Source organism: Ochlerotatus camptorhynchus, unplaced genomic scaffold (assembly GCF_037179485.1).
Source record: "Ochlerotatus camptorhynchus isolate MF236.1 unplaced genomic scaffold, CSIRO-AGI_Acam_v1.1 ptg000233l, whole genome shotgun sequence".
Lineage (NCBI taxonomy): Eukaryota > Metazoa > Arthropoda > Insecta > Diptera > Culicidae > Ochlerotatus > Ochlerotatus camptorhynchus.
Window position 1 is genome coordinate 1 of NW_027040723.1, and position 214,412 is coordinate 214,412.

The 214,412-nt window shown below is 38.1% G+C and overlaps 2 protein-coding genes across 3 annotated transcripts; one reads left to right on the forward strand and one right to left on the reverse strand.

Annotated features, from left to right (window-relative positions):
- Positions 1–22,776: 22,776 nt before the first annotated feature.
- Positions 22,777–31,824, forward strand: Pgm2a (phosphoglucomutase 2). Its single transcript, XM_065225761.1, has 7 exons — positions 22,777–23,044; positions 23,141–23,403; positions 23,490–23,735; positions 23,819–24,229; positions 24,294–24,502; positions 24,560–25,091; positions 28,010–31,824. Exons 1-7 carry the CDS (start codon positions 22,964–22,966, stop codon positions 28,110–28,112), a joined length of 1,845 nt encoding a protein of 614 aa, XP_065081833.1. The 5' UTR covers positions 22,777–22,963; the 3' UTR covers positions 28,113–31,824.
- Positions 31,825–42,304: 10,480 nt separating this feature from the next.
- Positions 42,305–213,818, reverse strand: LOC135704326 (cGMP-dependent 3',5'-cyclic phosphodiesterase-like). Of its 2 annotated transcripts, none has more exons than XM_065225760.1 (13): positions 213,285–213,818; positions 204,443–204,909; positions 185,379–185,495; positions 154,601–154,696; positions 121,116–121,411; positions 115,101–115,210; positions 76,182–76,312; positions 67,549–67,691; positions 67,397–67,463; positions 52,987–53,145; positions 52,550–52,878; positions 43,727–44,144; positions 42,305–43,666 (listed from the first exon to the last, which is right to left on the reverse strand). In XM_065225760.1, the coding sequence occupies exons 2-13, from the start codon at positions 204,797–204,799 to the stop codon at positions 43,364–43,366; spliced, it is 2,526 nt and encodes an 841-aa protein (XP_065081832.1). In that variant the 5' UTR covers positions 204,800–204,909; positions 213,285–213,818; the 3' UTR covers positions 42,305–43,363. The 2 variants fall into 2 exon arrangements, with proteins under 2 accessions (XP_065081832.1, XP_065081830.1); XM_065225758.1 differs by having other exon boundaries at positions 204,443–204,914.
- Positions 213,819–214,412: the final 594 nt, after the last annotated feature.

Below are 214,412 nucleotides of genomic sequence, written 5' to 3' on the forward strand. Positions count from 1 at the left end.
TTAGTCTTCATTCTTATCTTTTAATTCCATGCAATAAACATCAAATAAATGCAGTAATTAGCCAGAAATCAGCAAAATTCTACACGACATAAATTTATGTCGCGCGTGCCGCCGGTCTTGTCTGCTTCTTTGTGCAAAAATGTTCTGTCGCTGGCAGAAACCAGTTTAGAAATGTCATGACATTTTTGCCGCTTGTCAGTATGTTTTTGTGTGTCGTCAAAATGGTTATCGCAAAAAGTATCAAATGTTAAGGAAAAAAATGTTAAACTCCAGGACTCGTGCCACCACTGATCACGTGATATACGCTGTAATGTGAACGGGGTATAATATTCGTTTTCATCTTGGTGGGTTCATTTTACACAAATATAGCGCTGTATAACGTGTTGTGTGGGTTTTTTATACACAGATCGATGGAAAATTGTTGCTTTATGCCGAATTGATGGTAATATCGAGGTTTAATACCCCGTTCACATTTCAGCCTATATCATGTAATATAGGCTGTCTTGCAATGAGCTAGCATACATACGATTTCCAGTGAAAACTAGATGTATGAGTGCTCATTGCAAGATAGCGTATATCACGTGATATACGCTGTTTTGCAATGAGCACTCATACATCTAGTTTTCACTGGAAATCCTATGTATGAGTGTTCATTGCAAGACAGCCTATATTACGTGATAGTCATCATGGCATAAAGCTGGACTCAAAAACACGAAACAGCGACCTTTCGGTTTTGCTGAGTGTCTAGTTTTTTTTTAATGATGAGACGGAAAACATGTTTTTGCGTGTAATTTTGCTCAGAAATCTGAGGAGGGACTGATTTTGTTGGATTTTTTATGTTTTTCTCGGTAATTTGGGAAAATAAAAACGCACCGAAAACGAAATTTAATTTTCGGTTCGGTGAACTTCCTCTTAAAGATGAGCATGAGCATGAGCATGATTGACCGCCCACGGTTGCTACTCTGTTATTGCCAGATCAGCTGTAATTACACAGAGAACCAATAGACGATGCTTGGGACTAGCAATCATCCTCAATGTGTAAAAACTGGTGAACCCAAATTAGGCAATACCAGCGCCAGCCGCGCCTGAACGCAGGTCAAGAAAGGAATGGGTAGGAATGTGTTGACGTGACACTCGCTTTGATGGAAGCCGAGAAATCCTCTGCACTTCCACGAGGAGTCACTGGGATGTTGGGTAAGAGGGTAGGGTTTGCAGCAAGGTTCGTTTTGGTAAACGATAAGCTGAATTGATGTTTAAACGATAGGGAGGGGTTACTGTATAAATAAATAAAAAGGAATGATCTCAGCCAAATAACCAAGTGGAGCTGCACCAAAAGCAACCGGCCAAATTCATATTATATTATAATAAAATAAAAAGTAAATAACAATGATAAGCTATTTGATACACCTTCTGGTCCTTCAGGATCTACAGGACAACTTTTTCTAGAAATGAAAATTATAGTTATATAATGATAGTTATATAGTGATATAATGAGATTTTAAAAATGTGAAATAAAACTAATTTACTAGTCATGCAATATATAAAATAATGTTAAATAAACAAGTATTACACAATACAAATAAGCTCGATTTCAGTTAACCTCAATACATTCAACTGATTTCAACTTCTGATATTTTATTGGAATTGAAACAAACACCCTATTATGTACCATGGAATTTCTTAACGCAATATGGAATGCTTTTTTAAAATATTGGTAAACTTTCATAATGCATCAATAGTCAGAAAAATCGAGGTTATTTGGACAGTTAACAGTTTTTATGCAATTGTAATCATGCATTCCAATGTTTTTTTGTATTTTCCTGAACGAAGTCTGAAAATAGTGAATCATTATAATATTAATCTAAAAATGTCGAAGAGCTGAAAATAAACTTAAAGATGTAAATCAATGCGTCCAGCCTAAACGAAGGGCTCGCGAACACAATAAGCTTCCTCATCACTCATATTCAGAATTTGATTAAATAAGTATTTACAAATATACAAATAAATATATCAATAAGTTATGTAACTTTCTATCCTGGAAAGGAAAAATTAAATGGTTAATTTCACTGTCATATAAACGTTAAACATACATTAGAGAAAATCAAATGATGTTACGATGCTTCTTCCAGTTGTGTTTTGACCCTGTTATAAATATTTATCAATGAATATTTAATAATAATATAATACGACCTAGGATGTATTCAAACTCAAACTATATCAAGATGGAAATAAAATCATAGTGAATTATTCGTATACACCTAACCGTAAAAATCCGAGGAACATGCATCAGCGACCGTGGTCATCACTCTGACAAATGAAACGATGAACGATGAACATACATAAATCTCGAATACTCCCCAGAAGGGACGCATCCACTCCCGCAAACAATGCATCCCATCGTCAATCCGGCGCAACCAGCATCCCGCCCACGCATGCCAACACCACCATCAGATAGGAGAAATTTTCCCCTACCCGATGGCGGCGCCACAGCGCGCGGGCGAGCCACCAACCACACCAAACCGACAACCAAACGCACTGCCCACAAAAGCAGACACGTCCCCTCGAAAATGCAATCGAGAAATGTCTCGGTGAACTTCCTCTTAAAGATGCCCACAAAACTAGCTTCTTTTCTCTTTTTTTTTTTCATTTCCTTCATCTTTCGCTTTCTGAAAAGCGAGTAATGGCGCGATAACCATAGGCCATATAGGACTAGGATAAGAGTTAGTGCTCATGTCCGGATCACTAAAGAAAGATGGAGCATCCATTAACAATTTTAGACTAGATGCTCCCAACGGCCAATAATTTATAAATAACAATACAACGGAACGTACGGTATGAGATGTCCACGTTTCATCCATTTATTGGATTCTGAAGCATTGGGTTTAAATCTTTGACTTAAACAGGCCCGATGTTTCTGAATCATCTTGCCCCTTAAATGCTGCACAGTAAGCCTGGCCGTTTTGATATATTTTGCGCATCTCTGCAACATATACCAAATAGACAAGAAAAATGATGGAGGTATATTTATCATTTTCCAGGATGCTTTCATGAGCTGGCTGTGTTGGTGTTAGATTAGTTTAGATTTGATTAAAATCGCTTCTGATTTTGATAATTTTGGGTTGGATAATCAAGTACTGGTAAATATCAACAAATGCATATTCATATTCTGACATTTTTTTTATTATTATGGTCACTTTAACGCTCTTGGATCATTCGTGACTTGTCAGGGGGTGAGATTTGAACTCGTGACTCTGGCGTGAGAGGTATGGATGCTAACCACTACGCCAGGGTCACCCCCTATATACTGACATATAATGAACTCATTTGTTAATTTCGCTCGTACGGGACAGCGAAGATTTTCAAAACAAATGCAATTCATCTACACTGGGTTTAAGCGCTACTCCTTGCGTGCGATGGTAAATGATAAAAACTTACGGATGATGACAGAAAAAAAGGATTTACTAAAAGCGCTTCTTTTGTTTTTGAGAAGCTTGGATGTAAATATTCACATTATACGTTCTTATAGGCTTTTTTGTGGATTTTGAAATAAAATATCGTTCCAAAAGTATGATTGATTCGTTCACGTGGAATTCATTGATATTTTTTATAGTTCTGCTCGATATGACGGAAAATGGCACTTATGCCGAAGTAGTTCTCTACCCTATCATATCATGTGCTCAAATCGCACAACATATGAATTCACAAACGGTATACATTTAAAAGCTCTCAATAAATAACTGCTCAAAGAACACCAAGTTGAGCGCAGACGTCAAGTTCTTGTTGACACAAAGAAAACTTGTATGCAGTTGGTAATTTATGCTTAGGACATATTCTACCAGGATTTATTCGCGTTTTTACCTGATGTTTTGACAGTTTTTGTACTGTAATAGAAAAATAAAATAAAAGTAACCCTCAAATATCATTGCAGAATTAATTATGATTTGAGTAGTAGCTATACTGAAGATCCGAGAGATGTCGCCCCTTCAGTGGTAGGAAAATCATTTTTGCAGTATGGAGAATATCAGAAAATCCACGATTTGTGACTAAACATGCTTTCACAGAAGGAAACAAATAAACGAATGTTTATCTTATCACCATAGTAATGTACTGGTGCAATTTTTGTGCATCTAAAACTGCCCATAAAGACGATAATGAATAAAAACTGAAAATTTTCATACATTTCCAAATGGTTTCCTACCATACATTCATACATTCGAAGTGGCTGGCCCTCTGGATGTGGATGATGTCAAAAACAACAAAACATGATTAATTGGAAAGTGTGATACATTTCCTATAAAGAATTGATCAAGAGCTGATGATTTGAGTAGCTCAAAATCGTGAAGTTGCGTTACGTTACAACGTTTTGCACTTTTCAACCACACTACTCAGTAACTACTCACCAAAACATCTCACTACTCAAATTTGACTCTTGATCAATTCGTGTAAGGAATTAAACTCCCTTTCCAAATCTGCAATAATATTTGGGGGTTACTTTCATGTTTTCAGTTACAGTACAAAAACTGTCAATAAATAGGCAAAAACCGTTGTAACGTCACGTAGAATGTGTCTTAGGTATCATCGATATTATTTCAACTTGCTGTATGATGATGCGTGCAAAATCAATTCGATCAACGTTTTAATTACACATTCATGAGTTAACGCACAATTAGCCTACAATGCAAAATAATTCGATTATGCCGTCATCGTGTCAAGCACGTACCTAACGAACATAAAAAACATCCCTCTCCCCCATTTGTTTTATGTTTCTTCGAATCAATTATCATCCGTGTGCGCTCCACATCCCGGTGGCTGCAACAAACCTACCTACCGCCATTTCTTGTATCAACCCTTTGCTGATATTTTCCTTTCCGTTGATTGGATGTCATCCTTTTTCATAGCTGTTGGCCGTTATGAGAATCAATTAAAAGCTTTATTAAATAATTACAGCAAAGTTTGCCACATTCCAAAGTCAATTGACACAGCAATATTACAAGTTTCGGTTCGAAGAACAGCAAGTCAGTAGCTTTTTGTAGGATAAACATATCCTATCCTTGAAGCTTTGTTTTGAATTTTTAATTAACCACTTCATTCGAGCAGTTAAAATGACGTTTACTACCACTCGAACTTTGAAATAAAACATTAATTTGAGATTTTTTCTTCTAGAATCTTGAGAAAAGTAGCCAACATTTGTGCGTTTCATAAAAAAAAGAAATTAGTTGGTCCAGTTTTGTGAAATCGCTGGTAGAAAGTCAAGCCAAAACTGCTTGATAAAGTGGTCAGTTGGAATCCAAGAATTTGCAAAGTTTTGTTGCCTTGCAATGGCAATTGTGGAAACGTTAATATTTATAATAATAAAGTTTTTTTTTCATAAGAACACATAAAAACAACTTTGATTGTCATGCAATGACGCTGTGTGGAATTTAATGAGCTTGATGCATAATTCTTGGCTTAATGGACGGAGTACAGAACAAATTACAAATAGGTACGATCGAACTATCCCACTTTTGACGTTGGATAACGTCTTTCGGCAACATACGGGGGTACAAAATTGAAGACAGTCATTTTGGATGCGTTACGAAAAATTAAAAGATTTTGAACGATAATAACTCAACCGTCTCTCGATAGATTTACGAGATAATGGCATCAATCGATTGGAAATATTTCTAGCAACTTGTTGAATGTTACAAAACTATTGATTTCATTCTGTAAACTATTGAAAAATGGTTAAAAGTAAACCATTGTCTAAAGATGGTGAAAATCGATTGATTTTTTTATATTCTTATACTTTCTCCAACCGAGACATCAGATGCGAGTATCTGACACCTCTGATATTTTCTGTTCTACTATATAAGCGTCCAACAAGGTCGCCCGTTCCATCATTGTCTATCCGATCGTCGACCCAGCACCAGAGCAGCAGAGCAGCAGTACCAGAGCAGCGGAAGCAGAACAACGGCAGCAGAGCAGCGGCAGCAGAGCAGCGGCAGCAGAGCAGCGGCAGCAGAGCAGCAGTACCAGAGCAGCAGTACCAGAGCAGCGGAAGCAGAGCCTGGGGGCGAAAGGGCAACTACGCCGAGTGCGTTGGTGCCAGTGCTCCGGTATACTGGGCCGCCGTCATGGAATGCTCAGCTGCTGCAGTTCTCAGTCGGTCGTATTCACCGTCTGCTCCGCAAGGGCAACTACGCCGAGCGCGTTGGAAAAATGGCCCTTTTCAGGGCCACAACATTATCAAGAAAGAGTTTAACGTACGTATGCGAGTATCTGACACCTCTGATATTTTCTGTTCTACTATATAAGCGTCCAACAAGGTCGCCCATTCCATCATTGTCAACAACATCAGCCCAACAAAACGGCCCTTTTCAGCGCCACCAAACTTTCGCAAAAGAGTTATTAAGGAATATTCCTAAAATATAAAATACACAATTAATAACAACACATAACAGACGTTATCCAACGCCAACCCTGCGGTCGTATCTAGTATACAACCTTTCCAACTTTTTACGACTTGAAAATGGAATATGAGGTTTGTTTGATGAGCTTGTAACAGGCTTGTTTATTCAAAATTATGGTTTTTTGATTTATTTTTTTTTTCTGTCTTGGTATGAAGGAAGACAATTAATGAAGTTTATTCACACATAAACTCAAGATTTCAAGCAGTAATTTTTATATATTGTTCAGAAAATTAATGTTTTTAATAATTTATCCCGAATAATTGGTAAAAGTACTGCCTTGTTTTCAACAGTGCTGGTGTCAGTACTGGTTTATTACAGCACATTTGAAAATTTCACGTTTTTGTTATCGGCACCTACCACAAATCAAAACAAACTAAACTGTAGTGGGGCAAAAATGTCGTGACATTTATAAAGTTTGTTGCCGGCAACGTTACATTTACGCACACACAACAGAAAACGAGGCACAGTTTTGTATTGTAATAGTATAGAATCATAATTTAATAATAAATACTAACCACTGCAATGCGTAGATAGTAAAATTTGGCAAAACTGAGTGAATTATAAATTAATCCATCCAGTAACATTTTTCCGTCATACACAAGCTTGCAGCTGTTCTACGACTGTCGTCAAAAGCAGGTGGATACATACGTTTCTTCTTCTGCGCTTTTACAAACGGTCGTTAAAAACTGTACTTGTCCACTTGCAGCCGTGTGCACGCTAAAAAATGCCACATCGGGTGATGGCTACGAAAAAATATTAACATTTACCAGCACTGGTTCTAACTACTGCTGAGATTCTGTCCTTGCTCGTTTTTTTCCTTTGGTTTGTTATCAGTCGATCTTGTTTTCTGTGCTGAGCACCAATGCTATCGACGCCAGGGAGGTAGCTCCCGCACCTGGACCATCAACTCATGAACCGGGGACCAACGGTTTTACTTCCCTTCCGAAGGAAGGCGTAATCAGAGATGTTATGCCTCAGAACATCCTGGCAGCGCCGACTGGGATTGAACCCAGGCCTGCTGGGGTGAGAGGTAGTCACGCTTACCACTACACCACCGGAGCCGCTAGTCCTTGCTCTTTGGTTTTATTGATCATGGATTGAGCTAAATCTTTACACTGACTTTGAGTAATTTCAGTGCACGCGATAAATTTTTTTTCACAATGACTTTCACTATGTTGGTGACATTTCAAAAGAATCCTCCCATGCAATCAAGCTCGTTCAATATTACTCTAATGTGAGTAACATTCCACTCACTTTTGGTAAAAGTGGAACTACTCTAAAGTAAGTAAACTTAAAATTACTCACTTTTCAGTAATGTATGTATTTGTTAAATTTAGAGTAACTTTTACTCAGTGCAGGATTTCATAAATAAGTATATTTGAGTAAAAGCTACTCATTTTTGGTAATATCCACGAAAATTAAAATAAATAGACATTTCATTCAATCTTAGGAAAATAAATAACTTTCTAACATTCTTATTGTAAGACAATCATAAAAATAAACATACAATTCATAATGTTCTTCGTGTTTCTGTTGTATCCGGATCAAAAAATATCTTGGTTGTGTGAAATAGTGAAATGAAAAGAAATTCGATCTAAGTACAGTTTCACAGAATCACGGAATCAGATGAGTAGCCTACCATTATGCTTGTTGATTGCCGATGTAACTGTTCCGGATACTAAGAAAACTAGAATTTCTTCCTGGATTTTTACATTCATGACGCTTCATGCAGGCTTGAGGTGACAAAGTTTGTATGTAGATCGTTTTGTGCAGAAACGGCTACAGCAGGATTTATTCTGACTTTTGACATTGGACCTCCTGGTGGTTGTCTTGCTCATTCTAATACCCTTCCGGCAGACTCAAATATTTCAACTAGCAATTCCGAATATTGGCACAGCTGGGTTCCGCCACCATCGCCACACTGGGGCAGATCAGGGATTTTCTCGGAAAAAATTAATAACTTTTGAACAAAGCATCCAATCAGAATACTGTCTTCGGTAAAGTTGTTTGTATTAGTTAAGCGCTTCTTCTGAATAAATTAATTAGTTCGCAACTTGGTCGTAGAGATGGCGCGCGAATCTAACTTTTGAATAAAGCATCCTAGACGTATGGTGTTTTCAACAAAGTTTTTTTATCTATTAAAATGAAGGAAAGTTGCAGAAGACATAAAACTTCCATAACCTTTAGTTTCGGAGATATAGAGTATATTGAAAAATATGATGTCAAAATTCTTATTTGTTAACTTTTTTGTATATTTTCATATGTTTGCTCTGGTTTCTGCATTTATTCCAACAAAAACAAACTAGGTGCGAATTTTCATTGAACTGTTTGTGGAATTTATAGTGGTTTTAGTGAAATATTCTCGAAAAACATGATATTTTGCCTCTATTTTAGGTGGGTGGGATTCTCGAAAGGGCATCTAAGGGCAGCTGGACTTTGTCTCTTTTGCTAGCTCATGTCATTGTCTAACATACACCAGAAAACTGAAGACATGATATTCGATGATTTTTTTAATTTCACTTAAATATACCGATAAAAACATCCTTTACATTGAAATGAACTGTTTCACATAATGAAAAACATTATATAAATTTTTGACATGTCACCATTTTTAAATGCTGTGCTGAATTTTGAGATTGTTTACTTATCATGAGCTGCCAGCGAACCAGGGGCCTGGCTGGCGGCCATGTTTTTGATGCTATCATCTGCTTTTGACTCTCTGCTTACTACACGATTATCCGTCCCTTTCCACCATGTATACGTCAGCTCAATCAGCTGCATTACCCAGGTAAAGTTGTATATGTGACATCATCGTACAAGCTGTGTGCTGCCGTGCCAACGTGATCGTGTACAACGTACAATTATCGATTACTTTTTCGAAGAGACGTATCAGCTTTTGTAAACAATGCATTTGATCGTCGGTTTGGTGTAACTGGTAGCTCATCCACGCATACTAACACCACTATCATGCAGGAGAAAATTTCCCCTATCTGATGGTAGTGTTAGTATACGTGAGCGAGCTACCAGTTACGCCAAACCGACGATCAAATGCATTGTTTACAAAGCTGATACATCTCTTCGAAAAAGTAATCGAGAATTATTAATGTGCGTCAATGTTTCAGTAGTTGGAATCCATAAGCGTGAATTTTTTCGTCTTTTCTCGTCTCAGTTCAGTGATCAATTTCCGGTGTTGAGCAATAATCCACAAAGTTACTATAATGGATTCACCTTCAATGTAAATTTTCAACAGTTGTTTATTCTATGCCATATGCTCAACATGCATTTCGTTTAGTGGTGTCTCAAGATTAATTTTAGTAAAGATAATAGATCACACAAGCACATCAAACTATTTTTACAACCAGATCCATTAATTACAAGTCTGCGAAAAAGACCGAAGAAAAATTCAGCCCAATTAATAAAAAAAATAGCGAGGTATTGGCATTATTACAACCACCGGATTCATTTGACAAATAGTGACAATTAAGGACAACTGATTTCTAAATACTTCAACTTAAGAGATAGTTTAATCTTTAAACCATTACTGCTTCTGCAATTTAAAAATTTTAACGAATAAAAATTATACATAACTGACAGGTTTCCTTATTAGTAGAGATACTTGTAACGGTTTGCAAAAGGTGAAATTTAAAAAATCATCGAATATCATGTCTTCAGTTTTCTGGTATATGTTAGACAATGACATGAGCTAGCAAAAGAGACAAAGTCCAGCTGCCCTTAGATGCCCTAACGAGAATCCCACCCACCTAAAATAGAGGCAAAATATCATGTTTTTCGAGAATATTTCACTAAAACCACTATAAATTCCACAAATAGTGCAATGAAAATTTGCACCTAGTTTGTTTTCGTTGGAATAAATGCAGAAACCAGAGCAAACATATGAAAATATATAAAAAAAAATTACAAATAAGAATTTTGGCATCATATTTTTCAATACACCCTATATCTCCGAAACTAAAGGTTATAGAAGTTTTATGTCTTCTGCAGCTTTCCTTCATTTTAATAGATAAAAAAACTTTGTTGAAAACAGCATACTTCTAGGATGCTTTATTCAAAAGTTAGATTCGCGCGCCATCTCTACGACCAAGTTGCGAACTAATTAATTTATTCAGAAGAAGCGCTTAACTAATACAAACAACTTTACCGAAGACAGTATTCTGATTGGATGCTTTGTTCAAAAGTTATTAATTTTTTCCGAGAAAATCACTGATCTGCCCCAGTGTGCATCGGTGGAACGAACGTTGCTGCGGCCAGTGATACCGATTTTTTTTAATTTCAACCTGTATTTTCATCGCAAAAATCTTTTTTATCTGTATCTGGCTGACAAAAATCTGTAAACAAATCTGTTTAATTTATTTATTATGGTAATAGTGTGGATGTACCTAAATCTTTATTGAATTCATTTATAGTTCAGAAGAAGTTTGTTCAATTTTAAGAATCTGGAAAATGACTCAAGTTCGCGAAATCTTTTATAACTACAAGTCTGAAAATACAAAACATCAAGTTCCAGTAGTAGTGAGAGACAAATCTGCTTCCGACTGAAAATTTCCTGGGTTTGCTAGAATGACTTGTTTACCGATTTGACAATAATATAGTTAATTGAATATCGTATCTGTCACATGGTTAATTAAACTAAAAGAAAGGGAAACTAATATCCCTTCCAACGAGAAATCAGAACATCTGATCATCAGAAGTCCATTCAAAAGATTCCAAGTCCATTCGAATATAATACAATCATATTTTATTCAGTGAAAATTTCGTTTTGGGTTTGATGCTCATAAATTGAATGTAAGCTGCTCAAGCGATTATTTATCAGTATTAATAAATATATAAAAAAAAGAAAACTATTCTCCTTATTTGAAAAATCTGTATATTTTGCAAATCTGTAATCTGTTTATACAGATATCTATATCAAAATATTGAAAAAAAATCTGTATGGCTACAGATAAATCTGTATATGTGGCATCACTGACTGCGGCTGACTCACGAGCGCATCTTTTGGTCGATTTTGGGGAGATGTAAAACTGTAGCTCTTCATCACTGGTTTTTGGGGATGCTGCACTAGAGCTTGATCTTTGCAGCAATTTTCTTAGAGGCTGTTCATAAACTACGTAGACAGTTTAGGAAGGGGGGTCGACAATTATCCACGTCCAATACAAATTTTTATTATTTTTGTATGAACAATTGTCTACGCAGGGAAGGTGGGCAAAGAATCCTGTCTACGTAGTTAATGAACAGTCCCTTATTTAATTTACACTTGTAAATGAACATTTTCGAGATATTTGTGTTTGAAAATGCTGAGCAAACGGGACAAAAGTAAAGAGTTTGCCAAGTCTGTGGTAAAAGTTTCAAAATTGAGTTAACATAATTTAGAGACAAAGAGAGTACGAGTTACTCACTTTGCTAAATCAATGTTACCTCAATGTTTGCCATTTTGAATGCAAATACGAAACTGAGTAGAAGTTACTGTAGAAGTGCGTATACCAATGGTTTTGTTCTTTTTAATCTGTTTTTATTGTTTTTGATTACTTACTGACACAGTAATTGGAGTGACACAAATTTTTAAAGTTTCGAAAATAGACGATAGAACAAATAGTCATAATTATTATTTGATTTTCAACCGGTAGTTATTAACTTTCAGCAGCTGAGGATGTATCTGCTTTTATAGATATCATACGCAACTAAAAATACTTTTTATATATTTAATGTCAAGGTAAATATGTTGCTTGAAACGGAAGATTGAATTATTAATTCAGTGCAGCACCGTACTCTGCGGGTGGCGAAGGTGGTCGTTAAAAACTGTACTTGTCCACTTGCAGCCGTGTGCACGCTAAAAAGTGCCACATCGGGTGATGGCTACGAAAAAATATTAACATTTACCAGCACTGGTTCTAACTACTGCTGAGATTCTGTCCTTGCTCGTTTTTTTCCTTTGGTTTGTTATCCGTCGATCTTGTTTTCTGTGCTGAGCACCAATGCTATCGATGCCAGGGAGGTAGCTCCCGCACCTGGACCCTACCTATCGAACCATCAACTCATGAGCCGGGGACCAGCGGCTTTACTTCCCTTCCGAAGGAAGGCGTGATCAGAGATGTTATGCCTCAGAAAATCCCAGCGGTACCGACTGGGATTGAACCCAGGTCTGCTGGGGTGAAAGATAATCACGCTTACCACTACACCACCGGTGCCGCTAACAGCATGCATCTGCAAGATAGAAAATATATTCTGGCAAACATGGCACTTTTGTGTTCTAAATCCGCTTTGTTCAATGAGAGCTCGAAACAGATTGCAACAACTTGCGAGCTCGGTTTTAGCGTTTTCAGCCGATCCGAGCTAATTCGAGTTGCTTGTACTGGTGTTAAATTCAGTCAACCACGAGCACCACGAGCGACTCCGAGTAGGTAAAAACAGCTCGCGATATTTTGTCCGAGCAAGTTCTACCAGCTCGAACTGGCTCGAGATTTTGGCGTGACAATTAGAATTACAAACAAAAGAAAAAACAAGCGTCTACTGAAATGTTTCATTAGAATTTTGTCGCAAAAATTTAGAAAATTGCAAATTGTATCAAACGTGTGTTCATTGAACCAAGCAGCTCGAAAAAGCTCGAAATAGGTTAACAGCTATTTGTGGACAAAAAACCCCTAGTAAGTCTGAGCAACCTCGAGCAGGTATAAGCTGTGTCATTGAAAGATATCGTTTAATCGATAATACCGGCGGAAGTGAACTCCAGTATCAAAACAACTTTACATTTCCATTAACGTCGTGTGAGCGATGATTAGCAATCTGAAATTTATAAAAATTATCTGCGTTCGTCAGGAAAGGTTTAAAAATCACGTAAAACATTTCAAGTAGTACTAACCATATTGATAAAAAATTTTTAATCTACTTTCTCTTTGGTTAAAATCGGCCACAAAAACGTTTTCTGACATATTTGACCAGAGTATGATACACACTAACGGTGATGCATCTCGTGGGTTCTTTTTTCCTCTATTCGGGACATAAAACCACTGCGACCAATAATTTGATCTATTGTAGCATATCCCGTGTCCTTAGTTTAGTGCATGTCGTATTACTCCATAACTATTGAGTAATGATTAAGTGTTCGGTTTTGATACAGGTGTCATTCGTAAGGAATCGCTTCAAATTTAAAGGTCCCGCTATTTCTACCCTTCGAAGAGTGAGAGTACCGCCCCTTTGTCAGTCAAAATTTGATTCCTTAGAAACAAAAATAAGCAATGATACCAATAATGACCATGCATCAGAACCCTAGTCTTAACCGCTTCACCCTAGGGAATAACGAATAGAAGATTAGGAATCACATAGATAAAGACTAACTAACTCATTTTTCCCTTGTTTCAAGTTCATCCTCGGTGGATAAAGCCGAGTATTGTCACTATCAACAAGGCATAAAAAGTAACAAGGAATACGATGCGTTCCTTAGATTACTGAATAATCCTGTTCCCCTAGCAGTCAAGACTAGGATTCGGCGGTAGATCTTACATCCCGTAACGTACCACGAAATTGTGATCTACCCACATTACGGGGCATCGTGGTCTCTTTACTATATAAATGTTTCTTTTTTTTTTAATTTTTAATGCAAATAAATTGGTATTCTCGGTAAAATGTGACGTATGTGATCTTTACTCAGAAACTTATCGTGAAACTTATGTTTATCACATGTTGGCTTATTGTTTACCTGAACTTAGCGTTCTACATGCACTTCCACATTTATTAATTAAGAGCTTTCGATGTCTGTACCATTCACTGGGTTCAAACGATCGTCCCAGTGGTTTGCTGTAATGTATGCGGCTCGTTGACCTAATGGTGACCGTTTTTACTTACTGATATTCACTTACTGAACCGTCGATAGAGGTTTGAAGATGTTGGTTGAGAGGTATATATGCTCTTGTCAGCTGAGAGCAAACAGGGCGTTATCATTATTATTAATGTTGGTATAATTCACTATACTATTTGGGTTTCAAAATGCGTAATCATACAAGATTTTTATGATTTTTTCATTCAATGGGGCGAAAGTAGACTCTATCTCAAGAATACATCTGCTTTTTATTGTTACCAGCTTAATTAATCGTTTGTTGTGCTGCTAATGGCTGAGACTTTTTCTACCTACCTTGTAGTTAACCGCCGTTACATTTACCATCTTCGATAGAGAAAATCTTTCACACATTTTACTGTCAAAACGAAAATAGTGCAGGCTTTGAGAACAAATTCATCCTTATTTATATATATTTATTTTTTATTTTTTTTATTTATTTGTCTTCAATCAGTATAGACCGTTTTACAATTGTTGTCTTAAGTGCTATTTTTGCAATTTTGTCTTTGTTTAAAGTTTTTTTTTTATAATATGTCTTAAGAACAAGTCAAAACATTACTTATAGTTGACGTTATGCGAGGAATTAAAATATTGCTTTTTTTTTCACTCTGTTTATTTGTAAGGCTCATGTGTCTAGAAAGACTTAACGGAGCCAAGTATCATAAAAAAATAATTCAAATATTTTTATCTCGTTCATTTTGCTGCGCTAGGTACAAAGCATCCACTTTCTGCTTGTAATTTTCGATCAAAGCACGTTTCTGCTGTTCATCTTCAATCCACTCAAACGACGGGATCTTGTAAGGTCGTTGCGTGTAGGGACAAATATAACTCACGGTGGTCAGGCTGCAATCACTATCACTGGAAGCTGGTTCGTTCGTGTTAACTTTTTTCGTATGGTTGATTGTTGTTTCCGATTCGACGGACCTTTGTCGCTTGTTCATCACTGCTCTATTGTTTATGTGTAGATCTGCATCAGTTGCCGGTTTAGGAAGAGAAGGCCACTGCTTCTCTTTAGCTGGGTCCGCAAGCTTGTTATTGCCGTTGGTCTTCGTGTTGTTGTTGATGTTACTGTTTCTGTGATTTTTATCGCTGCTGGTGTTATTTTTCCCCATCTCCGATTGAGAATTTTGTTTTTTTGCTGCTGCTACCGCTGTTGCCATTTCGGAGTAACGTTGTTTCGGGTGAGATTTTCGGTCACAGTTACGGCAAGTTTTGACTTGGTTTTTGTATGACATCAAAGTCACATCGTCGTCCACAGTAATGTAAGAGGGAATCGGATGATTCATCCTTACGACGCGAACTCCATTAATGAAGCCTGGAAAGTAGCTTTTCCAAACTTCACTTCTGATTGCAATTATCGCACCATACTGGCGCATATGATTAACGATAACCACATTATCCATATCCGACAGGAGATCGTGAATCCGTACGTCAACAGCAGTGCTCTCGACGTAGATGGGTAATGGAAACTTTTTCCCCTCACTTTCAATACAATGCTTCAAATGATGGGCTGAAGCAATGTTGTCGGCCGCGTCCTTGTCTCGCATACCCAGGTACACAACGTTCTTTACGTTGTGAGGCTGGATACTTGTCACAAGTGACATATCGAGCTGCAGCTCATTGTCCATGAATGTTTTTATGACCGAGATACACGGTCGCTTGGGAAGGATCGATGTGTCTAATACGACACAGTTTTCTCGTACCACTTTCATAGTAAAGTAAAAAGCACACGCTCACACGCCGCACAAAAGAATCTCGAATATAGTGTCTGGTGATAAAGCGACTGATCGGTTCGAGAGATGGGTAGCAACTGAAAAATATTGCTTTAATTTGGTTCTTGTCATTGTAAAGTCAATGTTATCGCAGTGCTTATTATATGTGTCCATCATTTGGTTCAAGAGGTCAAATTTGGCATAATTCGTACGATGACGATTTGTAGCAAATATATTTCTATTGCGTAAATGCCTAGATGGTGTATATACATTTAAGGATGACAATAGTTCTATTGAATCAATGCGATGTGATACGATATCGTTTACGAATTAAATCATAGCAAATTCACGACGCTCTTTTAATGTTTGGATATTTATGAGCATACACCGAGCTGTGTAAGATGACAGTGGAAATACAGTCCAACCTAACTTGCGCAGTGCATTCAATAGAAACTGCTTTTGAACGGACTCTATTCTTTCTTCGTGTGTGATTGAAAAAGGAGACCAAACTATGCTGCAATATTCTAATATCGACCTTAATAAGCAATGTACAATGTTTTTATCGTATACGGATCGTGAAAGTTATAGCAGAAACGTTTTATGAAACCAAGCATGTTGTTAGCTCTGTTAATAATTGTGTTATAATGATCGGTGAAAGTAAGTTTTGAGTCCAAAATAACACCTAGATCCCTGACTCTATCACACTTTTCTACGATATGGTTTCCTAAAGTGATGGTTATATCGGGTAGGGTTCGTTTTCTACTAATGGTAATTGAGTTACATTTTTTTTATATTTAATTGTAGCAGGCTTTTTTGATACCAAGTATGGAATATCTGTATTTCCTCTTATCCGATCATGCTTAGCCATTAGAACAAAAAGAAGCTTAACTGTAGCCTACCCTACTGAAGTTTGTTGGCAGTTTATGCCAATATCGGATGATTATATAAGAACACAGTTCAGAGTTAATAGAGCCTTTTGTCTTGCTGTGTGTTTTCTGTCTGGCCAAATATTTAGTTTGGCGACTCTTGCTGCTTTTTGGGATGCATATTGATTAGGGGAAGTGTGCCAGCTATGTGCCAGTTGGTCATACGGTCGAAATCATGTTCAAAATAAGATTTTCAAAATTTTTAAACGTGGGCATATAGAACTGCATGGTGTCCGGCCATTTGAACGAATGCCGTTTGACCGATTGCCTTTTCGCCAAATACTTGAAAAGAGATTTCCAATTTTTGAACATTACTAGATTCCTAAATGGCTGCGCTGTGGAATTTTTTTCTACTTTCCACAATTCTGATTTTTTGACATAATAAAATGACATTCGGCCAAACGACATTCGACCAAACGATCCATTCGGCCAAACGATTCATTCGGCCAAATGGCATTCGGCTAAACGGCATTCGGCCAAACGACCCGAAACCAACACCCACTTGTGATAGATATTTTGAAGTTTCATTTATTTATTTATTTAGCCCGTACAGCCAATTAGAGGGCTACTAGGGCCACAACTGGCACACTTCCCCTAATTGTTTCTGCCTGCAAAAGTAAAACTAATTTGCAAATGGCAAAGTTAAAACCTTTCTTTCAACAGAGAAAATTTTCATTCAAACGAAAGCCCAAGGCTACCAAATTTTTAAATTCAACGTAATTCAATGGCTGTTGGCAAAATTCGACGCCCTGCATCGTTGATGAAGATAAATGTGGATGCAAAGGCTATCTTAAGTGCTCATCTGTTCTTTGCCGGTCATTATGATTGCGAGACGTGTCATCAAAATAAATGTTCTTTGCAAAGCATTTTAGACGAAGAGGGACTAGGGTAAACGCTCCTATAGTTGTGGTACAGCTTTAGTTTTCTACACCCAACCGGGAAATGTAAGATTCTATTATAGATGCGCATGAAATTTATGACAAATTTGCAATGTCTCGCGACATGAGCAGATTCTGTAATGTGGTCGCCGGAAGCTTTTTATAGGAATTTTGTAATAATCCAAGAGGATGTAATAAAACCAACCTTATCTTAGGGGCTGTTCATAAACGACGTAGACAGCTTAGGGGGGGTTGACAATCATCCACGGCCCATACAATTTTTTTTTGTATGGACAATTGTCTACGCAGGGGGAGTATGGAAACTGTCTACGTAGTTAATGAACAGCCGGTTAGATGTAAGAGAAATTTGTTTTGCGTGTACAGTTGCTTATGGAGATTCCATATGAACTTGCTTCTAACGTACTGCAGCTATATAAGCGTCTACCTTACATTGAGTGGAAAGGTGAGAGCACTTGCCAGTTTCGGTTAGTCAATAAAAGGGAGATATGTACAATGTAGCTACATGGATGAAATGAACTTTCTGGCATTGTGGTTTGCGGTGTTTTGCGTTGATAGAAAATTTTAAATTTTCGTAATCAGAACCGGAAATTAGAGATAACGGTTCGGCGACAAGACGTTCAATAACAGAAGATTTTTGCTATTGTTTTCAGTACCCGTATTCAATTTAAATCCATCAATTTTTCACAATGTGCTAGCTAGGATGACATTATTACAAAAAAAAAAATCGGTTATCCCAATACAATTTTTTCAACCTAACGTCATTGTTAGACAAAATCTCAAATCAGTAGAACGTAGGTAGTATAAAATCCATATTTGGGGAATACCCAATTTACCTAACCGAGAAAAATGTTCCTACAGAGTGGCGCAGCCAAAACTTCTGTGTGGGGGAAAAGGTGACGAAATTAAAAAAAAAAAACTATTTTTTAATGAAGTAATGAAATTGGGTTGTTATCTCATGTCGTAAATACATATCGTACTAAAAGCTTTAAAAGTTTGTGTTTGTTTTGATTCGCTTTGATAATTTGACAGAATAAATGAGGGGTACGTGCATTTTTCTTATGTTTCGTGGGGTCATCAATTAGCTTGGTATCGAAAGTCTGGTACATCCTGAGCCAAAAGATTGAGCATGTTCCTTCGTGACCCTCAGGTCTTAGTGTTAGTCTATGATAATACTCTATGCCCAGGGAAGTCGAATAAATTTCCAACCTGAATGATTTCCTCGACCGGACCCGTCTATTTGAGGCTCCTAAGATAAAATGAACAACACAATCAATCTAGTTCGGCAAAAAACGGCACCGCCGAATTAGCTCGGTATTTATTTTAACTGGGATGTTTATCACTGAGATTCAGCAAAATAAAATACCGAGTTAGTCGGCGGCGCCAATCTCAGCAATAAAAAAAATAAGTGTATAGCTTCCCTAGAATTGTGCAACCTGATTTTCGGTTAAATTCGTGAGTAAATTTTACCTGGATATTTATTTGAAGCAACTTTGCTGAAGAAACCCATTTTGTATCTCTAATGTTGTCAGAGTTATAATTGTTTTTAACATGCAAGTTAAAGCGGCCTCTAAAAAAATCTGAGCAGCGTATATTCCGGAAGGTAACGGCCATAAAGAATTCCGTTATCGAAATTAGTGAGAACAAAGCTGTCGAGCGCCGTATTCAAAGGAAAAAGTGATGGAAGCATAAATTTGGCATAAATTTACACGATGTTTCGTGTAAATTTAAGCGCATTATCACTTCAATTAGCAATATTGTATGCAAGCTTGTAAACAATTTCGTTGTTTATGCCAACTGTAGCTCAACATTAAACGAAAGAAGATTTTACGCGATAGGTAACATTCAGAATTTTTTTTCTGTGCAGGCGAACAAAATCCGCGATAGAGCGGGCAAGAACCAGATGAGCAAAGAGCAAAGATCATCAACAGTACTCGACTCTAGAGAAGGAAGTAAATCGCTCTTGCAGATGGGACAAATGAGCGTGTGTGGACTGTGGAGAAAACCGCAACAACTGACGATATTCGACTCCTCTACGATATCTCACGACGCCGGAGTGGAGCAAGGTTGAATCCAAGAATGCCTATATAAGATCGAACTGACTGCTTGCCTATATAAGATCGAACTGACTAGCTTGCAGCGTTAATTTGTCCACTTCAAACAACTGCATCAAGTTTTGATGACCAACCAGCCATCAATATTTCAGCATGATCGTCCAAAGGAAGTATAGAAGCAGGTGGCTGTGTCATTTGACCGAAGGAAATTTCGTAGAAGGACGTTTTGCCGAAGGAAATTTCGCTGCTTTGGTCATTTCGCCGAATGGGTCATTCGCCGAATTTTAATCATGAATCAAACTGAATGAACTGGTCATTAGAGTGATGCAAATTTTGAAATTTTCGCTCCACAATACTTAAACGATTCCAAATCGGATCCTGACTAACCTCTCAAAATTTGAACCCATTTGGTGAGAAGCTGAAATGGCACAAACCATTTGAAGTTTGTATGGGAATTACTATGGTAAAACCAAGATTTTTGTTCATGTCTATCTAATAATTCACCATATTAGTCTGCTTCAAAAATTTTCAATTGTACATGAAGGAAATTTTCCCAACTACAACTTTGCTGGAGACAACATTTTGAATAAATGCAAGGATCGAAAGTTATCAATGGTTCAATGAGCTGATGTCTTATGATCATGCTCAATCAACTGCTCAGCAGGCAACATTATTGGTGTTTCTGGGGCGTTGAGTAGGACACAAAAATCATGGCTACTATGTCACACTGCAAAATACAGTGTTGCCTACAGAGCAGCTGCTTGATCATGTCATTAGTTTACCAACCTCTTAAATAATTAATAACTTTTTCCTATCTCGTTTTACATAGAAACGATCTTCAGCAAAGTTGTAGCTGAGAAAATTGTTTATAAGAATGGCTATCAAACTGTTTCGTAGCTCAATATGGAAAAAGACTAGAAGGCAATGAACAAAAAGTTGAGATTTCCCATAGTAATTTACATGTAAACTTCAAATAGCTTGTCCGAAGTCTGTTTCTAACCAAATGAGTTGTAACTTTGGGAGGCTAATCAGGACCCGATTTGAAACCATTTAAGCACTGTAGAGCGAAAAAGTCAAATTTTGCATCAGTCTACTGGTCATGTTTAAAAGAAGGGATAATCCCTTTAGATCAAAAATATTGATTATTTTGAAAATAACTCATTCAGTACAACTTATTTGAGAATTTCTGAATTCAGTACAACTCGAATGAACTGCTCATGTTCAAAAAAAGGAAGCATTACATTTGAATAACTTCTTAATCTTTTTTTCGAGACTGATTTCAAAGTTTACTGATCTTTGAGAAAAGTTCAAACGTCCTTCGGCGAAATGTCCCGCTCCCGTCCACTTTGAACAACTTCCTCAAGTTTTGATGACCAACCAGCCATCAATATCTCGGCATGATCCACCAAAGGAAGTATAGAAGCAGCTTTCCGAAGCATTAACAAGGCTGTCGGGGTCGATATCAGCAGTGACGCTCAAAGCTGACCCCATGCTTACCGTATAAATGTTCAATACGAGACATTCACGTACAGAGTCCTGCATAATGGAGCCTAGTTCGACTTTAACCGGGGTCGTCGCTGGTGTGAGAGAAGGGTGTATTTATTCTAAAATTAGCTCTAATGTTGGCCTATGGATCTAAGATTGGGCCCATCGCTAAAAATCTGCTATTTATCAATTTTATCTAGATGAACGCGTCATTGGGGCGGTACCAATGAGTATTTTTGGTCGCTATTGAAAATTCAGTCAATTGCTGAATTTATGTATTGGCCCAAATTAGGGGCATTTAGGCATTCCCCCTATATCACCGCTACGGCTCCTCGACGAGATTATGGTAGGTGAATTTCTGAAGCAACAATAGAAAAGGACCCATCAGCATTTGTAAGCAAACAGTTCTAAAACCCTCTTCTCGTAAATCGAAGGCCACCCATTCAAACCCACTGAGGTCTCAGTAAAAATAAATACTTGGTGGTGCCAATCTCGGCAAAAAAAAAGCTACGCATGGTGCATACCAACAGAAAACACTCAAAAGCTGCTGCAGGTCTTTATTAACCGATGTCTGCGGTATGTAATTCGTGCCTGGTTGCCTCACAAGTGGAAGTGGGCTGGCGGGCAGAAGTGCTGGATTGGAACCCGGCAGGACATCACTGAAGAAGCAGACCCAGGGCTTCATGAGGACGGCCTCAACTAAGAAATAAAGGAAGTCGACAGAAATCTGACCTGACCCAAGATTAGGGCAAAAGCAAACATTCGCCCATGGTGGGAGTCTTTCACGTTGACGCTGGAGGTGCGTAGAATACTTATGAAACAGTACGTCCAGTGTGTTAATTAAATTGAAGTGTTCCATAATTGTGGAGAGATTGTAAATCCACATAGTCAATCAAATTAGAAGTCGTTGACCTGATTGCATGCAGTTTCCCTTGTTTAAATGAACCATATGTGCAAATATTTCCGTTCATATACTGCGCATTGCACACATTATAATGCTATTAACAGTGCGCTTTTACGTTAAATCGTTTGGTGTGTTCCTTGACTTATAACGACAAAAGGCATCTGGGTTCGATTCTCGGTTCGGTCTAGGAATTATTTGGATTGAAAAATGTCTCGACTTCCCTTGGCATAGAGTATGATTGTACTTGCCACACTGGCCATAATGCACTGACTTAAAAAGCTCTATGGAAGTGCTCAAGAACACTAAGTTGGGAGCCGGCGTAAAGTCCCAGTAGGGAAGTAATAAAGCAAAGGAAGAAGAAAAATAGTATATTGTTGCTCATCCCGTCGTTGTACCCAGCGACGTGAATGAAATCAGTGTAACCGTGACTGCACGTCACTGCTGATAATGTTCACATCAATTATTAACACGCTCGTTCTATGTTCCTTTTTCTACTTCCAGTTGAACGGTTTCCGCGAAGCATCGACAGCTTTAGCAAACAACAGTGACAAGATTAAATTGAAGATTTGGCCCGGCAGTCACCTAGTAGAGTTGAACTCGTGTGGAGCACAGCACGGAAGGAAGGAGAAAAATTTGATTTCGGTGAATAACGTTTTCGTTGCCAGGACTTTCGCTTCAACGGGTATCTAAAATGGAAGCAAACGGAATTCATTTCGACTCTGGTTCCACGGAACTGAACCAAAGGATATCCGAATGGTTGAACTGGGATAAGGTGGGTATGCAAATTGGCTATGAATGAGTAATGTGCTTTTCAACTTGCTTGAACGAAGGTGGGAGAAGGGAATTGAATTGAACATCTTTTTCGCAGAACGAGAACACTCTGAACGAAATCAAATCGCTTGTGAAGAGTGAGGAATGGAAAGTCCTTACCGGAAGATTGCTGAAGCGGCTTGCATTCGGGACGGCTGGCCTCCGTGGTGTAATGCAAGCAGGCTTTAATGCAATGAACCATCTGGTGGTGATTCAGACGGCTCAAGGGCTGTGCAAGTATATCCTCGAGTGCTATCCTTCGCAATCAGATCGGCAGCGTGGTGTTGTACTGGCATACGATGGGCGGCACAACAGCAAGAGGTAAAGATTCATTATCAGATGGTTGAAATTAATGTTTAGCTTTGATATTTTGAACGTCCTAATTAATGTGTGTTGTGTGTTTCTAGATTCGCCGAACTCAGTGCGTGCATTTTTCTCAACGAAGGGATTCCGGTGTGGCTGTACAGTCAGACCATGGCAACGCCATTCGTTCCATTTGCTGTGAAAGAGCTACAATGCCTCGCCGGTATAATGGTTACGGCGTCACATAATCCGAAAGAGGACAATGGCTACAAGGTGTACTGGACAAACAGTGCGCAGATTATCTCTCCTCATGATAAGAATATCCAGGCTCACATCCTGAAAAATTTGGTGTAAGTATATTACGTTGTAACATAGTATAACTTCATTTCACCTTCTTCATTAATCGTTTTTGTTTCCATCAATTTAATTTCAGTCCGTTGGAAAGTTCTTGGAATTTAGATCTGCTAAAAACGGAACAATTGAAAGATCCGTATGATGCCATGACGAAGCTGTATTTCGAAAAACTTTCCGCCAATGTCCCGAAAGCATTCGTCACTGACTACAACCGAAAGAGCTCTCAACGGTTCGTCTACTCTGCCATGCATGGCGTTGGGTATCCCTTTGTTGAACGTGGCTTCGAAACTGTAGGACTACAACCGGTGCTGGCGGTCAAAGAACAACGCGATCCGGATCCGGAGTTCCCTACTGTGAAGTTCCCCAACCCGGAGGAAGGCAAATCTAGTCTGGTTCTGTCGATAAAGTTGGCAAACGAAATGGGTTGCGATGTGATTCTGGCGAATGATCCCGATGCCGATCGGTTGGCATGTGCCGAAAAGAATCCCAGGTTAGTTGCGAGCTTAATTGTAGGTGATGGTGAAGTTCTACTTAATTCAAATGTTCAATTCCAGCTCCGGAGAATGGCGTGTATTTTCTGGTAACGAACTGGGAGCATTGCTTGGATGGTGGTCGATCCGCTGTTACCGAGAACTGTATCCAGATTGCAGTCTTCAGGATTGCTACCTGCTAGCAAGTACGGTTAGCTCGAAAATATGCAGGTCGATTGCCAAAGTTGACGGACTGAATTTCGAGGAAACTCTAACGGGTTTCAAATGGATGGGTGAGTTGTCTTTGAGAAAGTTCGTTTTGTGGTTTTTGTTAATCGATTCATTTTTAGGCAATAAATCCGTGGAATTTATGGCAGAGGGTAAGAAGGTTCTATTCGCCTTCGAGGAAGCTATCGGATTCATGTGCTCTCCGACGGTGCTCGACAAAGACGGAGTTAGTGCGGCATGTCAGTTGGCAACGATGGTGTGTTATCTGAAAGACACCTCCAACCAATCACTTTCGGACAAGCTAAACGAGCTGTATGATATCTATGGATATCACTACGCACTCACGTCGTATCACTTCTGTTACGATCCGGTAGTAATAGATCGCATCTTCAACCGTATTCGAACCTTGGAAGGAGAAGACTGTGGCTATCCCAAGGCGATTGGTGGTGGACAGTACAAGATAGAATCGATTCGCGACTTGACCACCGGGTATGATTCTGCTCAAGAGGATGGAAAAGCCTTACTACCATCCAGTAAGAGTTCACAGATGATTACATTCTCGTTCGAAAACGGAGCCGTCATTACGCTGCGTACGAGCGGAACCGAACCGAAGATCAAGTACTACGCTGAAATGTGCGCTAAACCGGGACAAAGGTGAGTGATGTTAGCTAACTAGTTGTTTCTTATACTGCCGGTGAAGCAAACCATCAAACTATTGTCGATTGTGACCCACTTTTAGAAATTCCATAAGCTAGACGCACAGTATTGAATACAATTATTGTAAGGTAAAAACGATCATAAAAACTACAAAATGGCTTGAAAACGCTAAAATTTCATAATAACAAACATTACCAAACAAGTTAAAATAGCTATGCACGTCCATGTTACATGTAAAATCATGTAGCCCCTGAAACATTCAGTTTCCATCATTGCTACGTGATTGACGTAGAATCTACGGAATTTCACATAAATGTCAATAGAAATTCTGATAAAAGTTACGTGATTTTCATGACCGACGATATTAGTATATATATCACATAAATGGTAAGTTTAATTTGCAAGTATGATAAAATAGTGCGATTCAATATGGCGGTGATGCAGCTTTGGTGTACTTTGGTTGTGTTAGGTTGTTTTCATTGAAATCAATTAAATCGAGAATTAAAAACCGTTTTGCAAATACACAAATCTAAATAATTATTTGTAGGACAACTGCAACGCTTTTCCTGTGAGAATTATCACGTAAAATCGTGTGGTTTAATATATCCATTAAATGAGTAAAAAACAACCCATTTATGAGTATTTGTTACTCACAAATGAATACCTACTACTTTTTTTTTAAGTTGTAATTACTCATAAATGGGTAAACTTTTACTCATTTAATGGGTAGCCCCAGTTTCCCTCGAAAATACTTTCTTTGTAGTCATTATTGGGTATTTTGCGGTTACCATGTAGTGCATTACGCGTTTGCCGCTGTGGCGCTATACCGCTGTCATTTTGTTCAGCCCTATGTAGCACAACAAATACTTTATCTCCCGTTATCCAATAAGTTTCCTCCATCAGAACGGGATCCGCTTCCTGTGGTTTTATTGTATGGCAGTATCGTCAACGGGGGCAGAGCGCTTCCATTGCAGCAATGGACGCAAAACGTGGTCATCACTCACACACTCATCACGAAACGGTTGCTTTCCAAAGTCGACAACGCATCAACCGAAAGAACTGATGATGAAGAACAATGATGAGGACCACACAATGGTTGCTGTCGAGTAAATAGACGATCGCGAGAACGATCGCGTGACACACATCGAAAGTAGAAATACTCAGAGGGAGAGATGGGCGGAGAAAACAAATTACAATTCGGCACAGGGATTTCTACCTAAATTATCTTGCAACCCTTGCTAGAAGCTAGCAATTCACATGACTTTTATATACACTCCCGATCATAAGTTTAAGGACACCCAAAAAAAAACATGACAAATTTGTTATGTTCATATCTCTGTCATGTTACGTCCAATTTTCGTTCTCTTTAGATTATTTGAAAGGTATTGAATGACACTTTCCTCGTAGGCAAATTGTTTAATATAGTTTTCATATTTTGTGTGCTAAAAGTTCACCCAAAGTTACAATATTTTTCAAAATTTACTCTGAAGAATCGTGACTGATTTTTTCAGAATTGGGTTGGCCAAATTTTGAAATAAAAGTAGTAGTAGAACACTTATGCTATACCATTCAAATAACCTTTGGAGATCATTGAACAAAACATATTTGCATGGGTTTTTGGGGGTGTCCTTAAACTTATGATCGGTAGTGTATGATTCGATTTACGTGCAACATAATAATTGATTGCATCGCAATATTTTGCACATTTCTTGGTGCCATTAATCAACCAACTGAGATCAATTAATCAATAGAGTTAGAATATTGTGTTTGATTCGAAAAACTAGTTGAATTTGAGAAGCACACGAAACATAAAGGTGATTGAATTTCTATTCGATTGCAATACTCTCAAATTTAATCTAGTAAGAATATGAAATCCTTGGTAAAAATCTAATGGGAATGTTCGATTGGCTCAGATTTTGACAGTTCATTTGGCTCAAAACATTTCCTCCACCCATCTCTCCCTCTGAGTATTTCTAATCGAGAGTGGCCTGCTTCTGACGACAGCTGAGTAAACACTGTTTCTACACACTTATACCAATACCAAAAATGGTACAAGCATCTAAAGCTCTCAAATTAATAACTGTGGAAGTGCATCTAGAACACTAAGGCTGTGAACCATTTGCCGAGTTAAATTTAACTCGTGGTTAAAAGTGACGTTTCGAAAGTTATTTTCTAGTTCGAAAATCCCTGTGCTGTCGATCGACCGGTTTTCGAGAATAACTAAGCCAAGGTTGTGAAAATTTAACTTCTTGTCTGTCAGAAGTAACCACGCTCGGATAGCAGGGTTAATCTATAACTTTCCATCTGTCAAATTTTAACCAAAAGTTAAAATAATCCACCAAATGGTTCAGAGCCTAAGTTAAGCTAATATAAGCTAACATGCGATAAGCAATGAGTTTTTTTCTTTCTTGATTTGTTTTCCGTGCTGAGTACCAGTGCTACCGTCGCCAGGAAGGCAGCTCCTACAACTGGATCCTACCCTACCTATCGATCCATCAAACTCATGGACCGGGGACCAACGGCTTTACTTCCCTTATCAGAGGTTTTTATGCCTTAGAAAATCCCAGCGGCGCCGAATCGGATTGAACCCAGACCCTTTGGGATGAGAGACAATCACGTCAGCAATAAGCATGGAATGCGAAGAAAAAGAAGAATTTCCTTAAAAATAAAAATAAAGCCGCAAATGAACATAACTCAGAACTAAATGACCTGCGTTCTCGTGGCTAAAAAGCTTTTAAATAAAATTAAAAAAATCCTGCGTTTTAAGATATGTCTCAACCAACTGAGTAGAAATCACACCCTTGCTGAGCTAGTCTCAGCGGCCGTGAAACCTTAGCAAAGATACGAACCGCAATGCATTCAAGCCCTGTCCTGACACATTTTTATAGTATACTGACCTGATTTCACTATTGCAGGGATTGGAATGCATCGAGGACGACCCTTCGCGAGATGGTTGATAGCATCGTGGAGGAACTACTCGAACCGGCCAAGAATAATCTAACTCCCAGATCGGAATAAGGACTTCGGATCTTGCTGCATTTGAACGAAAAAAACAGCTTTAAGTTGTTACTGTTGAGTGCAAATATTTGTATTTCTTCTGTTTTGTTTTCGCTTCGCGTTTACCGTTTAATAGGTATATGTTGTTAAGAGACTAGTTGGAACGTACTTTTTCCATTAAGTATTTTGTGCTATACCTTGTAACAAATGTACAGTTTGGAAACGCTAGACGAGACCGGACTTATAATCACTATCGCTACTTTGGAGCACACCGATAACGCTATTCGATTTTACCTCATTATGAAGCAGTATCATATACATTCAATTGATCTACAATTTGTTTATCTCTAATAGACCGTTGATATTTTTACATCTTTGCATTTAGTCTTCTATTAGTTTTCCTTGTTTAGTATCTATCAGTTCTCTAATTTGTTTCCTGTTATGGGAGTAAAATTGGCTACATTTAAATATGCGGGATATAAATTAGAGTTCAGGGTTGCTTGCACTCACTTACTATAAAAAAAAAATGTTTTTCGGAATTATAAAATCATTAGATGTTATTATGATATTTTGTACTTGTAAGTTCAAAGAAGAGGTTGTTAAGTATGTGTTTGACACATGAAACCTGAAAATTTTGCTTTCAGAGTGTCACTACTAGCGATTTTATGATTCGTGACTCAGAGTGAGCGGTCGCGAGTCGTAAAATCGCTGATTGTGACTATCTGAAAGCAAATTTGACAGGTTTTATGTGTCAAACACTTGCCTTTCAACCTCTTCTTGTATCTTATCGAAATATAATTTGAACATCTAATGATTTCGAAGTTCCTACGTCATTTTTTTATAGCAAGTGAGTGGAAGAAGCCTGTTAGAGTTGTTTTATTTTTATTTTTACCATGTGTATGAAGAAACAGAATCTGGATCATCAATAGAAAAGGGTCCATCAGCATTCGTAAACAAACCGTTCCAAAGCTCTTTACTCACAAAGCGAAGGCCACCCACGCAAACCAACACCAGCATCGGATAGGGGAAACTTCCACCTACACGATGATGGTGTTGGTTTATGTGGGAGGCCTTCAATTTGTGAGGAATAGGCTTTGGAACGGTTTGTTTACAAATACTGATGGGCCCTTTTCTATTGTTGATCCAGTGATGGTAGTTTATCCACAGAAAGATTCTTCTTTCACGATTCATAGTTGTTAAATTGCCATTAATAGTCCTATTTAAATTTTGTCGAATGAGAGGCAGTCGAATAGATGAACAGTTTTGTGTGCGAACTAAAAACAGGTTTTATTTGAGCGATGTATAGAGAAATTCCATACTTAATACTTGTTGACAGATTGTAGAGTTTGTAGTTTAACAGAAGGGCCAACCCACTCAACTATTCAACGTCGATGAGCCCGAATACGATAGGTACGTTTTAGAAAGTTATGTTTTATTAGGCCACCGTAGCGCTGCAGTCGCAGCGGTGATGAGGCTAAAATCGTGTGTCAAACTGAATACATTTTTGAGATTGTGACCAAAAAACAATTAAATATTTTGTATTTAGTGAGTTTCTGAGTAGGGGAACTAGGGGCATTATGGACACCCTAAAAAATTTGCCAAGTTTGACTTGATAGGCATCAACATATCGCTATGTGTTATTTACTAAACACTTTTGTCACTAATTAGGCAACAGTTACACATTCGATTAAATTTTAAAAAATAGCTCTTTTCTTTTTAAAAAAAAAAAAAAATTGTTACATTACATTGACATCGTAAAGCTAGCGGGCCAAAATGGACACCCCTACGGTACAATATGGACACCTTAACGTCTACCCCAACAGGACAATATATTTTATAGTTAGTTTTTGATTATTTTAATGAACCTACCGAAAATTAATCAAATATATAGGGAAAATGGATGCAATGGCGGCCTAAATGCCCCTAATAAATAATTTCAGCAATCGACTAAATTTTCAATAGCGACCAAAAATATACATTAGTACCGTCCCAATGATGCGTTCATCTAGAAACAATAGCAACAATCTTAGATCCATAGGCCAACATTAGAGCCATTCTCCTATGTGGGAACAACATAAAGCAATTGAATATTCAACAACAAACGATAGTTGCAGTCTAGTTACCGTCATCTACTCGCTACACCTTATCTGGTGATACGTACGAATTGTAATTTTTTACCACACAGCAAAAATACGGTGATTACGAACATATTAAAATAAGTTCACTCGTTAAAATACTCATTCAGAAGAGGAATGAAATATATGTTGCATGTAAATTGAAAAAATGTTGATATTTTAGAAAATATAGAGGGTGTCCAATCTTCCCCGGGGTTTCATAATGTCCCTAGTTCCCCTTAGTCTAAATAAAATACGAGCAAAAAGTAGTAGGCTCTTAATAATGGTATGGAACGATGGCTGAATATTAAAGTGCTTTGTTTCGAAAATATCTTCCAAATAAACAAGCATCAACTAAATTAACCAACTCGTCTACCGACTAAACCTGGTATTATTTTCCAGTATTTTTAGACACTGTATCAATCAACAAATGTAATCAGATTTAGTCAGCCGATTTTGTATGTTGATTAGCTCAATATGTTTTCATCAATTTATTAGTCTTGAAATAACTTTTTAATAAAGAACAATGTATAGATATGTACAAACGCTTACTCTACCTATGATCAACCGATCATGGCATAGGTGCAAAATCATCAATACAGCTGGTAGCAGAACGGACGCGGTTCTCTTGACTCATCAAGATAACACGACGGACGCAGTTCTCCTGAGTCAACAAGACGCCAGGCCGGACGCAGTTCTCCCGAGCCAGCATACTTACGACGACGACGACGCAGAACGAATGGGAACGGACATGGACTCCTGACGCAGCAGCTAATCGACCATCGATCGGCAGGCACCATTCATTTTACTAAATTAATCAGCCAGTTCAGCTTAGGAAGACAAAGTGAAACTTTGTATTTTGAATTGAGTGTAATCAATTAAAAACTTAGTGAAACAGTGATGAAAAGTGTTTTGTTTAAAACACTGGAATGGAAAGAAACCCATAATTGGCGCAATCGTACGGAGCACTCTACGATGCAGTGACTATTGACTAGTTTAGAAAAAGCTCTAGTGAAGTGAAACGCCCAGCCCGTGGCAAATTCTCAACCCCAGTGAAAATCGAAAACTAGTGTCGAAGCAGCGACAACGGACGTGCCGGTAAATTAAGACTAAGTACAGTGTTGCAGTTCCGAAGACCAGTGACTTTATTTCCAGCAGCTAGTGTAAACCAAGTGACACGAACGGAATCTTAAGGAGCCATCCCTCAACCCGTAGGTGACTCGTCGGTGGGCTTCAACCCTTTAAGAGTTATGAACCGTAAGTAATTTCAATTAATTTATCCCTTTCATGAGCAAATTTAACCCGTTTCCGGAAGTGAAAGCACGGAAATTTATTGCAAAATTGAATCCTCAGGAAAATAATGTTGTCGACCTTCAAGCGTTGTACAACAACATGCTTTCTTTAGAGCAAAGATTAAACACTCTACAAGTTGAAGATAACAACTTACGTGTACAGAATACGCAACACAATCAGAATGCTGCACAGCAGGATTCCGGTGACTTTTTCAGGATACCAGATCCGATAAAGTTCTCACCTACTTTCGACAGCATGAGTTCAAACTGTAAGAAGAACCCTTGACCTGTTTAGAAATCGTGTTTCACAAGAAACACTGTCGATGTTCGAACAGTGCATCATTAATAAAGTTGTTGATGAAGCCACGGTATCCCACAGAACTTCGAAGAAGCAGAAAATGTGCTTCTAGGTAGCTTTGGTGACAGAAACACCATTGCGACATACCAAACACAAATATGGAACATGAAAATGACAGAATCTCTTCATAGCTACTACAAAAAGGCGAAAGAAATGATGATAAACATTAAATCCTTAGCCAAAGAAAACCGATTTTCTCATGTACTAGGTGGCGTGAAAAGTAACCTCCTTGACCGCCAGAATGCGCTGCTACTTCAAAAAAGGTTATGGTGCCTTGTAGTCCGTTTTTATATAGGCAGACATGCCAAATGTCAGTGCGATACTTTCTTTAGTTTTGTTTTGACAGCTGATTGTTGTTTACGTGTTTGGCATCATGTTGAGTATGGATAAAAACGAATTTCGTTCTCACATAAAACATTAGGCGAAGGAAACAAAAGAAAAGTTGGATAAATATTATGCGGCTAATGATCCGTCAGATTACACTGTCAAATATTGGTTTCGAGAGTTTCGTTGTGGCCGCAACTCCACTACCGATCAAGTCCGCAGCGGCAGGCCCTCCGATGCGAGGACAGAGGACAATGTCAAAAAATACATGAAATGGTGTTGGCTGACCGGAAAGTGAAGGTGCACGAGCAAGCAGATACCGCAAAGATTAGTACTGAGCGCACACGCCATATTTTGAGCAAGATTCTACTCATGAAAAAGTTATCCTGCCGCTGGGTGCCGCGCAAGCTCACTTCTAACCAAAAACACGAACGCGAGAGCACTTCGAAAGAGTGTTTGGACTAGCTGATGCGGAATCGGGCGGACTTTTGGCGTCGATTGGTAACTGTTGATGAAACCTGGATCCACTATTACACCCCAGAGAACATGATGAGTGCCCGGTAATGGACTGAAGCCGGCACGATCATTGGAAGGGGCCAAGGGAGGCTCGATGGGTCGGAAAGGTTATGGCGTCGGTTTTCTGGGATTGTCATGGCCTACTCTTCGTGGACTACCTCGAAAAAGGAAAAAACCATCAACAGCGAGTATTACTGTGCATTATTGGAGCGATTGAAGGCCAAAATCGCTGCAAAACGACCTCACATGAAGCGAAAAAAAAATTGGTTTTTGCAAGACAATGCGCCGGCGAACAAGAGCATCGCAACCACGGCTAAAATCAATGACTTACGGCTCCAATTGCTTCCGCATCCACCGTATTCGCCCGATTTGGCTTTTTCAGACTATTATCTCTACCCAAACCAAAAAAAATGGCTCATCAATAAAAAATTCAGCTAACGTGAGGAAATCATCGACACCGCGGAGGAGTATTTTGCAGACCTTCCGGAAAATTACTTTTCGGACAAAAAGGTACAGTGACAGCACCTCCCCTACCCGCGTCTACTCGAGATCGTCAAGTCGACGATGACAGGAGCACATACAGTGGTAGAGGTAACAATAGCTGCAATTTCCAAACCCACGACTAGATGCCTCCCTTCAGATAACGACTTGACTGCGTTACAATCGATAGAACTGTTTCAAACACATCACTTAGCATCTTCAACTATATAAAAAGGTACTTTAAATGGCAATGCAGATGCCCTTTTCTCGAATTAACCCGGAAACAGAAAAAAAACAGAATTGAACGCAAATACATCCAACAACGAAGGCGACGACATGACCTAACATTCTGTCGACGATAATGATTTTACTCCGTTGACAGAAAGACCTTTAAACGAATTTAAAAATCAAATTATTATTGAAAAAACTGACGAAGTTTCTCGCGAATCTTCAACAATGGTTAGGAACTATCACAGAGCCGTAATTAAAAAGACACATTTTGGTCCAGCAGTCTTGATAAACATTTTAAAAGAATATGCCTTGAAAAGTACTACTGGATTTTTGTTGTAGCGAAAGAATACTAAGCAACTTGCAAACCGTCTACTAACATTATTTCTCGAGAGCAAAGTCCTTTAAAATCTACTGGACACAAAAACTACTATAAGACATAACTGACGAATTGGAACAAGACCAAATCATCGAAAGACAACATAACGCTAATCACATAGGAATAAACGAGACCAATTCCCATATCTCCCGTACCTTCTTTTTCTTTACCTTCAATAAGCAAAATATGAATGACATCCATATAAACAAAAGTATATACTTGCTACAACACGCTTTGTGGCAAATTTTCGCGATTAGCTATGGCCATCCCATTAAAATCGCATAACGTGGTAAACATACTTAAGGCGATTACTCACTTTTTGTCTAACCTAGGGAAACCATCCCTTCTCGTAATGGACCAAGACGCTTCATTTACGTCGACAACTTTGAAAGATTTTTTTGAAGAAAACAATGTGAAATACCATTACACAAGTGTTGGACAATCCTCTTCTAATGGAACTAAATAAATTGTTCACATAAAATTGAGAGAATTTCACAACATTTTGTCCAACAAAGAATCCACAAAAGATCTAGCAGAAACAACAAAAATTAACCTAGCAGTTTCAATTTAAAATGATTCTATTCATTCTCAAACTGGTTTGAAACCTAAAGAATTATTTTTGAATTCAAAAATGAAGATTCGATACCGGATGATCTCGACGCAAGAGTTAGACAGAAAGAAGCATTATTCAAAATATTTGCTGCTAAATAGAAATTGAAAAAGCAGAAAGATTTAGAAAAAAAAGAACCAAAACCGAGAAGAAGACTCTGAAAATTTCATCGAGCACGATACGGTAAATGAAAAGACAATAACTTGAAACACCAAGAAAGATATAAAGAAAACAAAGTTGTAGACAATAAAGAAACAAACATCATATATCAAAACGGAAGGAAGGTTCACAAATCGAAGTTAAAGAGAAAAGGAAAACACGATAAGCATACGAGATACTAATACCGTTTATATTTCTTTTCAGAGTAAAACCGACTTGAATAATAACCCGGGCATATTTGCCATCAAAATAGGAAAAGTATTTATTAGACAATGTTACCATAAATTAATCCATGAATTTAAGCTACACCCATTTCATTCAATTCTTAGACAATACGAAACAACCATTTCAGAATTAGAACAGAACACAAAGTTAGAAGAAGTAACAAGAACTCTTAGACAAAAGCATAAACAGGCTAGCATTATTTTGCAAAACTTAACCTCAAAACGCAGCCAGAAAAGAAGCATTAACATTCTAGGAACTGTAGTAAAATCTGTTACCGGTAACCTTGATAATCAGGATCTTCTATCGCTGAATAATCAAATTGACTCTCTAAAAAAAATCAAATAATATGTTGATCACAGAAAACAATGAAAAATTAAAATCAATGATCTTTTTGAAAAGAGAATTAATAATTTGATAAAAGAAGCTTACAGACAGTCAGTAGATGTTAGCAGATTTATCAAACAAACAAGATTAAATTTAAATAGATCATTCGACTGGCAACACATGCTTCACCTGCACAACGACATCTTCAACCTGGACACCATCCGCTTCCAATTGGACACCATATTTGAAGCTATTAAATTATACAGACTTGGAGTTTCAACGACACTGTTGTACCCCACAGAATTAGAGTTGACAACCCAAATGTTGAGATCGCAGGAAATTGAAACCACCAGCTACGATCAGACGTATGAATATCTGAAATTGGCAGCACTTCATAATGACTCTTCTATCGTAGTCTTAATCAAAATCTGGTCAACGTAACCTGTAACCAATGTTACCATCAGCTACTTTGTGGTAATCCAAGCAGATGCGTGTTCATCAGTGATCCAAGTTCTTCAGAGACTAAAATTATCGAAAACAACGGCATCTCGGGACGGTTTAATCCAAGAAGGGGGAAATTATGTACAAACCTATGATCAACCGATCATGGCAAGATGCAGAATCATCAATACAGCTGGTAGCAACATCGACCAGCTAGCAACATACCAACCATGGAGCCAACAGCAAACCGGACGCGGTTCTCCCGACTCATCAAGATAACACGACGGACACAGTTCTTCTGACTCAACAAGACGCCAGGCCGGACCCAGCATGACAGCTGCACCGCTGACGACGACGCAGAACGAATGAGAACGGACGAGGACTCCTGACGCAGTAGCTAATCGACCATCGATCGGTAGGCACCATCCATTTTACTAAATTAATCAGTCAGTCCAGTTTACGTAGACTGAGTGAAAAGATGTAGGTCTTGCGAAGTGAAACGTTGTATTTTGAATTAAGTGTAATCAATTAAAAACTTAGTGAAACAGTGATGGAAAGTGTTTTTTAAAACACTGGAATGAAAAGAAACCCATAATTGTATAACAAAATGAACCCATATCAGTGGATTGAAGGACAATTAAGATCAACAGCAAATTTGCTGTAATTAGCGGGGACTAATTATTCCTATCAGATGAAAAATGCAACCAAATCGAAAACAGTTTTTTGTGCAACACCGAAATCTGGTCAACGTAACCTGTAACCAATGTTACCACCAGTTACTTCGTGGTGATCCAAGCAGATGCGTGTTCATCAGTGACCCAAATTCGTCAGAGACTAAAATCATCGAAAACAACGGCATCTTGTTGAAGAACGCTATCATCCCAGTACATTTTCAAAAAACTTGTGGATATGAACCACATAATCTGACTGGAACGTTCTTCATAACATGCAACAAATGTTCAGTTAGTATTGGAAATACCCGCAACGATAGCAAGGTGTTTCGATTCGATCAAAAAACTGACCTTCTACCGTTACACTTCGTCACCGTTAACAAAACAAATGTTATCGTGAAACCGATGGAGGAGCTACATGACTTAAAAGCAAACAACAGTCACAGGATAAACCATCTAGAAATCATTAACTAAAAAGACACACTGGTGAATAGAGGAAGCATTGTCATTATGGCCACGTTAGCTACAGCCATTTTCTCATACCTTATCAGAGAAATATGGAGGATTAGAAATTTCATGCGAATTCAACAACCCATCACATCGCAGTAAGTTGAACCGGGACGATTCAATCTAAGAAAGGGGATGTTATGTACAAACGCTTGCTCTACCTATGATCAACCGATCATAGCATAAAGGGTGATACGGTCAAAATTTGGTCAAGGGAAAACGTGTGTAAATCGGTGAAATCGTTTATTTAAAAAATCAAATTAAATTTCTTTTTCAAGTTCAATTAGTATAAAATTCAGGAAAAATATTCAGTTAGGCTTCCGCTTTTCCAAATCCGAATTGCCGGGCCTTACGCTTGACCCCTGCCATCAGATTTTGTACAGCCACCTTGTCCACCTTCTTCGCCGCAGAAAGCCAGTTTGCCTTGAACTGCTGCTCGCCCTTAGCAGTTTTTTTGGTCTTCTTTAGGTTCCGCTTGACAATAGCCCAGTATTTCTCAATTGGGCGGAGCTCTGGCGTGTTGGGAGGGTTCTTGTCCTTGGGAACCACCTGCACGTTGTTGGCGGCGTACCACTCCATGGCCTTTTTACCGTAATGGCAAGATGCCAAATCCGGCCAAAACAGTACAGAACAACCGTGTTTCTTCAGGAAAGGCAGCAGACGTTTATTCAAACACTCTTTCACGTAAATTTCTTGGTTGACAGTCCCGGAAGCTATGAAAATGCTGCTTTTCAAGCCACAGGTACAGATGGCTTGCCAAACCAGATATTTCTTTGCGAACTTTGACAGTTTCATGTGCTTGAAAACATCTGCTACCTTTCCCCTTCCTTTTGCCGTATAAAACTCCTGTCCCGGAAGCTGCTTGTAGTCGGCTTTGACGTAGGTTTCGTCGTCCATTACCACGCAGTCAAACTTCGTCAGCATCGTCGTGTACAGCCTCCGGGATCGCGCTTTGGCCGTCGTATTTTGTTTATCATCGCGATTTGGAGTCACTACCTTCTTGTAAGTCGATAGTCCGGCTCGTTTTTTGGCTCGATGCACGGTTGTAGACGATACACCCAGCTCATTTGCGGCATCTCGGAGAGAGAGGTTAGGGTTTCGCTTGAAACTACCGGCAACTCTCTTTGTCGTCTCAGCGGCTTCCGGTTTTCGATTTCCCCCCGATCCAGACTTCCTGGCTGTCGACAAACGTTCCCCAAACACTTTAATTACATTTGTAACGGTTGATTTGGCAACTTTTAGCGATTTTGCCAACTTTGCGTGCGAGTAGCTCGGATTTTCGCGATGCGCGAGCAAAATTTTGATACGCTGCTCTTCTTGCTTGGACGGCATTTTGACAACTGAAGAGTGAATTCCAAAATCAAAATAGGAGCAACATTCTACACACACACACCTTCAAAATGAGGGGTGTTCAGGTTTTTTAAATGCAAAATTGAAAGAAATACGTCAAGTTGATATTGACCAAATTTTGACCGTATCACCCTTTAGATGCAGAATCATCAATACAGCTGGTAGCACCATCGACCCGCTAGCAACATACCAACCATGGAGCCAACAGCAGAACGGACGCGGTTCTCCTGACTCAACAAGACGCCAGGCCGGACGCAGTTCTCCTGACCCAGCATGACAACTGCACCGCTGACGACGAGGACTCCTGACGCAGTAGCTAATCGATCATCGATCGATAGGCACCATTCATTTTACCAAATTAATCAGTCAGTCCAGTTTAGGTAGATAGAGTGAAAAGACAAAGGTATTGTAAAGTGAAACTTTGTATTTTGAATTAAGTATAATCAAATAAAAACTTAGTGAAACAGTGATGAAAAATGTTTCTTTAAAACACTGGAATGGAAAGAAGCCCATAATTGTATAACAAAATGGACCCATATCAGTGGATTGAAAGACAATTAAGATCAAAAGCAAATTTGCTGTAATTAGCGGGGACTAATTATTCCTATCAGATGAAAAATGCAACCAAATCGAAAAAAACTTTTTTGTGCAAAATCGAAAATCTGGTCAACGTAACCTGTAACCAATGTTACCACCAGCTAGTTCGTGGCAATACAAGCAGATCCGTGTTCATCAGTGACCCAAGTTCTTCGGAGACTAAAATCATCGAAAACAACGGCATCTTGTTGAAGAACACTATCATCCCAGTACATCTTCAAAACACTTGTGGATATGGACCAAAGAATCTGACTGGAACGTTCTTCATAACATTCAACAACTGTTCAGTTAGTATTGGAAATACCCGCTACGATAGCAAGGTGTTTCGATTCGATCCAAAACCTGACGTTCTTCCGTTACACTTCGTCACCGTTAACAAAACAAATGTTATCGTGAAACCGATAGAATAGCTACATGACCTACAAGCAAACAACCGTCACAGGATAAACCATCTAGAAATCATTAACTAAAAAGACACAATAGAGGAAGCCATTTTCTCATACCTTATCATAGAAATATCGAGGATTAGAAATTTTATGCGAATTCAACAACCCATCTCATCGCAATAAGTTGAACCGGGACGGCTCAATCTAAGAAGGGGAATGTTATGTACAAACGCTTGCTCTACCTATGATCAACCAATCATGACATAGATGCAGAATCATCAATACAGCTGGTAGCAACATCGACTCGCTAACAACATACTAACCATGGAGCCAACAACAGAACGGACGCGGTTCTCCTGACTCATCAAGATAACACGACTGTCGGTTCTTGAAATTTGTCCAAGATCTCAGATTTGAAAACAATAATGGAATATCAACGTTCATATGGTCTTGAAGAAAATATTCATGAATCTGGAATTTTGTGGCTATACCTTGAGAATTTCTGAACAATTTAGGCGAACTTAAAGGGAATTCTAAGGAGTATTATATGAGGGTTCTGAATGGAATTCCATTTTAGTTTTGAGGAGAATTTCAAGCGAAATCCATGAAATGCTTCCAAGACAATTCTGATGACCTTTTGATTTCTGGTAAATGGTTAGGAGATTTGCAAGGGAGTTCTGCGGAGAATTCAAACAAGAAGAGCTTCAATTTAATTCCAAGGGGAGAAGAAAATTCAAAAGATTATTTAAGCATAATTACTATGCCAATATGAGTATAATTCAAAGAGAATTCTGAGAGCTGTAACTGTTTAGTTGCAATGTCGTAGGTTTTAATGTGTGCATGTGGTTTTAGGAAACTGTAGTGTTTTTTTAGTGTCAGTGTTGGGTTAGTAGGATTAGTAGGATTGTTGGTAAAATTGCTGTAAATTGAAAAATGTATAAATTTGTGTTAGTAGGATAAGATTGAAATTGATATTTTTATAAACTTAATTGGGCGAGGCAGGATCGAAAGGGTGTTGTGATCAACTGTGGCAGAAAAACTGAATAGGCGAAGGATATGATATGGATGGGTGGTGATAAGCTACAAGGAAGGAAAATAGAGGACATAAGGAACGAATTGAAAACTGGATGGGAAAAGGACGGCTTTTGCTAGCTGGGATGGTCAACCATTGCCCAGAAGTATACCGGCGTTCGTGCGTACAAGACGTGAGTGGAGTCAAGACTATAGTGAACCGAACAAAGGGCTTATAAGTGCAGTGAACAACCTCCTTCTGTTCCGTTCAGGTAACTTAGTTTGACCAAATTTGATTTTGGCTAGGTTTTAAAAAACCATTTGTCCTTCAGGACCTTTTTTATTTGTTCTACGAATATCCTCACGATCAGCACGTTTCGACTAAGTCAGTCTCGACTGTCTTAGTCTAAAATCCAAGGACCTTTTACTCTCCGGCTTGTAATTGCCAGAAAGGAGAGCATCCTCGGACTCGGAAGTCCTAATCGTTAAGGAGGAAGACCCTTCTCGGCTTGACCAAGGTGGCCTTGTCACGGTCAGCTGATATTGCCAATGAAGGGAGACGCCATTGCCAAAAGAAAATGCTACTTCGGTAGCTGCACAGGGATCGCTACATTTCCTGTTTGCGAACCGCCATCGCAACGCTCAAACACAAGCCTCCAATCCGGCATTGTCGTGACCACAGCTCCAGTCACCAGGCGCCATCTTCCAGCCCAGTTGAAGCCACTGATCTGTCATTGTCGACGGGGTGATCAAGCCACGGACCGCCATCGCGGTCAACCAACATCGGCCTCAACACAATCACCACCCGCGATCGCTCGTCATTGTCCAGCAAACACCACCGGTACGTACCAAAGAAGCAGAAACCCATAGAACACACCCCATAATAGCCCAATAAAACCATCCCCACCATCCCATTCATATAATTTCACCATCACTAGAGAAATCCCACAGTTTCTGCACCCTCCGAATTACCCAGTAGCAAGCCGGCCCTGTGACACAGTTCAGGGGTCTTATGCTACTGAGCTAGTTATCCGGGAGTCTTGGTTGAGCCACTAGGGTGAGTCTCATCTAGTCTCAGAGGAGTCCAAGTGAATGCATATTTTCAAGGAATTGTGAGGAGAGTAACAGGTGAATCTGAAGAAGAATTTAAATTTAAGGTGTATTCCACAGGAATTTTGAGGAGATTTCCAAGGGAATCCTTAGAAGAGCCTAAAAAACATTCCATGGAGTATTCCAATGCAATTCCTTAGAGAATTACATGGAAACTAAAAGTGCAATTCCATGAGATTTCTGTAGTATTTTTGGAGGAATTCCTGAGCAGTTTAGACTTCGGATAAGTTTTAGCTTGGAATATTTGAGATCCTCGAAGGAGGATGGTTACCAGTAATATTCAAAATGCTGGACTTTTTACCGTCAAATGTCTAAGACTTCTTAGCATTTTACATAACCAACATTGCTATTTTTATCGGGGTTTTAAGCATTCTAGCATTCTGACATGGCTAACTGCTTCTTTTCGACACAATTCCGAGAGTGTTCGAGAAGCTGCGTCAGCGTCCGAAACAACAGCTCCAGAATCTGTTGGACAAAGTTGTTCGAACCGTCAAACCCGGACAACTTGAGTCGCTTCGTTCATTTTGGATATACCGTGGAAGAGCTGCGGACATTGCCGCTGAAGTTCTTCCATTCCTCGAAAAGCCCGAATGGGTTCGGATCAAGAGAAACAAACAAGAACCAAAACTCCCAAAAATAGTCGGCACCGGTGGTGTAGTGGTAAGCGTGGCTGCTTTCTAACACCCCAATGGGTCTGGGTTCAATCCCACCCGAGGTCGGTGGGATTTTTCTGAGCCATAAAAATCTCTGGTCACGTCTTCCTTCGGAAGGGAAGTAAAGCCGTTGGTCCCGGCCCATGTGTGTTTGAATGGGTGCGATATCTTACGCAGGTGTGGAAGCTGCCTTCCTGCACATTCGATTGCCGTCAATGGATGGCAATCGATGTCCGTCGGTGATTGGCACTAGATTGCGGAACAGAGACCAACGTTAAATAAAGGAAAGAAGACAAAACTCCCAACGCTGACGGACTTGAACCGGGGACCAACGGCTTTACTTCCCATCCGAAGGAAGGCGTGATCAGAGATGTTATGCCTCAGAACATCCCGGCGGCGCCGACTGGGATTGAACCCAGGCCTGCTGGGGTGAGAGGTAATCACGCTTACCACTACACCTCCGGCGCCGTTACTGACGGACTTTCTCATGGAGGTGTTGAAGATGCAATATCACTTATAAAATGTCTTGAGTTTGAGTATAAATTGCATGAAATTTCCTTCTTCATACTTGCTTCAGAATTGATGTTTGTGCATTGCAATTTCACAGCATGCAGATTAACGGGGTTCAAATTAAAAACTGTTCAGATTAAAAACGGTCAGATTACCGGGGGTGCACGGTATATTATTAGAAGCGGTTTCAAAAATGCACTTTTAGTCCACATCACCACTGATCTGGCAACACTAATAAGTATCTTTCCAATCTGGGACGTGGTAGTAATCAAACGACCACTTAAGGTTTTGCCAATGCCCAGGGTTAGTGAAGCCCGTTTTTGCAACTGTTACTTTAAAAAAATCAATTTATAAGACGTACACGCAGAGAAATTATTTCTAAAGTCAAATGGATATGGTTTTAACTCAGGGCCTAATAGATTTTTGGTATTGATTCAAATATATTATTCGAATAATTCAACGAAACATATTTTAGATTCAACATATCAGCTGTAGAGTCAATCATTCGTTTGTTGATTCTAAAAACCATTTTGTTGATTCAAAAATATGATTTGTTGAAATAATGATAGAATATTTTTGAATCAATAACAAAATACACTATGCCCTGAAACAAACATCCATTTTCCTATGTGTATGGATAATTTTTATATAAAACACCATTTTCACTCATTAGAATAAATCGAAAGACTATTTGGCTATAAAATTACACCGAATAAAACAGCGCTACACACCTGATTCTAACGACTATCGTTTGCCAGCAAACAGTATGGTCGACACGGATTGACATCTAATGGTGGCTAATTACTAAAATCGTACTCTTAATGCTATTAGGCCTAGGAAATAAATAGAAACTATCACTACCTTGGGATCTCCACCCAACACCATACCATCTAATATGTACCTAGTAGAATAAACAATACAGGAAAAATGACTATTCCACACAACTAAACCTAATCACTAGCATCGAGAGGAGCCACCCGACTCAACACAACCGATCAGTAGCACGAACGGTTCTTATTTTCGTAAATTACATACTCGTATTGTTACAGTTTCGTCCCTCAAACTCACAGCATTCATTACCGCCGGTGCAGGTCCCATTCTCCTTTATATATTCCCACTGGTGCCGATTGCTATCGATCGTCTCCAGGAACGGGTGCGTCTCGGGGAAAATCTGTGACAATATTTCGAAGGTCGGTCGCACCACCGTCGTGAGGAACTCTATCTGCAGCACCGGAATGCATGCCTTCTTCCGATCCATCATTTCATTGGGTCGCAATCCCATCTGCTTCTCCAGGTCACCCTCGGCGAAGAACTCGGCGTACACCAGATGCTGTGAAAAAAAAAATATATGTTAAGATCCAGTTTTTTCGCTATCTTTAAACATTCTTACCGCCACGTGCTGCACCGTTCGCCAGCTTTTGATTTGATCGCTCAGGTCGCAACACGTAATCAACAAAGAGAGCAGCAATCGCTGGTTTGAACCTTCGGATAGATTCTCCGCCCGAAGTCGCTTCAAATGAGGAATAATTCGGAAGTGATTCGCCAAATCGGTTGCCAGAATGAGATCTCTCAGAAAATCGATGCATTCCTTGAACTCTTCCGTCGACAGACTGTCCAGTATCTTGCTGCTGGAATCGTTGAGAATGCATATCGCTTGCGACAGATGATGTCTCTCGTTGACGCTTCCTTCGCTACTGTACAAGCGTGCCAGTGGGCTGCTGGATTGGGTTTGATACGTATTGCTCGTTCCCCGATGGTCCAGATCGTGACAGAAGGCAGCGATGAGGAATGAAAAGCCCTGCATCTTCCTGTGAGGGGGAGGGGGAACGTGTTAATGGAGAAGCTTTTTGTTGTTTGTTTCTAATAAGTTTGTCAATAATTTATCTTGCAGGGCTGACGTTTAAACTTTCTGTAGATCTGCCTGTAGAGAATAGGACAAATATATCGTTTGTTATGCTGACATTCATTAGAGATCGATAGTAGGCGAAATATATCGTTTGAGGTAAAGAAAATAATCGATGAAATCAATAGTAGGCTAGTTGATAAAAAGGACACAATAAATCAGTCTTAAGAGTGAGTTCGTAACGAACGGAAGCAAAAAATAAAAAATCGTATGTTTAGCGAAAACTAGAAAAAAGAAAGAAGGAATCGTAAAATTGAACATATTTGTAGTTCTGTGGGGAACGTTTCAGCTCAATTGATCATAAGTTAACAAAGTTACATCATGTCAAAGTTGACCATTTTGTATGGAAATCGGCATGCGCTGCTACTATATTGAACACAACTGTAGATAGGGTTTTTGATCTAATTTCCGTCTTACTAAGGACAACCCGTGCTTTGCCTCTCTTTTCTGAACGAATTTAAACCAAAAATGGAATATTTCTGTCAAAGCTGACTTCTAAATTTATCCACCTTTCCATACGTACCGTTGGATTTGATAAAGAGTCACACATTGTTGAGATATTGTTCAAAATCAAATACTGCTTCTTGATTCTAAATTCGTTCTACGAGTTTCAATTCCGTCCTAACGCATTGAAACGCCATTAGATTTTCTTCGTCCTACGGATAAACGTAGAAAAAGGGGATTCGCTAGAAACGCTTCTTTTGTTTTGAGAACAATGAGTGTAAATATTCATACAATGCGCTCTAACAGGATTTATGTTGAAGCTAATGAACTAACGCATCGGAACAAACCTATTATTGATTTGTGCACGGTGAAATCATTGATATTATTGATCTTTTCTGATCGATAGAACGGAAATGGGTGATTACGACGAAGTATAGCGCTCTACCCTATTGAACATTTTTCAAGATTTCTAAAAATCTGTGATTCTTGGTAGGAAAGGTGAAAAATCAGTAGTTTTCAACCTTTCGTCTGTGAATCGGTAGGCATCCTGAAAATCGGTAGGACTACCGATAAATCGGTAGGTCTGGCCACCCTGGCTCAACCTCCGTTTTACCCGCCACTGAAAGAAATGTACATAAAAACAGAAGCGAGGCATAGCGATCTTGTTTTCACGTACGGGCACGCTGGGATTTTACCACGTGCAGACAACACTCTTTTTGGGCTTCTATGGCGAATGAGCGACACAAAACAAGCAAGGAAAATATGCCTTCGTTCTACCAAAACCACCGCATGCTTAGTTCTCGCAGTCTGAGAACTTTTGCTTGTGCACCAGAAACGCTCGTATTTACAACCAGATCAGTTGTATATGTATTGAAGTCCCGTAAGCTTAATTGCCGCTGTATTAGTGTTTATTTTGTGCACTTCTATCTTTGCACAGTTTAAAGAGGGGGAGAGGTAGCTCATCGATTCTTCCGGTTCGCCTCCTAGCATCGTGCTATAAGGTACCAGGCGATAACCAGGGTAGTTGATCGATAGCTCGATGACATCATTTCGTTGGCGTCTGAAATGGGAAATTCTCATAGCAGGCGTTGACGATGGGACGTTGTCGAGTTGTTGAATAGCAACTATCGTGGTAACTCACTGATTACCTGTCGATCTGCCAAATTTGGAAAGACGTCTGCATTGAATTGTCTCATATAATAATATTCCGCCCACTATATCACAAGAAATTGCGAGTAGCTGAGTGGAATGGAGATAAGTTAAGCATTGGGTACAGGACCAAGTCTCCCCTGGGTGGTGCCAAAAGATGAGCGCAATAGAATCATCAAGATGCCATAAGGCACGGAATGAGACTATTGCATGGCTGGGTAGTCAAAGTCTTCCATTCGTTAGTCATTTCAGGTGGATTAGAACAGGTTTAGGTGGGCGTTGGCCAGATTTGGATTTTTCAGATGTAATCCTGGATAGGACCCTGTCATTAAACGTCGCGTGAAAGTGGAACTTAATGAAGGCCTAAGTACTCTTTCGTAGTTTTTAGTTTTCGGATTTGAAAGATCGTCGGTTACAGTGGCCTGCTTACTGAGCAGAAAAACGCGGTCCCAGGCCCTTACATATCAAAGAGATTTATGGTAAAATCGCTTGTGTATCGTGTATTTTGCGAAACTCGTTGTTGTCGTTGGTTTTGGGTTTGAATGGATACATAAATTTGAGCAACGGTATTATGTGATATGAGGGGCTCGGTGGCCTTAGAGCAACCGTTTTTGCTTACTGAGCAGAACATCATGAGTCTAATCTCAGGCCCATCCACATTCAAGATTCGTCAATCGTTTTATTTGTTAATATGACTACATGGTAATAACAGCAACTCGGTGATTAAAAAGGTGCTCGTCTGCCTAGTGGCAAACGCTTTTGCTTACTGAGCAGAAGACCGTGGGTTTAATCCCAAGCTCCTTCGCGTTATATGATCGTTAGGACATCAATTCAGCTTATCGTTTACCAAAACGAACTCTGCTGCAAACCCAACCCTCTTATCCAACATCCCAGTGATTCCTCGTGGAAGTGCAGAGGTGTTCTCGGCTTCCATCAAAGCGAGTGTCATGTCAACACAATCCTTCCCATTCCTTTCTTGACCTGTGTTCGGGCGCGGCCGGCGCTGGTACTGCCTAATTTAAGATCACCAGTTTTTACACATTGAGGATGATTGCTAGTCCCAATCTTATTCAAATGTCGTAATAATACCTCTGACCAAGGAAAAATGATTTATGTAGTTTTCATAAAAGTTGACGATACAAATACTAATGAGGAAAGGAATTCCGCATTTCCTTTTCCCAAGTCCTTTTCCTCTCCTTCCCTTCCCTTCTTCTCTTTTCAGAAAGCGAGTAATGGCGCTATAACCATATGCCATATAGGGCTAGGACAAGAGTTAGTGCTCAAACCCAACCGCTAGAAGAAAATGGTAGCGAGCAAGGGCGCTATAACCTAGGCGAATACAGCATTCCCTCCGTATAGGTTACGTCCGCACACCGCTCTCTGTTATCCTTCGACTGAGGTCGGCTGGATCGATTGAGGGATGGCAGTGGGTTGGCGGTGCCGTCCACGCTTGTACGGAGGGAGGACTGTACGCTCGAACACAAGGGGTAAATACCTGTGTTCCATCCCAGGAGATCGGACAACCAAGGAGTGTACATTAACTTTCTTAGCTCTGTCACTCCCAACGATTTATATAGCCTATTTTCAAATCCTGCATACGGAGCGGTTGGTACGGTATGTCCCCGCTCTTTGATTACCTGTGGATTAAATGTTAACCACTGTCTATACTTATTAAGTAGACATGGTAAACATTCACTTCCACAAAAATTAACTAAACGCTACACAGTAGGCCTGGCCGCTTTATTGTTTGTTTCACATCCTTGATGTGCAGCAGGCATTAATAATGACAAGAAAAATGATAGATGTATCATTTTCCAGGATTCTTTCAAGTACTGGCTGTGTATGTGTAGACTAGACTAGACTAGACTATTCTATCTTTGCACAGTTTAAAGAAAAGAGAATAAATTGGCACGTATCGCACGTATAGACGAGTGCACGGGTGAACTTTTGTTCATCTACTGAACAAAAATTGACACAATAGCGGGGCCCTGTTTACTAAAAATGAACACACGAATAATGCTCGCGTAACTTTTGAAAAGGGCCTATCATCTTTTGAAAACAACTTCCTAGGTCCTTTTCACGAGAACCGAAGTACGCCTACGCAAACCTTGAGCACTATTGGGAAAGGGAGAATTTCCCCTACCCGATGGTATTGTTAGTTTGCGTGGGCGTATTCGGTTTGCACGAAGAGGACTTAACATGTTAAGTTTACACAAGTTGATAGGCCCGTTTCAAATGTTATGCGAGTATTATTCATGTGTTCATTTTTAGTAAACAGGGCCCCGCTGTTGTGTCGCTTTTTGTCGAGTGAGTGAACTCAAATCCATCGGTGCACTCGTCTATAGGCAACGTCGCATTTGAGTTTCTCTCTGAATTGATTGAATCTTGGAGATCCGTCATTCGTTGTATACCTACCTACACGCACACATCGAATTTTTGATTTTTTTTTAATTTTCTCACTACCATGTCTGCATTTCATTCAGTAGCCTCAGCGCATTGATGGAATATTGTTCATAGCATAGTGCAAAATTAAATAGGAATCATGGAACAGGATATTGTTGATGACCTCCTGAAAAGACCGTTCGCCAGAAGATCCATGGAGGAATAAATGCTTATTGCGAGAATGGACGTCCCACGACCAAAGTTGGACAACTTGAAAACGACATGTAAAAGAAATGGTAAAATCATAACGCGGAACTTTGCTGAAAATGGACAAGTGGAAATTGTTGGTTGTGTCATGCTCGAGGAAATTGCGCGGGAAGTGGAGCATTTCGAGGAAATCGCAATTGGCGTCAACTCTACGCTACTGCTTAGGAAACGGTGAGTAACGATGACACATATCATAAACATGAGACTTAAAAAGAAAATCAATGATTCTATGCAAGAGTAAGCAAAAGTGGTAGCAGAACTGTTTCCCATCATCATTTCGTTTATTTTTTATGCAGGTACCCCCGTCGAAAGATTTGTATCCCATTTTTTTTATTATGCATCAAAATTGGCTTCTACTGTTACAGACAAAATATAAATAAAATAGGTGCACAACTAGTGAATTTTTTCACGTGACGCCACTGGTTACACTGCATTAGAAATTTTCTCGTTTTCAAATCCACCACACGAACGAGCTGTCACTGTTATAGAGATTAGTGACGTTTAACGTACGCACACCCCAAGTAACCATAGGCACGTTATTTCGCCTTTTTGGCTACATACGGGTTTCATCAGAACTTGCAAACACTTGTTTAGCCGTTGTTCAGCTGTATATAGTCAAAAAGGCAAAATAACAGGCCTATGGTTACTTGGGACTAGCGGGTACATCGCCGTGTAAAGTTGTTTGTTATTTTCCTGCAGTTTTAGTGCTGAACGAAGCAGCCATTTTCGCCGTTTTGTACCTGAATAAGAGTCATACAAATGTGGAAAAAATCGTGAAAATTAAAGGAAACCCGAGAAGAAACCCCATAACGAACCTTTTTCAAAGGATCAGGTAAGCTAAAGTCAAGAAACATCAATATAAATACTTGCACTAATCATTATGTTGAGTTCCATGTGATTTGAGGTATCGCACGATGCATTTCGGCGCATGTCAGAATCTGTCCACTACCCGGGGGACCCATCAGAAAGAGGCCATTGTGATCATTGGGTCTGAATATGTCCACCATTGATCTAATTTCTTAATTCTAATCTGATTTAGGTGTCGCATGATGAGTTTTTGATATATCAATCTTTTACGAATTACCCAGTGGAATCTGGAATTTACATTTTTGTTCATATCTTCGGAACCGTACATATCTACACACATACAGAAACATTTTCCGATCCCGTTGAGGTGAGTCCATTGCTATATGCCATTCGTCTCTCCGGGACTTGGAACGAAATTGTGTTTTCCAAGTGATATCAAGCCATTCGGTACAACTTGGCGTGCGAGAAAGTCAAAAAGGTTGATATCAGCAAATTGTGTTAAATTTAGCCAAGTTTTTCTCCCCCAGGTGTGCCAAATGTAATGAATATGTTGCTAGATATATCTTATTTTAAAACTGTATTTATAAAATCTTTACAACAGTGTGAGTGTTTAGCGTCATTCTTTATACTTGGCTTCGTTGTACAGTACTCTCCATTCCTCTATGATCTTTATTTCGATATTCCTTCTTATCTGAATCGTTTCAGCAACCCTGATCAGTGCTGCAAAATCTCGACAATACATGATGATATTGACAATTTTGCCTTGGTCACTCATTTGAGCTAACAGTCACAGTCAAGGCAAACCATGTACATTGTCAATGACAATGCTGTCAATGACGAACATGTGTAGATTTTTTTATTAACTAAATTTGTAAAGAAATTAGATGACTTGAGCAACACAATTACATGGAGCCGTTAAAGTAAACAAGCATCTAAAGGGCGAACACGAAATTATTGCGACACATTCAACAGGGCATAACTTTTTTACCATTGGGTAAAAATCAACCAAATTTTGCACACTTTCTCATTGATGTGTATTGTGTACATGCTGTCAAACTCGAAGTCGTGTTTTTCGATTCAACGAAAATGGAGGTGAAGCAACACGAGTTGAGAGAACAAATTCTTTCCAAACACCTGGAATTTCCTGACCTGTCGCACCGGCAGTTGGGAAAAATGTTGAACATTCACTATTCAACCGTCTCCAGAGTGTTGAAGCGATTCCAGGAGCGGTTGACGTTGGACCACGGCAAAGGAGCTGGAAGAAAACCGGGACCGGAGAACAAAAAGTCGGAGGGAAGGTGAAGCGGATGATTAAAGCAAATCCCAACGTCTCAAGCCATGATTTGGCTAAAAAGATCGGCATGTCGCAGAGCTACGTCCATAATGCAAAGAAGAGAGCTGGACTACATACATACAAGGTACAGAACTTCCCAAACCGCGATGAGCGGCAACAATCGACGGCTAAAACTCGGGCACGGAAGCTCTACGAGAAGATGCTGACAAAATATGGCTGCTGTGTGATGGATGACGAAACGTATATAACAGCCGATTTTAAGCAAATTCCGGGGTTGGAGTTTTTCACCGGCAAGAGCAAGTTCGATTGGACGACAAATTTAAGAAGAAGAAAATGTCGAAGTTCGCCTCCAAATATCTCATTTGGCAGGCCATCTGCTCTTGCGGACTGAGGAGTGAGCCTTTCGTGACAAAGGGCACAGTAAATGGCGAGATCTACAAATCTGAGTGCCTCGAGAAGCGCCTTTTGCCGTTCTTGCAGCAGCACGACGAAGCTCCGCTATTTTGGCCAAATTTGGCATCATGCCACTATTCTAAAAGTGTCCTGGAGTGGTATGAGGCCAATTCTGTCCATTTTGTTCCAAAGGACATAAATCCGCCAAACTGTCCGGAGCTGCGCCCGGTGGAGCAGTACTGGGCAATAATGAAGCGGGAACTTTGGAAGAGCAAGAAGACAGTCAAAGACGAGAAGGACATGTTAAGAAAATGGAAAAAAAAACTGAGAAACTGGTACCGGATGACACTGTAAAGACTTTGATGGAGGGCATCAAGCGAAAATGCGTTCAATTTTACACTCAAGGCTCCATCGATTAACTTTTCTTTTGATTTTGAAGTAAATATATGTATAAAACTACCCTAAAATTTTGGTTTGATTCTAAACATTATAAGAAAATTGGCATGACATATTCGGTGTCGCAATAATTTCGTGTTCGCCCTTTACGTCCTGAACTACTTGGATAACAATAATGTGACACAGAATGCACGAAATTACACTTTTTGTTACCAGGTGAATCTTTGGCATTGACGAAAAATTGAATGATATTATAATATTACTATGAACTAACTACGTTTTCAGAACGAGAAAGAATAGTTTGCTATCTCTTTTTGATCTTCACCGATGGTAGACACGGAGGGACTGCTGCAAGCCGTTATAAAAGTTTCGGTTGCATTCGGGTGTATAGCAAAATTCATTAAACTCAATCTCACCACAGTTTGGTGAGATTTTCAGTTGGTGAGTTTAGTTAGCTTGATATTCCGAGCTGCGAAATCACAGCTTGCAAATCAACCGTAGATGTTTGTTTGTTGAATTTTGTCTACGAAAATCAAGCGTGATCTCAGCATCTCCAACACTGAATATGAGTGAACTAATCTAAAATGGTAGTCGACCTCATTTGTCGTGTAATCGTTATTTATCTTTTTTTATTAATTGCCTTTAACGTATACGGCGTAAATGGATGCATTCTCAACTCCAATTAGGTTCAATTCGTTAATAGAAGGACTTTTGCGCTCAAACATGACTTTTACTAACATTTAAAATTTCGCATCAATTTCATGACCCCTATACCCCCCCTTCCCCATCATACGCAAAACTTCTGCTAATTTTATGCAGCCCAATTACACATTCACAGACATTTCTGAAATTCACAGACATTTTTCGCAGACTTCTGAAAAAAATCTGGCATCTCTGATCTGAATTGATGCGTCGAAAAAAAAAAAACTGGGCTTAAATTTTTGGACATCACACCAAAGTAAATTGAACCTTAACCATTCAGATTATGGTGCTACCTACCCTGGGGTGGATGTATTGTCGGCCTAAATGCCCCTAATTTGGGTCCATACATAAATTCAGCAATCGACTGAATTTTCAATAGCGACCAAAAATATCCATTAGTACCGTCCCAATGACGCGTTCATCTAGATAAAATTGATAAATAGCAGATTTTTAGCGATATAGCCATATCAACTTACGTTATGATTCCGTTTTCTATCAGCTTCAAGTTCATCATCAGCGTGTAGGCAAAGTGAGCAACCGAGAAGGCGTGCCACCAGTTGTGATACGGCGTATCCCGATAGCCTTTCTGTACCAGCAGAATGAATCTTGCCAATTTGTCTTCGGGTATTTGGAACGTCGTAACAAAGTTGAGATCGTAGAACATTTTTATCGACAGTTGCACCGAGAGGGCATAGTTATTCACATCACGAGGACAAAAGTCAAACCGAGGTAAGTCCATTGCAAACTGATCGGCTTCGTGTGCATTGACGGCTTCTAGCACATGCTGGATCTCCGTATCCGGTACCTGCGATGAGATCAAAACAGAAAAAAAAACCAAAGTGGTATTGTATTTGAGTGATGATTGCTCCGTGATACAAAAGAAGATGATAACAACTTCCTGAAATGTCATTACCTTCATGTGATATAGCAGCAGCTCCTGGGAGAGCTTATATCGAGCTTCCGCCTTTTGTACCTGTTTGTGAACGAGCGCATGCATAATACTGATACCGCAGTACACGGAGAAAGCGGTGGCCACTTCTTCGTCACATTTATCAAAGTGGAAGCCGTTTAGCTGAAACGAAAGAAATATTTCATGAAAGACGTTCAAACTTCTTTAGCAAGAATGGCTATGCCCGACCATGACTCTATCAATAGAGACTAATAAGCTGAGATGCGTCAATGACACTTGAATTCAACGATCAACAAGCCAATCACAATAATCCCACATCATCGTGACTATTCACAAACTCAGTTTTTCTACATCACGTGTCGTCAAACATGTTCTCTTAGTCCACAAAATTGCATCACAAGAAACTCCAATCTTACAAACTAAAGAAAAAAGTATCCTCGACTACCACATCTCACAACGTGCCTTGGGGGAGAATGTAACCGTATTCGCTTCGAAACCGCAAAAATATGTGAAACATAAAATCGCTTGTTTGTTCTTGCCCTCGAGCCCTTAGCTGATGGTCCTTTTTGAAGTAGCAAATATTCATTTCCCACACTTGACATCAACAAGAAGCTAAGAGGAAAAACGCAAAACGATTCAGTGTTAGATGGCGTAGGTAAAGTTTCGTATAAGTTAGACATAATCGAAACTAAACAACTCTTTCATGCGAATTTCGTTCGACTGTCGATTGTCACGGTAAAACTTTGGCAACTGAACAAGTTTCTATATTGACTTGTTATCGGATCCCTTGAAGGAAATTTATTCGCCTTTCAGCTAGATGCAAACTTTCAGACAAACTTTCAAGTGCCAACATCTTCTCTAGCGAGCCATTGAAAGTTCGTTTAAGATCTGTGCAAACCATCAACAGCACTGCAGCAGTTTTGATGAACTCGAAATAAATTGCTTCACCCCGTGCTGCGAAGAGACCGACTCTAAAAACTCTTCAACGGATAATTTGCCATATGATTCAATATTCCGTCTCCGCGGAAAGAGCAGCTGACTGCTAATAAATTTTACTCAGTTTATTTTAATAAGCAGTTAACAATGCAAGAGCGATTCAACATTTTAGCTTTTGTGCTATTTCCCTTCTGTTTGTACCGTACCATATTACATTGCATTATTATAGATACCTATACCAGTCCGCATCGTGCTCTCTTGCCGTGCGGATCTTTTTACTGAATGAAGTGTTACAAATTTAAACAGCACTTCTTAGTGCTAAATATTACCACAAATTTTCTACCTTGCTCAACTCTTATTCCTCTTCGATCCTCGTTTGGACCCTACCCAAGGTAATCCTGCTTGGGCATCCGGAAAATTCCTCTTCGATCCATTGGATTCTTATAGTAATCTGCTTGGAAGTCGATTTTGACAAACGTTTTGCTGCCGCCATGGCGCCTAAGCGCAAAAGAGAAGGGCAATCTCTTGATCCCCCTATTCTTTTTTTTTCTTTTATTTGGTTTCCGTCGATCTTGTTTTCCGCACTGAGTACCAATGCTACCGACACCAGGGAGGCAGCTCCCACACCTGGACCCTACTTACCGAGTCGGGGACCAACGGCTTTACTTCCCTTCCGAAGGAAGGCGTGATCAGAGATGTTATGCCTCAGACAATCCCGGTGGCACCGACTGGGATTGAACCCAGGCCTTTTGAGGGGAGAGGCAATCACGCTTACCACTACACCGGCGCCGCTAGATCCCCCTATTCTGATGAAATTTATTTGAGCAATCAAATTGATATGCTCACGGATGATAAGAATGATCCATCACCCAAGCAAAATTCCAGTAAACTTTCCCGGCTTAATGCCAAAAAGGAAAAGGTCCCCCCTATAGTGATAACCACTTCCGATTTTCATGCTCTTCGCACGGAACTTTTGAATTTTGTTAAATTCAAGAATTCATTTCAATTTGGCCATCGGGGTGAATGCCGTGTATTGGCTGAAACCTTGGACGGATTCAATCGTCTCGTCTTACTGAGAAGCAGCACAAATTATTCACTTACGACACCAAAACTGAACGTGTGTTCAAGGTTGTCATGAAAGGACTGCCCAGTGGTGAATCCCTGGATCAGATCGAAGATGAACTGGCAAAATTACTTGGAGTTGTGCCACTCCAAGTAATCAAAATGAAAATGAAATATCGTCCTGGCGATTCGCGCAACGGGATTTCTAATGATTTTTATTTAGTTCACTTCAAGTGTAGTGAACTAAACAACCTTAAGGCCTTAGAAAAAGCTAGCCTCATGCTCCATGTCCGAGTGAAGTGGGAACACTTCAGGAAGTCTGGAGGAAATTTGCAAAACCTCACCCAGTGCCGTAAGTGCCAGGGATGGGGTCACGGAACTAAAAATTGCTACATGCCAGCTAAATGCATGAATTGTGGTGATTCCTCTCACGCAAAGGACCACTGTCCTGTGAAGGAAGATCCTAAGAAATTTAAATGTTCAAATTGTGGTGAAAACCACAGGTCCAATTTTGAAGTTTTTGAAACGTTGAGAGTTTCTGTAGAAACAAAATTTGGACAACTTACGTTTATAGCTGCCTATTTGCCATTCCAATGCGTAGGCCAGTAAAAGAATTTTCTTAGGGGTGACCTACAGATACTTATCCGTCATAGGTCTAAATTCTTCATTATTGGTGATTTTAATGCAAAACACCGCTCATGGAATTATGCTCAAAGCAATTCCAATGGTAATATTCTGTTTGATGATTGTTCTGCAGGTTATTACACTATTCGATATCCAAACAGCCCGACATGCTTTTCTTCAGCAAGAAATCCCTCAACTATTGATTTGGTCTTAACTGATTCAAGTCAACTTTTTAGCCAATTGGTTACCCATGCTGACTTCGGTTCTGATCACCTTCCAGTAACTTATGAAATATCCCAATAAATAATTTATAATCCCAACAGCTCAAGTTTCAATTACCATAGAGCTGATTGGGAGCAATATCGAACATTTATGGAAACCAAAGATGATGTTAATTAGGCTTTTGAATCTCTGACCACTCCTATAGTTGAAGCAAGAGCTGCCTCAGTACCAAAATGCGAGGTTAAATTCGATTCAATTATAATAGACGACGATTTTCAGCTCTTGATCCTTCTGAAAAATGTCCATAGGAGGCAATATCAAAAACAAATTAAAAAGCGATTATCTGCCCTGAGGAACAAAACTTTTGAAAATAATGTTTCTATTATGATGTATATAATGTGTTTTGTGAGTTTGAACTTCATAAAATTTTTGAATAAACCTCAAAAATCTATTCCAGCGCTTAAAGAAGGTGGTAAAATTTTGATCACAAATTCGGAAAATTCTCAGAAACTTGCTAAGCGATTTGAGAGTTCCCATAATTTCAGTTTGGGTCTTACTAGTCCTATTGAGAATTAGGTTGCTCGGGATTATCTGAATATTTTCGCACGGGAAAATATTTTTGATGATTCCTGGACGAGGTGAGATCTATAACAAAAAAGTTTCATAATATGAAAGCTCCTAGTGATGATGGAATTTTCTATATCCTCATCAAAACCCCCAGAGAGTAACTTGTCTTTCTTGGTAAAATTATTTAACAGATGTTTACATTTGGCATACTTTTCGGATAAATGGAAAAATGTAAAAGTTGTTCCAATTTTGAAGCCGGATAAAAATCCAGCTACCGTCCAATAAGTTTGCTTTCTTCAATAAGTAAACTTTTTGAAAAGATAATTTTAAATAGAATGAGGCTTCACATCAAAACGAACTCAATTTTTGCAGATGAGCAGTTTGGATTTCACCATGGGTATTCAACTACGGAGCAACTCTTAAGAATTACCACTTTAATTCGTTCAAACAAATCTGAAGGCTGCTCAACTGGAGAAAAAGCATTCGACATGAAGGTAAATTTTCCATTCAATTGTAGGAAATCAGTTCAAAATTATTTAACTGACAAAACTCTGCAGGTAAATTATCAAAATTCCAAATCTGAACGACTACCTGCTAGAGCAGGAGTTGCTCAGGGTAGCATTATTGGGCCTATATTGTATAACATTTTCACTTCGGACCTCCCTGATTTGCCTCAGGGTTGCCACAAATCTTTGTTCGCTGATGACACAGGCATTTCCGCTAAAGGAAGAAGTCTTCGTGTTATTTGCAGCAGACTGCAGAAAAGTTTAGATATTTTCTCTTCTTATTCCCAAAAATGGAAGATTTCTCCCAACGCTTCCAAAACTCAAATATTTCCACATAAGCCTAGAGCTTGCTTTTTGAAACCTAGTAGTAATCACATAGGCACTTTGAACGGAGTTCCAATTTCCTGGTCAAACCAAGTGAAATATCTTAGATTAGTACTTGACCAAAAATTAACTTTTAAAGATCACATTGAGGGCATTCAAGCCAAATGTATCAAATATATAAAATGTTTGTATTCTCTTATAAACAGAAAATCCAAACTTTGCCTGAAGAATAAACTTCTAATATTTTAACAAGTTTTTAGACTGGGCATGCTTTATGCTGTGCCAATTTGATCTAGTTGTTGCACTACCAGGAAAAAAGCACTTCAAAGGATTCAGAACAAAATTCAGATTTTGAAGTTGCCTTCCTGGTATAGTACTACCGAGGTACATAGAGTTTCGAGTGTTGAGACTTTAGAACAAATGTCAAACAAAATAATTAATAATTTCAGGCAATCCTCAATTGCAACGAATAAGTCCCTTTATACTTAGATAAGATTTAGTTTTAGTTCTTAGTTTTAAGATGTCAATTGTTATACTGACATGCATGTTTAGAAAACCTGTTTAAAATAATTGAATGATTTATCTTTATTAGGGAGGCTTTCAGCCTGGGGCTGGTTCGCCTCCAAAACTGTTTAAAATACTGAATTGCCAAGGCAGGAACAATGTAAAAACACATAACAGATATATATCATAACAATTAAGGCTGGTAAGTTACTGTAGTAACTGGGACACCGAGGATAAAATGAAATGTAATTTATTTTGAATTTGGAACAAATAGAGTTAAAAAACCAGCATAAAGCGTAAACAGTTAGCGATAAGAAAGTTAGGTTTTTTCTAATAAATTTCTCTTAAACTTTGTCGAACAATTTTTCTTTTATTGAAGCTTTAAATCAGTTGATATAACCAAATTATAAAACCTTCACTGACGACCACATTGCTTTAACAACCTCCTGTCAACCGCTTTACAGCCATGTCATGGCTAATTGGCTCAGTTTTAATGCAATAATTTAAACTTGATGAACTACCTTAGGAGTATAGGTTTTATGTCAGTTTTATCACACTCTACACGTGGATGTTAAAAATGAAAGCATAAAACTTCTTTCTGGTCAGAAAGTTTTAACAACCTTTTGCTGACTACCATAAAACTATATTACAACCGCATACATCGCTCCTGAAGAAGTTGATAAAACATGATACGCAAAACATTTGACAACCTTCAAGGTTTTAAGTTGGGTTTATTTGGATGATAGTTAATATTGAGAAATATTTTATTGTGGACAATGTCAGTTTGTAATAATAGCTGATATTGTTGTATATTGGAAATAAGACGACTTTATTACAATTTTGAGCCAATCTGTATATGCTTCAGAGCATACCGTGCAATATTTATGGTAGGCTGTCTCTAAATGCCCCTAATTTGGGCCCGCACATAAATTCAGCAATCGACAAAATTTTCAAGAGCGATCAAAAATATCCATTAGTATCGTCCCAATGCCGCGTTCATCTAGATAAAATTGATAAATAGCAGATTTTTAGCGATGGGCCCAATATTAAGGACTGTTCATTAATGAAAGCAGACACCCGTTTCTCAAAGGAAAATATTTATTTTCGAACAAATTCATAAGTTTACTTTATATAAATGAAAATCAACATACATTTGACCGATTTCATGTGAGTTTGAATGTTTACATCTTATTTCTCTAGAACGCTCGGACTTTTATCTTGATACCGCCCATTAGATTCTGCATTGTGTTCTCACCAGAAGTGGCACTCGACAACCACAAAACCCCGATAAGCTATGTGCTTGCGATGGAATATTTCGTCCCGGGGATGCAGATGATGGCGTTGGAAGTGGACGTAGCAGTCGGCTGTTGAAAAGAACATTTACCATAATGCACAGATTTTCTTTAACAAGCACGTCGACGAGCACATTACCTGGTCTAGATTCGATTCTTCACACATACCAAATCTAGCCTATGACGTCCACTACGTTTAGCTTTATAACTAACTATCTAAACAACCAACAAGGAGAAATTGTAAGTACAAAGTAAAAGCACGTTGCTTTACCTCCCTTTACAAAACTATACAATAACGCGAACGAAACGAAACACTTCCACTGTTATCTGCGTTTCAGCCGAAAGTGAAGCGAAACCGTGACCCTCAGATTAGGGAAGGTGACCTCGGACAAACTCACGGAAGTTCGATTTTCCCGCAAACTTCTTTGAACTAGATCGGCAATGCGAGAGATTATTCTGATCGCTGGCCCTTCGTTTAAAGTCGGGTGAAATACGAAGAACTCTTCATGCCACAGGAGCAAATGGCTTGCCACACCAAACCTTTTTTTTCCAAATTTTTCGGTTCGTATGTATCGCACATCATCAGGCACATCTGTCCTCTGTTCAGCGTTGAAAAATTGCGGCCCGGGAAGTGTACCCAGACAACCAGAATGCACGTATATTCAAAGTTGTTTTCGTGATATACAAACATATATACAAACGAACAAGTCGTATAGAATGCAAAGAAATGGCTTATACGTACAAAAGTGGAGGCCATATACGTGCATATTTTCGTTTAATTTTAAGCGAGTTGATTTAACATCATATGCAATTTGATCTGTAATAACAAATCCATTTTGAAAAGTCTTACGATGTAATCCGATTAAATTTGTGATACAGTACGACGGAAAAATGAGTCATCGCATATAAGTCGGAAATTTGTATTCTATACGATTTAACTTAAACATAATGCGAGGTATGCCATTCTAATATGCGATTTTGACTTAAACTGTAGGAATTTACGATACTGTCTGTACATTGTTATACGACTTCTGGTTGTCTGGGTACTGTTATCCAATTTAACGTACGTCTCGTCGTCCATCAAAATGCACCGGTTCGGCTTTTGAAGGAGAACGTCATACAAGTTCCGTGACCGTATTTTCGAAGAAGCTTTCTGTGAATCCGTCCTTTTGAGTGCTTTTTGCTTCTTGTAGGTTACGATATTGTTATGTTTTTTGATATTCTGCACAGTTCCGACGCTAATGTCACAGTTATCGGAATTCCTTGAAGGCATCATACGGTTGTCATTCACATGCAAATTCTCTGTAATTTGTTTGAATCTCTTGCACTGCATTACACAGGCAACCTCGTTCGCGGAAAAAGGGATCACTTGACCAGTGCAAAACAATACTTGACATAGGCTTGAGTCCCATCATAATGATAATCCCTAAAAAAGCTTTGATTTCTGCTTCAGATACTTTGTTGTTGGTCTCCGTATATGTTAGTTTGTGTAGCTACAATTCAATGATGTCATCATCGAAGAAGTGTACGAAATAAGCTAAAGGTCTCGCATTCCATGGGAAAAAACCTAGGCTTGCAAACGAACATTATCAAAATTGGCTGCATTGGGTTCCTGGGGCCAATCGCCTTTCTTCCAATCCATTTCATCATCGTCTGACTCGTCTACTTGGCAAACATCTTCGATTGGTTGATCGTCATCTGAATCATCCGATTCTGATGTTTCGGATAATGCTTGAGTAGTTGCCTTCTCTAGTTAACCAGTACCATCTATAAACAATATAAAATATGATTCAATATACAAGGTGAGCACGATAATCCTAGTAACAAATCTAGAGCTGCTTAACTATATTCAAAATTTATAAAGGTTTTATTGTAGCTGCAACCATTACCTACAGTTTTATGACGGTCATATACAATGCAAGTCATGGAACATTCTTATTGCTATCTACAAAACCCCTTTGAAGCTTATAAAAAAAACCAACTGATGCTTATGCTATTTTCACTTATGAAAGGTTTTATTATTTATTTATTTATTTGTCGTCAATCAGTGTAGACCGTTTTACAATTGTTGTCTTAAGTGCTATTTTTACAATTTTGTCTTTGTTTATATTTTTTATAATATGTCTTAAGAAAAAGTTAAAACATTACTTCTAGTTGACGTTATGCGACGAATTAAAATATTGCTTTAATTTAGTTTTTGTCATTGTAAAGTCAATGTTATCGCAGTGCTTATTATATGTGTCCATCATTTGGTTCAAGGGTCCAAATTTGGCATAATTCGTACGATGACGATTTGTAGCAAATATATTTCTGTTTCGTAAATGCCTAGATGGTGTATATAAATTTAAGGATGACAATAGTTCTATTGAATCAATTCGATGTGATACGATATCGTTTACGAAAGAAATCATAGCAAATTCACGACGTTCTTTTAATGTTTGGATATTTATGAGCATACACCGAGCTGTGTAAGATGGCAGAGGAAATACAGTCCAACCTAACTTGCGGAGTGCATACAATAGAAACTGCTTTTGAACGGACTCTATTCTTTCTTCGTGTGTGATTGAAAAAGGTGACCAAACTATGCTGCAATATTCTAATATCGATCTTACATAAGCAATGTACAATGTTTTTATCGTATACGGATAGTGAAAGTTATAGCAGAAACGTTTTATGAAACCAAGCATGTTGTTAGCTCTGTTAATAATTGTGTTATAATGATCGGTGAAAGTAAGTTTTGAATCCAAAATAACACCTAGATCCCTGACTCTATCACATTTTTCTACGATCTGGTTTCCTAAAGTGACTGTTATATCAGGTAGCTTTTGTTTTCTACTAATGGTAATGGAGTTACATTTTTTTATATTTAATTGTAGCAGGCTTTTTTGACACCAAGTATGGAATATTTGAATTTCCTCTTTGAATGTGATGATGTCTTTGGCATCTTTTATTTCCAAAAAAAGTTTAATGTCGTCAGCATATATTAAAACTTTCAATTTCTTAATAATGAAAGATATGTCATTGACGAAGAGAATAAATAAAAGTGGTCCTAAATGGGAGCCTTGAGGAACTCCTGAAGTGACATCAACGGGATTTGATATCTTTCCTTTGTATTTTACTATTTGATGACGGTCAGTTAAATATGATTCAAGCCACTTGAGGAGTGCGTAATGAATTCCCATTTTTTGAAGTTTAAAAAGAAGCATGGGTATGTCAATTCGATCAAACGCTTTGCTGAAATCTGTATACAACACTTCTACATGGTTTCCGTTATCCATTGCATTCAAGGAATAATTAATTAATTCGAGCAAATTCGTAGTTGTTGAACGGCCTTTAAAGAAGCCATGTTGCATAGTAGTTATTCTGTTTTTAATTTGAAGAAAGAGTTTTTCATTTACAATCGCCTCGAAAAGTTTCGGAATGCAAGAGATAATAGCTATACCACGATAATTACGTACGTCGGATTTTTTACCCGATTTAAAGATAGGCACTAAAAACGAGTTTTTCCATATTTTAGGGAAGTTTCCGGATTCCAGTGACATATTGAAAATCCAAAATAATGGAGCAGTAAGTTCAATTGCTAAAGTTTTCATAAAAACTGGCGGAACACCGTCAGGGCCAGGACCTTTAGATGCATCTAAATTGTTTAAACCCTTTAAGATATCATGAACCTTGATTTGACTTACGCTGATGTCACTTGAAAATTCTGGATATGATTCAAAATATTCACGGTCACGGTCCTCTTCTGAAAACGTAGTATATATTTCTTGGAAGAAATTTGCAAACAAATTGCATATATCATCCGAGTTCTCACCTATCCTATCGTCCAAATGCATCTTTGAGGGAAAATTATCAGATTTTAATTTGGTTTTCACATAATTGAAGAAGTTTCTAGGACAAGATTTTATTTCAAGTTCAGTTTTTAAATTATACTCCTCAAATGCCATATTCACGGCCAAATTTAACTGATCGCAAATGTCTAAATAGTATGCCAAAGTTTCTTCACTATTATATTTTTTATAAAATTTGTGCGCTTTTTGCTTTCGATTTTTTAAATTTTTCAGTTCCCTGTTGTACCAAACTGGATGTTTTGCATGACTCTGACGTCTTCTTCTTTTAGTTGGCACTTCTTCAAGAATTATTTCAAGCAACACATTGTAGAATACGTCAACTGCACATTCAACATTTCCTGCAGTTCTTAATATTGCTTGCCAATCGACAATGTTCAATCTATTTCTAATGTTATCATAATTTGCTGAATTGTAATCAAAGATTTCATCAAATTCGCAGTCGTTGGTTCTTTCATTTATGTGAACGAATAGAGAATACTCTATTGCTGTGTGAAACATTTCATTTCTCCATATGGGACTTAACGATTCAGTCACACAGAAATCTTCATAAGTATTTGTTAATAAAAGGTCTAAATAACAATTTTGTTGATTTTTCACATGGTTAATTTGATAGAGTCCTAAATTTGCAATTTTGTCAAAAATGAAATGGAGTGTTTCATTTTCCCCAACGACTGGAAGTAAGATGCTTTCATTGTCCATATCAGAAATAAAGTCAACATTGCGTTGGTTAAAGTCCCCATATATATGAACTTTTACTTCAGGGGGTAAACTAGACAAAATTTCTTCCGCTTTTCCAAAAAACTTATCATACGTGTCCTTATGAGCATTGTTTGGAGGAAAGTATACCGAAGCAAAGACATGTGTTTCGTCTGCTACCTGCGCTTTTACCCATACATGTTCGAATTCTTTAAATTTAGCAGCCATAATAATCTCTGAATTCAATTGGGTCGAAATCGCTATTAATACTCCACCTCCCGATTTTTTTCCAGACCATTGAAAATTGCGGTCGTCTCTATAAACGTTATAATTGTTACCAAAAACTTCTTCACTTCTCACACTATCATCCCAACTTGTTTCATTAGCCATTATGACAGAGTAAGCAGAACTTAATATATTTTTGTTAATTTCATTCATTTTACCGGCGCTTCTCATGCGGTTAACATTTTGGCAATATACCAAAATTTCTGTACTGGTCTGAAGATTAGGTGAAGAAGTTGATGGTAACCTGTCATTCATAAAACTATTATCAAAATTATTTACCCCTGATATTGCCTTGAAGTATAAAAAAAACAATATTAATTAAAAAAAAGAAGAACGTCAGTAATCTCTATAATTCTTCTGTTTTCGCTCGCATAGAGATAGCTAAAGTTTGATTGTGTCAGTAATTTGTTTTCATCGGGAAAATTTTCCGCTATGAAGTTTTTTTTCCCGATGAAAACATTTTGCGTATACGTATACGTGACGTAGTGTGCGTACGATAAACGTCAGCAATCTCTATATACATGGGGTGACACTGTCGAATCTTGGTCGAAATACATGGAATGGTGACAGTTCTAGAACAAAAAAGTTGAAATCACTCATAACTTTTCATAAAGGTTAATGTACCATTCAAAACTTTTCCAAATGTTTGTAAAATTCATCGGTTGCACCCGTAGAATATACGTTTACCCTCAAATCAAAAAATAAATTGCTCTTGTAAAAAGCAAATAGTGCTCGAAATAAAATCATCCATTATGCTTTTCTGTTCTGCTTTCATTCAATGTAAGCATTAGACATTTCAAGAAATTGCGTTTGTTGTTTTTCTTGCCTGCTGTCCTCTGTCGCCATATTGTCATTATGAAAATGCCATTAGCCTTGGAATAAAATCCAAGAAATTTCAATAAAATAATGGTTAAATTATAGATCCGATATGATTTCCAGTGTGCATTGGTATGAATTTGTTTATTGAGATCTATTTTCTGTAAAATTAAGATGATTCCATCAAATTCATTTGATTTCTGAAACAATCTTTTTTGTTAACTTGAATTATTTTGGAGGCGCATTTATTTAACGCTCATATTATCTTCTAAACTTCTTAAAAGTCATATATTTTCTTTAAGATTTTCACTAATGTCGCCATGAAACAAAATTGATTGCATGGTGATTTTGACACCAACACTCAAACCTATTTTTACAGCTAAAGATTTCCATATGGAAAAAAAAATCAGCAGAACAGAACAACAACAAGCTAATTTATGGCGGTTGCTTTGAAGCAATAAAAATGAAATTGGATTTATAACTGATTTTCACCAAAGCGTAATAAAACTGCTTGAATACAATATTACTCTTAAAGAGGCTATGAGAACCTTTTGTAGAGTATGGGGCTTTCTTACAAAAGGTTTTAAGACAGCTTTATTGTGATTCTCAAACATGCTTTATAAACCTTATCAAGAGTGGTCCACTAAGCTGAAAGGCGATCTTATAGCGGTTGTCAAAAAGTTGTGCTGGAGCTATTAATTTTATTGACGGTTCTATAAAATTGATCTCAAAAACCAATAAAACAAGAAATGCTACTTGGGAAGACACGTGTAACCGTTTTCAATGCGGGTTGTACTTAAGAAATCGTTACGATTACGTTACAGAAATGCTTACGATTTTAGAGACCCAGGTTGAGGTAAGGTTGAGGTTCAGTTATGGATGTGTGCCGTTCAGTATCACCGTCGTTGGTAGCACCAAATGAATCATCACTTCCAGCGAGAATATCAGAGATGTATCCGGTTTGCTAACGGTTGCTAGTTCCGTATCGGCTGCCAGGTCATTCTCAGACGCATCTGGATTGTCAGGTAGTCCACAAATCGGATAGAAAAACTTACCAATTTGATTGACTGACAACTAATTTGAAATCATTTTCATCTTATCACTCGAAAATGGCGATTTGTTTACATAAAAATGGCTCTCAAATTCGCATGATCCGACTAAAAAAAATTGTTACCAGATATCATTTGAAGCCATTGCGCAAAAAAAATATGTAAAGCTATTGTTTGAGAAGAGAAAAAAAAAACAAAAGGTTGGTGGCAATATAGTTGCCACTGTCTTAAAAAGGGTTAATCCCTCACACAACGACGAAGTTTGAAATCGCTTAAATTAAAAGCACCCATTCCATCGTTTACCCACAATCGATCCTCATTCTAATCGGATGATTAATGCTTTCCTCGGAGCGTGAAATAATTATGCACATTTACATGTTGTTAATCAATCATTTCATTTTAGTAGAAATATATCCTACTGCGTGGGATCAAACTGGATCTAGGCCAAGCGGGAAATTCCCTCTTGGATACTTTATTATCCTTATACGATTTGCTCACGTATAAAACGTCTAAGCTAGTCCAGCAGGGACACGGGTTCAAGAGCGATAGTAAAAAAAATGTTTCAACATCGAGCGGTTCGCATCAATCACGATCGAAATCAATTCGTAGAAACGGAAGCGAGTGAATTCCGTAGGGGGGCTTTTTTGTTCGGCTAAAAGTTTTCGTTTGCAAAACAAACAACAACAAGAATCAACAGTCGGTTGCTTGTGCTCAATTTATGCTGCTCGAAATGATTTGGTTTGGGAACAGCGGCGATATGATTTACGTGCAATGTATCAATTGACGGCACGTATGTTTCGCTAATGAACCACCTTTCTGTAAATAACAAGGTGATATGTATGAACCAAGTGGAAAAACGGCTTCCCAATGTTTGAATGGACAGGCAGAATCGATCGATGAAGGCACAATACTATATAGGAATCCCCCGAATAGCGCGGTGGGTGGTGCATTTCTATTTCCCGCCTGTCCTCTATCCGATTGAGCTGATTTTTTGTAGGTGATTTGAGAGGTACCGTTGTTTGCGGTTGGAGCTTTAGTCGGTATTCCTTTTCCCAATTACCAGCAGCTACTCCATGATACCGGCTAAAACTCCATCGGCAAATGACGCAAATAATTACAAACAAAACAGCAGCTCAATTCGTTGGCACCATCCACCGCGTTATTCGGGGGATTCATGTATTCCTTTTAACTATAGCCAACATACCAGAAGCTCTATATTCCATCACATCTGTGTAAGTCTGTGAAAGGAATTTTACCCAAAAGCCACCGACCAAACCGGTGGCAGATGGTAGAATCCCATTGGCAATATTTGCATATGAAAATAAGTTCATTTTAACCTGGATTACGGTATCAGCCAAAAGCATCCTTTCTCAGCCGTCTGGCGGCATCCTTTAGACGCAATTATGTGAGGGGTTGGGCCGACTTTTTTCCCCTATGGGATGGAAGATTCGACAATTTGTCACACATGAAGATGCGTAGCAATGTGTAGTATAACGAATGTGAGTTATCACACTTGCATGATGATGTCAACATTGGTTACGGATATAGAAAAGTCGTGAATCGGATAAAACAGATTCACATTCGACCAAGCTGTCCGTTGGCTGTCCTCATTATAGCAACCCATTCAGTGGAGACGCATGGTACATATTCACATCAATATATGTACAAACTTTTCTTACCTTATTGCATAGTTGTGCCACTCCAATCACACCTTGTTCATCGCAAATAGGAAAGCACAGAATGTTCCTGTCAAGCATTGGCAACAACAAATAGTAACGGTTAAAATTATGTCACCTCATTGAAAACTATTATGGTATAAGACTTTGCTTACCTCGTTTTGAATCCAGTTGACTCGTCAACACCCTTGTAGAACAGTGGATGCTGGTAGGCATTGCGTATGTTCAGCAGGTTTCCAGTTTGCGCCACATATCCAGCGATGCCTTTGCCGCTTTCTATTCGAATTTCCTTGGACGCCTGGAAGAAATAGATAGGCAAAGCAGCCGAATGAAATAGATGAGGAGTCAAGGTTAAGCAGTATTATGTTTCACATGCTGACAGCTTGCGCTGCTTTTGGTCGAACGCTGAGATTTCTGCATGTAGGTACCTACGAGCGAAGTGTGTGGAATAAGTGACGAGTAAGTCAATATTTGGCCTACAAAGGACGCTTACGTCTGTGATGTAATGGGAGAATATATTTAGGCTATTTTTGGCACATCCAGACATGAGCAATACCCAAGCATATCAATCATGTGGTGGTGGGTAAAATTTCATAGTATTTTTTTTTATCCACAAAGGAAGATATTTTTACCCTTACCCTTAAGAAGGGACAGCAAATTGTTGAAAGGACCTCTTCGGTAGCTCAGTGATAAATAAATGCCTACTTTGGATGCGGTTGGTCCACATATTATTTTTTTTTTTCAATTTCACTATGAATGAGAAAGGTCCCTCCTACACATTTAGTTTTGCTTCTTCCAGTTTATTTCACAAAATAAAGTGTGTACTACCACAAATGATTCAAAATATTTGTTACATGCGTGTCTGGGGTGCTCTGGGATTCCTAATAAAAATAGCCAAGAAATTACGATAAAATGCTATATATTCTGCGGTTCGCAATTAACAAATTTTCGAAAATAAAGCTGAAATGTTGCTTAATAACAGAATGAAAACCCGAAGTGATTGCATTTATTATAATGTTTAAAAAAATTACAAAATATACCTTAACAGGTATCCCTCCTTAATTCTGCTTGACTGTTAGACATAGTGCATACATTCGAATGTCTTTAATTTCTACGCAAACATATTACAGAGCATTTAAGAAATGCTTGAATTTCTGCTTGAAACACGGTTAGCCAGTTACCCATAGATATTGAGGTATCTATCCCTGGACCAGTTACTCCTGCTCCCACAAGATTGTTCAACCTTGAACCGTCTGTATAAAATACAACTGAACCTGGACGGATGTTTCGTCTTCAATTTTCCCACACATTACGATTTATGAACAGATAACGATTTAGAATGTCTCAAACATTGTTTCCGGTGCCGAAATTACATAATAGCATAAAGCAAAAAGTTCAAATATTTAACCAAAAGTTCTTGTTCAACGATTATTGTAAATGACTATGGTTTTACATAAATATTTCAAAAGTTTGCATTTTTTTAGGAGCTTTTTTTCTTAAAAAAAATAAGATATACTTTTTGACAAATTACAAAAAAATATCATGAATATTTTTCCCAGAATGCAAATTCGTGCATTCCGGGTTGATTTTGGAAATCCGTATCACAAAATTGCCCACCGATTCCTTTTGCCGTTCGACGACGACGGGTGTGCTTTCGCGAGAGTGACGTTTATTTGATCCGTTTCTTTGCACGGGTGTGTTTTTTTGCTAGCGTAAGTGTGCCTGCGATTTGCATTGAGTGTCGGAGATTGTAAGTAATATCTGAAGGATGCCTCGCTGGATACGCCCAAGACTGGACGGGCAGTAGCTGGTGGCAGTGAACGGTTCCTGGGGAAAGCACTAGATGCGACCCTCCTCCCAGATGCCCATGGCAACACAGGAAGTATTGGTGTTGGAAGGTAATTGCTATTAGATATTTTGCAAACAGTGACAGATAGCGGACATGAAGAACCAGTGGAGGTGTCGGGCAAAGGTGTTTATGCTAGACAAATGGTTAGCTACAAATTCGCTGTTGTCGTTGTCGTAGGCGCCGTCGTAGTCGCTGTCGTAATCGCCGTCGTACACACTTAATCTAGCTCGGTAAAATCTCCAACAGCCGATTACCTCGGCATTTACTTTTGATGATATATCTGCAAAATATCTGTTTGTTAGCTGATATCTCAGCAAAATAATATTTGTTAGCTGAGTCTCCGCAACTGAACCTCAGCAAAATAAATTGCAGAACTACTCGGCTGTTGGAATCTCGGCGAAAAAACTTAAGTGTGTAGTCGTAGGCAGTACCGTTAGTATATTTAAAATTAACCACCAACCGCTGAAAATATGAATTATCGCGTATTTCTGTTGTTCATTACATGCCAAGTAAAATTCGAGAACGTAATTTCATTTAAATAGCTTGTTCAACCAGGTCTTAAACAATCGTCACGTCGGTCATAGCTTGTTATGATTACCTGAACCATGCGTAAAGAGAAAATCGAAACATTAAACGTCGCGTGAAAATGGATTTTAATGAAGGCCTCTTTCATAGCTTTTAGTTTAAGGATTTTAAAGATCGTCGGTTGCAGTGGCTTGCTTACTGAGCAGAAAAACGCGATCCCAGATCCTTTCACATATATTTGTTAACACGACTACATGGTAATAACAGCAACTCGATGATTAAAAAGGAGCTCGTCTGCCTAGTGGCAAACGTTTTTGCTTACTGAGCAGAAGACCGTGGGTTCAATCCCAAGCTCCTTCGCGTTATATGATTGTTAGGACATCAATTCAGCTTATCGTTTACCAAAACGAACCCTGCTGCAAACCCAACCCTATTACCCAATATCCCAGTGATTCCTCGTGGAAGTGCAGAGGTGTTCTCGGCTTCCATCAAAGCGAGTGTCACGTCAACACATTCCTACCCCTTCCTTTCTTGACCTGTGTTCGGGCGCGGCCGGCGCTGGTATTGCCTAGTTTGAGATCACCAGTTTTTACACATTGAGGATGATTGCTAGTCCCAAGCATCGTCTATTGGTTCTCTGTGTAATTACAGCTGGTCTGGCAATAACAGAGTAGCAACCGTGGGCGGTCAATCATGCTCATGCTCATGCTCTACAACTTTGTCTCAGATGTCATTTCGATCAGAAGGGACGTTTTCGTGCAACAAGTTATTGAAAAATGTCAAAGACGCCATTTTGAAAAAAAAAAACTACAAGGAACAGCCCTATGGGGTTGTACGCAATGCTGACGTATGAATACGTCCCAAGTAACACATAAAACATCTTTTTGAAAAACAATTAGAACAGCTTGTTATATAAATGTATGATAAGTGATGCAGAAAACATCCCACGTTATATATGAGGTTTATAGATGTTTTCTTCATACTTCCTAGAGTCAACATTTTCCAAAATAGTTTTCTTTTGCTATAATCTTTAAATGTTATTTAAACATGCATCTTACTGTTTTAATACCACTATAAAACTTGTCGTATACAAAATCAATCTTAGTTGAATTTATAAAGTTCTTGAAGAGTTTCTGAACTTTCCAGATTGACGTAAACATTGACGACGGGTATGACGGCGCCATTGAGCCGGACTCTCTTCACGCAGTGATTGACAGTTTCTTATGAGGTATTCGGGGGTTTGTTATAAAGAAAGTTGAAAACACGTGTTTATGACATCTCATAAATTAATAACTGAAAATATGCAGGTTGTCTTATAAGTAGTTGAAATACTTTAAAATAACACTCTGGCAATTAGAGGTACACAGTTCGAAAAGTAGTGTAAATTTCTGTTCAATATGATGCACACAAATGGAGCGTCATATTTCATATAAGTTTACATTATATATCATGTAAAGTTCTAGCACAATTCATGCAATGTAGCAAATATTGTATACAAACCCCATCTTTGTAAACAATATTGTTTACAAGTTGCTCGGTTGTGTGAAATTAAATTTAAGTTTACGTGAATGAATGTTTACATCACAATTAAAATTCAGAATTTTTATCTGTGTACGCTTTGCTGCTAACAAAACATCTTTATGACGGATCGAAAGCGTGTTGAACGAGAATATAATGTTCATGCCATTGGCAAGAACATCATAGATACTTATAACAAACCTCTCATCAAGCGGAGTTGGTCTAGTTAGGAAGTAATAAGTCTGTCACGCCAAGGAAACGTACGTAAGGAAAAATGGCTCGCACCAAGCAGACCGCTCGCAAGTCCACTGGAGGTAAGGCTCCTCGCAAGCAGTTGGCAACGAAAGCCGCTCGCAAAAGCGCTCCAGCCACCGGAGGATTAAAGAAGCCTCATCGCTACCGGACAGGCACCGTCGCCCTGCGTGAGATCCGTCGTTATCAGAAATCGACCGAACTGCTGATCCGCAAGTTGCCTTTCCAGCGTCTGGTCCGTGAAATTGCCCAGAACTTCAAGACCGATCTGCGCTTCCAGAGCTCAGCTGTTATGGCTCTACAGGAAGCTAGCGAGGCTTATCTGGTCGGTCTGTTCGAAGATACCAACCTGTGTGCCATCCACGTCAAGCGTGTCGCAATCATGCCAAAGGACATCCAGCTGGCTCGTCGTATCCGTGGTGAACGCGCTTAATTTCCCCGTCGAAAATCTTACAAAACCCGCCCTTTTCAGGGCCATCAGGTTCATTTAAGAAAAGAGTTAGAGTAGATTTTTTAAAGAACTACAAAAATAGTTTTTACCATTAAGTCATGGCTATTTTTTCTCATTGATGGCGCTGTTCCATTGATAGTAAGTTAGAAAGTGGATGGAACGTTTTGGATGCATATTATGGTGAAACTAAGTCAAAAGAAATCAATTATTATCGTTCAGTTTTTTCCTAGAAATTTTTGTTGAATAGTATTTTCTTGCAGAATATGTTAAAAAGGAGGAAATTTTTATGTATTTTTTATGCATAATATGCTAAATGGGAGAGACTTCAAATGTCAATCCTCCCTCCCCCACCAAATGTTACAGAGTGTCATCAAAATACATGGAATGTTGCGATATTGAGATCGTGAGAGTGAATTTTCTCTTTCAAATTTTAATGTTTTGGCTCTCTGGGGATTGGTAGTAAAGCGGTTAAAAATGTAAGGGGAAAAAAACTTTTTTATTTAATTCTAGCTTATTTAACAAAAATTTCCAGGAAAAAACTGAACGACAAAGGCCAAAACGATTTCTTTAGATTGCCGTCAACTTTTTTTTTTGAAAGCTATGTGAAATTCACATGGATTTCATGCATTACATATGTGATATATTTTTTGAGTGTATCCCCTGTTTCCAAGTTTGGTTACAAGATTACAACTCTGGAGAGCATTTTGTGTGGTCGTTGGGAGCGTGTGGTTCTGAATATGGGTATGAGTGTGAAAAATATTACGCTATTCCATCCTCCCTATTCGCACGCGCCCGAGTATCGGAGGCGAATGCCACTTCGCCTTGTTTCGTCTACTTACTACTCTCTGACGACTGTGCTGGGGAAGCAGCATATGCATGTAGGTAATTGGTGGATTTGTTAGTTAATTCGACACTTTTGGACAATGCTGGACATTTACCAGTTTTTCAATAGTTTTTTTTTTGCTGAAAATCAACATTCGGAAGCATTGTTATCGATGCGTAGCCATATTTCTGATTGATTGGTGATAAAATTATTGAAATTGGACCAGGGGCAGCTGAGTTATTAACGTTCAATATCTTTCTTAATTTGTTACATGTTCCATTTTCGGTTTTCACAAAGTGTACCTCTATATAAAAATCAAAGACGTAGTCCTACGTCAAAAAAATGATTTTGATGCCATTCGCACTTATAGCATGCTATGGTTCATATACATATTTAAAAAAAAATTGTGTACACCAACAATTTAAATTTTTTTAAAGTATACAATTCGATTACCTATGACTTGAAACGGATAATGTGATTCGAATCATGTCGATAGGTTGTATTGTTATCGAGCAATCTTTACAAACGTACCGTGTAAATTGCGAATCAGCGGCACAAACTGTGTAAAAAAAACGTGTTCAAACAACCGCGTAGAAAAACCGTGTAAAAAAAGACTTGAGTGTATCCATCTTCCATAAAAGCAACACTATTATTTAATTTCCATTCATTACTACAATTCATCATTACAATTCTCGAATTTTTCATTTTTGTGGAGTCGGTAGACAAGTCCCAGAAAGTCGATTTTAACAAACATTTTTTTTCATTTGGCATCAACAAATAAAAATAGATTTCCGATTTCATTAACCCCCCCCCCTCCCACTCCCCACCCCCCTTGGGTGATTTCCTTATTTTCAAAAAACCCAAAGATTGCCGATTTTGAAATCACGTCCAATTCAACGTTTCAGTAATAATGGTGTACTTATAGTTGCGGTATCAAGGGTTGCGCTACAATTATGAGGAAAACCCGAATAAAGTTATTTTACATTGATAACTCTCGTAAAATATAGCAGATTCGCATATTTAAAACTTAAGTTTAGCCCAAAAATGACGGAAAACAAATAATTCTCCTTAAGTTGTTGTTCCTATAAAAAGTCCCAAAGTTAGCAACTATCACACATACTGGAACAGTTTCCATATTAATGAAGCACGAGTTTTCTAAAAATGTATATAATTTAATAGCAATTTCATATTTTTTAATCGCAAGGCGAACCCTGTGGATAAAACATATTTTTTTTTTAAATTATGGAGATTGAAAGCTACAGATTAACGCATTAAAATTGTATGTTAATCGCAAATTATAATGCATACATTCCCTTGGTTACTGGCTCAACCATTCTAATAATATTTGGAGCTTAACAATTATGGATTTGACACATAAAACCTAATCGTTTCGCTTTCAGATGGTCACCATTAGTGATTTTACGATTCGCGAGCGTTCACTCAGAGTGAGCACTCGCGAATCATACAATCGCTGATTGCGTCTCTCTAAAAGCAAAAATGGACAGGTTTTATGTCTTAAACACATAATTTTCTACCTCTTCTTGTAACCTGCAAGTACAAAGTATTATTTATAGCGAAGTGAGTGGAAGCAACCCTGTTTACAACTACTACTTTTATTAGAAAAAAAAAACCTTAATTCGAATTGGTGCTTATCGGTAATATTAGCATAGCAAGCTACTCAAATATTCATTAATGTCAAGGGGCTATTAATAAACTACGTAGACTTTTTAGGGAGGGGGGGGGGGGGTAATAAATGTCTATGGTGCATACATTTCCAAAAAAATGTATGGACGATTGTCTACGCGGGGGGGAGGGAGGTCTAAAACCTCTAAAAATAGGTCTACGTAGTTTATAAACAGCCCCTAAGTATATGCGATACAAATGATTATACCTTTTTTAGGCATCTCACTACTCGGCGAAATGACCTTATCAAGTTAAATGACAACGAAAAGACGCAAGGTGACACTACTGGCAAAATGTGATCTTCTCACCATACGACATACTCAAACTACATGGATTTGATGTGAACGAACAGTTTTCAACCAACGTTGACAACTTTCTGGATCACGAACGGCAGTTAATCTCAAGCAACCGAGTACTGCAAAATCTTCCCTACTTAATGAAACTGGCATGTTCTCTCTCCTGCGACGGAAAAGGATGTACTTAATGCACGACATGTCATACTGATGTGTGATCTATTTACTAATTCAGTAGCAAAGTCAACAGAACCAGAAGAAGCAACTTAGTGCGATGGGGAGATAGTCTTTACTCGTCTGCCTTTGTGTATCTGACAGGCCTATTAAACCGGAGCAGCATCCGTCGGATGAATGGAGTTCAAAGAATATTGACTGTATAGACGAACGTGCCGTTTGCCACTTCCGCAGCTGTGCACAGGGTTGTGGATCCATACGGGCACCTTGGTAAGACGTCTGTTTGCTAAGAAGCACTAGGGAAATAGGTTCTATCACGTTTTTGTTTACGTAAGTCGCAAAACGAGATAGAAGAGATGGAGAAACGAATTTCATTAGGTTGGGAATGAGATTCGAAAAAAAAAGGTTTTCCTCCAGAACTGACACAAGCAGATTGGTTCTTCCCAGTGCGGCGAAATTTTTGTTTTGATAGGGGAAGCGGAACCACACTGTTCACGCCATGTTGAAGTTGGTTAGCAGAAAAAGTAGGGTAGAGCACTACTTCGGCCTGATCGCCCATTTTGGGCCTATCGAGCAGAAAACATCGAATAAATCCATTGTTTCAGAGTTAACAAGTCAATTATGCGTTTGGTACGATACTTTAGTTCAAAAGCTACCGAACTAAGTCAATGAGCGTTTGAGTGGCGTTTCAATGCATTAGGCCTAATTTAAAATCCGTAGGCCGAGTTTGGGGTCAAGAAGCAGTGTTAGATTTTTAACAATATCTCAACAACTTGTTTCTCTTCAAATCTTACGGTACGTACGGAAAGGTAAATAAATTTAGACGGCATCTGAAGTGAAAACATTCCATTTTGTGAAAAAATCCAATCGAAAAATAGAGGCGGGTTTTGCTTAGTAGGCCCAAAATTAGCTCTAAGCCCTATCACATCAACATCTTGAGCTAGTAAAATCTACTTTCCTACAAGACGTGCCATGCTTTTGGCTTTTCACAACAAATAAACACAGTGCTTCCTAGCAGACCAAGCAAATCGAACAGTCTCGAATGAAAGGCTATATCTAGTTCATCGCAGGATCGTGCTTGCAAAGGCTTCATTGGAAGGTTGATTAGAGCTACACATTTAAATAAACTTAAATCTTGAAAGACTCTGAAACTCATCAAACGACGCAATGGAAAGAAAATTGAAATCAAAAGAATAGCCAACAGTTGGAAGTAATCATACCTCATTTCCGTCGAACACTTTCGACACCAGCTCCCCGGTTTGTTTATCCAGTAGAAAAAGCGAACAGCGTTCTGCAACGGTAAGTTCTTTGGCTTCTGTCATCACGCCTCGCAGCAGTTGGCCCAAATCACCTGGAATGATAAAAACAAACCGACAGTGTTAATTAGAAATTCTATGCAAATCATATCCAAACAGTGTCACTGTGTAACAAAGTTCGTGTGAAACAATGACAGTTACAATTACTGGAAACTGTAATATTATGCACCGACGGGCAAGTTTGAAGCTGCAATATTTGCACACACGCTGTTTGCACATTGTTGCTTATTTTACCAGTTTTTGCTGAGGTGAAAACCTATGAAACGGGGAAAATGTTTTCTATACTTCTTTGTTGTGACATGTGCTATGAAATCAACGAACGGGATGAAATGTGCATTCTGTGGAACTGCAAAAGCATTCAATGTGTGCCTTACTGAAGGCAAATATGTATTATATGCGAACATCGCGCATGAATGTCTTTGAAAATTTTGTTTTCAAAATGTTACGTATGGTTCAAGCTTATCTATACCTGTCACACGTTTCAAAAGCACAGCGCGCAAATGGATATGCAGTGAATCAGTGAGGTCGTTCAAATTGCAAAAATATTCGAAAATATGAAAGCTTACACTACTCTGCTTTACTGTGGAAGTGAAAAGTGATTTTTTCGAGAATTTTTTTTATTTTGGGTGAGGACAGTATTGCATGTGTTAAGTCCTGCTTTCTGGACTCATGACCGTGATATCTTTCACTGTCCACGACACGTCGCGTTTGATGGTTGAAATGTAATTTATTTATTCTATTTCATATTTTTGATACAGAGTCTTAGTTGGAGACACTTGATGCATCAAGAGTATATAAACTGCTATTTACTCGGACACTGCTAGTGATCAGTGTCCAGTCCATGCTAAAAATGGAAAGGAAGAGTATCCGAAAGCCATGACTGTACACATGGTAACAGCATGTCTCAAGAGTTTGTCATACGAAACCTTTATTTGTCGTCATAAATACTTAGTAGGCTTGAACAAGCATTGAACTGAAGGTTCGATGCCAGGTGTTATTTAGCTATGCAGCATATTCCCACAAGTGTGGTCTGCGAAAAGTGCATGATGAAAAAATAGCAATAACATGTGTTATGGACATGTCACGCATGAACCCGACGATATAACATTTTTATGTTGCATAATTATAGCAGATACACTGAATATTATATGAGTTATCTGACTTGCAGGTTGTATTTTATCTGTAAATTGAAATTCAATTTGATTGTTTCATAGTGACATACTTTAAACTCACAACAGAACGGATCTATTCTCGTTAACACCAGGTATAGATCACCACAACATTTTGACGTAGGACTACGTCTATGATTTCTATATGGGGGTACACTTTGTGAAAACCGAAAATGGAACATGTAACAAATTAAGAAAGATTTTGAACGTTAATAACTCAGCTGCCCCCGGTCAAATTTCAATAATTTTATCACCAATCGATCAGAAATATGGCTACACATCGATAACAATGCTTCCGAATGTAGATTTTCAACAAGAAACTATTGAAAAACTGGTAAATGTCCAGCATTGTCCAAAAGCGTCGAATTAACTAACAAATCCACCAATTACCTACATGCATATGCTGCTTCCCCAGCACAGTCGTCAGAGAGTAGTAATTAGACGAAACAAGTCGAAGTGGCATTCGCCTCCGATTCTCGGGCACGTGCGAATAGGGATGATGGAATTGCGTAATATTTTGCACACTCATCGCCAGAACCACACGCTCCCCGACCACACCACTGTATGGTGGTGGTCGATCGTCGAAATTAGTAGCAGCAGTAGCAGCAGTAGCAGTGCTTTCGGCATGTGGCGTTGAAAATTGTTCTCCAGTAACAACGAAAGGCTGCCTGCAAGCAGCGAGCTGCAGAGCCCACATAAACAACCATCAAAGGAGGAAGAAGCTGCACCGCTATGCTATGGATCGGAATCAGTAGCTCTTCGTGAGTCGCTGCGGGTCGGTCATCTATGCCAAGCGTGTCACCCTCGCTCCAAACGACATACAGCCTTATCCGTGTTTAACACCCAGCTCAGAATTACTCAACCATCACTACAAAACGGTCCTTTTCAGAACCAGCATAAATTTGTTAAGAGTGAAGAGCTTTGAGTGGGTTGGTATATTTCCTTTTAATTCCGTTATAATTGCTTATCTTTTGACAGATACGCGTATTTCGTCTACTACTTGCAGACTTCATCAGTGCCAAGTACTCAACACCAGAGTGGTGTTGAGTACTTGGCACTGATGAAGTCTGCAAGTAGTAGACGAAATACGCGTATCTGTCAAAAGATAAGCAATTATAACGGAATTAAAAGGAAATATACCAACCCACTCAAAGCTCTTCATAAAGGGATTCCGTTAAGAGGTTCGACAAATTTAAAGGATTGTTAAGAGTATTATTTGGACATTTGTCAAGGTCATCAGTTCCCGCAAGCAGCTAGCTATCAAGGTTCAACCTGGTCTCTATAGAAGGTGTGGAATTGTAGGCCCGAATGCATTGGTGAGATTAATCATCGTCCGATCATTTTCCACAACACGCTGGTAGGAAGTGTTAAATAACCATATAAAATTTGAGAGAAGTGGGAATAATTCGCTTTGGGTGTATATTCAGTCCCCGCCCCATTCATATAATTCGAAACGAAATCCTGTGAGGGGTGAATTGAATACACTTTAATACCAAAATGCACAAAACTTAAAAATTCATAAATAACAAAAAAAAATCAAAATACACCTTTTAAAGTCGGGTAGATGAATCGAAAATACTCAAGTTGACAGTCCCTTGGATTCTCTTCATCAACTTTCTCTTTGAAATAAATACTTCAAATTTGATACGATTACAAATAAAAAACGGAAAGAGTTAAGATAATTGATGATTGATCAATTAAAAGAACTAAATGTTCACATTTGTTCCGTCCACTAGCGGTCCTACGTCGAGCTTCCGTTCGTGCCCCTAGGCACAGACCCTTCTACTTTTTTTTACTAGCGACATCTTTTGCGAAAATCTACCATGTTTTTTTTTTTATTAATTGTTGTAATTGTAAAAACATAATAGTTTAGTGTTTTATTACATAAAGTTGGTTTCCAAGAAAAATTTAAGTGAATTCAAATTAACATTTTTTTTTGTTTGACTAGTTAATAAAATATTTTTGCTACATTGGGTAAGTTCCGGCTTCACCATCCGGTCAAACGTGAACCGATGAATCGTCCTTAGTATTTGTTGTGAGAAATTCCAAGCTGTGGCTACTCGAGGGCATGTTGAAAATTTGTGTTGCAAGTCTTCGATACTTGGGAATCCGCGCCATTAATTCTGTATAGAAGCATTTGGTGAGGTAGTTTGTTGTTCACTAACAAGAATAACCAACTCTTCTCGTTTGATCACAGCTTCATTGAAGCAATGTTCCTCCAAATGGAACTCCATTGAAGTCCTTGATGATCGCGAGCTATCTTAGGCGTTTCAACTTGGCGCAGTAGGATAGGATGTTGTTGGATTGGTGCGGCATTCAAATTTGTTCGAAATTGTTGATCCAGATATGCATACTCTTGACACGTCACTTTCAAACAAGACAGGTTATTCGGAATCGCCGATAAGCAAGGTGGATTCTGCGTTTGCTCTACATACGATCTTTAGAAAGGTACTTAATCAAGTTCTTTTAGGTGTCGGTGAACGAGAAGGGCCTTACTTTTGAAAAACGGGATCTGCAGGTTAAGACCTCCTTGTCTCACAGCCCTTTCGATTGCAAAGGATGGAGAAAGATGAGCATTGATGAAAACCCAAGAGTTTGGACACAGAGCAATCAATTCAGGAAGAGATCCGATGTTACACATTGTGATGTACAAAAATGATGGGGCCACTCGATCAAACGCGTGGTCCATATAATATAAACGTCGAAAAAGGGTAGAAAATATTTTTGACCGTCTTTATTCATATTCGTGCCACTGTGCGACGTGCCAGGAAAGCAGCTCCCACACCTGGACCCTACACCTATCGACCCATCAACTCATGAACCGGGGACCAACGGCTTTGCTTCCCATCCGAAGGAAGGCGTGATCAGAGATGTTATGCCTCAGAACATCCCGGCGGCGCCGACTGGGATTGAACCCAGGCCTGCTGGGGTGAAAGGTAATCACGCTTACCACGTCACCACCGGCGCCGTTATAATATGAGTTTAACACAACGTTTCTGTTTCGTGAGTTGAGCAATTTTGTTCTTAATTGAGAGAACGGCTTGATAGATGTTGTTCTCAGAATTTGAACTTTTTTGAGAGAACATTGTGATTTCTCATAACGCTGTCCATTCAACTTTTGATTGTTTGTGCCAGGAGTATTTAGTCGTATTTCAGCAATGATATCGAACGATATCTACGGATGGTGGTTTGTGTTATTTTTCTTTTTTTACTAGGACAATAACACCAGCAACGAAGGCTGCGGGAATGTTTCCTCGTTTAGCTTCGTTTAGGAGTAAGCTGAGCTCCCTGTGATCATACACATCAAAAGCTCTGAGATAGAGTTTCTTTGGGATTCCATCCTGGCCTGGTGACTTGTGTGAAGCACTTCCTTTGATATATTTCAGTTGTAGTGATGTCGCTCATGCTATCTGTGTTGCATTCGCTATCCGGTGGCATAACTGTATTGCAAGAAAAGTTGTGTACAGCATCCCGCTCTTCTCCCGAGTACAACTCTCTGAAGAAATTCACAGCGTGATTTTGGATGTCTTCGGGGTTGTTGATGGTAAGGTTTTCTTCGATTTTGAAACGATCGATTACTGCTCTTTTTTTTCGTCTTTTTCCTAGTTGGTATACATAGAGTGGTTCACCTTCCACTCAGGTGTCGTTAATGTGGAAGAAGCTCTCCGAAAGTCGTTTTTGAGAAGAATTCTTGAGACTTCCATCTTCAAAAGACTTGATCCTTCCTTTAACATACATAATCCACCAGTCCATCCACGAAGTCTTGTACCGTCGTTGTCTCGTCCAATAGGTCCATTTTTTTAAGGAAATCATTCATGTTTTATTCGATCCAACATCCACGGCCATGCTCTTTACCAAGGCTGGGAAGACATAGACGAGCCGAGTAAAAGAACATACATGTGTTTGTATTGTTCGAAGATGATTCCGCATTTCTGAGTTAACATACAAACGATCCAGTCTTGAGGCTGTGTTTTGTGAGCAATTACTGTGCCTCTTTCTGCGTTATCTACATTACAGATGACTTAGTATCCAGGTATGAAAAGGTTGTTGGTGGTAACTTCTTGTATATGCATCCATTGTACGTACGAAGTTGTGTAACGCATTGATCTTAGTATTGTTGGATATAGTATTCATGTTGATTGTTGCAAAGTTATACGACTGAAAATCCATTATTGAGTGTTATGGTGGTCCTGGCTAGTGTCAGTGAGTGCTTTGGGTTTATTTGATCGGTTATGCATTCTTGTATTATCTCTTAACGTAGATGCAACGGAAGAATCACTCGCTTTTGTGTCGTTTCGTTTTCTCACGACCGTGGTCAAAGCTAAGAGATGGTAACCCGAGAGGCAACATCCACGAGCTCTGCAGTTGGTATAGTTTTGGAATCCTTAATACTATTATGCATTGTGGCGACCTGAGGAGTCGGTGTTCGTGAGCTCAGTGGTATCATCGACTCCAGAGGCTTCAACCGTTGTATTCGTGTTGCTGTCATTCAACAGCTGATCTTCACTAGTACTTAGATTCATAACATCAACAGATGCAGCTTCAGAAACAACATCATTAGAAATAGCGCCAGGAGCAACAGCAGCAGCAGTAACAGTTCCAGCATCTACAATCAGAGCATTCAATTTCATCGCTAATGAAGAGTCTTCCGTAATCGTTTGCGAAATGTTTGTATCCAGGTTGGTGTTTGTATTATTTGTAGAAGCCGATGTATTGAGTGTATCGGGTGTATTTTTCAAATCTCCTGCATACGAAGAAGCTTTGTCGAGCCGTCCATTGGCGCTCAATTTTTGCATAAGTAGCTTCTTGTTCTGTGTGCATGGGATCTTTATGTGTATAAGCTCCCCACAATGTCTACAGGCCTGTCGTTGTCCATTATAGGACACTGTTGAATGTTCGCCTTGTATTGTGATATATTAATCGATATGTTCCTTGAGTGTCATTCTCAAAAGATGCATTCCAGATGGCACACCTGGGAATAGGAATCTGTCATCCCAGAGCAGCTTCTCAATATTTTTCCCTTGATTTGTTTTATGTTCTGAGTACCAATGCTACCGCCGCCAGGGAGACAGCTCCCACACCTAGACCCTAGCTATCGACCTATCAACTCATGAATCGGGAAACAACGGCTTTACTTTCCTTCCGAAGCAAGGCGTGATCAGAGATGTTATGCCTCAGAACATCCCGGCGGTGCCGACTGGGATTGAACCCAGGCCTGCTGGGGTGAGCGATAATCACGCTTACCACTACATCACCGGCACCGCTTTCAGCTCCTTTATCGAATGAACTTCGCCATACTTGGACATGTGAGCAATGATGTGTTTGTCTGTGACATGAACAGAGAGATCTTAAATATGAACCTCTGAACCGCTTTCTCCATGCGGATGCACAGTATGTACTTCTGATTACCAACCGTAATTTCATACTTGTCACGATGTTGTTGAACAATTCGTTTTGCAGTGTCCAGATCGGAACATGTAATGTACACGCATCCAATATGTTGACTGTATTGAATTCGCTTGACTTATTGTTGTGTTAGTTCGAGTCGCTTCCCAACAAAAAGATGAATGTCTTTTGCTGTCGACTTCTTAGGTATACAGTGGTGACCTTTATATTAGCACAATAGGGCGATTTTACTACAAACTAGCCAACTTTGACACGTTTCAACTATGTTTTGTTATAGCGGCGCCGGTGGTGTAGTGGTAAGCGTGATTGCCTCTCACCCCAACAGGCTGGGTTCAATCCCAGTCGGCACCGCCGGGATGTCCTGAGGCATAACATCGCATATTTGCAGTTCTGTGTCGAAATTTCAGCTCAATTGATCATAACAAAACATAGTTGCATCATGCCAAAGTTGGCTAGTTTGTAGGAAAATCGGCCTATTGTGCTAATTTAAAGGCCACCACTGTGTGTCCGGAATCAATTCGGAAGGTGTTTTCACGACTTTTTGGCGTAGCCATCGTGCTTATAGAGCATCAATCACTGAAAACTAAATGCGAAACACGGTCCGACAACCGGTAGTGTTTAATGTGACCGAACCCGATACTTATAACGATTCTATGCCGCGCGAGTACTCAATTCACAAAAGCGCGGTTATTGATTGACTTAGTGAAATTATCCTCGATTTTCCTCAAATTTTTATTCAGTGTGAATTTGAGAGAAAATTTTTTGAATTTTGAGTACTCGCAAAAAACAATCCTTGCCCATATTCGTGAACCAGAGCCGGGAACTATAGTTCAGGGTGTACAATTCCTTCTACGCGTGCACCATAAGCTTCACGGCTGCCGTTCACGAATATGGGAACACATTTCTTCCGAGTAGATCTCATCACCCGAACCTCCAAAAGACCTTATTCATCCAAATAACTTTGATTTTTTTTTTTACTAGTTCGTTTATTTACTAGGCTCAGTCGTGTGTGACACTTTGCGGAGCCAAACTCAGTAATGTTTGATTTACATTTTAAATAGCAGTATTTCTAGGTTAGTATTGGGTACCAATTACTCGTGGCGGGCTCGAGGTTAATGGGTAACAATTTCAATTGGAAGGATCTAGGTAGGAAACTGGTTTCTGAAGCCTCCTTCAGATACTACTCTCGGACGGTTGACCAAATCCTGACTGGGCAGGGGCAAGTAGCACAGGAACAGGAGGATAATAAGACTGGGACACAATGGCGGGAAATTGTTTGGAAAGGAGGGGATGGTCACATCAAACTCTAACATCAGACAAACAAAGGAATTCGTAGATCGCTTGCATGTAGGGAAGATCACGTGTTCCCAATACATCTCTTACTTCACGGAAGGGTTGTCTACCTCGGGCCACTAGGGTATCCAATAGTCGTGCTCTGGAGGCGTCATTACCCGGGCAATACCAAACTGCGTGATCGATGTCATCATAACCGGTGCTGCACCTACATATATTGCTGTCAACGAGGTTTATTCTATAGAGATGTGCGTCTAGCGAGTAGTGGTTGGACATAAGTCTTGACATCACACGAATGAATCCCCGACTTACATCCAGACCTTTGAACCACGCACTCGAAGAAACATTTGGAATAATGGAATGTAACCACCGCCCAAGAGAATTATTTGTCCAATCGTTTTGCCAACTTAAAAGAGAACTCTGACGTACTAATGGGAAAAATTCATCATGTGAAATTCTTCTATCATAAATCTCGCCTTGTTGTGCGCCCACCTTTGCGAGAGAGTCTGCCTTCTCATTGCCTGGGATTGAGCAATGTGAGGGAACCATACAAAGATAATCATATATGATCTTTCGACCAGCAAACTCATCTGCTCCCTTACCTTTGAAAGGAAATAAGATGAGTGCCTACCTTGTTTCATCGACCGAATAGCCTCAATCGAACTGAGACTATCCGAGAAGATGAAGTAATGGTCTATGGGCATATGGGAAATCATCCCCAATGCGAAGTTGATTGCTGCTAGCTCAGCAACATAAAAGGAACAAGGTTCCTGAAGTTTCAGAAAGGCGGTTGAGTATTCATTGAAGACGCCGAAGCCAGTGGATCCATCAATGCGTGATCCATCAGTGAAAAATCTTCTATTGCAATTGACTTGTTGGTACTTTTCAGTAAAAATGCGGGGAATTGAGATAGGTAGAAGTTGATCTGGAACTCCTTGAATAGCCTGTTTCATGGAGAGATCATAGTCAATGGGGGAACTGTAGTTAGTAAAGCATACACGAGAGGGGTTATAGCAAGGAAGGCTAATATCCGATGACATATAATTAAGATAGATTCGCACGAATCTAGACTGGATGCCCAATTCGAGCATTTCTTCGAAGTTTTCAATCACAAGGTTGTTACTGACACTACATTTAATCAATATTCTTAATGAGAGCTCCCAGAAACGGTTCTGCAGGGGTTTTACGCCCGCTAGGACCTCTAGGCTCATATTGTGTGTTGAATGCATACAGCCAAGGGCAATACGTAAACAACGATATTGAATACGTTCCAATTTGATTAGGTGGCTTTTTCTTGCCGAGAGGAAGCAAAAAGAGCCATACTCAAGAACTGAAAGAATAAATAGTCGTTTTATATAGTTGAATGAGGTCTTCCGGGTGAGCACCCCACCATGTCCTGGAAATTGATCGTAGAAAGTTGATCCTTTGTTGAAACTTTTGTTTCAAATACGTAATGTGGGTACCTCAAGTGCATTTTGAATCAAACCAGACTCCAAGGTATTTGAAGGTTAAAGATTGGGTAAAAAATATTAAGACGCAGTTGGGCTGGAAACCGCTTCCTTGTAAACACTACCAATTCAGTTTTTTGCGGTGAAAACTCGATCCCTAAATTTCTTGCCCAGAGAGACAGATTATTTAGGGAATTTTGCAATGGTCTTTGCAAGATTTCTGCACGTGGACCTCTGGAAACCACGGCATCATCTGCAAGCTGTCTAAGCGTGCATTGATTATCTGAATATCTTTGACATAGAAATTATAAAGTAAGGGACTTAAACATGAACCTTGGGGTAAGCCCATGTAGCTAATTCTAGAAGTTGTCAGTTGACCTAGATTGAAGGTCATTTGTTTTTCTGACAGCAAATTATACAAGAAATTATTCAAAATACCGGGTAATCCACTACTGTGCAAATTGTCTGACAGTATGTCTATGGAAACCGAATCAAATACGCCCTTAATATCCAAAAAGACTGAATCCAATTGCTCCTTGTGCGCAAAGGCCAGTTGAATATCAGATGAAAGCATCGCTAGACAATCGTTTGTTCCTTTACTCTTCTGGAAACCAAATTGCGTATTTGAAAGTAGATTGTTTGATTCAACCCAATGGTCAAGTCTTAATAGGATCATTTTTTCTAATAATTTCCTCAGGCATGATAACATAGAGATCGGACGGTAAGAATTGTGATCAGACGCTGGTTTCCCAGGCTTTTGAATAGCTATTACTTTAACCTGTCTCCATGCTGGTGGAACTATATTGAATTCCAAAAATGAATTATATAGGTTAAGTAATCGTCTTTTAGCGATATCGGGGAGGTTTTTTAGAAGGTCGAATTTGATCATATCGCTTCCCGGAGCAGAGTTATTCGATGAAAGAAGTGCCATAAATAACTTTGATGAAAATCGCAAACAATTGAATACTACTTTTCATCTTCGAATCCGATAGATGTCGCACTGCTAGCATTCAGATGAACTGATAGGCGCAGAGCACGAAGTAGCGTTGTACCCTATTCATATTGAAGGCTTTTTTGGCGTTTAAGAATATTTATCTCGGTTTTAGGTTATTTTAGCGGTGCTAAGTTCATTTTGGCTTTACCTAATTTGTCTTGAAAGTTTGTGAACCCCTGCTCCAAGGTATGTCGAGAAGTTTTAATTCAACTAAAAACGGCATTGTAACATAGAACAATTTTGCCCAGGTTTTAGGCTGAAAACCTCTTTAATATTAAAAAAAAACAGACTCCATTAGCAGTTTTGCAGCTTAACTAGCGAAACCTCTGAACACTGATAAGTATAACCTGGGAAAGTAGTGCGTAATTTCAATAAAAACTAAGAATTTTTGGTAAGGATATCAGCCTAGTACAGCCTAGGGTTGCAAATCCTATGAAGATTTTGAGAATTAGCAATATAGTCATTTTAAACTGGAACGAAATGCAAAGTAGAATGGTTCAAAATATCGATTTTGCTCCACCAAGCTAAATAGAATCTGATGCTAAAGGTATCCCTTTTATGTAATGTATGTAGAACGATTGCGACGCAGTATCACTTCTCACATTGATACAACTTTTTTTTTCTTCAAACATGTCACATGTACATATTTTTTCATGGTATCTCTGAAAGATATATCCCTGTAGGGAAATCACAATTTCAACACAATCAAGTATATCATATCAAAGCAATCACAAAGGGATTAAAGGGGTGTCATTTTACTTTTCAGTATCCTATACTTTGATATGTTGCTCAAGGCAACGAAGTGGACAAAAAATATGCTCATATCAGCACAACTTGTTGATGGCAGAAAAGGGATTCAAAACTGGGACGTCCTTTGAATTACTTATCCGCTTTTTTCCCATGCACAACAAAGCTTTTATGTAATGCCATTGACATATACACAAGAAAACGACACACAATAAGAGAAGAAGTCAAGCGCTCTAAGAAAATTTGATAACGCTTATAACTGCAGTTTTAACGACCAGCTATAATTATATTAATGCTCACGATCGTTAGGCTAAATTATTTTACTCCTTGAATCATACTCCCACATAAGCAAGCTTTCGGGGGGTGGGGATATCAATGGTGCTCCCTCTTGCTGTGGATACTCAAGAGCAGCCGCATCAGTGCTGGGCTCACAGCCAAAACCGATGAACGTCAACACGGCGGCAACACAGCACTTCCCTATAGTTGGAACCAAGCGCGCCAAAGTGTCAACAGATGATTTATGCTTTTCTGTGCTTGGTCCAAAAGTTTAAAGTGCGCTCATAAAAGAAAATGGAAAGAAAATTGCACAAGCAATAATACTTATGTGCTCGCTGATACCCAATAGGGTAGTCTCAGTAGCTGTTGGGGTTTAAAATGCTTTTTAAACAGCACCATGTAATTCTGAGGTAAATGGTATTAGTTGGAAAACCGTTTGTCAGAAATCGCTGACGGACTAGTCCTAGGCTGAAACTATCGTTAATGAATTCAACTAACTACATTAACCAACTGGCAGCAGGACGACAATTGGCTGATTGACAGTAGTGTTGTAAACGCAAAGCTTTTGTTGCTGAAATCATACATGGACGTAACCATAGATTTCGTAAAGGGTTCATTTTCAGATTTAATTGAATTACTTAACAAACGTTCTATTTGTATGTAATCATTATCATATTTTTATCATAAAATTAAATTATGGGTTTCTTGCAGTTGGGTGTACAAATTTATCACTACAAAATACCACTCTAAAGAGTTTACGAAAAAACCCAAATATACAATCAAATTTCAATAAACTTGTGCACGCTAGCCCCTGCACATCACTGGAACTAGCGGAAACCGTGAAGTGTAAAAATACTGACCAACAGTTGCTCAGGGCTTTTTTTTTTTGCATCTCTTGCTACTGAATTGTGGTACATAGATGCGGTAGTGTATCTTCCAACTAAACCGCAGCGAACCGGAGAACAAAAATGTCACTGATATCATTCGACTGCTAGCATGCGATAAGTTTAATGATGTTCTTTCAGTCGGCACCTCGGAGCGACTGACTAGTTCACTGTCATGTCGTTAGATGCGATGTTATTTTCCGATGGAATCTACGATTCACTAGTATGATATGGAATGTCGGGATACTCTCTTCAAGCTGCATCAACAACGTGGAACTGACAAAACGTGGGTGCGGTGCACCACGAAAGCCCGTCCAATTCCGGTCTTGCCCTATTGTCATGTCAGTCAATCAATTTAAATTGACGAAACACGCGATTTGCTGATGCTGGTCTCAACCGATATGGATAAATAGAACTGAATCAGAATGGTTGCAGTTGATGAAACGTAATTACGACCAGTCATATTTGCGTATTAAAGTCCATAAATTTATCAGCTTATGTACAGTTGGCTTATCAGAATAAATGAAGGTAATGAGCTTGCAGTTAAATGATTCTAGAGTGCCACGCCATGGTTCACAGTGCACCGTATAAAAGTAACTGAGTTGATGTTAGAGATGAAATAGTGGTAAGGTAGACTCTAGCGCTAGATTTGTTTTCCTTTGATTTGTTTTCCGTCGATCTTGTTTTCCGTCGATCTTGTTTTCCGTGCTGAGCACCAATGCTACCGACGCCAGGAAGGCAGCTCCCACACCTGGACCCTACCTATCGACCCATCAACTCATGAACCGGGGACCAACGGCTTTACGTCCATTCCGAAGGAAGACGTGATCAGAGATGTTATGCCTCAGAACATCCCGGCGGCGCCGACTGGGGTGAGAAGTAATCACGCTTACCACTACACCACCACTACACACACCACACACCACCACTACACACACCGCTTACGTTTAAAAGATGTGCAGTATTTAATTCATAATGCTTGATCCTGATTGACAATCATGGTAAGATGTTATTAATCTGAATAGATTACTCACAACCAGAAACATAAATTATAATTCTTGTTATGAGTTTCAATCCAACTGCGGTTCTCACTGAGCATTTTGTCTGCACAGAGGTGTGTGGTGGTCTGCCGAAATACATGAATGATTTGGATAATGTTATGCAAAGAAAAGTCTGCATGCTTACATTCGATTCTTTGAGTGGTTATTACATGTACCCTATCGCTTGGAATCCAAATGCGGGCATAAAACAAAAACTGTGAAAGCACAAATTGAAATGCGAGAAGCTGGAATAAAGCGACGATTTATAGAGGAGACCGGATTACTTGTTGACATGGTGAAAAGAAGGTCATGGCTCGACAAATGATGGAAATTCTGCACGCAGATTCTTCACTAACGCAGCCCAAACAAGTGCAATAACTAGTATTAATGAAGAATTAATCAACCGATGCGATACAATTCTTCGTACGTTGTCTTCCGGATTTTCGATCAACATAACAGAATTTCGAAATTTTGCTGAAGAAACTGTTCGTCTTTATGTTAGCCTTTATAAATGGTATCCAATGCCAGCCTCTATCCATAAGGTTTTAATCCACGGATCGCAAGCAATCCAAATTGCATTGCTTCCAATTGGTATGTTAAGCGAGGAGGCTCAAGAAGCCATAAATAAAGACTTCAGAAAATTTCGGGAACGATACAGTCGCAAAACAAGTCGAAAGGACACTATGGAGAGCGTTTTCCATAATATGCTGCTTTCATCAGATCCACTTCTATCCACAATGAGATCAATTCCAACGAGAAAGGATGTAAATTTTAAACCAGCAGTTTTAAATCTTCTAGAGTCACCAGTACCACCAACATTGCTGTCGGATGAAGAAGATTGAAGGTAAATAGGTATAAAAGATTAAGTAACGAAAATAATTTTCATTTCATTTTCAGTGTTCATTTTCATGCTCCTTTCAAACTCTAGCCCTGCTTGCATTACTTAGCTACAATAATCGATTTAAAAATGAATAGTGCAGATTATAGTCCACCATTTACCTCGAACAAATATAAATCGAAGCTTATCAAACAATCTATCACCTATAGCAAAATTTATACAAATTTGAAAGAATTAACATATACACGGGAACAAATCAAAAATCCGAAATGAGATAAATGACTCATGATTTCATGAACATAGCGTATTTTCATGTTATGAAAATACACCATGAATAATATTCATGGTATCATGAGCTATGTTTGCGTAACGCACCCATGATTCCGGAAATCATGAATCATCCGAGTTAAAATCATGAACTAAATTCATGACTTTAACTTTTAGTTTTTAAACCAAAACATGTAAAAAAATAAAATAAATCATCAAACTGGATTCGAACCAAGAACCTTACGATCACTAAACCCAAACTTTGACCACTAGACTATCAATACTTGTATCAGAAGGAAGGCAAAAGGCGTATAACAGATACCTATGTAGTGCAGTGAACACGGTTTTTCAGGTAACGCTTGAAGCGGTCATGATTCCGCTGCATTATGAAATCATGAATTTCCATAACGGAATCATGAATCATTGTTATGATTTCAAGGGTTGGCAAGTTTTTTGATTTCATGATTTTTTGTTCATGATAATGGAATCGGATTTTTTCCCGTGTATGCAATATTCAAATGATGTTATATGAAAATGTCTGCAGTTTCCTGTTGAACTGTGATCGTATTTTACCCAACAAGGTCTACACTGATCACTGTAAAAAAAATTGGCTGCTACTTTTTGCTATATTTTGAGCAATTGACATTTTTATGCATCACTTTTTTGAGACATTTATGATAATAACTTTATAATAAAGCATGATATATAAAATAATGGGTATGTATTGGATCAGTCAAACCATTTTGATAATCATCAGAGTGTAAAACTTATAAATTTGACGTATACAGGTGTAAAACAGAAAAAAACGCAATTTTAGAGGTTAGTTTTCCTCTTTACCCGATATCTCGTTTAATGTGAATCATACAGTTTCGATGCCTTCGACAACATTTCTCAACACTTCAAATTACACAACTTTGCCGGAAAAACCATTCGGCTAGGATGCTCCGTTCAAAATATAGACTGTAGCGCCACCTATGTGGCGTAAAACGAACTAATATGAAACTTTCAAAAGATGGCGCTCTTAATATTGAGCAACTTTGTAGAACATTGTATCGGTGTAGAAAGCAAACCAATGGCGCTAGAACAATGAAAACAAGAGCTTTTAGTGGGTTTGTTTATTTCCTTTAAATTCCGTTATAATTTGCTTATCTTTTGACAGATACGCGTATTTCGTCTACTACTTGCAGACTTCAGCAGTGCCAAGTACTCAACACCACTTGGCACTGATGAAGTCTGCAAGTAGTAGACGAAATACGCGTATCTGTCAAAAGATAAGCAATTATAACGGAATTTAAAGGAAATAAACCAACCCACTCAAAGCTCTTCTTAAAAGGATTCCGTTAAGAGGTTCGACCAATTTAAAGGAATGAAAACAAATTTATAAGAATTTTTTCAACTGGAACGCACTCACCAAATCAATTCCTGGCTAGTATCCAGTAGCGATTCAGAAGCTTCCACGAATATTTTCTAAATGATAGTTAAGAAATAATGATTAACTTTTCTTCCATATCATTTTTATTTTTGCTTTGTTTGCACTGCATACAGGGATGCCAGATATTTTTTTCAAAAGTCTGTATGAGTGTCAAAAATATGTCTGTATTTATATGTACACTAGAAAAAATCACCGCATTGCTGATTACATATTTCCCACATGTATTTTGGCTATATAATTGCTCGTCACACACTAAACTGAATAAATAAGTATTTTTGTACTTAAAAAAGTGCGTGTTTTTTTTTTAATTTTTATTTCTAATACAAAAAGATTTATAAAGATAAATATCCCATTCAAGGTCCATGTACTGAACCATCGGAACCATCGGAACAAAGTAAAAACGTAAAAAAGTAACATGTGGGTAAAGCTAGAAAAATGGAAAATCTATTATTTCAAATAAAAATAAATGAGTAACGATCAGAGCTTACCGAATAGATGTTATTATTTAGTCTTATCATACATGTTGCTTTAAAATAGTCGAAAAGCTGTTCATAATCATTACACGTACCATAATCATAACAAGATGCATACCCTCGAAAATAATTTTGTTTATTTTATGTTAAATTTCAGGAACCAATTGGTAAAAATCTGTACATAATCTGTATTAAGTTTCAAATATCTGTAAAATGTCTGTAGTCTGCATTGGGTCTGTACGAGACTTCAAAAATCTGTATAAATACAGACATACAGCAATTCCATAGAAAAAAGTTATAGTGATTCTAAGAATTTCATGAAAATTGGTATAGTTCTTCCTTATCAAAAAATATTAGACTCGTATTTTTTTATTCCGCCATTATTTTTACGATTGAATGATGTGATGTTTTAATGTAGTTTTTAAAAAATTATGAAACACTCCGAGATATTTGATTTTTTATGAAAAAAATACGTTGCAAATGCTTTTTCTTGATTTTCACTGCGAGGGTCTTCAACAACTTCATTCCATAGTTTTAGGCCTAAAACCAGCTCTACGAAAGAAAAAAAAAAACTTCAATATTTTGCATTCATAGATCAATACATGTATATTTGATCTGCTGATCAACAGTGTTCGGGGAATTATCTATACTGCTGTACGGTTATTTTTTATGCATTGTAATCATTATTGATTCATTTCTGTTTCCCAGCGGAATTATCTAGATCACACATAATCTATTATTCGGTTGGATACGGGTGATGCGTTAAGCTTTTGTTAAAACGTCATTAGTTTTGAGAAAAATAGGCACCGCAACATTTGAATTGCCTCAAATCGCTTGGCTTGAATCATTGTCGGTAGTAATAGTATTGTGTAATGTAAGTAGCCCGGTGACCTAGTGATAAACGTTTTTTCTTACTGAGCGGTAGATATTGGAGTAAATCCCAGCTTCCTTTTTAAGTATAGAAGTCTCAAACGGTACGGAAATATTGATATTTAGAACATAATAAAAGAAACGTATAGCCGTTAATGTTGCATCTACCTTGGTCGGATAATTGCATTAGGGCAGCCAAATAAATGCTAACTAAAAGAAGGTTAAACTCCCATGGTTGAATATGAAATTATTAATAAACCTGCATGCTCAGCAGCAATAAACTATTGAAAATGAGCAATATATTAGTGGAAAGTAGCAATTGAAAAAAAGGAAATTGGAAACAGCAATAGAAACAGCAATAGAAACAGCAATAGAAAACATGTTTGAACAATAACAAATTTTGGGTATTCTATAAACAATTTAAAGAATTTTCACTTAAAATTCTAAAAGTTGCAATAAAAAAAATCAATACGAGATTTAAAAAAAAAGCTAACAAAAAAACAAAATGAACCCAAAAAAAAAAAAAAAAAAAAAAAAACGGCAAATAAAAAATCGAATAGGGTAGAGCGCTACTTCGTCGTAATCGTCCATTTCCGTTCTATCGATCAGAAATCAATAATATGTTTGTTCCGATGCGTTAGTTCATTAGCTACAACATAAACCCGGTTAGAGCGCATTGTATGAATCATTGTTCTCAAAACAAAAGAAGCGCTCCCTGCGAATCCCCGGAAATTAGATCAAAAACTCTACGTGCCAATAAAACCATCACAATTTTTCAATAAAAAATAGCAAATTGTTACTGCTATTTTTTAGTTTTATTGGCACTTCATAAATTTTTCATTTGATTTTTAACTTGCCATTTTTTAGAACTCATCGTGGCAGCTTTAAGACTTTTAATTGGAAATTCATTAGTTACACTAGTTGGCAGTGTTTTACGCCCATCGACCAAATGCAATGATTTTAATAGATTTTGACTCGCTGAATTCAACATTTTTTGAAATTCGTGCAGTTTTTGAGAAAACCGGGATTACATTTACAAATATCGATAACTTGTTCAAAGGGACGTATCAGCTTTTGTAAACAATGCATTTGATCGTCGATTTGGCGTAACTGGAAGCTCGTCCACGCATGCTAACACTACCATCAGATAGGGAATATTTTCCCCGACCTGCAAGTGGTGTTAGTAAGCGTGTGCGAGCAACCAGTTACGCCAAATTGGCGATCAAATGTATTGTTTACAAAAGCTGATACGTCCCATTGAAAAAGTTATCGAGAAATTTACGTTTTTTATTTGGAAATTTATGTGCCTGTTATGTTAAGTTGGATTTCAGGTCCGCCCTTTAAAAGTTATGCTGCGGATACAGTTGTATGACAAACTATGAGCATGAGCCTTATTTCTCGAATACTTTTTCGATGGGACGTATTAGCTTTTGTAAACAATGCATTTGATCATAGATTTCACGTAACTTGTAGCTCGCCCACGCATGCTAACACTACCATAAAAAATCTCAGTATTCGGGATTGTGATGATCTCGGGAAACCTGGGAACTCCCGGACAGGACCCTCTAGATATGTTACCCGTTAAAGCTATTTTGTTATTGTTAAGATCATGTTACAGAGCGGTTTTTTTTCCTTGATTCGTTTTTTCCGTCGATCTTGTATTCCGTTCTGAGTACCAATGCTAGCGACGCCAGGGAGGCAGCTTCCATAACTGGATCCTACCTATCGACCCATCAACTCATAGACCGGGGACCAACGGCTTTACTTCCGCCGTGATCTGGGATTGAACTCAGGCCCTTTGACGTTTGATGTGTAATACAGAACTCCTGGTCTAGGAATACCGGTGTGGTTTATATAACCTTAGACATTTCTCGATAGCATGTTATGGTTAATTGAAAATGCATTAGCCATATCTTTGGGATAAAGGCACCTAATGTTCATGAACATGTTTTCCAATATGTCATGACGCATCTCAAACTCCGCCTTGCTGTAGTCGGAAAAAATGTCTCTTGTCTATCCCAGTTTCTGTGCAATGAATTTAAAATCCTGCTCACTGTATGTATAACATAATACAGAGGATTTTCCCCTAATCTCGGGACAGCAATCAAAAGCAATTGGATACAGAGTTATAGCATTGCGTTCATTCAATGACGCAATTGTGCTTCGAATACATACCTAATTTCTCCATAGAACAGCATGTAGCTATGAAAATCCCTGGGAAGCACTTATGAATGAAAAACGTTCAGTTACCCGTATCCAGCAGCCCTGCAACGGACGTAAACTGAGGAACAAATTACGTCAGCTTGCTGGAACCATTCAATCCTGGCCTGGAATAGAGGCGTCTTACAGTGCTAAGCAGACAGCATGTCCCGATTTGTATCGATTTGTTTGCCATGTTGTTAACTCCCCAGTGGCATATAGCTATATTTACGATACAACCGTTGTTTTATATAGAGCACGACTTATCGAAATAATGGCGAGAAAATAAAACTGCCACCAAAGCATGATTCACTACTCTATTTTGGTATGAAAGCATGACAAATTGTGCATGTTTACAGTGGCGTCAGTCGGCGAAATTGACTTGCTTTCTATCGCAACAGTACCTACAGCAATCAACAATTGGAAGACCTCGTGAAAAGGAACACGAGCAACTTTTACTTAGCTCTTCTGTATCCCAGAATAACATGAACACCATTGATAACATTGATGTAATCATACAATCGGCTGAAATTGCACATAACAGAGGTTATGATTACGGGACTACCATTGTCTTATCACACTAGTTTGGATCAGTTTTAATGTCACGGGCTTCTTTCCGATAAGGTTGGATGGTCCACGTTTTTCGAACCGGAAGAATGCGCAAGGTGTGTCAGCTGTTATCGCATCAATATCCGAAGCGAGCAGTTCCAAGGCAAATGACGTATCGATAAGTCAAGACTTAGGGTAGATGTACCTATTATGGTGTGTTTCAATTAAGGCCTATATAATTCCCATATGCCATAATTGGAACACACCATAAAAGGAACGTATAGCCATAACTGGTACACCTACCCTACTCTAATTTGTAAGAAACTTTGCACTCGTGATCGTTTGTTATGGCCAATTATTTACTTTTTTGCTAAAATTAATCCATTTTGAGTATTTTTGGGAAACCAGCCATGTAGAAAAATTTACATCAAACGTATACAAACCTAAATAGAGCTGCAGTTAGGGCGTAACAGCTTTTGTAAACAATGACTTCTCTCGATGATTTCTAGGAATTCGAGGTACATCCACGCAAACCAATAGGGGAAGTCTTAACCTACCTGTTGGTGATGTTGATTTGCATGGACGCGTCTTGAGTTTCAAGACATCATCGTAAGAAGACATTGTTTACAAAAGCTGCTACACCCTAATTCCAGCTTTATCTTGAAACGTTTAACGAAATCCTGGCTGTGCGCCACTGACAAAAGCAGATACGTCCCGTTGAAAAAGTAATCGAGAATTGTCAATTTGCCGCAACGGTTCAAATCAGGTGCCGCTTTTAACTCCTATGGGCCGGCGCCGGTGGTGTAGTGGTAAGTGTGACTGCTTTCTCACCCCAATGGGTCTGGGTTCAATTCCAGCCGAGGTCGGTAAGATTTTTCTGAGGCATAAAATTCTCTGGTCACGTCTTCCATCGGAAGGGAAGTAAAGCCTTGGTCCCGACCCACGTGTGTTGAATGGGTGCGATATCCTACGCAGGTGTGGAAGCTGCCTCCCTGCACATTCGATTGCCGTCAATGGATGGCAATCGATGTCCGTCGGTGATTGGCACTAGATTGCGGAACAGAGACCGACGTTAAATAAAGGAATGAAGAAAAATAATAAGAAGAAGAACTCCTTTGGTGGTGTTAGCAAAGAAGAATGCTAAGATGAAACAGACGGTAGAAAAACTTTATATTTTAGTGTCCTCATTCACGGCCCCTTTCATCCAATGAATACCCCCCGTATGCAAGGTGTTTTTGTGCCTATGCCGCCTCCTCGGTGGATTTGACATTTTGCGCTTTTTTTTTATCAAAATAATCCACCAATAAGAGTGCAGAACATGTTTGAAACGATGGGTGATGATCATCTGGAGAAGGTAATGCTTGCTTGGCATGATGTATCCGATTGAAAATTGATTTTTCGGTTCGTTAATCGATTAATTTATTATTCGAATAAACATCCAACACCCTAGATGAATGTGAAACGTCATTTTGACATCCAACGTAAATTTTAAATATCAGGGCCGTTCATAAATAATGTGACAATTTGAAAGGGACCGTGACTAATCACAAATGACGTCTCCATGGTAACTGAAAAAAAAAACACGAGAGCTGTTAGAGAGCGTGGGCGAGTTAGCTTGTTGCATAAAATCAAAGACGACATATCAAGAAGACTGGAAACTCTTCCATTTTCTCAAAGGTTTCATCCTCAGAAGAAATGTTTGTGTATTTGCTCATTTTTCTATGAGTTGCTTCCACCTTCGCTCGAGCGCAGCGCTACTGTGCCTGTCGCTCGCATTCTGGCAAAGTTGCCAGTCTTCTTGATATATTGTCTTTGATAAAATTGACGTTTGAAGTCGTTGTTTATAAAAGTTCTAACGAACGTTTAACTATTCATCATTGATTTGTTCTTTTTTTCAAATTAAAAAAATAATAATAGGGAATATTACAGTGACTATTACCCCAGTACATGAAGTCTCAAGGATTAATTTTTATCATAAGTGTACATCATGTTTCAGAGCATCGTTTATCCAAAACGCCCCGATGTAAGAAATTTGAGTATTTAATACATATATTTTTTGTACATGAGAATTTACCCTTGGGAGCGCAACATTGAGGGTTTGTTACTGCACACAAAATCCTGAGTACGGTTCTTACTGGAAACTTCTTACTGATCCGGAAGTTGCAACAAACTAGAAAGTTTCTTTAAAGTTTCAGCGGAAGTCTCTTCTGCGTTCTTCCAAAAGAGCATTTGCTATCTTCTATCTTCCATCAATTTTTTTTCAGACCAGTTCCGAAGTTTTTTTTAGACATATCCCGGAACTTTTGTTCAATTTTCCCGCGAAAGTTTCATCCAACTTTAATCCATTTCTTCTTCCTATATACTCCCCACTCCCCTTTTCTCTCGAAAAATTCTTCCGACTTCCTAAGGAAACATACAGCAAATTATTTCCTGGGAATGTTTTCCTTTTGCGCGCGATTTACTTTTTTTTTAAGAAATTTTTTCTCAGTACTTTTTTTTAATATCAATTGCCCGGGCAACCAAATCTGGAAACGTTAATTTCGATAGGGTTGCTTTTACCAGGGTGTCCATTCAAATCAAATTATTCAATTCCCATTTTTTTTCCCGATTATTTAATAATAAACCATCACCTCCGCCTTAAAAAAAGCGTTACGAGATAATCATGTAAATATTTGAGAAAAATTGCTTTACAATACGTCTACTTTGTAGAAAAAAAAAGATGGGATTTACGTTAACATGTTGATGATCTAGCATATATCAATACAAGAGACCTGAGAGTTAGAAACCCAGTATTAAAAGTTCTTCAAATCTTTTTTGAAATTTTCTTAGTGTTGGGTTTTCAAAATGCCTGGACACCCCAAACGAAATTCTAAAAAACTACAAGGGACAGCCCTATGTGGTTGTACGCAATGGTGACAAAGCACTTCGTGGTCTTATATAATACATTCGTGCAATTTTCAATAGTGACATTTTGAAAAATAATAAAGTCTTATTATTTAACAGATGCCTAGAAATATTTCTGATCAATTGGTGATAAAGTTATAGAAATTGGTCCAGGGGCAGCTGAGTTATTAACGTTCAAAATCTTTCATAATTTTGTTACATGTTCCATTTTCGGTTTGCACAAAATTTACCCCCATATAGAAATCACAGACGTAGTCCTACGTCAAAATAACTAGGTAAGCTATCGTGGTACGAATAACAGCTAAATTACCATTTGCCCCGTGCGCGAACAGATTGTGAGTGAGAGCAATATGTGCAATAATTTTGAGGATTTTTGGATAATTTACCACAGTGAAAGACATAATATGAAAGCAAGGTTGCAAATACTCATTTCAGCTAAAATAATGTTTTTCGGAATAATAAAACCAAAAGATGGTATGATGGCATGTTTTACTTGTAACTTACAAGAAGAGGTTACAAAGTATGCGTTTGAAACATAAAACCTGTAAATTTTGCTTTCTATGAGTCACAATCAGCGATTTGCTGATCGCTGAGTGAGTGAGTGAGTGAGTGAGTGAGTGTGTGAAAAATCGCTGATTGTGACTCTCATGAAGCGAAATAAACAGGTTTAATATGTCAAACACATCATTTGCAACCTCTTCTTGTATCCTACCAATTCAAAATATGATCATGGCATCAAATTATTTCATAGTTAAAAAAAACATTGTTTTAGCAGAAATGAGTATTTGCAACCTTGATGAAAGTTGAAAACAGATGTGTGAACAAGAGAATATAATGATGTACGTGATATAAAATTGATTGATTACAGGTATCATTGCATGTTTTATAAAGGTTTTAATTATTCTTCAAGACCAAAATATAGCCTACAAGACTATGATAAACCCAAAATTGTTAATTGGAATGAGTATTTATCCTGATTTTAATCACTTGCTATAAAAAATCGATTCTTTGGACCACCTTAACATGGAAATGGTCACCCTAATGATAAAAAAATACAGGTCTAATATTGTACCTAAGGAACAAAACTAAAAAAAATTACGAAATTTTGAGAAACACTATATCGTTTTGCTATGGCATGGCTGAATAAGGATTCAATTTGTTTTCTAGGGTCAGGCGGATACGTAATAATTTTCAATATTTTGTTGTTCCAAGAAGCGAATATATGAAAAGTATTGAATTTTGAGTGAAAAGCCAATCGATAACTTTTCAACAAATCACTTCAAATAGTTCCCATGATTATTATTTTTTCCTTTGGTTTGTTTTCCGTCGATCTTGTTTTCCGTGCTTAGCTACCGACGCCAGGGGGCAGCTCCTACACCTGGACCCTACCTATCGACTCATCAACTCATAAACCGGGGACCAACGGCTTTACTTCCCTACGTGATCAGAGATTTTATGCCTCAGAACATCCCGGCGGCGCCGACTGGGATTGAACCCAGGCCGGCTGAGGTGAGAGGTAATCACGCTTACCACTACATTTTTTCACGATACTTCGTATTCGAATTGCTATCGAAAGACGAAAAATCAAACTCAACAACTTCGTTCGTTACGAAAGAGTCAGTTGTTATCAATTTGACATTTTTCGTAGCAGTCTGAAGGTGCCAAAGATACACGGAACGAAAAAAGAACTTAATATTGAGTGCCATTCACCCAGGTCAAAGGTTGCGTACGGGAAGTTAATTTTGAGTTAAAAGGCTTGAAGTAGTTGTCAAATCCGCACATGTAAACAAATTACTTACTACCCTACCCAACGTCAACTTCAAACTACTCAATATTTAATTGTGCCTCACTAACTTAACGTTAACTTCCGCATCTGAAGACACAGAGCCACACAGCGAGGTTTCGATTCCCATCCGAATCACCGGCGGAAACTTTTCGTAAAAGGAAACTTCTATCCTGGTCTACTGGGTAATGCATAAACCCAGTAGACCAGGATGGAAGCTTCCTTTTACGAAAAGTTTCACCAGCTGGAATGAGAATCAAAAGCTCACTCTGTGGCTCTCATAATGCGCCTAAACAGCGTTAACATAGCACAAATATCAACAGTTTTTGAAGTGATATCTTTCAGAACATGCGACTTCATATCTGTTGGACCTTTGGATTTTTCTGAAGGTCTGAATGAATGCAAATCCATTGTCTAGTGTTCAGGGTGCGAAACCTTTCGACAAAGACGGTATCGATTGATTTTTTTTACGAAACAATATTGAAATAGACAAACAATACATTATGAAATGGAAATGTTCATTAATCAGTTCATGATTTTTATTTATCAAATAACTGCTCATATTTTTAAGCATGAGTCAACTCCAAAAGAAAGAAATTGGTTTTAAACATTTTCAGTCGGGTTGCTTCCTATCTATCTAAGAAATTCTCATATTTTAAAGAAGGAGTTAACTCCAAAAGAGAGAGAAATTACTTTTAATCATTTCCCGTTTGATTGCTAAATATCTTTAATATTGTAAATTAGCAAACTCCAAGAGAGGAACAAACTTTTGAGCATTTTATTCAGGTAAACACGTGGTAAACTGCTGATATACGCATAACTGTCCCATGTTCTATATACTTTCATATAAATGTAGGACAATTATGCTTCCACCGGCAGTAAACCACTCTGAAGCCGGTTCAAACTATAAGAGTTGCTTGCATAATTGATTCGATACCTACAATATAATTTGATTAAATCTAAGTTCAACAGCCGATTAGTCGATTACAGAGAGATGAAACTAGGAGCACGTATTCTCGGAAGGTGAACTGAAAATGGATTTCTTGCTCACTATTTCCATCGCTTCTAAACGTGCCTTTCCCGTCCATTTATTACCAGATCCCACTAGGCACGTAGCCCGGATCGGAAGCATAAATTCGTAACTGTCGACTTTAATCACTAACAAGATCGAACTCTCCCTCTCTTGAGTCTATTGTAATAGTATTGCCTCTTAAGCATTCGCCGGTACCGGCGCACAGCACAAGTAGACGAATGCCGGCCAAAACCTAAAACGTCATGTTAATTATTTATTGTTCAGCATATTTTTTTAATACAGGGGAAATGGATGTAATGTCGGCCTAAATGCCCCTAATTTGGGCTCATACATAAATTCAGCAATCGACAAAATTTTCAATAGCGACCAACAATATCCATTAGTACCGTCCCAATGACGCGTTCATCTAGATAAAGTTGATAAATAGAAGATTTTTAGCGATGGGCCCAATCTTAGATCCATAGGTCAACATTAGAGCCATTTCCCCTACTACCCTGAAATTTTGAAGCAATTTGGACCAATATTACATTTTTTGTTATTTCGATTTAAATGCGACGCAACATCTAGTTCAAAAATAATCTACCATGAGTATTAACAATATTGTTACAAATGTTTTAGTTGATATTGAAACTATCAAATACTTTTATTTGTTAGTGAAAATGCTTTCAAATGAAGTATTAAGCTCAAGATTTGATTTGTTGATTGTTTTGTGTTCCCAAGTTTTGATGAGAATGATGATGAATAATAAACTAACTGTATTCAACAACTAATAGAATAACTATTACCTACTATTTTTAATCATTCTGAAACATCATCAATTGGTTCTAAAACGCCAAGACCAAATATATGACATAGATTTTTTAGTATAAAGGGTGTACCGTTTAAAATCCGCACATATAAAATTCATTCTCAAAATTCGAGTTTTTATTCGATTATCACAAAATTTTCAGGGAGTTAAAAGAAATAGTCAAAGTTAGTTTTGGCATCATTCATTTAATTTATTTCGCCTTTATATTCAAATGCTCGAACCTTGGCCTTAACCCCAGCCATAAGCCATGTACGACCTCAGAATCGACAGTTTTTTTTGCATATTAACCCATGCTTTCTTCATTTCTTCTACTTTCTTCACCACTTTAGGTCGTCGAAGGTGCTCCTTTATTATGGCCCAGTATTTTTCTATTGGGCGCAGTTCTGGAGTGTTTGGGGGGTGATCTCTCGGCACGATATCGACATCATTCGCCTTATACCACTCTAGCACTTGCTCCGTGTAGTGGCATGATACCAAATCCGGCCAGAAGATCGTCGGACCGTCGTGAGCTTTCAAAAGAGGGAGAAGCCGCTTTTGGAGACACTCTTCCAAATACACCTGTCCATTCATGGTGCACACTTATACTTGGCAGTCACATACAGGTTTCCTGGAATCTGGTTGAAGCCCGCCTTCACGTATGTCTCGTCATCCATTACGCAACAGTGTGGTTTCGTTAACTTCTGGTCGTACAACTTCCGGGCACGGCTTTTTGCGACCGTATTCTGTTTCTCGTCACGGTTTGGGAACTTTTGAACCTTAAGCGTACGTAGTCTAGCTCGAGTTTTGGTATTCTGCACGAAAGTCTTACTCACAAGCAACATCTCGAACTGAGGCGTTCGGTATCCGTTTAAAGGCCCCAACCACGCGTTTGTGATCGTTCTCGTTGACCTGACGGCTTTTTTCCGGATCTTCGCTTCCGATCAACAGTCAGACGTTCTTCGAATTGTTTTATGATACCAGACACCGTGGAATTCGCGATTCCCAACTTTTGGAAAACCGACTTCGTGCAAAACTTTTTCGCGCACGCATTGTTCTTTCGTCGCCATTTTGAAAACTTCTGCGCACTTGATGAAATCAACTCACAGAGTGTAAACAAGACACATTAAACTATGTCTACGCAAAATTTCAATTAATTTTACCCAACGGATCAAAAAATAGAGCAATTTGAGTGTGTGCGGATTTTAAACCGTACATCCTTTATGTACTTGTCAGAAAATGTAGCCTTCTTCTGCGCTTTTTTGCGGTATGGCGGTAATGATTTTTTACATGTTATCATGTCATAAATTATCAGTGTTCACTCGGCTGTCGACAAAAGCAGACCACTCTCGATGTGTGCTACGCGATCGTCTGTTTTCTCGGCAGCAACCATTGTGTGGTCCTCCTCATTGTTCTTCATCAGCAGTTCTTTCGGTCGATGCGTCGTCGACTTTGGAAAGCAACCGTTTCGTGATGAGTGTGTGAGTGCTGACCACGTTTTGCGTCCATTGTTGCAATGGACGCGCTCTGACCCACGTTGGCGTACAACAATTTGCCATACAATGAAACTACTGGAAGCGGCTCCAGTTCTGATGGAGGAGGCTTTTGGATAGCGGAAGATAAAGTGTTTATTGTGGTGTACCTTTTGACTATATTTTTAAGATGTATTGTATAGTGACCAAGAATCCTCGGCTCTGTAAAGTTAATTCGGTTGAGCCTTACCAAATAAATTAATAAACAAAAAAAAAAAAAAATGTCATAAATTATTGATATTTTTCCTTATAAGAATTTGACGACAAAAACCATCCCCAGACAGTTGAGTGTCAAAAATGGTTGGCAATTGATTATTGTCCATATAAATTAAAAAGAAAAAAAAATATGTTCGATTATCTACGCGAGGGGTATGAAATCTCTCAAAATCGGTCTACGTGGTTTATGAACAGCCTGATGCCTAATGCATAACGAATGGTAAAGGGTGTCCACGATGAAATTGCCACACACAAAATTGATTCGCGAAATTCGAGTTTTCATCCGATTGCCATCAAATTTTCAGGGATTGAGAAATAACTATTAAACTTCATTTTACCATTTTACTCGTATTTTATTTACAGTCCATACGCAAATGCCCGCACCTTAACCCCGGCCATAAGATTCTGCACAACCTGTGAATCAACCGTTTTTTGCATGTAAACCCATACTTTCTTCAGTTCCTCGACTGTCTTCACTACCTTAGGTCGTTTAAGAAGATGCTGCTTCATAATCGCCCAGTACTTCTCGATGGGGCGGAGCTCCGGAGAGTTGGGAGGGTTGAACATTTTCGGCACGAAATTGACCTTATTGTCCGCATACCACTTCAGCACGTCCTTGGAGTAGTGGCATGAGGCCAAATCCGGCCAGAAGATTGTTGGGACGTTGTGGGCCTTCAGGAGAGGAAGCAGCCGCTTCTGGAGGCACTCTTTTATGTACACCTGTCCGTTCATCGTGTCCTGGGTCACGAAAGGTGCACTCCGCTTTCCGCACGTGCAGATGGCTTGCCAAACCAGGAATTTCTTCGCAAATTTGGACATCTTCTGAGTGCGGACATGCTCCGGAACGCTGAACTTATCCTTGGCCGTGAAAAACAGGTTGCCGGGGATCTGTTTGAAGTCAGCCTTCACATATGTTTCGTCGTCCATGATGCAGCATTCAACTTTCGTCAGCATGTTGAGGTACAACTTCCTGGCACGGGTTTTGGCGGACTTGTTCTGCTTCTCGTCGCGATTAGGGGCCTTTTGTACCTTGAACGTTCGAAGCCCAGCCTTAGTTTTGGCCTTCTGGACAAAACTTCGGCTTAGGTGCAGCTTCTTAGCCACATCCCTAACGGAGGCGTTCGGATTTCGGTTGAAGGCCCCAACTACGCGGTTGTGATTTTTGGTGTTGTACGGAATACTTTTTCCTTCACTTCTGGGCTTCCGATCGGTGGTCAACCGTTCCTCGAACCGCTTAATCACTCGCGACACCGTGGAATTCACGATTCCCAACGTTTTAGCGATGGAACGATGCGAGAGATCCTTGTTCTCGTGATGAATGCGCAAGATTTTATCACGCACGAGCTGTTCTTTCGACTCCATTTCCGCGAGTTTTGATCACAGGACTTTAAATGTACACAGGATGTAAATAATGCACTATGAACTAAATCCACCCATATATTCACTAAATTCTACCCAACGGTTAAAAAGTTAGAGCAATTTCATAGTGTGGCAATTTCATCGTGGACACCCTTTATGTTTTCTTTATTTAACGTCGGTCTTTGTTCCGAAATCTAGTGCCAATCACCGACGAACATCGATTGCCATCCATTGACGGCAATCGAATGTGCAGGAAGGCAGCTTCCACACTTGCGTAGGATATCGAACCCATTCAACATACATGGGCCGGGACCAACGGCTTTACTTCCCTTCCGAAGGAAGGCGTGACCAGGGATTTTTACGCCTCAGAAAAATCCCACCGACCTCGGCTGGGATTGAACCCAGACCCATTGGGGTGCAAAAGCAGTCACGCTCACCACTACACCACCGGCGCCGCCAACGAACGGTACCGTATAACGGGGTATCTTTGATAATGCGGGTTATTTTGATAGTATAAGGTAAAGATTAAATTTAGTCACTGCGCTTTTTCCAAACTAGAAACATTGGTTCGATATTGTAGCTTAGGGTATTTTCGTTGATATCGTATACAGTTTTTATTAGTATTTGTTACATATTTTACAAACATATTAAAACACAATTGTCGTGTTTTCGCCTGTTTGAAAAAGCACTCAAACCATCACTTATGAAATGTATTTCCTATATAGCCATCACAAATTCAATGTGGTATTCTTATTGCTTATGATATTTTCTGATTATATACTCATTCAATGTTTCATATTTAAAGAACGAAGTAACAAAGTAACCCTAGATAAAAAAAAAACTGAAGTTCGGTCACAAAACTAAAAAAATAGTGCAAATGCTTTAATTTTCGTTAAACATATTACTAACGAATTGACTCTTGGATCATCAGTTCTTGTTTAAAAATATAAAATTTAAAAACATTCATTGCCGTAAAAGTTATTTAGAATATACCTTAAAAAAACTATCAATGTTACCCCGTTTTACGGTATGTGTGAAATATGAAAAAAAAAAATGGTTTTGGCTGGTATTCAACTTTGAATAAATGAATAATTGTAAGAAGAAAATATATAATCGATTTCAGGCCGATAAACATATTTTTAAGGGTTTTGGCCGACGGTTGTATGGAAACCTACCACTGTGCGGCGGTGGACTTGGCGATCGATTAGTTCCCATGCTATTCAAATAGCTTCAGACAAATTAAGATTTACATTTACGATTATTCGAGGCAATAATAATAAATCGAGTCCACTTTGACGCCACTCCCAACCCCACATCGTAGACGAATAGCTCCGTTCTATGGGTGGCCAGCTCATTTCTGGTTGCGGTGGTTGGCGGTCGATAATGAACAGTCCAGTTTGGTCATCCGGAAATTAATGTGCGTAGCCCGTCAACAATTTGATCCGGGGTTCCATTTCGAGTTCCACTTTATCACAGAGAGAGAGAGAGGTTCTTTATTGTCAACCCGCCGAACCAAGCGGTCAAGGTAGGCATTATTTTCAGTTCATGGTTTGACAGTATTCTGCCTTCGAGTGAATAAAGCCAGTGAAGGCGTCGGTACACGACCGTTAAAGGGCGTCAACGAAGAAGGTGGGGCCGTGAAGATCGAATTGTGTAAGGTACACTGGGGAAAGTGGGACCGGAAAAATCAACAGCTTTGCTCAAAGCTCGCTACATCAACATTGTGTACATCAAATTTAAATCTTGTGGTATAAAATTTAAATCTTGTGGTATAAAATTTAAATCTCGTTTGCCAATCCCAAAAGGTTAGCGGCGCCGGTGGTGTAGTGGTAAGCGTGATTATCTCTCACCCCAGCAGGCCTAGGTTCAATCCCAGTCGGCGCCGCTGGGATGTTCTGAGGCATAACATCTCTGATCACGGAAAGTAAAGCTGTTGGTCCCCGGTTCATGCGTTGATGGGTCGATAGGTACGGTCCAGGTGTGGGAGCTGCCTCCCTGGCGTCGATAGCATTGGTGCTGTGCACGGAAAACAAGATCGATGGAAAACAAATCAAGGAAAGGAAAGTCCCAAAAGGCTCATCGCAAGGTTCTTCGTGATATCGCCATCCGTCGTCTGGTTCGCCGTGGCGGTGTCAAACGTCAAAGAACTAAATGCTCTTCACATTTCTTCCGTCCACTAGCGGTCCTACGTCAAGCTTCCGTTTGTGCACCTAGGCACAGACCCTTCTACTTGTATGGTTTTGAAATCAAATAATACATTAGATAAGGTGAAAAAAAGCCTGTTTAAACACAGGAGATGAAAACTTATCCACCTATCAGGGACAAAACCACTGTACTCATACATTAAATCTAGACCAACAATTGAAATAGATGGAGCAACCAAACGTAAACAATGGCTTTAACCCTTTGCTGTGCAAAAAAAACTTATGTTGTCTGTACCCTGGGGTCAACAAATTCAAATTGTCATATCTCAGCGAAGGATCGACGGATTTTGGAAAGTTTTAGATGTTTTGTAAAGTAAATATAGTGTTTATATTATCAAAACGGATCTCTCATAGGGAGGGGCTATTGTAAAAAATGCTCATGAAGTGGCATATTTTGATGTAAGACATGTTTATCCCAACCAAATAGAATGTTGCTTCCTTCTGCACAGATATTCAGGAATACAAGGTCTTCAAAACTATGGATAGTGTATGACACACTTGATTCACTAGCTGACGCTAAAACCAAAATGATCAAGTTGCGCACATTATATAACGCTGTCTACAGATCGTGCTCATATGGACGGTCCCGTTTTCAGCAAAGTTGTTCAGATTGATAAGACATATCATAAGGAAAACAATTTAGTTCAGAATTCACTCATCAGGCAGCTGTTGTGTGATATTCATTTTGAATTGTTTGTCCTAACGTAACACATAAGCGCTGCTCGGTGAGTTGATTCTGAGCTGAACTCTTTACCATAAAATAGATCTTGTTCATCTGAACAAATTTGCCTGGACGGAAACCTTCTACCTAGTCAAAATGCTAAGTTAGGACAAACAATTCAAAATTAATGTCACAGAAGAGCCGCCTGGTGAGTGAATTTTGAACTAAACTCTTTACCTTAGGATACATCCTGTCTATTTGAACAACTTTACCGAAGACGGAAACCTTTTATCTAGCCCCTAACATCAAAATGTGACAATGATAAACTTCAGCAAAATAATATGCCGAGCTGCTCGGTGGTGCCCATCTCGGCAACAAAATCTAAGTGTGTTCACTCAATTTTGCAATGAATTTTGGCAATAACTTCTACTAAAATAGAGGTACAAACGATATTTTAAAAGAAAAAAATTATGTCTACAAAAGTCTTTCTAATACCGTGCCGATTCAAATTTCGGACACTTAAACTCGAATTTCGGACACTTTTAAAAGTTGATTATCTCGGTCGAATATGATCCACATGTCTTGTAAATTTTAAATTTTTTTGACTAGTGCCCTCCACGATCATCTAACATTATTACTTTGTTTCTAACTGGATGTCATATTTAATTAAAAATGAAAGTGTCCGAAATTTGAATCGTCCGAAATTTGAATCGGAACGGTACCACTTTTATGAAAAATTATAAAATTAACAGGAAACAGTTAAAAAATAGTTTTCAGAGGGCCACTCAAACAGCAAATTTTAATGTGTTAGTAATTCTAAACCTTTGCTTAGTGTACTTCTTTTCCTTAAATATTCCTCCTCTTGTTTTTATTCTCCTTCTTGTTTCGTCTGAAATTCACGTTATTTATAATATAACACTTTCAGTGCAATTTCTCAACATCATGTACACATATGACGTGTACGTTTGTTTACATTACCTAACTGCTTGCTATTATATCCCTTCCAATCGACAAAATTGTCCAAAACGGTTTGAAAACATTTTTACAACGCTTCAAACTTCTCAGGTGAGTGTGACTATTGTCAACCGGCTCTTTTTTGACGTAGGACTACGTTTTTGATTTCTATATAGAGGTACACTTTGTGAAAACCGAAAATGGAACATGTAACAAATTAAGAAAGATTTTGAACGTTAATAACTCAGCTGCCCCTGGTCCAATTTCAACAATTTTATCACCAATCGATCAGAAATATGGCTACGCATCGAAAACAATGCTTCCGAATGTTGATTTTCAACAAGAAACTATTGAAAAACTGGTAAATGTCCAGCATTGTCCAAAAGCGTCGAATTATCTAACATTCCACCAATTAACTACATGCATATGCTGCTTTCCCAGCACAGTCATCAGAGAGTAGTAAGTAGACGAAACAAGTCGAAGTGGCATTCGCCTGCGATCCTCGGGCGCGTGCGAATAGGGAGGATGGAATTGAGTAATATTTTGCACACTCATCCCCATACTCCGAACCACACGCTCCCAACGACCACACCACTGCAGTGGTGGTGGTGTTCGGTCGTCGAAATAAGTAGCATAAGTACCAGTGCTTTCGGCGTGTGGCATTGAAAATTGTTCTCCAGTAACAACGAAAGGCTGCCTGCAAGCAGCGAGCTGTAGAGCCCACATAAGCAACCATCAAAGGAGGAAGAAGCTGTACCGCTATGCTATGGATCGGAATCAGTAGCTCTTCGTGAGTCGCTGCGGGTCGGTCATCTATGCCAAGTGTGTCACCCGCGCTCCAAACGACATACAGCTCGACAGCCTCATCCGTGTTGAACACGGATCAGTTCCCATAAGCAGCTAGCTATCAAGGCTCAACCTGGTCTCTATATAAGGTATTGTAGGCCCGAATGTATTGGTGACATTAATCATCGTCCGACCATTTTCCAGAACACGCTGGTAGGAAGTATTAAAAATCCATATAGAATTTGAGAGAAGTGGGAATAATTCGCTTTGGGTGTATATTCAGTCCCCAGAAAGCCAATAACATCAAATTTGTGAGAAAATTAGCTCTCACGAGTTCAATCTCTCGAAGTCCCTCCTTTTTTACATATTCTGCACAAACGATACTTTCCGCCCCGCCCCATTCTTATAATTCGAAAGGAAATCCTGTGAGGGGTAATTGAATACACTTTAATACCAAAATGCACAAAACTTAAAAATTCATATATAACAAAAAAATTAAAATACGCATTTTAAAGTCGGGTAGATGAATCGAAAATACTCAAGATGACAGTCCCTTGGATTCTCTTCATCAACTTTCTCTTTGAAATAAATACTACAAATTTGATACGATTAAAATAAAAAACGGAAAGAGTTAAGATAATTGATTATTGATCAATTAAAAGAAATAAATGTTCACATTTGTTCCGTCCACTAGCGGTCCTACGTCAAGCTTCCGTTCGTGCCCCTAGGCACAGACCCTTCTACTTTTTTCGGCAACCTTTCCATTTGAACTGCGCGTGAATCAACTGCTTTATTATCGGTAACTCGAAATCAGCCGTATTTTTTAGTACGCATGTTTAATTTGAAGAACAACCTGGCAAAACAGGTTTGCTCAGTCGTAAGAATGTAATCAGATTGCTGTTGAAAGACTAAGGAATCGTTTAAATACATTCAGCGAAGTGTTTTGGTGAGAAAATGCAGCGAGATTAACGTTTAAATTTTGGTTGACAAGAATAGTCAATGGGTGCCGAAGCCATCAGTTACCTTATATCTTCTTGAGCCGTATGCGTGATAATGTTTGCACCATCGTACAAATAAGGTTGCCGTTTCACCTGTGCATACAATGCCGTAGTAGGCTGTGTGAAAATGATTTACTTAGTTTGACAGTTGCACCATGACGAAGTGGCAGCGTATTTGTGATTTGTCCCACGCGCAAATGTCGCAAAAAGACATTTCAATCGCCGTGGGAGTGTCCCGGTGGACCGTCAAAAGGGTTTTAGACCGAGAAAAGAAAGGACAACTATGCGCGAAGGTGGCCACAGGTCGTCCGAGGTCAGCTCGGGTTCCGAGGGTTATCGCTGCTATCCTAAGGAAGATTCGGGTGAATCCAGTGCGTTCAATAAAGAAAATGGCAAAGGAACACGGGATCAGTAACTTTACGGTACGGAAGATCGTAAAGGAAGATTGCGGGGCGAAGTCGAGGGCACGGAAAAAAAACTCACATGATTACCAACCGCATCCGGGAGCTACGAGTCGAACGATGCAAGAAAATATTGAACTTCCTTAAGCGAAAAAATCCGGTAATCCTGATCACCGACGAGAGCATGTTTGCCGTCGATCCCGTATCAAATTCTAGAACCGACCGGTATATTAATTCTCTTCCGGCAAAAGACGTCGCCGACGAGCACAAGAACGTGTATCTGACCAAGCATCCTGCTAGCGTTATGGTGTTTGGATTGGTGGCTTCCGATGGCAAAAAATGGACCCGGTGTTCATTCCAGAAGGCGACAAGGTCAACACGGAGGTCTGCATCGGGATTTTAAGTAAGTATGTTCTTCCGTGGATCAAAGAACAGTACGGTCCGAAGCCAAATGTTGTATTTCAACAAGATGGAGCTCTGTGCCACACTTCGAACCGCACTCAGAAGTGGTTGCAGGAACATCTTCCGTTCTGGGCGAAGGATATGTGGCCGCCATCTAGCCCCGATCTTAATCCGCTGGATTACTCAATATGGCGCGTCATGAAGGCCAAGCCTCAGACAAACATTGACACGTACCTGGAGAGAAATGGATCCAGACTACATTATTAGAACCTGCCGTGCGTTCCGGAAACGTGTGGAGGCCGTAGTTGCAGCAAGTGGAAATTCGATCGATGATTAACATAGTTTAAGACTCTGAAAAACATCCCCCTATCACGCATACGGTGAAAAGAGATATAGACAGTTTATTTTTTTTACAAAACAAGGCGGCAAAAGGATGATGCAAAAACAAAAACATCATTTTTGGATAGGTCGTATGTTACCAAAGTGTACAAAGTGTGGTTTTGCGTAGTACTTCGATTTCTTGACTTGGTTGGACTTGGTGACTAGGTGCATGATTATTTTCTGTACGGGAAGGGATGTCCTGAAGGGTGGTAGTTTGGTCATATTCGAAAATTGAGCGTGCAAGCAAGTTTTTCGAGAATGCATATTTTTGTATAAAACCTGCACGAGATGGTTTTCTAGACACAATGCATTCGGGGAAACAAACTTTTTTTCGAAAAATAAGTCAACATAAAAATTACAATATTATTTTGAAAACCCTCCGCGGATCATTTCATAGAAGCTGTTCATGTCACGAAACATTGCAAATTATGCATTCTTTTCATGCGAAACTGTAATAAAATCTTACATTTCCTACTTGGGTGCACTCACTCAAACGTTTACATTAACAACAATTGGAATTTCAGATCAATCTACCTCAAACTTCCCTATCTTTTATTTTTCCTGGTTATTACGTTATTACTGAATCGTTACGTCTGCCCTCAGCTTAACATTCAAGTTCCTTTCCCTACCTCTATAGTCCTGAAAGAACACTAGCTAACATGAATCCACTGATATCCCAAGCGCGTCAATGCAACAATGTAACATGATTTACGACTACGTCGAAATAGTTTCAAAACTAGTAAGTTGGAATGGGCAGTCATCGTTTGAGAATAAAATAAAATTTCCCAAGCTTGGCACACAAGGGATATTCAATTTATGGCTCATCCAACCACCTTGGACAGCCACCGAAAGCGATGATCTATAGTACACGCTTGGTAAGTAATTACTCTGCCAGGCATTTAGTCCAGACGGATGGAACGGGCGCGTATGCCACGAATAAAAACGGGAATCCCGCCTTCCAACAGCGGAAACAATTTACCCGCCATGCCAACATGAGCGGATTGGAATCAAACATAATATCCTTGGCAAATAAAACTTGGAATCGATAAAATAAACCCATCCATCGTCCACCCAAGCAACGTGGGTAGTGTTGTTCCTGTGACAGACAAGCGGTCTCCGAAAAATCAACAAGGACGTGTTTCCGGTTGGAGAAGCAAAAAGATAACGCGTAAATACCGCTTCCCTTTCGTATTCACTTCGATGATGACCGGTAGGTGTGTAACGGGTCGGAGCAACATTGTTTCCATCAAATAAAGCCAGCGTACCCATAATTCATTCAAATCAATAAGGGAGGAATGGAGAGGTTGGTACCTACTTCAAGCGACGCTTTTCTTTTCACTTCCGCTAATATTATTATTTTTCGCAAGAAGCTATTGACCGTTTTGGTGAAGAGGAGGGAAGCGGAGAAGAGCTTAGTTTTCAGCCAATTAAGCACGTTTCTGGAATAAAGTCCTCGGTGCTCGTTACTGAGGCGAAAATCGTTTGTCGTTTGACGGATCAAATTAGGAAAAAACACAGGAACCGATTAAAGAGAAACACGAAATGCGTGCTAATCGTTATGAATTTCATTCAATTTGGATTTCGTCTGCGTTATCCTCTACCTATACCTATATTATTATTTTTCCAGACACAATTCGTACTGTTCTACGACTCTTGACGAATTAAATGAAATAACGATCAATTTAAAGAGAGAGAGAGAGAGAGAAAGATTAGTTATTTCCCTAATCTACTAATCTTTATCTCTCTCTCTCTCTCTTTATACAGGTATTCCAACTAAGACGCCCACATTCATCAGGATTCCTCAAAATTTAAATTATTAAATTCTAGTGCCCCGGAAACTCGATTGGCATCGGGAGAATTTTGTTTCAAAGTTGTTACAATTAAGTTTGAGAAGAATTTAATTTGTACGATGTAAATGTTAAATATTGCTTTTCACTGATCTTTAATTTTCACGATTTATTGTCATATTAAAACGTTCAACTCAATGCTTCTTCTTCTTCTTCTTGTTCGCATTTCAAGCTTATTGTTTAGCGCATATTAGCTTATTGCGTGCTCTCAACTTAGTGTTCTAAATGCACTTCCACAGTTATTAATTGAGAGCTTTCGATGCCAATACCAATGCATGAATTTGTATATTGTGTGGCAAGCACAATGATACTCTATGCTCAGGGAAGTCGAGAAAATGTCCAACCCGAAAGATTTCCTCGACCGGACTGGGAATCGAACCCGCCGCCTCCGGCTTGGTAATACCGTGCCTTTACTGACTAGGCTATGAGGCTGGTACCTACCAAATGAATACACTAATTAAATTCGTCTCAATTAGCACACTCGTAGCCTGACTGCCACTAACGATGTGAAATAATCACAGAACCAATTCACGACTCGATGACACCCAACCACCTGATAACGATGATATGGAATATTAATTGAAAAAGAACCAAATTTAATCGACCCGTATATGCACATTGTTTGCACTTTATCACCCGTGTTTGTCACAATAATGAGCTGATTCAATTAACTGTCAAATGAACTTAACTTACCTATTTTGCCTAGTAACCGTCGGGCAACCTGTAGCAGGTTCTGACACTGATAACGTACCCGCTTTTCCTCGAACAAATCGAAAGCCGTTAGCAGGTGACCGAGCACGTATCTGCAATGAAACAACAAAGTTGTACAATATTAATTAATATGGTCATTTCTGGGTTTCCTTTCAATAAATGGCCGGTAGTATAACGCAGAGCATTTCCAGGCCAAATGCAAACATTAAACAAATATTTCAGACTCGACATTCTCCAATTTGCAGGAAACTTTGCGTAATTGGTTGTTATGGTCAGTAATTTCAGTAAAAAGTAAAAAGTTTATAAATTTGACCAAAAGTTGATGATTTGTGATTTTTGTTAATTTAAACTTCAAAATTTCACAGAAATTAGCATTTTCCTATTTTCCCAAAAAAAATTTTTTTTATTTTTAAATGAAGCGGTTAATTTTATGTTATTTAATTTTTAATTGCTTTTGTGGATTTTTTACTTAAAATTCCTTGAATGTTTTTACCGTGTATACTTTCCTGAAAAGGAAAATTCTTATAACTTTGTTTCATACGCAATTTTGATTGGAAAGGAGTTACACATATAAAACAGTAAAAAATATTATCTTCAATTTAATTCCAGTGGAATAAATAAAATAAATAAATAAAATAAGTGGAATTAAATGGTAGATAACCTTTTTTACTGTTTTATTTAAGCATTCTGCTAACAACACAACTTCATTACTTCATTGAATACCCAATTTTAAACCTTTTTGCAAGATTCAAAATGGCAGAATTTTTGCTCAAATGTGATTTATTGACCATAGCAAACAACTATGCAAAGTTTTATGCAAATCGGAGAAGGTCAGATCGATTCGTTACTTGGCGAGGAACTGCTCATCAGTTATGCAATTAATCAACACCAGGACTGGGCAATACCCTTTCTGATCAGACGAACTAGTTGCTATCCTTTCATTTGCAAATGAACGTCATAATGATATTCATAGAATTGAACGAACCAAGAAAACTTTCAGACCCGATTAAATCACGTCATTAGAAAAGCATTGCCTTTCCCTTCAAATGAATGTGAGGGAAAAGGGATGAAAACTGTTGACCTTTTTATTTATTTTGAACTCTGATGTCGGGCAACGAACATTGGACATGAATGCCACCACTGAATCATGATTACACTTACCCATCATCATTCATACATTGCACGATGGTCACAAAGCCGTATTTAAGAAGACAAAAATGTTTGCGCTTAAGCCATTAGTTTTAGGTAAATGGTGTCTTCAGGAATGTTAGTATGTATTTTTTGACCAATCTTTTGAAGTATGCGAATTTAATTGGCTTTTTAAAAAAAATCATAACTTTTGATAACCTATAAGCGTATAACAGCAGAAGCATAAAATTGGAATATATTATGTGACTATGTTAGCTATGTATCAATTTAGGCGCATGGTAGTCTAGTCGCATAGGAGTATTGAGCGAAAACCCAAAGCTTGATAACTTCAAAAAATATATAACTCGAAAACGAAAAAAAAAAACATCATTGTTTTCTTTAAATGATGTTTAAAAAAGCCTACATTTTCAAGGAAAAATATAAAAACATATTGCGCCCTCATCCTACTAACCATAAAAACCATAAATAACAATAAATGTTTTGCAATACAAAAACCCAATTTTTAATATATATTTTTTTAACTTATTTTTAAATACATTTCATTTGATATTTACATCTTTGAAATAGGCCCACAAAAGTTAAAGATTTTTGAAAAAAAAATCTTTTTTTTTTGACGACCCTAACATGGTTACCCTAATGAGAAAAAAATGCGGGTCTAATATTTTGAGACAAGGAACAAAACTACCCATTTTTACGAAATTCTGAGACCACTATATCGTTTTGCTATGGAGTGACTGATTTATGAATAGTCCTTCAGATATTACACACTAAGCTTATTTTACAGATTTCTGTAAAATTTTACCGAAATCTCAACAACTGAACGTTCGGTAAACAATTTTACAGTTTTCCTGTAATTATTTACAGATATCTGTGAAAAATTCACAGATATTTGTGAAAAATTACAGGAAATCTGCGAAACTGTTTACCGAGCTGCTGTTGAGATTTCGGTAAAATTTTACAGATTTCTGTAAAAAATTCTAAGTGTGTAGGTTAGGTTTATTAAGGAGGCTGGTTTATCTCCGAACAGTTCTTCACAAATTAAATCTCAGTGGGAATGATATTATTTGGCATTTTTCTGGAAAAATGTTTACTGTCCATTTTTAGCTGTTTCCCATGAAATCGAATTAGCTTCCATATAATTGGGAAACGATTCAACGTTTTTGGGGAATTATCAGAACCGATTCCCAGGATGTCACTGGTATTTCAGTAAAAAAATTGTCCTTTTCACAAAACACCCCCCACACAAATGCTGGATAAACCACTGTTAAGAATATTTGAGATTAAATTCAGATCGCCAAAAGTTCATTAGTACGCATTTCTGGAAGACATACCCGAAGTGGGGGTGACTGAAATGGGTAAAAAATCAAAAATTTGTCGATCCCTTGTAAGGCTCCATTTTAGCATGGAAAACAATTTTAAGCTTGTGGATATATTCATCAATTATATATTTACGACTGGCATGGAATTAGTTGATTGAAATTGATATCTCATTTTACTAAAATTAAATAAAAAGTAGACCATGAGGGGTGACATTGGGACAAAACAAAAATTTGGTTAAAATATCTTAAAATAAGTTAATATAATGTAGCTATTAGGAGAACACTTGGTAATGATCACAATGTACATTAGACTGATGGAAAATTTGAAATTTTCGCTCCACAGTGCTCAAACGGTTTCAAATCAGGTCCTGATTAACCTTCCAAAATTTAAACTCATTTGGTAAGAAACTGACTTGGCACAAACTATTCGAAGTTTATATGGAAATTACTATGGGAAAACCCAACTTTTTGTTTATTGTCTTCTACACATTTTAATATTGCTTTTTCAAAAATTTCTATAACTATTCTTGCGGTAAATTTTCTAAGCTACAACTTTGCGGAATATCGTTTTCAGCCAAATGTCAAATTAAATTGTTATTAATTGTTTAAGAGATTGATAATATTATGGCATGATCAAGCAGCTGTTCTGTGGGCAACACTGTATTCTGCAGTGCGACATAGAAGCCATGATATTTGTGATCTATTCTTCGCACCAGAAACACCAATGTTGCCTGCTGAACAGTTGAATGAGCATAATCATAAGACATCAGTGACTTGTATCATTAATAACTTTTGTTCCTTACTTTTGATTTAAAAGCATACTGATGTGGTGAATTGTTAGATACATATGAACAAAAACATAAGTTTTCCCATAGTAATTCCCAAATAAACTTGAAATGGTTTGTGCCAAGTCAGTTTCTTACTAAAGTAGTTCAAATTTTGGGAGGCTAATCAGGACCCAATTTGGAACCGTTTAAGCACTGTGGAGCGAAAATTTCAAATTTTGCATCAGTCTAATGTACATCGTATGTATGGCTAAAGATTGCACGTGTGGAGCGGCGTCAGTGGTGTAGTGGTAAGCGTGACTGCCTTTCACTCCAAAGGGCCTGGGTTCAATCCCAGTCGGCACCGTCGGGATTTTCTGAGTCATAATCAAGGGACGTAAAGCCGTTGGTCCCCGGTGTTGATGGGTCGATAGGTAGGGTCCATGTGTGGGAGCTGTCTCCCTGGCGTCAGTAGCATTGGTACATAGTACGAAATACATCATCGACGGAAAACAAATCAAGGAAAAAAAAATTATCGCGTGTAACCCCGTCTATCCACATAAAAATGTGTTTCAACTTTTGTTTGCCTGTGAGCATTAAAAAAAAGTGTTTTTGCTATATACTAAGTGGTATATTAACTTTACAGTACTATTTAAATAAAACAACTGGTTAATGCTATCTACACTTTACTACATGAGTCCAAGAAACATATTCTAGCCATCATTTTCTGTATATACAAGATATTAACATCAATAAACATTTTTCTGGCCGAATGTCACCCTCTAGGCCCAATGCCCTGCGCTTTGGTCAGAGAGCATACAGGGCGTCGTTGTGCCAATTTGGTGCACATTTCGAGTATGAGAGAGTGATTGTAGTTAGATCAAAAGTGCCTTAGAAAAATGCAAGTACTTTCGCGGATTACCCGAAGTTGCGATAGTGGAGATATGATAATAAACAAGCAGACATAACACATCATAGAAATCGCTTTTAACGGTAAATTTAAATATTTCTTAGTTGGTAATACCGCCACTTGTGGTGTACACACTACAGTCATCTGTTGAGTGTATACGACATATGGCGATAGTGTTTGCAATGAGAAATGTTTTATGTGTTGTGTCTGTTTGCCTGTGTCATAATATTGACGTAACGTTAGGATAAAATCAAATCATTGAGAAATATAACGCATCACTTTCAGAAATACTTCACTTCGCAACCGATGAACCAATCTGACAACCATATGAATACCCAAGTAATTAACCATATATTCGCAATATAGATTGCAGTGTTGGAAAATTATCAAAAAACCAAATCTCACCAAAGCCCAAGAGATCACGCTTGATTTTCGTAGACACATATCAACAAGCACACAACTTCGTTTGACATTGCAAGCTGTGATGTCGCAGCTCGGAATATCAAGGTAACCAAACTCACCAGCTGAAAATCTCTCCAAACAGTGGTGAGATTGAGTTTCATGAGTTTTGCTTTACACCTGAACGCAACCGAAGCTTCCATAAATTCAAAAATTCAATCAAGGCTTCAGCTTTACACGTTGTGAATAGTCTCACAATATCATAGGAGCTTGTAAAATCAATATCAAGCATTATATTTTTCTCCAATATCACGCGTGATATTGAGAGCGTTTGAGAGCGGAAAATATCAATTTTCTAATGATCATACCATGACTGATAGATTGTATATACTTGCTTTGCTTGAATATGGTTAGTTGGGGAATCCGATAAAACTGTCATTTCTTGAAACTAATACCTTTCGTATTTCATTAATTCTTTTTTTGCACTTTGCATTTAACACCATCTCATACTAATCTCTACATTGATTCAATGATGTACGAACCGCTCATTTACAGTGCTCGGTGGACCAGCTATTTTAGACCAGATGACCATGGAAATGCAAGAAAATTTGTTTTCGTTGAAGGAAGTATCACAACCCAGGTAATTACTATTAGATATTTTTGAGATACTCGATTACCCTGAAGTGATCGGTTTTGCTTACTGAGCAGCTAATCATGGTTAGTATTATATTCTTATATCCTATAAATTAATTAGGTAGGGATGGGACCTGATTGAAGCGATTTGGTTGGAGAGAGTGGTAACTTTTCGTGAATTGAAGGTGGGCTCTTCTCCCCACTCATTGGGACATACCCTCGTATGATGGCTTGTTCTGTATTGGGTTGGAACACTTTTATCATTGGAAGGAGATTCTTCTTGCTCCCGTGGATCATGCGTAAGTGTTTCTGCTTACGGATCCACCCTTCGTTTTTTGCCCTTTCATAATGGTAAATTGAATACAACCAGGTAGCGTACTTGATCAAGTCATACGAGGTGGACTGTCTAATGGCTGTGCCCTGCAAAAATGATCGATATCCGAACTACAGTCAACTCTCAAAAGCACGATATTGAACCATAGTAAAAGATGATTTTCAAAATAGTGAAATTTTTACCACAATTTAGGTTACACTCCTATCAAGGCCCCCACTGCATAAAATTTTATCGAAACTATTATTTACATGGGTAACCAACTTGAAAAACTAATTTAATGTGTTCATAAATACTTTTTTTTATGATTATAAAATTATTTACTGGTTATCGGTTCCATGGAGTCCTTTTATTATTATTTAGCTTTATTAAGGAGGCTTTCAGCCTTGGGCTGGTTCGCCTCCAAGATTGGAGTCCTTTTGTCCATTTAAGCCTTAATAAATGAACTCATTGGAAAACAAAATCTCAAACAAACGAATTCAAATCACTTACCTAAAAGTGTCCTCGATGTAGAATTGGTACCTCAATCGGGACTCACTTTTACCGGCGATACACACGAACAGAGCAATTTGCTGCTGTTGTAGATGGGAATGATTATTTTTAGTGTTACTGCTACCGGTACTGTTGCCGTTGCTATTGTTGTGCTGTTGTTGCTGGTGCTGTGCGGAGCTACCATCGTCAAATGACGCTGTCGAGGTTGTCGATGCGGTTGAAATCTGCGTCTGAAGTTTACTGACTCTGGGGCTTTTAATATCGTAGATAAGAGTATTGTGCTTGTTGCCTACCACCTGGAAGACAAAGGAGAAGGAAAGTCCATAAGGTGAGCCTGAGAGAAGATTAAAACTTATTCTACAGCTGTTCCTACGCACATTTAGTGACGACATAATTCAGGCACCACACGGGTAAACATATTGGATATAACAAACTTAATGAGGAGCAGCCCTGTATTGATGACCCATCAAAATTATTGTTGAAAATATTGACGTAAAAATATTGACAACATTTCTGCCGTGTGGGGTGCACTTAAGATGCGGAAGTTTGGAATGTGACGATGACGGGCGAAAAGTTAAAAAAGAGAGTTTGCCGGGAGCGAGGGAAGCCGGGTTAGCTTTAATTCACACTTTTCTGTTATTTGCTGAATCGGACACCTGATGGAAATCACGCAGCCGTCTGCATTATATAGCGGTTTGCTGTCCATTCTAGGAAGTATAATGAATATGTAAGGCGACGGAATGACGTATATTCATATTGAGTTATGAAATGTATATCAGATGGTGAAATTTGGAATAAATGTTACCTAGTGATTCGAAATCTTATCTTATCTTATCTTTCTTTATTAAAGAGGCTTTCAGCCGTCGGCTGTTTCATCTCTGGAATAATTCGAAATCGTGTTTAGTTTTTTTATTGTGACACATAAATTGAATTATCATAGTCAGAACAATCCAGGACAAAAAAGTGGAAATAATTTTTTAAACTTTACCCTCTCCGATTTCCCATAATCTTTTCATAATTCAGTGCCAACATTTCAAAGGGGCGTAATTGCTTTTGTAAACAATGGCTTTAGCCGTCGATTTCTCGTAAATTAAAGCTCACTCCTCCAAATTAACAATGCTAGCTGGTAGAGGAAACATTTTTCTACCTGTTGGTGAATTTTATTTGCGAGAAATTGACGGCTAAAGCCATTGTTTACAAATGCAATTACGCTCCTTTGAAATGTTGGCACTGAATTGCTCACTATGGCAGTCATTCAAATGTGTGCTAAATTTCGGACATTTTCATAGGCTCCTCATTTTTCAAAACGGCATATTCGATATTTTTCAATAAATCATAGCCTGAAAATGTCTCGTTTCATCTAAATGACCTCTGAGACAAAGTTGTAGATGGCCATTTAAGAAAAAAAAAATGTTTTATATATTGTTTTAGGGTAGAGCGCTACTTTGTCGTAATCGCCCATTTCCGTTCTATCGATCAGAAAAGATCAATAATATCAATGATTTCAACGTGCACAAATCAATAATAGGTTTGTTCCGATGCGCTAGCTCATTAGCTACAACATAAATCCTGTTAGAGCGCATTATATGAATATTTACGCTCATTGTTCTCAAAACAAAAGAAGCGCTCCTAGCGAATCCCCTTTTTCTACGTTTATCCGTAGGACGAAGAAAATCTAATGGCGTTTCAATGCGTTAGGACGGAATTGAAACTCGTAGAACGAATTTAGAATCAAGAAGCCGTGTTAGATTTTAGACAATATATCAACAATCTGTGACTCTATATCAAATCCAACGGTACGTATGGAAAGGTAAATAAATTTGCAAGTCATATTTGACAGAAATATTACATTTTTTGTTTAAACTCGTTCAGCAAAGAGAGGTAAAGCGCGGGTTGTGCTTAGTAGGCCGGAAATTAGATCATAAACCCTATTTGATTTGTTTTCCGTCGATCTTTTTTTCCGTTCTGAGTACTAATGCTACCGACGCTAGGGAGGCAGCTCCCACACCTGGACCCCACCTATCGACCCATCAGCTAATAGACCGGGGACCAAAGGCTTTACTTCCCTTCCGAAGGAAGGCGTGATTAAATATTTTATGCCTCAGAAAATCCCGGCGGTGCCGACTGAGATTGAACCCAGGCCCTTTAGAGTGAGAGGCAATCACGCTTTCCACTACACCACCGGCGCCGCTAATCATGCTTATTTTAAAGCTTATCAAACATTCTAACTGTTCTGAAATTTTTAAAATGGTAAATTGATGGACAAACAACAAATTGCAATACAATTCTGAACTTTTTTCCGCTCATTTTTTAAATTTTTTGCAATGAAAACATCCCTTATGACTTAAGAAATTGTTTTCTGTTGAGCAGCTCTACGGCAATTGAAGAATCGATTTTGATTTTCCTTCTCTGAATTCCATGAAACTTCGCATAATTGTTCCCATCTAGAGCTATACCCAAGTAACATTGCAAGTTTTATCGAGGTTTTAAAGTATGCTACAAGTCTAAATCATGGTCTCCAGAACACTCATAAAAACAAAATTGTTACTTGGGTGTACTTTAAATATTTTGTTTGTATTACTTCTGCGTGAAGTACTAACGATTTACATAGTTGAAGATGCTAAGCTTCAAATAACAGACTTAAAGTGGTCATTTTATACGATAGATGAAGAGATGAAAGTAGAGAGTAGATAGTTCCGTTAGAGTACGGCAGTGTGAAAATTTTATATAGGGAGTAGAAAGCGAGCAAGGAAAACTTTGAGGAAGGTAAGAATCGGGTTGATCATTATTTGAAGCTTAGCATCTTCAATTTCGTAAATCGTTAACTTCACGCAGAAGTAATACAAACAAAATGTTAAAGTACACAACTCTAGATGGGAGCTTACTATCAAATACTGTCATTGGTCGACAGGTACATAAATGCTCGTGATGCAAATTTAATTAACCTAAAATGTGCATTTTTAAGATTTCATTTTTTTATTTGGAAACTTATTAAAAATGCAAAATTCTCTGAAAAGATCACAATGGACACTACAAAATTGATCAAGTCGTAGAACATTAACTATTAATATAAATTATGAACTTCTTTTTTTCACAAACAATCGTTTTTTTATGCAGAAAACATAGCTTTTAGTCCAGAGAATCGTTTCCTATGCATAAATAACATAAACACTGCGAGAAGAAAAAACATACATACATACTAAAGTATGTGTTCTACGATTTTGGTATACTTTGAAGTTTTTTTTTTAGTTTTGAACTTTTCTATTGAGAATAATAGCTATTTTTTAATATACCAATCAGCCATTTTCTTGAAATAAAGCGTGTATTCTTTAAAAATGGCATACACATATTTCCTCACCAAAATTAAACCGATAACTGGATTTTCTTGAAATTTTCAGAAAATGAAAAACTATTAATGAGTTATGATTTACAAAATTTGTTTTATTCAATTTCGTCTCGCATCCGAATGCCCACACCTTCCTTTTCACTCCACCCATCAAATTTTGTACAACTGATGTTTCCAGTGTTTTTGTGAATTTAACACAAATTTTCCTCAACTCCAGCTCTGTTTAAATAGTTTTGGGATGTTTGTAAAGTTCCGTCTTCATAATTGCCCAGATGTTTTCAATTGGGCGAATTTCCGGTGAATTTGGTGGATTCATATCTTTTGGCACGAATTGACTCCGTTGGCTCGGTACCACTCCAACACGTTTCGAGCGTAGTGGCAGGATGCTAGATCAGGCTAAAACAGAGTTGTGCTTCCTCATGAATGGCAAGAGACGATTCTTAAGGCACTCTTCCGTGTAAATCGCACCGTTGATTGTTCCGGAAATGATGAACGCTTATTTAACCACATCCGCAAATCACCTGCCAGATAAGGAACTTCTTTGCAAATTTCGTTAATTTCTTCTTCCGAACATCCTCCGGAACATCGAAATTAGACTTGGCAACGAAATATTCTTACCCAGGAAGTTGAAGGATTTGATGTGAGTTTCGTCATCCATCACGATGCAACACGATTTGGTGAGCAACTTCGTGTAAAGTTTCCGGGTGCAGGTTTTCGTACACAGCAAAAAATTAATTTAATATCACATCAAAGTGGATGAACTTCAATCGTGTCATAAATATGGTGTAATATTACTTGCCAAAAAGTACAAAATTATCATTAATATAGTGCATGAATTGACATAACGCTGCTTTCACTGCATTTGTTTGTTGTTGTGGCTATAAAAATTACATTATATTTTCGACATTGAAGTGCATCCTCTTGGATGTAATATTAAAATTTAGTTTTTGCTGTGTAGTGATGTTTTGCTTTTCATTCCAGTTGGGGCTTTTTGTACCTTGTGGCTTTCTGCGCAAAACCGACTGACACCTTGGACTTTTTAGCGACATCTCGAATTGACGTGTTTGGACGGTTCTTGGAGTGTTGCACCACTCTTCTGGCTATTTTACTATCCATTGGACCACTTTTACGACCACCCTCTTTATTTCTTTGGGCACTCAGACGCTCCTTGAAGGTTCTTACCACACGAGACACGGTAATTTTGATTGTAAGTGCACAATATTTTTCACGGACAATTCAAGCGTAACTATTCAAATCGACGTATCTGATTTTGTAAACAATCACTTCAATCGACGATTTGTGGCAACTGCTAGATCACTCACAGAAACTAACTGCACCAGCTAGTAGGCGAAAGATTCCCCGACTGATGATGGTATTTGTTTGCGTGGGTGAGTAGACATTTTTATCAATTTTGAGTTAGCATCATTATTCAGTTTATCTTTCTATGTTTTTTGATATGTGCTATTGAAAAAAAGTGGTTTGTTCAAGAAAAATTAAAAACAATACCAAGTCAAATTGTCCCACAGCGAAAAGTAACCGTAAGTCAATTTCATTAGAAAAAATATTTTAGAAATGTTTGACAACACATCGCATCATTAGATTTGGCTCAAGACAGATTTTGTCCACTTCCCCTAGGGTATCTGGAACATGTCGGGATGTGGCCAATATAGTTCTTACGATACTCAGTTTGACCGCCAATGGATATGGCTTTGAATTCTCATGTGATTTGATGTATCGCTTGATGGATTTTGATTTAAAAGGGATTTACCACTTCCCCGGGGATACCCAGAACATGTCCGGGTGCGGCCAACATGGTGCTGGTCACTCATCATGGCTCTTATTGATCTTATTTTTGAATTATCATGTAAATTGATTTATCGCATGGTGGGTTTAGCACGTTTATTAAAAGCTCTGGTCTGACGAATACCCATACTTACCGGAATATGTTCTGGCCATTGCTCTGGAACCAGCGGAACAGATCCAGAAATATTCAATAACGTTCTTAGGGACCATGGTATCTTTCTACATTTACTTTCTACTTTCGCAAGTCAGTCCCACTCAGATTTTGGCCATAAAATAGAAATTGCACGATATAATCTAATATTTTTGGGTAAAAATAGATGCATTCTATCACAGTGTACGTTTATTTTTAAATTTATCCCTCCAAAATAAGTGTCAAATCAGCAAACTTGTAAAATCTTTGAACGTCGTTTTCTCATTTCCAGTTTTTTTACAGATGGGACTGACTTGCGATTATGGGCAGTGTTGGTGTCATTAATTTTCATGAGTGAGCTTTTATTTGCGAGAAATCGACGGCTAAAGCCATTATTTACAAATGCAATTACGCCCCTTTGAAATGTTAGCACTGAGGTGTTGTCATAAGATGAAAATAATTTTCTATTTATTCAGTTATGCTTATATGTGTGGGTTTGAAAATTAGGAATTTAGCAACTTCAAAGTTTTCAATATAGATATAGATACGGTACTGAAATAAAAGGACGTAGGAGAAAAACACGAGGAAGGAACCTTGGTGCTATGCTCCCTTGTATGAAAACTGGGAAAAAGAGGGTCTCAAATCAATCTACAGGAAAAGTTCGCGAAAACTCACAATGACTCGCGATTTTTTCCTTTTCTGAGCTCAATATAATCTTCCGCTCAACACGGAGAGGAACTAGATTTCAGTAGTCAGTAAAAGAACAAGAATAAATTGTAGATTTAAGTACTTCACATAAAAATAATATCTATTTTTTATTTATTTATTCGTCGTCAATAAAATGTAGACCAGTTTATGGTGATACTCTAAGGAAGCCTTAGCGTGAAACTTTAAAGGCACAAAAAACACTTAAAATCTATTTTAATGTTTAATCTCTGACTAACCTCGAAAAGACACGTTTTTTAAGAGCATTTTTGTTCATTGTCAAATCAATTGTTTCATAATGTTCATTATAACAAGACAGCATTCTATTTAAAGGCGCGTTCATGTCATAGTTTGTTTTTTGGTTGTTAATATAAAACATATTTCTGTTTCTTGAGGAACGAGTGGGATCATAAAAATTTAGATTTTCTAAAATCTCTGTGGCATTCACTCTTTGTGCTTCAACATCGTTTAAAGAAGCTATCATTGCAAACTGCCTTCGCTTTTCAAGTGCATCCAAATTGATCAACATACATCGAGACTCATAAGATGGTAAGTGTAAACTCGTCCAGCCTAACTTTCTTTCAATAAGGTTTATATAAGTATCTTGATATCGAGAGACTATACTACAGTACTCAAGAAGGGGCCTAACATATGCAACGTACAATGTTTTGATTGTGCATGGATCATTGAAATGAAAGCTAAACCTTTTAATAAACCCTAACATGTTGCTTGCCTTGTAGATAATGTTATTATAATGTTCAATAAAGCTTAATTTTGAATCTAGTATAAATAACACCTAAGTCTCTAACTTGTTTGCACCTTTCAACTCTACAAACTATAGCATGAAAGCGGCTCCTCGAAATGATGTCTACGACAAAGAAAACTGATAGAAGGTACTGAAACAGGTGAATAGATAAACAAGAACGAATTCACAAAATAAATGATGGTTTGCGCGTGCAGCAAAAACTTGAAAGACTGTTGCATCTTCTAATTCTAATCAACATCTCACAACATTCCATTGGATCTTCAGAGAAAATCTTGCACAATTCACCTCCAATCAAAATCGTCGGGCCTAGTTGCCTAGTAACAGTTCTGACGATAAAAAAATTTGGTATGCATTCACGCGATCACTTTAACTTGCTTTGCACTAAAGTTCTTTTCTACAACTATGTTATCGAGTGGCACATTGTTTCGAGCTAAAACGCGATGAAAAAATTAATTCCAGTAAAAATATTAAACCGAAAATTTGACACTCGGAAATGTTTCGCATGCGTGCAGAAGCAGAGCACACTTTGGTCTCTTGAAAAATTAAAGAATTAATTGTTTTGCTAGTACCGAAAACCAATGTTTGTATTCACAGCTACAAATATAGTGTGGACTTGTGGGTAAATGTGCACTCAATCTTCTATTTAAATTTTTTAGCGACAGCAACTCGTTTCGATGCAAGATTTCATTTCTGACATAGCATCTGTCGGTAGTCGAATTTGATGTACAGCTAGCTTTGTTTAGTTTTCCAAAAATATGCCCACGGTGATATGTCCATTACTAAAACGATATGAAGCTTCATTACCAAATTATTGACGAAACTTTCAGTAAAATGTTTGCTACTTGCACACAAGTGTCTAATGAACAGGCTAACATAAAAAATATAATTTCGAGATATTGAGAGGTAGGGGAGAATGGTATATAACGCACCCCCTGGGCAGAACGCACCAGCTGACTTTCCTTTGTGTTTTTCATGGCTTTTACGTAACTTTTTTGTTGTCTTATCAAGCAGCACTTCTAGCATAGCATCATGATAAATCCTAGAATTGGATTAAAAATTCCAAGAAAAACTAAAAACAAAATGAAAAAGTGCGCCTTACCCCGGGGGTGCGTTATGTACTGTTCTCCCCTACTGCAATCACTTTTCTTAAGCTGATTGCAGCGCCTCTCAATATATCGAAATGATATTGTTTTGATGTTAGTCTTCTTAGTCACTTTAATTCTAAAGTAAGCACACTTTATATTCTACAAAAGGTTTCTAGTCTGAAAGAATTATGCTCGTAATCTATGCATTTAAAAAATATATATTATATCCATTACTTTCCTTATCTTCGACCAAAAACCCTGCTTGAACTCGTTGGCTTGAAACATAATTCTAACGAACGCTTTGAAGATGGCAGAATTTATGCACAGTAATAATTCGAATCACCTATCCAGGTTAATCTTACCCTGCAAACCCACACGAGCTGAGCTCACCGGGTTCTGCTCGAATGCAAGCAGAGCACAACCACCCGGAAATCCTCTTATCATTTTACAATGGGTTAGCCATAATCTTTTATTTCTGCTCTCCTCGATTTATCCCGTTTAATGGCAGGCTATCAATGAAGCCAGTGGCCTGTAAAATGCTCGGTGAGGATAATACCGCACATGGCAGAGTATGTGGGGAATTTCCAATCGATCTTGATCGTCTCTGCAAGCGCTGCTTGGTCCACTTCCTCCGGATGTATGTGTGGCTTATGGTAGCGTGGAGGTTTGATTCGATACTGATATATTCGTTGGTTGGTGAATTACGGTGTACCCCTATTAGTTGGTTGCTCTAGCTCACCTCACCAACAACTGAAGGCTACTAACAAACTTGAATTCCATTTCGACATTGTCTGGCATTGGAGATAAGTGGAATTTTTCCGGTATCCAGTGTCAGTCAGAATGGTCAGAGTTCAATGTGCTATCAATATCTTTCCGCTTGAATTAACCCTTTCTCATTCACCTCGTTATAGGGTAGTATGGTACAAAACGCACCGTTTAAGCTAAATGTTTTCTACGAAGATCGAGTGATTTCGAACTCCAGAACGATGATTTCTCATGATTTTCAAAGCATTTTTTACATCGAATCCAAAATGGTTATTTTATTATTTTACATCAGACATAAGGTCTCAATAGAGTGTTAACAACAGATAAAGTAAAACATCTAAAAAATATACTAAAAGTGAATTCGTTCCATTCTTTTGCGATATATGATGTTTTTTCTTGCTTGATTTGTTTTCCGTCGATCTTGTTTTCCGTGCTGAGCACCAATGCTACCGACGCCAAGGAGACAGCTCCCACACCTGGACCCTACCTATCGACCCATCAGCTCATCACGCTTACCACCACACCACCGGCGCCGCTTATTGCGATATATTATGTTAAAAGCTTAATTTGTAGTTGAAAATTTTAACAACTGTGTCATGTTTGGCACAAAATACATTTGTTGTAAAGAATCAGTATGTCACTATATGATTTCATGATCAGGAATTATTTGTGATACCTCCAGATGAAAACATGCATCTGAGGAAAAGTTATCGTTGTTTGTCTGCAAGTGGGCATTTTAGACCAGGGATGCATTATGGGCTGTTCTCCCCTACCTTCTAACTGTTCGTGCTGGGCGTCACGGTAGATTTGCACTCTTTCGATTGGCGGTAACCTGGATCTAGCAGAGTGGAAAACAATGTGGTTGTGTTATACAAGTTAAAGACACGGAGCAATTTAGAAGAGTAATAAAGACACGTTGCTACTACAGTATTTTCAACGTCAGGAATTTTTCAAAATATAAAAATTGTTTGCCATGGGCAATAATTGAAATTTGTGCTAGAATTCGATCATTTTGACTTGCTTTATTTTTCAAAATAGCATATTTGATATTTTTCAATACATCATAGGAGCCTACTCGATAAATTTTTAGGGAAATATGTGACCTTATTTAAAATAAATACATACGGGGAAAACAACTCAAATATTGGTCAAAAATTCAAAACAACTGATTAAAACGCCAATTGCATAAAACGCGTGTGTTTTTTTTATATTTTAGACAATTTTAAATTTAAATTTACAAAAATTTAAAAAAGTGAAATTGTACTAAAATTTTTTGATCTTTGCACTAAGATTTTGTAATTTTTTTTTAGCAGAGCAGTTCCCACTCAAAAAGCGATAAAATAATCAAACTTTATATTTTACCTCTCAGTATTCCATGAAATTTTGCATAATCGTTCGCTAGAGGCAATGAACGAAGTTTGTGCTATAATTGTGCCATATTTATTCACATCTAATTTTTTTTAAATGGCATATTCGATATAATTCAATAAATCAATGCTCGCCTAGTCAGAATGACGTCTGAGACATAGTTGTAGGAAACTAAATTGTTTTTTTACACTGTACTTTTTACATAGTGAAAAATAAATAACAAATTTTCATAAAAAAAAACTGATGAAAACTTCTATAACAGGGTGGAAAATCTTGGAAAATCAGGGAACCACAGAAAATTACATTTTTGACCTGGAAACTCAGAGAATCTCTGGAAATTTTCATTAAATTCTGGGAAATATTTCTTATTTCTGCATAACAAACAATAATGATATCACCAATTATGTAGGAAAGTGAAGCAATGTTTTTTTTTTAATATGGCTTAGACTTGAACAATTTAAATTATGGGAAAGTTTGTTGGTCTAGATTTTAACAGATCCAAGGCATGAATTATTTTTCAATGTTCTGGGACGTATTTTTGTTTCAAAGTTTCGTCCTTTTTTGTTTCCAATCCAGCTGCACCAGGTTCGCCAGGAGACCTCCCGTCTGAGTCGTCGCGGGGCGGGACGTCTGGCGGTCACACCACTGTGGAGCTGGAACAACGAATTTTTTTGTGGTTATTCTCTGAAAGATGACCCAGTCGTGTACGTAGCCGTTTTTGATTTGGTTGAAAAATAAAAATTTGGCGACGTTTAGAAAAAAAACAGTCCGTTTTTGATTCTTTTGAAAATCAACAAGACTAGAAAAAAGGTACTTAACTCGAAAATTCAATCGCCGTTTAAATCGAATGAGCCGTTTCTAAAATACAGCGCCCGCCAATTTTGCCATCTGCCATCTGGTAACGACGCGGCAGCAGTTGGAACTACTAAGACACGCCGTTTCGCCGGTAACGGGCGGGTACTCCGAGCGCTCACCTGAGCGCGCTTGGAGCGTCTGGGCACGAGTCCACTATAACTTTGGAACGATGTCACTTGCGGACTTGCGGTCAAGTCTATGTCAAAGTAGCCATTCCAAAGTATTTTTTAAGCCAAAAAAAAAGATTTTTTGAAATTTCCAGAGTGGACTACCCCCTTAATAAGATTTAAAAAATAGCAACATCTCGAAAATGGTGGAATTTCAAAGATTTTCAAGCAAGTAAAAAATTGATATCGCAAAGTGAGAAGAATGTTAAATATATTCAATTGTCCTTCTTTTTATTATTTTCGAAAAAAATATCATAATCCCAGAGGTCTAGACTAAGACATATTTTTAAAATTCTAAACTAAGACATTTATAATTTGACTTTTGATATCCTGAGGTGTTGGAAAATTACAAAAAAATATAATAAATTTAGATAACAGATTTGAAAAAAAAAATCCAGGCATGGAAAAATTAAAAATTAAAAATGATCAGCTTCGTATGTATATATGTATGTATGTATGTAAAGGAAACCACTCATTGTTGCAGGCACAACCATTAGACACTGGACTGTCCACTTCGTACGACTTGATCAAGTACAACACCTGATTGTATTCAATTTACCGTTGTATGAAGGGCGAACCTGCAAGCAGAGACACTTACGCTTAGTCTTCGGGATCAAAGAGAATCTCCTTCCAACTATAAAATCCTACAACCCGGTAATGTACTAGCCATCGCACTAAGGGATGTCCCAATGAGTGGGGAAGAAGAACCCGCCTTCAATGCACGATCTGTTAACGACAGGAAGTTGGCAATTCCACTCTCCCCATTCAAATCGCTTCAATCGGGTACCCTGGTTGGACCGTCCCATACCCAGCATATAATGTGTCATATAATAATGGAATGAATGTTAAGAGAACAATAAAGGAAAGATCTCACCCGACATGTTGCAAAGGAATCCATGACATCACGGCGATTTCGAAGAGCTCCCATAGATCAGAGGACGATTTATATCCTTCTGAAGTTAAAAAAAAAAACTATCGTCTCTGAAAGACTCTCGATAGAACTACACAATGAAAGCGTGACATCCGAACACGGTGAACCGGCCTCCCAGGAGTCAATGCAATTCGCAGGCAATAGTTGCAATTTCCAAACCTACGACTGGATACCTTCCATCAAATAACAACTGAAGTGCGGTAAAAAATCGGTAGAACTGTTTCAAACACACCGTTGGTACTTGAGCGGTCGGTTTTCATCTCTTTTTGCCATCCCTCTCCAAAGGGGGAGTTTGGTAAAGAGAGATGAAAAAACCGATTTGTACCTTCCTTAAAAGTTGTCCTAGCTCGCTATTCTAATATCTATATGCAATCTTCACACTGCCGTACTCTAACGGAACTATCAACTCTATGCTTTCATCTACTCCATCTATCGTATAAAAATTACCACTACAGTCTGTTATTTGAAATTAGCATCTTCAACTATGTAAATCGTTGACTTCACGTAGAAGTAATACTAAAACATATAGTCAAAGTACACTACAACCGCTGGTTACAAAAAAAAAACACAACCGTTTAAAGAAACGGATCCAATAGACTTCTTTGACGTTTGTGAAATGGACAAGTATTAATGCAGAACTTTGGGTAAATTATAAGTATTAGAGCAAGAAAACCTTTGAATTTACTCAAAATTTTGCACTGATACTTGTGCAATTCACAAACGTCAGAGAAGTCTATAAACAACGCTCTCGCGAAAGCACACCCGTCGTCGTCGAACGGCAAAAAAAAATGAATCGGTGAGCAATTTTGTGATACGGAATTTCCACTGAAAATCAACCGGGAATGCACGAATTTCACCACACCCAGCTGCAAAACACGTTCAAAAGCACTTTTGGTATCAACTTCAGTCGAAAACACTTATTATTTTTTCAAACATAGTTGCGAACGAAGCAACATCATAAACTGAAATTATAATTATCACTCGTGATGCCACAAATTTCTGGTCCGGGAGAAAAAATCAAACAACGCAGATAACGCCAAATCTTCTTATGCTTGCAAACACGATGAATCATGTTGTCTTTCTCAATTCTAAAACTTCTAGGAAAACGAGAAAAGCACCAATCACAACCGTCCGGGAGGCAGAGTGCCAGCGCTGATCAGGCAAATGCAGCCGAAAACTATGAAAACGAACGCACGCACAAGCGGCGCCGGTGGTGTAGTGATAAGCGTGATTTCCTCTTACCCCAGCAGGCCTGGGTTCAATCCCAGTCGGCACCGCCGGGATGTTCTGAGGCATAACATCTCTGATCACGCCTTCCTTCGGCAGGGAAGTAAAGCCGTTAGTCCCCGGTTCATGAGTTGATGGGTCGATAGGTAGGGTCCAGGTGTGGGAGCTGCCTCCCTGGCGTCGGTAGCATTGGTGCTCAGCACGGAAAACAAGATCGATGGAAACCAAATCAAGGAAAAAAAAGAACGCAGGCACAAAACAGAGAGCAAACTTTAAACACCACCGTATCCGAAGGGGTTCGAAACTGCACTAAATTAAAAATGATCAGCTTCGTAAACTCAAACCAAAAATATTCGTAAGCATTAAAATGTTAAAAAATTTCGGACGAGGAAACCACTGTTTTAATTTTAATAACACTACCACCATTATATGTGCAATAAAAATGTATTTGTTCCCACAAATCCGAGAAAAGTAAAATAACAACCTTATGTCATCTTGATAACAAGTCTTGTTATTCGAGATATAGTTCTGTTTTCAGTTGTTATCGCATAACAAATTTAGTTACCAACTTCGACTAATTTTGTTATCAGTTGTTATTTGAAACAATATGAAATGATGCAAGGTTAGTTCAAATCTTCAAATATTATCCAATAATATTTCAGTTATTAGCGTGATACCAAATCGATCAATGAATTTAAAATTTGTTGAAAAAATGTTTTCAATGATAACTAAATCATATATTTTTGAGTATCTAGAGAGTGCTCTTTTGTTATAATTTTTGTTATGTTGGCTCTTTATTAAACCACAATGATAACATGTTCAGTTATGAAATCTTGATAATCGGATATCATAGCTTGTTATCAATTTGGTATAATCCTTTGCTTGGTGGGTAAAAGAGACAAAATATTTAGTAGGGGTGTTTGCGTAAAAAAATTACACTGCACCTATACTAAATCTTTTTTTAAGAAAAGGTCCACATTTCGTAAAACCGACCATTTTTTGGTATTCTGTATACAAAATAAATCGCCTTTCATATGAAAATACACCATTTTTCGAGCAAAAATCCCATACTGCAGTTATAGAGCACCTTCCTCTATAGAGAACCCATTCAAATTTTCTAGATTAATAAGTTCGGAATATGAGACGTGTAGCAAGTGAATTTTAAGAATAATCCCAAGAGAACTTTGGCGAGTTTAAATAGGTAATTATTAAGAAAATTTATAGAGTATTCTGGGAATAATATCAAAATAAATAGACTCAGGAGGCTTCCTGAAGAAAGTTTTCTATTCTATTCTACAATACTAGGATTCCCTAGGAGAGTTTTGATTACAATTTGGATAATATTTTCAAAGGAATTGAATGCTCAGGATAATATTAAATGAATTCTATGGGGGCGACCCCGGCGTAGTGGTTAACATCCATACCTCTCACGCCAACGTCACGAGTTTAAATCTCACCCCCGCACAAGTCACGAATGACCCAGAAGTGTTAAAGTGACTATAATTAAAAAAAAAGAGAATTCTATTGAGGATTCCGAGCAAATACTTAGGGGAGTTTCAAGGGAATTCCGAAGAAAATTCAAAGGTATGAGCAGAGTTCTAATGGTATTTTCTGGTGACGATAAGGAGAATCCAAAGCAATTTAAGACGAATGTTTTATAGCTGAATTTGTTGCCTGTATCTCTTCTAATAAAAAAGATATAGTCATGTATAGTAAAAAATATGAATAAATTCAAATTGATTTTATACGAGTTTAAAAAATAACATACCTCCAATTTTTTCATATTATTGAGAATAACATACGCCCTTTCAAATGCTGCAAAAAAACTTTTTTTTTGTTTGCCCCAACCAGAGATATTAACATTTGAAAAGTGCATAATTTTAGTATAAAAAAATCAATAACTCTTGATCGGCGAAAAATATTGGCAAGCTTTGTGTAGCAAAAATTTGCGTCTTCTTAAGATCTAAAAGTTATCTGAAGACACCTTTGCTGAAAAATTCGAAATAAGAAAAACAGAGCAAAAAAACTGTTTTTTTAAGAGTCACCCTAACTCAATTCAAGAAAATAGCTCTAAATCGGCCAATTTAAGAGATACAAAAAAGTTATTTTCACCATAGTTGCTTGAAATTAGCTCAGCTATAACTTTGCCCAAGAATGTATACCTTAATTTATTCAAACAAAAAAGTTAGATTTTTGATTTTAATGATAATAGGAACCACCCTAGAATTCAATGTCATAAAAATGAGGGCCTAACTATAAGGAACAACTTTGTAGAAGAGACTTTTAGTCTAAAGTTTCAATTTCAGGCTCAAAACATATCATTCCAGCTAAATCTGCATTCTGTACCACTGTGCAATGTTTCGTCCAGGATAATGTTACCCTACGTTGTCTTTTAATTTGGTCTTCTTTCGGCTCAGGTTGACACACCGGTTACTATGCCCCGAGAGGCAACTTGCCTGCTCGGGGACTCAAAACGAACTATATATTTCACAATATTCTTTGGTTTAAATATACAAACATCACAATAAGGTATTTCATCACATCCAATATAGTATGAAAAGTGATGGCTGCACCATACTGCAATTCGCACTGAACAGATCGTTACCATGGCACGGGGGGGCTGTTATTATTTTCTCATTCTGAATTTAAATATAGTAGAGCCCGGTGCCGATGGTACGATCGAACAGGGCTGTTCATAAACTACGTAGACAGTTTAAGGGGGGGATAACAAATTCCAAAAAATGTCTACGTAGTTAATGAACAGCCCCTCTTAAGCTTGTCAAAAAATTACAAATTGCTACATTTTTACCAAACCTGATACTTAGATTGGGAAAACTATGCAGAAAAACCGCAAATCGATTCGATTCTCCGCAAAAAAAATATACTTTAGACCTAATGCTCCGCGCTAATGCTTAAATATACGCCTGTACTGAGTACTTGGCAAGATCAGTTTCAGGCCAAAGCAAAAAAAAAATGAGATGGCCTTCTCGGATTTGCATGAAACATAATTGAATTTGCACAATTGTTTGATATGGGCAATCATTCACATTTTTGAATAAATTGGCCATTTTGGATCATATATTTCTTTTCAAAATGGCGTCATTGATTTTTTTTATTAAATTGTAGCACGAAAACGTCACTTTCGAAATGACGTCTGAGACAAAGTTGATGTTGATGTTGTAAGTCTTTCTGGGTAAAATATTTTAGGTAATTTTGAGAAGAAAAAAGTGTTAAAAACTCATGTGTCTATAAAAGTATTATTTAAAACTTTGTATTTTTTTTAAAAGCTCATGAAAAATGCCACTTTTTGGGATATTTAGAACTAGGGGCACTTGAAAATTGACCAAAATCGTAGAACATGAACTTTGGGTCATATTTTTTAACTTCTTGTTAGCAGGCTTTTTTATGTAATTTTTGCCCAGAAAACGATTTAGAATGTATGAAATGTTCTTTCCTGAGTAGAAATTAATTTAAAAACAGTACTAGCAAAAAGTTAAAAAAAGACCAAAAGTCTTTGTTCTACAATTTTTGTAAATTTTCAAGCGGTCATGAATTTATGTATTTCAAAAATTTTCATTTTTATGAGCTTTTTTGACAAAATTTTATAATATACTTCAACTATTTGTTTAATATTACTTCTGCGTGAAGTCATCGATTTACATAGTTGAAGATGCTAGGTTCAAATAACAGACTAGAGTGGTAATTTTTATACGATAGATGAGGAGATGATAGTATAGAGTTGATAGTTCCGTTAGAGTACGGCAGTGTGAAAATTGTATATAGAAAGTAGAGAGCGAGCAAGGACAACTTTTAAGGAAGGTACAAATCGGTTTGATCATTCTCTTTACCAAACTCCCCCGTTGGAGAGGGATGGTGAGGGGTATCCCCCCACCACCACTGGCAAAAGGGATACCCCTCACCATCCCTCTCCAACGGAACTATCAACTCTATACTTTCATCTCCCCATCTATCGTATAAAAATTACCACTCTAGTCTGTTATTTGAAATGTGCATCTTCAACTAAATTAATAATATACTTTTTGAGATATTTGAGTGTGTACACTTTTTCGATTTTTTTTTTCATAAAGTATTTATTTTGATCTACAACTTTGTTTCAGACGTCATTTCGCTCAGAAGTGCCGTTTTCATGCTACAATTTATTGAAAAATGACAAAGACGCCATTTTGAAAAAAAAAAATACAACATCAAAAATAGAAGATTTTTTGCAAAAATGTGAATGATTACCCATAACTCGCAATTATGCAAAGTTTTATGCAAATCGGAGACTATCGTGTTTTTCCGATTCGTCATTGGCATGGAACTGTTCTAAAGTAAAAGGTTAATAACTTTTTGCACAGTAGTTGAATCAATTTGCAACCTTGTACAAATTTGTTCTGCATAGTTTACTCAATCCAAGTCCCAGGTTTGGTCAAAATTTAGCAGTAGTATTTGAATTTCTAACAAGCTACGAACAGTATTGTTACGTTTCCCATACAAAACTTTAAAGTTCTAGCGCAAATCCAGATCGTAACCAAATTCGTTCAAATATGGCCTAGTTCATAATCGAAAGAACAGTGAGGAACATGGGGTTGTTGTTAAGTTTACCCACCCTATAAAGCTCAAATAATTCGCGCACTGAGCTATACAACTTACGTTGACCGCATACTAAACAGCCAATCGGAATCGATTTGGAATACGTATGTACCAGCTCCAGATGATGCCCTAGCAGAAGTAAATCCAACACACCACCCAACCAACCGACCATGCGGTTGGTGGTTTATGCATTAGTATATATAGAAATAGCACAACCCAAACCAAAGCCGGCATACCACCAGCGGAGATGAACAAAATAGCGCCCTGCTAGCGACTGAACGCGTGCCTCATTTGGTAGGTTATCATTCTCATTCCGATAATTTGCTTTTTATACACTCTCGATATCGCTATATGGCGCAGACTTTGTTTTGGGACAGTGGAGGGTATTTCAAGTAAATCAAATATCATAAACAGTTCCGTTGCGTAATGTTTTCCTTTCGAGGTGATAACTACTAATATATTCGTGTTTTATTTATACAGTTCAACCAAAAGGCTAACCCGTATGGTACTTTGGGGGAAGACGATAGACGAATAAAATAGCTGCATTGCATTTTATTAGGTACATTCAGGTTGTTGCTTTGCCTAAGCTGGAATCGGGCAAGGATTTCCGATCAATCAAATATTCATTAGGCAGCGCACAGGTGTTTCATCCTTGTCGTTCAAAGAAATGGTACGAAGCATGTACCCAAGAGGGATACACTTCTTTTTTCGACTAGATTTTCCTACTATGTGACATCTCGTTTGAACCAGATGCGCAATAAGGGGAATGTCAATCTGTGTTTATTTTTTATAAAAGTTATATCAAAAAAACAATTTAGAATAAACTAGGTATGTATGTACATAACTGCAAGCCAAATTGCAAATATCTACCGACAGGGCAATAAAACCAAAAAGGATTTGCTGGATCATGAAATCAGTTCGACACTGGCATTATCCGTGGCTGGCACTAAAAGGATGGAGTGTAATGCATCAAATAGAAACGTGACGGTTTTGTTAAAATGAAGCTTTCGTGAGGATGAAAAATTACACTAGGGAAGGGTGATGAAAGCATCACCATATAGAGAACAAAATTTGTGTAGAATTAAATGGAGCGTATGGTTTCCGCATAGAAAACTTAATATTAATATTCCAAAAATGCAAATCATATCTATGCGGGCCAGCTTAAATGCAGGAACATTCGTCTGCGGGGTAAACCGAATCATTAATCTTTGCGCACCTTCTGTACCCAATGCAAGCGAATACTCACCTTTATCCGTGTCGTTTAATAACACCAACAACGCTAAGGATTCGTCATATGGTTTCATGCGAAAAAAAAATTTCTGATGGTTCGTTGCATGTGAATAACACCGAGCGTAGCTACCAGGATTAAAATTCCAACGAGAAATGAGATGCTTTTAGGCATACCCGGTTCTCCGAAATGAAACGTTTTTACAGTTGAAAAAGGATGATTTTGATAGGATTAGGCCTAACAACCGTTGCACACCTGATTCAATACTGGGAAATCGTTACTAATTTATAATATTGCTACTTCTCACAAACCGGGCAGTACTTGAACGATAAAAAAAATTAATCCACCTTCCGGTTTCACACACGCATGTAAATACAATAAGATGTTATTCTTATTTCAACATAGATTAGTAAATTTTAGGATTTATGGCAGGCGAGGGTTATTCTGTGTTTAAACCTTAATAAAGCAACATATTCTTCATATTTTCAGGACATTCGTGACTTGACCGGGGATGAAATTTGAACTAACTGTTCTGCGTGAGAGGTTTGAAATCTAACCACTACGCCAGGCTTATCCCCCAAGAATAAACCGAGCTTTAAGACATACTTGTCGATGATCGTTATAAGCATACAGGTAGAGGAAATTTTGTCTTCGGAAATACCTTTACCTATTATCGTCGGGGGGTTAATGAATTCTTAGAGTTTTATTTTTTTAGCTGAACGATGCTCTGACAAATGATGCAGCTTCGTGTGAAGGACTTCCTATACCCTCTGACGTTAATAGGTATAAAGCAGTGCGAAGCCATACTCTCTCATACTACAAACCCCCATAACACCATCTAGCAAGTGTCATAAAAGTTACACTGTACTGTAGTACACGGCGAACAATTTCAGTTATAGTTCTTGAACCAGATAGAAAGATTCAGTCTTCAGCAAAGTTGTTCAGCTGGACAATACCCACCTGGGGTGGCGCCAGAGTACAAATAAAGTTCTTCCATTTGCAGATCAGGATCAAGACCAGATAGAAGTTTCCTTTCTTCAGCAAAGTTTTTCAAATTGACAAAAGCCGTTCAGTGGTGAACAGTTTAGCTGGAAATCGACAAACAAGGCGACAAATGAAGGTGAAAAAGTTTTCTGTATGCAGCAAAGTTGTTCAAATGGATGAGAACCGTTCAGTAATGAACAGTAATATTTTCGGTACGTTTTTATTTTTCTAAAAGAATTGGGGAAAAATAACGGCGCCGGTGGTGTAGTGGTAAGCGTGATTACCTCTCACCCTAGCAGGCCTGGGTTCAATCCCAGTCGGCACCACCGGGATGTTCTGAGGCATAACATCTCTGATCACGCCTTCCTTCGGATGGGAAGTAAAGCCGTTGGTCCCCGGTTCATGAGTTGATGGGTCGATAGGTAGGGTCCAGATGTGGGATCTGCCTTCCTGGCACGTCGGTAGCTTGCTTGGAAAACAAGATCGACGAAAAAAACAAACCAAAGGAAAAAAAAAATTGGGGAAAAATATCAAAAATCCAAGAAAATAAGTTTCTTTGTTTGATTTTTGTCAAAAATTACATTTCAAATTATTTTTTCTATCTCATCATGAAAAAAATTGGACTCTCAGCAAAACCGACAAGTCGATGTTTTGTGGTTTTTTCAGTCCAACTTTACGCCATAATGACTAATAAAAAATGTTTTTGCACGTGAATTTTCTTTAAAAAATTAAAAAAAAAATGTGATTTTTTTAGATTTTTGATACATTTTTTTTCAATATTTTTAGAAAAATCATAAAGTGTTTATTTTTTCGGAGCAGTGAACTTCCACTTAAGAACCTTATTATGGACTCCGATAAATTTAAATAATATTTCTAGACATGAATTTCAGCGGCACCGGGTAGTAAGATTGCCTCTCACCCCAAAAGGCCAGAACGCGCCGCCGGGATTTTCTGCGGCATAAAATCTCTGATCACGCCTTCCTTTGCAAGGAAAGTTAAGCCGTTGGTCTCCGGTTCATAAATTTATGGGTCGATAGGTAGGGCCCAGGTGTGGGAGCTGCCTCCCTGCATTGAAAAAAATCTGAATTTTAACTATCGTGTAAAACCTCCCTTGGTTTATTTTTTAGCTATACTTGGCATAAACAACGAAATCGTTTACAAGCTTGCATACAATATTTATGCCAAATCTGGCGTTAACGGTGTGGCGTCGGTAGCATTGGTACTCAGTACGGAAAACAAGATCAACGGAAAACAAACCAAGGAAAAAAAGAGATGACTCTCAATTGTGGTTCTGGAGAATCTAATAATATTGAATAATCTCAGCAAGAGTTATTACGGAGGATTACAAGATGGATTACCAAATATCATCAGTCAATCCAAGAAGCTGTTCGGTGTAGAGTTAGTTAGGAGAACCATAGATGAATTCTAGACAGTCCCAGGAGAGATAACAAAGAACCTCTAGAGTATCCCAAGTGGCATTCACAGTCAGACAGGAACTTCAAATGACTTCTAGGAAGATTCCAAAGAATTTCAATCGAAATTCCATAGAATCCTTAAGGAGATAATGAAGCACATAACATAAATTTCGAAAATCTATAGAGAAATTATTGAGATTCTCAGCATTTGAATTTCGTAAGTACTCTAAGAAGAATTCTACCGAATTCCCAGAGTATTTCTGGAGAATCAAAGAGCAAATCTAGAAAACAAACAGAAAACCGGAGAATCTCATTAAGGCATAGATTATAAATAATCTCAAGAGAGATTCCGTATAATCCCAACAGAAATTTCCCAGAATCCCAAGAATGGGTTCAGTTAATCGCCAAGAATAAGTCCTCTGAATTTGAAAAAAAAAAACTTGTTCGGTCGCTTTGATATAACCAAGATACTTCAATCTGCTCTCGATCCTGAGTAATTATTTAGTAAATATTTCTACTCAGACGCCACCTAAGGAGGGAATTCCTAACCAAGACGTGCACAACTCAATGGGCCTCGTATATTTGAACAACATTGCTGAAGACAGAAAGCTTCTATATGGTATATATCTCTAGTTATAAGAAAAAGGACTTTATTTGTACTCTGGCGTCACCCATTGAGTGAATTCCCAACTAAACTCGTCCATCACTAGGTAGCGTTAGGTAGCGCCAGAATACAAATAATTCTTGTATTCTGGCGCTACCTAACGAACCAGTTCTTTTTTATTTATTTGTACAATACAAAGATGAAGAGTAGATCTTGGAATACAACCGGCATTTCAACTATTTTTTCAACATTTTTGAAAATGCGTATACTCAGTGCACTACCGCGATTACTGGAAGGTTAACTTTACAGCAGTCGCGTCACACAAAAATACACCACCCAGACAACCAGAAGTCGTATAACAATGTACAGACAGCATCGTAAATTGCTACAGTTTAAGTCAAAATTGCATATTAGAATGGCATACCTCGCATTATGTTTAAGTTAAATCGTATAGAATGCAAATTTCCGACCTATATGCGATGACTCATTTTTCCGTCGTACTGTATCACAAATTAAATCGGATTACATCGTAAGACTTTTCAAAATCAATTTGTTATTACATATTCAATCGTATATGATGTTAAATCAACTCGTATAAAATTATATTAAAACATGCACGTATATGGCCACCACTTTTGTACGTATAAGCCATTTATTTGCATTCCATACGAAATGTTTGTTTGTATATATGTTTGTATATCACGAAAACAACTTTGAATATACGTGCATTCTGGTTGCCTGGGCACCAGTCCCGTCGTGCGCTGAGTTACGACGAACAATTTAACTTATAGGGTAAACGCTTCTAACGCACCGCAACTACCTACTATACTGCCGTTCTACGCATATCTGTCCCATGTTAGTTTTGGTCATTTTTTACTTTTGTTCATAAAACAGTACTTTTTTAGGTAAACTTTGGAATGAAAATAGAAAAAGATATATTTTTCTGGGTTTCTATAAAAATAACATCAATCCTAATTGTCTCATGTTGAAATTCTACGCCTAACTGTTCTACAAAGATTTTCTCAACTGAATCTATTATTAACGAATCGATTTGTGTACACGAATTATTAAAACAGGATTTATATGATCAAAAGAAACGGTAAATAAGAACCACTTTAGGGAGTGGACGTTTTATTTTATGTTGACATATATTAAGAGAAACGGGATTTCATATTAAATCGCCAGTTTCTAATTTCAAACAATGCATTAATAGACACTTACGTAGACATTCGCCACCCCCACACTCCCCCTATAGTGTCTACGTGTTTCATGAAAAGTCCCTTATATAATAAAATAATACGTAGAATAAAGGTCTACTCCGTACGGAAAAAAGCTGCATGTGCATGTCAACTCTTCCAAAGTATTTCTTGAAATCATCGAAGTCCACGATCGACGATCGTGTGACGTATTGATCGTTTGTTCAGAGCATGTTAGCCGCCATAAATCTATGGTCGGACTCAAAATGATTAAGCACAATCTCCTTTAGGCCTACGTTCATCTTGCTAAGGAGTAGAACAAGATGCTAAGAGGTTTATGTTCTAATTAGAGCATTCATCATTAGTTTCTTGAAATGCCCATACTTTCAATGGTTTTATAGAAGAACACATTTATTGTTGTTATAATTTAATGATGGAAAGCTATACAAACTATTCAGGATCTTCCAACACTTCGCGGAGAACGCAAGCACGCTCATGCAAACACAAGAGTAAAGACGTCAAACGCAACGTGGCCATCAAAGCATCACTGAAAGTAACAGTTCCTAGCGGGACTACCCAACTAACATTTTCAGCATGGTGCTGTAAAGTAGCTGAAAAAAAGCTGCAGATACAGCTACAAGCAGAAGCTACCAAACTAGGTTTGGAGAGCGTTTACGCAACTTTTTCACAACCATTATTCAATTTGTCAGTCGCATTGAAAAACAGCAGCCAATAAACGCTAATATCACTTCTATGCAAATATTAATCAACTTTCAATTTGTAACTGCAAAACAAAGCTAATAAAGGAAATATATTACATTTGATGGCTTCTATACAACCAACCACTCTTGCTGAATAACATAAACACCAAAAGTGCCTTTTCAACAACTAAACAACCTGTACTCAACTAATAAACTGTGTTAGCGCTACTGTGGAAGCTATTTTACAGTCAACTATGTTTATTTTTAGACTTGTGCAGTTTTACAGCTTTTACTCTACTCCTTTACAAAGGTGAAGTAACAAGTCGAGAAAAGTGATTCATGTGCACTATTATAAAGCCTCTACTCAACGGTATTATTGTAGAAAGTCGTGTATATTTGTTTACGTCAATTCAAGGTGTTGGCATAGCGAAGTTGGTAGAGTTAAGGTTTGCCAATACGGTCGTCTCGAGTTCAATTCTCCAGGTTCCGGTGCAGGGTAAATAATTTGGTTGTGTGCTTATAACTTATTTCGATTAATTTGATTCTCACAGCAAAATAAACTCAATCAATTCCTCCAACAAAAAAAGCGTAAATAATATTTAACCCGACTTCAAGAGAAAGCTTTGTAGTAATTATTGGAAAACCGGGAAAAGATTAAATAAGCGCCTTTCAAGTTCGCACACAATTAAACAGCAGGATAACATCTGTATAGAAGCGTAAATGGAATTGCAATAAGAGCTTGTCCCAACAGCGATAAGTAGCTCCCAAGTAACAATTTTGGGTAGCATGCGAAGAATTTCCTACTTCATTGCAAATTTCTAGGCATAACAGTCCCATTAAATATTGTTCGTAAAAAAATAGGGTAAACTGATTTCATGGAAGGTAATTTCTGAAGTTTTCACTAAAAAATATTGATTCTTTTGAAAGGATTCGAAACATTATTCGCGATTTTATCTGAAGCATCTTTTAGAAAATGGGGCTGATATGCGTAGAACGGCAGAATAGCTTTTTTTTTGTTTAATTCTTTATTTAAGAGATTTTTAGCCGAAAGCTAGTTCATCTCTAGGCAGTATAGCTGTGTATGGAGACAGACGCTATTTTATTTCAGCATTGACTCACTAGACGGCATCAGAGTGCAAACTAGTAGACTTTATTTTAGAATCGACTCACTTGATGGCACCAGAGTGCAAAAATACTCACTTAGAAATAACTATTTTTACACGAGACGCAATCCATATTCGACGTAAATAAACATTTCGGGGCCTCCCTTCACTCATTCGGTAAGGGCGTAGCTAAAAAGCAAGACCATGCTGGAGGCGGCAGGTTTCCATTCCGGGTCCGGTATAGGAATTTTTCAGATTGAAAAATTTCTCGACTTCTCTGACTATACTTGCCACACAATTATACTAATGCAAAAATGGTACAGGCGTAGAAAGCTCCAAGGAACCAAACAGAGAGAGCAACCAACAATAGAGACATAACACAAGCGATGGCTACCACGATAAAGTTCCTCTGTAATATAGCTCGATCGTGGAACTCGGTGGAACGAAGCAATTGATGTTGACGACATAACTTGATCGGAATGGTGAAATGACAGCCCCCATTCACTTACGGGTATGTGAATGTTATCAAGAGGCTTGCAAACGATTTTGCTTTTTCCTTCCACGGTTCAGATCGAGCTATGTGGCAGATGGAGTTTTGTTGATCGTTTGTTGTTTTGTCATTTTGGGATATCCCTGGAAAGCTCTCAATCAACAACTGTGGAAGTGCTCAAAGAACATTAAGTTGAGGGCCGGCGTAAAGTCCCAGTAGGGACGTAACAAAACCAAATAAGAAAAAGAAGAAAACAAATATTTCATTTAAAAGTGCATTTGATGACAAAAAAATGCATTTGATGGAATTGAATTTGTCAGTTGAAACAAACGAGCCCATATGAAATACAGGCTACAGAAGGTGGGAATTGTTAGAAATACGAGACATACAATATATAAGGTATAGTAGTGGTTCTCAAACTTTCGTTAAATGCGACTACCCAACTAACAATTTTCGCAATGTAAACGCTTTACTCATTTCATTTATACAGCCTCAAGCTGTATTCAAATGTTATACAATATGAGGAAACCTTTACTCAACCTCTATACAAACAAATCTGGCAAACTTAGTCAGTTACTTATGGCTGATGTGGCGGTTGCGACAAGCTCTTATTGCATATCTATTTAAACTTCTATACAGCTGTTATACTGCTGTTTAGTTGTGTATGAACTTGAAAGGCACTTACTCAAACTTTACCCGATTATCCAATTAGCACTACACAGCTTTCTCTTGACTCCAGGTTAAATATTGTTTACGCTTTTTTTTTTTGTTGGAGGAATTTATCATGTTTATTTAATTGCGAATCAAATTAATGGAAATTAGTTTATAAGCAACACTACCAAATTATTTACACTGTATCGGAACCTGGAATAGAACTAGAGACGACCGCAATGGCGAACCTTGATACTATACCAACTTCGCTACGCCAACACTTTGAATTGACGTAAACAAATGTACACGCCCTTCTACAACAAGAACGCTGAGTAGTGCTTTTATAATAGTGCACAGGAATCACTTTTCTCGAATAGTTAACTCAGCTTTGTAAAGAAGCAGAGTAAAAGCTGTAAAACTGCACAAGTCTAAAAATAAACCTAGTTAACTGTAAAATAGCTTCCACAGTAGCGCTAACACAGTTTATTTGTTGAGTACAGGGCCTCCCTTAGCTCAGTCGGTAAAGGCGCAGCTACAAAGCAAGACCATGCTGGAGGTGGCTGGTTCAATTCCCGGTCCGGTCTCGGAATTTTTCGGGTCGGAAAATTTCTCGACCTACCTGGGCATAGAAGTATGATTGGACTTGCCACACAATTATACTAATGCAAAAATGGTACAGGCATCGAAAGCTCTCAATTAATAACTGTGGAAGTGCATCTAGAACACTAAGTTGAGAGCACGCAATAAGCTAATATGCGATCTGCAATAAGCTTGAAATGCGAAGAAGAAGAAGAAGAAGAAGAAGAAGAATAAGGTTGTTTAGTTGTTGAAAAAGCTCTTTTGATGTTTATGCTATTCAGCAAGAGTGGTTGGTTGTTTAGAAGCCATAAAACAAGTAATATTTTAGCTTTATTAGCTTTGTTTTGAAGCTAAAAGTTGATTAATATTTGTATAGAAGTGACATTAGCGTTTATTGGCTGATGTTATTCAGAGCGACTGACAAATTGAATAATGGTTGTGAAAAAGTAGCTGTATCTGCAGCTTTGTTTCAGCTACTTTACAGCACAACGCTGGAAAAGTTGGCTTATAAATCTGAAAATGTTAGTTGGGTAACGATTAACAAAAAAATACATAAGCTCACGACCCACCAAGTTTGAAGAGAAATATTGTAAGACTAAAAGGACCATCAGTCATAGCATTAAAACATTAAAATTCGGGCAATCCTGAAACGCCGAAAATGATCTTTAGAACTGTCAAATAATCTTTGAAACTCCAGAACGGTATTTGAAACAGGATATTTAGAAGACAATTTAAGAGGAAAGCAGATGGATTTTAGGAGGAAGTCGGTAGAAACTTCCGGTGGATTTCGAAAAAAAAAACTCCTGAAGTATGTCGAAAGACGCTTCCAAGGAAGCCAGAAGGACCTGTAGGGGAATTTGAAAAAAAAACTGAAAAATTCAGAAAAATCTTCTGAGGGAAGATCAAAAAAAAAATCCGGGTCAGATGCAATAATAAACTTACTGGGAATTTGGAAGGTCAAGCCAAAAGGACCTCGAAAAAAGGTTTCAGTTGGTAAAAGTTGGGAAAATCTCCATGAGAAGGGAAACTTACAGAGGAAATCGAAAGAAAAGAGAACACTAATAAAACTTCATGTGGAAGTTGGAAAACGCTTCTTGTAGTCGTTGAAAACTTTAGAAGAAATTCAGAATGGCACGGCATTACCGGTAAAATCGGTTAAACAACCTTATCAACCATGTAATCCATGCATTCATCCTGAGCATCTCCAGTGGTGCATGAGGTCAACTCTGTTGATTTCTCTAACAATTTGCTAATTTCGGAGATAGTAGGTGGTTGGCCTATCCAGCGTATAGTTTCCGGGGATTAGCATGTTTTATCACCTTGTCTACAAAAAGTGATGGTTTAAAAAATTACTACGACGTAATCAACGTAACACAATTTTAATTGTATGGTTCATAATCTGATCTCGCCCGTTATGACGAAGCTTTTTACGACATTAATCATGATTATTGCTCAATGCCAGAGCAACAGCACCCGTGTGGGCCGAAAACTCATTCGAGGTCTTTATGGAATTTAATCGTTGATCCGTAGCATATTTCCGCATGGGATTCTCGTGTAATGGCATGAAATTGAAAAGCGTTCCGAGAATGATATGCGATACATTAAATCACGTTGCTGTGTGGGTTAAAGGCCAGGGCGGAAGCAGAGTCCTAGCATAATTTTAATCTCCGCGCTGGCACTGGCTGTTGCGTTTTATGGGTGGAAAGTACGATTCTTCGGATAGAAAGGAATGCTAAATGACTTGGAGGTTTGAGGAAAGCTGGTACTCATGTGCACCGGAAGGCGTAGATGTATGTGAAAGCGTAAATGAAAATGAATGTTAAAAAAAATTACAGCTTTCCCCCGAAGAACGCGTTACCCACTGAGTTGTATCCATCGCTTTTTTCGGCGGGTTTTCAACCAATCGCTGTGATTTTCTGCGAGTGACTTGGTCTCCTTTAACGCTACTCACAAGCATAACATCGAAAAAGCGGTGGGTAAAACTCAGTGGGTAACGCGTTCTTCGGAGGATAGCTGTACTCGACTCGGTTCACGTTGATGGTGTGGTATTTGCAATGCCCTGGTGAATGGTATGTGTTTGAGTGAGTCGATGGTCGCAGCTCCTGCCGGCCAGGACAGAGTCATTATTCTCTGTGGTCGACCAAGAAGCCGACAAAGTGTTGATTAATTTTCAATTTTATGACTACATAGGATGCGAATGCGAAAGATGAGTTCGACATCATTGTTGAAGCCGGACGATGGACACATTTTATCTCGTTCAAATATCTATGCTTTCCAAAGTTGTATTGTTGCAAAATTCAAATAAGAGTGTGAATTTCTGAAAATACTAGTTAAGCTGGTGTCTTTCCTCCAGAAAGCTTTATAAACCGTATGTAGCACAAATGTTTGATAAGCCGGTGCCGGTGGTGAAGTGGTAAGCGTGACTGCTTTTTCATCCCAATGGGTCTGGGTTTAATCCCAGCCGAGGTCGGTGGGATTTTTCTGAGGCATAAAAATCTCTGGTCACGTCTTCCTTCGGAAGGGAAGTAAAGCCGTTGGTCCCGGCCCATGTGTGTTGTGAATGTGTGCGATATCCTACACAGGTGTGGAAGCTGCCTTCCTGCACATTCGGTTGCCGTCAATGGATGTCAATCGATGTCCGTCGGTGATTGGCACTAGATTGCGGAACAGAGACCGACGTTAAATAAAGGAAAGAAGACAAATGTTTGATTTATGCATCAACATACACAGTTCGAAAAAAATTTGTAAATTTACGCTAAATCTAGCGTACACACAATTTAGCATAATGTAACATATGTCAAAAAATTTACATGTCCTTTTTTCCAATCATATAAAATTACAAACCATCATGGTGGAATTTTCAACGATCGTGTATTTTTTCTCCTATTGGTTTGGATTGTGTTGGTTTCTTTTTTTTTTCTTACTTGGGTACTTTGGGTTGACTTTGGAATTAATCCAAACCGATATCATTCAACATTGGAAGATCTTATGTGTAGAACTACACCGTTCGAAAAAAAAAGTAAATTTCTGCAAGATATAGCGCACACAAAATTAACGCTAGATTTGGCATAAATTTACGTGATATTTCGTGTAAATTTAAGCGCAATATCACATATATTAGCAATATTGTATACAAGCTGGTAAACGATTTCGCTGTTTATGCCAAGTATAACTCAAAGTTAAACGAAAGGAGATCAGTCCGTATCGTGCTCTCTTGCCGTGCGGATCTATTTGCTTTTTGCTGAAGGAAGTGTTACTACTACCTAAAGCTACAACAAATTTAAACAGCACTTTTCAGTGCTCAACCTGTTAAATTCCTACGTTGTTCAACTCTTATTCCTCTTCGATCCTTGTTCGAACCCTACCAGAGGTAATCCTTCTTGGATAACGATTGGAAAATTCCTCTTCGATCCTTCAGATTCTTATAGCAATCTGCTTGGAAGTCGATTTGGATAAAAAATTTACTGCCGCCATGGCACCTAAACGCAAAAGAAAGGGGCAAACTCTTGATCCCTCTTCTGATGAAATTAATTTAAGTAATCAATTTGATTTTCTCACTGATGATGAGAATGATCCATCATCCAAGAAAAATTCTAGTAAACTTTACCGGCTTAATGCCAAGAAGGAAAAGATTCCCCCTATTGTGATAACCACTTCCGATTTCCATGCTCTTAGCATGGAACTTTTGAATTTCGTGAAAGTTAAGTTTTCACTACAAATTGGACGTCGGGGTGAATGCCGTGTATTGGCTGATACCTTGGACGGATTTAAATGTCTTCTCAAGTATCTTACTGAGAAGCAGCACATTTTTTTTACTTACGACACCAAAACTGAACGTGTGTTCAAGGTTGTTATGAAAGGACTGCCCAGTGGTGAAACCCTGGATCAGATCAAAAATTAACTGGCAAAATTACTTCTAGATGTGCCACTCCAAGTGATCAAAATGAAAATGAAATCCCGTCCTGGCGATTTGAGCAACGGGATTTCCAATGATTTTTATTTAGTTAACTTCAAGTCTAGTGACATTAAGGCCTTAGAAAAAAAATAAGCCTTATGCTCCTTGTCCGAGTGAAGTGGAAGCACTTCAGGAAGACTGGATGAAATTTCCAAAACCTCACCCATTGCCGTAAGTGCCAGGGATGGGGTCACGGAACTAAAAATTGCTACATGCCAGCTAAATGCATGAATTGTGGTGATTCCTCTCACGCAAAGGACGACTGTCCTGTGAAGGAAGATCCTAAGAAATTTAAATGTTCCAATTGTGGTGAAAACCACAAATCCGATTTTTGGGAATGTAAGACTCACAAAGTGATCCTTCAATCTGGTTCTAAGCGACAAGTAGGAAACGCTCCACGTTTCCGACCAGGTACAAATTCCTCTGCTGTTAACAACGGTCAGCGAGGAACAAATTCTACATTCGTACCCGTAGGTATAAATATCACACCTGCTTCAAATTTTTCATCTATACCTACTCCCCTCGCTGCTAACAATGTTCAGCGAGTTAATGGAGCTACCTATGCTGCTATTGCAACGTGTAGAAATCAAAATACTAACCAACGTAGTTCTAACGGAAATTTTGACAATTTTGACTTTGGAAGCATTACTGCTCCTAAAATGGAATTTTTACAGAATTCATTAATTGACATGATTTCTGATATGCTTAAATCTAACTCCATGTTTGATGCTATTGAAACTGGAGTAAATTTGTAAATAATATTGTCTAGTGCTTTAAAATTCAGTAATGGATTTTAAAGCACTAGACATTTTAAATTGGAATGCTCGATCTCTTAAAGATAATGAAGACGAGCTATTTGACTTTTTGAGAGTTCATAACGTGCATATTGCCGTTATAACTGAAACGTTCCTTAAACCTGACCATAAGGTTAAGAAGGACTCAGATTATTTCATTTATAGAAATGATCGTCTTGATGGACCCTGTGGTGACGTTGCCATCATTGTTCATAGACGAATCAAACATAAAATTCTTTCTTTATTTGAAACCAAAGTTTTTGAAACTTTCGGAGTTTCTGTTGAAAAAAAAAATTTGGACAACTTACGTTTATAGCTGCCTATTTGCCATTCCAATGCGTATTTTTTTTCCTTTGGTTTGTTTTTTCCGTCGATCTTGTTTTCCGTGCTGAGCACGAATGCTACCGACGTGCCAGGAAGGCAGCTCCCACACCTGGACCCTACCTATCGACCCATCAACTCATGAACCGGGGACCAACGGCTTTACTTCCCATCCGAAGGAAGGCGTGATCAGAGATGTTATGCCTCAGAACATCCCAGTGGTACCGACTGGGATTGAACCCAGGCCTACTGGGGTGAGAGGTAATCACGCTTACCACTACACCACCGGCGCCGTTATTCCAATGCGTAGGCCAGCAAAAGAATTTTCTCAATGGTGACATTCAGAAACTTACCCGTCATAGGTCTAAATTCTACATTATTGGTGATTTTAATGCAAAACACCGCTCAAAACACATCGGATACAGGAGAAGATCGACGCGACTCTCCGACGACAGTAGGCAGGATTCCGTGCTGGAAGATCCTGTGTGGACCATATTGTCACGCTCCACATCATCTTGGAGCAGGTCAATGAGTTCCAAGAGTCCCATGTATTCATCGACTACGAAAAAGCTTTCGACCGACTAAACCACGAAAACTTGTGGGGCGCTCTGAGACGCAAGGGAGTCCCTGATAAGATCGTCAACCTCATCGCAGCGCAGTACGAGGCTTTCTCATGCAGAGTGTTGCACAACGGCGCTTTGTCTGACCCGATTCGGGTAATCGCGGGTGTGAGGCAAGGATGTATATTATCACCGCTACTGTTCCTCATCGTAATCGACGAGATTATGATTGGAGCCGTTGACCGTGTACCGAACCGTAGGTTGCTGTGGCAGCCTATTACCATGGAGCATCTCAACGACTTCGATTTGGATGATGATGTTGCATTATTAGCACAACGAACGCTCTGACATGCAGAGTAAGCTCGACGACCTTGCGGAACGCTCCTCTGAAGCAGGTCTAACCATCAACAAGACCAAATCGTTGGATGTCAACACGGAAAACCGTTCCAATTTCACGATAGCTGGGCAGGCAGTGGAGAAAGTCGAAAGCTTCCAATGTCTTGGCAGCCATGTAGCGTCGGACGGCGGCACCAAGAGTGACATAGGTGCACGGATTAAGAAGTCGAGGGCTGCTTTTGCCAGTTTGCGAAATGTATGGAGAGCGAATCAGATCAGTCGACGCACCAAAATCCGAATTTTTAACTCGAACGTGAAGTCTGTGCTGTTATACGCCAGTGAAACATGGTGTGTATCAGCGGAGAACACTCAGAAGCTGCAGGTGTTTATCAACCGATGCCTGCGGTACATAATTCATGCCTGGTGGCCCTACAATTGGATCTCAAATTCCGAGCTTCATCGTTTGTGCCATCAGAAGCCTATAGAGACAGTAATTCGTGAACGGAAGTGAAGGTGGGTCGGCCACACACTACGACGGAACGGAAACGAAATCTTCAAGCAAACACTGGACTGGAATCCAGCTGGACATCGCAGCAGAGGCAGACCCAGAGGCTCGTGGCGGCGGAGCCTTACTAGTGAAATTAAGAACGTTGACCGAAATTTGACTTGGGCACAGGTCAAGGGCAAAGCTAGTAATCGCCCAGGATGGACATCTTTCACAAAGGCCCTTTGCACCCCTCGAGGTGCGCAGGATCGTTAAGTTAGTAAGTAAGTGGATAAGAGCATAATTTACATTTTAAACAATAATGTGGAATAAACTGACTTACCATCGCAATAACTTCAGAAAAATCTTTGTTCAGATCATCTATAACGAATGGATATCCATTTTGTTGTGATGCATTTTTCAAATGAGTTGAATTAATCTGAAATAGAAAAAAACAAAATTAATTGTAAATATACTAAACATTGTTAAACGCAAAAGTAATACAGCTTTATCATACAACTTCTATTAAAATTCAACAAATTTGTATGGTCTAAATCAACCAATCACGAATGCTTTTATGAGCATTATTGACCGTTTGGGTTGCTACACTGTTATTGGCAGGTCTCCTGCCATTACGATTACACTCATAGCGAATTTGTTTATTTTACAGTTCCAACCTGGATCGGATATCAAGATCGACTCTGCATGCTTTCTGACAAACGTCAGTTTGATCGTTTGTTTTTAAAACCTACCTCAGTTTAAGGTTCGCACTTACAAAAAGTTCGGTTTCGCGCTGGGTTGGAACTGGTTCCAACTCCGATAATAAACAAATTCGCTATTAGTGTTTACACATTTGGGATAATTGCTAGACCCAAGTATCATCTGTTGGTTTTCTGTGCTGTGCATACACAGATGATAAATGTGTAAACACTCTCAGACTTAACAATAGGTAATTCCAGCAATTGATGAACGTATGCTGTCAGTTTTGATCTCATCCTCTAGTAGCCACGTCTGTCATACTAATAACCCGAGCAAAGGATTATACCAAATTGATACCAATGTCTGATACCCGGTTATCAAGATTTTCAATTATCATTGTGGTTGAATAAACAGACAACATACAAAATTTATAACAAAAAAATACTCCTTGAATATCACAAAAAATAACTGATTTATTTATCAATGAAAACATCCTGATAACAACAGAAATATGATTGGCAATTTTTTTTTTGAGTATAGGTAATTACATCGAGAGATTTCAAACTACAAAACGATGCGTTTTCATGATTTTCAAGGCATTTTAAAAATCGATTCCAAACTGATAACGGGGAAAACGCCTGATTCATGGTGCACTACAACATTTGGGCAAGACGAACGACAACAATGGCCACAACATTGGGGTAAAATGCACCGCATGAAAGAAACCATGCCATGCAAGTAGAGAATACAAAGACATGAAGTATTTCAAATGATTATTCCTGTATATTACATCAGAAATAAGTTTTCAATAGAGTGTTAAATTGTTATTCATAAAGTAAAACATCTAAAAAATATACAAAAAGTAATTCGTTCCATTCTTTTGCGATTTATGTTGTTACAAGCTTAATTTGTAGTCGATGATTTTAGCAACTGTGTCATAAAACAGCAAAAGGGTTTATCTTCCATTTAATTCCACTTAATTAATTTTGGTATCCATGACAGATACGTATTTCGACTACAATGTGCAGTCTTCATCAGTGTCATTCCCACTAAAGAACTTATCAAAATCTAACCCCCTTAAGTACTCATCCCCTAGGTAAAAAAGTCAAGATCATAGGTATAAAAATGAAACTACAATGTGTTGAATCGGAACCTACCTAACTAATAAAAACCAAAGATTTAAGTAAGCTAAAGGAGAAAAATCTATACAAATCTCTAATAAGGAAAATCCCCAAAGGCTTGGTAGCCATCATAATGAAGTAATGAAATTGGGTTGTTAGCGGAATGCTAAATAAAACAGCAAAAGGGTTTATCTTCCATTTAATTCCACTTAATTAATTTTGGTATCCATGACAGATACGTATTTCGACTACAATGTGCAGTCTTCATCAGTGTCATTCCCACTAAAGAACTTATCAAAATCTAACCCCCTTAAGTACTCATCCCCTAGGTAAAAAAGTCAAGATCATAGGTATAAAAATGAAACTACAATGTGTTGAATCGGAACCTACCTAACTAATAAAAACCAAAGATTTAAGTAAGCTAAAGGAGAAAAATCTATACAAATCTCTAATAAGAAAAATCCCCAAAGGCTTGGTAGCCATCATAATGAAGTAATGAAATTGGGTTGTTAGCGGAATGCTAAATAAAACAGCAAAAGGGTTTATCTTCCATTTAATTCCACTTAATTAATTTTGGTATCCATGACAGATACGTATTTCGACTACAATGTGCAGTCTTCATCAGTGTCATTCCCACTAAAGAACTTATCAAAATCTAACCCCCTTAAGTACTCATCCCCTAGGTAAAAAAGTCAAGATCATAGGTATAAAAATGAAACTACAATGTGTTGAATCGGAACCTACCTAACTAATAAAAACCAAAGATTTAAGTAAGCTAAAGGAGAAAAATCTATACAAATCTCTAATAAGGAAAATCCCCAAAGGCTTGGTAGCCATCATAATGAAGTAATGAAATTGGGTTGTTAGCGGAATGCTAAATAAAACAGCAAAAGGGTTTATCTTCCATTTAATTCCACTTAATTAATTTTGGTATCCATGACAGATACGTATTTCGACTACAATGTGCAGTCTTCATCAGTGTCATTCCCACTAAAGAACTTATCAAAATCTAACCCCCTTAAGTACTCATCCCCTAGGTAAAAAAGTCAAGATCATAGGTATAAAAATGAAACTACAATGTGTTGAATCGGAACCTACCTAACTAATAAAAACCAAAGATTTAAGTAAGCTAAAGGAGAAAAATCTATACAAATCTCTAATAAGGAAAATCCCCAAAGGCTTGGTAGCCATCATAATGAAGTAATGAAATTGGGTTGTTAGCGGAACCCTTTTGCTGTTTTATTTAGCATTCCGCTAACAACCCAATTTCATTACTTCATTATGATGGCTACCAAGCCTTTGGGGATTTTCCTTATTAGAGATTTGTATAGATTTTTCTCCTTTAGCTTACTTAAATCTTTGGTTTTTATTAGTTAGGTAGGTTCCGATTCAACACATTGTAGTTTCATTTTTATACCTATGATCTTGACTTTTTTACCTAGGGGATGAGTACTTAAGGGGGTTAGATTTTGATAAGTTCTTTAGTGGGAATGACACTGATGAAGACTGCACATTGTAGTCGAAATACGTATCTGTCATGGATACCAAAATTAATTAAGTGGAATTAAATGGAAGATAAACCCTTTTGCTGTTTTATTTAGCATTCCGCTAACAACCCAATTTCATTACTTCACAACTGTGTCATGTTTTGCACAAAATGTTTTTTTTTTTTTAGGAATTAGTAGGTCAATATATGATTTCATGATCAGGAATTATTTGACAATCCTTCAGTTAAAAACAAACACAATCCGTTACCCAGAAAATTCATCTCAGGAATATCAAGGAAATGTTTTTTTTTTTTTTTTCTTTAAGTGGGCATTTTACCCCAGGGGTGCATTATGGGCTGTTCTCCCTTGATATGGAAAAGTAATGACATTTGTTTTCGACACAGTTATCATTCATACATGGGTTGATACTGAATCATGCATGCATGCATGCATCAGAACCATGGTCCGAACCTTTTCTTGTTTCCAATCTCAGTTCCACGGAAACGTCTAAAACCGTGACTTATAAAAGTCAACAAGAAGAGCTTTGGACTATACATTTGTTGTATCTCCCGTAAATATAAGTTCTATTTCCTGACATTTTCAAAAACCACGGTCACTCATAGACTGAGTAAATGTTTTCTCGAATATGATTAAATATCACTCACATTGAAGAGAGCGCGATGATCAAGCAATAACCGGGACGGTCGGATTCGAATCGTTTGCTTTGTATTTTTTTAATGTTGCTTGCTCTTTTCATCAGAGTTTTTTGGATGTACAGCCAACTTTCTATACCTCGATATTGAAGGGGCCACCGAGATACCGGGAGACTGACATTCAGAACGGTAATTTATTACCCTACTAGTACTGTTCTAGAAGTACTTCGGCTTCATAAAGTGTATTTGATTATACCGTATCCAAAGCAAAACTCGATCGTTTAAGTCAAAATTAGAGAAAAAAAAAGAAACTAGTGAACTCCATTTCCATGGAGAGTTGTTCGTTCCCGTACATATTCTAGGAACCGTCGACATAGCGCTAAGCTAATCTCATAAAGGGTGTATTCGTGAATTATTTTTTTTGTGTGTCTTTATTAGAGATATTTTTAGCCGTTGGCTAGTACATCTCTAAAAAAGGGGGGGAGGTCCTCCTGCAAATTAAGTTATGGAGTTGGCTTACAATTCACATGTACTCAAATAGAATCAATTGAAACAGATTCCAGTAAAAAGACTAACAATACAGGCATCGAAAAAAAAAGCAATCTGGTACATCTAAGTTATGTAAGGTTCTGAAAGAGATCGGAGCTTAAACGTAGGAGGGGTAATCCCTCGTCCGGCAAAGATGTTCCGTCAGCCAAAAGAAAGTTAAAAGGACCTAAATGTTGTTGTATAGCCTAGCGTCCTTGAGGAAATAAATAACTGTCGCTAAAGTAGAAGGTTCGTCGCCCAGTAGTCCCTAATGCTGTTGGGAAGTGCGTACTGCTCCCGTAGATGTTGGTATTGCGGACACAGGCATAGGATGTGTTCCACGGATGCAGTGGTTCTGCAAACGTAGGACATTCTGTGAGATTCTTGTATGGCCTGTCCCAAGACGAGAAACCACCTTCTGGTCCCGTAGTTTCGACATATCCGTCCACTTGCTCGTCGTTCCTTTGATTCTTCGGATAGAGAGGGATTGGGATTGGCACAACTCTGCTTCCCAGGCTTCCCACATTTTGCTGACTATCCATCGCTTTATGTCCTGTAGTGGCACTTCGTCGGTGTAACGGGGGCCAGCTGGTCCAGACCCTGCCAGGCTGTCGGCTTCGATATTTCCTAGGATAGCACAGTGCCCAGGGATCCAGGTGTACACCATGTTCGGGGGTGTGGCCTCCACGATACCCTGTATCCAGGGGTGAGTCGGGGTTTCAGATGTAAGGGCTTGTATCACGCTGTACGAATCGGATAGCACCAGTATGGGCCAGTCCGAGGGTGTTGTAACGGCAAGTAAGATGGCCGCAGCTTCGGTGGAGAAAACCGAGCATTGTGGTGGTAGGCTGCTACTCATCGGTGCTGAAATTTCGGCTACACCAAGACCGTACAGTAGGCGACTATCGATGACGGCACTTGCAATCCGGAAACGAGTGTCGCAATTGTTAGACCGATGAGGGCGGGAGATGGTGCTGATCAAGTTGATCCAGCTGCGGCAGTCGTTCTTGATTGCCTTAAAGTGCTGCTCGAAGTTGAGGAACCGGTTAACAAGTACCCTCAGAATACGGACCGTCTTCTTCAGTGGTATGGGCTGGCTTTGAACTTTGATAGGGGGCCCGCTGATACGGTGCCGGGATGGACACACGTGGTACCTGACGCTTTTGGTGACCAAAAGCTGAAAACCTACCGCGTTGGCCCACCTGTTTACAGCGGAGACTGCTGCCTGGGCCTTGATCCTGTTACGTGCTGCTGTTGGGCCGGTAGTTACGATAAGTACATCGTCAGCATACACGAAAATGTAAACATGTTCAACATGTCAAGGCTATTGGCCGAAACTTGCTAACTTCACGAGTTGTTTCATTGGTTTTTGGAATGGGAATGCCTAAGCTCTCCTTCCACGACGCTGGATACGAGTTGGTGAGCCAGAGCTTGTTGAAAAGCTCCAGCATCCGCAGCTGGCCTGGCGTTGATAACCTCTTGAGTAGAGGGTACCCGATTTCGTCGGGACCCGCCGACTTTCCGTTGCTGCAGCGGAGGGCATGCTACAATTCCTGCCAGGAGAATGCCTGGTTGATGCCCGAGTTCCCAGCGTCAAAAGAAACAGTGAAAAATGGCACACACATTATCAGCTTAAATATTATACCAAATGACTTGTCCATTTTTATGATGGTTTGAACGGTGGTGTATCTCGAATAATGGTCATGAGAACAACATGCTGTCTAATCAATTTTCTGCAGTCCTAAATTTGAAATCAGCGGTTATGCATTGAAATTCTTTTCGTATTCGTAAATTCTTCTTAGAACCAACCCAATTTGGTTTTTGTAAAATATTATAATTCCAAATATTGTGCTGTTAGTCTGAAATTTCACTTCAAAGGTATGAACATAAACATGACTTATAAAATCAAAACCTTTGTGTAGAACAAATAAAAACTCAATCCTTTTACGCCAAACAAAAGCTAAGATTCATAATCCGTGAAAAAACGAACAAGGAGTGGAAGAAAATAAGCAAAAGTAATCAAAATGCAGTTGTTTACCACTGTACAACATTTTTACGACAGCATTTAGTATTCTAAATTTTGAAGTAAGTTATGCAAAAATCTGATCTCATAGGGTCTTACAGAGCCATACGTTTACAATAAGGTGAAAAAATCCCAATTGTGAAAGTTTCTATAGAATATAAACTAAAATTTCGTTTTGTTTCGCTGTTGTAGGGTTTGCATACCACGCATACCCCTACTGTTTAGAAATGTGCGACGCTCAAATTTACCAACGGAACAGACTGATGGAAATGGCCAACCTTGAGGAAATATTATGTAAACGATTAGGTTTGTGTAATTAGCTAATACTTTGGGTAACAACAACACAGCTCAGAAATAATGAAATAAAGTATACAAAACAGAGCTGAGCCGTCTGAACGGAAGCAACAAACAAAAATAGAAATTTTACGCATGATTTAGGCCGACAGATGGTTTGTGATTGATAGCTGACGCCAGACTTTGGTTGAATGTATCATGTCATGCTGAACGTTTTGGATGACTGTGGAAAAATGAAAATCAAGCTACCGAAATTGTCTTCCTAGAACCCAATACCTTGCAACAGCAGGAAAATTAAATTACATTAATTACCATTCCTTCCGACCAGCAAACGAACACACAATTCCTTGCCCGAGGCGCATAAAACAGGAATAAACATTTCAAAAAGGGTTCGCATAAATTTTCATCATTGCTTCTCCGTAAATTTATCCCATACAAATATCCCATAAACTCAGCCTCTCCCACCTAGCAATCCGTTGCAATAAATCCCTTGGGTGGCTTTTCCAAATCAAAGCCCAGCGGGGGCATATGGGAAAAGTTTACTCGTATTCCCTTGGATCGCCATAACTTCCGCACCAAAAAAAATAGCGTTGATGATCGACAGATTACACTGACCGCTATTCCGCTAAGTCCGCCACATTCGTAAACAATCAACCACGATGAAGCACATGGAAGCATAGCTGTGTAGTGTACTCTGCCTTAAATAGATAATATGCGCTTCGTTTATCCGTCAGTCGATGCTGCAGGGCAGGGCAATACGTCAATTTTCGTTCCCTCTGTTTTTACTATTATTGGCTGATTGTTCGGCGGAAAATTCCTCTCGTTCCACTCAATGGCTGGTGGCCAGCTTCAAGTTGTCCCGTAAAAGTGGATGAGCTACACTGTCAACACTACTAAAATCGATAGCGAATCATGCACGAAAGAAAAGCGAAGTGATGAATTGCTCCGGAAAACCGTGTATCTTCGGGGTACGGCGCGCGGACATGATTGAAATGTTCGATAGGCTTGGGTCGTATGTTTACAACAACAATTTCTGGAGGAAGGGTGATAATTGATGAATGTTAACATTTCTGGGACGCCACAGGCAAACACGAGTACCTACCCTTCCAGTTGCGATGCGCACATGGTTTTCAGATAGCAAGAACGAGTAATGCGAGTAAGCTTACACATACAGTAAAGTTATTTGAGTAAACACACTTTTCGAGTTGTTGAAGTTCGGCTTATTTTCTGATAGTTACTGTTAAGTGATTAGTTCAATAACTTCATGTTCATTCATATTTTTTTTCGATTTTTTAGTTGTAACTTGGTTTTTCGTATGAATCAAGAGCATCTATGGAGGATTTCACGGTCTAGAGAAGGGTCGTATAATTTTCGACGGCAGCTTTAGGGGGGTCTCTAGCAATTCAGTACATTAGCGAATCAGGTTCAAAAGGCATTGGAAATAAGTCTTTAGGCATTGTCCATGTCTAAAGGATTTGATGAAAAGAAGGAAGCCGGTTTTTTTGAAGGATTTTCAAATTTGTATATCCATAAAGTTCCTAAACTTGAACGACACATATATTTAGCCCAAAGCTAAGACAGGCAGCTCTACCAAAATCCAAGCGACAGATACAGAAGCGCTTGAGCGAAGGTGGAAGCAACGCATAGAAATTTGAGCAAATACCAAAAACTTTCTTCTGTGGTTCGAATCTTTGCTATCAAATTCGTTCGGAGCATTTATATTTGAGTGGCAGATGTGCCAGTCTCTTAGTAGTCATATGAGAAAACGAAAGTTGACGGGATGCTGTCTTCATTCCACTCAGTCAACTAGATTTACTCTCGACGTTCACCAGACTTTTGCAAATACAAAAAAAAAAACTATTTAGCAGGAGAAACTGGAGACCAAAAGATTTTTTTTTTTGAGCAATTTACCAAAAAGTGTAAAGGTGCTGTGTGAGGAGCCAAGTGGATCAGTCACATGTTAGTATTAGTCCCGTGCTTCACGTGTGATAATTTGAAAAATTAGTTTTACACACGTGTTTTGTTCTCGAGTAATTGGAGTTTTTCGGCTGTGTTATTGTGAACCGGTAATCATATTTGATTAGATTTATATCCCGTGCGCATTTACTAAATTTTATTGAATAAATGTTTTGTTCTCTTGTTGCTGATGCAATGGTGCATGGTGTGCCCTTTGTTACTCGGTATGAACTCGACCGTGCCCATCTATTGTTCGTTTGCTGCGATGAGAGACATCTTTGTCCACGGAGTGTGGTGTCAAAGAATAGATACCGAAAACACGCTCGATCATGCAGTGTTGGAGTTTGGGCATTGGCTGATCGGAGTGAATGACGGAGATTGGCGATGAAAGTGCCAGCCAAGCAAAAATGGAAATGGTATGGAAGAAAATTAAGTCATACCTCATTATTGTGTGGTTAGAATCGGATGATGGAAAATATGCGTGGAATGATGGTCATTTATTTCGGTTTATTTGGCATAACTGCATAGCCGAAGCTTCTTATCTCCGGGTGTGAAAGATAGTCGGACGCAGTGGCTTATTCTGGTGTAAGGGGCAACATCGTCGGGTTTGAATGGTCACAGCATCAACTCAATCATAAGTGATGCGTTGTGATATGAGACATTTGGCTGCCATTTTTGTTTACTGGAAAAAAATCGTGGGATCAATCCCAGGCTCCTTCGTATTAAGTAGTTTTAGAGTCACAGCGGAGTAGTTTTTGGAGAGGCGGGGGGGGGGACACCCCTCACCATCTCTCTCCAAAGGGGGAGTTTCGTAAAGAGAGATTGAAAAAACCGATTTGTACCTTCCTTAAAAGTTGTCCTAGCTCGCTATCTACTATCTATATGCAATTTTCCCACTGCCGTACTCTAAAGGCCCACGCACATTAGATCCGGATTGGACGCGTTGCGGCAAAGTGACAGCTAAATCTATTGTCTAACTGTGAAATTGACGTCAACGCAACGCAAACGGATCTAATGTTGGTGGCCCTTAACGGAACTATCAACTCTAGACTTTCGTCTCCTCCATCTATCGTATAAAAATTACCAATTTAGTCTGTTATTTGAAATAAGCATCTTCAACTATGTAAATCGTTGACTTCACGCAGAAGTAATACTAAACATATAGTCAAAGTATTTATCTTAATTTTTTTTTGCTTTATTAACAAGGTTTTCAGTCAGGATCTGGATCATCTTAGGCAAATATCTTTTTATGTTTTTAAGGAAATAAATTTATTTGTTAGGAATAAGTTACAAAATCTTCATTAATTGGCTTCTGTAACTAGTTATCATGTATTGAATAAATTTAACCATTTAATCCAAATATTTCTATTAACCTCGAATGATGTTTTCGAATTTCCCAGAAATTTTCTTCCGACAACTTTAGAAGTTTTTTTAACCTTTGCGTGCCTAACGTCTGAATTTGCATAGATTTCAAAATTCAATTAGCTCGAAAAACATAATTTCTTAATTTTTTTTTTTTTCACAACAAGTTACTTTTTGTAGGGAATCTATTGAAGTGTTTGAATTCATCTGAAAACATTTGGATCAATACATGGTTCCGGAGTTATTCCGGTTCCTGTTGGGGTCACTTTTGGTCGGCATTCGGCTTTACTGTTAACCAAACTGTTAACTGGACCAATGGCAGCTATACCGACGGCCCACGATCACATTGGGCATCCCGGAAATGTTCGGGTAAGTGGCCAATTCCCAACAAGAACCAAAACCTATCGTGCGACATATCACACTTCATGCTTTTACAAATCTTGGCCGATAAAGACCTTATTGAGAGTCCACGGTCACACTAACCCTCCCGGGAATGTTACGGTGCCCCCGGGGAGGTGGCCAATTATCGACAAGAACCAAAACCTATCGTACGACATATCAAACTTCATAAAATTACAAATTTTGGCCGATAATTTCCTTTTCGAAAGTCCACGGTAACACTAGTCCTCCCAGGCGTGTTTCGGTGACCCGGGGAAGTGGCCAATACTCAACAAGAATTAAAACCCATCGTGCGGCACATCAAACTTCATGATTTTACAAAACCCGGCCGATAATGGCCTTATTTATAGTCCACGGACATACAAGCCCTCCCGGGCATGTTCTAGTTCCCTCAGAAACAGGGTTGCTTCCACTCACTTGCTATAAAACAATGTTTTTCGGAATTATGAAATCATTAGATGATATAATGATATGTTGTACTTTTCAACAGTGATCTTACGATTCGCGAGCGTTCACTCAGAGTGAGCGCTCACGAATCTTTAAATCGCTGATTGTGACATACTCAAAGCAATATTGACAGGGTGTTTCCATAATGCTGATAAACAATTTTTTATAGCAAGTGAGTGGAAGTAACCCTGCTCAGAAATATTACGGTCCACCTACTGTATAAATAGCGGGATTACTCTATCTCCCATAACTCTAGGGCTTTCTGATAGACCTCATCGTTCGCGTACTTGAACCGGGGTTTTTGCTTCTGGACTTCGTATACATCTCGCACACCTGTGTACATGTCGAGGCTCTACCCGGCAGGTAATTTCTTCCGAATGAAATGCTTCACTTTCCCGTATTTCCCCAACACCAACGTTAGATCATTATCTGACCTCTCTACCCCCCGCAAGTGACACTCGTACCTTCACTGCCTTTCTATTAGCATAATGAAAAGTGAATTGCTCCGGGTTATGCATCAAGCTGTAATGCATACTTGCTTCCGATTTAAGTATGAAATTTGGTGAAGATCGCCTTCACCTTCGCAATCCGATATGTGGTGTCTTTGTCAACAGCATTTTATTCAGTGATTTCACGAATGAATATGCAAAACACAAAGTTAGCTTCATTTCGAGCATTATTCCAACGGCGAAGGCAATGAGCGCTGACCGAACTGCAGGTAGTGAACAAAACGCTCCAAAAAAGTAACCAACTGTTAATAATATGACCGACATAAAACCAACTGGATTTCCACAGCTATTAACTGAATATTATGTAGCAACCACAATTATACTCCATGCCGAGGGACAAGCTTGCAAATGCTCATTACAGCTAAAATGATATTTTTCGGATTTATGAAGTTATGAGATATTTTAATGATAATTGTTATTTACAAGATGCAAGAAGAGAAGGTAAAGTGTGTGAATGACACATAAAACCTGTCAATTTAGCTTTCAGTGCGTCACAATAGCGATTAGCTGTAACGATGAGCAACGCGATGAGCGAGCAATCAGCGATCATAAAATCGCTAGTTGTGACCTTCTGAAAGCAAAATTGACAAATTTTATTTGTCATACACAAACTTTTCCACCTCTTTTTGCTTCTTTCAAATTAAAATTGTCATTATAGTAGCTCATAGTTTCATAATTACGAAAAACAGCATTTTAGCTGTAATGAGCAATTACAAGCCTGCCGAGGGAAATCGAAAACATCTCCAACCCGAAAGATGCTCTGGATCGGATCAGGAATCGGCTTGGAAATACCGTGTCTTACTGACTAGGCTCCCTGAGGCCCTTATCTAGCATGAGCAGTGAATATAACGTAATAAACTATTATTCTGTAAATAATGCACTCAGCCGATCTATATATATATGGGCTGAAAGTGTATTATCTATACACTTGAAAGTGTATAACCAATAAGGAAGAATCGCGATAGAAGCTCTACAGTCTACGCACTCAAACCTGAAACGTAAATATTTAGATATTTAATGATTATAAAATTTGAGATTATTTCAAGATAACATACAAATTGATAAACGCAAAATGTAGTTTAAAAATATTAACTAACGCGTAAATAAGTTATATCTCTATAAACCACAATCAGTTTTATATTTGCCCCGCAGCAACACAAGACCTCTTATTCATGCCTTTAATCTTTGATCTGCAATAAATTACCAAAACTGCATTAGCGATAGGTTGGATTTCGGTCCCTGGTGGTAAAGGTAGATACCGTTTTTTTTTTTTTTAAAGAGACTTTCAGCCCTAGGCTTGTTCGTCTCTAACAGCATACCGGTGCAAATAAACAAAGAACAACCAACATGCGAAACTTTGATCCAACCAGTAAGTAAATAGCTGCCGTTTTTGTGCTTATTTTCACACTGGTTTTCATTTGAGGTAAAACCTGAATTAATCCACCTGTGGTGAGATGTGACACTTCTGACTATATAATAGAAATTTCCTTAAAAGATGAACTCTCATGGCTGTATGTGACCAGTGAGGGTACTGGGCACTCCCAAAGACTACAATTGAACGTGTTTATGAATACTCATGCGATTTAAGTTATCGCATGATGGGTTTTGACCTTAGCTAGGAACTGACCACTTTCCAGTGGTACCCGGAACCTGTCCGAATGCTGCAAATGTGGTCCTGAGCATTCCATATGACTGCCATAGAACTAGGTTTTGAATTCTCATGTCATTTAATGTGTCACATTTTGGGTTTTATTTGTTTAAGGTACAAACCGAGACATGTTCCGGTCATCTCCGGAAACAGTTAGTCGTTTAAAAAAATATGCGTTCTATGACTCCATTTGGTGGTTTTTGCACCCAATTCGGTTTAGGGGAAACATGACTTACAAAATTTTCGATGCACAACACACATACACACACATTTTCCGATCTCGTCGAGCTGAATCAATTGGTATATGACGCTTAGAGTCAGAAGATAGAGATAGAAAGTCGATTTTCTAAGCGATATGTATACCGATCTTTGTAAGGAGACTAACAAATGTAAACTTGCTACTAAGTAACGAAATCTAATCTAAAAACCAGCATCTTTTTAGTACGTTAATGACGTTCATGTTGAATTACATATTACTTTGGATGAGCAGCGTAGGCCCAAAAGCTTGCCCCAGACCTACTTGCGTATCTGTATAATGGAAAGGTTCACTGGTATGAGATTATAACTCTCATTATAAGGCTTCAGTGGCTTTCCCTTTGGTTTTTTTTCTAATGGACCTGCATATAGCGAAAGTCAATTCAATTCACCTGGGTGAATGCCAGCAAGGATGGCCTCCAGCGAAACGGAAAGTTCTTGCTGGCATAAACCTAGCAGCGAAAGTATCAGACATGGGTGAGGGGAGAACGTATGCTGTAACCGGATAGCGTCAAAGCGGTCAAAGGGTAACGAGGAAATGATTCATTCTTTTCCATGTTTTCGTTGACGTCAACGACGGCGTGAGGACTTCGATTTGCTTTAAAACATCAGTATACCTTTGTTGAGTGTGGTGAAATATGGAATCGCAATATCGTAATATGCTAAATAAAATGTTGATCGAATTTCAATAAATGTCATTCAAAATGTGAAATACACTTAAACTAGGCTTTAGTTTCGTATTTGATTGATCTAGGTTTTTCACATTAGTGACCGTAAAACTACTAACCTTCTATGTATGACCGTAAAACTACCGTATGACCGTAAAACTACTTAACCTTCTATGTACAGAATTTTGTTTACAGACTTACATTTTGGGAAGGGGGTCCGACATAATTTTGGTTAGTAAGTACGATAATAGACGATTGTTGTGTATTAGAGAACGATTGCACAAAGAGACTCAGGAGGGAAACGGATTCGAAACTCAAATGTTATTAGCCAAATACATCCGTAGACCATAGATCTACAGTTGTATAATTTGTAATTCACCCGTATACAGAATGGGAATGTGGGTTCGAATCCCGCCGGTGCCTTTAGATTTTTTCGGAAATTTTTATCAAACACATGTCTCTTACCGATGATATTTGCTTACCTCTCAGTATCTTCTAACTTTCTCATAAACAAGTAAGTACGTTGGTCACACACTCGCGGTATTCTCGAGGTTAGAAGGGATTCAAAGCCTTGTTGAAAGCAGGATTTGGGATGTTTTGGGGGACTGGGATTAGGTTGCGAATGATAGCATGCTCAAATTGGAAGACTTTCGAGCCGAAAAATAAAACATGATTCCAAACATAGATACGGTGACAGAACAACATTAATCAGGGAATCAAACATATCAAAAAATGACAAAACAACAAACGATCTTCGAGCCAAATGATTACACATTGTCAGTAGCGGCAAGTAATAATGATAAAATCCCCTTGCGTTTTTTCATCAAAAACTCCGTCTGCATTGGAACTTTGGAAGGAAAAACATTGTTTTCAAGCTTGTTCACAACATGCGCAAGAGATGATATGCGTAAGTCATTTTACTGTTCCGATAAAGCTATGTTGTCAACTGTATTTTTTGCGACAAAGCTTGCATGCATTTTTATCATTTTCCTTCCGCCGGTACGATTAAGCTATATAACAGAGATACTTTATCGTGGTATTCGTCGCAACCGTTTTATTTTTCTTGATGGTTGCTCCCTCTGTTTCAATTCCCTGACACTAATATAAAAAATAGTATCGCTGAAACAACCACCAAAATCTTCTCTTATTTAAAATTAGTTTAATTGTAAGGCTCAAATGTCCAAAAGGATTCCACGGAGCCAAGAACCAATACATAATCTTATAATTACAATAAAGTATTAATGAGGGACATTGTTTATAAGTTCTTCTTATTCTTCCTTGGAAGCGACTTGAGTTTAGCCTCCGCTTTCATTCGTGCCTTCATCTCCCTTGCTTCTTCCAATTCCATTCCCTCCAGCATTCCGCTTAGCCCCATCTTTGTCCTCTATCTGCTCTTTCTCGGTATAGTCCCCTATCCCGAACAAGCGGCTACGTTTTTGAGCAGCGCTTTCTTCCTCTCCACTGTTCTTCTCGGCGTCCGGGGACGTCACTTCCATCACCACCACCTCTTCTTCCAGGACCTCAACCGCTTACCTCGTTTGGCGATGCACATCTAGTCACTACACCAGCGTACGTACTGGCCTCTTTCTCAATCTGTTGCAGGTTTTCTTCTTCTTCTCCTTCTTCGTTGTTGTACTGACTGCCTCAGATCCTTTCGCTTGGGGCAGGAATTCATCCGATGCCCCTCCGTCTTACAAAGGAAACACAAATTTTTGTTCCCTTGATAGAATATGTTCCCCTTTCGATTGAGGAAATGCAGCGAATTGGAAATCTGCTTTTTTACGTAGGATTACGTCTTTTGGCAACATGTTGGGGGTGAAATTCCAAAAAACCAAAATCGACCGCGTTACGAAAAGTCTGGTCAGGTTTTGACCACTTATAACTCTGTCAATAGCGCATAGATTTTAATTATAAACAAGCCAATTGATTGGAAATCTTCTACGAATCTGCTAAAATGGACACTTATCAATTTTCAATAGTCGCTATTGAAAATTACACAAATGTTTAACTGTTGTAATGGTGATCAAAATTATACCGATTGCTTGCTAAATGCGCTTTCCCTCACACAGATTTCAAAATCGAGTTCCATCTGGTCTCACCGAACGGTGCTTATTCAATCACCGTGTGTGGTCATGTCCGGTCGGTCGTCATCAGCAGCAGAAGCAGCAGTGCTTTCGGCGCGTGGCGTTGAACATTGTTATCCAGTACACAACGAAAGGCAGTCCACATGAGCGTCCATTCACCGAAGAAGGAGAAAGAAACCGCACCGCTGCTGATCGGATTCAGTAGCTCTTCGTGAGTCGCTGGTCCATCAATACCAATCGCGTCACCCTCGTTCCAAAAAACATATAGCTCACCAGCCTCATCTGTGTACAACACCCTAATAGCTCAGCATTACTCAACCATCACGACAAAACGGTCCTTTTCATGACGAACATAAAATTGTTAAAGAGTATTTTCTGGACATTTGTCAAGATCATAAATTGGATGTCAGTTCCCATAAGTTTAAATCTAACATGTATGTATGTATGTATTTTTAAATCAACATTGGGGGTGTAATTTCAAAAACCAAAGTCGCGGTATGAAAGTGACCTGATTTTGATCCAGAGATGATGGATTTTAATTCCTAAAACGCCAATCCATATGAAATATTTCTACGAATCTGTTAGAATTAAGACTTTATCAATTTTCAAAAGATCACCATTGAACCATCACCATTTAAATTGTCACTGATTGCGCTTACCCTAACACAGATTTCAAAATCGAGTTCCATCCGGTGCGTGTTGTGAGTGGTGGTGTCCGGTCGTCATTATGCAGCAGTGCTTTCGGTGCGTGGTGTTGTACATTTTTCTACAATACACAACGAAAGGCTCTCCGTAAGCAGCTAGCTATCAGGGCTTCCCTCAAGAGCCCTCGATTCACCGAAGAAGGAGGAAGAAACCACACCGCTACTGATCGGATTCAGTTGCTCGTCGTGAGCCACTGGGGTCCATCTATGCCAAGCGCGTCACCCTCGTTCCAAACAACATACAGCTCGCCCCCAGCCCCCAGCGGCGACATGCGTACCTCGACTGACTTCCCATCGGCATAATGGAAAATTAAGTGTGTACCAAACAATAAAGCATCTTGTTTGAACGTGATGAACATAGATTTTTCCTCCGCTATGCGATATGTAGCTATCATCTGAGTAGGATCCACGTTCAGCGATTTCACAAAATTCGCAATGCCAGCAAGCTGAATCTAATCGTCAGTTTTATTTCCACCGACATCTCCACTAGTTGTCTGCTTCCAATGGGGTAACAACGAAAGCGAACGAAATTCAAACAATGAGCAAGCACCGCAACAATGAGATGCTATCGAAAAACATACTATCACTTGACCCCTTTGGAAATTTCCTCCAGTCTTCCTGAAGTGTTCCCACTTCACTCGGACATGGAGCATAACGTTAGCTTTTCTAAGGCCTTAAAGATGTTCACTAAACATGAAGTGAACTTAAGAAAAATCATTAGAAATCCTGTTATGCGAATCGCCAGGACGGGATTTCATTTTCATTTTGATTAATTGGACTGGCTCAACTCCAACTATTTTTTCAATTCATCTTTGATCTGATCCAGGGATTCACCACTGGGCAGACCTTTCAAGACAATCTTGACGGAAGTGAAAAATTTGTGTTGCTTCGAGAAGACGTTTGAAGCCGTCCAAGGTTTAAGCCAATATACTGCATTTATCCCGAAGGTCAATTTGAAGTAAAAACTTGAATTTAACGAAGTTAAAAAGTTCCGTGTGAAGAACATGTGTATAGGAAGTGGTTATCACAATAGGGGGGACCTTTTCCTTCTTGGCAGTAAGCCGGGAATGTGTAATGGAATTTTTCCGGGATGATGGATAATTCTCATAATCTGCGAGCATATTAAATGGATTGCTCAAATAAATTTCATGAGGCACTATGAAAGTTTCTCCAAATTGACTTCCAAGTTGATTACTATAAAAATCCGAAGGATCGAAGAGGAATTTTTCAAATCGATATCCAAGCAGGATTACCTTGGGTAGGGTCCAAAACATGATCGAATCGGAATAGGAATCGAGCAAGGTAGAAAATTTGCAGATAATATTTAGCACGGAAAAGTTCTATATAATTTGTTGTAGATTTAGGTATCAGTAACACTTCCTTTCACCTTCTCACGGAAAGGGAGCACGATGCGGTCTGAAGCGTATCACCTTGTAATTTCATTCACGCAGGCGAACATGCTGTGGCTGTTTGCTGAACATGATGTTTCCGTATCTTTCACGAAATGTAAAGGTGTAGTAAAACAATAAAAATGAACATACATACGATTAGATAGAATTGATAACCGGTTGCACATGAAGAGGTTGCACGATGCGCCTCTGTTTCCATATAAACTTAAAAGGCCAGTGTAGTATGAAATCGCAACCACATGAGCTCAAATTTTGGAAGAACGATCAGAACCTGATTTATAATAGATTTAGCTTGGTGGAGCAATATTCTGAACCACCCTAACATACACAGTTGCAGGACATATATTGATTCTGGTAGAATCTTCTGCATTTCGCTGTTACTGTTGATGTTAAGAATGCATTTCTTCTACCGCATGGACTATTTTGCTGGTTAATTTTCTACTCAGATTCATGCTAGAATTTGAAGCCGCTACAATAGTTCTTTAAAGCGAAATCTGTGCCGAACTTTAAGCCTTACACGCCACGATTTGTAAGTAACGCTCTGTTAATGTAGCCGTACCGCCCTACAGTAGAGTATCAGACCAGCTGAAAATCCCGAATAAAATTGAACCTCTTAACGTTGACCAATTTAGCTGATTCTTTGCACATATTTTTGTTTTTGTGTTGCGAACTGAACTAGGGGGTGGCCTATCAAAAATATCAATCTTTTTTCCAGAATGAAACACCCTAGTGAGCACTCTTTAATTTTACATAAAAAGTCCTATGTTTTTTTAAAAACTGCGTCTACGTACTCCTAAACAATGATCCAAAGATGCAACGTTCCAAAAATGATTCAGAAATATTCATTATCTACCAAGAAATTGATGATGACGTGTTAGAGCATAAGTATGTTCTAGGCATCGACAACAACAACAACAACAACAACAACAAGACAGTCAAATGTGGTTAAGTTTGTCAATTCTAGAAAAATAATTCCGGTTTGTCACAAAATTTAATCATCTTACATACACGCCAAAACAGAAATTAAGTTTATGTGGACTGCTCCGACGTAGTAGTTAACATCCATACTTCGCACACCAAAAACACAAGTTCAAATCTCTTACCTGGACAAGTCACGAATGACCCAAGAGTGTTAAAGTGACTATAATAAAAAAAAAAAACAAGATTTGATTTTAGGGCACGGTTGCGTTGAATACATCTGAATAGTGTATCTACCACTGAGTATTATTACACGATTTTTATGTGATTTTGTCTGATTTTGTCTATTGGACTACTACTACATCACGAAACTATCCAGTTAAAACGACCTAAATAGTGCGTCAGAGTACCTTTTCGAGTTGGCAAACCGAAATTTTGGACGGTGGTTACATTCAATTATTCCTAATGTTTCTTCGAGAGCGTGGTTTAAAGGCTTGGACTTAAGTCGTGACTTCATTCGCGTGATGAGTAGACTTATGTCCAACCACTACTCGCTAGATGCTCATCTCAATAGAATAAACCTCGTAGACAGCAACATCTGTCGGTGTGGAAACGGTTACGATGACATCGATCACGCAGTTTGGCAATGTACGGATAATGACGCCGCCAGAGAGCGACTTTTGAATACCCTTGAGGCCCAAGGAAGACAACCCTATGTTCCTATCAGAGACGTGTTGGGAACTCGCGATATCTGCTATATGCAGTCGGTTTATGTGTTTCTTCAAATGTCTAGTATAAGAATTTAATTCCTTTGTCTTTTGTCTCTCTTTAATAGTTTTTGTTTGTCTTGTCCCCCCGTCTCGATGAGTCTCATCGTCGCCCACTGGTCACCATAGCCGGTCGAACTCCAGACCTAGAACCGCACTACCATTCATACTGGCGACAACGCTCTGATGAGACAACGAAACCTTACCCCCAAACTCCTCCCCTGATCCTATCCTTCGACAATGTACCTCTCTAACCTCGAGTAAGCCGCGAGTATTCGGCCCAACTCCTACTAGACATAGAATTAAGTGAATTTTGTTACAAACAAAGAACAATGAACTATCGGCTCCGTAAAGCTAACGCGATTGAGCCTACCAAATAATCGAACTAGTTAATAAAAAAACGACCTAAATGGCAGCATAAATCCAAGTAAATTGAATAAAATTTAAACAACCTTATGGAAGAAAAGAAGGCGGAAAGTCTCAATAATAAAGATAAATCACTCAGCTCATAACCATTATCAATAATAAACACGCAATGTTTTTGGAGTTTCTGGAAGGTCTAAAGTATAGCAACCCATCGTTTTTTCAATCAAGTAAAAATGACCAAATTTGAATCAACCAAGATAATTAAAATTATTGATCGTCACACTGCATATGGTTACCAGCCAAATAGCTTTACATAGTAATTACCGAAAAACACTTTATGATGCGTAGCATTGTAATGAGTATAAAATGACTACGTATTATAGAATAAAGGGTTAAGGTTCATGTTTTGATAGCCCTGCGACATTCAAAGATGATTGAGTTTTTAGTTTGAGGCCAGCTTTAGCCAACGACTGCTTCAGAAAATAGTTATCCCAAATTGTAAATTCCATGGCGTGACATCACCCTAAGTAGGTCGGTCCAATTGAAGCCTGTCCACATCGATAAACTCTACCAGTATGCATTGAAGGCAATACCCCTTAACGTTGATGAACTTTTTTTTTGCTGTGTGCTAGCCAATTGAATTGCTGCCATCATTCAAACTCATGTAGGGGAAGTGGCTCTTATGTTGGACTGTAGATCCAAAAATTGGGCCCATCGATAAAACTCTCCTGTTTTTAAATGGATATATTTGGATACTAGTGAAAATTTGGTAAAAAATGTTATCCTTCGAAATGAAAATATGGGCTCAATATTAGAGACACTTAGGTCAACTTCAGAGCTATTAACCCTATATGTATTTTTTTATAATCTATCTACATATTCTGTGTAGATTCATCTGTAAATGCAAATTTACCGCAGTAATAATAGTGACCTTACATATTCCTGATTTGTGGTGTGTTTGATCAAAACCACGATAGACAAAACATCTGTTCGCATTACAATAGGCACTATTCAGTTATCTGATTCAATAGAACAAAATTGGATTTTACCAGTTTATATCGAACTCCAAAATCCTATTCCCCAACCTACAACAATTGGTGATGGCGAAAACGTGCAACCCCCATTTGCCGATAACAGTTACTCCCATTGACAGTTTAAATTGAGTTATCTCAACTTAACTCTTGTTCCCGGTCCACAATTATACATCATACCGTCCCGGCGAGTTAGATACTTTGTCGTACTGGGCATGTTCAACACCGCGTTTAACCGATGTTGCGTGTTTTATCGTCAAGTATCGCATCCCTGCACACAGTTTGCGTCGTAATGGAGGAGATAAAATCGAACAATGTTCAGTCATTATCACGCTTTCGCACTTGACCTAAACAGTTTTTGTCGTTTGTTCGGGGTAGGTACTCCCAACCACCAAACCCTGCAGACCGTGCGAATCCCGGTAGCACGGATGATTCGGTGCTTTATCAATGACGTGTAACTGCCTGTCTCCGCTTGAAACCTCTACGACTATGTTAAAGATAAATGACGAGGTTTCAAGCACTTTGTATTTCATTTCACCATCGACTCAGCTACCGCCGGCCGCACTCATACACCAACAAGTGTTGAGAGCTTTAAGTGCTCAAAATGGAGCTTCACATAATCTCGTTCGTTTCGCAACTCCATCTAAATTGCGCTTTCATCTGGGACATGTTTCCTGCCCCATGGTGTATTTGGAGAAGTGAAAAAACTGTCCTCTCGAAACGAATGAAATAACGACCGAGATTTTGTCTGTTTCCCTTTTTATCAGTTTTCTCAACTCTGGGACTACAAGGTCAGTCGAGGGAAGCATCATCGAGGTCTGATGGAGGCAATCGTAGATGAAATGGATGGATTCTCCATCCCTTCGTGGAAGCCGAAGGGAGTAATTAGCAGTTTGTCTTTCTGGTCAATCTAACCATTCCGCAAAGGCAAGCAAAATTAATGGGTAGATTCCATGGAATATTTGTTGCACGACGGCAAATATCTGATTTCATGGTCTAATTGAAAAAAAAATTAACTAGTTGCAGAGCTTTTGTTTATTTAGGTTACATTTACTATAGTCATGGTATCGGCATGGTATCTTTTGCGTTGACATCGGCAGATCTATGATGAAGATTAGTATAAGTATACGCGGCGAAGGTTTCCAATTATTTTACCCCCATCTATCACGTATGTTCCCATACTTATGACACGTCGATTGTAAGACAAAAGGTCGAAAGACAAAATGTCTAATGACAAACCGTCGAGTGACAAAAGGTCGAATTATGAGAAGGGGGACTAAACATCGAATGATGAGATGGCGGACAAAAGGCCGAATGGGCCAAAGGTTGAATGATGAGAACCCGAGCAGGAACGAATATCTCGATACCTTAAATTGGTATGGATGAGCCTGACATGAGAGGTAAATAACCCAAAAATAATACCAAAAAAATGTTCACCCAATACCATTCCAATAACAAATTATGATAATGCAATCCCAAAACAATACCACACAGGTATTTTGCTTGCAATTTTTTTTATGTTTTACCTCTTATGTCATGCTGGTCAATACCAAATTTTGGTATAAGGTCAGAATTAGGTATTCATTAGTAATTTTCTCCTGCTCGGCAAGGGGGACAAAACGTCAAATGATTCAAAGAGGGACAAAATATCGAACGACAAAATAAAAAGTTCGAATGGCAAAATTAATGCCCAGTGCCATCAACCATAGCCTTAACCTTAACGCCAGTCTAAAGCGCAGCCCAACGTGACGTGACCTCTGGATCTCAGCAAGGATATCTAGCCCAATTGTATTCATCATTATGAATTTTAGCCCAGAACTAATGAGTAATAAACGAAATGCATCTCGAAACATGTTAATCGATCAAAGACACAGCCATTTAAAAAATCAAGTTTAGAAAGGTTGGGCAGGCCTGGTCTAAAAGATTCCATGCATAGCATATGTGATTGTTTTAATCGTGGGGGGCTATATAATGGTCAACCAATACATTTGGCAGAAAATATTGGGTGTTGCTGAGAAAAAACACCTGTTGTTTAGTGGTTTTTCCAACACATCCAAATTTGCAAAACAAACATCGCATTATACCCTTGACCACACCCTTACAATCGTAGGGGATAGGAAGGAAAATTAGTCCAACATCTACTTAAAGTGTTTCGCTGTGAGATCCTTATTCTCGTAACCACTTCGAAAATTTGAGAGCACAAATGTCAGCTTCTACGATACGTACCACAGTGAAACTGTTACTCCGCGTTTGCTGTACTGCAGTATACATGAAGTAGCAATTTCAGGTGAAATGGGGCATTAATTTACGAGATATGTGTAATTGAAAATTCGAAGTGGAAGTACATGTATAGACTACGTGGTGGCCATTTGTAGACTCTACAAGGAATCGCCTTAAGAAGGTGTAGGTAACCCATAGAGTTTTCCGAGCGTGATCTCTCGAACACTACACTATACACACTTAAACAGACACACTGAGTTCTGTTAAAAAAAATTACCGTCTTAGATAGGTAATGCTAAAAATTACAGATGTTTCGGTATTTTCTCGCTTTATTGCTGACAATTGTAAATTAAATGACCGAATTTCGGTAATTTCATTTTAATTTAACAAAAACGGTAAACATTTTAACCGACAGGTCGGTAAATCAGCTTCATCACTAACTTCGTTGAAATATTTTACTGAAGTTTCGGTAAACAAAGCGTTCAATTACTGAGTCCGGTAACGGTCTCGGTAAACGTCAAATCCACCATATTGTGATTTTCGATCGACTTTGAAAACGTTCGTGTTTGTGAAAAATAAAAAGGTAAACTATGGAGGTCGTCAAGATATTTTCCGTAAGTAATTAATTTTGGTAAATAAATACCAAAAACAGATCGCCGATGTTGTTGCTTGTTTTTTCTGTCGGTCCAATTCCATTCCCGTTTGCGACGATCTAAAAACAGCATTTGGAATCTTCATCCAACGCTTCCCTGTTTTCAGTGTAGCGCCGAGTTCTTCTGACAAAAAACTTGTTTTTGTTCATGGGTATAGCAATTTGCAACACTAACACATTGATCACGACTGCAGCCAATTTTTTGCATGCGTTGCAGTGACCGCCACCTTGAAACGATATTAAAGCAAATAACAGTTGAGTCGGTTATCTTTTTAAAAAATTACAGATCTCTCGGTAATTTTCAATTTACATATTGTCCTCAAAATTACAGTTCTCCTGTAAAGTCGACTTCAAATCAAGCAATGCACATCGGTAAACGTTACCGATCGTTCGGTAAATTTGACAGCTAGTTTTGCTGATCCAGTTTACAGATGTTTCGGTAATGTTCTCGATTACCGACCGTACAGCTGTTAAGAATTCGGTAAATTAATTACCGTAGCCGGTGATTTTTTCTAAGTGTGTAATATCATTTTACACACACTAACGTATATGTCATGGTACACGGTAAGAATCAAATATCCATTTATGTGTCAAATTTAGCGCATGCTCAAATAAAGTGGCACTACTCACTAATAAGTTATTTATTACATCCAATAATAAATAACTGAAAGCAGCTACTCATTATTTGTCAAAATGATTTACTCATTAATGAGTAGAGTCACTTTTATTGAAAATGAGCGAAATTTTATTTATTTATTTATCTATTCGTCAATCAAAATCGTAGACTACATAATAACTTTTTTTTTTCTTTATTAACGAGACTTTCAGCCTTATGCTGGTTCATCTCTACTACATAATAACATTATACCTTATAATCTATGGTTTCTTAATGCTCGGAAATATTTTTTTTTTTTTTCAAATTTAGCGGAGGCATATTTAGGTCTATCATTTCACAGTGTAGATTATAAACAGATATCATCTGACTTATAGGTCGATATTTCGCGTAGTTAGTGCAGTGGCGATCTACCGCGAACAAATGTCGATTACGCAATTGACGAGAAGGTACATAAAAATTAAATCACAGAAGATACCATAGCATAATCCCGACGCTCTTTTAATTCCTGAATGTCGATTAACAAGCAACGCGCTTCAAAAGATGGCAGAAGAAAAAACTGTAACTGCTAACTAACTAATAAAAACTGCTTTTGGATTAACTCGATTCGTTCCTCATGCCTTTTTTATAAAGTGACCAAACATCACTGCAATATTCTAATATTGGTCTCACATAGGCAACATAAATTGTTGTAGTTGTGTAATGAACTTTAAAGTGCAAACCAAAACGCTTTATAAAATTAAGCATATTGCCTGCTCTATGAACTATTGTGTTATAATGATCCACAAAAGTTAATTTAGAATCTAGAATAACTCCTAAATCTCTTATTTTATCACATCTTGGAACAATTTGATTACCTAATGAAATATGAATATCTGGTTTGATTAGCTTTCTACTGTACGTAATAATATTACATTTTTTAACATTTAGTTCCAACAAAACTTTTACAATACCACTTATAAAAAAAATTAACTTCATTCTGAAACGTATTCATATCATAATCATTTCTTATCTCTAAAAATAGTTTCATGTCATCAGCATAAATAAGCATTCTAAGATTTTTCAAAATAAAAGAGATATCGTTGACGTTCAAAATGAAAAGAAGAGGTCTCAAGTGCGAGCCCTGGGGAACTCCTGACATTTACCTATAAATGGGTATTTTATTTTTACCGTACATGCGAACCACTGTGACGTCATTTTCGATGTACCACTGCACAGTGGGCAAAAATTGACAAAACCACGACTAAATTGAATATCTCGGCTGCCAAACAGTTTCAACATGTTATACATATTCTCAATGGAAAAACTCTGTTGAATCCATTGGTGGTGGTCTCATTGGTCGGAGACTTTTGCGTACCGAGATATAGGGCCATGATCAACCCGAAATCCCGGTAAAGTAGGAAATGCCACTATCTATCGTCATAATTTTACACTTTACTTAACGTATATTACTGGAAATTGATAGTACTAAGTATATACGGTGCAAAGACACCATATACGCCCTCAGGGAAACTCTACTGGCCTAAAGGAGGATCCGGAACGACCAATAAAGTGGCCACATTCTAAAAAATGTCCTAGTGCCTTGTGATTTGTTCTATGTTGTTCAGAATCAAGAGATCAAAGCGTATTTAATATGGAAACTATATTTTGGGGTACAGTGCCCCTTTTCTGGTTCTCCGGATAATCTGGATTGACCGATAAAGTGGCCACATTATAAAAATTGTCCGCAGAACCTTGCGGTTAGTTCTATATTTTCAGAATCAAGAGATCAAAGCGTATTTAACTTGGAATACATATTTTGGAATATAGTGACCATTTCCTGTTTCTCCGGATAATCTGGATTAACCGACTTCACCCCAAAATTTCAATTCTATATTAAATTCGCTTTGATCTCATGATTCTGAACAAACATAGAAAAAATCACAAGGTTCTAGGATCATTTTTATAATGTGGTCACTTTATCGATCAATCCAGATTATCCGGGGAAACAGGATATGGCCACTATATTCCAAAATATTTTTTTCAAGTTAAATACGCTTTGAACTCGTGATTTTGAACAATATGGATAAACCGCAAAGGATCTAGGACCAGTTTTTATAATGTGGCCACTTTATCGGTCAATCTAGATTATCCGGAGAACCAGGATATGGCCCCTTTTCTCCAAAAATAAAATTCTTTATTAAATTCGCTTTGATCTCATGATTCTGAACAAACATAGAAAAGGTTCTAGGACAATTTTTATAATGTGTCCACTTTAACGGTCGTTACGAATCCTCGAATACGAATAGGTCAGTAGAGTTTCCCTGAGGGCGTATATGGTGTCTTGACATCATATATACTTAATACTATAAATTTCCAGTAATATACGTAAAGGAAAGTATAAAATTATGTCGGTAGATAGTGGCATTTCCTACTTTACAGGGAAGTCGGGTTGATCCCGGCTCTCTATCTCGGTACGCAAAAGTCTCCGGCCACCACCAATCGATTCAGCAGAGTTTTTCCTTTGAGAATTTGTATAACATGTTAACTGAAACCGCTTGGCACACAGCAAAAAAATAATTTTGATATCACGTCAAAATGGATGCACTACAATCATGTCGAAAATATGGTGTAATATTACTTGCTAAAAAGGACAAAATTATCATTAATACAATGCATGAACTGACATTACGCTGCTTTTACTGCATTTGTTTATTTATGTGGTCATAAAAATTACATGAAATTTTCGACATGATTGTAGTGCATCCACTTTGATGTGATATCAAAATTATTTTTTTGCTGTGCAGCCGAGATATTCAATTTAGTCGCGGTTTTGTCAATTTTTGCCCACTGTGCACTGTTTGGTGGTATTTGAGTAGTTGCAGCTTGCCAGAATAGGCAATCCACCTCATGCTGCTCCAAAAAAGCCAGTAGTTTCTTCCGTAGGCACTCGTCCTGGTAAATATGCTGGTTCATGGTCCCAGAATTAACGAAAGTTTTGCAGACAAGGAACTTTTTGAAGAATTTCGACTTCTTTTTATTTAACATAAGGTATAAAATTCTTGCCCAGGAATTTGATCGAAAACTGCCAGAAGCGAATAGACCGGGATTTTCGCTTCGAGCGTGCAAGATCAAATGGCGACCTGCTTGCTCTGGTGAAGCCATGATGTAAGCAAATGAATTTATCCTGACAACCAATGCCTACTGTGATTCTATACACTCTTAGCTTGATTCAGTGAAAATCTAGGACAAAAGAGAAAGATCTCACCAACATAATCTGCCTGTCTTTCCATGTTTTCGAAGCTGTTTCACGCAACATCCTCGCCATTACTCTCCAGCACGCGTTTTCTGTTTTGCACCACTCAGAATAATCGAACTTTTTTCCTTTGGTTTATTCTTCCGTGCTGAGCACCAATGCTTCCGAAGGAAGGCGTGATGAGATATGTTATGCCTCAGAACATCCCGGCGGCACCGACTGGGATTGAACCCAGGCCTGCTGGGGTGAGAGGCAATCACGCTTACCACTACACCACTGGCGCCGCTCTTATAATAATCGAACTTCTTTTCCACTCAAATCTAGCAATATTTTCAGCGTAATTTCTACAGCATGTTGCCAACTGCGAAGCATTTAATTACTTTTACTTTTCAGCAACACCTTGCACGTCTTGATCCGTTCTCGGCGACTAACTAGCCCGTGGCTAAAAATCTCTTTATAAAAGCTTTAAAACAAAAGACTTCATCCGAAAAAAAAAATCTCGAAGCGCTAAGAACACTGCCTCTCAGACCTCAGACTGCACTTTTTAGTTGCATGTTTACAAAGCATTAGAACTTTCTGTTTATCAACTGTGAGAGGTTAGTGGTAAGCGTGCTTCTTACCCCAAAAGGCCTGGTTTAAATCCCAGTCGACGCCGCCGGGATTTTCTAAGGCGTAAAATCTCTGATCACGCCTAAGTAAAGCCGTTGGTCCCCGGTCCATGATTTGATGGGTCGATAGGCAGCGTTCTGGTGTGGAAGCGCCTTCATGGCGTCGGTAGCAGTGGAAGTCAGTACGGAAAACAAGATCGACGAAAATCAAATCAAGGAAAAAAAACTGGGAGAGGGTCATTTGTTTTCATAAAAAAAACACTCCTACGAAGGATCATAGTGTTGGTGTCATCCCGAATCGATCCGGGACGATGGTATTGGTGCCGACTAGTCGCCAATGATGGTCGAGCAAAAAGGATATCTCAACAGGATAACGACAGTAAAGATGCCATCCAAGTGAAATGTCTCTCCGGAAGGGTTCAATCATGATTTTCGTCCCGGATCGGGCACTTTCCCGGCGAATTTAAACGCACCATAAGTAGCACTTCACTTTCGCACAGGTTCCGATGGATTCGATTCCATTTGATCGGGAATTTTCACGGTCGGACCGTCCGCAAACACTCGCCATTTTACTACTCCGCCACTCTTTTTCCTCAATGGCAGTCTTATACCCCGTACAGACTATGGCTTATATCATGTAATATAGGATGTCTTGCAATGAGCACTCATATATCTAGTATTCACTGGAAATCCTACGTATGAGTGCTCATTGCAATACAGCCTATATTACATGATATAAGCCATAGTCTGTACGGGGTATAAATGTTTCCAAGTCCTAAAGTTTTCATTTTTACCAAGAAAAGTATGACTTTAATGTTTTTTAGAAACTGCAAAACCTTGAAAAAAATAAGTTGAAGATGTTGTTATGTTTTTAATATCCCCCAGACAGAGGTGTTGAAACATTCTCAAAGTTACATGTTCTAAGAAATACTAAGTTTAATCATTCACTTTGCAAAATTTGTCCTAATGACTTTTAGCCTAATGCTTCATTCGGTCTAATGACACTACACCTTTGAAATGTTGTTTTCGGTCTCAGTAAGGGAAGCTAGAAGATTTTAATTTTATTTGTTTTGAGTTTTAAAATACTCAAGATCTGACAAGCAATTTTTAAAATGAAATATAATCGTTAAAATTCAATTGGAATTTGTAGCCAATCTTTCTAAACATAGGTAGATATTTTAATGCAACTTAGAGTCACACCCCATATTTTCAGTGAAAACTTTTGTCTGAAGATTGATTGGAGTATACACCTGGGTGCAGTACTGAGCAAACGTGGAGTATGGCTCGAGATACGCGATGTTTTTATTGGCACGGATACACAAATCCGGTGAATCGGAGTTAGAATGTTAGCAAAATTACTAGAGGTAATAAATGAACTTTGAAGCAGACAATAGTTTTTCCCGTTTTTAATTTACACACTAATCCAGTCAATAAGGTTTGTCTGAGTTTTTCAATTGCAGAACTGTTCGGTGAAAGCTTAAAAATTTAAGGAAAATTCAAAGAAATTTATTCCGAACTTGTACAGCCATAGTTCTGTTAACTAACTATTAATTTGATGATTTTATTGATTCCTTACGGATAACGGTCATTTGAATTTTTACCGACATTTTCAGCAATTCAAAAACCCAGTAAAAAATACTGACTACTGAAAAAAAAACCTATGTGTGAATCTCACTAAAAAGATAGCAAACAGTTGCTTCAGCACAATCATCTCTAATGGTACTAGTTGCTTTGTTTACGTATCACTCACAAGGTCAAGTGTGACGCAATAATGATTTCTGGGAATCTTTTTCACGTGACACTAACCCAAATTTAGGAATTAATAGAATCATTTATGCCTACCTGGTTGCCCGAAGAAGATGACGAAATCCATCAGCAAGAAAGGAAAACCCTCGCCATAAACGGCGAATGGGAACGACGGAAATAATCTTCGAATCACCAAAGATGAGCACTCCCGAAAGTTTTCTCATTCTGGCATGCGATAATTCATGATAAAGAAACGGAGGACAAAGGAAAATCTCAGTCTTGCTTAGCGTAACGGTGGTGACGTGAGGGCCAGCGTTCAGAAAGTCACTGCGATTGTCCCACCGAATCCCACAACAAAACAAACGTTTTTGCCGTATTCTGCACCGACAAATTGTTACACCATCAATCAAAATCACAGATTTGCTACCCATGGAAAGGAAACGACACGACGGAAGAGAGTAAAAGCACTGTATGAATGCCGTGAAACGACAACTTTTCTTTTTGCAGCAAATTTGAACCTGTTATACATATGTATTCTAGGCACGTCGCCTGAACGGAATGAATCAGTTTGGTAAAGTGTCGTCAGGCAAAAAATAATTACTTGAATGTTGCAGTACGTAATACATGGAATGATTGATAAGAACAAGAAAACTCAAGCGACCGCACTGAACCCTGAACGTTTAATCTAAAACTAATTCATAAATGGGTAAATTACTTACCGAAAAACGGATTTCCTTATCTAGGACGTTATCGTTGATGACCTGTATGAGACCTTCCTCGCTGGAGGGAAGAATCGGTACCAGAAACACGTATGGTGATTTGGTGAGTTCTTTCAGCTGTAAATGAAAAATGGAATGGATTGAAAAATAGAGGTCATTATAGAAGATAACAGCATGTGGTTTTCATTCAAACTAAATGTATATCTTTGATGATGAATATATTTTTAGATGCTTATTATACTGTTAATTAACTGTTAAAGCAAAGTGCACCAGTTATGGTATTATTTCATTTAAGCAATAGATGTACACGCAATGCAAATCGCATGTATGTATATCAAATGGAAGTGTATATATCTTACAGCCTGTGTATATGTTTCTTGCGAGAAATGTAGTTGCACTTCTTACAGGGAACTATAGCGTACAAGCAAGTTTTTTCCAGAATTTACATTTCCATACAAAATCCTCACATATTGTATACTTATGACTTATAATAAGCAAATCCATATTGCAATCACAAGACTAACATACCATTAGGCTGTGAATCGTTGTTATCATTCTTTGTAATGTTATAGAAAATTAAAGTTTTTTTTTATTTGGAGAAAACATATTTAAAAATTCAATAAATAAAGGCTACCATAGGAGAAGTTGATAGATCAGAAAGAACCTTAAAAACTATACAGTACATGACATAATCTTCATGCAGACAAGTTGATTCCGATTCCCCACTTGTCCAATTTCTTTTCTATAAGCTCATGAAGGGTAGGATATATAAAGCTTATATAACTTTGCAAGATAGCATAATAGTAACTGACAGTCGACGACAAAAACGTTTGTTTTTACCGGTCTTATTATTGCCTTGAACATTGTACGCTGAACAAATGAAACACAAAAATGTATGCTCCAAACCAAAACTTGAGTGAGCAACCATGAAAGACCTTGCATAACGCTGGAATACGAATTTTGACTTCTATAACATAGCAGCTTGTTTTAACATTTTCGTATGTTTTCCTAGGGAAAAGTTGGATTCTCTTCCATTTTAGTTTCATTGTCAGCTTTTGAAACTTTTAGTTTGGCGACCTTCCTTAGCTCAGTCAGTATACTGGAGGTGGCCGGGTTCGATTCCTGATCAGGGTCGGGTTGAAAAAAATCTCGACTACCCTTGGCATAGAGTATGGTTGTACCTACCACACAGTTATACTAATACAAAAATACTACAGGCTTAGAAAGCTCTCAATTAGCAACTATGGAAGTGCATCTAGAACACTAAAATGAGGGCCTCCTGCTGGCCATACATACCGCACAAGATTTTTAAAATGTGATACGCGAAATCCGCGATTTCTCAAAACAAATCCACGACTTCAAATACTAATCCGCGAGAAATAAAAAAAAACTGCTTAAAAATACCATTTGTATTACTGCTACATGGTATTTGGTATATATACTACGTTTTCAGAAGAGGACCGTGATCGTGAATATTTTGAATCATATCCAGAATTTTCAAGTGACATCAGCGTAAGTCAAATCAAGGTTCATGATATCTTAAACAATTTAGATGCATCTAAAGGTCCTGGCCCTGACGGTGTTCCGCCAGTTTTTATGAAAACTTTAGCAATTGAACTTACTGCTCCATTATTTTGGATTTTCAATATGTCACTGGAATCCGCCCAACAAACAATTCAAAGTCACAAATAAGCATATATGAATATATGCTGTACAAAAGTGTACAATGCTGAATAAAAAGAGTTGTCGAATTATGTGCTGAAAAAGCTCATTGTTCCACTGTTTGCTCTGATCTGATTAATTTACTTATTAAAAGCTGTAAAAGTGTTAAATGTCTTCCCAATTCAACGCCAGAAGTACGATCTAATAACAAACTGAATAAGTGTAATTTGTACATACATTTACACTTTAATTCGACTGTTTTCAATTGATTGAATAACATGCTTTATTAGACGTCTAATAAATGTTCTCCAGCTCATTGTTCATTGCATTACTTTACAATATTGCTGAATAACGGTGAATACAGTCAGCATAATAGCTCTTATACCACTATGCGTCCATGTTGTAATCACATGATTTGTAAATGCTTTATAAACGACTTATTAGATTAATTATTCGACAATACTGATTCAGTCTTACAACAAGGCGAAATCAGTAGAGTAGTGGTTACCGTTTCCGCTTTCCAATTAGAAGGTCGTGAGTTCAATCCCAAGCTCAACCCTTTTTTATTATTTGTGTAGAACATAATTAATTTAAATAGTAATCATCGATCACATGACTAACGATAATGAATGCATTGATCTAGTTTAAAATATAACCGAGCATCCCTTCTTTCGACTTGGAGATGTGAAGAGGCAACATTGGTCTCATTTAAAACAACGATGAATGAATTAATCATCCCCACAGGGCCTTGAAGGAGCTAGAGTTGCGATAGGGAGTGCTGATAGGTGTTTACTTTCATGCAAGCTTTTATAGATTATTGAGTTGCCCATATGATGAATTCTAGGATAGCTCAGATGACAAGGCAAGCGGCTGGTGATCGGAAGGTACATGGTTCGATTCCCATACATCGGCATGTATAAGTAATTAATAAATTTTCTAATATCACGTCAGAAATATTGAAATACAATACAATACAATACACAAACACACACACCCTTCCCTTGTCCCTGTCTGTCCTCTTATTTTCGGGTTAATTTTCCCACAGTTGAATAATCGTTTAATAAATGTATAATAATGTCTAATTAAACGTTACTTCACATGAGAATCAAACGTATACAGAGCATCACTGTTTTTAGGAAGCAGTGATGTCTAATAAACGCTGAATAATCAATAAATTTATCGTATAAACTCTGTTACAACTCTCATATAAGTCGAATAAAAGCTTCTCGACATACCTTATAACACCAGTAGTTCAATGTTGTGGTTGAATAAATTCTCCAGATTTGTGTGAACAAATCCTGAACAGAAGTTATTATTAAAAATAGTACAAGTACTATTAAGCATGCAGTTGAATAAAAATGGCCAAGAAGTCGTTTCTTCAATAGACGATTGTTTGTAGGGCGGAAACTTCCCTAAAATATGGAAAAACTCGTTTTTAGTGCCTATCTTTAAATCGGGTAAAAAATCCGACATACGTAATTATCGTGGTATAGCTATTATCTCTTGCATTCCGAAACTTTTCGAGGCGTTTAAAGGCCTTCTTTAAAGGCCGTTCAACAACTACGAATTTGATCGAATTAATTAATTATTCCTTGAATGCAATGGATAACGGAAACCATGTAGAAGTGTTGTATACAGATTTCAGCAAAGCGTTTGATCGAATTGACATACCCATGCTTCTTTTTAAACTTCAAAAAATGGGAATTCATTACGCACTCCTCAAGTGGCTTGAATCATATTTAACTGACCGTCATCAAATAGTAAAATACAAAGGAAAGATATCAAATCCCGTTGACGTCACTTCAGGAGTTCCTCAAGGCTCCCATTTAGGACCACTTTTATTTATTCTCTTCGTCAATGACATATCTTTCATTATTAAGAAAATGAAAGTTTTAATATATGCTGACGACATTAAACTTTTTTTGGAAATAAAAGATGCCAAAGACATCATCACATTCAAAGAGGAAATTCAAATATTCCATACTTGGTGTCAAAAAAGCCTGCTACAATTAAATATAAAAAAATGTAACTCCATTACCATTAGTAGAAGACAAAAGCTACCCGATATAACAGTCACTTTAGGAAACCAGATCGTAGAAAAGCGTGATAGAGTCAGGGATCTAGGTGTTATTTTGGACTCAAAACTTACTTTCACCGATCATTATAACACAATTATTAACACACTGAAAATGTATTTTCGTTATTTCTCTGAAAACCGTTTCGTAAAAATGAATATCGTGCATACAACACATCTTTCATAAATGGTACGAAACATTCGTTTTTCCTGTCATCTGGCGCAATGTCAATATTACGCCTTATTCGTATAATATACAAATACATCTTCGTACAATCAAACCAACAACTCCGCTTATTGTCTCCTAAAGTGCTGATTGTGTGTTGGAGATGGGATATTTTTTTTAGAAATATTGTCGGTTTGACCAATACATGCAAGCTACCACAATAAATCATCGCGGTGGTTTTATGTTAGAGAAAAAAAAATACATGCAAGCAGCAGAAAAAGCAAGAGAAATCGAAGTACCGCTCCATGAGTGCTTCTTATTTGCCTTTAGCTTTACCTCTTCTCATAGCACAGGTAGAGCGATGGATAAAGCACAGATCTAATGATCGCAAGGTGCATGAGTCGAGTCCTGTCTGAAGTCTAATTTTATTTTTTTGTCATTTATTCCTTCCAATGATGAAGTTATTTTTAACCATCCTCACTAACACACTCCACATTTTTCTGTTTCCACAACCAACACTTGTGGACCGCTGGTTGGGTGTAGCGATAGCGAGTGTGGCAGTTCTAACGAAACTAGCTTCATACAATGTACAAATCCATTTCGTTGCAGAAAACAACGAATAAATTCATAGAACAAACGAGCGATTTCGTTGTATAAACGAAATTTTATTTTCAGTGCAGAGCTAACGTTTCTGCTATAACTTTCACGATCCGTATACGATTAAAACATTGTACATTGCTTATGTAAGATCGATATTAGAATATTGCAGCATAGTTTGGTCACCTTTTTCAATCACACACGAAGAAAGAATAGAGTCCGTTCAAAAGCAGTTTCTATTGTATGCACTCCGCAAGTTAGGTTGGACTGTATTTCTTCTGCCATCTTACACAGCTCGGTGTATGCTCATAAATATCCAAACATTAAAAAAGCGTCGTGAATTTGCTATGATTTCTTTCGTAAACGATATCGTATCACATCGCATTGATTCAATAGAACTATTGTCATCCTTAAATGTAAATACACCATCTAGGCATTTACGAAATAGAAATATATTTGCTACAAATCGTCATCGTACGAATTATGCCAAATTTGGACCCTTGAACCAAATGATGGATACATATAATAAGCACTGCGATAACATTGACTTTACAATGACAAAAAACAAATTAAAACAATATTTTAATTCGTCGCATAACGTCAACTAGAAGTAATGTTTTAACTTGTTCTTAAGAAATATTATAAAAAATATAAACAAAGACAAAATTGTAAAAATAGCACTTAAGACAACAATTGTAAAACGGTCTACACTGTTTGACGACAAATAAATAAATATTTCAAGTTTGTTGCTTATATCATATTTGTCTTTTGCCTTCAACCTAGTGTTCTTTGAAGCACTCCCACTTTCTATGCCCAAGGAAGTCAATGAATTTTCCAACCCGAAAAATTAATAGACCGGACGGGAATCAAACCCAGCCGCCTCCAGGTTAGACTTGCTTCGTAGTAACGCCTTTACAGACTGAGTTAAGCGTTTGTAGCTTTAAAAAAAACAATGTATCATCTTCAGTTACTTATTTTCTTGGTAGTATGAATGCTGAGTATTTAGTGAACATAATAACACACCCTTACATTATGAGATTCTATTGAATAAAAGTGGCATAGCTTTACTGAAACTTTATTTTAAAAACATTTATGCATTTTCATTTGAAATGCAAACTAACTTGACAATGATTAACATCCAAATCCTAATAAAAAATAGGGTGCATAAAACAAATTAACATACAATAAACACAATTTAAGGTTTTCAACATTGCAAATAATTTTTCTTAGGAGTATTTCGAAAGCGTTTTAAGGAAATTATTAAGGCTATTCCAAAGAAAATTCCAAGGGAATTGAATTCTTAATTCCAAGAATAGTTTCAACAAAATTGCGAGGAAAATTTCTAAGAAATTCTGTGAAGTATTCCAATGAGGTCTTATGACAAATGGCCGAATGGAATAATGGCCGAATGTACGAATGGCCGAAACGATGAATGACTTAATGGACAACTGGCCGAATGCACGAGACTCCAAGGATTGCTTTTATGAAATAAAAAAAATCTACGGTTTTAAAAATTCATGCTGTCATATTAACTCTTCAATGTCCACATTTTTTTTTTGATTCTACATACTTTCTTTCGGGCTTCAAGGCAATATGGAGTTATGTATTTTTATTTGATATTAATAATACAATAACTCAAACAAGGAAACATCTCTTTCATTTTCATTTTCATTTTTCATTTTGCAGCGCAGGGTGGGGCAGTAAAAGCGCAAGTCAATCCAAGGCCGATAGTAAAGGAGGGGTAATGGCTGACTCGCCACATGCAGGCTACATGATCGCCATGGGAAGGGATAATGATTAGATTGAGGTTGGTTGGTTAGATATTTTTTTTTGGATTGAGGTGGCCACGATGCTACAAAATGATATGGAATGTGTAAGCTGGAACTAGTTTGAAATTTGTATGAGTTATTTAGAATTCGTTACTGAGAGTTCTGCTCTGCTTTGAATCAGAACACTGGATTCCGTATGTATTGTTTCAAGATAGTTATGGAAAAAAAATGCTGCGACGTGAGCGCGTAGATACATCCGCGTAGTAAACCGATTGAATAAGTAAATCCGTTTCGAACGAAATATCAAAATTATGTAAGTTACGAAAACTGTGCGAGACAACCGTCAATTATCATTTAAAGAGTGCCACAAAAATAAATGTGATAGTTTACCCGAGCAAAGTAAAATATCAAATTGATAACAAGTTCTATTACCCGGTTATCACTTTTTGATAACTGAATATGTTATCATTCTGGTTGAATTAACAGCCAACATAACAAAAATGATAACAAAAAATTGCTCGTTGGATATCACAAAAATAACTAATTTTGTTATCATTAATAATATCTTGATAACAAATTCTGTATGCCATACAAATTTATTCCATAAATTTCAAATCATGTTATCATTTTGATCTTAAAGCCATACGCTGATAACTGAAATATGATTAGGGATTAATAGCACTATTTTTATTGTTTCAATGCGAATAATATTATAATATGCATCGTTAATAAATATATAGTGTTTTTTCCAGGATAACAACTGATAACAAAATTGATCAAGACTGATAACTAAATAAGTTATGCGATAACAACTGAAAACAAAATGATATCTGGGATAACAAGACTTGTTATCTATATGATATCGGGTTGTTATTCTACTTTGCTCGGGTATGGTTTCCTCCCTAGATATTCTACTTATTTTCCTATTGAGCTTTGTTTCAATTTAGTTATTTTACCGCACGTGTCAATCATTTCATAATTTCGCGACCTTACCGAACTATATAAGCTAAAAAAAAACTTTTGGTAAGCTCTACCGAATTGCGAATCACTTCTGCGTAAGCTCCGTAGACGTAGGCGCGTTGATTCCGACAGTCGCGAGAAGATAAACATGCATCAATACAACATAAGGAAAGATCTATTTTTCAGTCACGTAGGATATAGTTCATAGATTAACATTGACAGTTGTTTACAAATGTAAGTACTTGAACACTAAGAAATAAGTTAACTCAAATAATTAAACCGTATATATCAGAGATTTCGCGTTTTGAGAGAATAATATAGTAATCGAGTACAATGAACTCTTGGAAAAACAATACCTACAAAAGATTAAAAGTTATTAATTGTCACATACCTCTACTTTTACTTATTTCCTAAACTATTCCTCTCCTTGTTAATGCTGTTTGTTATTGGTCTGCTTGCGTTTTCTTATTGAAGTTCAAGACTGAATTGAAAATTTATTATATAACTCTCTAAGCGGACGGCATCCTATTTTTTTTAATCTACCTAATGTTATTAGACTTTCTGAATTTTCTTATTTAAGTTCATTTGATGAATATGATATCTCATTAGTCTAATTTAATAAATTATTGAAATCTCTAATTCACCTAATCAATCACTTGTGATTTATTTATTTATTATATCTTAGTTCGACCCAGGTGACACCTTCAAGTGACTAAAATGCTTCATTTTGAAGTTAGTTTCCTAGCTGATTTTAAATTATATAGGGTATATGCTCCAACTACGCTCATACGTTTCCACTATGTCGTCCCACAAAATTACGTATGGATATATCACAATAGAAGCACGCCACAGTGGAAATCCCGAGCCATAGTTCAAACATTTATCCCAAATCAAAATGAAGCACATATAAGATTAGTTACAATACCATGTACAAAAATGATGTTCAACATTGATCCCTGAGTAATACCTCAATGAAAACAACAATGAAAGCTTGTCACGCAAGTAGAAGGAGCACCGTTGGGCACTTTCTGAAATATTACAATAGTACAATTCCCTTGCAAACCCAAATAAATCTATCTGCGTAAAAATAAATAAAATAAGAGTGATTTGCGGCAAAACCCGCCAGTATCACACCCAACGTCAGTGCCTATACGTAAGCGTACTACGACGCGGCTCTCAAATAAAGGAGTAACAAGTGTGATACTATAACTGCTAGACTAGATCTTTGGTTCTCTCATGCAGTGGTTTATCAGAGAGGGGAAGCTTAGTAATCCCCATTGCCTACCCATGGCGCCATTCTATCGCGGCATGAGCCAACAACGCCGGCCATAAACCTACCATCTCCAACACTCCACTAGCATGAAATTAAGCCCGCCCACCAACAGCAAGATGCAAAAACTAGCCAAGGGGAGGGAACTTAAACAAGAAAACATCTCTTTAAAAATATTATATCGAAAACGCTAAAAATCACTACAAAATAATATTTCGGAAGAACAGCTCATGTTTAAAAAAAACTAATAATCAAAAAAACGGAAAAATACAGCTGTGTTCGAAAAATAGTAGCGCATGCCGATTTTCATACAAAATGGTCAACTTTGACATGATGTAACTTTGTTAACTTATGATCAATTCAGCTGAAAAGTTCGCCAAAGATCTACAAATATGTTCAATTTTACGATTACAAAATATTAAATTTTTGGAAGCACCTGCCGGAAAGTGAGACACCAAGTAAAGTTGTTCAAAATAATAGCAGTACTAATAATTTTCATTTCAACTTAAAATGGAGATTTTAAATTCTACTATTCTATTCTCAAAACTCTAACAATCCCCACCTAATTGAAAAATGTACATAATAGTTTAAAATGTTAAAAAATATTTACAGCTCGTAAATTTTCAAATAAAAATTTATTTTAAATCACAATCTAATTCTCTACAAGTTGAGAAGGTGACTTGGGTTGCAGAAATTATGACCAAATGTTGGAACAAATTAGCAAGTATACAACTTGCTTGCTTATCAACCGAAGTGTTTGATTTGAAGAAATTTGAATAAATATAAATAGGAATAACATAACAAACACTGTGACGAAATTACACATTATAAAATGGTCATTAATGTAAGATATGATTTATCATACTTTTTGCCGATGTTAAAACAGTGTGTGCTACAAATGATGGCGGGAATTACAATGAAAGATTGCAATTTTATTAGAATGTTATCGGAATAATTATTAGATATTGTTTTAATAAAGTGCAAAAAATAAACGCCATTTTGACCACTTATCATTTTTCTTGCGTCTGTCTCTTCATTCGATGGTAATTGCAAGCAACCACGTGGTTGATTTAGTTTAGACCACAAAGTTTGATCAATGTTCAACAGTTTACTACTAATACAAACAATTATAGATTTTAAACCAAACGAATCTGAATGAAATGGTGCAATGAAAATTGAAATCTCAAGTTATCAGCCTGATCCCCGACACTACTTTTTCCACTTTATTATTTTCTATAGATATAGAGTGCGATATTCTTGTGCTCATTTCGCAATGTACATTAAACATTATCATTGTGTCGAAATTGACACAAAAAATAAATAACGCAAGAACAAACGATTATTTTTACTTCTGTCTCACGGCACCTCGAAAATAGAAAAGTAAATCGTGTTTTGTTTAAGCACAGCGTGACTGTATTTGTATTTTTATTATTATCTCTTGATTTGAGACACGATAACGGCCACTATTGACATTACTTATAAGCAAGTATTCAACTTGCTTGCCTTTCAACCGAAGTGTTTGATTTCACGAAATATGAATAAATATAAATAGGAATATCATAACAAACACTGTGACGAAATGATACGTAATAAAATGTAAATAAATAAATAATGTAAGATGATATGATTTATCATAAATGTTTGCTATTCAGAAGTTAGAAAAAAGGACATGAATGAGCATTGGGAAAACTATTTGAAATAGTTTTACAATTTAAGCGGCGCCGGTGGTGTAGTGATAAGCGTAGCTGCCTCTCACTCCAAAGGCCCTTGGTTCAATCCCAGTCGACGCCATAGAAATTTGCTGAGGCATTGGTCCCCGGTGCGTGAGTTGTTGGGTCGATGGTAGGGTCCAGGCGTAAGAAACTGTCGGTACATTTGGTACTGAGTACGGAAAACAAGATCAACGGAAAACAAAGCAAGAAAAAAAGTTTTACAATTTACTACTTAAAAAAAACTAATTTCATAATATAGAGTGGAAAATTAAACTTTTTCAATTTAGCAATCAAACCTTCATGCCAAACGCTGTCGAATGCTTTTTCTATGTCTAGAATAACAACTCCAGTTGAGCAGCCTTCAGATTTGTTTGAACGAATTAAATTGGTGTAACAAGTGTAAAATGTCTCTATTAAAAAAATCATTCTATTTAAAATTATCTTTTCAAAAAGTTTACTTATTGAAAAAAAGCAAACTTATTGGACGGCAGCTTCGGCTGGATTTTTATCCGGCATCAAAATTGGAATAACTTTTACATTTTTCCATTTATCAGGAAAGTATGCCAAATGGAAACATCTGTTAAATAATTTTAACCAAGAAAGACAAAGTACTCTCTGGGAGTTGTTTGATGAGGATTTTGAAAATTCTATCATCACCTGGAGCTTTCATATTATGAAACTTTTTAGCTATAGATCTTACTTCGTCCAAATCAGTCCCCCAGGAATCATCAAACATATTTTCCCGAGAGACAATCCCGAGCAACCTGATTCTCAATAGGACAAGTAAGACCCAAACTGAAATTATGGGAGCTATCGAATTGCTTAGCATGTTTCTGAGCATTTTTCCGAATTTGTGATCAAAGTTTTCCACCTTCTTTAAGCGCTGGAATAGGCTTTTGGGTTTTTTTTTTAATTTTTGTGAGTTTCCAAAAGGGTTTGGAACTCGGGTCTAATTTAGAAACATTATTTTCAAAAGTTTTGTTCCTCAGGGCAGAAAATCGCTTTTTAATTTGTTTTTGCAAATCCCGCCAGATAACTTTCATGGCAGGATCGCGTGTTCTTTGATATTGTCTCCTACGGACATTTTTAAGACGGATAAAGAGCTGAAGATCGTCGTCTATTATAATTGAATCGAATTTAACCTCGCATTTTGGTACTGAGGCAGCTCTTGCTTCAACTATAGAAGTAGTCAGAGATTCAAGAGCATAATTAACATCATCTTTGGTTTGCAAAGGAATGTTTGGATCAAAGCTATGTTCCATAAATGTTAGATATTGCTCCCAATCAGCTCTATGGTAATTGAAAGTAGAGCTGTTGGTATTAGACATTATTTTATGGGGTATTTCGAAAGTTACTGGAAGGTGATCAGAACCGAAGTCAGTATGGGTAACCAATTGGCTACAAAGTTGACATTAATCAGTTAAGACCAAATCAATAGTTGAAGGATTTATTGCTGAAAAAAGCATGTTGGGCTGTTTGGATATTGAATAGTGTAATAACCTGCAGAACAATCATCACACATAATATTACCATTGGAATTGCTCTGAGCATTATTCCATGAGCGGTGTTTTGCATTAAAATCATAATGAAGAATTTAGACCTATGAGGGTAAGTTTCTGAAGGTCACCCTTGAGAAAATTCTTTTGCTCAAATTTTGTTTCAACAGAAACTCCCAAAGTTTCAAAAAATTTGATTTCAAATGAAGAAAGAATTTTGTGTTTGATACATCTATGAACAATAAAGATGGCAACACCACCACAAGCTCCATCAAGACGATCATTTCCATAAATGAAATAATTTACGTCCCTTTTAACCTTATGGTCAGGTTTAAAGGACGTTTCAGTTATTACGGCAATATTCAGGTTATGAACTCTCAAAAAGTAAAATTATCATGTTTAAGAGATCGAGCATTCCAATTTAAAATTTTTAATGATTTAACATCCATTACTGAATTTTAAAGTCATGACGATATTGTTCGCAAATTTTACCCCAGTTTGAATAGCATCAAACATTGAGTTAGATTTAAGCATATCAGTAATCATGTCAATTGATGATTTCTGTAAAAATTCCATTTTAATAGCAGTAATGCTTCCTAAGCCAAAATTATTAAAATTTCCGATAGAATTATGTTGGCTAGTATTTTGATTTCTACCCGTTGCAAAAGCATTTACTTCATTTACTCGCTAAACTTTGTTAGCTGCGAGGAGAGCTGGTATAGATGAAAAATTTGAAGCAGAGGTGATATTTGTACCTACGGGTACGAATGTAGAATTTGTTCCTTGCTGACCGTTGTTAACAGCAGAGGAATTTGTACCTGTTCGGAACGTGGAGCGTTTCCTACCTGTCACTTAGAACGAGATTGTAGGATCGCTTTGCGAGTCTTACATTCCCAAAAATTGGATTTGTGGTTTTCACCACAATTTGAACATTTAAATTTCTTAGGATCTTCCTTCACAGGACATTCGTCCTTTGCGTGAGAGGAAGCACCACAATTCATGCATTTAGCTGGCATGTAGCAATTTTTAGTTCCATGACCCCATCCCCGGCACTTACGGCACTGGGTGAGGTTTTGGAAATTTCCTCCACTCTTCCTGAAGTGTTCCCACTTCATTCGGACATGGAGCATAAGGCTAGCTTTTTCCAAGGCCTTAAGGTTGTTTAGTTCACTAGATTTGAAGTGAACTAAATAAAAATCATTAGAAATCCCGTTGCGCGAATCGCCAGGACGGGATTCCTTTTTCATTTTGATTACTTGGAGTGGCACAATTCCAAGTAATTTTAACAGTTCATTTTTGATCTGATCCAGGGTTTTACCACTGGGTAGTCCTTTCATGACAACCTTGAACACACGTTCAGTTTTGTTGTCGTAAGTAAAAAAATTGTGCTGCTTCTCAGTAAGATACAGACAGAGAGAAGACATTTAAATCCGCCCAAGGTTTCAGCCAATACACGGCATTCACCCCGACGTTCAATTTGTAGTGAAAACTTAACTTTCACGAAATTCAAAAGTTCCATGCGAAGAGCATGGAAATCGGAAGTGGTTATCACAAAAGGGGAAAATTTTTTGTTTCTTGGCATTAAGCCGGGAAAGCTTACTAGAATTTTTCCTGGATGATGGATCATTCTTATCATCCGTGAGTAAATCAAATTGATTGATCAAATTATTTTCATCAGAAGGGGGATCAAGAGTTTGTCCCTTTCTTTTGCGCTTAGGCGCCATGGCGGCAGTAAATTTTCATCCAAATCGACTTCCAAGCAGATTACTATAAGAATATGAAGGATCGAAGACGAATTTGCCAAATCGATATCCAAGCAGGATTACCTCGGGTAGGGTCCAAACAAGGATTGAAGAGGAATAAGAGTCAACTAAAAAGTGCTGTTTAAATTTGTTGTAGCTTTAGGTAGTAGTAACACTTCCTTCAGCAAAAAGCGAATAGATCCACACGGCAAGAGAGCACGACGCGGACTCGTATTTTTTGTCTTATTTTTAAACTTCTTGTGAGCATTATTTTTCAATGTAAAATTAGCACAGAAAACGATTTAAAATGTCTCAAATATTGTTTTCTGTGTAAAAATTACACAAAGAAGGATACTAGAAAAAAAATCAATTGATTTGACCAAAAGTTCTGGTTTTACGATTTCTGTTAATTTTAAAGTGTCCATACTTTTAAATATTTCAAAAGTTTGCATTTTACATGAACTTTATTAAAAAAAAAAATAAAAATTGAAGATTTACTTTTTGAGATATTTGAGTTTTTAGCATTCTTAAAATATCATGTATATTTTTCCCAAAAAAACTTTGTTTTGTGTACAACTTTGCCTAAAAAATTTCAAGATCCAAATGGCCGATTTTTTACATAAATGTGAACGATTGCTCATAACACACATTATGCAAAGTTTTAAGCAAATCAGATAAGATCATGTTTTCCCGAATCGTCATTTGGAGTGGAACTGCTCATGTTTTCTGCTAGATGTTTTAAAATTTAATTTATTTCTACATCGAATACCACATAAATTATAATTTAATGTTCTTTGATGACGAATCATTCAAGAATATAAAATATTACAATAAAATTGAATATAAACGGGCTTCTGGAATTCATTGACCAGCTCCAAAATGATCCACTATCTCAGGTACCGTCCTTGGTCCACTCTATTCTCTGCAGTTGCACGCCAACTGACAAATCGATTTTATTTTTTCCTCTCCGAATTCTCTGAAACTTTGCATAATTGTTTGCTAAGGGCAACGATCCATCTTGTGGTAGAAATTCGGCTATGCTGACTATCACCTAATTTTTCAATATGGCGTTTTGGATATTTTTCAATAAATCATAGCACGAAAACAACTCATCCGAAATAACGTCTGACACAAAATTGTAGGAAACTGAATTGCCTTATCAGACAAAAAATCACGAATTTTCAATAAAAATTAAAATAAAAAAACTGTTAAAAACTTCAGTAGCAAAAAAGTGCATTTTTAAGATTTTTAAACTTATTTTTATTTGAAAGTCTATCAAAAATACCATATTTTCTGAAATTAACATTTTAAAATTGACCAAAATCGTAAAACATCAAATTTTATAGTAAATTTAAAACACGCATTATTTCATTTTCATTTTCATTTTGCAGCGTTTGGTGGGGCAATGGGAGCGCAAGTCAATCCAAAGCCGAGGATAAAGGACGGGTAATGGCTGAATAGTCTATGCGGAACACTTGAACGCCATGAGAAAAGGAAGGGATTGAAGAGGCCGGTTATTGGGGGGTTTTGAGAAAACGACACATAGTGATGCTCAATGTAAAGAAACCGAAAGACCATCTCCCACTGATTCATCCTTTCACATATATACCAAATTGATATTTTAAAGCAATGATCAAAATAAACAGACAATACATGAAAAGGCTAGTTGCCAGTTGCTTTAAAGACTAGTTGCCTCCCTAAGCGGACCTTCCGCATCCTAACTCTTCTGTTAATCCACTTAATGCTACTAGGCTGTCTAAATGTTCTTATTTAAGTTCGTTTGATGATTATGATATCTCTACACGCAAACCAAAAATCTATTACAATGAATGTTAGTTCCGTTTCCTATCATCCTCTGTTCATGAACATCGCAACGAATGTTAGAAATTGACCATGCAGGCGATGTAATGGTTTTTTGTCTTTTTTATTTGTGTTCTATCCACGCTATACCAGTAAGCTTGTAGAACGACGCACATTGTAGAACATTGTAGAACGACGCACACACTTGCCTCGAATCTCTCCAGCAGAAAAAGCATACGAAGTGGAGTATGCGAGAAAATGAGCGCTTCATACTTGCTTTTAGGTTATCCTTATTCAGAAGCATGGAGAGAGCAGTGAAGAAAGCACAGGTCTAATAATCGCAACGTTCGTGGTTCGAGTCCAGTCGGCAGTCTGTTTCCTATTTTTTTCGACATAACTAATTTACCTCACTAATACACTCTACATTTTTCGGTCTCCAATTTTCTTGCATCGGACAGCAGCTAGGTATATCGCATCCTCGGTTCATGCGGTCTCCACTAACATCCTCTGATGATGAATCCCACATAATTGTAAGCAAATCTTACATCCCCCGGTTGGGTGTAGTCTAATTTAATAAATAATTGAAATCTTTAATCTACCTACCATGCTTTATTAAGTATCTGCACTTGTGAATGTAATCTAAAATTTAACGTGTTTTAAGTTATTTTTGACTTTGACCTATATTTAATATATATTAGTTCGTCCCAGGTGACACCTTCAAGTGACTAAAATGCTTCACTTTGAAGTTTCCTAGCTGATTTTTAAATTACATAGGGTATATGCTTCAACTACGCTCACACGTCTCCACTATATCACACCACAAAAATACGTATGGTTATGTCACAATAGAAGCACGCCACAGTGGAAATCCCGAGCCATAGTTCAAACACTTATCCCAAATCAAAATGAAGCACATATAAGATTAGTTGCAATACCATGTACAAAAATGGTGTTTAACATTGTTCCCTGAGTAATACCTCAATGAAAACAACAACGAAAGCTTGTCACGCAAGTAGAAGGAGCACTGTTGGGCACTTTCTGAAATATTTCAATAGTATAAATCTATCTGCGTAAAAATAAATAAAATAAGAGTGATTTGCGCCAAAACCCGCCAGTATCCAACATCAGTTACTATACAACGCGGCTTTCAAATAAAGGAGTAACAAGTGTGATACTATCACTTCAAGCTAGAACTTTGGTTCTCTTATGCAATGGTTCATCAGAGAGGGGAAGCTCAGTAATCCTCATCGCATGCTCATGACGCTATTCTGTTACGGCATGAGCCAACGATGCCGGACCTAAACCAACCATCTCCAACGCTCCACTATGAAGCATAAGATTAGGCCCGCCCACCAACAACCAGGTTAAAAAACTAGTCAAGGGGAGGGAATTTTAAACACGCATTATTTATGTAATTTATACATAGAATATGATTTTCAGGACTAAAAAAAACATGTTGTCGGCATGAAAAACAATAAAAATTATTTGTAAAAAAAAAATCAAATGTTTTTACTAAAAGTTTATGCTCTACTATTTTGGCCAATTAACTGGCCCACAAAAATAAAAGTTCTAATTTTCCACGGGCCTTTGATTTGTGCCTTTAGGTGAGAAAAGCATTCTCTGAAAGTTTTAGCTCATTTGGTTGTAGGATGAGCTGGCGCTTTTAATTTGAATTTTGTATGGGGATTTTGGATAAAATACATGAAAAAACGACAATCCTACACTCTATCGATAATAAAAAAGTTTCCTTATTCTACATTTGTTTGTTTTATTGAGATATTCGCTTTTGAATACATATGAGCATTTTGTAAATGGAAATTTAAACCAAATCTCCTATATGAACATTAAACCAAAAGCGCCATTCCGAGTAACGTCAAAAAGAGCTGAAACATTCAGAGAGTGGTTATCTCACAAACTGACACGGGACTGGATGTTGTCCTGTGGAAACTTTGAACTTTTATTATTACCACTGAAATCTAGTTGATACGTTGCAGAAGCTGCCTGTTAAGCTACAAGTGCTGAAATTCTGAGCTTAAAAGAGTTTGCTGAACCAGTTTTATGCACGAAAGAGTGAAGGAATGTTATTCCTCCATCATTTAAAAAAAAAATCCCCATATTAACTTTAAGCCAAAAGCGCCAGCTCGTGTTACATCCAAATGAACTGAAATTTTAAGAGAGTGGTTTTTTTCACCTAATGGCAAAAATCTGGAGGTTGACCCGTTGAAAAAACGATAAAAAATCTCCCATATAAATGTAGGCCAGTCTAATGTCCATTGTGTCCAATATTAGAAAAGTTAGGATTTTTGATAAGCTTTCTGATACACATAAGTTTAAAAATTATAGAAATTTACGTATTATATTATTGAAGTTTTAACAGTTTTTTATTTAATACGTCTTGCTATGCTTTTCATTTATCGACAAAAAAAGTGATTTTTGTCAGCATGTATTTTTTTCTGAAAAGGTAATCCAGTTTCCTACAACTTTGTCTCAGACGTCATTTCGATTGATTTCGATGAGACGTTTCCGTGCTGTGATTTATTGAAAAATATCAAATTCACCATTTTCAAACCTATTTGGCCTGGTACTCCTCTGAGTGCGTAGCTCAATAAGGTTGTTTGGGACGACCCCAGCATAACGGTTAATATCCATACCACTCACGCTAAAGTCACGAGTTCAAATCTCATCCCGGGCAAGTCACGAATCAAACAACAGAGTTCAAGTGACTATAATAATAATAATAAAAAAAAACAAGGTTGTTTTCACTCGTTTCGAAAAAGGCTTTCTAGATAACTCTCCATATGTAGTTCTTGAACGTTGTCACCGTCTGAAACATCCTCTGCTCGGGTCTCAAGTTCTTCTAATCGGTGTGTGATGAATCGCCGCCCGAGTTTCTCCTCTCGACGCTGGATCCACGCAATGCGTAGGCGGATCTCGCCGATTATAAGGTGATAGTCCGACGCGATTTATTCCGAACATCCGCCTCCATTTTCGACTGATGTGGATAATTTGATTTTCGGTATGTCCAACAGACGAGAACACGCGTGACCCGCTCATTAATAGTCCGTGTCCATTGATTTTTAACGCTACTTTGTAAATATACATAATCGACAATTTTAGTACCGTTTTTAATCACATGTTTATTGTGTTGCAAGCGTTTATTTAATGTTGCAAGCATAATATTTATTTTAAAAAAATGTCCTGATTAACGAACCGCCGGAATTGGTGAATTACGGTGTTACCGCGTATTAGGTATGAGGAAACTAGATGGCAAGATCACATTTTCTCCTTGATTTGTTTTCCGTCAACCTTGTTTTCCGTACTGAGTACCAATGCTACCGATGCCAGGGAGGCAGCTCCCACACCTGGACCCTACCTATCGACCCATCAACTCATGGACCGGGGATCAACGGCTTTACCGAAGGAAGGCGTGATCAGTGATTTTATGCCTCAAAAAATCCCGACGGCACTGACTGGGATTTAACCCAGACCCTGTCACACACACAGCAGATCACACTTAACAAACAAACAAAAACTTAAAACAATGAAAAACTTCTCGGAAAGACAGGGCAAAGCAACTATCTCAACAAAAAATCAATTTCTGCTGAGTTCTACGCTCGGTTAGTTGCATTAATAGACAGTGGTTCGGAGCATAAACAGCCGCATTCATAAAACTTAGGTCTGATAAATGTATATACGAGGACGAGGACACAGAGGGATTTAAATTATGAATAGAACATACTAATCCAAATAAAGAAGACCGCAAATCAACCTCATTCTATTTGCCTACACTCTACGTGAAATACGCTCAATACTTACATGTAAATTTATCTTCATCTGGAGCTCCAGCGAGTTGGTCGTAGTCGAAAGTGATTGAAACAGATTCAAGATAATTAACGGATCACATGGCTCATAACCGTCGCCTTCTGCCACCGATGGCACCGCGCATTCTGCGGCGGTGGAATTCAAATTCAAACCAGTTTCATCCGACGACATTTCTGCCATCACAGCACCTGCGGCTATCTTCGCCGTTGAACTTGACGCGGAAGAATTTGCCATCGGCAAATTGCCGCCACTATCAGCGTTGAGTGCGAGCTGCTCGACGTCACCTGAATCGGTATTGTTATCACCATCACCACCGTCACTGGGGAACACTTCATCCATTTGGGACGACATTCTCTTTTTATGATACTTTTTTTCTCTGTTGTTGTTATCACACCACAAACGGGTTTCTTCGGCTTTTCTTTTCTTATCATAAACAGCTACCCTCGCGATGCACTCGACGACTTTTCTGCATGAACGAACAACTTGCTTTACTTAACCGAATTTCAACGGCTTCTGTTATACAGGCGACGCCTGATGGGAATTATTCACTCTTCAAACAATAATATGAAAGGAAATATTCCACACAACGTTGAACCATGAGATCAAGAGTGCAAATTCTTAGTTGTAAGATAAAACAACAATCACAGTATTGTGTCGCCCGCTGTACAGCGCCGATGGATTTACGAGATGAATTTATTTCTAGCATGATTACCTACGGCCATTTTGTATGCAGAGAAAAAAAAACGATTGAGACTTCTTGCAGCTTGTTTTCAGAACAAACAAGGACAGCATTGTTATTGAGGTAACTGCGGTCCTTCATGCGGCTTAAAAGGTTTGTAACCGTCTCTCAATTAGTCATTAAAAACCAAGCATCGGTGTATTTTGTCAAATAAGAATACTGCTTGCATACAATCATCTTAATTTTCATCTTCGTTAAAACTGAAACTTAATGTTTGCCTTAAATTTAGTGTTAATTGCACAGTTTCTCAATTTTGGACAACCTGGAAGATTCCCAACGTATAAATACTCCCAAAAATCTATTGGAATTCTCATCGAAATGCCCTGTAACACTCCTAGGAGTACCCAAGGAATTGCCCTCAAAATCATCCTGGAATTGTCCTCAGAATCATCCTGAAACTCTCCAAGAAATTATCCTTAAAATCGCAAAGTTTTCTGTTCTTCAGTAATCTTTAAGTATGTTCCAAAAATATTCATCGAATTCTCTTCAGAATTTCCCTATGGATTTTCGTTAGAATTGAATGAAATGACTTAAACTCTTCTCGTAATTCTATTAAAATCTCTGTTGGGTCCCCTGGAGACTCATCAAAATCTGATTAAAAGTCTCATCGAAATCCCATTAGAATTATCCTAAGAATTTTCATGGAATCGTCATCAGAACCATCCGGGAATTGTCCCCAGAATTACCTTCGAAATCTGCTTAGAACCCCTTTGGAACTTCTGCTCATCGAGTGTATCTGCTAACACTACTGCGACCAGTAAATTGATCTATTGTAGTATATCCCGTGTCCTTAGTTTAGTACATGTCGCATTACTATTGAGAAATGATGAAGTATTATTCGATTTTTTTTTTACAGTTGCCACTCTTGCATTTATCGCAAGGATCCGACTCTAATTGAAAGTTCCCGCTATTTATACCCTTCGGAGTGTTGAAACACCCTCCAAAGGCGCGCCCCTTTGTCAGTCAAAATTGGATTCCTTAGCAACAAAATTAAGGTATGACACCGATAATGACCATGCATCAGAACCCTAGTCTTAACCACTTCAAACTAGGGAACAACGAATAGAAGATTAGGAATCACATAGATGAAGACAACTAACTCATTTTTTTCTTTGTTTCAAGATCATCCTCGGTAGAAAAAGCCGAGTCTTGTCACTATCAACAAGGCATAAAAAGTAACAAGGACTAAGATGTGTTCCGGATTACTGAAAAATCCTGTTCCCCTAGTTTGAAGTAGCAAGGACTAGAAATCGGTGGTAGATCTTACATCCCGTAACGTACCACGAAAAGGTGATCTACCCACGTTACGGGGCTGCTTCTAAGTATCCTGTTCCTAAATCTATAATCTACCATTCTCAGAATTACCTTGGATTTTTATGTCAGAACTCACCTGAGAATTGTCTTGTAATTCTGCTTAGAGTTATCTAGGAATTCTCCGAAATTTTTTTTTTTGAAAATTCGTCAGAACTCTCTAGGTATACAACAAAAAATTTCGTAGAATCCCCCTCAGAATTGATTTGGAATTATCCTGAAAATTATTAAGGAACTCCCTCAACTAACATTTTCAGCTTTATAAGCCATCTTTTCCAGCATTGCACAGTGGTCCAGAATGCAGATTTAGGTGGAAGGATATGTTTTGAGTCTGAAATTTAAACTTTAGAGTTAATGTGTATTCTACAAAGTTGTTCCTTATAGTTAGGCCCTCATTTTTTATGAAAATGAATTCTAGGGTGGTTCTTATTATCGTTGAAATCAAAAATCTATTTTTTTTTAAAGAAGTTAATGTATACATTCTTGGGCAAAGCTAGTTTCAAGAAACCTTGTTAAAAAAAACTTTTTTGTATCTCTTAAATTTACTGATTTAGAGCTATTTTCTTGAATTGAGTAAGGCTGTCTCAAAAATATACTGTTTTTTTACCAAACTTTTAACACAACCAACCACTCTTGATGAATAACATAAAAATCATAAGTGCTATTTCAACAACTAAAACAACCTGTACTCAGCTAATAGGCTGTGTTAGCGCTACTTTGGAAGCATTTTTAAAGTCATCTAGGTTTGTTTCGGCCAGGATGCGGCCCTACGTTGTGTTTTCAAGGCGGTGGAAGATTTCGTTTCAGAGCACACAATAAACTACAAACTTCACTTGGCGGCACTACAATATTACTTTTTATTGCCTCCGAGAGACATCCTGCCTGCTCGGGGTAGTACGTTTACTTAAAAACTATACATTAAATTTCATCTTTAAAAGCTAACACAGAACAATTACTATAATTTCAATTACAAAAAACCATTACAAAATGTAAGAAATAACATTGAATGGCATACATTTACAATACATGGTGGGGAGCGAAACGGTAGTTACTGTTCTTACAGTATGGCGGGCTTTACTACCATCTGACCGGGGGTATTGATTTCTGTTTGCTTGGCATATTCAAATGCAGTAGAGCCCGGCGCCGATGGTGCGATCGAACAAGGTTTATTTTTAGACTTTAGACTTAGACTATAATGGGATAGGTTAATCGATTTGCTTGGGACCAATAGGCTAGTCAAGCAGTGAGCCAATTTAAAATCGTTAGCTTCCAGCGGTTGGTTTTACCTCGAGTTTTACAGCTTTTACTCTGCTCCTTTGCAAAGCTGAACTTTACTGATACACGTGCACTATTATAAAGCCTCTACTCAGCTATATTGTTGTTGAGAGTCATGTAGATTTGTTTACGCCAGTTCAAAGTGTTGGCGTAGCGAAGTTCGTAGTGTCAAAGTTTGCCAATGCGGTCGTCTCGAGTTCGAGTTTGGGTTTCCGGAGCAGGGTAATAATTTGATGGTGTGCTTATAACTAGTTTCGATTAATTTGATTGGCAGCAAAATAAAATCAATAAATTCCTCCAACAAAAAAAGTAAACAATAACCCGGCTTCAAGATAATGCTGTGTAGTGATTATTGGATAATCGTGAAAAGGTTGAATAAGCGCTTTTGAAGTTCACACAGAACTAAACAGCAGAATGAAGTATGGAACACGCAAAAATTGGTCAATTTCAAATTGATGTATTTCTGCTTAAAATGCATAAAAAAAACCTGGAATGCTGCATTTGGAAGTTGAGTGTATACCCGAGCAAAGTCGGTTAACAAAATGAAATCAAAACTATATTGAAGTTTGAAGTTCCTATCATAATGAAAACTTATTTTGATTTCAATTGTCGCGAAATAAATCTGATATCATATTGTGCATTCAATGTGCAATCAAGAGTTTTTTTTTAAATTAAAGCAACTTAACTTCAAGTTTTGCTCTAACATCTTGTTGAAAATTTAATTTGTGTCGTTGAACTAACGATTATTGTTTATTTGGTCATTTCAGGTCATTCGTGACTTGTCCGGGTAAGATTTGAACTCAAGTCTTTCAGCGTGAGAAGTATTGATGCTAACCATTTACGCCTGGCCCGTATTCAGTTAAATATTATGAATGCAAAATCAGTAATCAAATTGATTTAATTGAAAGCAGCAGCAGCATTCGTTAGATTCAACAGTGTAATATTGTGCTTTCATTTTTGCTGTGTTAACCGTTAAGTCAACCAAAATGAGATCAACTGGAGTATTCAAAATAAGTTATATCATAACAGCAAGTTTTGATTTCAATTTGATCTCCAGCTTTGCTCGGGTATACAATGCTATGATGACTTTTCACCGTTTGCTCTCCAGTTTTCAAAATGACATCCAAGCAAGAGGAGCAGCGTGTTAAAATTTTGCGCGCGCAGCAAGAGAATCCGACGTTCTCACACGAAACTTATGTGAAGGCGAATTTCAAGCAGCTTCCGGGACAGGAGTATAAAACCGCATCAGGAAAAGGGAAATTGGCTGAAATTTTCAAACCCATCATACTATCGAAGTTCCCGAAAAAATATCTCGTCTGGTAGGCCATATGCACGTGTGGTCTAAAAAGCGGCATTTTTATTACTAAGAGAACCATCAATCAAGAGATCTTCGTCCAGGAGTGCCTGGAAAAGCGGCTGCTACCATTCCTAAAGCAACATAATAGACCTGTGATGTTCTGGCCGGACTTGGCGAGCTGCCACTATGGGAAAAAGGCAATCGAGTGGTACGATGCGAACAACGTGGTTGTGGTACCCAAAGACCACAACCCTCCCAACAGCCCAGAACTCCGCCCTATCGAACGGTATTGGGCCTTTGTTAAACGAAATCTAAAAAAACTAATAAATCTATGGAAAACGAGCAGCAGTTTACATCTAACTGGCGTTCGGCGGCAAATAAGATCGATGAGACCACTGTGCAGAATTTAATGGAGGGGTTAAGCGGAATGCACGGCAGTTCGGATTTGGCAAACCAAAAGAATAAACGAACAATTTTTCCTTTCAATATATGAATTGAACTACCAAAATAAAAATAAGAAGATGTTTGTGGTATGAATTTTGACTGGAAGAAACGATTTTTTTGTCGACCAATTTTTGTGCGTTCCAGTCTTTAGCAGCTGTATAGAAGCCCAAATGGATATGTAATAAGAGCCTGTCACAACCATCCCATCAGCCATAAGTTGATGACTAAGTTCGCTAGATTTGCTTCTATAGAGGTTGAGTAAATCTTACCTCATATCGTATAGCATTTAAATACAGCTTGAGGGTATATAAATGAAATGAGCAAAGCGTTTACATTGTGAAAACTGTTAATTGGTTTGGTTTTCTTTATTAGAAACTTCTGGTTCATCTCTGGGAGCCCCAGCAGGGGACTCCCTAAGTTGCAAAGTTTTTTAAAGCGGTTTGGGAGCCTGGAATAGACTTCCCCTGCGATATGGGGAGTTAAGAAGGGCCTTAAGAAGCCCCCAAAGTTTGTGTGGCCCTACAGAAGGGAGTGCCCTAAACTGTCTTTGCTGTCTATGCTGTCTACAGTCGTTTGGTATCCGTCGATATGGCCGGGTCATTTACCTTGGGATGTCCTTTTCGTTGCGTTTGTCGGTCGTGGTATATTTGAAAGTTCGGTTCGTATTCTTTGTGGATAGCAGTCATCGTGGTATGTGGTTCTATGCAGATTTTATATAGAAACCAGCGACCGCAGACTTCATGGAGGGGTCTACTGTCGGTTCAGTTCGATTAAATTGCATCGAAGAGGTCGGCTTATCGGAGGAAACATTCGAGGCCCGCAGTTCTGGCCGGGTCATCCGCTAAGGCATCCCGGATGCTTCCGGCAATGCCGTATAGTAGGCGTGGACCCTCATATAGAGATGGCAGATGGCATGTTCGAGAGGTTCACCTGCATTCGATGGTTCTTAGGACCCATTGTTAGTTGGGCTTGCTCAACACTTCCTAAATATGCTCCCACACTTTCCATGGAATTCCTTTACATTTCCCTTTGGAATTTCCTCGCAATTTATATTCATCCCTATAATTATGTATTTATTTATTCATTTTCTCATTATCAATTACGTGTAATTATCTCACGATAACCAATGAACAGATTATCAGAATTTTCCTTAGAACTATAATAAAAAAAAAACTTGGAGTTATTTTCAGAATTGTCTTAAATTTCTGATTAGAATTATCTTGGAATTCTCCTAAGAATAATTCTCCTCAGCATTTCCTAACTATACTCCCAATGTTCCCTAGGTATTTTTCGAAGAATACTACTTGGAATTTTCCTCAGGATTACCTTGAAAATTAACTCAAAACTACACTAGTGGAAATTAATTTAAGGACACCTAAAAACCATGGCTCACCAGAATCAGGGGAATTTTATATCATGTGTGTTTGGAAGCCACATTATCATGCTACAATATGAGCCTAAGAAAGAACCAATTGCATCATGTAGGTACGTAGGAGAAGTTTTCGAACATTACAAAAATCATTGGTTGATCAGCGATGATCACATAAGAGATACGGTGCGGTGAAAAATTACAAACTCCTTGTAATATTTTATATAATTCTGTAAAATAGAATCTTGCATTTACCAGCTGGGTTTTAGGTTCTTTTAAAATCTCCTTAAAATTCCTCTGAGATTCTTATTAAAATAATCTTTAAAAATTATTGATATTGACCCAAAATCATGGAAACAAAAATAATTCCAGAGCTTTGAAAATAAAATAAGGCCCACAATTTTTTCAAGCAATCTTGTATGAGTCTGAAATTTTTTTAATGTATTTAATTAATTTATTAATTCATAGCCTAAAAAACCGGAAATTTTCTAGAGGCAAAATGTTGATGATTTTTGCAGCCCGTAATCTTGAACAAAAAAATCTGAATCTATGCTCGAAAAATTTCAAGATTTTTTTCTAAAATAGTTTCTTATCCTCCAGAGTTAACCTTATGATACATTCAGCCCACTATTTCTGACTGCCTAACTAGATGAATGTTTTCCAAATTCGGAGACTTGGAAAACCTACTTGGAAAATTTGATGCAATGCTCTAGCTCAAATATTTTTTCATGATTCTTTGATTAAGGGCCGATTTCTTCAGCTCCGTTTAAATCTTAAACCAGGTTTACCCATATAGTTAAACCTGGTTTAAAGCATAACCACCGGTCCTGACATAAATGATAGTTAAATATCCCAAAAATCATGAATTCTGACAATGGAAATAAATTCTCCATCTAAGGTCATAAAAGCCTGAAGATTTTTTGAAATTGTAGATAGTTTGATGATTGTTGCTGTTTATGCTATGCTAATCATCCAACATTCCTATTAAGGACTTCATTTGTATTTTACAGTTGCTCTCTTCCATTCATTATTTTGATATCAAAAGTTTAAAAACAGACTGTACTCTAAAATCCCGTGCAATCAGCTAAAGCATACATTGAACAGGGTAGTAGGTACCATTCTTTTATATGGTAAGTGTAATAGTTTTTGACCCAAGTGGTTGTTTAACTGACCCTATCTTAATTTTCATATTTTTTCATTCTTTCTTTAATTTATTTCGACACAAGATTAAACAAATGTTTTGCCATATATCTACACGCAAACCCAAAATTTATTACAATGAATGTTAGTTCCATTTCCAATCATCCTCTGTTCATGTACATCGCAGCGAATGTTAGAAGTTGACCTTGCAGGCGATGTAATGGTTTTTTGCCTTTTTTTATTTCGTGTTCTGTCTGTGCTTTCACCTACACAAGCAAGCATTTGCCTTGATTTTTATGTATAACATGATAGAACGACGCACACACTTGCCTCGAATCTCTCCATCAAAAAAAGCATACGAAGTCAAGTGTGAGAGGAAATGAGCGCTTGTTGTTTGTTTTTAGGCTATCCATATTCAGAAGCATGGAGAGAGCAGTGGAGAAAGCACAGGTCTGAAAATCGCAACGTTCATTGTTCGAGTCCAGTCGGCAACCTTCTTCCTATTTTTTTCGACATAATTAATTTCACTCACTAATACACTCCACATTTTTTGGTCTCCAATTTTCTTGCATTGGACCGCAGCAAGATATATTGCATCCTCGGTTCATGCGGTCTCCACTTACATCCTCTGATGATGAATCCCACATAATTGTAAGCGAATCTTACATCCACCGGTTGGGTGTACACACGAAAATATTATGAAGATGTATTCCAAATTTTAGTAAGGCCCCAGGTCCAAAAACTAGAGCAATATCCAAATAATATATTTATCTTAATAAATATACCATTTGCGTTCAGTATTCCTTCTTCCCAAGATCAGGCAGCTAGGAATTGAAAAATAATACCAGCTAAACGTCCATCCGCAAACAACGGTACCTCTCTGTACATACGCTATTAGCAAATTAGCGTTATTGCTAAGGCGAAAACTTTTTTTTTTCAACTAAAATTTCAACATCACAAAGTGTCTGGCTTTCGAATCATTAAATCTCTTATAAAAGCTTTTTGCCTTAGTCAGGCCAAACAATGAATAACAATCATCTTAAATGCCTTAAAGAGCGATTAGAAGTTAAATATATGGGACACGAAGCTCGTAAATCCATAACTATGACACTGCGGCCGGCACGATGCTGTGTTTACGATGTGTGTATCACCATCATATTTCGAATCTTTCACTTGTTTGTTTTACTTGTTTAAATATACACTTTGTCTTCTTGTCAAGTCGCTTTTGTGTTTAAACCCTTTTCAAACGATTATTACTCACACTCGTTGTACTACGAACTTTTCTTCCACTCTCGTCTATCTCTTCTATCAAACGGTGATTATCTTTCTTTTATGATATCATCATACTACACCGCAAGAAGCACTAAACACTGAACACACAAGAAATTCACTCCATTTGCGTCACACAGGAGATTTTTGCTGACATCTCGTATGCGAGACGAGACACACGAACAAAAACACTGCGAAGAGCTTAAAAGCAGAATCATTTGATTTAATCACTTGGTACAACTTGCATCAGTAGACAATCACATTAATCCACGTCCTCTGCTACTGCTCACTCACTCACTGATAAGCGCCACGCGAATTGATCCAAAAAATACTTGACCGACCGACAGACGAAAATATATTCATAGCATCACACACTGAAAACAAAATTGCAAACACATCAGCATATCCCGCAGTGGTTAGTGACTGCTGGCTACTAGTGGCTACTTTTTAGGTATCTATATGGCGCAATCCGACGAAAACACGTATGCAAAAACACCAACCCTACAACCGGACGGAAGGCGATCTCTCGATTGAATGGTTTGTTTTGATACACGGCACTCTCTTTTTATCTTTTCGGTACAGATCGATTGCACAAATACCTACATACGGTTGCGAGTACGTCGCCGTCGCGGATGCTACGATATTATCAGAAAAAAACGGGAAGAACCGGGAGATGAAGATGTGGAGCTAAAAGAGAATACTACCAAGGCAACCGCCACCGACCGACGACGCCAACAACACGAGATTACAGGATGCTCTTTTGAATCTCCGTCGCCGCGCACGTGAACACAAAAATCATTCTATAAAAACCGGCGCGGTCTCCGTCTCTGTTGACTGTTGGTAGCATTTGCACGTTGGCAGAGGAAATTTGCTCTCACTCTTTCTTTTCGAATGTGTGGCACTGGTTGGTGGACTCTCTTTCGAGAGAGAGAGCGATTACATTTTCGATTTCGAGCCGGCAATATGTAAACAAAAAAGGAACCCGATGAGGTACAGGATGATCCAAACTGGGGGGGGGACGTGCTGTCAAATCAGCCTACTGATCATTCTTGTATGAAACTGGTTCCAAAGGTAAACAAACGCTGTAGGTTTCTTATGGCTTGTTTACGTTTGGAACCAG

Bases quoted from the DNA above. Each gene is read 5' to 3' on its own strand.
- Pgm2a (XM_065225761.1), top strand. From the start codon at position 22,964: ATGGAAGCAAACGGAATTCATTTCGACTCTGGTTCCACGGAACTGAAC. The intron at 23,404-23,489 runs GTAAAGATTCAT...GTGTGTTTCTAG, and splicing joins GGGCGGCACAACAGCAAGAG to ATTCGCCGAACTCAGTGCGT. The intron at 23,736-23,818 runs GTAAGTATATTA...ATTTAATTTCAG, and splicing joins CACATCCTGAAAAATTTGGT to TCCGTTGGAAAGTTCTTGGA.
- LOC135704326 (XM_065225760.1), bottom strand. From the start codon at position 204,799: ATGTCGTCCCAAATGGATGAAGTGTTCCCCAGTGACGGTGGTGATGGT. The intron at 121,412-154,600 runs GTAAGTCAGTTT...TTTGTCTTCCAG, and splicing joins TTTCTGAAGTTATTGCGATG to GTGGTAGGCAACAAGCACAA. The intron at 44,145-52,549 runs GTAAGTTGATAT...TCCCCCTCACAG, and splicing joins ATAGAAAACGGAATCATAAC to GAAGATGCAGGGCTTTTCAT.